This window comes from Trachurus trachurus (genome assembly GCF_905171665.1).
Source record: "Trachurus trachurus genome assembly, chromosome: 19".
NCBI classification, from domain to species: Eukaryota; Metazoa; Chordata; class Actinopteri; order Carangiformes; family Carangidae; genus Trachurus; species Trachurus trachurus.
This window is the reverse complement of record NC_139913.1, coordinates 10729537-11017894: the sequence shown is the minus strand read 5'-3', so window position 1 is coordinate 11017894 and position 288358 is coordinate 10729537. Positions and strand designations below refer to the sequence as shown.

The window sequence follows — 288358 nt, the reverse complement described above, 5'->3', positions numbered from 1 at the left end:
TATAATCACACTGAAAAGACTCAAAGAAGACGGTTTCTGAGATTCTTATTTACAACTTGTATGCAGGAAAACAAGGAGAGAGCAAAGAAAATTCCCCCCTTTTTTAAATTTTTTTTTTTTTTTTTTACAAAACCTCAATCAAAAAACAAAAATCAAACAAAACTGTCACTGAGCTGCAGTTTTACAGTTCTAAATGGCAAAACATTGATTAATATTACGCATATTTCAGGGGCTCGCTTTTGATCATGTTTGTTGCCACTGCAAAATGTACAATATCCAGTTTGTGATATTAAAAATGATTTGACAGCTCCGTCCTTCAGACAACTCTGAGGGACAGAGCTGCTAATTCATGAGTCAGGCATGACAGAGTTTGTGTTTCAGTGTCGCTGGCTGGCTAAAACGTGACTCTCACACTCGGCTCGGATGCTGATTTCCACCGGGATCGTCCACATTTAAACATCCACTCACGGCTCTGTAAGTCACTTTGTTCTCCTGGGTCAGCGCCTCTCGTCAGCTGCTCTCAGATGAACAAATGAGTCCAGATGTAGCACAATAAATAGCCCCATCAAGATGGAGCAAAGTGGAATGTCAGTGTGAGCTGTCTCCCTCCTTCTGTCTGGCTCTCTGTTTATTCCTCTGTAAATGTGTGTGTCAGTGTGTTACCTGTCGCTGTGTGCATGCCTCCGTATGTTTATATTCATGCGTGTGAGTGAGAGGATGAAGCCAGCTTGGCAAACTTGCAGGGAGAGAGAGTGAGTGAGTCTCGGTAAAACAAGAGTGCCCCTTAAGAGAGAGGAGAGGGAGGCGAACGTCGGAGCTTGACTGTACATTTATGGATGAAAATTTCATGACGCTAAATCTAGACAGACTTTTAGTGTCAGTCAGGATTACGGCAGCAGCCCGAACATTCATGAATTATTAAACTGGGAGAGAGATCCCTGGGTGCTTGGACCAGGAGCAGATGAGCGGATGGGGAGGAACAGAGAGGAATCAAGTTGGAAGTAAATAAATAAATAGATCAATACGTTGCAAAAGCAAATGAACAGCTTGGCTTTAACACCGGGCTGCAGCTTTCTGGGTGAGCGCGCAGCTAAAAGGGCACAGTGCTGGGTATAAACTGTGGCTTCTGTGCCCGCCTGCGTGCAGACTATAAACCCACTGTGACAAGATGAGGAACTTGGGAGTGCTTGTGCCTATAAATTGGGGGGAGGGGACTGCATGGCGAAGAGATGTCTAATACACAACCTGTGCTTTGGAGGAGAAAGATCGTAGTACGGTGCCATGGTAACCGTCCAGTTAATCTGAACTCCAGCTCCCACAAGTATGTTGTAAATGAACAGTGTAGAAGTACTGTGAAGGGGTCAAATGTGTGTCTGACAGAATATCAAATAGAGTGCATGCTTAGTGTTTAAACATGTTGTACCTAGAGGATTAGAAAGTAAGGAAGGAGGCGTATGGAGTCAGAGAATCAGGATCAGGAATGAAAAGGTGAATATTTGCTTTGCAAGTCAATTTGTGGTTTGTGCCCCTAAAATTTAAAATTCCTAGTAAAAAAAAAAAAGTTAGTCTGACTGGAGCCCTGCACTGTTTATCCAGGCAACTGACTGCAACTTCTATTAGCCTAGTTGTTGCAGCTGAACTCGCGTGTCTGCCCTCACGCAGTTGTTTTTGCAATTTCTAAAGACACACACCTAATGCTACAAGGGACTGTAGCCTCCTGTCTTGATTGGTGGGTTCCATTTTGAGCCGGTTGCGAATGTGTGCTTTTCAAAAGCTGTGCAAACACCTCGTCAGTGAGCAAGTACAGGTGCAGCATCATGTAGCCGTTCACTGGCTTTCCAGGGGCTTTTACGCTTAGAACAGAAATCACTCAAAGACAAGATACAAATGTTTTGAACAGTTAGAAAAAAAAACAAAAACAGAGGAGCTTAATAAGGAGCTAGCGTTGTGGGCGAATCATATTTCCACAGAAGGGTTGACATGTTTTCCAGTGCTTGTCATGAAGCACAACAACTGGATGCTCGGAGGAAAACTGTCACGGCCCATCTCGCTGAACCGCAGGATCCGTTTAACAACTACTTCCTGGATGAGGACTTGGTACGCGATCCCTTTGGAATTGATATGGAAAGCATCACGTTGCCAAGCAATGAAGAGAGTCAGCTGGTGGAGCTCTTAAAAAAAGAATGAAAATGAAATGAAAAAAAAAAACACTGAACTAAACCTCCTCCCGCTCTGTGCCGACCCAGTATCCAGCCTCTTCCACCCATGGAAACAAAATCACTTCAAATGAAATGATTCTAATCATAAATCTGGTTTGTTTGTGAAAAATGAAAGGTGTTTGACCATTTCTGTCCACAACCATTTGACAAGTTAAAACAAGCACAAACAGAATCAGTTGTTTAAGTCGCTTGTCAAATCAAAAATGCTTGGTGGTCGATCGTTGCCTGCAGCCATTCACAAAACTGCAGCATTTTCTGAGTGTGTTTTTGGAGACGTCGTCAGTGATTGAAAACACCAGGCAAGGAAACTGTTTTCATATTTTCTGACTGGGGCCCAGACATGCAGGGTCTGCAAACAGGAGGATAAATTAAGACATCACTGATACCAGGAACAGCTAAACAAATATTGTGGACGACGGCCGCACCGCTCCCCTACTGTCCCCCGCTACGCCCCACAGCCAAAACCAGGTGAGCCGACACCTCCGTATCTCTCTCACCATTGGAATGTCAAAGGGTGCACTGTTGACCCAGATGGAGCTGCCACTCAGTGTGTGTGAGCCTGTGTATGTGTATGTGTGTGTGTGTGGTATAAGGGGGTTGGGGTTTTGTGGGGGCTTGGCAGCGTTTATCCTTGTGCTCCTCAGGCCCCGTCTGCTATTCCCTTGGTGGCAGAGGGACGCCAGCAGAGAGGGGACAGGTGCAGGGTCTGGCTGATGTTTTTTTTTTTTTTTTTGCTGTATCCCCTGTCTCTACTGTATCAAAAACATTCCTTCCCCCACATTTACCCCATCACTTCTTTTTTGAGTGTCTGTTGTGTATGCGTCCTGAAGGAAAATATACCTTTTACTCCTGACATTTAAAGGTCCAGTGTGTGAAATGAGAGGAAAACAGTGACATCTAGCACTCCGACTATATTATTTATCTATTAAATACTTCTATTGTTTATAAACTCTTGAAACATGCTCTCTGGTTGGCTGGATTTTCCATGGCGGTGCAAGATGGCGACACTCTCTAAGCAAGGGTCTTGCTATACATATAAAAGAAGAATTTATGAGGCTATGAAAACCAAACAGATTTTTATTTTATAGCGATTATACACTTACACAAATATATTCATTGGTAGTATATTCAGAATTTTGCCAATAAACCTTGACAAATATTACACCCTGGACCTTTAATATCAGGTTCTCTGTTGAATTGAAATATGTAAACTGTAGATTTTGAGAAAGCGTAATTTGATATTTGGTGTTTCTTCTCATCGGCTATTAATTTTGTACTATAAATGAATGAATTAAGTCAATAAAATATCAGAGAATAGTTTGAAATATAAATTTATGTCTTCCAATAGCTATAAGGTTATTCAATTTAGTACCGAGCAAAGAAAATGTAGAGCAGATCCTCATCTTTGGAGATGCTGGAACCAGGAAACATTTGGCCCTTTTGTTTGATAGATGACTTTATAGATTACAGTTGAATGTTGTTGATTAATCGTCTAATTCTCAGCTAATTATTTCAGCTGTCGTTAATTCCCTGCCATTTTCTGTGTCCTATTCATAGCTTTGCCAGTTGCCGTACCTTTTTCACCTTTTCTCAGTATGTGGATGGAGGTTACAGGAGGTGTTCAAAGTGGAGGATAGATGATAGGATATGATGGGTAGACGTAGTCAGAGCCTTCTCCTATTGTGCAGGCCTAACAGGGTGTAATCCTGCAGATAAATTCAGGAGCCAACCAACAGAGCGCCGGGGCAGCGGGTGACAATGACACAAGCCCGAGTTGCACAGGGGCACATATGTGTGTCTATCTCCTGCCATCTGCTATGCCGATCATTAGAAAGGATGTCACACTGAGTTGGGACCCTCACGGATGCCTGTGCCCCCTCTTCGCGTGCCTCTCCCACTCACTTATCCTTTTGTTGTCTTGCGATGCTTAATTTTCAGGGCAAATATGAGATTGGATTTGTGGGGGGCGTCGATTGTTTTTCACTCAGCAAAGGAATCCCCAAAAGATGCCGAGGTCGTGTCGCAAGGCCATGTGTCGTGCTCCCGCGTGGCTTGGCATGAAAGGTCAGATGATGCCCGTTCCTGCATATTTATTTGCTTTTAAACTGTTTTTTTGTGGCAGACTTTTGTTCTCTGGGGTCATTTGAATTTCCATAGCACAGTCAAAACCCCCCTGTTGTCTCGTCTTCCCCTTCCTCCCTGCATGTGTTCACAGAGCTACACCCACATTTTCACAGCAGGACTCGCATGTACATCTAAGTCATGACATAGTGCAAGGTAGGAGAACTGGAAACTGCTAAAATATCATCACATATATTGTATCATCGTATGAAACATGGGGTTTATAGACATAATAGTCTGATTTGTTGATCGGTGTTAACCAGTACACGGGATCAACAGGCATGTGTTTGTGTGTGTGGTTGCATGTTAAGAGTGCCTCGATCTGTGACCCAAGGGATAAGGGGCACTGTCTTCTGTGTCGCGGGGCCTCTGTTCTTCAGATTCCAAACAGGACCCCCTCCCCAACAGCTTGGAAGATAAATATCTAATCAATATACAGCGGCATTTGCATAGAAAACACATAATGAGAGAAAGGTATAATAGAACCCCAATAACAAATTAGATTCAGATTTTCCAGGGCTCTTAATCTCTTCTATTTGTTGATAAATTGGCTGCCAAAAGGTCACAGCTTGCTGGAGTTGACCTTACCCTGACTATGATTTGTTCCCATAAGTAAATCTGTAAGTCTGGAGGAGTAAATTGTAGCAACTTCAGGAGAAGAGAAGCTCAAGGTGACAAAGCTGCCCGCCGACAGTCTTAAATAAACAAGCCAACGTTTGGTGTGTGTGTGTGGAAGGAGCTGCCCGAGCCGCACAACCTGCTCAATAAATCACTATCTTCTGCCCCTGTGGAGAGACTTGGCTTTTGACACTCAGACCACAGAGCTTTGATAAGAGACACAGATAGGAGGAGAAGGAGATTGTACACGTCCACTGCAAAATTCAAGGGTAGCTCGTCTTGTTCAACTCACCTTCCCTTATTTTTGGTATTACTTTAAGGGAGAAATCAGGGAGTTTTCCAGTGTTTCTTTTAAATAATCATTAATAGCCAGCCTATTATATACTCTGTGTGGTATCTGTGAGGTCACTGAGCCGGTCTGGCCCTCAGAGAGCTGCCTGAGTGGCGTCGCTCGGACCTTTACCCAATAGAAGGTCAAGCCGGAGCGCGTTGTCCACGCTCCATGTGTCGCCGGTTCAATCTGTCCTGTCAGACCCGAGTTCCTGCTTGATCCTTGATGGATGTGCATGTTATACAGGCTCAACATGAGGGATCTGTAGCCCTGTCCACTGGGAGAACATAAAGAGGGGCAACAAAAACAAATTTAGATTCAGGGTTCCTACGCAAGTATGGAAAAGTATGGAATTGCATTTTATACATTTTCCAGGTCTGGAAAAGTATGGAAAATGGAATCTATTTTTTGGAAATATTTATCTTAATACCTGTGTTTGGTCTTATCTGAAGTTATTTGGGTTAATTATGCACTATTGTACCTATCTAGTACCTACAATCTTCTGGAAATTATTTGGTGACATGATGTCATACAAATTCAGAAGAATGAAAACAAAAGATTAATTGCACAGTTTATTTACATGATACACATCTAATTACTCAAATGTCACAAATGATTTGAATTTCTTTTACCGAGAAGTCTGGAATTAGGGTCTGGAAAAAGTATGGAATTTTGAAATTTCAAATGTGTAGGAACCCGATTGGCAAAGGTGTTGTATTTGAAGTGTTTTAAGTTAATCTCAGTGGCTCTCTGAGAACTGACTGTTTGCTGAGTGACTATATAGAAATATAACAGAATTCAGGTAAAACACAGTTTGATTGTGGCTTGAAGTGGGCGTGACACTCTCACACTTGTAGTGTAGACCATAGACCTGCTCTTTAATCAATAAAGACATAGACATCTACCTTTATACAATATGGAAACTTGTCACATGTTTTGAAATCTGCATTGTCAGGCTTGTTTTCATCTCCTCTTCATCACACCCTTTTATGGCACATCACAACTTGCTGTCAGTACACATTATCACCCTTTGCAGTTGGCAGACATGATTGTACTGATAGAGCATGTGATACAACCAACATGGGGATTAGCACATTAAAGTTTACTCTCCCAAATGGTCTAAAAAGTTTAATAGTCCCATGTAAGCGATGCCTTTTATTGATGTTTTCTAATTCCTTAAAAGTGTGAGCCACATTTCTTTTTCAAACTGTACAGTTTAAGGGCTTATTGGATTGAGCTCACAGTGTTACAGATTTGCAATGGGACACTTTATGCCTGCGGCAAAAGATGTAGCAGCTTCCCAGCAGATTCACTTTATTAAAAAAAAAAGTTTAGTGTATTCTTTTTATAGAACATGTTCTTTTCCCAGTCAAACCTCTGCACAGCTTATGCGGTGTACCCGCGCTGGCTTTAGTGAGACTTTTTTTTTTTCCTGCCTGGCCAAGAAGCAGAATGGGGGCAGGAGGAAGAGCCGGTGTTTATTTTTTGAAGTGTCCCCTGATGTAGGTGCCAGAACGTATGACAGGGTGCGAGAGAGAGATGGAGGGAGAGAGAGGGTGAGGACGAGGAGAGAAATGGGGAAGAAGTAAACTACAAGCTGGTTGACAGTCCCAGGGCTTCTCCATCACTTTACAGCCATGTATGGAGTTAGCTCGGGGAGCCACGCCGCACCCTGCGGAGCTGCCCTGACGACGGCCACTGGGAGAGGTGTTATCACTCCTTTAAACACAGAGAGGAGGCATTAGTGGCTCAGTGGATGAGTGGTGACAGTTCTCTGCAGGACAGGAGACGAGAGCAGATAGGAGGTGATAGGAGCTCTTCCTGTATCACTTCCTCAGGTGGGGTGGAGGGGTTAGGGAATTACAGGGAAATTACATTTTTCCACCAAAAAAAAAAAAAAAGCCCAGGAGAAAGTTCTTTAGGGTAAAAGCATGTCAGACATCACACTCAAAGTGGTATGACAGTGCGGATTAAATATATTCAGAGAGGGGTGGGAATTGCAAAGGGACACTGGGAATTTGTGGTTTTTAAAGATAGAAAGAGGAGGAGTAGGAAAGAGAAGGAAAAGATGTGAAGGAGGTTGGATTAAGAGTGAGAAACTGAGTAAAAGAAGACGGGGAAGATGAAAAAGATGGAGAAGAATGAAAGACATGAAGATGTAACATGAGATAAAGAAGGAAGGATGAAAGACAGGAGAAAGAATGACAGCGAGAATCATAAAGATGAAAGAAGAAAGATTAAAGGAAGAAAGAGGGAAAGAAGAAGAAATAGAGGGATGAAAAACAGCGTAAAAGGAACAGAAGAAAGAAGACTGACAAAGACCAGCTGCAGATGAATGAAAGACAGTAGATGGGCAAGAGAGGCAGAGGAGGAAAAAGGGAGATGGAGGACATAAAAAGAAAGGGACAAGAGATGAGAAGACGGCAGCAGCAAAGGGACAAAGGACATGAGGAAGGAGGAGGAAGACAGACCACAGACAAGAAGGCAGAGAAGGCACGGAGGATGAAAGATGGGAAGTGGAACTCCTGATGGAATCTGTGGTCTGTGGTCTTCATATTTCCTTTGTGGGAGACGAGGACACTTGAAGGGACAAATTCAGGCTAATTGCAGCTGAACGTCCACCACAGTCTTTGGGACAGGCCACCGCGGGGGTCAGGCCGGCATCAATCACAGCGTGGTGGCCACACAGAGCTGCTCCCTCTCTGGAGACCTTTACAATGGGTCCACAATGGGCTGTGGTCAGCCTCCGCCGTCCCATTGGAGGGGGCGGACGGGGTCAGCGTGTCCTGAATGGACAGTGGCCAGCGGTGACCCACTCTTTATTGGTATGCAGAATAATGGCCGGTGGTCAGTGATGTGGGGGGTTGTGGGAACGGATTTGGTAGCAGAGGTGATTATGGTCGTTTATACGGTTTGTTTCACAATGAAAAGAATTTAAAACCTTTAGACTCTAATTTATTTTGTGTGGGCCGAATTAAATTTTTATTTTTATTTATTTATTTTTTTTACATACAGCAGCTTTAACTTCATCTTTGCTCACAACCTACCTGTCACTTCACACTTATTCTTTTTTTTAAATTTTTTTTTACGACTCCTCATCTTACAGAATAAACACAGATGGCGAATGTGTTCCATGTTAAGCACACGCCCCCATATCCAATAATCAATAATGGATCACAGCAGGACTCGGTGTCCGAGCTCAATAATGCACATGACAGTGGCTACAAAGAGGACATTTGGTATTCCTTTCCTCACCTGTGCACCTCTGTACCTGCGTGTAGAACATCTCACTGAAGTACCTCAACCACATTTTTTTGCTTTGAACCAAAGTGCGGCGTAGAAAACCCTGTGCATATTGAATCACTTATGAAACGCCGGCCTCTGTTGAGCCATATTGATTTGTCATCCGAAATCTATTCTGCCTAGGTCAGAATTATAATCATCTTCATTATAGGGTAATCTACTGTTTATTTCCACCAGTTACCACCGCTCAGATGTGGGAACCAAAATACTGTAAACGTCACCGGCCTCCTCTCCCCCCCTCTCTCTCCCACACTGTGCCTGTCACCCCTGATGGGAATACCAAGCGATTTGCAGGTCATGCTTTAATTCTTCGCCGTTTCACCTTTCCAGTCTTCCAGCTCTCATAATGGATAAAACAGCTGATGAACCACCAACCCCCCCTCCCTCTCTCCTTCCCTCCCTCCCTCCCTCCAACCCCATCATCCTCACTCTCTGGGGTCCAGACATTTTGGTCACAGCCTGTACCCCCATTTCGTGTCCTTTTGTATTCGATGAATCATACTTTTCCTCATGGCCTCGTTTTGAACCTCGTCGTGTTTGTTTTAAATGGATTCCAAGCTAAAATCTGAATAGTGTTCAATAGGACATAGTGTAGTGTAAAGATAGATCTATGAAAGGCAGGTAAATGAAGTGAGTGAAGGTCTTTTGTTCCACTTTCAAAGCTTTGGGGGATTTTTACTGTTGCAAAAAAAAAAGGAAAACTTGGAGTCTTTTCAATAGCAAACACCTGATAAGGTGTTTGTAGCTGCTCAGCATTCTTTTGTAGCGGTTATCAGTTGTTTCATCTTCAGTAGCTTTATCTGCTCTATTTTTATCTGTATCCAATTCATTTCTGCTGTCCAGCTCGCCCCCCCCGCCGCCCCACCTCCTCCCCCCAAGGACATCACTGCAGTTTGATGCGAACAACTGAAATCTAATCTCATCTACTGCAGCGAGATGAAGGTAGGAACGGGAAACCTTTTTCTTTCTTTTTTTTTGCCAAACGTGGCCCGTCTTCAGACAATGTCACTTAAAAGTCTCTCTGTCGCAGCGTTTTCAGCAGCTAAAATAAAAATTCATATCCCTCAGACGGCGTGAGGGCGGCTTTTTATGTGGCACTGAAACAGCTGGCTGTGTGAGTGATCACAGACAGTTACACAAAGAGTTATTTCATGGCACCAGGGATTAGCTGCACTGGGACTATTTTCCATATACACACGCTGGAATCATCTGGTCATCTTCGACTGCCTTCCGCTAATTATTCCTGACCAATAAAGGCAAAGAAAAGAAGAAAAATATTAACATGGTTCTGATTTTCCACCTCATTACACAACTTGGAGCTAATGGAGTAAGCAGCTCATCTTTTAAGAGGAGTAGATTTTAAGATTTATTTGTGTGGTGATGGACGGACCTTCATGCTAATCTTTTCCTTACCGAGGATCTCGTTTCTTTCAAGTCGCCTCCAAATCCTGTCATGTTACGAATGTTTGTGACCTTGTTTGAAGAAGTGGAGAGAGGGAGTTTAGTTACGAGGCCGAAACTTGTGACTCTTGACTCGCTCCCCTTTTGGAGCTGATTATATTTACGCTGAAGATGCCAGGGTGTAATGCTACAGTTTTACAACTGCAGTCTTTCCCATCAGCGGACGAGCCAGCTACGATGTTCCCACAACCCACCCAAACACCAGTCGGCCCCGTACACAGCTGCAAAATGCATCTGCACGAGGGGGGGAACTGTTGCACTAAATGTACGTATTGGAAGTTAATGGCTGCTGGAATACATCAAGCATTAAGTTCTTTTAGGCGGTGATTCAGCAATAACTGCATACAACTTATTAAAGTTCAGCACAAGTTCAGTTTGGAATTAAAGTTCGTCGTAAGTGCTGTTTTCAGCTCAGAGCAGTATTCAAAGCAGGCGACTGTTGCAAAACTAATGTGTGTGTGTGTGTGTGTGTGTTGGTGGGGGGGCAGTAAGCAAGTACATTTTCATCTGCAGTTCATCTATATACCATTAACTTTAATGGATCTGAGCTTATCTGCATTCGGACAGCATCAACACAAGCAGTTAGCTTCTCTCTAATTTCCCATGTAAAGTTCTAATCCTCGAGAACTTGCAAAAGGAAGTGCAGGTTACTGAAATATTTATGTAGAGCATGCTGTTACTTCTGCATGAGCGGACCCTTCAAGATGAGATACAGTTAATTTGAGCAGAAAATACATAGTCTATTAATATGTGTATAACTATGAATATTCGAGCGCTTCTCTCAGTTGTGTCTGGCACTGGGGACAGGTGATGTAAGCAGAAGAGGGATGATGGAGGATGAAGAAGCGCCGGGTAGAGGATGCCGTCCGTCCGTCCGTCCGTCTGTGTAACCGATTTCTCGTCTGAGCTGCTCCGACACTTTGGAGGTCGGCGCTGCGAGCTTCCTATAGGCCGCACTGATGGTGTCCCATCATGGCACCGGCAGAAAACATCTGATTTAGCTAATGTGAAACATACCAACAGAGTGAGCCCAGGGCCCTCACAAATGAGATTACAGAACCTCACATATGGCTCCTAATCCTCTTGATTTAAGGGCCAGTTAAAGCATTTCCCATTAACATGTTTCCACTTCCTGTTAGGTAAAGCCTTATTATAAGGTAGTGTTTACTGGAGGCAAGGCTGCTTTCATTAATACGTGTAGTGTTGATTCTTTTAACGTCTTTGGCTCACGTGTCTGCACAGGATCTCCATTTAAAATATGACAATAAACCATAAGTTGACAAACAAATAGACAATAAACATTAATGCATTCAAGATTATCAATAAAACACGTACATTTGAGGGAAAACCCTTTGTAATTCAATTTAGGCTAATTTGATTAAGGGGGCTTGGAACCAGAAGATTCCTGCACTGGCTTATTTTGAGATTAAATCAACTTGAAGTTTAATTACTTAAGCTTTGGTTAGCACAGTGTTGGTCAGCTCTGTTAAGTTCAGCCTAGTTTAGCCTTGTTAAACTTTTTATACTTGAAATACAGTGTATTTTTTGATAAAATACATAGATGTGTGATGAAAACAATGACAGCAAGTACAACTGTGCACAGTTACAGTCACCTTCACTGACTCAGCAATGACATACCCAACAAATCTAACATATGTTACATATTACAGTCAGGAAGGGATCAACCAACACACACACTCGGAGACAAACAAGCACACATAAATCAGAGCAGGTGGCTTCCACTGAACAGGACTTTTAATTGAACCCATCTTAAACACGGCCGACGGCAACATTCAGCTCATCCCATCTGTCCTCTGACACTCTTCTGTACAGTCTGTGGGGTCGTGGAAACTTTTACTGACAAGATCTTTTGCTCTTTGCTGTCACACGTTTTTTTTTTTTTTTTTTTTTTTTTGAGAATCAACAGTAAACAAGCGTACAGTCATCTCAAGTTCTCTCACACATTCGTTAAAGGAAATGGTAGATTTTACAGCTCTCCAGACTTTCCACTGTCTTCTGTAGAATTAATTGTTTTGTTTTTCTGACCCTCAACTCCTAGCAGGAACTCATTGATCCCTTTTGGCAGTTGGGTGAGTCATTAAAGTTAACCATGAGACACAAACACCCAAACAGAGAAAAACAAGAGTTGGTGTGGTAAAGCTCAGCGCATGCAGCCGGCTTTGGTCGGGTGTTTTCCTTCAAGGCAGCTGGCCTGATGAGCGGCTGCTGCCGAGGCTCCGGCTCTGACTCGGATCACATTCTGGCCACAGGCAAACGCTTCCTGTCACAAGCTGAAAGTGCAGAGAGGTGGACAGCGGTCAGGCTCCCAAGAACGCAAGGTGACCTCTGCAAATGACTTGATTTCTTCTTAATAGTCCAAAAATAATTCAATCCTTTCAACCTTAAAAAGACACTAATTATATCTTCAGGTCTTGCTTCATAGTAAGTAAATCAAGCCTTTTTTCTTTAGAACTAAATGTAATCCATGTGTTCTGTGTACATGTATGTTTCCAGTTATAACAGGAGCTGCTAGCAGTTAATTCAGCCTGACTGTCCATGATGCATATTTGCCAAAATGTAAATGAATACATTCAAAACAAGGGATAAAAACTAAATGAAACAAGACTCAGGTTTAGGCCACTGTTAACAAACTTAATGGCAACATTTTCCCTCAATTTTAGATAAACTACAAGATACAGTTTTCAATGTACCTTTTGACCTTAGTGCGGCAGAGTTTCCCATCAACATGATTAAAGGGAAACTTCAACCAAAATCGATAATTCACAAATGTTCTACTCACTGTAATGCCAAAGAAGGGTTGGGAGAACTTTTGGAGTTATCAAAACGCTGGCAACGGATTTTCATATAATGGCGGTGGATAGAGTTCACTTTTGAATCGTCCAAAAAACACACTATGAAACATCCAAATACTGCTCGTCCGTACTGACCCAAGGGTCCTGAAGCCGCCACAACAAAAAGTTGTTTGGAAAAAAATAATTGTATCTCTGTTTTAAGCCTTCTTGTAGTAGTAACTCAGTGGCTCTGTTGATGTTTGTGCGCATGTGCAAGATTTGCTGCGAGATGTTCATTTATCATTGTAAACCACTGGATGTATGATGTAAACACGGAAGAACATCTCGCATTTGGATGTTTCATAGAGTGTGTTTTGGACGATTCAAAAGTGAGCACTATCCGCCACCATTAGGCCTATATGAAAATCCGTTGCCAGCCGGACCCCCCCTGGAACTCCAAAAGCGGTTTGATAACTCCGAAAATTCTCGAAACCCTTCCTTGGCATGATGGTGAGTAGACAATTGGTGAATTATCGATTTTGGGTTAAGTATCCCTTTAAATCCATGGAACACACTGCTATTTTATCTAATATATCAAATCATGTGTGCATTTCTGACAGTAAATGGAATGTGCAGCTAAAAGCAGTAGTGACAAGGCCATAAGGATGTCAATACAATGAGAAGAGAGTTCTTTTCAATTGATTTTAAAATGAGGAAAAGCAGCAAATTCTTCCTTTCAAATAGTCATAACATCAGAATAGTGACATTTCTGCTCAATGAACGACCTCGGGATTCCACCTATAGAATAACCCATTAAATATTCAATGCAAATACTGAAGGAAGGTGTTTTGAATGTGTCAGAGGGTGAACAGGTTGAGACGTGAACCTGCCAACTCAAGTAGGACATGAGGTGCATGTACAGATGGACCAGCCCAGGGACGAATGCTAATCCTTTCCTCCCTCACATGTAGCCCCTGTACCGCAGTATGTGGACTAACAGCATCACAGCTACTGAATAAAACAGCAAACTTGCAGCTTCTTTTTCTGGTAAATACAAATCAATATTCCTCCCACACTTCCTCTTCTGATGTGGGATCAGTGGGTAATGGATATGCTTGAAGTTTTTTTTTTTCCCGAAGACAGTTTCATTTGAGAAAATAAGCAAAAAATTCAATATAATCTGAATTTACTTAGCATTTTGTGTCTTATGTAAGGTAGCAACACGAACCTTTTTGATCTCCCTAATCCTCCCTGACTGTCCTTTATTGAACCCCTCAAAGTCTTTTCTCTTCCCAGTCCCCCTCAACCTTAAATCCCGGCTTTAAGATAAACACAGGAGGAAATTCAGCTTCCTGGCGCAGACCTTTGGGACCAGCTGATTGGCATTACTATCCTCTTTTCCTGTACGGCTCTACCTTTTCTGCAAACTCCCTCATGTTTCTTATCCTACCCAGTCATTCATTTTCTTATCTGTCGAACCAGGTCATCAGTGAAGTTTGTCGTTTTTCCATCTCATCGCATCTCACTCCCCCCTCCCTTCTTTCTCTCTCTCTTCCTTCTCTCCTGTGTGGTTTCAGACTTAATCTGTGGCACAGTCGTCATCTCCTTCTCTCTGTGATTACAGGAGGTCTCAGTCTCCCGTCTGGCGACCCTCCCCTGCTGAACCCCTGTCTCTCCTTCAGCCCCAGACTCTTACCTCAGCTCCCCCCTGCCTGGGCTGATTAGCCCCCTGCTGAAGGGAGAGGAGGCCGTGGCTTTTATGAGGGCAGTTTATGGTGCGCAATCCAGCCTTATCATCACAGACAGAGGCCGTAAGAGAGAGAGCTGAGGGCTGTTTCTGGACCAGTAGCTTCATGGAGATTACTGACCAGTCCCCTGACTGGCAGGCAACAGATTGCACGGGCCTCGGTGGCTCTTAGTTGATGGGGGCAGATGGGTTTTGGTTGAGTTGGTGAATTTCCCAGCAGGATGCACGTGTACTGACTGCATGGTGTCTAGTCCAACTGATGCATGGCTGTAGTATCGTGCTCTTTTTGTCTTTTAATATTCTGCACTGTGCACCACATCAAGCATCATTCATCAAAGATGTTTTTTGTCTGACATTCCTGTCATGGAGAATGGAGAATACACAAGCAACTCCAGGTCGACCTATGCTGTCTTTGGCTGAGATGGAGAAGAAGAAGAAGAAGAAATATACAGAAAAAACAAAAAAACGATACACTTTCAAACAAGTTTTATTCGTGAATCTAATCTGCCTGGCATTTATGAGATGTCAACTCTCTCTGGTGTCGTAACATGTTTGTGCAATAAGGAATCAGGATGTGTCTGATTCACAGAGAGGGGAGACTTGGTATTGATCTGCGGTTCTCGGGGTGACAGTCAAATCGGTCAAGTGAAGTGCAGCAGCAGGGCATTAAGCACATCCACAATATCTCTGTGATCTATCACTGCAGACAGATCTATAAACAGCAGGGTGTCCAGAGCAAGGTGGTCTGATAGAGGAGCCGCACTATTACACTCCAAGAGAGTGTGGATCGACCCAGGGGGTTAAATATTTTGGGATGAGAATATTCCAGAGACGTCGTTGGTCCAAATTCAGTGGTAAAATACTGTGTGAGGCTCATGTTTGTTCGCATTTGTGGGTGTGAAAAGTCATGAAAGTTCAGGCGCACAGCACAACACACAGGAGGATCGTCCCACTTCTGCCCGAGGAAATCGTATTCGGAAGTGAAATGACAGCTGTGGGAATGTGGGGAATCCCAGACTTTGTTTTTCAGCAGGACATCCTGAGGGCTGCTACAGGTGGCACTGTAAAGCACCACACCTGGTGAAACAGCAACAGCAGCACACACAAGGAGGTCGGTATAGATACAACAAAGTGATATGTACGTATGTGAGGTCTGGTTCTGCATATTGTGTGGCTGCATGCGATCACTTGTATAATATGTGTCATATTTGCCCTGCACAAACAGTACATTTCCACCAGTTAATCAGAAAGCTGCGCTGCATGAGCGACTCCCTGCCGACACGTTAAAAGCCTCATACTGTGAGCATTAATCAAATTAGCAGGGCATAGGGTCTGATTTGAAGTAATATATTCATCCTATTCTGGGGAGCAATTACCTTCACATGTTAGATGATGTAATTTCATCAGCTTTTCAAAACACTTTTTTTTTTTTTTTTTTTCTCGAAGCAAGCTGGATTAAAGTTGGCGTGTCTTAAAAGCTCAACACAAGATGAATGATTCTGTTTCAAAACATCTGCTTCATTTTCATCAGCCATTGAATCACATCGATCATGCATCACAAGCATGTTATTGGCTCATCCTGAGGGAAATTCCCACCTTTCAAGGGAAATTGCATAGCGCTTTCAGGTGAATGGGGAAATCATTCATGTGTGCCTTTTATTCAAACCCCCACTCCCTCTCACCTGATGGCCTTATTATTAGTTTTTCAAACTTCTGAAGCGGAGCCAACTGTATGAAAATCGCAGTTAGCATATTGTAAAACTGTCTCTCTGTTTCAAAAATACCTCTATAGCTGTTTTATAGCGATAGGTTAAGAGGGCAAACGCTTAGACATTAATATTTCAAAGGGTCCAGTGTAGATCTATCAAATTTCCCTGGTTTACATCAGTGTTTATGGATTATTTAGTGAGATGCCTGCATCTAATTTAGCCTGCTTCAGAAAGTGATCAATGCCCGATTAAGTAATTCAGCATGTCCATGAAGCTCCCAGCTGAGAGAGAGTGAAACATTTCCCTGGACAGCTGTGCCTGCATTGTAATGGTCAACTCATCCTCAACACGCTGCCTGATCCGTTAATGCTCCGAAGCTGTAGTTTGTTCTTCCCAGTCTCTAACGTCACTTTCCAATGACGGAACATTAAAAGATGGGATTACAGTGTTTTTCTTTTTCTTTTTCCCTTTTTCATAGAAAGTGTTTTTCAGCTGTGGCCTAAAAGTGAGCATGAAGAGCAGACAAAGTATTTTTTTGTTAACACCGGGACCGGGTCTATCCATCACCCCTGTCAGTGGACAAACTGAACCCTCGCATGAGTTACCACAGACACATCTGCAGAAAATACGCCATGAAATTGTGTGGCTCCTGCACCACAGAGGCCATCTGCCCCCCGCCCATCACCAGCCACCCCAACCTTCCTGCCCCTCTACTCCCTCATGGAGTCCACCGGGGCTCCACGTCAGCGGGACGGGTTTACCCAGTAGGCTGTCCTTCGCCTCCATTGGCTAGTTTTAGGCTGCACAACAACAGCGTGGCCAGCCCTATAAACATGGATCTGACTGACTGAGTGAGTGATGATGTTTCACCATTTCACATATTTCATTGATTTTTTGAAATGTTTTGCAAGAAAAAGCAGTATTGTTAACAAAGTTCCTTTGTTGGTTTATTATCTGACTTTTCATACCCATTTTCCAACTTTTCAAAAAGTGCAACTGAAAAATTCAACAACTTTTTGAACAACGCTTAACTCCATTGAAGATAATAAATGGAAAGGAGTATTGGCCCACTAACACAAAGTTGGACTTTCCCTCCACAAGTGAGCTAACCCCGAACAAAAGGTGAATACTTTTATTTCCCAAGATATGGAGCCATTTCTGTAACTGCAAATAATTATCGTATACACTACTCCATTCCCTACAGAAAAAATTTGGATTGCATCCCTTCAACAGTTCTGTACTTGTGAATCTGATATCTCAGTACGTCCTTGAGGCAATTTCTTCAAATTTAGTACAAACCTTCATTCAAGGACTCAAGGATGAGCTGATTTAATATTTGCTGGTCAAAGGTCAAGGTTGTTGTTGCTTCACCAAACACATTTGTGGCTAAATCTCAAGAATTCATACACTAATTATAACATCATTGACCACATCGGGATAAAACAAAGAACGGTCAAAAGTTGACTTCACTGTGTCGTAATAACGCTCCACATAAACACTCCTGGCCATTATTCAACCATGTAACTCAGACACAGAAGGAGAGATTGTGACCATATTTCCTGCAACTTAACTGGTTGGCGCAGTCATACAACCGCAAGGCGGTAATTGTACTTCTTACTGCTAGCACGCATTCTTTTGTCATCTGGTTTTCTGCATTTTTTTTTTTTACTGGAAATCATTCATTCACTTAGTTGTGTTGCTATGATTGTTATGGTGTGACAAGTTGTTGTTTTGGCTGCATTTGTGATTTCCTTGAACAACACAGTGATGCTGATGCTGCAGTCGTTCCACCATCGCTTTTTGCAAAAAAATGCGACTTGAACTTGAAGGATCATGCATTTTTAACCTTCCCTCTGTCTCAGACCCCATTAGCTTTTTTTTTGCATGCCCTAATCTGTCTTTCATCTTTATAGAAGACAGTCTCCCGGTGAGCCAGGTGCTCATCTTTATCCCGCTCCAGTGTAGCACTACTGCAGATAATTGATGTCCTAATAGAGTGGAGTAATTGAATAATGGTCCCAGGTAATGAATTTAGCACATTTGGTCTGAGACACCCTTCTCAGACACAGACAGTTATTATCTGCTTAAAGATCCCGAGGCCAGAGTTGCCAATTACACGCCACACAACTCTCAAAACCAATGGAAGAAAAAAAAAAAAAAAAGAAACAACTGCTAGCCATTTTTACAGCCTGTCTCAAAGGACGGGCCCCATGTCTGTCTGCGTGTGTGTGTGACAGAAATACAGAGCAAGAAAGAGAGATTGAAATGAAACAATCCTCCCCTTATGTCGAATCAGATTGGAACATTCTTGCCATTTCACACCGCCTATATTATTTGAGGGGCTTAGGAAAGGCAATCTAGTCTTGCTGCAGGCACCGTGGGGAGTAAAAACACTGTGATGCGAGCTCAGCTCCGACCAATTCAATGACTGAATTCCCCCACGCCTCTGCATGTGAATGTTATGAGAATACTTGCCCCTATACTTAACAAGGTTAGGCATTTTTATTATTCCTCCCTAAATAGTCTGTGTTTTAGCTGGAACTGGAGAGATCTCTTGGGTGCCCACCTCCCCTGCTCAGGTGTCCCACTCCCCCACATCCACATCCACCACCACTTCACTCCTGGTTCTCTCCGTCGTGCCGCACAGAGAGGCATGTGCGGTTTTGTAACGGGAATCGAGACGCTCGCGCCAACCAAAACAATGGTGGAAAGCCTAATCCAAATTTACTGTCTGAACAGATAATTCAAATTCTCTTTTCTTTCAAGTGTTATTTGGTGTGTCTTTGCCCCCCCCCCCCCCCCCCCCCGATCAGAGTGGACTTCTGTGTCAGACAGTTATGTGGTGGGATGCTCAGATGGCAGGAGCTGGTATTCATTTCTCTCTCAGAGGATCGAGGCTCTGCTGAGGAGTGTGATTTATTAATGAAATTAAATTGATCCTTCCCTTTTGTAGATGGCGGTGAGAAAACAGCAAGAGAACGGTCTTTTATAAAACTTGTTTTAAAGAGTAAAGCACATAGCAGAAAGATTTAGTCTTTTTTTTTTTATAAGATACCTTATATCTGAATCATGCATGGAGCTTTGGTTGGGTAGATTATTTCAAATTTATTTCCAACGCAAAGACTTGAAAGTCGTCTTCAGAGCTTTTATTACAATCCCTAAGATTTCTTATTAAATCAAGGCATTTTTTCATTCTTCATGCTTCTTTCATGCTTTAAAGCAGTAACCATCCAATATGTTTACATTCAGTACCACATTGTACTAGTGGTAGGCAATCAGTGATTATATAACAATGATGATGACAACTACGTCGCTGAATTGCAGCAGCTCGCAGTTTGTGTTCTCACTGTTCTCACTGTCATCTTTCTACACTGAGTTTACTTTTAAAAACGTCCATCAGTGATAATTAGTATCGTTCAGTTCCCAAAAGATAAGACATGTAACCAGAGAGCAGTGATTTTTGTTTAGCCTATACTTCATCAAGAAAGAAAGGGCGCTCGAAAATCGAATGTGTAACTGCTAAATAATAGTCTCATGTTGCTTCCACTGTGTCCTGTTATAACATGCATTTACTAAAATGGTAAGAAAACAAGTCATAATTTAAAATATTTGTTTTCATATTTGTTGGTCCGTCCCAAATTTTTTATATTTTGAAATCTGGATAAGTTGAATACATTTTATAACCAGTCTGGCGCCTGTTACATCAACAAGTGTGGCCTACAACATCAGCCGTCTGATGGTTTGCATGAGGGTGGCCTGGGATGGAGTCAAATTCCTGGCCTGTCCCTGCTCTCCATTGAAGTTTTGCATGGTAGGTGGCACACAGTGGTCACACAGATAGTCAATTAACTCCTAAGAATTTGGCTCCAGCTTTGAGGATTCAATGTTTTTCTTCGTTTTGTATAATTTGCAAGTGAATATCTGTCTGTCTTTTGACTGTTGGTTGGACAGTTACTTGAAGGCATCGTCTCGGTCTCTTGGTGACTTGTGGACGTTGGACTCAAAAAATACTGAAAGTATTGCAACCACACACAAGGCTACAGTGCAAAGCATTGCACCATAAAACAAGAAATGGATGGAGCAGTCCTCGTAAAACTAGGAATCAAACGCATATTTTCTGTCCGTTTTAATTAGCCTCACAGTCTAAACGCAGACGAGCTGCGCCCGAGCTCCATCCGCATGAATAAATTCTCAGAGAAACGTCCCTCCCAGATCACTATCAGTCTGACATGCATTCTTTAATTCAAAACACCTCCGCTCCAAACACAAACCTCCTCATCCCGATTCCCCTTCATGAGTCGGAGCCTTTGAACTCCAAAGGCCCGCGGATTCGTCACAGCTGAGGTTGTTTTCTTCCCCCCCCCACCCCCCTCTCCTCCACGGTGCAGCTGAAGTAACTGCAGTCCACTTGTTGCCACGATCCCTGTCTGCACCCGTCAATCAAACACTCCCCTGGAGCATCAACCCCCGCCCTCATAAAAAAAGAAAAAGAAAAAAAAAGCGACACCCCACTCCCACCACCCTCTACATCATTCTGACGCCCCCTTCCCTCCGCCTCTGCTGTGGACCTTCACACCTCCTCCACTGACTGAGTGAAGAAAAGCTCAGGCAGGTGCAGGGGCGGCTTTCTTAACAAGCCAACGAGGACCAATAAGAACTTCTGAGCTTTCCTTTGGTCAGTTCGCTCGCTCATGGGTAAATAAGAAAATGTCATTTTAAATGGAAGAAAAAGGGTGTTTACCAAAAAACAGCAAAAAAAAGAAGTGTTTGATTGTTAAATAATTTCTGCGCAAACGCCCAGCTGCGCCCTTTGGCGCCGTCCCAGTACAATAACACAGTTGTTTTTCCAATGGCTACAGTGCATTGGTGCTACTCTGCAGGCATGTCGTAAAAATGCCATTGAATGCCAGTGAAAAATCTAAGGTTTCCAACCTACTTTTTTTTTTTTTCGACGTGGCAGAAAAATGAAAACCATAAAAATGTCCTTTAACCTCCGGTTGTTTGCAAGAAGTAAAAAAAAAAAAAAAAAAAAAAAGGTCATTGGTCAGATGCATGCAAAGACCCTGGCAGCGCTCATGATAAACAAACAGCAAACTCTGAGTGGTCACAGAGATGCAAAGAAAAAACAGCCCAAACATTTGTTTGTTTGAGCTTCACTTCCTGTATAAGTGTAACCATGATATTTTAAGTAACTCCTTTAAACTTGGCACTGGGTGCAATGCATTCATAGTTGAAGGTTTACACTGGGAATATGTTTCTTTTTCTCATTACTTTCATGTGTCATTCCCAGCTTAGATATGCATACTTTCCAACATGTATATTTGTTTTACTTGAGGTAAATCAAACCAAATCATATGTACTGTACAGCGAGCACAGTATGGCTGCTGGATACACTTTGCGACCCTAAACTATATGCAAACCAGCAGGCCACTTCATTAGGCTCTGTTATGTCTCCTGAGCGCTCTCCCTCTCAGGTCTGTGTGGTTTCTGTTCCACCACAGGGTGGAAACGTGATCGGCAGCAGAGTAAACACAGGTTGAAGCGGCAGCGCATTGCTTTCTGCCCCGCTTCATTTTACATTCGGTGGCACATGGCGTGTGTACAGCTGTGCAGGCGGAGGGGAGTTATGTGATGCTCTTTTATGCGTGCTTGCATGTGATTGGTGTCCTCCATGTGTCGGATCACAGGAAAGGTGTGTGTGTGTGTGTGTGTGTGTGTGTGTATTCCACTCATGTATGTGATGTATCTGCTTGAATGTAGTTTTAGATGTGGGTTGTGATGTTGGCTTTGGTTGCCAGAACCAGCACTTCATCAAATGATCAATTACAGCCTTTTTGTGCTATTAGCTGATGGATTTTGAACACAGAATGTTCTGGTTTTATTCGTATGTTTTTGATTTGATAGCCTGGATAATAAATCGATCATTTATTAGGGCCACGGGGCAATCACACCATGCATTGGTTTATCTCCCAAAGCCTGTCTACAAACAGTGCTGTATGAATGTGTGTGAAAGGGTGAATGCGACCATTACAGTGTAAAGCGCTTTGAGTGGTCCGAGTGACTAGAAAAGCGCTATATAAGTGCAAGTCCATTTACCATTTTACCATGTGTTATACTGTGTATTTTTTCCTAGTTTTTATTTTTCATCTTCCGGACAAATTTCGATTTGCTACGAGTTGTAGGACAAATTATATATCAAAACGCGCGGTTTGATCGGGATCGCTGTGCTATTACTTTTCTCTTTAGAATATGAATTGTGAATGGGTTTGATTCCGATGTTAACAGAGATGGTATGCCCAGCAGTAGCCCCCCGTGGTCCTATCAATAGGACCAGTTATAATTATAATAGATAATTGAGATGCTGTAGTGTCTCTCATATAGAAAAATGTTACCATCACTTGCTACGAAAATGTCCGTGTCCCATTAAAAGCATAAACTGCCAAAAAAAAAAGGAAAAATCAGGAAAAGGAAATAATTGGCAGGTGAAGTAAGTCATTTAAAAATAATCCTTAGTTGCAATCTGAGCAACGAGAATACTGCAGAACATACAGATAAGTATTATGTACTGTATGTGTGAGACTATAAATATTTCTGCACACGCTGTACTTTTCATTTGCAGGCAGATGATTATATTGCTGTTTCCCCCTTGAGATGATGGCAGGTGATGGCAGATATTTTCACCCAGCAGGTCATACACACAAGTCTTAATTAGCATTAGTGTTGGTATCCAACTTTTCCCTGATAAGGTGGTGAGGAGGGATTGGGGGGGATCAGGTCTTTTGAAGCCAATGGAAGTAGGTTATTGTCTGTGTTTATATTAAATCGTTTCTTTGATACAGGAGCTCTCTGTCTACTCCATAGAACCAAAAACATACAGATCATATTTTATGAATCTGTTCCCCATGGTTACCTCTGGTGAAGCGCTGAGTTGACACCGCTGCAAAAAAACATCTTGTGCCCCCAAGACTAACAATTGGTTACGATCATTAATGAAGCTCTTTCATTCCTAATCACAAATAGTCACTTCAGGGGGCCAATCAGTGTTACCATGTGTAAACATTCTCCGTGCTCTAAAATCTAATATTCAGCACATTAACTGATCAGGGGTAGGCTTCCAGGGAAATCTCCACTGAATTAAAACACCATCGAGGAGGAGAAGCCTGCGAGCGGAAAGTAGAGTGCTGGAGAAGTTTCAGTCTGGAAGTGGGAGGTTTGCTGACTTTGCAGTGCAGTGAAAGTGCTGCACCTTGTTCTGCTGCTGAGGAACAATGAGCCTGTCCACTGGTTATTACTGTATGCTTCACAGTCTTGTGATTTTCACTTCATGTGGCATAAAAAATGATAGGACAATGTAAACCCCCCTTTTGATCACTGATGTTTGGCTCTGAATTTTTGGCAATGGTAAAGGGTTTGATCCCTATTTTCTCTTGGGTGTGGATAATAATCTGCTCCGGCTGCAGTTGTCATTGATGTCAACACAACATTCGGGTAAACCCCTCATTTTTTAAAATCCCTTTTCTGCTGTAACGTCTTTCAGAGCAAAGACACTGTAGTGTAGACACACCTGTCACCTGCCAAGCACAATGTTGCTTAACTAGAAATGTTTTGGCTACACAGAGAATGAAGATGAAAGAGGGAGCTGCAGCCTCAAATAAGTTTTAAAAATACACAATCACCAACTCAGGCAACACTTTTTTTTTTTTTGCACAGTCTCTACAGAAAAACAAACTGTGGAAAAGGGGTTGATTGGCTTTAATTGGTGGGTAAAAAAATCACCCATGTATGCTAATTTTGATTGAAAAAGCTATTAAAAGTGGGTGAAACATACTGTATGTTTGAACTTAGAGGGCACGTTCAACCAAATCACAGATAGATGTGCAGATTTTCATGTAAAAATTTGTCATTTTGAGTCTAAAGCCAGTTGCAGCACCCAAATATATGTTAAAGAGCCTTCAAAAAGTGATATTTCCATAATATGTCCCCTTTAAGAAATACATTGAATGAGAACTGGCAAACGCACATATGAAATTGATTCACATCTATTGTATGACATGACATGATGAATAGGTAGAGGAATAAGTGAGAAGGTTCGTTATTTTCTTTAGTAATTCATTCATTCATGTTGTACTTGTAGCAGGACCAATAGCACTTTGTTCTGTCAGTAGCAGTTTTGACAAAGAAGACTTGGTGAAGGAGAAACACTGTGTGCTGCTGCCTCCCACATATCAGTAATATCCGCTGCATGTTGTGTGCTGACCCTGCTGCCAAGTGTAGATAGTAATGGAAGGGAAGGAGGCAACAGGCCCAGGGCTAGCGACTAGGGTGGTGTACACGTGTGTGTGTTGGTGCAGGGTGGTGGGGTGGGGGTGGGGGTGGGTCTTGGCATGGTGCTGACATGCCTTGCAGGGATGCCCACCTGGCTGGCCTTGGCTTTGGCTGTGCGCTGCCGGGTTAAGGGGAGATAAGCCCTGAGAGGCAGCCTCTATTCCCTCCCAGAGTCCTGAGGGCCTGAGAGCTCCAGAGCTGCCTGGGAAGGAGGCACAGACTTATCAGCCTGATAAGCCCACGCAGGAACCGGTGGCTCCAGGACCCGATTGAGCGGGAGGAAGAGAGAAGGTCAGGCCGGACTGAGGAGACCGGGTGTGATCTGGTTCTCCTCAGCAGAGAAGCATGTTGAAAAGAGCCTTGACGGAAACGGCAGGGCTCGGAAAGTTTTGCTCTCTGGTTTGTGATATATTAAGTTATTATGCGATAAAATTTATGTCAAATGGAGGTACTTCATTTTCGTGTGACGGACGCTCTAAAATACTCCCACATCTGCATACCTGCTGAAACCATAAAGATCATTTCGGTAGAATAATAGTATGGACACCTAATAGATCTACAGTAGCGAACTTCCAAATTCCTCTTGCCGTTTTGGATTTGTTTCCCATTAACCGGTGAATATTCTTAGAGAGAATGAATGGAGATCCCGACATCGGGTGGCGTGTCTGCCAGAGCGAGTATAAATGTGTCTATTAGGATTTTTGGGGTTCCTGTGGCTGGGAACGGCCAAACCCACAGATATTTGAGGATTTTTTTTTTCCTCAAGTGATTGATACTGATTTTGTCCACAGTTGTTGTGGATACGTTCAGACTTCCTCTGTGCACATGCACGCCATTAAAAGCGGGGGCAGTCGATAAGGTGCGAGATCTTTTAGCCGTCATGTGAAGGATGTGGTAAGCAGACCTGACACAGACGCCGAGCCAGGCCACTATAGCACATACCCATATGCCCAGAGATACATTTGGCTGCGATAAATCATCATATTAGAAGTTGTCATGGGGTTAACATCACTGTCATAAAGTATTTATCCAATTTTTAACATTTGGGATAAGAGCCAGACACTTAAGTCTCGGTGCTGGACGGGAGGAAGCGAAGAGAAAGATGATAATGTGAAAGAGAAGAAGAAGTGAAACTCCGGGGTTTAGGAAAGAGAAGTAATGCAAATAAGTGGAACAGGTGAAATGTAGTTAGGGCAAAGACAGAGAACATCACCATGGAAATGAGCAGGAATAACACTCTGTATTTAATCCCACATATGTATCACACGTCCAAAACAGGATGAGGCTGCATCTGGAACTCCGATGTCAGCAGCTGCTGCAGCGGCACGTCGCTGCGGTGATGGAGGCTAAGTGCTTTCTACTGTTCCCACCTGCCACAGGCTGACTTGGTGAGACTTTCCTTATACAGTCACAACAAGCCCCTCTGTGAGTCAGCATCCAAAATTTAGCATCCCATCACTTCAGAGATGTTTGTGGTCGGAGGATGTGGACACAAATATTGTTTTTAAAACTATTTCCCTGTTAAAGAAAAGAGAACGTTATTAAATGAATACATAAAGATTCATTATTACATTTACAACCCTGTTAACCTTCTCTAAAGTTTAATTTTTCATTAAAAATATTAGAATTTTATTTGGGCATTTGTATTGACTTTTTATTTATTTATTTATTTTTTACATATCACACTTAAAGAACCATTATGGACATGTTATTGTAATTTTTAATGTATTTTAATGCATATTTTGGTGTGTTATTAATCTTTTCAGTAACTGATATTTTCATTCATCCCCAAATATTAATGTTTGTGTTTGCCCCAAAAATCCAGCATTAGTTTTACAATTACGAATAGTGTGTCCCCTCCTATAAGGATCATAGAGGACCAACAATACCCATAAAGGCATTTTCTTTTTTCCTGTTCCTGGAGACTCGTCCTCTCCTACAAATTCTTTAATTGCAGAACAGCCCCTGTAGCAAAGTTTCCAGTCCAGGAATTCTGCTGTGGATTTCCCTCTTTTTTCCCCCCCCTCTCAAGCTGGTAATGATTTCCCTCGGCCATTTCAACTCTTGTTTTTCACCTCATACCCAACTCCATGCACACACACCCCCCTCCCAACCACTGAGCTCCTATATATGAATAATCATAGGTAAATATGACTTGAAAGAAAAGAATTTAGCATATAAAAGGAATTCCTCGGGTGATGGTGTGAAGCTGGTGACCTTCTCAGGACTCCTTGAGCTTTTTACTTTATTTTATCCAACACATATACTCATAGTCTTTTATCATCACAGCGCTCCTGTCATGTGAATGGAGCGCCGCTTCCAAAATAATCAATCAATGAAACCTCTTGATAGGAAACGTCAGAACTTACGTTGGCTCGCTTTCCGATGATCCAACGCAGATATTTCTCCGAGAACTGTCATGCGAGGCCGATTGCTGAGAGAATCGGCATAAGGGCGGACGACTTCAAAAAGCAGACCTCTTTCTGTAATCTTTCGATCAGTGTTGAGAGAAATACACTCCTCTCCAGCCTCTTTATTCTCTCCCTCATGTGAAATTTCACCCAAGCTACGGGGGTATCTGTAAATCTTCCTCTTGTTTGGGTTTGTCTGCGGGAGGCTCGCTGGCTCTGTAACTCTGAATCCCCTTCTGAGAAACACATCCTGAGAGCTTTTAGGGTTCTTAATGTGACAGGTAGGGGGATTCAGCTACCTTCTCCTTTTACTGTGTCAAAAAGCAGGAACCAGAGCAGGTATTTCATCAAAGGATTTTCTTACACAGGCCATCATTAAAATGCTTTTACAATCATTTCAGATGACATATTTTTTCAAAATGATTTATCCAAAGACGGGTTTTCATTACTCAGGTTTTCTATTTTCAAGCAAGTGGGGTTTGTGTGTTTCACATCACTGGTAGATATTAAAGGAGCGCTGCTTATTTTCATCTTTATAACATGTATTAATCACAGAGGAGGCATCTTTAATCTGCACCATTCTCCGTGTCATCCGCCTGTATGTTTTCTGCACTTGTGCCATGGACTGATGTCATCTACATCAACGGATGGTGGAAGAACTACAAGGAGAAGCGGTCTGGTTTTCCTCTGCGCTCCTTGGGGAGCACTCTGTAGCTTGGTCGACTGTCAGGCTTGGGACTTTTGGTCCGCCAAAATGACCTCCCAGTTTGTAACCACGCGGGAATATCAATGCTTTTACAATGTACAGTTTGTCATGTTGTAGATGTGACAACAGAAAGCGCAACAAAGCAGAGTAGAGGCCGTGTGGGTCAGCAGCTTCACTGGAGAGAATGACAAAGCCTGAGTCATCAGACGAGAGCGTTGCCGAGGGAGATGACGAAGGCTGAACCACCGAGAGCTGAGCTGATCTGCTTGACCGCTGTGTGTTTGACACTGTGGACTGGATGGCGATACAAACACAGTAGTGGTTTGTGGCTTAATAATGTTAAGAACTGATTACGAGATGAAGGTGGGGTCAAAAAGTCACATGATGGCAAGCTCGAGGACAGATGATGAAGCTTGAAACCACTGTTAAAACAAACAGTTCTTAAAAACTTAAATAGAAACAGGGACTGATTTTGACTAGAGTTGAGGACCAAGCTAAAGAAATTACTGCTATGACTACAACTGGGAGCCAAAAGCCCTCACGCATGTTATGGTTACCCAGCAAAATGATGAAGAACGGGAGTACAGCACAACCCAGCCTAAACCAATGGCAGCCATTAATAAAGGAAACGATTAATGGCTACGATTATAACCAGCAAGGTTGAAGAACTCAAGCCAAAGCAATCTGAACTGGCATAGAGGGTTAGGGTCACAACGCCCACAAAGTTTTAGAAGACGCTACTATAAAACGTCCTGACTTCTCCAATGCCCCAAAACCAAAACCAGGTCGACTGCCCAATTATGTAATTGTCTGGACCAGGACAAAAACTGGGCACAGACACCCACCCAACGTTACCTGAACTATTCAAGAGCTGTTATTTGAAATGCTTTGAATAGTTATGAGATACGAGGAAGAGGTTGATCCCACTCATCTAATATTTAGAGCTCAAACAATTAGTTAATTAGGTGACATAAAATTAAATGGCAACAATTTTGACAATCAATATTGTTTTTAAACATTTTTTTCTCAATGGTAAAGGGTAAATGATGAAACTAAATGAGAAAATCGTCAGCAGATGAGTCTGTACTGACACTAATCATTGGTTGCGATGCAAAGAGAGAAAAAAAACAGCATGGTAGTTCAGCGAAACTCTTTAGAATTACCTCATGACATTTCCTCGACAACCGAGTGACCTCATGTGGCCGTGTGAATGATGAATGTTGTCTCTCAGAAGCGAGGGCAGGCGTAGTATGACGTGGTTTCGGTACCACATCTCCTCTCGAGGCAACAAGTCTTTTTTTTGTTATTTATCTCTCTCTCTCTTTTTTCCCCCCCTCTCGTCTCGGTACGGTTATGAAGAAGACTGACAAAGCCCCAGGATAAGCACATCATTTTCGCAGACGTGTCCTCACCTCGGTTCATGCCATCGAGAGCAAATTGTCCATTCAAGTCTTTTCCAGTGACTTTGTGCCAAATTGCACCACATCTGAGCACCGCTTTGTGTCTTTGTGTGTGCTGAACACACTTTCAGAGGAGAGGGACAGGGTGGAAGGTTAGGAATACAATATGTCAGACTTTTTCAAATACGAATTGTCGAGTTGCAGCGTGTTGAATGAGGACAGTGAATTACTTTTTCTCTTCATTTATCAAATATGTCCAGATACGTCCAGACCACATTGTTCGAGCCTCATGGGTTCACTGCTGAGAATCCTATAGTTAAAGGTATTCAGAAAAGAAAATTGATTTTGAGCCCACTATGGGTCTTAACATTAGTGTAATCATTCATCTATCAGACGATGTAGGCCAAACTTTGTGCACAATTCTATTTTCGAGTAAATCCGGGGTGAAAGTGGGGAAGTTTTTTTCGCATTGGATAATGCAGGTGCACAAATTATGCATCACGTTGCTCATGATTCATCAGCCAATGATATTGGATCCATTAGCCTATCTGTCAATCAAACGTCTGAGAAAAACGTGGAGACTCGTCCACCACCACCGACACAAACTCTCCTCCGTCCCTGCGGTCCATCACTTAGCCTCGCTAGCTAAGTTAGCAAGCTATAACATAGCAAGCCTACGAGCTAACAGTTAGCTACGGTAGCTAAACACGCTCGCACACACAAACATACACACATACACAGACCAAGCTTGGTCCCACCCCAAACATTGAATATCCCGCCCGCTTGATAACGACCAATCAAATTGGTTTTCCTTACTTGGGTAAACTTGTGCGGCAACTCGTGGAAACTCGTGGAAGGAGGCGCGACAAACAGGACAAATGGCCATTTCTGAACACCATTAAGTTGCATAAATGCAGCCCTCATGTGCTTTATTTATTGAACTTAAATGTTTTATTTTAAAATATTTTAAAATTAATTTCAACCTTCGAGTTCAGATCAGTTTGACTCCCTTTAACTCAGAGTCACAAACCTGCTTCGTTCAACCCTTCGGGACATTTTCCATTATCCCTTCTTTGCAACCCACATTTCCCAGGTAATTTATCAAAGGATCGTCACTCCCCTGCTCCGGCTATTGTATCATTAAAACCCGTTAACAGTAATTTTAGATCCATAGATTACACAGGATTATGCCACATTGCCTCTTCACACAATCTCTCCGTAGGTATAGTTTTACACGCATGGATTGGCAGATGCTCACGGGGCCGGGGTATCAGCCTCCTCGGATCTCCTGCCACCGAGAGCCAACTGAGGAGCTACTGTCTGTTCCCGTGTCTGGCTTAGTCATCAGAGGATGAGTATGAAAGCCTGATTGTAACCGAAGAATGCGGCTAAGCGGAGCTGCGTGGTGTGCAGCGGGATGATGAATGGAGTGACATCCTTGGGAGCGGATGAGCAGACAGACGGTGTGTGTCTGAAGCAGGGGCACTTGTCTACCCACTGGACCCCTAAAAATCAACCCCCCCTCCCTCGTCTAAGCCGCGCTGCAGGCCTTACTCTCACCACTGGTGCTGATCATTTCAGCTGCACAAAATGGGGCATGGGACCGCCGCTTCTTAGTCAGGTGTAAAGTATCGTACCGCTGTTGTCTATAAACCAGGTGCACAATATAAGTATCCACACACTCATTACCCTCATGATATGAGCTTTTCTGCTGTGCTCTCGTGTGCATATGCTTCTAACTGTGTGTTCTGCATGAGTGCTTCCTGATGTGTGTGTGTGTGTGTGTGTGTGTTTGGGTTTTCACACAGGAGGAGGCTTGAGGGTTGATGCGTCTCATCTGGTCTCAAAGATCATTAGGCTCCTGTTCAATGGGTCCAGGGGGAAAAAAGAGGCCATTATGGTTCACAGGCATCATCACTCGCCTTAACTACTGATACGAGCAACACATCATCATGTCTCTGTGCTCAGATGTTGGTGTTCAGACACACCGAACCACTTGATTAGAGTTTTACTTTAGTTTTCCTTTGCTTAAATTCCTCAGGCTTTAAGAGAATTAGTTTCCATCTTCAATCTCTGCAGCTAACAATAATATTTGTGATCAAATGAACTGTAGAATATTTTCCCCCAAGTAATCAATTGATCATTTTATCTATCTACTATTAAAACATTATAATATAAATACCTGTAACCTGTGTTGTCACTTACTGAGTCACTGAAGTCTCCCATCTGCCCTGAATAATGAAAATGAAGTTACACAGAGGGTCAAGTATAAGGTCAAATATAAAACTTGTTTTGTTCAACCAAATCCAAGACATAACTTCACAACAAAGTGACAAGATTGGTGTACACTGTCTTTTAAAATGTTTTTTATTCTAATTTCATTTATAAATGGATATAAAATACTGAAAATTTTGAGGGAAACTACTTTCAAAGCTGCAAATATGATGTTGTTGATAACTAAATTAACTATTTCATTACTAAGTTATACTATAACTAAATTCAGATATATGATTTGTGTCACTATAAAACTATTAAGAAATCACAGAAGCAATAGTTAAGTTAAATAAATAAAAACAATCCATTAAACAGTATTTTTCTACAGAAAATGATGAATGAATCTGGTTAAATTCAGTCATAGGATGCACACACACACCCTCACCGTCACACACATACAGTAGACACTGTATACACAGAGCCATGGTGCGTAGGCAACATATGCACAGACTCAGTCCAGTCAGATGACAGTTCAAAGGAGAGGTGAACAGGAGTTAATGGAGATGAATTGCGTGGCGGCCGCTCGTCATCGCTGACGCTTCCCAGATTCCACACCACATCTCCACGTCTTCATCACGCTGAAGCATGGACAGCTCTCTCTGCTGTGGCAGATCTCCATTTACCTATGTGAACCCCTATCCCATCTCATCCTGTCCCATCCCTCCCACCTCCCTCTTCCCTTCCCTTCCCTTCCTGTGGCTGGTTTGCATTATTTCCCCCTCAGAGCAAAATGGGATCTTTCTGTCTGTGCTACAGTCGACTGGCCTGTATCAAAGGCGCTGCATGCACTAAAACCCTATGGCAGTTTGATCATTCTTTTCCTTTCTTCCATTTCCATCGTTAAAGGGGGTATTTCTGCTGGGTGGCCCGGGTGTAATGCTGTTGGATCATCATCCCTTGAGTTACAGCGCAGATTTTAATGTTGCCGGTAATATACGGCCTACAGTTTGAGAGGGAGAAATGTCATGGCCGTGAAGAGTGTCCAAGGAGCCCTTTCTCTTATCACATACACACTAACTATGAAAGCACACATGTAGATACACACGCATACAAGACACTAAAAGTGTAATGCATAAGCTATGTAACGTTGACCATTGGACAAAAGGAGGGAAAAGAGAATTTAATGCACCTTGCACTTTTTATGAGCCGTTCTGTTTTAGAGGTTTCTTTTTGATCTGTCCCATTGGAGACTTTTCACTAATGTGCTATATAGCCGTGAGTCTGAACTGAGGCAAATGGTATTTGCAGACAATTCATGGATTGTGGTTTAACCTGTTTGGAGTTTGGGGTTCGCCACAAATGGCAGAGCCAGGGAGTAGTACCTGTTTTCTACTTTTTCCACTGGAAAATCAATTTCTTTTACTGTTTTGTGATTGAGCATTTGATCTGATATTACGTGAAACGTCCCGATGCAGGAACTATTTCCACATACTTATCTTGACCGATGCTCAAAATGTTAAAAGTAGACAGATTTTTTCTTTCTTTCTTTTTTTTTTGTCAGCCTATACAGATTGAAAGGTGATAGGAGCTCCCCGAGGTCTAACCCACCCCGCTGGGATGTTGTGTGTGTGTGTGTGTGCCGTTTGGTTTAAAGCGTGATAAAGATTTTATTCCTCCTGTTTGAGGGAGGAAAAATGAGTAAAATGGAACATTTGTTTTTTTTTTTGTTTTTTTTTTCTTCGGCTTTGCCTCTCAAATTCCTCTACCCAAAAAAATGCTTCTGGGTTTTATTTCCCCAGTCTGATTTTAATGGCTGGAGAATATAAAGGATGGATATGGGCTTTCGGGTGAATTCCAAAAGAGGGAATGTGAACTCCTCTGTTTCTGTTTCCTGTGGCCTACTGTGCCAATAAGTATGAACAAACTTCTCTCTCTCTCTGTCCCTGTTTCTCTTTTGTTTTTTCTTTTTACAGTTTCTACCCTCCACAGTTGTGAATGTGTTTTCATTTTCGAGAGGTTTAGCAGGCTGAAAATCTTTCCACACAAATACTCGGAGATGTTTTTTTGTTTGGCCCGTCTCGGTCTGAATAGAATCGTTTCAAATGATAAAGTGGTATTTGACAGCTGGCAGCTATTAAAGCTTTGGAAATGGGGCAAAAAAAAAAGAAGACAACTGTAATATTACATTAAGATGCCTTTAATGCCAGAGGATGTCCATCTGTGAGTCAGTATCGTGCATGTTCCTCACTCGCCGACTGTCATGGAGTCCCTGAATGACAAATTAGCGTGGAGGTAAATGAGCTGTGAGGTATCAGCTTTGAAGCAGATTTCTGCTCTGAATTGATGTGGTGTGACTCCTAAACCCGCTGTGGGATTTTTTTTTGGGAATCTCGCCTGCCTTTTTTTTGTTCTCTGGAGTCTTTGAACTGGTTCTGTTCCCCGTCACTGCAGCACGACATTCGCAGACACATACACGCGTAAAAAAAAGAAAAGAAAAAAAAAGGTGACCAAGTAGTATCAGCTCACCTTAGAAGAGGTCATCCAATCAGAGGACATGGAGGTTATTACTGCTGCTGTTAAAGAATACAGCACCAATGATGAACAGACAGCTTAGATGTGCTGTATACCACAAGTCTTTATGTATCTCCCAAACTAGGCCAGATGAATAAAAGATGGAGATGAAGATTTGTGGCTTTCTCTACCGCCGGAGCATAAAAGTTTAATTGACAATTCAACATTAAATAACGCGTCGGATGAGGGTGTAGTGTAACAAAAACTACTTAATTAGGTTTGGCTTGTTTTAAAAAAAAAAAAAAAAAGGTTTGGCCACTGCTGATGTCAGACTGATAAAGCGGATCTGTCTGAAGTTAAAATGACGTGGCGAGCGCCGATACACAGACGTGGGCTCATTTTATATTCTTCCACAAAAAGGCCTTGAACGTATGGAGAAGTCATCGGGAGCTTTCTAAATGAGCTTCAGCATCAGGCTCCGCTTTAGCCGAGCCGTTTCTTCAGTTGGCTGCGGAAAACTCGATGTTGTCTCACTTGCGTCAGGACCGATTATGTCTCATTGAACGGGGTAGATTTCATAGTTTCCCCTGGAGGAGAATCAGATCTGTTAGATGTCTGTCACAGATAGTCAGATCTTTCCTCTTGACATACTGTACGTCTTCTCATTTCATCACTGATAAGGCTTCGCATGGTGAAACATATGCAAAACATAGTGCAACACTCCGCTTACGCGTATCCCTACGCACGCATGTGGTGTTTCTGCACTCCCATTTATCTGTGTCTGCGCGCTTTTGTGTGCTTGTCCACCTCTTTTGTAGCATACGTGGAGTTGTGTTGTTTCGCTATAAACCGCCATTAAGTCGCTCCCTCTCTTTCACTGAGGCTTGTCCAACAGGGGTGCTGTGATTAATGACCACTCAGGGCCTAATGAAAGCATGTTAAAGCAAAGGAAGTATTTCAACATGGCACAGCACAGCCCGAACTGGGTGGCTGCATGTAAGATAAAATAAGGACACAAAAAAAAAAAAAAAAAATGAAGTGCCGCCCTCCCTGGACTCATTTCTCACCAATATTTGGTCTGCAGTTACTCATTAGCCCTTTTGAACTGACTTTTTGTCAGGCTGTTTGTTGTCCTTGGAGTCTATTATGCCACCATCATCATCTCCAAAGGAAGACAAACATGTCTGCCGTTGCCGTGTGCAGCAGAGGTAAACAACTGTCCGGACAGCAACGGAGAGCTGCTATTGGGTTCGTCGGACAAGGTGTATTTGTCATACTCTCCCTTTGTATTATTTTGGTTGTTTGCGCCGTAATAGAATTAAATTATGAGTGAACATGTCACCAGAGTTTCCTAGGTGGTGAGTTTTCTCTTATATTGCTTTGAAATTGGATCAATAAACCCATTTATTACCTCATACAAGGAAGTAAGGAAGTATGTTCTTTTTTTTTTTTTTTGATTTATGTGTGTGTGTGTGTGTGTGTGTGTGTGCTTGTGCTTGTGTGCACTTGAGTGTCTGAATGCAAGAGAAAAGGTGTTTTGTTTTGAAGGTTTCTGATTGTGGAATGTGAGGGTGAATCATTGAAAGCAGGAATATAAGCACTCTTGAAGTCACTTTCTGTCATTTTGTCATTTTAAACAGGGGCGGGGCCAGAGTATTTTCTGTTGGGGTCACAACAGTGAATCTGGGGGGGGCACCCAAAAGTAACAAAATGTTCATCCTCATCTTGCTTTTATTGGCCACATTGTAAGGAAGATGATGATGTTTTCATTTTTCCACTTGTCAATATTAAAATTATAGTCATCAATAATCAATTCTATCTTGTAAATAGTAAGTCTTAGCAGAATAAGCAACACAATATATTCTCACAGTGAATAGCAGTATCTTATACGTTTAGCCAGTAGTTAGAGCTCAACTCTGAACAATAAACATCTCAGTGTTTTGTGTAACAGTCAGTCATGCAGAATAACCAGAACAAGCAAATCAAACTCAAATGGTAAAATTGAGAACAATAACAATCTTACACAATTTTCTTGGTTTACTACACAGAACACTGGGATGTTTGCTGTGCAGAGTTGATTAAGAGCCTTAGTCAACATTGCAGTGATAAAGGGCTTTACACAGTGATTGATTTTAGTCAGTGACCATTGGGGGGGCACATAGGCCAATCAGATTGCAGGGGGGGCGGGTGCCCCCCTCTGCCACCATGGAAGACCCGCCCCTGATTTTAGACGAAATACCTATGGGTTCTGAATCATTGTTTGCACAAAAGAAAGAATTTAAAGATGTCACCTCGGCCTCAAGGAAATTGCAACAAGCTTTTTTTCAATATTTTTTGACATCTTACAGCCAAAGATTGACTCCAAATATATTTGTTGTTCATTCGTGGGGCCAAGTTTGGATGTAAATGTATGTTTTGGTTGTTCGGTATACGCTGTATAAGTATTTTCAGAGACATGTGGCCGCTGCAGCAGTGAGAGTCTGGCTCGTTCTGGTTACATGTGGCAGGCCATTAGTGGGGCACTCTGACTGAATAAGCAGCCATCAGAAGCCCGCTGTGGACTGGGGCCGTCTGCAGTTGCACTCGTCCCCCAGCGCCGGGCCAAGAATGTCCAATATAGCCGACGCTCGGCATGAAAACTGCAGCTACTGTCTGCCCTGCCCCATGGCTTTGGCCTGGCATGGAACAGCACGGCCATGTGTGGCGAAGGGCTCTGATATCACACCCCCGCTGAATGATGGATGGATGTCCGGCCAACGCAGGAAAAACCTACTTTGAAAGGCAAGGACGTGGAAAGAGCTTGTTGTGTGAGCTGAAATTCTCCCGTCTTGTTGATCTGATTTTTTTTTTTTTTTTTCAAAACGCAGTTCTACAAGGTGACTTTGTTGACGTTGATCCTGACATCAGAGCGGCCACAAAGCCTCTGGAAGTGTTTGCCGTAATTTGCAAGAGATGAAGGCAGACAGAGGCGAAGACAGGTGGGGTGTGTGCGGTTTGTAGTTGCAGCTGAGTTATTATAGTGCAGAGACAACCAGACACATGCATATTTTAGATGAGGCCAGTATCAAAGATGAGAGGGAGGTGAAGGCAGCGGGGAGGGGGGGGGCAGTAATCGGGACAGATTGTGTGCTTTGGCTGAGGCACAGGGTGCTGCTGGGTAGAGAAAGGGGGGAGCATATGGGTTGAATTCTGAGGGGTCTTGGCCCACCTTAGCATGGTGGACACGCAAAGTCAGCCCCCCGAAGACACGGAGGCAATGCCAGGAATCCTAAGCCACGCGCCCGTGCCAGCAGCTTCCTATTGAAATCCTCGCTGCTGCCTTGGCCACAAACGCAGCATCTTATCCACTCACATCCACTTTCACCCCCCCAAACCGTCTCTCTCTCTCTCTCTCTCCTACCCCCTTTTTTTATTTCATCTCGGCGCGCTTCTTCAAAGTGGACCCCTCTGGTGATTAATCCATTTCAATAACGTTTCTTTCCAGAGGACAAGATGAGCTAAGTGGCCACAGGGGCACGAGATGTGAGCGGAGAATCAAACCAACTGGCTGAAATCATATATGGCACAGCCCAAAGTAGAAATGCTGGCGTGTCTCATGCAGGGAAGAAAAAAAAACAACAAAAAAAAAACACCCGTACAGTTAAAAGAAAAGACTCAAAGGAGCCATTTTAATATATTTGATTTGATGCAGTGGTTTGTGCTTGTTGACATCAGTGACCAGACACTTTTCTTTTTCCCTCCCAGGACACTTTGAGTCTGTCATGACGGTGTAGACCTCAGCACCCATCACGGGCTGGAGCGCATTAGATTAAACCCAGATTCATAATGTGTGTTTGTAGGTTATTATATATACATGTGTATACCGTAATAAATATATAGGATCATATGCTCACTCAGCAGAACCAGGGCCGAGTTGTCCAGCGAGTGACTCATCTAATATCCATATGCCAAGAGCCGCAGCAAACACGTTTCGTCATGCATGTGGGAAATGATAGAAAACAGCATCTAATATACTGTATAATAATAATAATAATAATAATCTAGAAGGGCACGACATTAATGTTCCTTTTATGTAATGAGGTTTTCAACCTCAAAAGACGAGATGCACACCATCATCACATTTGCCATTCCTGCAGGAATTAAAATTTCATGGAAGTGGCGCAGAGACAGACTGAAAGTTCACGGTATGGGGGGGGGGGGGCTGAGAGCAAACGGTGTCACTGTTACAGATATGTTTTCACTGGATAAAATCATGTCCCTTATTCCCCAATTTTGATGTTAGATGAATTAAAAACATGTTCAATATTATCATCATTATTTTTCATGCAGATATTTTTCAGTGCACCTAAGAAGTATGCAGGCTGGTTGATGCAAGAATGTGAGATGTGTAATGTGAGGCTGACGTTAGAATGATACTAATGACTTTCGAGATCAGAACAAATGAAGCATGGTTACGTGATGAAAATGGATGAGGGGATCCTCACATCAAAGGCGGCGTAAAGAAGTTCTTTTCAAGTGCCCTGTCAGAACAATGGGCCTCGTGTCAGAACCACTCAGCGATGAACTCGTCACAGCGAGTGTGGTCCATGCCCGTCACAGGCGATCGTGTACAGACTTCGTCTCTGAGAAGTGTCTCGGCATCCTCGCCCTCATCAGCGTCAAAATGTTGCTTTTTTTTTTCCTTTTTTGGGTAGAAAATGTTCAGCATGATCTTAATTGAGTAGCTTTTCTGGGCAACATCCTCTGTCATTACACCTGAAAGTGCAGCTATTGTAACTCCACATCGAACCATCTGCTCTTTATTTCGTTCACAGTAGAGCACTGTTAAAAAAAAAAAAAAAGTTGTAAGGGAAAAGTTTTTATGTTGCAAATTTACAAGAAAAAATACCTCAAAATTCCAAGAAAAAAAAAATTGCACACTTTTTTTCTTTTCTTTTTTGAATCAAGGGTGACCCATAATCCATCAGCTTCATTCATTTGATTCCTCTCCTCCCCCCGAGCTAATGAAGGAATTTAACGGGACAGATGTGTTTCCATCTGCAGCTTCTTTCTTGTGTTTGAATGAAGTTCCTTCGGCCAGAGAGTTGCTGCTGAGGATCTTGCCAGAATAATTTACTTAGTTAATTTCATGCAAAACAGCAAAAGCCAGAAGAAAGTTTCCTACACCGAGAAGAAGTTGTCTGTGTATGCATGTGCTTGTGCAAATTTTAGCGTATATTGCTGACTCATATCAGATTGCCGCATGATGGTGCAGAAGCACACGTGTACCGGGGCTGATGGGGATGACACGTGGCTGCTTATACAAATATGATACTGATAAAACAAAGCAGACGCCTGAGAGGTCTGACACCGTATTAGATATTTCCACTGTGCACTTATATAAGTCGTTTCAGAGATTGTTTTAAAAGGAACACCCAAGAATTTTCAGGCAGGCTTCATAGCCCAGAGGAGACGTGGGGTTTTGGCTGGTGTTTTTCTCTACTCAAATCACTTACTGTGCCCAAATAGTGGTGTCTGGGCAGAACCGAGCTGGTTCCCATTTAGAGACAGTGGCTGGCTCCGGCCTGTAATTCGCAGAAGGGGAAACAAATTGCTCTCTGGTCTCTGTCTCTGCTCAAGGCCAGTATATTTCATGCTACTTTGGCTTTGCCATTCTTTTCCTTGCGTGTGTCATCCTTCCAACTATTTCAAACACTTTTTGAGGGCCATTACCGCTCGGCCTCTCAGGAGGGCTGAAGGGTGGGGCCGCCCCGGCTGGTTGCCCGGCTCTCTCCGGTTGGTGGAAACACATGCCCTCAAGACTCAGTACGCACCACACCCTCCGCTCGGAGTCGCTGCGAGCGCCTCTGTAGTGGCAGCTCGGTCGTCACAGCACTCATCAGGAGATTAGTCTTGAACGGTGCTGTAGTTATTACTCTCACGGTGACATCATTTGGACGTTTCTAAAGGAAATGAGGAAACAGAAACGGCTCGGGAGAGGAAATAAGAGCCGTCACTGGTCACCGCCTATATCTGTCTGTCTCTTTTTTTTTTTTTTCCTCCGTCAGCTGCGCTCAGATCTTCTCTGGTCTGATGTCAGGAACCACAACAAGGGCCGAGGCTGCAGCAGTCGCTCCGGTGGCCTCTAGTCCTGCAGCGGATCACTCTGCAAACTTTTTTTTTTTTCTTTTTTAATCACATATCAAAGGGCAGGCTGGATTAGGCTCAAACTTTACATTAGAGTTAAATTGACTGCTCCGTGCTACACCCTTGTACCGCTCAAACAGCTCAGAGGACCTTTTACAGTTAAATTCACTGTTGCTCAGTTGAGTTTTCTAGAGTTTGCTAATCGTATGGAAATAAATACAAAACCTGAGAGAACAGAAGAAAAAAATCTGACTTTTAAAATTCTTAACATGGCCACAAAACGGTTAGCCACAATATTACAGTTAATGGACAAAAACATGAAAGGCTCACGCAGCTTACTGTCTCACACAAGACTTGAAAAGTATTTAGTGAATTTTTCAATTTTTCCATATGCCCTCTGCTTTTGAACACAAAGACTTGATTTCACTTTTTTTTTCTTTTAAAGGGATACTTCACCCAAAATCGATAATTTACCAATTTTCTACTCACCGTCATGCCAAGGAAGGGTTTGAAGAATTTTCGGAGTCATCAAAATGCTTTTGGAGTTCCGGGGGGGGGGGTCCGGCTGGCAACGGATTTTCATATAATGGTGAAGGAGAGTGCTCACTTTTGAATTGTCCAAAACACACACTATGAAACATCCAGATACCTCCATACTGCTCGTCCGTACTGACCCAAGTGTCCTGAAGCCGCAACATGAAAAAGTTGTTTGGAAAAAATGAATGTGATCTCTGTTTTTAGCCTTGTTGTAGTAGTAGCTCCCAGTGGCTCTGTTGATTTGATGATTCAAAAGTGAGCTCTATCCGCCACCATTATATGAAAATCTGTTGCCAGCCGGACCCCCCTGGAACTCCAAAAGCGTTTTGATGACTCTGAAAATTCTCTAAACCCTTCCTTGGCATGACGGTGAGTAGAAAATTGGTAAATTATCGATTTTGGGTGAAGTATCCCTTTAAGCTTCGATACGTTGGTTTCATGGTGTTTACTATTCATCTATGCCAGTCGAACTCACACATCTCTACTTGTACCCTGGTGGAGACCCTGGCTGGGCCATATGCAATTCCTAGTTCATAACCACCATAACAGGATGATTATAAACAAATGTGGCCCTAATCTGAGCCTTAATCTGTCTCTAACCAAGTTTTCACCAGACAAAATGTCCTCATGGTTCAAAAATGTTCCCATTCAGCGTCTACAAGTCAGACTGATAGACACACACACACACACACACGGCCCATATGATCCAACCTGTCAGGCTCATGAGCAGTAAACATATTACTAAAAGCACTTATCCACACACTCCTGTTCCATGTCCGCACACGTGTTCTACATGTTCTGCATCTGGTTTGTGTTTATTTAGATGCCCCTGGCTGTCTGACCAAACCTCCCTCCCGCCATCACCCCCTTTCCATCTCTCCCTCCCTCGCCCCCTTCCCTCCCTCTTTGCTCTTTCTCTCTTCTTTTTCTGAGAGTATAGGGAGTGATATCTCTGGCTTTCTGCATCCTGTTTGCCTGAGGGAGTGCGCAGCCCCTGGCTGATTAGAGGAAACCCCATATCAGATTGCCCCCACCAACCCCCTCCCTCTGTGCTGCTGCCCAGGTTTAATACCTTTTATACTGCAGCCTCCTCATCCCAGACCTGTGCAGTAAATCTGGCCTCTGTGCACCGAGTGAAGCTCTCAGACCACTGATGGAAACAAATATCATCATCACATGGTGTTTTATAAAGAATTGATTCATTAACGTCACAAACGGATACAGACGTTTGTGCAAAAACACACGCATTGTTTCTCAGCCAATAGAAATCTTAACACACACCTTATGCGCCCTGATGCATGCGCTCAAACAATGATACTCACTCCAGCACAAATCCACTTAACTCATTTCCCCCCTATTCACTCAGCCACTCAAGCCCTTGCACGACAGCTTCGGTGTCACGTGTCTGGACTACAGTGCAACACCTCAGGAATCTGTTCCTTATAAGACTCTGAGATACAGTAAACTATAGCTCTGTCCTGCATCGGCTCCTTCAGACCCTTCACTGAGTTTCCTGTCAACAAAAAAGCCCGAGCCGGTGTTCGCTCGTCAGAGATCCAGTAACACTGAGAGAGCTCATTGTGCAGAACAAAGGCATCACACATGCTCGCTCTGCTGATGTACAGTATATTTTCAATGGGAGCCTTTTGTTCAGCCAGAAGGAACGTTGTGATATAAGTTAATGTTCCCTCACATTGGCCTCTGTCTTAATAAAATGCTTTTGAAACACTCTTTCTGAATTTACAGTTTCATCACAGCTCAAAGCTGCAAGCATCAGTCCAGTCAGTCCAGTCCAAGCATCTCCCAAACATTTCAATATGGTAAGAGATGACTTACAGTGGTATCATGCAAAAGTTTGGGCATTGTCAAAAAATGTTATTAAAGTTAAGCAAGTGGAAGATGAAATGATCTCCAAAAGGAATAACGTTAAACATAAAACACTCTTTTGCAATATTTTAAAAGGATAGTTCACTCAAAATTGAAATTTCACTCATTATCTACTCACCCTCATGTTGACTAAGAGCTGGGAGAAGTTTCAGAGTCCTCCGTGCCTTCTCGGAGTTACAGGGGGGCTCGTCGCAGCACTGCACTGCCATATGACTGTAGCGAACGGGGCTCACTTTTCTTCGTCCAAAAAGACACACCAAAAACATCCAAATACCCCCATAGTGCTCGTCTGTAATGTCCCTCTTGTATTGAAGTCCCAACATGAGAAATTGTTCCGAAAAAAAAAAAAAGTCTATATTTTAAGCTTGTTTGTAGCGGAAGCTCCCAATGTCTCAGTTCACTGCAACTTCTCCCAACCCTTAGTCGACATGAGGGTGAGTAGATAATGAGTGAAATTTCAATTTTGAGTGAACTATCCCTTTAAGCAATATTTTTGGCCACCCTTTTTTTTACTAAGGGTGGCCAAACTTTTGCATGACACTGTACCAAGCCACTGGGGAATCAGGTGAAATGAGTCAGAATTTCTGACTCATGTACTATGCTTCATTTTAAAGATGAAAAAGCACCACATTGCAGACAGTCAATGTTGAGGGTGGAGTTTGCATCCCAACTGCCAATTTTAGTTAGTTTTGCTTGTTTCTGTGGGGTAACAGAGGAATAACGAGAACAAGAACAACAGGGCTTCACTGGTGTAACATTTAGTGTTTCTGAGACATTGCAAGACCTTGTAAGACTTCTCTGCTCTTTAGCAGGAACTGACTAATCTGCTGTAGTAACGTGATGTCACTGAGTTCACTGCCTTTTTTTTTTTTTAAACACAGAGATTATGTGTTTAACAGTCTTACTTCAGGGAGGAAAGATGTTAAGTGGCCGTTCCAATTTTCTGTGTCCCTGATTAAATCCACTGATGTGGTTCAGCCTCTGTGTTTCAGAGCTTGGAAACGTGATGCCGAGAGTCCACACATGTAAGGCAGAGCCCACGCTACAGGGTGAAAAGCAACAAAAAGAAAGACGCAACCTTCATGTCGAATCACTTCCTTTCATATTTGAAGAAACACTGCGATGAATAGAGATGAAATCTTTTTTTTTTATTAGAGCACAAACAACCTTCCAGGCTCAACAGACGGAGAGCAGTGTCAAGAGAGGAGACGGGTCTCGTAATCAGCAGGGCTCCTCCTCCCTCATGACACAGAGTTAATGAACAAGCTAAAATCAAGCCTATCTATGTAATTAATCTTTAGAAGCTTATGGGTGCAAAATAAATAGGCCTACAGTACATGTTGCTTTAAATTCTGTTTTAGTCAATCTCCCACCTGCCATTACAACATCTGTCTGTCAGCGGCTGCCAGGTAGCCTCCAGCTTCCTTCCTTCGTGCAATTAAACAATTACCACAATTGAACCTTTTTCCCCGCTCATTTGTCCGTGTTTGGAGAGCACTCGTACCCCGACCGATTTGGTTTTTGTTTCGCCTCAGGCAATCAGCGGAGTTGAGATTTTTTGTTTTACTGCGGGTAAAACAGTTTGGCCAAAGCTACAATTGACCGTTTTGCCTCATTTGCTGTTAAATAAATGGGGGGGGAATGCTGAGCCAAAGTGTGGGTGTCTGAAGTTGGAGATGGTGATGGCGGCGGCGGCGGCTCGTGCAGGCGTGGGGGCATGTGATTGGAATATATGGCTCAGGAGGTTTTACCGGATGCTGGAGGTCTCATCAAGCCTGTGTAAATGTTTACCCTGCACACAGTTTCCATTTCAGCTGGCGGCTCTGCATCACCTTACCACTTAGTGCTTCGTAGGTTTCACTTCTGTCAACGCTACCGTCTCGCAGCTGGCGTGGACTGGACGGCCGCTTTTGTTGCCAGAGCTTCTTATGACATTAGCTTTTGCTGAGCGCGTCTCTCTCCAGCGGCTATTTACCTTGTCTCACTACATTACCTCATTTATGAATTAATGGCTGGGTGTACACGTATCACGGTGTCCCTGAATCATTAACAGCGAAAATTGCATTGCCAAATTACACGCAGTCGGTCTGTTTTCTGCCATTTCCTGGTGAAATTTATTTTGCTAGCGAGCTCCCGAAGAGACGACGCTTACCTCAGCGCTTCACAATCTATGAATCACCTCCGCAGCTCGGCTCTACAGCTACAGCGCAGCAGTAGCTACTATGGATCTCTGGTCTTTCTGGAAATCTCTCAAAAATAATCTCTCTGGTGAATACATAAGGTAACAAAATGTGAACTTAACTCAAGGCTTACCAATGGGAAAAAAAAATGGGAGACAAATGGAAAATTCCTGCACAATGAGCCTTCCCCACTTCCTGCTTAATTAATGTATGAGGCCTGTGCTTGTTTGTGCATCTCCTTCAAAGCCCTGCTGAAAAACACATCTGTGCTGACCATTCCCTGACCACTTAAAAGCTCATTGTCATATTTTACATCTCTCATTAGACACTAAGTCTATTTTGCATCGGAGGAATTACGTATTTTTGTGAGCTGCCTCGTCCAGCTCCACCTTGAGCTGCACATGTGGACTTGGAGAGACAGCCCAGTACATCAGAAAGCACAGCCTGTACTCACAACACATATAAATCAAGATGATTCAGGGGCCCTAAGAGACAAGAGCTGCAATCTGTGATCCTTTAGCCACAGCTAAGGGCTTCGGCTCAAATGATTCATCACATGATGATTAGTTGTGGCTGCGCTGGTATCCCTTTCTCCTCTAACCCTGACCATGTTGCAGGCTATTTTGGAGATGAACAGGCACTCGCCGCTAACCAAGCCTCAGATGTGGAGAAGAGATAAGTGTTATGTCTCTTAACAATCTGACAAACCTGCAAACCATATGAGCTGCTCTGGAGATCCGGTTTCACTGGTGTGTGTGTTTGTGTGTGTGTGTGTGTGTGTGTGTGAGACAGAGAACAAGAAAGAGAGAGAGAGGGAGAGAGAGGTAGTAGTTGTGTCTGTGGATACAATGTGTAAGGGATTATAATTTCAAATTCTGTTTTACATTACGGTTGATAGTCCCAGAAATGCAGCATCACTATGACATTGTGCAGAGTTGGCTCGTTAGCTGTTTTACAGGAAGTGATATGGAGGATGGAGGTGTGAGCTAACCTCCTCTAAAAGATCACGTATACATCTTCAGCTCCATACGTCTTCATTACATTTCACTTTTTCAAAAATCAAGTCTGACTGAAAGGGAACCACGCTGTCGGATTTAATTTGAACACAACCCCTTTTAGCTGTAATACTAACCTACATTGTTAGGTTGACTGTATTAAGTTCATTTGGTGCAATCCAACAGGTGTGTACATGAAAAAACATAATTTCAGTCTTCATGTGCTGCTAATTTGTGAACATTCCTGAAGTGAAGGTCTTGCACAGAGTTGCAAGGAAGTTAATAGCCTTACCTCTTTTCTATTTATGGTCTTGAATCTGAAATACTTTTCATGACCTATTCACGGTTCGCTAGTTCCTTCCATTTTACATTGAAAAAGAAAACAGTTGTTAGGTTCATGAAGACCTGTGAGTTACATATGATCACCAGGACAAAACTAGATGTTGATGAATAAATGGCCGAATACACCTTGAAGGGATAGTTCAACATTTTGGCAAATTGGCCCATTGCCATAATCCCTATAGTTGTTTTCGAGGCAAATGCAGAGACTGCTTGCGCATGAATTTACCTCTAAAACAACTCTGTCTCGTAACGGTCCGTTATTATCTCATAGCGTGGTGAATGTGCAGGTTACAACTTGTCCACCAGAGCGTTTTGGAGTTGTTGGATTGTGTATTTGATGAGTTTGATGAAGCCTCCGTAGCGTAGCTCTGAGCAGCTCGCGGCTCTGCTCCGCCGTTCTAAAAATAGCTTGCACCGACAATTATGGTAACGAACCTACTCCTAAAACTATAGGGATTATGGAAATCAGCCAATTTGCCAAAATGTTGAACTATCCCTTTAACAGTGGGTCTTTGTGTCAATGCTTTTTTTCTTTCTCTTTTCTTTGTTTTCCAAAAAGTATCCGCACACCCATATCTTCTGTTGCAGGTGCGTAGGTCAACAGTGTTACTTCAATCTTTTAAAAAAGAAGAATCCTGCACACTGCTTCTTGCTTAGCACCACAGTTTATTAGATAAATGAAGTTTCAGTCAAAGTCTTTATCTTTTCTTAAAAGCAGAAAAATCCAACATGTGGATGTGGCAAAAATAAGTAACTTTGATTGGTAAAGTCATTTATTTGCTATTTGTATAAATAATGATCAGAGAGAGACACATCTTGTCCAGCACAGCACTGATGATGTGAAGCTGTTGGCTACAGGAAGAGTGTGAGGAGGATGGTGAAAACATGTGGAAAAGAGAAGGAATGAAATTTGAAGCGTGCTCCTTCTTCTCGTGAACACTTGGGGTGATCATTATTCCAGCCTATATTGTGCTTGGCAGGACTTTATAGTGAAGCAGCCTACTTGGTTGTTGGGTTTTTAACACAGTAGCTCCAACAGTGAAGTGGCTGCATCCCAGTCTGGAATGCATGTAAACACTCAGCGATGCCTTCACTGTCCTTGGGGGCAGACACTGAGACAATTTGCAGCTTGTGTGGGCTCCCCTTTGTGTCTTGGGTCTTCCTTGTTGGTGGCACTGTTTTAACAGCCTCCTTCCTTTTAAACTATTACCCCGCAGCAGAGACAGGCTGCTGCTGCTGTAAATTCCCATGTTTAATTGATGGTGTTTTGCAGCTTATTTATACATCATAAATGACTGGGGGGGAATATTAGAAGCATCTTGTTTATTAAATGTCTGGCTTTTTCAATAGCTTGCTGTTTTATGCAGAGGCTTAGCTGCTGTTACGGGAAGAAAAAAAAAGTTGTCTATGATGTTATGGGTGCAAGGCGCGCGGTATGGGTCTGTGATAAAAAGGCTGTGGTTTTCCTTGGACCGGTCTGGAGCAGGGAGGTGGTCGAGCAGGGTTGACGCACACTGACGGGACCACCAGAGGCAGCGGTCTGAGACAGCAGAGAGAGAGGCAGGGAAATCTGTTTCATCCACAGGAAAAGGAGAGACGGAAAAAGCGAAGATGTCAGACGAGTAATAAATCATAACATCACATTGATACCCAGGACCTGTCCCGCTATAACAGGAGGAAAAATGAGGGAAAGAAAAGGCGGAAAAGAATCTGCAGCCGAGGCGAGGAGAAGGAAAGACGGAGGTGGAGGGAGGAAGGTAAAGCGGTGTCGAGGGGGAGACGAGGACCAGGAAGTATGAAAACAGTGGAAGGTAAACAGACTCTGAGGAGCGGTGACTGATGATGATGATGATGATGATGACGACGGTGATGATGATGGGGGTGTGGTGTCTCTGTAATAACGTGCAATCAGACACATGTTGCAGCAGTAACAGGAGCCGCAGCTGTCCTGTGCTTCACTGACTTGTAATGAGAATGAAACCTGTGCTCTCCTCACCCTTTCTTACCCTCTCACTTTTTCCCCCCATCCTCTCATCCTCACCCCCACTTCCTCTTTTTTTATCCCTGTTATCTCCACCTATTTCTTCTCCTACTTTCGTCCCCCCTCACTCATCCTCTCTTTTTTTATTTCATGTATTTTTCAAACACAGAGGGGCCTGTCCCTCCGTCCCGCTCTTGTCCTCTCCCATCCCTCCCATCCCTCCCTCCCTCCCTCCCTCCCTCCCACCCCATCCTCATGTATTGAAGCCAGCAGATCAAACAAAATCCCCACCGTAAATACCAGCCTAGTTCATCTAATCAGCCAAATTGCAGCAGAACACCGTGCCTGAGGGGGGAGGTTTTTCTTTGCTGGGAAACATTACTTAATGGCATCAAATCAGCCATTGAGAGCACGCCGCTGTCTCATTGTTAAAAAATGGACGTGTGGATGGATTTTTTTTTTTTTCCTTTCTTCCAAGCTCACGTCTTACGACACCTGAGCTTGTTCCTTCAAGCAAAGTTTGGGTTGAGAAGAGAAGCTTTGTTAACATGGTTTAGGAGGATGTTTTTAAATCTAACCCATTAAAACTTTTTAATGACCAGCTGCAACCAATCAGAATGTTTGGGAATTAACATGAAAACAGTATATTTTCTGAAAGTAGTTTGCTTGGTTAGGGTTATACGAAACCTTACCTACAGTACACGGTATCTTACCTGTGCTAAAGTGCGTGCATGTGAGGTGAGTTCAAATCACCTGCCGCCACTCGAGAAGCTAATCTGCCCCCCACCCCTCCTCCATAATTCCGGCTCTCACCCACTTTCCATTATTTCTGAGCCAAAATGAAATTTCAGTGAACCATTCAGAACAAAAAAGGAGCAAATATCTCTTCCAAGAAGCAACGGCAGCGTGTGCAGTCCTTTAACTTAATGAGTCTTTGTAAAACAGGATGGTCTTTATGAAAAAAAAAGGCTAAGCTTTTTCTTTGATTGCTTTTCTCGTCCTCCTCATTCTTTGGTTATGAATGCTCTTGCACTGGACACAGTGTTTGAACCATGACAATGTCAGCGTGGGTCGTCAGTGTTATATCTCAGCCCTGGTAGTGGGGCATGCAGGACTTGGCCAAGGACAGGCAACAGCAGAGCTTTATCAGAGAGGCTGATGTCCTCCGGTTCATAACCCTGGCTCACATCCGCTGCTGCTTCCCACTAACTGAATTGGCTCAGGAGCAGGGTTTTACTGTGATGTGATGGAGCAGCAGCAGCAGCAGCAGAAGCATTAGTATCAGTGGAGAAAACATCTAAACAACAAATACTGGAATTATTCTGTGGCATCTGTCTTTTAACTCAGAGCATATTGTTTAGCCTCAGAAAGAATATAATCTGACAGTTCATTCTGCAAAGCTTTTTTTGGTGTTTAATTTCTGTTCTTCAAATTGAAAACAGACAATCAATCAAAAATTGCACGTAAAAGAATCCTATCAAAGGAATGTCTTTGTATATGATTGGTGGCCAGTTGGCGGTAGATTTTTTTTTTTTTTAATCGCAGGTTGTTTAACTTCAGTTTGGCATGTAGATCCTCAACAAAGATCTTAATTCAGTGGAAAATCATATAATTACTTTGGCTTTTCCTGCAAATCTGCCATCAGGAGCGCAGACTTCCTTCAGCAAACCAAGGGTAAAGAGTTTGTGTTATTATTAGCCTGTGTTGGCCATCAATCTGTAGATCTCAGGCTCTTCAGACGAGAAAAGCGCTGGTCAAGGTCTTGGCCATACAGACAATTAGGAAGTAAAGCCATGGGAGAGAGAGCACAAGGCAGCTGTAAATCTTGACCACAGCCAAGTTTATGACAGTGGGGGGATAATGCATGTCTAGAATGGGGGTGAGAGGATTAATTTGGCTGTTTGTTGTAACTCTGGGGGCTTAGACGAGGCAGCTCTTCCCCATCCCGACTCCAACTGCACGGCCTTGGAATTCCCTCCTCCTGATTGTAGCTGGAATGGAAGCTCCATTAATGGGTGACTCATTGTTTGGAGTTAGGCCTCACATGGGAGCTTTCAGCAGGAATGTACCATCATCGGCTCATAAATGTGACGGTCTGAGGAATGGTTCGTTTTGCTAAACTGAAGTATTTGGGACCGGTCCAAGTCCAGGTCTCGTCAAGGGAAGTCTCTAATCAAGGCTGAAATGAACTTGTGTTTCTACACAAAGTCCTTTCAGTGCAGGGGCTTAATAAATAAAAAAAACCAATGTGTAGCATTACAAAGGCCTCAATGTCATGGTCAAAATGTATTGATTTTAATCTCGATTTGGACAACAAACCTTTAGGGGTCGCCTTTCAAGCAAGAGAAGTTAAATCTGACATCAGTTTTATTTGAGTGTAATTTGTGCCTAAGTCTCCAGCTCTGGTCATTTTAAGAGTAATAATGTTTAATCACATCCATGATCAGCATTGATCGGCACCGCAGACAAAAGATCTCTTTTTAAAGTGGTCTTTCCCCCCTTTTACTGTTCCCTTTCATGCTTCACTGCACTCTGTGCTGCCTTCACTTGCACCACAAGGCCATTCTCTTTTACTATTGGCCGAGATGCAAGTGATTACCTCTCCCTCCTGCCCACCCCCCATCCATATAGATGTCGATTCCCTCGATTGGTTTGACTCTCAGAGTTAAATATCGCCTTCACTCTGCTCTTGCCGTGAGGGTTAATAACACATCCTCAGAGTCTTCGTCTTCTAGATCCCAGCCCAGGGACCGGTCCACGTACCATCCTCCAATCCCCATCCGCTCTTGACCACCACCACTATATCTCCATAGCAACAGGCTTTTGTTTTGTGTACACAGGAGTGGCTGAGGGAGTTGAAGGTGTTTTGGTGGGGGGGAGAGGAAATGAATCACCATGGGGAAATACAGGTCATCATCTCCGTAGGGTCAGAGGTGAACCGAGACTGGAGAACCTCCCGATTCTTTGTAAAACGACCCCCATTCTCCACTCTGTCTGAGTCTGTGCCTCTTAGCTACCTCTCCAGCTATGATTAGAAACCATAACCTCATGCTTCACTGTCACACTGTGTCTACATCCATTCAGTGAGTAGAGCCTATAATGACCTGTTTGTCTGATTGAGATTTTGACTACTCCACGTAACCTCTCAGCTCGGGTGAGTGGGGACTTTTTGGGGGGTGTAATAACCTTTGCGGACTGATTATCGTCTGCCCCCCCCCCTCATCTCCTCCCCAACATCCTCCTGTGACATGTTAATCAGAGTGGTGTTGTGGACCTACGTTTGACACACAGCGATTCTGCGGCTTTGATGCTACCTCCACTCCGGGCCTGGTCAGGGTCACCGCTGATGACTTCTTTGATGTTACCTCACAGGTTACTCCAAAGGGTGAATATGTCAGCATCAATAACGGCGCTATGGGACAGTAATTGCTTAACACAGGACCCTGATGATATAAGTGGCGTAACTGTGTAGCATTCTGTTTTTTTTATTTTTTTTATTTCAGGGTTTATTGCCTTGTGATCCGTTGCCTTAGGTTTTTCTTCCGTTATATTACTCTGGGGTCTCGCCAAAAACTTTCCAGACAAATTGTCCTTTATCTCACATTTTGGCATTTCCTTAACTCCTTCATTGATTTTGAGGGCACCGCCGCAATTTTTTGAAAAATGAGAGTCGGATCTGGAGACTTTAGATTAATTCCCTGCCCATTTTGCGGCTAAAGAACTACCAATGAGATGTGGGTTTTCAACGCTGACCTCATAAATAAGGCCATTACAGCAATCAAAGTGAAGTATAAAATAGGTGGATTTTGGTTTGAAGAAACATTGGGGCAGGAAGCCTTTCATTAAGGACACAAATGAATCTTTGGTATGGGAGACTTCTGCGCAGACCAAGTGATCCCCAGATGATGGTAAATCAATCTGAATATCCGCTGGTGTCATCATGCAGCTAATGGTTATGAAAGAGCCCTGTGAGAGCAGGAGCTGAACCTTTTCTTCCCCTTTTCCCTCTCTGAGCAGGAGTTGAACTTCTCTACTTTCTTCAGGCGCCCTTTCAAAGAATGAGGGATTTGATAGAGGACACACATGGCATTGAGATGAGGGGAGAAAAAAAAAAAACCTTCTTAGCTTCTGTCATTTCTACTCTCATCTTGTCAAAGCATTATTTATTATCTTTAACCAGAAGCACCCTTTGCTGCAATCCTCCTCCTGCTGGTGACCTCATCGACCATTACAGGCCTGTCATGCAAATCATTGTTATACGGCAAAAACATGGGTGCAATAACTCATGCTTACAGACTTAAAACAGCACTCTTGTGTCTTCCCTTCCCGCTACACACCTGAACTTCATTCATACTGGGATTGTGACTGTAGGAGATAAATATTACATCACTCTCTGAGATAAACCCTTTTCAAAAGAGCTAATAATTTTGAATGGGGTCACAGTAAGGTGCATTTAAAGTATTGTGAAAAAGAATACTTTTCACCTGGGCTTCACCACATGCTTGCTCTGCATGATATATGTGGGCTCATATTTTCAGCTTAACTATGCCTTTCATATACTGTATTTCTTAAACCTAATCTTGCAATAATGACAGCACAGTATTTTTTTGTGTGGAACACATGGATTCCTGGTTTATAGATTCAGTTTAAGCTTGTTTTTGGACATGTTGTCATGATATGTCCTTCCCCACCTGTATGTTTTATTTAAAAGCCAACCAAAGAAAGGGCACAGTATGCGGATAGCCATCTGTCAACAATCTGGGTGCTTGTGGGTAATAATCTTAATACTACAGCATGTAGCGACATTTTAATGTTTCCAAATTTGTTGAGGGCTATTTTATTGCTTCAGTTTGACATTTGCGCCATTCTGTACAAAATGTACTGTTGTATATCTGTAGTTTGGTCTAAAAAAGAAGTTTGTCTAGCCTGCCCTCAGCTCCACCCAACACTGCTGTGATGTAGCGGAGCCCAAATGTCAGCCAGGCCTTATCACCCAACATCAGTGGCCAACTTCGTTAATGCTCCTGTGCCTGAGTGGAGTACTAAATCCCCCAATCCAGATTCCAAAATCTTGTGGAAAGCTTTCACAGCACGATGGAAACTGATACAGTGAAGGATAACGGCTGATGGTTTTGCGGAGGTGGCTGTTTGCTTCTTATGTATCCTTTCTGTGAACTAAAAACTTCCCTATGCAAAAAAAAAAAAAAAAAGCTGCCTAAAAAAAGATGCAGGGATTCTTCATCATCCTACCTTCTCTCCCACTTTTGTCTGGAGTCCTTCACCTGTGTTTCTTCCCTCCATTTCCTCTTCCTCTCTTTATATCTCTGCAGTCTCTCTCTCTTCTCTTGTACCTGTCATGCATGTCAGGGCTCTCAGAAGGATGAGAGGAGAAGAAAGGGTTCGCAGGCCCCGAGCTTGAAAAGACTCAGGGAAACTGAGGAAGGGAGGGGAGAGGAAGAGCAGTCGACCAATAACTCCCTCTGAACATCTTAAACTCCTGCCTGGGCTTTCAAGTGAGGCTCCTCACATATCCCCACCAATCTCTGCCAATCCCACAGGCCTGCCAGGACTCGATCAACGGTGAAAACATCTTTTCCTCTTCTTTTCTCTCTTCTCTCTTTCTCTCTTGTTTTAAACTTCCTCCAGTCCTTTGTACCTTGTCTTTTTTTTTCTTTTCTTTACACTAGCCAGCTATTGTAAAAGGCAAGATCCAAGTATGTGTATCAGTGAGAGTGTGTAACTGTGTGTGACTGCAATTTTGTGTCTGAATTGTGCTTGTGTCAGTCACTTTTTGCTTTCTCCATTTTCCATTTTCCCCTTTTCCGGCACCAGTGTTCAGGAAACTGGACTTTGGGGAGGATTAACTTCTGGTTGCCAGATATTCATGTCAGAGTATGATAAGTCTGGACGATCTAAACTGTGGATCAGAGGAGGTATTCTTCTTGTCAATCTGCCTGACCCGGTGCTACAGTACAGGAGACATCTCTTGGACTTCCTCCTCTAGCCCTGGATGAGTTTCTCTTAATACAATTCACACTGACATCTGCACTTTAGACCTACATGGACGAAATAGAGTAAATGAAGACCTGTTGTCCCAGTACTGTAGCGTTGACAGGGTTGAGATTTATAAACCATGAGCATTTGGATGCTGTAAGTTTTGTTGTATAACAGTTTGCCAAATTCTGATGTTTTTATGTGTAAAAATTCATACATCTGGCCTATAATATAATACACTATGGCTTTCTGCAGCTGCGATGAAACTGTGCCATCACTATATACAAGTTGCGCTCAAAGCCCAGCAGGAACTTTGTTCATACTGTATCTGTAGTCTGTGGCTGTTAAAGTATGTATTTGTTGCACAGCACTATAAACTTATTTATTATTCCGTATCAAGTATCACAAGCAAGAAAAACCCCAGGAAAGAAAATGTTTGATCCAACTCTTATTTCTAATATCAAATTTACTGCAGCTACTCAGAGATCCACTGACAATTTTCCATTTCTTTATTTGCTTTTTCATGAAGATGATGCAAAATAAAAACCCGAAGCAGCACAGCACACACACTCCCTCGCCTCCACCTGCCTCACACACCATGACTGTAGGCAATAAGAGCTAAATCACATTTCAGAGCAAAACCTCATAGGGCGTCATTATGACTGCATGTCCCCTCTGAGACACAGGGGCGAGACAATTCAGATAGCCGGGGTACCTATAAAACCTCCCTCACTGTTATTGGCTGCTCCGCTGATGGGGCCGGGGTCAGAGTTCAAGTGTTGAGGGACCACTACTGTCCCCACAGGGAATGTTGGGTAATGGAATGGGAGACTTGGGTCAAATGGAATGATTTGGGTGCAACCTTTGGCACTGGGTTAGATTCAAGGCACAGCTAAGGCCTAATGCTCGATCTGGGACCACAAGCAGCAGCAATAATGGCCATTAAAACTCCATCGGGCGACAAAGAGAGCTGTAAATCTAATCCCACACCGGCCCATGCACATATGTTGGCTGTAATTGAGTTACACCTAAATAACTTGATGTCTGGTTGTATTTTCTCAGTGATTATTCACCGTCATCACTCGATTCGTCTGAGAAAACAGATTTTCAAAAGGGCACAAAAGATTGAGCTATAGCTCGTGCTAATGAAGAAGTGGAATTAAGATAAATATTTGTGTTTGACTTTTATGGCATGGGGGAAAAAAACTGAATATAAGCCAAAGCTTGTTCCAGCATCAAAGATATATACACACACTTTCAGTTCTTGCTCAGATCTGACAGCATCAGTGCAGTGGGTGTGTTACAAGCCCAGCAGGATAGACTGCGATCAAAAGATAATATGCTGCTGTGCGTGTGTGTGTTTGTGTAGATGTTATTTGTGAATATGTTTGCATGCTTAACTCTTTTGAGTGGGTGTGCAGATGTTTACAGTGGTACTGATGCATCAGTCGCTGTATGTGGTGGTGTTACTTAACTGCTAAACAGTCATGGGAATAGAGATGGGCGGTGGTGTAGAAGCAGGATGATACAGAGCGCTCACTGTGACTGTGTCTGTCTGTCCACCACTCTCACGCTCTCAAATCTGCAAGAACTGGACACTGCTGCAGCTTCAGCCAGAGCCATCCATCACAGATGACAAACAACGGCATTAAAAACACGAGTCTAACAGGTAAAACATGAGATGTATGTCGGCTGTTACAGAAACTGAGTGTGGTGCAGCTGCTCTGCAGGTGTGCTGCAACTCCAGCCTATAAATAATATTAGGTTTTTTTTCATAAGCGTAGGTGAAGTTGTATTAAGAGGAAACATTCGCTGATCAGTCATATTAAAACTCGACTGGTTTTAATGTGGTGACTGATCTGTCAATTTCTTTTTTGATTGATTCCAGCCACGAAGCCGTGGAAAATGATTGAAACTGGAAATTAAATTTCAAATCAAATTACTAATGATTCAAAGAGAATCACATGGATATCAGCCACAACAATAAAAACTGTTAACAGTTTTAATCTTGAGATGGGGAATATAAAAAAACAAACATATTTCCTGAAATCATTATAAACTATTACATTAAAGGGAAAACGAGGAGTTTGTATTTGGTTATAAAAAAGTCTCATATAATGTGGATGAATCTACGTTACCCACACTTGTTAATGTGTCAATTTTTGATAAATATATCGTTTTGTCTTTATTGTTATTTTGTTATTATTATTAGTGGTGGAAATCCTGGGCGAGCCGCATCCTATTTTCGGTTCCGCGGACGCTGCCTAGCGGGTCATGGGAATAACGCCGCCGGATCATCGCTTATGGTCGGAACTACGACAGTATCTGATCGTCTTCGAACCTCCTACTTTTATTCTCGATCAATGAAAACATTCTTGGCAAACGTTTTTGCTTTTGTCCGTCTTGCGTCGGTCCAAGAATTTCACCGTACGCTCGGAGGCTCATGGGAAATGAAGTGTGAAAACACTTCGCTTTCCAAAACACCTCGTTGCCCCTTTAGAGTACTCACAGGTGAAGTAGCCACAATGATAGCAGATAATTCAGAACATGCTGTGCTATTGGAAGCAGGTGTTTGTCGGTTGATGAGCAACATGAGTTACATTTTCAGCCTTTGGAGGATCATCAGAGCGCTGTGCTGCTCATGTTGTATGCAAAACTATGAGAGTTCTTCCGAATATATACTTGAAATATTCTGCCTTTCACGTTGATATCCCGTCAGTTTAAGAAGTTACGCAACAGGTCTGTTGAAATGGTGCCACTTCAACCCCCAGAGGACCTTGTAATCCCACCCCCAGTGGTGTTAAACAAAGCAGCTGTATGTGTTTGTATGCGAGCGCACACTCACTTTCACAACACACACACTGTGTACGAAGCGCTTGAGTGTCTGTGGCACTCGCTGTCTGGCTGGCTTCACCTGTCACCTGTCAGTCTGTCACCGTGGGTGACGGGCAGCCCCCCTCCCACCCCCCCACACCCTCTCTTTCCCCCTGCACCCCAGCCTCCCTCAGCCTGCCGGCGTGGGGGTGTGACAGGGGACAAAGCCAGAGTGACAGACAGTGACAGGGAGGTGATCCCCGCTGTACGCCGCGAGCAGAGAGCTGCTCCTCCATGTGTCAGCCTGAGTGACAGAGTGGAGTCCTGCACCCGAGGTGGAATTATTCAGCTCCTAGATAGAGGACCGGTCCATGATGCGGGCCGTATCTGTTTCACACATACACACACACATGCATACAAATGACTGAAAGAACAAATGCACACTCGTATAAACGCATTGCACACATAAACACATGTGTGTCTGCACACAGACGGTCACGACTACTTCCCTGCGCTTGTATAAAACACTATTGTTCCACTCGGAATGAAGAACAGCAACAATTCTGTGACAAAAAATAATTTAGCAAAACAGAATATCCTTGTTTCACTGACTCTCCTGAAGTCTGCAGAGAATATTATCAAGTTGTAAATTAGATTTTATGTGGAGGAGAAAAAAACAAGCTTTTATAAATGCTGCTTGATTGGATTTTAGATCAATCAGATTTAGACACACCAAAACAAAAACAAATTCCACGCTCAGCTGTGTAAATTACATTGGCTTTTTCCTTTGCTCTTTATTGCACAGGCAGAACACAACCCCCCCTCCCCTCCCCTCGCGCTGTGGGGCTGTTGCCTTTGCTCTATTCGAAATTGAATGGACTTCATGAATGCTGAAGGAACCTCGGCTTCAATCTTGTTAAAATAAATACATATATGAATCAATGAATAAGACGAGTCGGCCGTCGCCATCAATATATTTCAGTAGCATGACCCTCGGCGACCAGCTACATGAAGGCAGGTCCTGCAAGATCAAGGCAGTGATGTGTTTCCAGTAGCCGTCCTGCTGTATTGATATATCTTTATGATCTGGCCTCAGCGCCCGGCCCCCCCTCAGGCATCACTAAACGCAATCAGGCTTGGAATGAGTAGCGTCATCACTGGATGAGCTATTTCCCCCAGGAGGCCTCCACTGTCTGATCTCTGCGGTGGCGGGCTGGAAGGTGCGGAAGAGGGGAAGCACATTGGACATGAAGGGCTCTTTGGAAGCTCCGTGTTGGAGGAGGGTCAGGAGGAAAACCCCATTACGGCTTCAGCACCGATATTACTGCTAAGGAAGTTCAAAAGGAGGATATTGTTGTCCTTGTCTCCCCCCAACACCACCTCAGGTCTTACCCAAAGTTCAACTTCAAAGCCCTGAAAATCCAATTTTCTTAAATTCATTCTATTCCTTTATCTTCCTCACCGTCTTCGTCTTTATTCAGTGTTGTCTAAACTGCAGATCGCTGTTATGATCAACCAAAGTATCCAAGAACATTCACAAACAAAGACAAAAAGACGATACAACTTGAACAAAATGACTGAAAGCTTGATTTTTCAACTCCAAATACAACTTACTCTTTTAAGCGAAGCAGCCAGGCAATTAAAAGATAAGTTTACAGCACAATTAATGGGTTTTTAAAAAGCCTCTCTAACTTCTTCTTTATCAGGTTTGCATTAATTGTGAGGTGCCCACTGGATTAAAAGGTCAAGAGATACGCATGTGGGTGGGTGGGGGGCCACACTTGGCCTGGACATAGTGATCCATCGGGTTGTCCGGTGGTGGACTGAAGCAGTTAAGTGTTGGGTGTGTGTGTGTCTCCAGGAATCTGATTGGGACTGACAAGCTTGGCCTCGGCCGTATCGCTGAGGAAAACGTATCGGAGCGTTAGAGGGAACAGACAAGAGAATACAGATAAGCATCTCAACCTGATCCAGACAATTAGCCTGTGTTTACTTCAGGAAGCTCGCAGTGATAGATCAAAGAGACCTGGGGGCCGTATCAATGGCTCCGGAGGTTGTCTCCCTGTCTCCCTCGTTCATTCTCATTCTCCCAAACTCAGGCTGTCCCTCCCTTCGCTGTCTGCTAGTCTTTTTTACTTCTTTTTTTTCTCTGAATGACCTGAGGAGAACTCTGACCCACAGCTCCAGGCCATACTCCCCCTCTCTAAGCTGTTTCACACCACCTAGCTACTCTGGCCTTCTACTGGTGTTCTCTGTCTTTGAGGATTTGTACAGTACAGTGAACCAATGTGTTTTTTTTTGTGGGAAAAGTAGTCAGAGGTAGATGAATAGGCTGCATTGGACAGATTCCCCACATAATAAATGGCATGAGAGTGTGTGTGTGTGTGTGTGTGTGCTATAATAAACGGCTCAGACGGGCTATAGAAAAGGTTCTATCCTGTGCGGGGTTATCAGTACAGGAGACCCCGGTGGTTTGACATGAGCAGGCGGGGACAGAATGAGGGGTGTTGATGCTAGGTGGCTTATCTCCAGCCTCCCTGGTCCCAGAGGTCTGCAAAGAACCAAACCATGCACCCCCCCCACCCCCCTCACCCCCCTATACCCCTATTCTGTCCTTGCTACAAGCTTGCACAGACCGTCTCCTCTGTTCTTTGGTCCTGTGTCTGCAATAGCAATATGACATTTAAGCATCTCCACTCACCGACACTGAGCCCGTCTTCACACACATACAAACACACAAAAATAATGATTTCCTTTGGCTTTCAAAGGGTATTGACTCTAAAAATGTGACATTTAAAATTCTAATTACCCTTATGTGCAGTGTAGGGATGCAGCTAAAGATTTTATCAATGAATCTCAGTGAATCCAAAGAACACGAATCCAGTTCTGAATATCATGTCACCAAATTAAACAAGTAAAGTTGAATGGAAGCAGCTGTGATTATCATGTAGTGTTTTATCAGCTTCATGCACGGATGCTGTTTCACACATTCCCCCCTTGCCCACCCCTGCCACTCCCACCCAGACGGTTTACACTGGGTGCTCTCTAGCCTGCAGGCTACAGTAGTCAATAGTGGCTCCGAGGGATGGAGACAGCAGAGCTATAAACCGGAACCCACAGAAGCCATAGCCGGACATTAAAAGGTTTCCTCCTTGTATTCCTCGCTGCCCTCTGTGAGACATCGCAGTGGAGGCAGAGGAAGCTGTGTGTATCGTATAAACTTGTGTTGTCTGCTTTGGTTTTGGAAGCGGGAACTGCAGACTTTGCAAAAAATGTGTTGGAGGTAGCCGAGAGTGGCATGTTTGCTATTTTAGCATAAAACCTACACTTGTTAAAGTTGCTCCGGCATAACTTGGCAGCGTGTTGAACATTCTGATCACTCGTTCCTGCCAGAATCAGACAGAAGAGTGGAAACAAAAAGCAACAACAATGGAGTTTAGACAGCTAGCGTGCTGGTCTCAACTGTGAAAGCAGAGATACTCTTTAATTTTAATGCTTTCAGGCTTCATACTTCTGTGATCATCATGTAAACCCATCTTCCTGTTTAGAGTGGCGAGCTATGTGAGGGTTTGATCAGTTCTGATGGGTTATAAATGAAAAACACAATAGGGCCCAAGTCAAGTGAATAGGAAAGTGGTCTTCGACTTCAAGAGATAGTTTGGCAAATTGGCCCATTGCCATAATCGCTATAGTCATAGCAGTAGGTTTGTTACCTTTAATTGTCGGTGCAGGCTATTTTTAGAATGGCGGAGCAGAGCTGCGAGCTGCTCAGAGCTATGCTAATGAGGAGGCTAATGGATTGGTTTCCCTCATCAAACTCATCAACTACACAATCCAACAACTCCAAAACGCTCTCGTGGACAAGTTGTGACCTGCACATTCACCACGAGATAATAATGGAACGTTACAAGGCAGAGTTGTTTTCAAGGCAAATGCAGAGACTGCTTGCTGAAAAACTGCCCCCGACAGTAACGCGCATCAGCGGTTTTGCATGAATTTACCTCGAAAACAACTCTGTCTCGTAACGTTCCGTTATTATCTCATAGCGTGGTGAATGTACAGGTCACAACTTGTTCACCAGAGCGTTTTGGTGTTGTTGGATTGTGTATTTGATGAGTTTGATGAGGGAAACCAAGAAATCCCATTAGCCTCCGTAGCGTAGCTCTGAGCAACTCGCGTCTCTGCTCCGCCGTTCTAAAAATAGCTTGCACTGACAATTAAAGGTACAGTAACAAACCTACTGCTATGACTATAGCGATTATGGCAATGGGCCAATTTGCCAAAATGTTGAACTATCCCTTTAAATGGTCACACGGACCATTAAATCTATTGGGCACTAAGGATATTGTAATGATATTGTGATGGACAAAGTGATATTTTAGGAGTTGGATGTCCTGTCGTCTCTTGATTGTTAACAGCGCTGCCACATAGGAAGAAGGTCTCGGCCAACAACTCAACTGCAACAGCAAAATACTTTGACGTAATCTGAACAAAATCCAACAAGCAATTATGTTTCCTCCAAAAGCTTGGAGTTAAGTTGTACATAAAGTGTAATTTCTTTAAGGCAGGGTTGGACACACGCCTCAGATCGTTGTCATGCTTTTCCTCATGTGTTCACTCTGTGACTGCCAGATGACCTATCCAATGTATTTCCCCGGCTTCTGCCAACCAAACAAGCGTGACCCTGAATACAGACCAGGCATTACAGAAAACAACTGATGGATGCATTCAGGGCTTTAACCATCGGTGAATATCTCAGCATCCCAGCAGAACTAAGTCCTTGATGAGACATGATCAAAGCTCTAGAGACAAAAGGCCGGATCTGACCAGAGAGAGACAAACTACATTTCCCATGTTCCACGTCCACTCCTGTCTGGACAATAGTTCCCTTTCTATACTCTTCACTTCTCACCTCCTCCTGCCCAGTTGCTCACATCTCATTCCACCATGTTTACGTTCTCTGTTTGACTTGTGAGGGAGTGAGGGAGAAAAAAAAATGGAGAGGGGAGAGGAAAGGTCGACATAAATCTAGGTCAGCTCTCAGCCCAATTTCTGGAAGCTAAGGGAGTTATTTGTGAGTGCCGCTGAATCATTTATTATAATGGGAAGTTAGTGCTCAAAAGGTACGGCTTATTTTCTGACAGAGCTGCGAATAGGAAGGGATTGAGCTGCAGAAAAAATTACAGCGAAAGCCTCGTCTTCTCTCCTGTTACTTGATTTTTTCCCCCCATTTCCTGTATTAAATTGAATCAGTTCTACAGGCCATAATGTGTCCGTATTCAAAAATAGGACACCAACAAATGTTCTGACTTCAGGGTGGGAGTGAAATGATGAGGGAAATGTTATGTGAGAAATATGGCAAGACTTAGTCCACCGTACATGATAGTCAATGCAAATACAAGTCATCTGATATGCTATAGCTGAGCCTGTGCAGCAGTTTGTTTTCATTTAGCACAGGGTCAAACATTACAACTGATCAGAAGCTAGTTGCTGCCAGGGTTAATTCCCCATCCAGCGAGGCCCGACTTCATGATCCAAAAGCCACGGCTGTGAGCGTACGCAGAGGTCGGCAGACTCTGAACGCACCGCAGCACCCTTCAGCCTTCAGCCTTCAGGTCCCCGGCCTGAGGCGGAGCGATCAGCGGGGTCATCTCAGGGTTACAGGCAGCGAGGGGTTTGCTCAGTCCAACCTGAACACCTCTGTCTTTCTGTGAGCCCTCAGTCACTGGCAACCACATGTATCAGGCTTCAAAGCATCTTTAGAGCACAGGGTCAGCCCGGGGGGTCCGTGGAGAAGAGGGGGTGAAACACGATCTTTTCATTTATCTTCATCTGTTACCGCCCTTTAGCTTCAGCGCTCAACGAGCCAGGCAGCGATAGAAAGAGTCGCAACTTATGAACCTGCACAGTCGTCGTCTCTCTGACAAGTGCGCACTGAATACATAAACCAGTCCATTTGATGGCCGGGCTGTCAGGCGTCCGCCTCGGTCAGTGGGGGGGGGGGGGGGCCTGCACACCCCAAATTTTTTTAAGGACTCCCTCCAAATCTCTGACAGTGATGAGAAACGCGGCCCTGTTCGCTGGCTGACCCCAGAACAGCCCCTGCCAGCAGGCGCTGCACCCCCCCACCCCTAACCCACACCACTTCCCACCCGACGGCTGCGCTCTCAATCACGAGCTGCACGTCAGACGGGGCCGAACCCCCCGTTGAGCCGCCATTACCTGATGAGGAGTGGCAGTAATCAGCCTGATAACCGGCCATTCCTGTCCAATTAGCCTCAGCATTACCTGGCTTAGCTTACCCCAGGTCGCACTCGCTCGCCTCAAAAAACCCAAAGCCACTTAGAAAAGTGCGCCACGTGGATCATATGATGGTGTCAACTCTCGTGTTAATCCGCCGCAGGGCAAAGACGGGGCAAAACTTTATCCCCTGCGCAAAAAACAAGAAGACATGCTCACCTGAAATAATCGATATCTGCCCCGGTTTGAACCTGACAGAGCCGACAAAAGCAGCTCTCAAGTTTAGGTATCATCATCTTTTTTCTTTTTTTTCTCACTAAATCTTTGTTTTTCCTTAAGTATAAAGTGTGTTCATCTTGTGGCCTGTGCATGTGTTCACAGTCCCTTTGTGCACCTTCGTCTCCGTTGTCATTAATAATTTCAGGCTGTCTTTATTTCCCCACGTTCGCCTGTCAGTGATTTTAAAGGTTTTTTGGCTAATAAGTCTCATTTCACTTCATTAACTTCTGGCTTGGGGGTCTATTCAAGCTGAGATGATATATTACCCAGCGACACACACACACAGACACACACAAATGGGCGTGTGTGTATATGCTGGAGTTTGCACATGCACATTTTCTCTCCTCACACAGACACACACACACTCTCTCTCTCTCTCCTGGGTAGCCTGAGGTGCAGCGGTGTGCCCGGCCTCGCACGAGTGCAAGGAGACGCACACAGGAAGAGAATGAGAGCCTGGGTAATGTGCAGTAATGGTGGTAATTGATGCTGGTACTCTAGGAGTTCTTTTCAGGCTCTTTCTGTGGTTTGCTGCTTTCCTTCACGCTGTGGGCCCCGCCTACAGCTACAGCTACAGCACAGCATGGCTCGACGCTCCCGGCTAGCAGCACACTTTAACATTTTTATCAAGTTCAATAATTCTTACCTGATCTGACTGAAAATGAAGCAGAGAGAGTCGTTACCGGCGCATAATCTGTTAGGAGTTTTTTGGGAAAGTTGCCTAGAATGAATGAAGTAGTTTATTGCATTAGCCCAGGTCCCTGCAAGGCACAATGAGCTTCCCTTGTATTGTTTGTGTTTTTTAGGCACCGGTTGTTATTGTTTGCCTTTTATCACTTTTCATGACTTGCAGCATTTTTTCCCTTTCAAGGCAAGGGGATGTTGTTCACCGCAGTAATCTGTAATCAGCAAGCTGGATCTCCATTAAACCCACTTGTTTCCTCGATGAATGTGGCAGGGGGAAATGGAGCTGTGGTTAATGCATGGGTTGTTTTGCCTTCCAGAGAGAGAGAGAGAGAGGTGGTGTTTTTTTCTGATCCTGTTGCAAGGAGAGAGGTATCTAAAGAACAGACAAGATGGAAGCTTCAGTGGACACTGGATCCAAATATGAGGGCGAGTGCCAAGATGGCACGACTCATTAGTTTGCTTAATGACAACTTCTGGCCTCTGTGTGTGTGTGTGTGTGTGTGTGTGTCTGTGTGGGGCATTAATCACCAATGTTAGATCCAAACAATGGGTATTAAGTGATGAGACAGCCAATTAAGAGGAGTGATGGGAAATTTCTCACAAACCTTATTTTCACATTAGCAACTTTAATGGGCATTTCCATTATGGAATAAGTTATAAGGAAAAAAATAACAGAAACACATCCTGCAAAAACAACCTGAAACAAAGATAAGAAAAACAAACAGTCTGAATAGCATGGCTTGGCTGGTTTGAGACCAGTTTTAGGATCTGGTGCAAGTTGGTCGACTCATGTGGATTCGGTCTCCAGTCCAGGCGTTTCAGGCTCTGGTTCTGCAGCCGTGTTCACTCTGTCATTACAGCAATTTCAAAGTTTTATGGATTTTGTGTCTGATGCCCTCGCATAAAACAAAGTCAAGGATTTTGGGGATGTATTATACAGTGTGTGTATCCCGCTCCGCCATCGCTCTCTGAGGCTGTTTTGACCCCTTCTGGCCCGCTGGAAATCCCAGGAGACTGAGTGGCAGCTGAGCCCAGTCAGGACATTGTTTCCTGAAGGAAATACGGCCTTGCCAAAATTCCTGAGATGCTCCAGTTGCATTTATATCATCTGCTATTGAATATGAAATACGAGATTGTCATTGAAGACAGCTTTATAATGCCAGCTGTAAACATGATCTGTGGCTTGGTTGGGGCTAAATGAGTACTGCCACTTCCCACAACTGGCAATTAAGTTTTGTGAACATTTCGACCTCCAAAGGTTTTTTTTCTTTCTTTTTCTTTAAGTCTTACTGTATGTTCACCATCAGCCACTACATTAAAACCAGTTACTGGTTTAGCGGAGTCGTTTCTGAAATGTTTCAGGCTTTTAGTTCTTCATGCCCTCTTGTAAAGAAAAGGGAAAAAAAACAGAGTACTGGTCCTGCAGCAGCAACAGTAAACCACAAACCTCGTAGACTTTCTGAAAGCAATCGACTTTACTGTTGGAAATTTTCCTTTTCCAGGTCAATACTTTTGAAAATCAGTCCACAAACCTCTTTGAGATAAAGCAGTAAAGCCTCCAATACAATTTCAAAGGTTATTATTCTGTTAAGTTCGCACTTGAAGATTAGGAAAGGAAACTTTTGCTTTTTAACGAGCCTCTAAAATGACACAGTAAAAACTGTTTTTATTTATTGGATTCTTTGCCTGTAAATTAACTCCCCTCACTCAGGCTTTATGTTTGCTGAAGTGAATTGGCTCTGGCCTTGTGCTACGTGCAGTTTTATTGCGATTTGTAAATATTAAAGTGTTCTTTTACAGGCTAAGTGGGTTCAAATGTGCCAAAAGCTCCCTCAATGGGCTCCTCAATGGCCTCATTCTCCTCTCCTCTTCACTTGCTTTGAAGATCAGAGTGTAGAGTGTTAGTCTGTTATTAGTATGTCTAAAAAAAGTTCCCAACCTTGTGTGTGTGTACGTGTGTGAGTGACTTTGTAATTCTGTGTGTGTGTGCATGTGTGCCATTGCTTCCAGAAATCTGAGAAATCCTTTCAAGTAGAATGGGAAAATGTGATTTTACAAGGGGAGGGGGGAGAAGCCCACCGCCTCCTTCACCTACATTCATATCGTCCCAAGGGGAAAGGATAGAGAAGAAGACTCCCGGGTTCAACTTCTCATGTTTTTGCAACATTTACATACAGAGTATGCATAGTCAATATCAGATATAAGCGGTTCACCCGAGTCCTGCCGGTGCGCATACACAGTCCACCACTGATCAGGTTTGGAGCGGCCGGGTGCTTCGTAGCCTCTTCACCTTAGCAGCTGTGAAAGCAGCCAGCCAGCCGGTCGCTAATGTGCAACTTAAAAGACAAAAGGACAGTGGGATGGCCCCGGTCCTGCATGAGATTAATTTACCAAAGATTTATAGGCCGACACTGAAACCAAAACGAAAGAATGCAGCCTCCACCTACTCCCACTCTCCTCTCTTCTGTAGCTGGCTCTAAAGATCTAAAGACTTGGAGGTTTTGTCGAGAAAGCCAATGGTTCAGAACTAATTCGAGCCCAATCTTGGTGTTCCTGGTTGGTTGCGCGAAGGCTAAAAGTGAGGGGGGAAAAAAGGTTTTGTAAAGAATATCTCGAATGTCTTGGGAATCCTGGGAGAGAGAGAGAGGTGTGGCGTGTTTGAGAGAAATGTGGAAAATTATTGTAAATGCAGAAATTCCAGCGAGGGGCTCCGTGAGACTCCGCCGAGCAGGCCGCTGTTAAAGGGGGACTTGATGATATATTTGCTGCAGCGAGGGCCATTGTGTGAGGCCTGCTGCATCAAGGCTTGTTGGCCCTGTCGAGGGAAAAAATGACTGTCACTTCTGATTCCCCTGATGAAGATATTTCATCTCGTCGTGAGCTCAGGCCTTGTAGCACAACTATTTCCCTTTTTCCCATCAGGTCTTTTTCTCTGACTTGCCCACAAAAATAAGCACATGCTTGAAACTTGCTGATGAAATGGCACACATAAACGCTCCTCTGTGGCGGTATCAGAAGTTCACGCAGTGCGACATATGCTTGCATTTTTGGAAAAATCCGGATTAGACCTCAAGGGCAAACGTTTAATTTCACAGGGTTAAAACAACCGTGTCTTTTTAACCCCGACCTTATGCCGTGCGGGAACACACAGCCGCACATGCTCGGCCAGACCCACGCGACCCCTCTGACTTCATACACTCGCAACTTCCAAGTACCAACTGTGGCACATGCACGCTTGCACCCCTCCACCAACCTGTTCTAGTTTAACCCTTTGACTCTCCACCTGCCTTCCACCCCGCCGCACCCACCGGGCCTTCACGCAAACAACCTGCCGCACATATTCCACACTCCAGGCATACTTGACCCTTGTGCGTCCATTATCACCAGGTCAGTGTGTGGGGGGAACCGCTCACACATATGCACACACACACACAGATGTAGCCGCGCAAATGGCCGAATGTTAAACAGACACTCCTAGGTCAGGGCAAGGCACACACAGTTGCGGACCTGAACTCTGGTGTGGCCTTTGACGATCTGGACTAATCTTTAGCTCTGTTTGTTATAAAGGCTAACCTCAAAGTAACGAGCTAAAAAGCAATAACCTCTGAGGTTAAATATTGTTGAATTTTAGATAAAGTCTATCCGTTATCAGTTTTTAAAAAGAAGAAGGGAAACTTAATCATTACAGCTTTTTTTCCCCTTCAGTCTATTCAGTTAAGCCAAATATGATTTTTTCGCTCCAGCAGCCATTAACATTTTTCCTCCCAGAACCCGTCTTATAGAGGATTTTTTTCCAGGAACTTGTGAAAACAAACTGATAATGAAAATTTGGCAAGAGCTGTTTATTTATTTACCCCGAGAAAGTTCATGTGATGTGTGTCCATGCTGAAAAATGTAGCATCTCGGGGCAAGTTCCTCTGTTTACAGCTGCCCATGTGGCTACTATTGTGTAGAAGACAGCAGCTTGTACTCATGGTGGTGTATTGTTTAGAGTAGCGTGTTCTGCGGTCTGTCTGACCTAACCACATGTTATGTCTCTACAACCTTTCTGAGACCAGTGGAGAAAAAAAAAACATACGTTCAAAGGAAGAATAAAGGACTTTGCTCCTGCTCTCATTTAATACAAACCAGGGTTGATCATGGTTGTTTACTTTTATATACGGGAAAAGAAAATCATCCCATGTTGTGCAACTTTTTCTTTGACATCAAATGAAAGCTAGCTTGTCAAAGCACGCTACTGCTAAGGGTTATGGTTAACCAAAATGATAACAATAATAAAATTAAGTCATGCTCCTTTAAAAAGCTATTTTTTTTGCACAAACATTTATATAAAGTCCTTCTATTCGAGGTTTCAGATGTTGACTTTACTGTATGTCAGAATCAAGAAAATAGACAGGTACATTAAAAAACATAGATTCTGTAGTTATTGTTTACTAATATAGCACTTCGGGACAACCCTATTTGATATTGGCAACACAAATGATGCATTACATATGTACTTATAGTATATCTATACACTGTGGGGAGAAAACACTATAGTCTAATGAAAATCACTGTTGTCTTGCAGTGTTTCATGCTATAGCCCTATAAACCACGTGATCTGTACATTAGTGCTAACTATTAGCCAGTCCACCCAAGGGTAATGCATTGAAAATGTATTTTCAGAGGTGGTCAGCATGCTTAAGCATCGGTCCCCACAACAATCTAGTATAAAAGTTCCCCCTGGACCTTGAGGAACGAGTCATAAGTAGTCTTTTTGATTTTGCAAGCTTTAATAACAGCTTTAACTGTTCTGTGCTGGCTTACTGTAGAACTTCTAGTTACTTCATCCAGGAACTGTGAACTCTACCAGCACTTAGAGGATTAATTTTGGTTTATGACAGCCTGGACCCTACTTTTATAGGTCTGGCCATTGTCTCTGTTGGTTATGATAACACCATACTCAGCAAATGATCTGCTGAGGCCTGGGAATGCATTGACATTCAATAGGGAATTGAAGTGTGCGTAGGGCTCATCCATCACAGCCCACCTACACCAAATTCCTGCTTCAACTGAATTAGTAGTCAGTAGTGTTGGTATTAAAGGGATATGTCAACATTTTGGCAAATTCGCCTATTGCCATAATCCCCATAGTCTTAGGAGTAGGTTCATTACCTTTAATTGTCGGTGCATGCTTATTATTTCATAGCGTGGTGAATGTACAGGTCACAACTGAGCAGCCCCGCCGTTCTAAAAACAGCCTGCACCGACAATTAAAGGTAATTAACCTACCCCTAAGACTATAGGGATTATGGCAATAGGCGAATTTGCCAAAATGTTGAAATATCCCTTTAATAAAGGCAGTTTTCTCCAGTGGCACTGCAACAAAGGACCAAAAAAAGGACGTGCAGAGGTCAGTCATTGTTATGTGATTGGCATTGGAGTCCATACAAATCTGGAGCAAACATTTTTGATATTATATGGGGAATTGTTTTGAATTGTTCTCTCAACCAATGATGAGAATGAGAATAAACAAAAAATACATGACAAAGATCTGGACCGTGGTGTCCTCCTTTCTCCAATATCAGATGATCAAGTAGCAGCTAAGTGTCACCATGTGGATTATAAGGTCTGTAGCAAACCATGAGATGTGGGGGCTCACTCTCCACGCTGCATTCTCAAATATAGAGATTTTCTGTTTCTCAAGGCGGAAAAAATGCCAATAAATAGGAGCCCGGAGAAAAGAATGCTCAGGCTGAAGAACAGAGACGTCTATCACTCACTTATAGCACCCGGCCTATTTTCTCCGCATTTAACGGGGTCTTACAGAGTGTATAGGATGCATTGGAATGCAAAAAGAGAATGAAAGGAAGCCTCTTCCTTGCGGCGGGGGTCCCCAAAAGGATACGCGCATAAACTAAAGTGGAGGTTAAACCCCTTTACTCCATCTCCATCATATGCACAAAGACACGCATGCACAGACACACACTCTCAGACACACACATGCAAGAGAAAAAAAATGCTCCTACTCTTGCTCATTCTGTCTCTCACAAATATACACACATATATTAACCCCTCTTTCTTCCTCTTCTCTCTCTTGCCCCACCCCTATTTCACACACAGGCTCACACACACACACACTGAGACCTCAAATCTTGTACACAAAACACACACACACACACACACAAACATCCCCCCCAGCTGAAACGGTGCCTCTGCACCAAGGCAGGAGGAGAAAATAGGGGGTGGAATTAAAAGTGCTGAGTGAAAGAGAGAGGAGGAATTGGGGGAAGAAATAACAACAACAATACAAACTGGGAGAGGAAGTGGGGCTGAAAAGAGGGAGATGAGAACAAGGTTAGGGGATGGGAAGGGGCATGGAGGACGAGAAAAGGCAGCAAAAATTAGGCTGAAAATAGAAAATGTTTGTGCTCCCCCCTCTTTGATGAGAACAGTTTGATTCTCTTGTGTGCACGCATCAGCGGGGTGAAAGAGTGCGTCAGTGCGTGTAGGTTTCCATTGAACACCTCTTCATGAAAATGTTGCTTGCTTTGTTGGAAGCGAAACACTTTGCAGAAGCAGCTCTGCAAAACCAAGGATATAACTCTTTTAAATCTCCCAAGCGAATTGTCGGTTTTTGCCTTTATTGCATTTTTTCGGACAGAACAATTTTCTGTCGTTTTTATATAAGGACGCAAATTTGCTTACGTCCATTATAAGCGATGCATTACTGAGGAGGCTTGCCCATGGGCCAGGACGCTTTGTGAGGCCTTGTGAAAGGCTCCCTGAAAGGAGCCGCCAGTCCATGCCCGGCGGATTTAGGAGAGTGAGTTTAGGGGGTCAGCACGGTCACCCTGGGGATAAATGCCTCCCATTGTCTGTTCTAAGGAGATGCTCTCAGTAGGGAGTCTATAAAGCCCCAGTGGCAACACTAACACCCAGAGCTCTGGGGCTCCCGAGGGGAACACCCTAGGACCCCCAGCCTGGGACGGGTTCACAGTCTATGGGGGGGAGGAGAGGAGCAGCTGAGGGGTCCCCTGTATGGTTTGGTCGTCTGCCAGGTTCCTCATCATCATCATCAGCCTGGGAGTTTGGCTGATTTTGACGACATCTCGGATCGTTCTGCTCTCTCGCATCATCATCGTAGATTTTCCGTTCCTTGCTGTGGACACGCAACACCAAGTTGCAGGTATAGCTACACATAGGTGCACATCACCGTAAGCTCTCAGAGACTCGGAGAAAATTCCCCCAAACACCCCGAAAAACAGAAAAGACTGAATGAAGTCTTTGTTTGTTGCAAATTGGCACAAGCTCCTCTTTCCATTGGGTGGGAGTGGAAACAAGAGGTTTAGGAATGTATATGGGTGTATGTGCATGTTTGGAAGTATATGTTCATGCCAGCACACACATTTACCTATACACACATTAAGACCCTGTGTATGAGTGTGTATGTGTGGTGTTATGTAGATGTGTTGTGAATGTGCAGGAAGCAGAGGGGGTGGCATCTCATGGGATCCTTTGTGGAATGTTTCTGCTCGCCTCGTCTCAGTGCCACGAGATGGGCAAACATGAAATCAAAGTGGAAAAACCCCACAAAAGGGGTGGAAGGAGGGATGACTAGAGTCTGGATGGGGGGTTGGTTGGGGAGAGGGGAGAGGGAAGGAAGGGGGTGGCTTGTCCCTGCACCCTAGGCCCCCAGAAAGCACCAAGGCCCACAGTCCCATGAAAAGAGCCCTTATGAGGACCTGGCTGTTCCGCCTGTGTTGGATTAAGACCCCAAAGCCACAGGCTGCCAGCACAGTGGATCTAGGTGGGATTTTGTCACTCACTCTCCCAGCGAATGCAACCACCTCATCTTCTTCTCCCTTCGGTTATATATATGCACATGTCACATAATAATGACACATGATCAATATTTTTAGTAAGAGTAATGAAAGATCTAATGCCTGCGAGGTGTCACGTGACTCGCTCATCGTGGCCCTGCCCTCAACGATCAACATCTGTGTCATTTCCAGCAGGTTGCCGCCAGTAACACAACTACAAACGATGGTTAATGTTGTTTTGTGGCTGCTGGATGCGTAAACAGTCAAATACTCGCCAGCGTATTTGTCATGTTAACTTTATGAGCTGATAATATGTCTGTGTTGTGGTCACAGCTGGTTTCCACTGCTGGGATTGACAGAGCATCCATCTAAAAGCCGCTGCTTCTCACATGTATTTCATGTTGAGAACAACTATTGAGCATGATGTCTGTTCTCTCTTAAATCTTCTTTAAAACAGTTGTCTGCTTCTGCCGGTTCGTGTGTCATAATTACACTTGAACCCAGATCTATGGATCAGTATTTTTTATTGTATTTAGAAGAAGTCCAGGAATGCATCCATGTTTGTTTGGTTACGATCAGTAAGCTCAAAGGCTGTCACTTTTTATTCGATATTCAAATATTCGTTCGAACGTGGGGTGAAAAGTTCATATTCAAACAAATTACGGGTCATTTGAAATTCGTTCGAACCTAATTTTTCTAAAAAGTGACAGCCCTAGTAAGCTTATCCATGCATTGCCGTTTTCATTGTTAAACGTGAACTACAGAAACAGTGTGTTTTGAATGACTAAAGAGAGTGACTTTGTTCCAAATGTATCTGATTCATTTTGGAAATTAGATGATTTTTTGGTGAATAACGATTTTTATAAAACTGCCACAAGTCATATAGCCTACGATATATAGCCTATTCAGATTTTCTAGAACAGTTGAACATACACTTCTCTTTTTGTAGTAGCTGTGCTGCCAGTGGAAAGGAGAAGGCATAGAAGTAGAGATGTAGGTCCGCAACTCTCTGGTTGAGCTGGAGATATTGGTGAAGACTCAGAAAGTCGACATTTTTTCAAATCATAACAATACTTGTAAATCCCATCCATGGTAACTGCCGAAGTTCCATGTGAAATTCTCCATGAAGTCGTTGCTAGGGTACAGACTAAACATCCTGAAGCACTTCAGTTATGTTTCCCTGATGGACTCACTGTGGGATGTGGTGGAGAGATGCACACTGAAGATGGTGGAGGCCATTCTGAACAACTATGATCATCCACTTCAGAACAGCTTGATAGACCGAAAAAACAGCAGTGGTGGACGGAGCGATAAGATTCTTTGTAAAAAAAAAAATATTCTGCAAATAGTAGATGAGCTGACAGACAAATTAATTTCTCTTTGAGGATTAATAAAGTCATTCGTATCGTATCTTCTGTAAGACATCCTAGGATGGCCACAGTTCTTTGCTGTGAATATTCTCACACTGAAGGCGATCCCAGTGTAATTGACATGTCTGTTCTGCTAACGAAACGATAACAGATCTGACATGCGGAGACGGAGCTGCTGAAAGGGACCGTGTGCAGAGCATCTTCGCAATTATACTGTAAAATGTGTATCACCTCACTGAAAAGGGGCTTTTGTGGTTTTCCGCCCGCAGGGCATTGTTCTTTAGTCTGCTGCGCTGTTAGACAATTACAAACGTCTAAATGTCATCTTCATTTAGCATGCCCTTGAATAATACACACTACTGTATGCATTTATTTAAGACACTGTCAGCCTCTTAAGGCGCCATCTAAGACCTCAGTTGCACAATACACTGCACCCTCTGTCTCTTTTCATACGTGCACATAAAGTGTATACACCCTCCCAGTCCCTGAACGTCTCACAGTAAAGGGATGTCATGCTCCAAATAGGATCTCCTGTTCTTCCAGAGGTAATGATCTATAGCTTTAGCTTATAACGGGAGCAGCTACGTGCGTGCCTCTATTTTGGGGAGATTGATGCCAGAGGTAATTGGACAGTTATGAGCAAGAAAAGAGAGAAACAGTATGAGCTAAAGCAGGAAGAATAATGAATGGGTCGCGAAAAGAAGAGGAAATTAACTCTGCTTGGAATCTTCTCATATTTTTCCTCAGAAATGTTTCGGATGTTGTGTGTGTGTGCGTCTGGCTTCCCTGTGTGCTCTCTTTGTTTGTGTTATCTGTGTCGAGGCCTGGGAGCAGATGCAGCAAAAACCTCTTCTAGCTTTGTAGGCAGCTCTCAGTGTCACCAGCGCTGGGACCCTCGTGTCAGAGGGGAGTGGGGGGTGGTCTGCAGGGGATTTGGAGGTGCGAGGCGAGGTGCGTGTTTGCTCCCTCAATCTTCCATCCTGTAACTACTATGAAAAAAATCCCCCCCACGGCAGGTTGTTTGTGTCAGGGAGGAGGAGGAGGGGTGTGCAACTGAATCTTCCTTTGTTCAACACAACGCTCACCACAGTAAGCCCTCCGACACTCTCTCTCTTAACATGTGTGTGCGGTGTGTGTGTGTGTGTGTGTGTGTGTCTGTGGCCCTTTTTACACAGTGTCCCCCGTTACCATTAAAGGGATAGTTCAACATTTTGCCAAATTGGCCCATTGCCATGCTCTAAGCAACTCGCGGCTCTGCTCCGCCATTCTAAAAATAGCTTGCACCGACAATTAAAGGTAACAAACCTCCTCCTAAAACTATAGGGATTATAGCAATGGACCAATTTGCCAAAAAGTTGAATTATCCCTTTACGAAGAACCACCATTATTCCACATGTGCTTGTTTACAGTGAACACGACACGCCGGCATATCACCACACATTCATGCTACAGTACGTTCTGTAATCACACACATAATGTAAAAAGAGCATGTGTGTGCTTTATAGGAAGACATTTACACTAATGGAAGCTCCTCAGCAAAGCAGGTATAAATCAGGGGGGTTCAATTAAAACTAATTTCAAGCGCAATAGTGGCTCTAATACTAAGTACATAATCTTTTCTGTGTGTGTCTCGCTCACTAAGTTGAATCACACCAATTGGTTGAGCAGCATCACATGACCTTGTGTCCTAAAGGCTTGAAAAGCTGAGCTGGTTAAAATAGAACCATCTGTCAAAATGTAATGATTCTCCATGATTTATAAGTTATAGGTCTGAGTCCAGAGAGAGGACGGCATCCGGGTACAGATCCAGGCTGCGGTCCAGTCCACCCATTAGTGGCCTCTGGTAAAAGGGATTGTAGCCATTTTAGCTCAGAGTCGGTAACCTTAAAGCAATAATACGACTTTGGGAGGGAGAATACCCTTTGCTTTTTTCTGTTTTTTTTGCCAAGAGTTGAATGAGAAGATCGATGACCTCTCTCATGTCTGTTTATTAGATACACAGCTTCAGTCAGGAAACAATTATCTTAGCTCAGATTAGCCTAGCTTAGTTTACCTTAGCAGAAAGACTGGAAACAAGGGGAAACAGGTGGTTCAAAGCTACAGCGGGCCCCGTGGGCCAGTGGACACATTTTCCCTCTGGACACCCCATTAGGTCATCAACATGAGGTCACCTGTTTACTGTCCGCCTCCAACCAACTCTAGCCAACTCCTTCAGTTCAACTCAAAACCAAGGTGTGTATACTGTATGTGTGTGTGTGTGCATCTCTATGTGTGTAGTGTGTACATTTACAGTACGTGTGCCAATTAGTGTCCCACCCCAGACTGATTTTCTGTTTATCCTGCTCTAGAGAAAAAAAATAGGAGTCGGGGCTGCCCTCAGAGAAATTACCTGAGTGTGTGTGTGTGAGTGTGGGCACGCTCATACACGCATGTGTGCCTGCGTGTGTTTATCCTGCTAGGCCTGTGATGTCAGCGCTGTCTGGCAACAGGCTGATTAATGTCTGAATGTTTTCCAGCTATTTACCCCAGAGCCTGCACGTCACGAGCAGGGAGAGGGAAAGAGAGAAGAATGGATGAGACACAGGGAAAAGTAAGAAATAAAGGTGATGAGTTCAAGATCATAAAACAAACTGAGGTATAAAATGAGGAACAGAAAAAGAGAGAAGAGAAACCGAGGGCCGGGTTTAAAGACAGAGAAGAAGATCGACGGTAGTGTAGGAGGAGGATGTGGGAAAGCATCTGCCGTTATTAAGATGGACATTGCAATCATCCTGACTTCCTCTGACTTGATGACTAATCTAATGTCCAGAGTATCATTGATAGTGGGCCTGTCTGGGGTCGTTAGGCGGAGAACAGGGCGACGCCAGCGGTGCGGTGGCTTGTAATCGGACCCTCTGACTCATGCGTAATGAGGGAAGCCTTGTGATCAGTGTCTCTGGCACCAAAAACTCTTGAACGCTCTTCTCTCACTTGTCATGTTCTCTCATTCACACCCTCGCGATTATCCCCCCCCTCTCTCTTTCTCTCTGTCCCTCACTCTTCTCCTCTCCCCTCGCTCTATACCTCCGTTCCTGCCACTCACAGATTAATTCCCGCACCGGGCTCTGTAGAGAGAGGGGGGGGGGGGGTTCATTATCGAGATCGTTGAAGGATCTTAGGGTTCTCGACAGCCCAGCAGATGAGATGGCCGCGCTAAAGGTCTCGTTACGGCAGCTCCTTGGGAGAGGGGGGGGGCGGGGGTTTTCTTCAGTTAAAGACATCATTATGACTAAGTGAACATGCTGTCAAGGTAGCAGGGAGAGCAGGAGGGACCGGGATGGAGGTGGTGGTGTAGAGACGAAGACGAAGACGAGGAGGAGGAGGAGGGGGCGTTTGTTCTGTGATCAGCCAGGAGCCAGCTCAGCTCAACTCCTCCACTGTAGTCTGGAGTTAATTAGCAGAGCTATTATCAAACCTTGTTCATCCGCGCAGATGAGCAGACAGCAGCTCTAATCTAACCACACTCTGACGTAGTCTGGGGATCTAATATATTAGATTTGTTAGCTAGCACTGTGAAATGGTTCCACCCACCCTTACATCAAATGAGCATATCATAGATTAAAGCGTTTAGGGGAGAACGGTGCCAGAGTGGCGTTGTGTCGAATGCCTGCTAGGAGCTACGCCTTTTATCTCATAGGAACATTTGATCTCTCTCTTTCTCTCTCACCCCACATACATGTACGGGTGAATGGAGCTGAAATGAGGGTGGAATAAACGGAGGCGTCATTAATGAAGGGTGTCTCTCTTCCTCTTGTCTTCCTCCTCTCCTCTCCTTCCTCCTCTCTTTTTGGCTGCTGCATTAGCGACTGTCCCAATTGTGTCTCCTCGGACTCAGACATCACAGCCACACCAAATCTCCTGGAAGCACGAGGCGAGGGGGGAAGAATTCGGCTTAGCCGGGAGACGGCGTTGGATATCGGGCCCCTGCAGAATCCCCTCCTCCTGTCTGTGTCTCTCTCTCTCTCTCTCTCTCTGTCTCTCTCTGTCTCTAACTTTTCATTCTGTGCCGTGGAAGATTTACTGTAATCTGGCAGATCAAAGGCGAGCATCGCAATCCTATTCCCCTAATCCAGTTTGATGGTGACTTTTGCACATGTAATAACACTGGCAAAAAGAGAGATTGCTTTTAAGCCAAGTTTTTTTTCTCCCTCCCCCCCCACCCCTGTTGTCACAGTAATAATCATATTTATGAAAACAGAGTCAAAGCCAGAGCTATTTTAGTTCCTGATTCCATATTACATTAATAATTATGTCAAAATTGCTATTTTTCACAGTAACGTATTTGCTCGTCCGTGCAGCGAGGATGTCGGTGATGATATCGGCTCTGCATTTTCATTCGCAGTCATAAACTAGATCTTTATTACCATCACATAATTTTTTTGGGATAATTTCAGACCGCAAATGTTTTTTCCCCGCAAGATATTTATCTATGAATATCTAACTTTCTCTCCATTGCCAGTCAGCAAATGGATTTGCCATGTATTAACATCAAAACATCTGGTTATTCTTAGACTGAACTAGACCTTTCCAGAGTGGGGTCCATTGAGCCCTCAGGGTCCCGTTTTAAAGGGTTTAATCAAGCCCCTTTCATATTGTATCTGACAGCCCGCTCATATTTTTTTTTTTTTACAACCTTCAAAGATGTAACTCATTTGATTTGTCTAAATAGGAAACAATTAGCACTGACATCCCCTTGCAGGCATTTTCTTGTTCCTCTCCACCCTCTGCTTCGTCGCCTTTGATGGGGGGCAGATGGCCGGAAGAATCAGGAAAGAGTTTTACTCATTTATCCTCCACTGAGGATTTCTGTCACAGAAAGGTGAACAGCAGAGAGGAAAATGTTGCTAAAAAGGAGGATGGATTTTCATCAGTTATCCTTAATTTGACGATGGTTTTACTCCTATAAAGTACTTCACTGTGTCGTCTTTGTAGCTTTCTTGGCTGGATCATTATCCCGTCTTTCCCTCCTCTTTTTTTTGGCATCATACTACCTCTTGCCTTCAGCTTGTTTATTTCTGTATCCAGGCAGACGTTTAGTGCTTTTCTCTTCTTTATTTTAACCCATGTGTTCTTTCACCACTGCTCTAATATAGACAGTATCTCTATCCAGTTTTCTCTCGCTGTGTCCCTGCATTTGCATATGTGTTCCTCTTTCTCTCAACTCAGTGTTTCCCTGTCTATAGCCTCTGTATCTGTAACTCCACATTCATCCTTCAGGCTTTCATTGAGTCCTTCACTGACAGTGTGACAAACACAACTACACATCTTCACATTTTTTCAAATCTCTCTCATCTGTTTCTCATGCGCTCAGACCACGGTTGTTTACATTCACCGCCTCAACTGGGGCGTATCTCAACAGCAAACACCGTGTTGATGCTTCACCGAGCGTCTCTCCCTCCTGAAAGGGTTAAAACACATCCAGCGTGCATTTATTTGTCTCAAATATGCATGCAGTTGCAGAAAACTTCAAGGGTATAATTTGTTCATTGTGCCTTCTCATCATAGTGGATAATTTTTGCCGAGTAATCACTGTCTCTTTGAACAGAAAAAAAAAACACACACACACATTCCTCATTTTCACACAGAAATGAAAAGCAGCCCGATTGCACATGCTGGATTAATGTGGAAAACTGCGGTCGTTCTTGGTCTCTGTCTCTTTGGTTTCTGTTTCGTCTCTTTTCTCTTTGGTTCAGTCGAAACCTTGATGGATCCATTAGTGAAATGCATACTGCTGGAATAATACACTTTCTGTAATATATTCAATCTCTAATCCTTTGTCATGAGAAGTGGCTGCTGACTGAGGCTTGGTGGAGTTTCTGCACTCAAGTGGAGAAACCTGTGGAGTAGATAGCCCCTAGTGGCGGCTTCAGGTAACTGCACTTTGATAAAGTTGATTCTGAATATTGTCTCTGACTGTCTCTTTTTTCACAGAAGTAGTATCTTATAGTATAATATAATACTTAGGTCATATATAAAATAACAGTTTTTCTTTTTACTGCAGGATGTTTTAAAAAAAAAAGAGGAGAAACATGAAGAGGACTCTTCAGTTAGGATGTGTGGACTCAAAGCCACAAAGATATGAAACTCCAGACTTGTTAGGTTAATTTATTAATTAACTAATTACTTAAATTAGTGCATTATACAAAGTGCTTTGACGTAAAAGCAAAAACACAAAAAAAACCAATAGGAACCAGAAGTAACACGAGAACTCAACACAAACCAAGAGGAACCACGGTAAAATGTAAGACAGAGGGACATGAACAACTAAAGGGACGATTAAAGGAGATAGAAATAATTAAAGTTAAACCTAAGTACTAAAGTGTAAAGCGTAGAATGAGACAAAAAATAACAATTTAAAACAAATAAAGGTATAAAGAGTTTAAAGCAATAAGAAACAGATACAAACAGATGAATAAAAACAAAGGTGTCACATTGATGGTGCCACATTAAAGGACAATTGAAATGTTTAAAATAGAAATCACTTTGTGATAGAGTTTGTTTTAAACCCACAACAATGTCTACATAAATAGTTTCTGTTCAGTTCTTCTGCTTTCAAGGTTTAATTTAGTTGAAAGATTTGGGGCTCAGGAGGTAAAGTGGGTCCTCTGCTAATCTGAAGACAAATGGTTCGATTCCCAGGCCCTCCAGTTTGCATTTCAAAGTGTCCCTGTGTAACAAATTGGCCTTGGTGGATCATCAGTATGTGAGTGTGTGCGATAGAAGTGGGTGTTGGGTGTCCACTTATGTATATCATTTAGTACAGAGATGAAAATAACTATAGTGCATGTTGCAAGTTGGATCCATGACAGGGTGGAAGCCTGTATTAGTCATACATCATGTGTTGCTCAGTCTTTTCATGCAGGTTTTATAAGCAGCCTCCTTCTGAGCAACGCCGCTCTGCTGTGTGTTTACTGAGAAATCGGCTTCATTGTTTCACATTTTCTGTTTTGTTTTGACGTCATTTCACAGTTTATGTAGCATTTCACCCTCAGTTTATTTTCTTCGGTGTGATGTGGAGATTGTGTTCTCTCTCTTTCAACTGCTGCCAAGTGGGGAGAGAAAAAAAGAAAAGAAAGCAGATTCGATGGCTCACGAGCAGCTGCCAGCGCTTATCAAAGCGAGGGAGATGGAGAGATAGATGGATGGATAGATAGACGGACGGACGGATGGACATGTAAGATGGATGAGTTGATGGTGTGATGGGATGGACGTGGGGGTGATGGTCGGGCATGTTTGGGTGAAATTAGGGCGTGCTCCCTCTGTGTATATGGCAGCGGGGGCGGAGGCGGAGGCACGGGCCTGTGGGTGCTCATGCATGTGTTCATGTGTTCATGCATGTGCTCTTGTGCGTGTGTGTGGGTGTAAGTGTGCGTGTTGCAGAGGTCCCGTCAGTGAACAGGAATGATTAATGAGCTTCTGCAACTTGAACGAGCCACAGACTTAAACCCACAGCCTCAACTGGGGCGTAGCATATCTCACCTCTTCCTCCTCCTTCCGTCCTCCTTTCCCCTTTCCTTCCTCCTCGTCCCTCCTCCTCGCCGTGGGCTTATTTTCACACCTGCTTGCAGCTCTGAAAGCCAAGGAAGTGTTTTTTCTCTTCTCTTTTTTTTTTTCTTTTGCTGATTCCAAGCTGTGCATCTGCAGCGTGGTAAAACTGGGCGGCACCACGGAGAATCGACCGTTAATGGGAGCGGAAGAAAAAGAAAGCTTGGAGGTGCAACGGAGCAAAGTGTTCGAATGCTTATGTTTTACACCTCAAATAAAAATGTGAGCTAATCGATGATTGATGAGCTCTTGTTTTCCCAGAGCACGGACCGTCACTATTGCTATGTTTTTCGGTGGGGTTTGGAGTCGGGTTCGAGGGCCTTTTTCTGTCCCGACTCTGCGAGCTCAGAGCTCCAGGTGTCCCGCGGCTGGGAGGGCCTTCGGGGGTCAGTGCTTTGGATGACTGCGGATACACCGGTGCCGCTGGGCCATTTGGTCTCTTGGTTACTCCGCCTGGTCAACAGCAGTGTGCGGCAGGTGCCACATATGCCAGAGGAGGGGACGGTGACGACGGGTGGCCTCAGTCGCTTTTGGGCAGACGCACTGGCACAGCACCAGAGGTGAAAGTCTGTGTTTTCTGGATGTCTGCGCGCTCACCGGACACGTGTGATTGATGAATATTCGGTTGACTGTAGACAGGCGTGGCGGAGTGTGACAGATTAACACTGTAAGACCCCTTTCTCTTTGTATTGTGTGTGTGTGTGTGTGTGTGTGTGTGTGTGTGTGTGTGTGTGTGTGTGTGTGTGTGTGTGTGTGGAGAGTCCTGCCAGTGGGAACACCTGTCTGTCCTGTTTCAGCGAGACCGCTCGGATGATGTGTCAACCCGGCTATTAATTTATATACAGGCTAAACAGGAAGCAGTGAGACAGCAGATCGCTTGGGCCGGATGAGGGCCAATCGACTGGTTCATCATATGGACCCCGTGAACCACGATTCATTAGCCAGATGTTAACCAACATGGTGTCACCCTGAGTGCACTTTCGGGATATTGTCCCCTTTGATTCCTTTTGTAGCTCCATATTCTGGCTGTTTTCAGATGTGCATTAAATCCAAACACGTGTCTGCAGTCACGCCACCGACGTATGCGCAGCTCAACGTTCCTCGATGTTAAAGGTGTTTGTAACGTTGCTTCCTATTTAGCTCCAGAGCCGGAGTGTTTTATACCCTGCATAATAAGCATGCTTCTCATCAGTGTGTTCAGGTTTAATTAGCCACCCCACCTTGATCTCTTCCAGTTTCCTCAGATTTTTATTTTCAATTACCCATAATAATGCGTTTTACAGATAATTATCATCATTATTGTTATTTTCACAAGCAGACGAAAATCATTAGATAATCTACGTTCGAAATTACACACCACAAAAAGAGCCAATTTAAGGTCGTAGGGGAGACATTAGCAGTGTTATGCAACCCGGGCATATTTGTGTGAGGAATGCGATGAAGGTTCACGACTTTGAGAAGCTCAGAAGTTTATGTTCACACAAAATTCAGAGTAAGAAACTCAATTTTGTTCCTGTAAGATACAGTTCATACATATTTTATGAATTTTGACATGTTCTGACAGTATTTCCTTATCCTTTATTCACCACCATCTTTCAAGCTTTTGGTATAGTCTTGTAGTTAAACATGGGTTGTACATGGAGCAGGTGGTGGAGATCTTCAACCTCTGAGCAGCGCTACATCTGTACAGCTGCAGTGACTCGCTATTGGAAAATGATGAGTGGCTAGCTGGTTAGCATGCTAACTTGAGTAGAGGAAGTGATAGGGACGAGTGTTACTTTCTATTGACTCTAGAGACATCTCCTACAGAGTAAAGGAATGAAGTTGGATACTGAACCCGCAATGTTTCTTCTCCACAAGTGATAGTGAACAGCTGTTGATGCCGCAACACTCGCTATGCAAAAGTAAAACCTAAAAACCTTCCTTAAAGGGACGAGCTAGAAACTTGGAAAATCTCATTCCCAGAAAACTAAAAAAAAAAAAGAAGAAGAAGAAGAAAGTTAAACCTGCTGCCTCACAGATGTGGACTGGCAGATATTTTCAATAAAATGAATTTGCCACCCATAACCTGAGTTTAACACCCAGGCTGCGTAACTGAATATAAATAACTTTCCTTGAGGATCTTTTCGACTTTTGATCTGAAAGTGTCTGTCTTCATCCACCAGCTGTGCATCCAGCTGTTTGTCAGAATGTGTGCGTGTTTGTTTGTAGCCTCCTCCATACGTGTACCCACCCCTCCACCCTCCACCCACCTCTTCTCCCCCTGTTTCTCCCCACTTCTCTCTAACCGCATGCGTCCTCCCTCCAGTTCAGAGTGGTGAGGCCCGGCTTTGTGAGCGCCGCTGATAAGGACACGCAGAATGTGAAGGACTTCAGCTCCTCTGCACGATGGGCAAAACAGCTCCTCTCCTTCACATCCACTTAGAAGGATTCTGCGTTGAATCAGCTTTATAATAACTTACTGTTGTTGGTCGGCAGTGTGGGAGTTAGTTGCAAACGGCGTCGGACGGGGCAAATGAAAGTCAACGGAGGCAGATCTCCTTCTCCCGCCTCAGCCTATAAATGGCGACGGTTTTAAATTTCAGAGAAGATGCTGAAAAGAAAACTCAAAGAGAACATAAAACAGATGAAAGGAGCCTCAGAAGAGTCATTTAATTTAGCCGTTTATGGTTTTAAACTAGACTTGTTGGGGTTTTTACAAAATTGCTCATTCAAGTTAAGCACACTTAAAAGAGTGTGTGTGAACACGACCGCTTGTACTAACAATTTGCATTTTGATTTTGTACCCGTATTCGATTGCAGCCCTGTGCTAATGATTATGTACATGATGTCACAGGGAGATTTCACACATAATATAACTCGAGCTGGCCACAAAGGTCACAAACACAACACATGCGCTCCTTTTCGGATACGGTGTCCGTCTGGACTCACAGAAAAATGAGCTCATGGGTCGGAGCTCCGCTGGCACACTGCACATGCCATTCCTATCCTCTGATGGAGGGAGCTGTATTTGAGTAAGGGCAGCGCACCTAATCACCATGCTCCCCCTGCCTCGCTCGTTATCCGCTCCCACCGCCACTGACAAGCACAAACCCACCTATGCCCAGCCAATCCCGAGAGGGAGGGAGGTTGGAGGAAAATGCTTTACGGGGCAAAGAGATAAACAGGAAGAGGGTAGAAATAAAGAGCGGCCAGGAACATGTGAGGTAATGCGGAGTGAGAGAGAGAGAAAGGAAAGTTAATGAGAATTTAATTTGGAGATACAAGTGTCATGTGGCTATTCCTGGGTAGTGACAGGGAACAGTGCTGGTTGCCTGCAGGCCAGGCTCCTTCTTTTATCTCCACTGCAGTGTACTCTCCAGTGATAATGGCCTCTCATTACAGAGCCGCAGCCCTGGGGAGACTTTGGATAAGTTACCGGCCACCCGTCGTCTCTCTGTGGGAAAGCGGGTGATGAGAGAGAGAAAGGGAAAGAGAGAGAGAGAGAGAGAGGTCCGTTCCCATCCACAGGCACGTCTTTGTTTGCTTATGTGCAAATAGGCAAAGAAGCAGCTCGGAAGCAGCACCCAAACAGGAACAGACACTCCAACGAGACAAATATTAACACAGACACACAAAAACACTGCGCGCCCACGCACGCAGTTTTTTTTTACTGGACGCCTGAGTGTCTAGTGCCGAGCGGGCCATGGAACAGCTGTGTGTCTCCTGTCCAGCCGCGAGTCCTCTCCAAGAACCGGCAGAGACAGACAGTGCCCCCTGCTTAGCCCCATAATCTGGCGTAATGCCCCTCGCTGTAACCCGAGCTCCCATGTACAGTGATGGACACGCAGCCAATTCCCACCCCGTCCCGTCCCGTCCCGTCCCCTCCGCCCACCCCCAGCTGGCAGGAGCGTCCACCTGACCGATAGTTAACACATCTCGTCCATGCCAAATACCACGATGCTTCCCATAGACGAGGGAATCTGCAGTGTGACCGAACCTTTTGCTGCTCGCTGACGATGACTAAAGGCACCTGTTGTCATAGTTATGAGACTGGCATGGGCAGCAACACACACACACACACACACACACACAAACACACATACACACACACACATATCACATAATCAGTTTCAAGTACGGATGAGCACAGGAGGAGGCAGCGATTTTGAAATAATCTCCATGCACGCACAGGTTTTCGGCTCAGAGGACGATCCGCAGCACAATATGTGGCACTGAAGGGTCAATAAGCACAATCCAGATGTTTTTTTTTTGCACTAAACAGACGCATGTTTATCAATCTGATGTAAGCATGTGCTTCGAGAGCTTGCTGGAAGAGGTTATCTCCTGGTCAGCAGTTATCCCCTTTCCAGCAATGCGAGCCTGATGGAATCGGTGTTTTGCGAGGCAGAAACACACCTGTCCCACGCACTAACATCAACAACCAACATCAGGACATTTCAATATAAGCACGACATGTTCACAAACATGCACACGCAAGCACATCCTAAACTCCTGCTCCTCTAATGTGCATCCATGCATGCAATATCTCAACAAACACGCCGATACCAAAGCATGTTTTTCAGCCTATATGTACACACACACACACACATACACACATATATACATATATACATGTACGGTCAGCTCGCAGACATAAGAGCTGCATCCTCCTTATTTCAAAACAGGTTCTTGTTGTCTTCCTGACAGGCCTCCCTCCCCACCACCAAGCTGTCCCACTGAGATAAGCTGGCTGGCATTTTCATCATTGCGGCCATACTGATTGGACCATTATCATAAGAAAGAGGCTGGGAATCCAGGAGGCCTTCCCCCTGGACGCTGATTCATGTTCAAAGTTGGGATTAGCAATCTCTCCGCTCAAATCCCCTCAAACAAGGCGAGGCTGAGTAGGCAAATGAAGCGGGCATTCAACAGATAACGAAGAAGTGTCTCATGGCTCAGTGGATGTATGGATGGATGGGTGGACAGACATATAGATGGGTGGATGCTTAAAACTCCTCCAAGAAAGCTGGAGTAAAACTTGTCATTCCTTCTTTCCCGAGGAAATGTCTCTGCATTTATCTAAATTGATCTAAATGATCATTTATCATCCATTATTTTTTCACTGTGGACAAGAACTCCAGACATTACTTGAGAGGCTAAATAAGTTACTCACCATTGATGTGTGAGAATTAGGCTAATTTCTGTGCCAAATATAATTTGTGGTTAGCAAGAGAGCATTTACTTTGAAACGCTGATATGATCAAGGGCAGAAACGTTTCCAGGCTCCTTCACATTTTTTCCCAGAAGTCACAAATTCAAGCTTCTTGTGGTTTCAGCAAACAGTTCAGAAACTTTTTTTTTACAAGAATCTGTTGGGACCTACAGTGGTTACTGGCTTCATTTAGACAGCTTGTTCCAGGATGAATAAAAGCATAATGTGGTATTAGTGCTGTGGCTGCTGGCAGGAAGTCACTTTAGATCACCTGCATAATCATAATGATTACCATCATATCTTATTTTTTATTGTTCTAAATGGGGAAATGTGGGTAATAACGCTAATGCAGCAGGACTATGGGCTTGTTTAAGGTCATAATGTTAATAATGTAATGATTGTTATTATATCAAACCCCATTTTTCATATAGTTTATGGTGGGCATTTTTGCAGTGGTAGTCAGTCAATGTATTTGTACAATATTCTTTAATGGCTTTTTTGTAAAGTAGCTTTTATTATTACTGGCAGAGTCAACCTTTTCTGGCAGGATTCAAGCAGCATAAAGAGGGGATTTACAGGAAGAGATGCAGGCAGGTACTGGATGTGATTTAAAAGACAAAAGCCTGTGTGCTTTTTATGTATGTTATGATTCAACATTTAATCAGGAGCTCAGTATGTGAATCCTCTCAGTCTAGGTGGTTTTGCAGTAAAACAGCAGGGCCTGCAGCATAGCTTCTTAACTCTGATACAGCACATAGGAGCCAACCTGACGCATTAAACTGTTTAATGCACAATTTGAAAATGAGAAATGGAAAAAAATGATTTCGAATGAATGCTCACATGTGGTGGGCTTTCATCTGTTTAATTGAAATCCCAAGAAGGAAGAAAATAGCTGTTTTCACAGTACATGGTGGTATGTGTGCTTGACATGATGGTCTTATCTCCTCATTTATACTTTTTTACCAGTGATATTCTTGTTAACAGGTGCATGACTTCCTCTCTTCCGTCACACTCCTGTAGCTCTTCGAGGTTTGCTGCATGTAGTGGTCAATAAATGTGCTATTTTTAATTAACTTTGGGCCTCTAATATTAAAACAAAGTAGGATTATAGGATTACATTGTGTGCATCTCAAAAAAAGCTGCATAAGTACATTTTTTTAATTGGAGATTTGCAAAACATCATTGTTATGTTAGGTGCTGGTAACATGTAGTTCCAGATGTAACCACATACTATAAGGTTCTGACATCATTTGGATAAAAAAAAAAAGAAAAAAGGTGAGCCAGGGAGGAAGAGCGCTGCCTGAGGAGGTGGAGATATGTGGACAATCACAACTTATTCTTTATCTCTCTCTCTTACTTTTCCAAGACTTTCTTCAGTCCTGACTTCTCCCTTTTTCCCCAAAGTCATCGTAAAGCTTCAGAGATGTTCGCCGCTGCCTCCACGCCGTGTGTCATTGCAGTAAAAGCTGCAGCGTTAACAGTTTTACAGCAACACAAACCTTATCATTCTTTGCCAGTGTTTATTATAGACTCCCTGTCTGTGCTGATTACAGAAGTGAGCGACCGCTGGGCTGCAAGTCACAAACCAAGGGCACGTTTGCCCTCTGCCTCCTTCAGTTTTTACATACACAATTATCAAATATATACAAAATAATGAGGAAAATTATAGACTCTATAGCAGAGGCACTTGGAGCATAGTGTTTACAAGAACTATACATAACTGAAAACAGTCTTTGTGAGACATTGAAGTGTGTGTTTAGGTTTTCTACAATAGAGGTGCTGAGAGAGAACCGTATCACAGCTCTTTGAAAAAGAAGGAGCCATGACAACTTTCTGCTTTCAAGTCGTCTCCTTGTTTAGTCTTTGCTTTGTGTCATCTGACATGCGATCACTGTCTCTAAATCTGTGTTCAAAAAAAAAAGAAAGACAGAAAGAAAGATGATGGCTCTAAAAAAAAAAAAAAAAAAAGGCTGCAAAGGCTTGTGGGAGAATATCATGACTTATCTTCAGAAGAAAGAATAGCTCGCCAGACAAACATGTCTCTTTTGATCTGCTCTGTCTATATCTTCTCACATGAGATGAGTGCTCTATATGTGTATGTTTCCATTATTATGGAATAAGTAGTTTGGTCTGAAATGCAAATGAGATAAATCCGAGCAAATGCCAGTATCATTCTCCTCCAAGGAAATAGAGCATCGGGCTTGGAGATAACGAGGCCTCTTACAATCAGTACCGCGCCGCCTCTTCCGTGCTGACATGAAAAGACTCTGTGATATTAAATGGCCCTCTCCAGGTAGCTAAATGATAGATTATTTAAATTCCAGCTCATAACTCAAACGCAAGGGGTTAGAAATAGGAGAAGGTTGTAATTACACTCTCACTGGGGAGCTTTGGCTCATCAGCACCCACAGCTCTGAGGTTCAAAGTGAAACGATGCTGAGACCAGGTTAATAAAAGGACAAACACAGTGGATTTCATATAGCCAAACGACTTTCTGTTCCCCTTGGGTTATGCAAAGTCATTCTAAGAAACTTTAAAGGAACGTTTAACTGCAGTTGTGTAATTTTTTTTTTTTTTATTATTAATTGCTCAGCCTCATATATAGCACATAATGCTGGACCAACATGGATTCCAAACGATGAGGCCTCAGGGATCACAGCTTCTGAGAATTTGTAGCCCGTGGTTGCCACAGTATAGACGCGACTGAAGATTCATTTTAACATTTGTAAAATTGGATCACAATATAAGGAAATAATTCAACTCAGGTTTCTATTTATCCGCTGGAGACATTTTTCCAAACCATGTTCTTCCATAAAAAATACCACAAAAGAAGCCACTTCCTCCTAATTTAGTTTCACAAAAAAATTCAACAAAAATGTGAATATAAAGGTGAATTTGGAAATACATCTTTTTGTAAATTATTTTTATGGACATTTGCTTTACTGGTGTAATATTGTGTTTATTTATTTTTATTCACAGCACGTTAAACATTACATTAGATTTTTAGATTGTTTTCATTCAGAATGAGGAAAATAAACTATTAATTTATGATTATCATTTTCAGTCAAAACTCTACAGGGTATATTTCCAATTTTTCTGTTTCCAGCATCACACAGGGTTTTGTAAGAGTCAGCACTACAGCAGCCATTAACCATGAGTTAAAACATCTCACCACTGAAATGCTTTTTGTTCTGCATCAACACAAAAAACCACAGAGCAGAATCTGGACTCATTTACAATATTGATCCCTGACTTATTAGCACATAATCAACAGCATAATCACTCTTTTAACATCTTTCTGCTGCCGCAGCACTCACCCACCTTTGCTGAGAAAAGCCTGACATTACTCTGAATAAAATGCTAATTAATTACATTAACGAAAGCAGCGGTTTTGCAGCGAGGCGGTAATTAAAGTCGGAGAAGCGATATATGATTAACATTCGGTAGATGAAAATTACTGTGATTATTCCCATCAATGTTGAGTTCATTAAAAGCTGTGTAATCCAGAGGGAATGTCAATATGGAGTGATATTGCAAATGCAAATAAAATAAGGGAACGTGCTCAGCTGTAAGTGAAAACATGAGAAATGATTGTGAGTAAAGCTTTTACTTCAGTGTACAAGCAGTCATTTGCAGAATTAAGATATGTAGATTGCTCCATGATAATGTATGAAGGATAATTAAGTGACTTGATTGAAGATGTTTAATGTAAAGAAATTGTTCCTGTGCGTCCTCAAGGCCACGTTTAAATACAGTGTCAGTGTTTTCTCTGTGTTGTGTGTGTTTCTGTCTCTTTCTTTCTGTCTTACAGTTTGCCTTTACAAGCTCTTTCTTTAAATCAATCCAGATGAGTGTACTTGTGGCCATAGTGTACAGCAGCTGTTCTGTGTTGGTGATTTATCATTTGATTAACTAGAACAAGGCAGCACAACATATGGCAGTGGTGCCTTTAAGTATACTAGCACACTTAAAAACACATTAACCAAAATGGTAAATAAGAAACACTTGAGTTTATTGTTTCATATTGTTCCCCAATCAGTATGGAAGTTAAATCCTCTTGCACCCGCTCTTTTCATGGGATGCAGCTCCCTTGAGTGAGAAAAAAAAGGGATTTCACCTGATCCATATTAATGTGTAACGGTTTACGGGCAGAGCTTATCTTTTAATGTCTGCCTCCCCCTCCTTTTGCAATCACATTAAGCAGCTCTGCGAGCTACATGATGTTTGCATTACAGTCGCACATAAGAAAGTATCAAGTGTGCAAGGATTAGAGTTAAGTGAAGGCTAAAGCCATACCTGGATCACATTAGACATGGTAAAGCAGCTGGAATCACATGGTGTGCAAAGCATAGTCTTAAATACATTATGCCTGTTCAAAGAACAGGTGGAGTATAAAAGTTGAAATAACTCATATTGCATACAGGTGGATTATTAAAAATGAAGCAAATATACCAAATTTGGTGGAATATGTCAACAAGGGATACAGTAATAGTGCATTTGTTCAATTTTTAGAGCCATTTCCAAGTTAAAAATAACATGGAAGTTCAGATTCATCCAATCTCTTGGGGCTGTTTTATTTGTAGTGCAACAAAGAGTGCATTTAGGTGGCAGGTTTCTCATTTTAGTTGGTGATGTCAAACATCTTCTCAAATGATTCTTAGATTCATATTAAGGTCATGTACAGTTGTTAATGATTATCAAGGATTACTTGGATTTCATAGAGGGATTCACAATTGGATAAAATTCTTTAAATGTGTCCTTTCTATTCTCAGTTTTGCTATTGCTACATAACCAGTGTTAGCATTAACGGCTACTCACTTAGCAGTTTAAAAGAAAGCTTGTGTGAGGTCTCCTTTTGTGAAATGCAACTCCAATCTTCATGTCACTCAGTCACATCTTTTCTTTTACTGATGCTAGCATGCTAACTCTGGCCCATCTCATCACTTCATTGTAGCCTCTAATCTGGCCTGAAGACAGTGTGGTTCAGAGAGAGAGCTTACTATAACTTCTCATTTTGTAAAAACAAAAGCTTTTGTCAAGCAACAATCACCACCACCCACTATCCCTATATGTGAATAATGTTGATATTGAAAAGACTGAAAAAAAGTGTTTGATGGCAGAAACCATGATCTTGGAACATAATACCAGTCAGCATTGTTTCGTTGCTCCCTGTACACCCTCAGGGCTTTGAGATCCTACTTACGTCTATTGATCCTCCTCTGTGTTGGCTTGTGCTTAATCAAAGCGCTGTGTGCCCCAGAGCTTCCAATCACTTTTATGATCTCCCAGTTTTAGCCTCCATTGTGTATTCACTCCTGCCCCACTTGGTAAAACCAGAGTCCTCCTCCTTTCTTTCTCAATGGCGCCATCACCACCTGGTCTCCATTCACTTATTGATTGCCGCAGGCTATGGCTATCAGCTGGGTCTGGCTTGGTATTTAGCATTTATAATGCCCCTCCACTTCAAAAGAGACCTCTGTAAAACACTGTCAGCCTACTCTACGCCCCCTGAAATATCTGCATGATCCTCCATCAGCATTCACAGGAGATCAAGTTAACCCACCAGAGAAAAGGCCAAGCTGCACGTAAGGTTTCTCTACTGGGACTTCTTTCTTTATCATTATGATTATATGTCAACACTGTGCCCCTTGCCCTCTCTCCTTTTGGGACCAGCCCATTTAGGTGTACCCTAGTTATTCCTGCCGTCTCTTTTGACAGTTTGTGTGTCCAAAGTTGCCAATCAAGCCTATGAAACTCTCTACGGCCCTCATTTTCTTCCCATCCGCCAGAATCCATCACTCATGGCACAATAGGACAAAAGGGGGCTGTACCGCTGCAGGGTAGTAGGTCTGTTGGGGAGGGTGGTGTATGAGGTGTATGGGGCAGGGTGTTACGGTGGGACTACCCCATTCTCTGGTTTCCAGAGCCAGGCAGAAGGGTTAATGACGGGTTGAATGGTTTTCTGCCCCTTCTTCTGAGGTTGTGTTATAGCTGGAGATGGGGCTTCCATTGTTGCCTTGTGTCAAAGTGCACAGGCACAATGACGACCTCAAAGTTCAGGGCTTACCTCTTAAGGTTCGAAAGGAACCTATCAGTTTTTCATGTGCAATGGGGTGTGCTGGCACTCCAGGTCTGTTCAATGCCCTCTTTGATTCTGCTTTGGGTCGCGGAGACAAAGGAGGAGAAAGTGAGTGTGCATGTGGGAGGAGATGCGGATTAGGGCAGGCATCAATCTTCAACCTGTGCACTGGGGTTGCCAAACACAGCTGAACTCTGTCAGTGGATCACGGCGCTCTGTCCGCCTCCAGAAGGGTTCAACACAGGCTGTTAACAAATTTCAGCATACTTACTCATTATCTTTGTCCCATTGCAGTCTCTGTGTCAAAGATGGTTTTTCTCAAAGACTGGCACAAAGGAACCCCTAAACATAAAGCTGATCGAGGTGGTGATGAATAAGATTTGTCCCAAACTGTTTTTACTAAAACCGTTGCTTCGACCAGTCGTAATTGGAAACTTTCCACATAACCTTGTTCTGAGGCCAGTTTCTAAACATCTCTGTAATGTATTAAAACACAGAGTAGCACTGAGGCTTAGCCGGAGAAATAACAATCAGTCTGCCGCCTTTGCTGTGCTTAATCAAATCCGCATGGTAATAAATTTTACACTGCAAGGCCCATTACTTGTAATTGGGTCCTAATTTGGCAAATATACATCATGAATGACATGGAGCAGTTGGGCTTGTTAGACGTTGTAGGTAAAGGTGGGAAAAAGTAATTTAATCGTCGTCCCATCAGTCAAACAAATTGTAATCTGTTATCTTCTCACCCGGAGCTAAGAAAAAACAACAAGCCACACAAACAGAGGCACAAACAAATGCCCTTTTGTTCTGGCATGTACTGACTTGCAGAGTTTTATTTCCAGTTAATGATCCTCATTTGGTTTTTCCTGCTCCCCGTCAACCCCAGCTCGCTGACATTCCATGACGTCTCTGGCTATGCCCTTTAATTACTGATAAGTGCAAATTGTTTGTGCTGTTTTATGGCTGTGCCAAGTTTTTTTTTCCAGGGTTTTGACAGACTCACTTTCACAAGCCATTGCAAAGATTGATGGGGCTCTAAACGCACTCAACTAGTGCAAGAATCCGAGCAAGGCCTCTGAATGATGTCTGTCTTTGGGTTGAGGTAAAGATGACAAGCATGCACTGCACACCATCCATCACTTATCGCCCAAGCACCTTTCTGTATGTACATTTAAATTTATGGAGGTTTCACTCAAGAAACTAACACTTACCTTCAAGAGTAATTGCGGGCAGAGTGCCAGTAATTTTAAAAACAAAAGTGTATTATGAAGTGCTGAACAAAATGAAGCAGCTAGTGTTTGATTTAGTGCATTTGAAAAAAAGCACTTTACCTCTTTGCTCAAGAGGTATGGATGACATGGAGAAGGGGTGAAAATTCGTTAGTTATTTAGGGAAGTTATAGACTTAGTTACCCTGCTTGATCAATGTGCTATTGTCCTGGACCCGGTGAGAGAGCACACTTAATGCTTCTCTCTTTCCCCCTTCTACCATTATGTCTTTCTTGAAAAGAAACTTCATTTGAGTCATCAGCAGGTCCCATGTCTCATCCTTTAATAGCCAAACAACCCCTTATTGTTTCCCTTCTCACTGAGTTGCATGGCCTAATTGGTGCCCAGCCTTAGGTAGCTGTGCAAGTATAGCAAAGCTGAGTGGGTGGGGGCTGGGGGTGGGTGGGGGGAGTCTGTCATAAGGAGAGTTCTTTACAGTGAAAGTTTCCTGTCAATGGGATTTCTCTCCCCCCTGCTCCTCCTCATCTCCCAGTGGCAAAGACAATGTGTTTTTACAGCAGCTCATTAATGACAGAATGACTGATTTGATGGTAGTTTGAAAGGAAGCTGGGTCTCATTGTTGAGCCACTGTCGCCAGTGGAAAGTTGGTTCATTTTGAGGTGATTGTTGTGGATTAGGGCACTTGCGGCCTTTCAGAGTGGGGTGGGGGGGTAACCTCTTTCATTCTGCTTTCTTGCATTAGCATCCAAATGTCCCCTCGAGTGATTCACTGGATTTCTCTAAAGGAATAAACTGTAATTTGCATTTGACTTGTGGTCACTCTTAACTTCAACACCGCAATGAGTGTGTGCAGCTTTACTTAAGAGCAGAAGATGTTACAAATCCTTATTATGAGGCAAAGGATGTTAAAATATTCAAGTGGGTTGAAGCCACAAAAACGAGAGATGTTGTTGCTTCCCAACTGAAAACCGACTTAGCATCCGGTTAGTATTTACTCAACACTTTCAGGCTTCAGGGAATGATCATGCTGACCTTTATTTTATTACAGGGGACCGTTTATGCATTTTTTCTATTGTATCAAAATTCTAGTCTTCATTGTTGACCTTTTATTTATTTCAAAAACTGTTTCAGCCACCCCATATCTGACAGGCACAGAAATACCCCCAATCCCAATTGCATATACTAAATTTGCTTAATGAAATATAATCATATTTGAGAAAGATTGCAATAGATAGTGCAAAGATAGTAAAATATCAAATTGTGTCAAAGTATCACATGTTAAGGAGAGGTGTTATATGCATTCTAAAATTCTCTGACTTCTTATGAGGCTAATTATGCATGCTTTACAGTTATTACCATGTTGACATACTTCTTGCAGGACATATTTGTAAATGAGACTCCGGTCCTATTAATTATTAATGGATGTTTATGCAATTATTGTTATTGTAATGATTTTTTTAATTAAGTGTAATCCATGTCAGCTACAGAACAGGTAATTTCAGGCCTGTTGTGCTGCTCACTGAGAAATCTAATTCTACATTATGCTGCAAATTTGTCCTTATTTGAGACAGACAATGGAGTTTTTACACTGGAGGGGAAAAGGCAGCAGATCTAAACAAGGTAAAGTGACCTCTTCATGGTGGCTATCTCGGGGTCATGACATGTGGAAGTGGGCCACAGCTGGCGCCCACAGCCAGATGAAGGAGATGAGTTGATGGGACAGGAACCAAACTGCCCCTGCTGTCCACCTGCCGCCTTTAGGACTCACCCCGGTACCAGGGAGCTCCTGCTGGGTGGCACCATGGCAACCACAGAGCTCCCCACTGATTGGCCAAGCTGTTACAAATTAGCACATCGGACAGCTTCATAGAGTCATTAGCATATAAAGAGGTGAGCTGAGGGCACAGAGGCAAGATCATCTGGGGGCGTCCCCTGCAGTGCCCCTGGTCCTCTATAATGACCACTGAGCACCTTGCCTTGGTCCCTGAACAGGGACAACAAGGTGCTGGCTCTGTCAGTCATTTGTCACTACTACCTGCAGGCTATGGCGAGTCACCAGGGAGGACGGGACAGCGTCTAGGAAGCCACAGACAGGGCCTGTGGGATCAGCTGGGAGACAGTGCCCCAGGATAAACAGAGGCCAAAGTGTGTAACAACTGTCTCCAGCACTTTCACCCTCATCATCACCCATTAGTCTTATCTCCTCCTCCTAACTGTCCCCCTCCTCAACTTCTCATTATCATCCTTATGCTCATTTCTTCCCTCCTGAGTTTCCACCTCCACCATCTTCTCCTCCTCCTCCATGTGTGGGCCCACAGCGACATATGCAGGGCGGCTGACCTCACATAAAACTGCTCTGGGAGGCTTACAGTTTAACCACTGTAACTTGGGGCCCAAAGGTCAAACAGTAGGCAGTCAATGGGGCAGCAGAAGGATCAATTCTTATCATCAGTCTTAATTAGACGGGACATCATTAAAAGCTAGTTTCTGTTAATGAGAAGCGCCTCCCAGGGTCCTCTCGCTTTTACCATTAGCTCAACAAAGAATGAACCAAGAGCTCTTATTGATTCCATACAAGTGAAGAACACAAGCACCATCAGCTATTCCCGATCCTGTCAGTAATGATTCTCGGTGATTGCGTAGAGGGCTCATCAATAAAAGTTGCCACAATGGTAGAAAAAACATCGTTACCACACTTTTTCTGTTGTTGTGTTGTATGTGAAACTGGAAGAAACACAAAAAAAGAGCACTACAAAGAAGAAACACATGGTGCCAGAGGGAGGGTTTGAAGTATTACACAGGCAGTACATCACGTATGGTACCGCTTGGATTCTCTGCTTTCTCTCCGAGTAATGATCTCTGAATTGAATCTGGTTCCTTCCCTTCTAGGAAGCAATTTTCTGAGCTACACAGTCTGCAATACAGTGCTATCATGTGCCCTTCCTGCAAGTATGCGCACGCTCATTAAAAAGTCATATCAAGACAATGTCATTGTGATAATATTAAAAGCCTTTTACTTGGTTTATCTGCTTCAATTTTCCATTTCTAAATTCAATTTCCGTCACTGACTTTGAGCAATGACATAATATTTGCTGTCTGATGCCATCTTTTTGAGTATGTCTGCTTCCTAATGATTTCTTTAATTACAAGACGGGGAGATGCAGCAGTCGTGGAACAATAGCCCCCTCGGTGACTGCACCTCCCGCGGTGCAATTAGCCCTCAATTCACCATTCCGGTGTGTCCTGCAGCCTGCACCTGAGACTAACGACTCTGGATCTGTTATCAATTATTACTCCTTCAACTCTCGCATCTGTATCCCTGGCCGCCCCCTCTTTGCTATCCCATCCCATCCTCCCCTATGTCTCCGCCAAAACCTCCTCATCACTTGATTAACAACCTCGGTAAACCTTTCATCCCTCCGTCCATCCTCCGAGTCTTGAACACTTCACTCTGTTTTCACAGGGCCCTGTTTACTTCCTGTGGCAGGATCCTTCATCCTGAGAGCCGAGGCCACCTTGGGGCTCTTTCAAGTGTTTCAAGTGGTCCGGGGCACTCCAGAGCTCCCTCTTCACTCCTCTCCCCCCTCTTTTGTCCGTACAACGTTATCCTCTTTTGTTTTTTCTCCTTTTACATCGGGAACCACACTTGCAAGCGAAGATAATATCAAGTTCTTTCAAGGACACTTGTTCTCTATTTGGTGTGGAATGTTTCTCTTGACTCCTTTACCAGTCACCAGAAGCTGTTTTGGATATTTGGATACAGGAAGTCTCTTTGAAGTGGTCCGTGTCAGCTGAGAGATAGATGAAATGAGAGACATCCAAGAGGAAGAGGAGGATGTTTTTGGAATGGTTATCATTTAGGGAATACTGAATATTAACATCTAATCATTTTTATCTTGCAAAAAATACTTAATAGACCATAACAGTAGAGGCTTTCTCTATAGAGGGCCTCTTACTTTTAGAGTGCTTAGTGATAAGTGGTTTGTGAGAGAGTATTTAATCTTCCATGGTGCTGAATAAGCTGTATGATACTCATCCCCAGTTAAAATCAGTTCATCCAAACTTTAGTTTCTCAGCTAATTGCTTTCTGGCCTCTTCTTAAGTCCAATTTTTCAATCCACCTCCCCAATCTTTCATTCATTCCTTCATCGTAGCAGTCACCCCTCCACAGTGACCCCCTCCCTCAAAGTGAAGGAGGAAGTCTCCAGATGGTTTAGCACTTGTCAGGGTGACACTGGTGACCCCAGATGCTGTCCAGATGCAGGTCAACGGCAGGGTGCACGACGCTGTCCGAGTGACTTACTGCTTGCTGTAAAAAGCCATTACGCTGGAGAGAGGAGAGAGGTAAAAACTCTAAACTCCACCTTGCAGAATGAGCCAGATAGGCATGAAATGTCTTCAAGATTGAATTCCAAGGTTTTTTGAGAAAGTTGACACCTTAGTCTGAGGGTTGTCACCGGAGGTTCTGGTCTGGATCAGTAGAGAGCATTCAGTGGCAAGTTAAGGTTTCCAAATGCGGCTGAATTATTGCTTCCCTGCCAGCAAAAGAAAACATTGCTGCAAATATCTTCATGTTAACACCTCCCATGTGCTTTAGCTTTGGTGGCACTCTACTCTGCTATCTTGGGCACTCCAAATATTGTGGACCATTAACTTTTCGAAGTAGTCACTTCAGCAGTCCCAAAGTCACTTTCATGTATGATTAAGACACTTCAAGCAGAATGTAATCACTTTTTTGTTTGCCCATTTATTTGACACGTCCGCTGAATCCCTCACTGAAGCACATTTAGCGCCAGTGAAGTGATCAAATGGTGCATAAAAGGACTGATGCCCGGGGAGCAAGGGTAGAGGTGCAGAAGAATCGGCAGCAGCACCATTTACTTTGCTTTAAAACACAACGTGCTTATGTTTTTCTTTCCTAATTAACCAGGGTTGTTTCAATGGTCCCAGAGTGCCTTGTGACCGCACTAATAGAAATAAAGGCTCCCTAATGGACTGAGGGCAGACTATATTATTTTGCCCTTCAAACTGGCCCCCAGAACACCCCTCAACCAAGCCGAGGCCCATTCTTTAAACAACAGCCATAAAAGCCAATGAACCGGAGGAATATGTTTGCCATATGGCCTTTGATTGTTAGGGGGAGAAATAGAAAGAGAAAGCAAGAAAGCATAAAGGGGCTGAGTGGTGTGTGTGTGTGTGTGGGGTGGGTGGGGGTGTGGGGTGGGTGGGGGTGGGTGGGCTTTGTTTTTAAAATACTCCTAAGGTCAGAAAACCAGAAAGCCACTATACTTGTGAGGTCCGACAGCTTTGAAAGGACCAATATGCTGCATCTCACAAGTTTAAATGACGGTTTGATGGAGCTTTTTGAGTTGTACTTCATATTAATCTAGAGCTATAAGAGCTTTAATCATCCTCAAGTTTACAATACAAGAGTTTAGAACACATCCTCTTAACCGTCGTATTGTCTCACAGAGAGTGTCGAGAAGGTCCAGCCACACCTGGGTTATTGTAGCAGGTTAACATGCTGCTTTTTTTATTTGATTTATTTGTCAGTAGAAAAGAGAAAACCTGTACAGTCCCCACACACTCCAAAAAACAGGTGGAGAACAAGAACATGTCCCATCTAAAAATAAACTGACAAAGATGTCCGAGACTTATTTCCACTCTGGTCCTCTAAGACAATCCAGGCTAGGTAATAAAAACATTAACATCAGAAATTACTAGACAGTCACAGTTACAATATATGTTAAATCCAACTTTGCAATACACAATAAGGAGGATTATGTGTATTTGCAATATAAGAGAAGTGCACACATGAATCACCTGAATGCACACTGCAGGGTGATGAAGGAAATACTCTACTGTGTTCAAGCAGGGATTTGTACCGGTAACTGTAGTTTTGTAAATGATACAATAAAGTCCTTGTCAGGCTTCACTATGCAGCAAAGATCATTTTAGAAAATTTCTAAAATATACCTGATATAACATTGCACAGAAAAAGGGCTGAAGTTTGATGCTTTTCTCTCAACATTTATTCTGCACTATGAGCTAAACAGCTGTTAATGTTAACACTGAATATGTAGCAATACTGAAACTTATACTGCAGCCTCTTAAAGGTTAGGGAATGCATTAAGTCAAAAATGGAAGAATGTGTGTGTGTAAGGGAAGAGTGCATCCTGAAATTGCTATGGCAAAGTCTGAGAGTGGTGCAGTGTGAACATTATCCAGACATTCAAGAGTGTGTGTGTGTGTGTGTAAGAGAGAGAGAGAGAGAGTGTGTGTGAGAAACAGAGCGAGAGAGACAGAGAGATTTACAGCACTGAACCTCAAGTGCAACAGTGTTTGTAGAGATGGGGGGGGGGGGGGGGGGGGGGGGGGCTTTATGCTGGCTCTGGGGGTCAGACCAACAGGGGGCTACACAAACCTACAGCCCTGTGCAGAACTGTTAAGACTCCACAGACACACACTCTTATACCTGCAGATATAGTATATCTGACTGAGCCCCATCAACATGTCCTCTTGATAAATGATCCACCGTGAGATGGTTTTTGAAAGAAAAATCAAACCGGTGAAACTGATATCTCTCAGCCTGAAGTGTGTGTGTGTGTGTGTGTGTGTGTGTGTGTGTGGGTGAGAAATGGTGTTCACTGCTCCTAAATCTACATCTAAATTACCATGAATATTGTATATACCAAAAAAACATAAATTACCGTATTGACCCGAATATAAGACGATATTTTTTCCGTTGAAAAAAGTCTGAAAAAGACGCGTCGTCTTATATTCAGGTCAGTACGGTATATAAGAAAATAAAGTATAATTATTGTAATAAATATAAATTCACTCAAAAAAAGAAATCGTCAAAATAGTAAATGTATAATTGTTGGTGGCAGCATTCCTATTTTTGGGGGGGATTGTATCAAACGCACCGGAATATGGGTGAAAATCAGACTTGAGTGCTATTCAAACTAAAAACAAATATTATTTATTTATTGTAAGATGCATTTTGTTTATTGAAAGAGGATAAAAGTTTATAGGGTAAAATATGGTGAATTGTATCTTCTAGCATCAACAAACATGAATGGGAATATAGAATATGGTTTTATGTGTTCTCATTATCATTCATAGAATTGCATTGTAACCACCACGGATAGTTGAATGTGTGAAGCTTGTGTACTGTATAGATATACTATATGTCCTCCCTTTGTTCTGCTTCCATCCATGCATAATGCAGTGTATGGCCCTTGTGCTGGATATTCATGCCACTGTGTCTTGCCTTATCTGCCCCCCTCCACCTCCGCCCCCTCCGCCTCCCAACCGCCCCTCTCCTTTGTCCTGGGATTCCACAGCTTCCCCATGCAGCTACATGGGACACTCACTCCCTCAGCTATCAGCCACCAGCCCTGCTATCTCCTGATGGACCATGGCAGACACTCCATTGAGAGAAGATTACAGCATTCATCTCTAGCTCTACTAATCACCCTGTCTCTATTCCATGTTCATGAATGGTGATTGCAGAAAATGCAAAAACTATAAAGGTAGCTCACTAATTGGGTTTACTAATCACTCTTTTATTAGCCTTTAGGTCCGAGTCTCTATTCTTCTCTTTCTAAGGACAGAGAGACTTTTTCTTTCTTCAAGAGCCCCCCCCCCCCCCCTTTTTTTTTTAATTCGCTGAGTTATTCAAACGAAGAGTGATATCATAATTAGGAGTTGTGTATGCGGCTTTCAGAGCTGTAAATAAATCACTTTAAGAGTGTCCTTTAAGAGTTCTAGGACGTGCTTTGTTTGAGCTGCTGATAGTGTTTTATCAAAGAAAAAGCCTGTCACACACACACTGTCCAGACAGTGGCAGCAAAGCTCATACTCATACTTGGCACTGAAACAAAAACAGAACGCATAATGTTATTATGTACTGTACGCTGAATACAGAGGCTTTTCATTCAGTTTATCAGTGGACGTGTCCCTGCAGAGGAGACAGCTGAAACAGATAGATGCTGTAGCTGCGTATCTACAGTACAGTGTCTCCCAAGCTTGCTGGCTTTGAGGGCGCCAAGCATTTTGCTGAACTTTGCAGAGGTTATACACATGCAGCCTATTGTGCTGCTCCATGCGCACTGAAAGGATATTTGATCTCCCAATTCTTTGTCATCCCAGAACTGTCCCAGCAGTTTTTTATCTCTGGCTCCTATAACTGTCTGCTCCTGCTCCACTGGGCTGATTTAGAGCCCGTTGGCCTCAGTGATGTGTAGACAACTTGCAGCGCTGAGATATTAAACTCCAATGAATGTTGTGGTTGCTTAATGTTATTACTTATTGGCCACATCTCTTGAGTTTGCTCAGTGCGAGCGTGCACGTATTCATGTGTACAACAACTTTTAATCAAAGTGTTAGTGTCTTGGACTGGAATGGATGGATCGTTAAAAAAAAAAAAAAAGTAGTATCTACATAACCCCCAATGAATGGGGCGCTCAAACCTGCCTGTTTAAAATGCAGTGCAGCTCCAAATAACTCGGCTGCTGAGTACTCCACTCCCATAGGAGGCCCTGTTATTGCCTGGGGAATTTATTAGGCTTCATCAACACCATTCAGAGAGCTTTTACTGCCATCCATCCGACCAGCACGAAGCTTTACTGGACCTCATGAGAGCCGTCTTTGTGTCTCCGTCTCTGTCTGTCTGCAGAGATTAAAAGCAGCCTTGTTCGCCCTGCTTAGTGTCAGGCCTGAGACTTCTGAGCTGCTCTTCTCCGTCTACTCCAGCGTTGCAGTTGCAACCTTGTCCGTGCGCCTTTGTGCCTGTGTATGGCGTGCGTGTTAAATGCTATAATTACAACAGCGCATTGCCTGGGTTATTTGCTCCATATAGAGCTGAGAGATTCCTATCGCACGCCCCCCCTTTCTTTCAAAACTGCAGGCCCATGCTTTGACCATCTTGTGTGGCATGTGCTTATCATGTTGCTCATGCATGACTGTCAGTCATATATTTTACAACGTATGTGACCCGTGCTGGGCGGATCCGTGCTGCAGATGTTCTGCTGTCAAAAGGCTTTTTAGCTTAAAACTCATTGCTCTTAAAAAAAAAAAAAAAAAATCCCCCTGATTCAAATAAGTGTCTCGCTCCAGTTCACTGTCAATATAAGTGTTACAAGCGCCACTTCAGTTTCATGGGGCAGAAAGTGATCTGTATTGCTGGCTATTGTGTGCGCGCTGATGTTTTCCAGCTGCTGAAAGGTGCATTCACTGATGTTAAAGTCATCACCCAACCATTTGAGGCACGTTTCCACACCGCTGCCACAAAAGCTCCCGTCCGTCTGTTTGTGCCCCGTCCAGCGTGTTGCTTCATCCTCCCTGCTCTTTCATTGCAGATAAACTGATTAGGCCCTCAGTGTGAGTGCATGTTGGCGTAAGTGATTTTGATGTATGGCAGAAGCTGAAGTTGATTTAGTCCGGAACTTCATCAGCTGCCAATCTTTTAGTCCCCGAGCATGATGGACGCCCACAGAGTCGGGGGGTCAGCTTTGTGTGGTGATGACCTTGATCCGGTATTGGCCTTGGGAATGGGTTCGTACGGTGGATATTAGAAGGTGGTGGGGCCTGGAGGTTCAATAAGGTCCTTCTTCTCCAGATGACAAATGAATGGCTGTGTCATTGGGGAAAAAGAAAAAAAAAAACACACTGCGTCCACTTTGACCTCTCTAAACAGCGCTCCAGGGAAAGTTGGTGCCTAAGTCATGGCTCGGCCCCCAGCGGCCAAGGATCATGTTCCTAAATAACCTCCAGACATCCTTAGGGATTTATGGACCCACTGGGCTAGAAGTGCAACTCGGATCAGGGTCAGCTTTGATGAGGCGGGGGGATATAGGCAAGTATTGTGTAGAAGTGGAAACCAGAGTGGGGCTGCCTGAATATATGCCTGCACATGTGATGCATGTGTACCCATGCTTGCGTGTGAACATGCAAGTGTGTTTATGCTTGTGCTAAAATGTAAGAGGTCAGATCTCCATGTGATCTGACCAGCTAATCTAAATCTAATCTTAGCCAGCTGCATGTCCTCGGCCCCCTCAGCCCCATCTCCTTCTCTCTTCTCCAGCTGAGGGAGAAATTATTAAAGCTACAAATTACCAAGACCCAGAGGTTCTTCCACCAGTGGTGATGGCAAGCAGATGGCAGCAAGACTAGGAGAGACGTATCCCTCCACCCAAACCCCAACCCCTGCCTTACATAAAGCACCATTTGCATTTCATGAGCCTTAATTGCGTCTGTTGCCCTCCTCCCCACCGGCTCTGCGATTTTGTGCCTGTCACTGTGCACCCCTGCACCCTTGAAGGAGCAGTGATAGATTAAGGTGGACCTTCTGTTTGCATCCCCCTCATTGTGTTCCAGAAATTAGAAAATATTATCTCCCGGTAGAAAAAAAAAAGGGGAGGTGCAGGAGGTGATGGTGACATTGGGTGGGATAGGACAAGACAGGGGGAGTTTGTAAGGCATCAATGGGAAAAGTGGTTATTTTGAAAGCAGTGTGATGGCAAGACAATGGTGTGTGGAACCCCCAGACACCTATAAAGCACAGAGGTTATAACGCCTATCAATCAATACTTGATAGACACAAGTACAGACAGCGCTTTTTTCTTCTTCTTTTTTTAACTCACTCTTGTTTTTTTACATGTTGCAAGTATGTAAAGATTCTTCTTGAGACAGTTCCAGAAGGCAGAAGGAGTTTATGGTGCACGGTGAACTGCCAAAGTCCAGGTGGTGGTTAAATCGACAGCAGAGCATTGATCTGTCATCATCATCGTAGTTAATGTTACAGGGACCAGACATCGTGTTGGGTCCGAATGACATGACAAATCTGTCTAGTGTCTGTCTGGTTTGTAGCCGAAAGAGCCTAAAATTGATTGTTCTTGAGGCTTGTTCCACGAGATTGCACCTCAATTAAAGAAAACTATGCCTGCGTTGCCTTAATTTGTCAGCCATCTTTATTTTGTTCATTTCCAGCTATGGCTGTGGTGGTATGCCGCCGGTGTGGTGAATCTTTGCTGAGACCAGCAAAGACCCTCTTCGTGGTTCGTCTTGAGGCTTGCCTTGCTCACTTCACGTCACCATGGACAAGGTACAATGCTCCTTTATCCCAAGTGCAATCTGTGCAATGAATTCGCACTGCCCTTAAATCTGTACTTTACTTTCTAAAATATATTTTTCATCGGTTGATTTTTATTTTTATTTATTAGTTTATTTGAAAAGGGACAGTGTACATTAATAATACATTGTAAAAACGTATCTGAGTTAGCTAAAAGGCAAATTTTCATCAGTAGTATAGTTGGTGGATTTTCTGTGGTTTTACGGTTTTTGTGCTTATCTCTCCATATATTGTCGTATTTGTAGTTGTGTTTTTTCTGCTCTGCGAAACAAGTTTCCCTCTGTGGGATAATAAATCTGAACTTAACTGATGTGTTCAGCTTAGTTAGATAGGTTGGAGTCACATGGCTGAACATGAGTTGATATGTTAGGGTTAGGACAGTTTGTAAACGTGTTACCCAACATGGGCAAGATCAGTTTGAGAGGTCCAAAATGTCAGTTTAGCCCTGAACTAAACTGATCTGTGCTGAACCCACTATGATCCACTGGAGCTGCATATTGTTCAGCAGGTAAAGCTACATCTTATCTTCCGTATCTCAGTGTTTTCAGTTGTTGGTTAGCGAAGTTCTGCTGAATCTGTGATGTCAAAGCGCCTCCTTCGGTCCTCCCTCCCGCCACATTGTGTTTTTCGTGGCGCAGTGAACTCCCCACGTTTTGTCTGAATTCATCAAACAATTCATCAACAAGCAGACGACTGATCTGTCTTCTTTCCCTTAACTCTAATGATGTGTTTGTGCCACAAAAGCCTTCATAATGGCTCCGGAGGAGGAGTATTCATTAGACTGACTGAAGGGTAATAGAGAGGAGACAAGTAGGAGAAATCACCTCTCTCTATCTCATGCATGCATACTGATGGCGGAGGGTCTCCACCCTCGCAAACAAGCTAAGCTGCAGAGAAGGCCCTAATGATCATATATGGAGTTAATGAGGTTTAACAGACTTCAGTAAGAAAAATATGATCTGCTAAACCCGAGGGGGTCATTGAGTCTTACCACTCACTCCCTCCTCAATATACAGTACTTAGTAGAGTGAATTGTAGTTCCTGTATTGAACCACACGGAGGCAGTGTTTAATAATCTGGTGTGATGTAGACGTTTTGGCGCTGTTACCATATTTGTCCACGAGATGGCAGTGTTGCACATTATATGATAACTTCCCCATCAAACCTAAACCCAAAAGCATATAAAGGGTTTATAGATGGCACCTCATCCAAAAACACAGTTAATTGGGACATGAGGTGTAAAAAAAAAAAAACATATTTAAATCTAGATGCAGCCTTTCTCAACTATTGCAAACTACAATACAAAACTACAATACTTTGAATCTTCAAAGTGCACAGACCAGAATGCAGTGTCCCCAGTTCACCCAGCTCTAGTATGTGAGAGAGGGGGAGGCAGTGGGAGGCTGTGACCTCTCAGGCCTGCAACAGGAATCCTCCTCCTGAGAGTTCTCTTTCATTGCTGGAGATTTAGATACCTATCATCAGCTGAGCGCCGAGCTGCTGGTTGAGGACTGACTGTTGTCTTTAAAAGGAATAGATATCATCACAAACCATTAGCTATTACCCCGTAAACACTGGCTCTGTGCCAGTTTACCTCAGGTAGGGTTTTGCCTCCTTTAGAATTGGACTGGCTTTGTTGTATATTTGCGTTTGTGTGCGTGTGGTGTGATGGAAAGACACAGGAAACTCCATCGTGGTGGTAAGAAACATCCTTTAATGATTAAACTCAAAGTATCTTTGGTAATATCAAGAGCATTTGGAAGTTTAGGTGTAAACATGGTATAGACAATTGAACTCTGTAGCTTTACACAAAATAGTAAAGAGGGCAGTTGTCATTAGAGGAAAATCTCTTCTAACTGAACCCATTAATAATCATCTAAAAACCCCACAGCAGACTAGCCTAGTGTAAGCTCAGAATTAAAGGCTTTAATCCACCACAACATAGCTCTGTGTTGGAAGGCTACAGGATCTCGCCAGAGATGTCAAGTGGAGGACAGACGCTTGCTTACAGTGTTCAAAACACGGCCAAGTCCTCTTATTTCCCATGCTATGTTGACGCTGAAACACTAGCTGCATGTTTTGAATAACTGGCATCAGGTGCCAAGGGCCATGCCTTTGCCTCTCTTTCTCTCTCTCTCTCTTGCCCCCTCCCACCCTCCCCCAAAGTGTGTGTAACACAAGTCACATACAGCATTTGCAGCCACATGCACAAGGTAGCTCATTTTGATCTATGGAGAGTGCGATCACACAACTGTAAGACAGGCTCGCTCGGCTCGACTGTAAACAAGAATTTCCAATGCTGCGCTGTGTCTTTCAGCCGCTGCAAGCGCACAGCCCTACTGTCAGCTCTTACAGATTCCTCACCGCAAACGGTTGTGAATCTGCCTCCATTGTGAATAAAGAAAAAAAAAATCCTATCACAGACTTTTCCACAAGATGCTTTTTGTGTGTGTGTGTAGCCTCAGAGATGTGTGTTTCATAGTTTTTTTTTAAACAGGCAGACAGCGCAACAGCCCAGAAAACCTCTTGAATTTCCTCATGCACTGAATGTTAGTGTGAATCCAGTCCCTTGTAACAGTGGAATACACAGTGTTCTATAATGCGAGAGTAGTTTTATTGAGTACGTGAGTGTTTGTTTGTTTTTTTAAGGCGAGATTGTCATCAACATCTGTTATGCACGACATATATAAACAGTGTTTTATACAGTAGAGGAGGAGAAACACATATGAACGTCAGTGGGTAGAGACTGCAGCATGTCAAACTTCAAGTATGTGAAACAGACATTTGTATCATCACTGCAAACCTCTGTCCTTTTTCTCACATGTAAAGTAAATACTATTTTTTTTTTTTTTTTTTTTTTTACCGTCATGTCATATTTTCTTATATGGCTTCAACTCAGTGGCATTTGTCTTGAGTGATGTTAGAATTATACTTTTTTTCTCAGGCTGTAATGTCCCACAGTATTATTTTTATTCATTGCAATCAATTAAATGGGCAATCTGACTTTCTGAGGCCTTAAAAGCCACGAGGGGAAAAGTAAGCACTTGAGATCTGTAATTTCTCTAACTCTTCAAAAACTTGCAGAATAATACTGATTTTTTTCTACTACAGTAGCTGATGAGGAAAGAAAAGGTCAGACACTGCAATGTGAAACAGGCTGTGTTCCCTAATAGAAGCAGTCAGGCACTGTACGTACAGGTGCACCTCTCTCTGGTTCTCACTGTAATTAATGGCAAGCGGTTTTGACTCTAAACAATAAACAAAATAACTCTGTTGTAAATTTTTGCTATCAGTAAAAGGAATGATAAATGTAATAGCACCATCTTTTTTTGTTTGAAAATAAGAAAATTTAAAAAAAAAAAAAAAGAAAAAGAAAGAAAAGAAAATACCGAAAATGAAAACACTGAAACTTGCAAATCCACAAAATAGAAAAAGGACCAAATCTTTCATGGCTATGCTACATCCATGGATGTTACCACTCTTTTTTGTATTTTTTTTTGTAAAGCAAGCCTATCAAAACAAAAACAATCCTCCTGACCCTTCTATTTATTTCTATACATGCACTTTGGTTAATATACTTAAAGATTTTTTTTCATTTTCACTGATTTTTTGGTAGTTACCAAAAAACAAAAGAAAAAAAAAGGCAAAAAAAAAAAGAAAACACAACAAAATAGCTTCTAATTATTTCTTCATTACAAACAAACACTGAGGCACTTAATCAGCTAAAACAAAGCTCATACAAGTATCTGTTGACATGGCAACACAAAAACTATGTACATATATGTAAAAAGTGTTATAAATAGGTTTTAAACCATAGATACTATATACATCTTTTAAACGAGACACTATTGGTTGTTGTGTTGGTTTGCAGGTTGATTTTTGGTATTACCCCCTCCCCCCTGTTGGTGTGACCTGGGTGTATTGGCCTGGTGGCTCCTTTGGCCTTTGGTACTTCATCAGAACTTATACTTCAGAGGGGAACTGATGACATTTGCAGTTGGGCATGGGGTTACTGGGAACACTGCGACTGAGTGACAGCTCATTCTCGCTTCCTCAAGATGACATAGATGAGTCCGCTGATCAGCGCCAACGGGAAGGCCACCCACGCCAGGATGTAGGAGTAACCGAACCCGTTTGTGTCCGGCACCCACTCCGGACTCATCACCGTGTAGATGATGGCTCCGCTCATCACGAACAAACCTGCAGGGAGAAGAGAAGAGAGAGCGCTGAGTTAACACTGGTCATTGTGTTCCTTCACCCTGTGCTCCCTGTCTTGTGTCCTGGGCTGAACTCCGTCTGGCAGTGGAGGCGAGCAGGTCAGTGCTTCCCAGAAGGCATCCCTCCACGTTACATCATGGTGCTTCATGCTTATTGAACGCCATTCCAGACTCGGTAAGCCTTCCAGGTCTGCCCACCTCCCTGCTCTGACATGGCATGATCTGTTTGTCAAACCCCCGCACCGCCAGCCTTCCTGACATTTCAACTTGTGCGGCTGGCTGCATGCCCAGCATCATTCCTGTTTGGCTGAGTGGGCACCTGGGTGCCAGGCAATGCACTGGCACGATATACAGAGCAAACCTGGGATGTTGAAAAGGGCTGCCAAGAGAGGACACAATGGACTGGCAGCTGAGCTGCTCTCTGGCCAAAGGGCATGAAGTACAATAGACAAGTGGAGCATAAAACCATTAGTAGCTGGCTCACACTCTCTTAATTTAATTCTCGGCCACAGTACATGCAGTGTGAGCGTCTGCTCCTGGTTTTTCTGTGGAGGTGGATTTGTATGCATGATTATTTTTCTGTCTGCAGTGCTGCTCTACAAATGAAGCAGGTCAGAGTGGAGCTGGAGATATCAGTCACTCAGTTAAGTTGATCAAGTCATGATTGAATATCCAGCCCCTCCAGGCTGAGAATCTGCTGCCTGTTTCTGTGTTTGGGGAAGTTGGTTGTATTTGTTGTCACTGTTTTCTAACATCTAATAGATAAAATGGAAAACCACATAAATGAATCAAGGAAAAACTATTCATTCACTGCAGCCCTAAATTGTGGTCACACTGGATTCAGTGCTTCTTTTATCTTAAGTATTGGTACTGACTAAAACTCTGACAGTGTGTGTTTATTCCCTCCTTTGACCCCTGTTATGTTGCTGGATTAATGACGAAGTGTGAAGGTTTGTTGAACTCACTGGCAAGAATCTGGAAGGTTCCAGTGAGGAAGAAGCGTCCGCCCTTCTGCAAAGTGAAGAGCTGGCAGAAGAAGAGGAAGAGAGAGAGGCAACTGAAGATGATGGATAGGATCATGAGAGCCTGGACCGCCTGAATCCACTCTGTAAGGGGAGAAGGAGAAGAAGAAGAAGAGTGTTTTAAATAAGCATTCATAATTATCCAGTAACTTATATACAACATTGACCTCATGAGTGTATGAGATGGAGAGTGGAAGAGGAAAAACAAATGGAAAAAACAAATACCCTCCGTGGCCTTGCCTCTGCTGAATTGAAGCATCCTCTCAAGGAGAACATAACAAGCTCATCTCAGCCATGTTTACTTCTGGGAATATGTAATGGACCCATAACAATCAAACCTAGGTATCTTGTTCCTAAAAGCCCTGTGCGCCCCTCGCAGCAGGACCCATGACTAAAAGTACTCGAATCGATTGTTAGTGCTCGGCCTCCAAGGCCCGGCTGCTATAGGGGCCATTAACCCATTAGACACCTGTATTGACAGAGAAGAGCAAGCAGCATCTAATGTGTCTGTGCTGTGCGCTGCATCTGAGCGAGCGGTTGTGCGTTTGACTCGTTATGTGTGTGTATGTGCTTCATCGGTGCCGCCGTGCCAGGAATCCCAGGATTTTCAGGCAGGGTCTATTTCTTGTCGGAGCGTTATCCATCCTGACGATCGCCGCCTCTCAGGTTTCCCAAAGCACTCGCTCCCTATCCGTCCAACTCTTCTCTGTTGCTGTCATGTTTTTGTGCCATCGCTGCCATATAATACTGTAAGTCACAGGATGCTTGACCACGATGGACGGTCCTCTTCTGTTTTTGCACCGGCAGCCATTCCCTAAGTCCGACGTCTATAAAAAAGTGGAATTTTATTCCGGATGAACTCTTAACCTTCAAATTTCCAACGTGTTTCCGTCAACAGTGTCTGGCAGCTGTGGTTTATTGATTCCTTTTGCATTACTGTATGTAAATGAAAGGCATGTTGAGGTTTTACTGTGCAGAGGAGGAGGAGGAGGCACTTACAACTGCTCATACTTGCAAACATAAAGGATCATTAAGTAATAAGATGAGTTACATTATGTGAGGCTACGCCTTTGGCTAACCACATTTTTAACACTGGATAGATATAAAAACACTGCATGATGCATTAATTACTACTTTTCATTCTGTGGCCATTCAGAAAAAAAAAACATTTTTCCTGGAGAGACAATGAAAATTTCTCTGGCTATAGATTTGCAAGGAAACAGTATCTTGTCTGACTGCCTGGTACACACTGCCTAACACAGCCTGGTGTCAGGTTTCCTACAATAACAGCGCTACAGTACATCCTGATGACCACTGGATCAGGGATGAGATATGAGAGGAAACATGACACGCTGCAAATCTCTGTCCACAGAATACTGTACAGCCGGCATGATCCCAGCCGGCGGCGGGGGCAACGATAAAAAAGACTCCACTGTGATGATCCTATTTTCAGATCTTACATAATCTGATGTGATAACAATGAAAGAAATGGGCAAAATGTTCTATCCTTGTCCTGCATCCTTCCTTTTGCTGAGCAGGAGTAGGAAACGGTGACACGGGGCATTTCCTTACATCCTAACACAAGGGCTCAGAACGTCAGGACGACTCATGAACATGAATTCTTCACAACGACGTGCAGGACTCGGATGATTCTACTGAAGCCTGCATGCGAGAGTCTAAACAGGAAAATAATTGTTTATCTTCCCCGTCCCCGTCGCTGCCGTCTATTCTGAGGCACCACAGTGGCGCGCTGTGCCGGAGAGGGGAGCACAACAAAAATAAAGCGGCTGTAGTATTTACCCCACTATGTTTGTGTACTTGCAGGCCTGTGTGAGGGCAGAGGACGTTCTTCCTCTCCGGCTAATTTTAGAGCGAGTAAACTCCATGAAGTCATGTCCACTGTGAGGACGTGAGGTTTGACTCAAGCTCAGCGTGTGATAAAACTGTGACATGATGAGGACCTCTCACCGGGGCGTCATCAAAACCCAACTGAAGCCAATGTTTTGGTAACCGCGACAACAAGGAGAAGCAGGAGTCTGAGAAGTTCCTGAAATTTTCCCCCCCAAAAATAACTCCAGCGAATGTGATTATGATTCACTTTGGGAGGAAGTTGATTACTCAGCAAAGCCCTTTTGACACACACACATACACACACATAGAGGAGGATTGGCCCCTACATGAGAACAGACTTCTATCTTCCATCTTCTGAAGCCAAAGCACAACACACACACACACACACACACACACACCTTCTTGAACAAACACTGTGCGTCAGTGAAATAATGAAAGCAAAGTCAAACAAACTGGCTGCGCCATCAAACTACCTGGCAGGGTGTGCAGGCGCTGCTGCCCTGACAAAACACAACTCTGGCTGAGCGCTGCTCATTCTAGACAAATGACATCACCCCCCACCCCCCCACTCCCCCACTCCCCTCCCCTCGCTGCAGCCAGCAGCTCCAGCTCCTCCGTGACGGCACATTTAGCAGCAAAACATCCATCCAGTCAACACAGTGAGCTCACTTGGACTCATTAACTTTGAGTTCATGCCTTGAATAAGCCAATGGAAATTCTTAATCATGAATACACTTGAGTCTTTTCTTGCATGTTTACTGTTTAGCGTCTGTGTCGTTCTACTGATTCAGACACGTGGAGGAGGCCGAGGGTCTAAATAAATCTCTAACACTGCAGCTGCTGCCTTAAATTGTCCTAATGATCCCTGCAAACTAACACTGGACATTATGATCTGACACTGGGCGTGACCCACCGTCAGCATGCTATGTTCTGCATGAGGTACGCCAAGGTCTCCCTGCTTTCAAACACTGACGCACACACACACACACACACACACATACACACATACACACACATAGATCTAAAACTTTAAATACTCTTTTCGGCCCCACCCTGATCGTCCACAGCTCTCAGTAACTCCTGTCACTATGGACTCCCAACACAAGTCCTGAATATGGACATCACACCACGACTATTTATACAGCAGCAGCCTATCAGCTCCCGCTCCGGAGCAGCACTGCCACATTCTCTGCCCTAGATGGCACCAGAGGCCCAGAGGAGCCGTGACACACCCACATCAGCAACATGGGTAAATGTTGGATTTCAGCAAGTCATTTTCCACAGTTCCATCCCCACCTCCCCACCCCTTATTCCCATTAAACCCAATGTGCATGGTTTAACCTCAGTGTTATCAACCACAATGTTTCCCAAAACAAACCTAAAAACTGACTTAATGAAAAGAAAAATCCTATTAATTATTAATTATTTCAGCAAAACAATGACGTTTCATTGTAAGCACATAATAAATGTGTAGTTAAAGTTGTCTGAGAGGCATAGAGTGAAGTGTTAGGCAGGGGTCTGACCTCCAGTTGATGCTGGGTCACAGTGGAATCCTCCATTGGCAGTGGAGCAGTTTATCCAGAGGTCTGAGGTGCTGGTCTCACCTGACGTCCATACCTGGTGTCAACAACAACAACAAGACTTGTCAGCAACGTCTGCTGAAGAGCAGGAACAAGTTTAACTTGCAAATACAGTGAGGACATGTAAATACTTGGGTGACTCAGAAGAATACAACAGATGCTGTGGAAGTGTGAATAATAAAAAATAAATAAATAATGAGGAGGCCACAACACAACAGGTTGACTCACGCTGACAATTGTTGACACAAAGAGCAGAACCAGAGCAGCGACGTGCAGGAGGATGATTCCCAGTAGTAGGAGCAGCATCTTTCCAGATGATCTGAGCAGAGGAGAGAAGAGGAGACGCTCTCTGTCAGTATCGCAGTGTGTGTGTGTGTGTGTGTGTCTGTGTGTGAGAGGGAGAGAGAGAGAATGTGTGTGTGTGTGGTTGTCAGATTGGTGGGTTAATGGGTGTGTCGCTGCAGCAGCAACAAAAGACAGAAACTTCATCAGGACCTGAGTGTGTCAGATGGCGGCTGCATCAACAGACAGAACATCAGTCAGGATGAAGTCGCTGTTAATGTTAAACACGTGGGAAAACGCATTCGCACGCAATTTGGTTTATTTCTAACAGGGTGTTTCTCGACGTAATTACATTTTCAAGCTGATCTAAAACATCTCTGTCTTCATTTACTTTTTCTCTTAAGCTTGACTTGTCTTTTTTTTTATTCAATTATTTGCCTCACGACAAATGCTTCACCATTCCTGTCCTTTTAAACTGGCTGTACATGTTCCTGTAGATCATCTAAAAAAAAATGGAAACAGTTCCAGTCTTTAAAACGATATAAAACAAGTTGAAATAAAGTAGTAACAAGAGATTTTACTTAAATGTTCGCAGTAAAAGTCAAACTCTGAGAGATGAGCTCAGGTTAGTGCCCTGGCTGTTTTGCGATGACAGCTCGCTCCTCCGGTCTGTGCGCGCGAAGGAGCGGCGCGTGTCCCTGCGCTTCCTTCTTTAATCCGCGAGCAAACCGAGAGTGGAAGAAAGTTTAGAGGAGATGAGAGCGGAGTCCACTTACTGAGAGCTTGTATTTCCACACACACAAAGAGAGAGAGGTTCAGGCTCGGAAGAAGCAAAAACAAGTTTCCCCCCCAAAAAAAGAGTCCAGCAGCGGTAGTCCCTCAGTGCTTTACAGTCGCTCTCAGACTAGATTGATGCCAGGGGCTGACGTTCTGTTATAAAGTGTCTCATTATGGAAGAACAACGCCCTGCGTGCGTCGCTGCGTCATGGAGTGACCCTCTGGTCCACGGCCAGGGTTCCCAATATAGACGCGCCGTGCGTAATAGCGCATGGGTTGCCTTAGTTACTAGCTCGCTGTATGTGTAGTGAAGGGACTGATCATTGTTTGGCTGTCGTAGTAACTAAAAGCAGCTATCTGCTTTCGAGGATTTTTTTTCTTCTCCTCTTTTCCCTGACACTTTTCAGTCTCCAGCTGTAGTGTCATTTATTTACACTGTGCTGCACTTTGGATTCCAGACCCGTTGATGATGTTTGCTCTGTCAACATAGAATCTGCATATAGATATTCAGCAAAAGCAGCCTATTGTAAATTAGACTTATCTGTTTGGCAGTAGATCAAACAGCAGTGTATTGAAACACTCTTATTTGGGATTTAATTTAACTAATATATTTTAATTTTTCTATAATTTAAGATCATGTGATGTTTTAGCTAAATAAATGATATTTGGCCATGAACATTTATCTTTGATCTCTACTCTATCCTCCAGTTGAGTAAGAATCAGGTATTTTGGACTTTAACCAAAAAGACCATGTCTCTGTAAACTCAGCTTTTCTGTTGCCATGGTAATTACAAACAAACACTGTGTGTAGAGCATCAGTGTGATGTGGTGTGGTGTGGGGGTCTTCTCCCTCTGGGAGCCATGTAGTCAGCCTGGTGACTCACTGTACTGTATGTGTGAAAGCGTGGATGGGTATGCCCGGTGCACCACCACCACTGACAGATAGCATCAGGGGCTCTCCCCTGTTTGACATGACTCATTTCCAGCGGGAGTCAAGTGGAGTTCCTCCCAGAACAAGGACGACGGCCTCTGTTGTTAAAAAACTATGCACTGAGGTTAGTGCTATAAACATGGGTGTCGCAATGAATGGAAGTGGGAGTGAGGGAGCGGTCCATACTGTAAATGTTTTTAAGGGCAAATCAACTGCTTTATCTCTCCTTCTCCTGCATGGAGTTAAAGGGATAGTTCAACATTTTGGCAAATTGGCCCATTGCCATAATCCCTATAGTTTTAGGAGTAAGTTTGTTACCTTTAATTGTCGGTGCAAGCTGTTATTAGAACGGCGGAGCAGAGCCGTGAGCTGCTCAGAGCTACGCTACGGAGGCTCATGGGATTTCTTGTTTTCCCTTATCAAATTCATCAACAACACAATCCAACAACTCCAAAACACTCTCGTGGACAAGTTGTGATCTGCACATTCTCCACGCTATGAGATAATAATGGAACATTACGAGACAGAGTTGTTTTCGAGGTAAATTCATGCAAAACCGCTGATGCTCATTCCCGTCGGGGGCAGTTTTTCGGCAAGCAACTCTGTCTCGTAAAGTTCTGTTATTATTAGCCTATTATATTGGATTGTGTATTTGATGAGTTTGATGAGGAAAACCAAGAAATCCCATGAGCCTCCGTAGCATAGCTCTGAGCAGCTAGCGGCTCTGCTCCGCCGTTCTAAAAACAGCTTGCACCAACAATTAAAGATAACAAACCTACTCCTAAAACTATAGGGATTATGGCAATAGGCCAATTTGCCAAAATGTTGAACTATCCCTTTAAGAGGTAGAGAATTAACCAGTTTCCACTGTCAGTGATAATTCACCAGAAGCATCTTTTTGATATCTCCTTAGCCGCACAGGCTCAAAGCATCACTTTGATGGGTTCCTGATAACTCTGGAAATTATGCGTTTGTGAGTCGTCATGAACTAGTTCACTTCTGAAAAATGTCAGCGAATGCATTCACACCCCGCATAGAAGAAATACCTTCCTGCTTCTTGGATGGATGACACATTTTCCCTCATCATCAGCAGGCCGGTGGAGGAAGTTCCGGAGCTGTCCAACCTCAGATAACCCCTCCCTGTCAACATCCACTCTCTATTCTTCACCACTTCGCTCACACTTCCTGGATGCTTCGGCGTGTGTTTGTCACACTTGCGTGAAAATTGAAGGCCTTTCTGATGTGCTCATGTCTACACACACTCAGGCATGAAAGGGACAGTTAACAAGACCAGATCCAGGCCTTGAAGAGCTGCTCTGAGTGAGAGCTTTGTGACTGCACAGTGAACAGAGTATGTGACATTCTCGAGTCCGAGCTGCATAGAAGTACCTCTTTGTCTGATATGATTGTGCTTTTGTTTGTAGCTGATATCCTTTGTGTACTTAACCTCGTGTTACTCTGGTGTTTACCGAACCGGGAGGCTTTAACTCTGATCATACGAGCTGTTAAGGTTTACAGTGACATGTGGAGAAGAACTCTTGTTAGAAACTGTAGCCGTGCACTCCCCGTTCCCATCCCTTATATGTCAATGTTTGCAAAAGACTGACAATCAGTGAGGGCCGAGTGGACGCGGGAGTGTTAAGTTTACTGCGTTTGTGAGGGCCGAGGGGGCGTGGGGTGGGGGGTCAAAGCCAAACTTTCTGGGGAGTGCCGCATTACGAACATTCGGAGTGAGATACCAAATAACGTTACATCTGGAGCGGCCGTGTAACGTTTCACCTCCGTCGTTAAGATGGCAGGACTTATCTTCACGTTAGCGCAGACAGTGAGAGTGCATACCGAAGCCATAGATAGGATCTCAGCCAGAGGTTTGGTGGGGGGGCATGAATCTGGAGAGTAGACCTGATTGAGTTACAGTAACTTCATCCACATACCAACACGAAGGAGAGTGTTAAAACAGATGCGGCTACCAGAAGTGATGCTTCTTTTTTTTCTTTTTCCAGCAATATAATTCCTATTAAAGGGGAACTATGCAAGTCTGGTCGCTTTTCCGCTGTTTCACTAACCCTCCTCTTGGCCATGTGCATTTGTTTTCAACGAAGCCGGCGAGAAAGCAATCTATGGAGCGGTGGATAACGTTATATATCATATAGGATGTTACGATCTGTATAGTCTTATCTGTCATAAACAAGAGATTACAGGTGACGGGGCGCGTTTGCATGTGTTGTGTGTTGCAATGCCGCAGAGACGAGAGCTGGGACACCGGGTCGGAGGTTCTGATCTTGCAAGGTTGTTTTTCCGTCAAGAGACATTAGGTGGAAGGCAAAGAGCCAACAAGTTACAAATCATATATTTAACCATCACAATTACTTTGAAGCTGTTTAATTAGGTAAAAATGTAGCATAGTCAAGGTAAAAATCCTGCATAGTTCCTCTTTAAAATCTGTAAAAAAAAAAAAAAAAAAACCCAAAACAAGTGGCAGAAATAATGATGCAGCAAAAAGACGAGACCTTGTTCTTGACTCAATTAGATTCCGTTCTTGTTGATTTTAAAACACAGTGACAGGCCGTTTTCTTTCACTTGATTGCATTTTATGCAATTCCACTTATCACTAACCACAATCCATTAGCTGTAACGAATGAGTGGCTCATACTCACAGCAGGCTCTGAGACATCGTATCCAGCTGATGCTCCTCACAGGTCAGGGGTAAGGCCTTTCTGGGTCACCGTTCAAGCCACCAGGGAATGAGGCCTTCTTCTTCTCCTTCTTCTTCTTTTTCTTCTTGCCTTTGGGATGCAGCAGCTGTTGGTCAAAGGTGGCTCAGTCCTGGAGTCACTGTTGTCCCTGTGTGAGGTGCCGTTGTCTGTGAGCTGCTGTAGTTTAATAGCTCCCCTCCTACTACAGCCGGCCGCAGTCGGACTGCCCCTCTCACCTCACACCGGACTCATCTAGCTGGATTCAAATAAACTTGCACACACATTTACTTGCATGCATGTGTGAGATTTCTTAAGCACAAGACAAAAAGGGTGTGATACCAATTGCTTATATAGTCATAACAATATTAAGTATGCATGTTTCATATAGGTTATAAGAGGCGAGGTGGCGACGGGGATGGTGGAAACACAAGATAAGGTGGTGGGGCAGTCAAACAGGAGAGACAGAAAGGCTGAAGAAGAGATGAAAAGTAAATACAGCCTGTTTGTTTGTGTGTTGATAACGTTGAAACTACTCACAAACCCCTGTCTTGTCATCACACTTTAATCAGACCGGACATGAGGCGATGACAACATCGGGGGGGAAGTAAACTGAGCCCAGTCCTTTAAAATACACAAAATACACGCAACACGTGTCAAGTGATGTGGGACGGCTTTGTTGTGGGTCAAATTCAATAATAAGTAAACCACACAATGTTAATTCCGACCTACAATGTTCATGAATGCATAATTTCTCATTGAAATGAAGCCGTTAACAGTTCTTGCATACGATATGGTTATTATCCACACATTATCCTGTGTCATTTGATTTATAAACAACGGGAAGCATGAAAATGCTGAAGATGTGTTTGGTTCAAATGTGTGGGGAATGTAGTCGGTGTGTTTGTTCCCCTTGGTATCAGATAAATAAATAAATACAAGAGTATAATCTAATACATGTGGTTTTAAGTCAGATTACACTGCACAACTCTCAGCCATCCTCACTCCACTATGATTCAGCAGGAAAGACTGCAGTACAGCATCTTGACCTCTGTGTCGCTCTTATTACCCACCCACTCCTCTCCGGCCGAGCCTCTGTGGAGACTGAGGAGAGCCCGGACCCCTCGGATCAATGTTATGGATTGTTCCAGAATTCCACTTTATCGCACAAACGACCAAATGACTCAAGACATCGTGCTCCCGCGTACCAGTCTTTTGTGGTTGACCTTTGAACTTTGATTAGCAAGTGGGACCTCCCCCGGGCGCTTATCGTGTGGAATTATGTGCAGAATGCCGGGGGAAGATAATGTTGATTGAATAAAAGGTTAGGGATGTAAAGATTTCTCATGTGAGCGGGGATCGGCAGACAGCCACACACAACCGCAGAGCAGCTGTATGCGTGAGGTCGACAGTTAGGATGGAAAACCACAGAGAGAACGATGCATCTTATCACCCTGCCTCCAGTTTCCTCTCGCGAGCTCGTCGGAGCAGTTACTGTTACTGGGCCGATTAGGCAACGGATTCCCGCTTCATTTCTTTTCTTGTTGTATCCCAGCTCACGGTCTTAGATAAACGTCACAACCCAAACGAAAAGAGAAGGAACGGCCAAACAGCCTCTTGAGAAAACTCAGAGTTTTGGCGCCGATCCAAAAGCCACAGGAAGAGCTGGTTCCCATGGATGTTTAGTGTTCGGCTCAAACTGAGTTCTGCAGCAGTTTGAGATGAGCAGCAGAGTTTTAAATGTTACATATCATAGAGCCACAGGGATTTAAAACTAGATATTCCAGTAAGAGCAATGATCCCCTGACGACATGTCCTAAACATGTTATCAAGGGAGGTGGATCCTTTTTCAACATTTATGACTCAGACACATTTCTCTCTTCATGTTTAATGTGTTACAGTACACACGAGCACTATCCCTCTCTAATGCCAATACAACTGTATAGTCATGGCAAATGAATGTTTTCTGGGAGTACAGTAGTAGTACAGTGTGTATAGGTGGATTTTCTCGGTTAGCATGTGGTGCATTTCATATCCTTTATGATATTATTCCATTTTAGTTTTACTTTGAAGATGTAGGTGGACACGTGGCATCCTGGAGAAATAGATGTCCTGCTTTGAAGAGAACTAAGTTTAATAATATTTGGCTGACTGGGTAGGCTAAAAAACTAAATTGAATTGGCATAAAGAATGTATTGGATACACTGCCTGTGCAGAGTATTGGCTTCTAACAGTGGTCATAAACAACAAAGTCTAACATCGTACAGTAAGGGGGGAATAATTAAAAGAAAGAACATGTTTTGTTGTTTCAATTAAGTAAGTTGAATTAATGTCCATTTTATATTAACACTGATTTAAATCAGTATACATATGGATGTAATGAGCCCATTTCTAGTGATTGAAGACCTATAATTATCACCAGCTTTGTAGCATCACAAATCCTTTTATTCTCTTCAAGTTCATTGTTTCGGTTTAATGAACATTAAAGATCACAGGAAAACTGTCCAACTTCAAACTGTGTGTGTTCCGCCCAGTGGCCAAAATGATAATAAACCAGCAATAATGCAATCAAGCACCCAACAGATAATCTCATTTCTGTCCATTTAGAAACACTAAAAGTAAAAGTCAGTCATAATAAATTGTACTTTAAGTCAAAAACAAGTCATTCAGCAATTTAGTGATGCACGCCACACCCAAGTCTGTAATTACAGCACCGAGTAAAACACTCTGAGTGACTGACATCAGTCTCATTTGATCTGCACTCAGCTCTTTAGTATGGTATGATGGTATGTCAGAAACACAAAATAACACGGGGCACAGGGCATCTATAACGAGAGTGGGTGTTAAAAATAAACTGCCAATATGTTTGGAGTGCGGGGAGAAATTCCAGAGTACATTCCCCCATATGCGGGGGCGGGAGAGGAGGTCAAATAGGAGGAGGCCTTTTGTGTCGCATCCAGAAAGGGAACTGAGGCTGAGAAACAGGGGTTCATTCCACTTATGTGAACTTTTCTTGAGTACCTCTGTTGTTTATTTCGGAGCCATGAATGTGGGAGCTGAGAGGGGAAAAGAAGAGGATCAGATGAGGAGGAGAAAACCCTCGACTCTGTGCTGTCTGTCAGTATGTTGAATTACAAGGCGATGAGAGCGAGGAGTCTTTTGATGTAAGCGAGACAACACGGGGTCTTTCTTTGCGATACCAGGGCTCAGGAATGTGCTTGGGCGCAGGACTATGGGGGGGCCTCACACACACACACACACACACACACACACACACACACACACACACACACACACACACACACACACACACACACACACACACACACACACACACACACATGTAAGAAACCATGGCAGAGATCAAGACTTGCTCCTGAGCCTTGTAGTCAAACAAAATCCTGTTTGCACAGCGGGGAAGGCAGAGGAGGCAGTTGTAAAACATCACACCTAAATCAAAGTGCAAGTTACGCACATGTGTACACTGGAGTGGTTTATCTTTATGGTCACTCCCTCCCTCCTGTCAGGAACCTTTACAGTGAAACTCCCCTCTGCTTCTAACAGAGATGTTGATGCATTCACTTCAACAGGAATTAGGTGGAGCCAGTTTTGATGATAGTGATGAGGTGAACTCTTCCAGCTTCCACTCTGGGTTGCATCTCTTATCACATATAAGTGTGCAGACTGATGTCTGTCACCGACTTCCATTCACTTTGTCTGCAGGCACTCACTCAATTGGAGACATACTGTACATTATTTTGGTTTTATAATACCATATATACACTGTTCCCCCTGGCAATATGCAATGGCAAAGATAAACTAACTGCAATGGAGACTGAATGAACACATGCAACAGAAGTCAGGTTGTGTATTTCGGAATATGGCTCTTTTACTATGTGTTGAGATCCGTCCTTCAGTCAGATACTATGGATCAATTTAATGAATGGAGACGTGGTGACTCGTGTAGAGGCAATCACAGTTTACATTCTTCAGTGAGGCAAAGGTTACGCAGGAGGTGCCGTAGTGGAAGGGTTGGCCCAAGGACAGTGTTTACAGTATGTGTGTGTGTGTGCGTCTATGTGTCAATAGTTTGCGCAAGCTCTGAAAGGTGTCGAGTGAACAAATATAATGAAATGAAACTGATACTCCTACGTCTTTAGATGTATGGCATCAATTCAGGGTTAACTCTTCAGGTGCCATCTATCCATTTTTTTGAGCATGAGGGCACAGGGGAACAGACGGATGGGGGTGGGGGGTTAAAAGGGGAAAGAAAGTCCAGTAGGATGGGTGTGGGGTTTTATACATTACTTGGACGTTGTTTGCTCAGCTCCTCCTCAGGGTGAGGTGATGAGTAATGGGCCACACCGGTCATTAAAAGAAGAATTGACACAAGAGTCCTTCACATTCCATATTTCTGTGCGCACCGGACTAGGTGACATCCAGGTCACTTTAACCTGACAGAGCGGATTGCGTCTCCGTGGCAGTGTGTCTTTATCTCAGGCTGCGTTGCACAAGCTAAGCTCTGCTATTTGTTTGGAGATTACTGTCACATGTGCTACCAAGACCACTGTTTGCGCTCCAGTGGGCTGTGGCCTGTCGCTAGAGTTATTGTTAAGGAAAACACAAAACCACCGCTCGGATAGAAAGTCACAACACGCTCTGCTACTGCTGTGTTCAAATCAAGTTTTTATTCAGATTTTTATCGTAGATATCTGTCATTTCTGACCGCCACATTTCTGACAATATTTATGACGTAAATTTTTTTTTATATATATAAGAAAGAATTTAGAAATATAAGATGAAATTCAAGCATTAGGAGACATTCAGACATCACTCCAAAACCATTAAAACAACCACTATTAATTAGAGGCGCTCTTCCCTAAAGCTTGATTTAGGTGTAGCCCACCAGGCGGGGCATGCTGGGAAAACTCTTGCGCATACTCATGCACTTCTCCTGGTCCAGGAAGAGCGAGTTGGCCTTGATGGACAGGTCATGCTCCAGAGCCACTTTGGTCTTAACCAGAGTCTGCAGGGTGCTCTCAGCTTCCATCAGCCTCTCCTGGAGCTTATGGATGGTGTCCTCGATCTCTCTCACCTCACCCACAAGTCTGAACAAAAAAGGGAATAATAAGGAAGATGGGGAAAAAGATTATTGCTAAAGTTGCTATGTAATTAATGAAACTGCCACTAGGTATTGCCAAAGCAAGAAATTTGAAATTATAAGCGGCTTTAATATGGCTAATATTTTTAACATTCGCAAAGTGTTTAAAAATGTTTTTAAACTTCAAAATTAGCTTGGACAAATTGTAGTTTACCAATGAGGAATCCTAAATTACTATCACAATTACATTAATTGCCCATCTGCTTATAGAACGTTTTTAAGTTCCCTCGCGAAAGACATGAATGTTTGTTGAATTCAGTTGAGACTGTGTGGCCAATCTTGCTACTAGCTACTATCAATTTAAATCTAGATTTTAAGTGGTGCTGAGCCCATTAAAATGTGTCTGTGAGAAGTGGCTGATTGATTGTCCTGTGTTAATCCGACTTTCAGCTTCCAAACAAGTTCACATCAAACACTGCACCTCCTAGCGTTCTGAGTTATACTCCTGCAAGAGTGAATGTGCCATGTGTGCAAAAGTTCACATGAACATTTGATAGTGCCAATGAAATCAAGGCCCGCATGTGACCGTGCAATCGCAGTGGAGATCAGTCTGTCTGTCTTCTGCATGCTGTGTGGTCGGGGTGCTTCACTGACTTTATAGTGTATAGGTCTGACTTTTTTCACTTTATCAAGTAACAAGTAAAAATACAAAACAATGTGTGAAGCTCATCCAGAAAACACAGTCAACACTGCACCTCCTATGTGTCTAAGCAGTACACCTAAAAATTTTGAAGTGGACAGATTCCTCTATTTCTAGTGTGCAAGTGTCCACAATCTTAGGAAATGTGTCTAGAGAAACAACATTGTACATTCATGTGAGATCTGTGATACCGACTTAATGAATTCATAAACAACCCACTGACAAAGCAGTAATTGCACAGCTACCTGTGGTGTGGGTTGTCCCTGCAGAGCTCTACGTTTGGCCTGCGGGTCCTCTCCTCCAGCCTGGTTTGAGCCACTTTAAGTGGGCACTCTTTGTCTCTCAGGGCCTTCTTCAGAGACTCAATCAGCATCTCTGTCTGGAAGATCTCCTGCAGAGTCTGCATGAGGAGAGAATACAGGAGAAATGTAACAATTTCCTAGTGGCAGTTGAGTGTCTGTTTCATTAAAAATGGCAGAACATCTAATGTAGATTGTCGCATTTTGGCTACAAGAGAAAGGACTGATAAGAGTCGGGGGAACAAGTGAGAATAGGAGTAAAAAGTGGCACACTGCAGTCTTCAAATCAGCTGAGCACGGTGCCTGCTCAGTCCAGACCCATTTGATTTAATTTAATTCCAGCGAACCACGTCTCCTTACAACTGACAGTGACTGAGCTTTATTAAGGACGGTGTGCCTCATATCACAGCTACTGTCAGTGTTGGAACAGCTGATGCGGACACGATGGTAATCCCTGGTAATTAACCTCGGTACAATGTGATCCAGTGTAGAATATTGCATAAGGTAAGAGGCATCTACTACCAGCCATCTTTTTTGTCAGGAGGGTCTGAAAGTAAACATGCACACAATCCACCACAGAGGACAAATGCCTCTTGTAGGTCATTTAAGCAGAAAATACAATTTTTGACAGATTGGGACATTTTACACTCTGTGCACAGTTTCTGTATGATATGATGCTGAATATAGCACAAGAAAAGAGAATGGTACAAACACATGATTTCTTCCTAATTAGTGGCAAATTAAGTTACCCAATGATGGAAGACAGTGAATGCATTTTGCCTTTTTTCCTTAACATGGAGCCATGTGATTGGTTCTTTGAAGCCAGTTTTGTCGTAATCCAGGCTTTTTCATCATGAAACTTGATCAGATCAGGACATAACTCTGTCAGATCCAGTGTAACAAACCATACGCCAAACTTCCACAGAAAATAAAATGTTAATTTAAAAGAAGTGACCCGGCAATAACCCAAAATGTAATGGGTTCCTTCCTGACGCGTGCCTCATCCCTCAACCAATTTTGGTACGAATTGGTTCAGTATTTTTTTTTTTTTTGGACAATCCAGCTAAGTGAAAACATACAAATCTAAAACTGAAGTCAAAACAAGGGTCTTATTTGCTCTGGCAGTTTTATAAATTTTACATTGTCATTTTATACAGTGTGACCATCTAGAATAAGGGACTAGGGATGCTAATCAGCAGGCTTGGTAACTCTGGCACATTTACATTTGTGTTTATACTGATGTTCATTAATGTGTAATGTGCCTTTCAAATAAATAAATAAATAAATAAAATAGAATAGAATAGGTGTTGACCTTAGCCAGGTGTGTCTGCAAGCTGTTCTTGGCATCAGCAGTCTCCGATACGCGGTTGGTGAAGGCCACGTTGACATTGTTGAACTGGTTCCACATTTCATTGGACGTGGTGTTCAGTAAGATTTCTATCTCATCCCTGAGCTTGTGGGAGGCGGCTCGTTCGCTCTGGGAGAGCAAGATGTTGTCGTCGGTGAACTTGGACCAGGAATCTGGCAGGGAGAGTCTGACAGGCGGAAAAGAATGACTTACATTTCTGGTAGTTCAGACTCCTACTGTCTTTGAACATGCTGGTTATGGGAAAGAGTTGGGATGGATCGTGATTGGTCAGTCAATCCTCCAATTTTCTCCCTAACTGAATAAGCTTTTGGGGGGATTACCATCAATGTGTTCCCTTATGATCCTGTCAGTATAAACAGAGCTATTAGCTTGACTAGACTGATCCTGGTGATTCTCAAATATCTCAAATATCAATAATGTCTTATAAGGTGTCTTTTCAAATTTGACACAAACATTAATTTGGACTCAAGTTTTACATTGGTATAGTTTGGTGATCAAAGTTCAAGGTCATGGTGACCTCTCGGGACATTGTTTTGGGTCTTGCGAATTTGTGAATCTTATCAAATTTGGCACAAATGTCCACATGGACTTAAGGATGAACCGATTGGATTTTTGTCATCAGTAGTCAACTTTTGACTGTGACCTCACCAGGCATGTTTCTGGCTTCTTGAATCTGATATCTGAAGACCACATACAACCACAAGATGATAAATCCAGTTAAACCTAATCTAAGAAGGAAATAGGTCAACCAAAATGAAGGCTGTTTAACTTGTGATTGACAATTAAACTGAGCAGCCCGGTCCTGTAGGCTATAGGCTGGTGTGATATGAGAAATAATTTAAAAAATAAATATTTGATGTCATGAAACTGTACTCACGAAGGGTCAAGTCTGTCAATCCCTCTGTAATATCCAATACCATCTGATGTGTTCCTGAGATGGTGACACCTGTCATCGATCCTCTGGGCTGACACCTTGTCACTCATGTCTCTTTCCAGTTCGTGCTGGGCTGCTCTGTTTGACCTAGAAATACAACATAAAAAATGTCAATTATTTACTTCATACAATAGAATCATTCATGTAGCAATATTTTATCAATTGATTTTTCAGACTCACGCCAGCTGGGTGATGGCTTGATCCAGACGTCGCCTCATCCGTTCTTGACATGACTTGATGACTTCCACTTCCTCATTGCAGCACAGGTAAAGAGATAGACATTTTACTTCTTCTATCAGGTTGATATGACACATAAGACACTTATATACTTAAATTGGTGCTTCGATGTTACCTTTATGAGGTCTTTCTCCACGTCGTCATGTACCAGATCGATGGACATCCGCTTCTCTCTGTGGTACAAACACTCTTGAGACACCTATTGGCAGAATGATCATGACTAAAACAAGGTGAGGAGGTTGTGTAACGAAAAGAATTTAAAGCCACTCAATATACAGCATTATCTTCCTCGTGACATTTAGATAAGTGGGGTAGTAATTTGAGCAGAATGGGGCAGTGCATGTCCTGCATAGTGCGATGCATGAGCGGCATTCTACAGCTTCAGTTACCTGCAGAGGCCTCTAAGAAGGTCCTCTGCCACATGATCTTAGCCTAGAAAGGTGTCTGTGTCATCAGATCTCAAGCCAGGTTAGGTTGACCCTCTCTGGCTGAAACAAATGACCAGACACGCTCTAACAGGACACTGAGGTGATCTAATTAAGAGCCTGACCCAGAAAACACACAAGCACAGCTGCATTTTAATGTGCAGATACTGTTGCTACAACCAGACCATTGTTTCGCCACAGATACTGTCACACAGAAAGGGGGAGGTGTGATATGCATGAATGATATTATGAGCAGAGTGGTAGACAAAAGTGTTAAGATTTTAAGGGAAATGCAATTTATCCTTGTAGAGATGGAAATACTTCCTGCGAAATGTTCCCGTAACAAAGCAAAGCATTAAGGCATTACTTACAAGAAGAGGGGGTAATTGAAGGTAACATGCACACTTATTGAATTATATCTTTTCCACCCTCACCTGAAGTGGGCCCTCGGTCTCTGCCAAAGCTCTCTCCAGCCTCCTCTTGACCTCAGTGAGAGCTGCTATCTCTGTCACCATGTTGTCGATCTCATGGCTCAGCTCAGACCTCCAGAAGACGATGTCATTGAGCCGCTCGCCGATGTTCTTGCTGGTGCTCTCCTGGCTTCGCCTGGTCAGTTGCTCTTTATCCTGCATCAGCCTCATGGTGTCTCTCCTCAGTCTCTCTGCACTTTTCCGGGACGACTCGGACTCCCTGTAGTTGTTTTGGTTGGACTTGTACCAGTCGTCCGGGGTGTAACGGGTGTTCAGCGCCGTCCTGTTGGATGGGTAGAACATGGTCTTGGCTCGAACCAGATCTAAATTCTCTCGCTGAAGAGACAAGGAGCTTGGGACCATGGTGCTGCTCTTGAAATAGCTGTTGGTCCTCCACAGGTTGGCACTGGGATTCATGGCCAAGGCAGGCTGAGTGTTTCGATAGCTGGATGCCATGGTGGAGATGGCAGGGAGGAAGTGGCTGGTTTTTGGCCGAGCATATGTGGCTGTCAGAGTGGATCCGATCAGCTCCATTGTTGACTCCCCTCAAAGTGCCACTGATCTGAATGTACAATGATTCTCAAAGTCTGAATATCTACATATTGACAAACATTATTGTTGAAATTCAATACATTTAGAAATTAAATCAGAGATTAACCAAAGTACTTTGAGAAAAATCAAAAGTAACATTCATTAATAACATAGAACCAATTGTCTTACCGTGCTTTCCCTTCAGTACACAGCGTCCTCCTGCCGGCTTCCTCTCAGTTGTGTGTACCTGGAAATGAGCTCAAGAACGCACTAAAGGTATACTGGCATGCATAATGGATAGACAAGTTTGCAAGTCATTCATTCAGCCAGCCAATGGTGGTGCACAGTGCTGGGCTGCCAGAGCTGGCCTGTCCAAGATTTCTGTTGACACAGAAGCAGTTGCCATAGGTTACTGTAACACTCAGCCTGGGATTTTCAAATTAATGGTGAGCAGGTGCTTTTACTTTGTTCGAGAAAATGTACTGGGTTTGCAAAATGTCACTATGGTCTAAAAAAGCTTTTGTCTTTGTACTTTTTCAATTATTGGATTTCTGTCCTACAGACCTTTGGCACCGTAACCCCCTCATATAAAAACCACCTCTCCACTTTCCATCCCAATAACCTTATTAAATGCCGTCCTTATGGTAACAAACTGATTCGATTTCCTTCCCAGCATTGTAAAATAACATTTTTTTGTAATTAGGTACTCCGCTTTGGAGGTCATCTACCTTCGAATGCCTCGTTAGAAGAAGAGCAATCTGAGCTTTGTCCAGTTGGTCTCCGGGCAGCATCAGATAGCTGTCACCCAGAGAACCTAGCTGTCTGTATGGATTACAGTCACCTCTTCAATGATTCATGCCACAGGAAGAGTCCACACAAACCCCTGTAGCACAGAATAATAATCTGTGTTGTGTTACCTCGCATTGAAAATGAGGATCATTTACACTAATCTGTTCTGAAGGGGTGAGGCTGGACAGACGATAGCCTGGTTTCCACTACAGACACAAGCAAAGCTGTAGCCAATAGTTACTCAGCTGGTTTATCACAATCACCATCACAGAACTTTGACCAGAACAAAGTATACACATATGATGGCTTTGTTTATTTATTTATTTTTTTTACAATTGTGTTACTTTATGACATGAGAGGAGAGCTTTGCATTTGCATTTGCTATTCCTGATAAAGCAATAGCCTTCCTGCAAGTGTTACCAGCAGAACTGTAAGAAGTATTCAGCTCTTTAGCGTGAGTAAAAGTAGCAAAATCACAATCAAGATGTTTCCTGTTAATAGTAAACATGTTACATTTAATTCTGCCATATTACATTTAAAGGACCAGTCTGTACTTTCTGCAGAAAGTTTAAGCTGAAGAACTGGCTCACATGTGTGAAATGGCTCTAGTTTTTGGACAGATAATGGGTCACTGAAAACAAAATATTAATAATGAGCATTGCAACAGAAATGTAAAAAATGCATAAAATCACAAACCACACATGGTGAATTTCTTTTGTACAAGATCAATTTTTATATAATATCCACCTGCTGGTGTATCTGGTGGGACTGTACACCCGAAGTATCTGTTCTATTCACTTTTCACAGCATGGCTCGCTAGTATCGGCCATGTGATTGGCTCGGAGTCAGAGGTTTATGTTTCTCGTGCTGAATTCTCCCCCTGCGTCCACTGTTCACGAGGGCAGGTTCAAAGAAGCCGGCAGCTTTTGGCGCTATCCTGAAGCTCGTGGCGAGGCTGCCATTGTCATAAACATGGAGGTTTAGATTTAGAATGGAATGATATGTCATTGCTCCACCCCTGCGGCCGGCAGCATCACTTAACATGGCCAGGTTTGAGAAGGCCACCCCACATGCCTGTGCCGCCCTGACCTCAGCCACTATAAATACGCCCCAGAAAAGCATGAAAAGCCTGCCCTCGTATGAAATTCCTCCCCCGTGGATAGAGCTGCGAGTGTCCGCTGGAAAAGTGCTTCCTTGTCAACCTCCCTCAGAATGTGAGGGAAATGTTAGAGGGGCCTATATATACTCCTGCCTTGTGGCCCATGAGACCGTGTTGTGAATTACTGCATAGTGGAAATATCTGAGGGAGCAAACACGCTGTCCACTCCACTTAGAGCCCAGTGACACTGAAGTGAGGGGAGCACTGCTCGGACAGCGGGAATGAAAACTCAACAAATAAGAACTTCTTAATTAAACGTTGGCCCGGCATGCACAGTTTTAAAAAATGGTTTCCATATGCGTGTGGTATCGCAGCCACTTCAGCAGTTAAGCTGTAAAAGTTTGGGGGCGAAGAGTGAAACCGAGCAAGGAAGGAAGAGTGTCATAATTTCTACATGTTTATGTCATGTGGTCTGGCAGAGACAGTTTGTGGCCCTTGGACTTCACTCATCACATTTGGACACAGGAGACAAAAAGAAATAATGCAGTGGATCTCTGGTCAGCTGACACACACAGAGGCTTAGATTTCATCGATTAGTAAATGAGGATGGACTCTTCTGTGGGCTGGACATGAAGACATTTATTTGTGTCCTCTCTATTGTAAAAAACATAAGCTTTAATCAGGGCGCAGGTGACATTATCGTATATTATCCATACATCCATATTAAAGGGACATTTCACCTTTTTTAAACCTCTGAACTCCTCAAACTGTATTATGCCACAGCCGCAGGTTAGCTGAGGGAATCAGAAAGAGGTCAACTTGAAATTGTTTTGACCTAAATATAAAGTGCTGAAAATATCAGTGCATCTAAATGGTACTTGGATTATTTCAATGGGCATCTTTGTTGGCCACATTCACAGCAACACATCGCTCAGCTTCTGTGCTGGTGCTCCCAGCTGCTTCTCTAACCTGGCACTGAACTGATCTGAGTCTGCCACATGGTCACACACTGACTATATATGACTTTCTATCTCACACAATCCCAAATCATCAAAAAACTGGAACTATCAGCGTGAGACAACCCAAGTTAAAACACGACAAGAATCTTTGACTCATAACGAAGCTGCCAGACGCCTTCAACCAGAGCCTGATGCTTTTACAGGCTGAACTCCTCCTCTAAATAACGGTCAAATTTGCAACTCACGTTCCAAAACAAACACTTTGCTGCTTTCTCTCATTTACTGTACGGCACCAAGATCTGGTGCGTTCACTGTACCGACGCAGGAATCGCTGCACTTTCTCACTGAGGAGAAACAATGTATAATAACCTCACAGCCTTAACTAACCTGTCAACAGTTCTGTCACGCCATGCGCAAACACATGCTCCCTAAGGCCTTGACACATCCTTCACTTTTCACCATTGACCCTGAGTTTATCAGGTAAGAATAGACAAGCGACCGGGGTCAGGAGTGCTTTCTAAACATTCCCACCCAGTGGAAACAAGTCCTTGTCTATTCCCCCCGTGGGCCTGTGGTGTTTTCACTTCTTCCCCCACCCACCCCTTTCTATGTCAACCTGGCAACCGTCCTGCACTCTGGTCACACTACAGTTTCCTTTTTTTTTAAACCTAATTATCAGTTGCCTGACTCCTGACTGTATGAAATGGACTCACACGCTCTAGTATACAGGGCAATGTAATGTAATGGCATCAGTTTCCTCTCGTGAATTGTGGATGGGGCAGTTCTTTGAGGAGGGTGGCCACACCTGGAGAGGAACACAGGAGAGGAAATGGACCATTAAATCTGATGACAGTATCAGAGATCCCCCACAGAGATAATGGTGCTTCCAGATGGGAAAATCACAGGAGCCTCCCGGGCTCATCTCAGGTCATCAGCAGTCATTTGAGAGGGGTGGGTGTGTTACCTCACTGTTTACTGCTGTAACCATGGTACAGTATGTGTCTATTCTTTACCTATTGTCAGTTAGTCCTTCAGCTTGTCACTGAAGCCCCCCCTCCCCTCCCCTCCCCTCCCCCAATGGTAGCAACAAGTGAGTGTGGTGTTTACTGAACTTGACCATGTGGGCTGATGAAATCTGACTTTTCTAAGCAATTTCCTTGCAGTGGGTGGAGCAAAAATGCACCAGAGATACAACGACTATAGAGACAAAGCAGGACCTCTCTGCTGTTATTGACGTTGAAATTTAATCTCCTACAAAAACAATTGAGGCAGCCAGTGAGGCAGCATTGTCCGGTCCTCTGAAGGGCCTCAGATTGATTTGCTGTATCAGTGTTTGTGGCATTATGACATAATTTGAAGAGCTGCTCAAATTTTAAAATGGACATCAGGGTGGATTGGTTTCCAGTCAATGAGATTGAGATAATTCTATGAGTGTGTTATACTGTAGAGCCAGGAAGAGTTTTTGTTTTTGTGCGTGTCTGATCTCAATACTGTCCGACCCTGTCTGTAGCTCTCAGTCTCAAGCCTGTTGATTCAAAAGTGAAAGTGTCAAACTTTAAAAATGAATCACAAATTAATATTTAAATTTATTGTAAAGTCTGTAGCTATCTATAGACTAGCCATGACTAGACTCATTTGGAGACGGCATCCTAGAGATGTCTACAAATCTAGCAAAAGGTTTCAGGGGTCAGGGGGTCAGGGTAACCCTTAACCCTGACCCCAACACCTTCACAGACAGGGCATGCCATTGGATTTGCTGACTTAGAGAAACACATACAGCATCATCAGACATATCATTTTAGCTTCGAGCTTTTAGCAATAAGAAGTCAGTAATATGCCTGCATGCTAGGTGCATGTTTGTATGTGGTTGCATTTTAACTTCAGTGCAGTTACATCAGTAAGTTTGCTTGAAAAAGCATCAGAGGCACAGAGGATCTGGCTGTATGGACTATATTATATTACCTACACAAAGGGGGCAAATGGATTCTACATTAGAAACTGAGAGAGAGGAAACAGCTTTCAGACAGTCAGTCAGGCAGCCGAGGAGGATATGTGCTGTCTGTTGTATCTGGACTTGTTTAAAGGTCCCATGAAGATAGACTTCCTCTTTTGTTGGTTTTAAAGCAGCTCTACAGTAGGTTCAATATTAATACTGTGCAAGTATGAAAGCCTCAGTCCACAGCCTGTATTTAGAAACCTTAAGATAAGCCGTCAGGACTTCTGAAACTTTGTGATGTCACTGCTCTCAACCATGCCCCAAGATACTCTGTTTACCTGTCTCTGTTTAACAGTTAGCCAATCAGAAAAAGAGACTCAGAGCCTCCTCTCTCCTGATTGGCTCATGGAGCTCCAAAGAAGCTTTAGAGGAGACCTAAAAGTACATTGAGAGGATTTTAGTAGTTAAAACCAAATGTATGCACACTGACAAAGTGTCATATATGGATGGCACCTTTAAAATCTCTCATGCTACCATGAACTTAATGGATGATTTGCTGCATGTAGTTAAGAAATGTCTCTGCTTGACTTCAGCATCTAGACACCTTGATTTAAGACAGCAACAGAAGTGAAATGAGATGAATTGCAGCAGACAGATGCGGCGGCTGGCTGTCATGTGCCGGTGCATGGGTGGGTTAATGCGTGTCTGACAGGACAGGCAGGGGCTGGATGGACTCTGGCCACTCCACCCTCCACCCCCACTACTTTTCTGTGATCAAGGTTCCCAGTCGCAAACTTCCAGAGTGGGACGAGGGGGGCCATGAATGCAGGGCTTTGTCCGGTCCGTGATCATCACATTCCACTGGAGCCACTCTGTGGCACGCTGCAGAGCGGAGGAGAGGGCAGGCGAGGGCACGACAGGGCAGGAGAGGGGAAACACTGACCAGACTCTCCGCCTGCCATATTGTTGTGCGACATGACGATCGTATCAAAGACGCTTGTGCTTCTGAGTGATTTATCTGGAGTCTGAGCTCATGATGAACTGTACACATGCTAAGGTTTTCTGAATACTCCCTCTGTGCCAGCTTCTTCATCCCAAACCATTCACAAAGCTGGAGATCTCCTTCCTTGAAACCTCCTGTATTTTTTTTTTTTTTTTTTTTCATTTTCAGAAGCACAGCACCTCTACCGGTCGTCCACAGGAAGCATGCTGGCGACTTGTAGAGCAATGAGAACATTTCTTTGCAGTTATTGGTGCTTCATGTGTTATTTTCTGACTGCCTTGGAAGGTATGAGTCATCAGAATCAGCAGGACTGGCTACCGATACAGAGAAATCCCTCCGGCTGCAGCCCATGTGCATTGCACACAGCAGCCAAATGATTGCTTTCCATTAACACCTCCATTGTTGGTCCTCTCAGTCCTGGATTTGTCTGTTGATTTCTCACACAACAACCTCCATGTTGTGGTTTTGTTACAAGTTGTTTTACACAGTATATGAGGTTTTTTTTTTAAAAGCCATCCAAGTATCTATAAACCGAGTTAACAATGTGCTTTGAGGTTACGACAGGCTCGGTGCTTGTAATTCAAGCTATTTTTGGCCAAACGTTTATAAAGGGGAGAGAGGTCTAATGTTTCCATGCTGACTCAGGAGTTGAATTATTCACCCTGGGCGTGAGTATTGCTCTCACACACAAACCTTCTCCCCAAATTAGGGAAAATGCAGCTTGTGCTTGTCATGCAGGCAAGACAGGAAGGGAACATGAATGATAGAAACCTCAGCTGGTTGCACGGTGACTCACAATCACACAACTAATGGTCAGAGGAATATCTGAAGCCTTAATCATGCGGAAAAGACCCCATATTTCTCAGGACGGTGCCACTTAGGAGCGAGGGTGTGAACTGAGGTGTGTTCAACATGTGGCCAGCTGATGTGTGACCTGCATCCAGCACTACAGAGAAATCGGGAAAGGAAGGAAACAAGGAAGCAAGATGTCTCCTATGCTTCCTCTTATTTGTTTCCCTCTACTAACACCCCTCCATATCCCCCCCCCCCCCCCCCCCCCCCCCCCCGTCCTCTTCCCTTTAATCACTTATTAAATGTTCCGTTTGCTACAGCTCTCTCACTACCCTTTTTATAGCAGGTCGTAGTCTATGTCCTCTCACACAAAGAGGTGTCTGTCAGCGTTGATGGGAGACTGTGCACAGCTGGACCTTGGCAGCATGGGAACAAGGGTTGGAGCCGGGATCGGAGGAGCTGCTGGATCCAGATGGACTCTGTGACTGTGACCGTTTCTGCTGCACGATTAACAGCCCTCCAAACCCACCGTTGTCTCCCAGGTCTCCAAGGGAGGAGGGAGGGAGGGAGGGGGTTTTACCTCTGAAGACAGAACAGCTCCACTGTTCTTCTCTGGCTGAAAGTTTTGTGCTGATGTCTGTATTTGAAAGGCTGGAGTCCTGCCACTGCTTTTTTCTTCTGGTTTTTATTAGAAGTTGTTTCAACATTGACTCTTGGAGTCACTTCCAGCGAAGTGTGGGAGCTGAGTCAGGTGCCACAACATCAGTTACAGTAGAAAGTTGTCCATTGTCTATGGATTCTGTGACAATCCTCTCTGTGTGTTTTGCCAACTGAGAATATTAAAATGAATGTTTTAATTAAGCACATTCCTACAAGCTTGACGAACACCCACGCTATAGACTGTAATTTAATTTGAATAGATCCGAAAAAGATGCTCTTCAGTCCCAAGTTTAATTTGATCTCGTGATCACATGTACTGTACGGCGAAGTGACACGAGGTATGTGCTACACATACGTTAAACATACACACAGCTGCGGCGACAGCATTCCCAGCTTGCGCATTCCCTTTGTGTGCTGCCAAAGGTCAGAGAGCATCAAGTGAGATATCAGATGGATTCAGTGGCATGTTGCCATGTTAGGCCTGCACGGAGACACACCCTGCTGCAACGCAACCCCGCTGCTGTTTAGAAACATCTCATCAGGCATAGTTAACATTTAAATTATCCCGTCTATGCCTGGAGACTTTACAGCACGCATTGGAAATAACAAGTCATTTCACCCCAACGTGACCTCTGTAACAAGTGTAACACTGGCTTTCAGTTTCATTTTTATGCGTTATACCGCATTGCATTATTCTGTGTAAATGCAACAGTGTGACCATGACACAAATTTCTGAATAAAACATAAGCGAGCGCATTTGCACATGCAGTCCCTGTCTGAATTCCTCTGCAGCAGATCATGCCGGCCAGACAAAAGGCCAAGGAAGATTCAGATTTACCGCTACAAGGCGGAGGGAGGCATTTAAAAAACCATGGCGTTTTTGTTTAGAGGCATTTTCCAACCCCGGCCGGCACCCTCCCTCTCTTTCTGAAATGCCAAAGGCATCTGCTTGACAGCTCCTCACAAGCTTTCAAATTGTTCTCCCTTTCCCAAATTTGGACCGAATTAGAATGGGACTATTGTCAGCGTGTTTCGCGGATGGGAAAAGAAATTCATTTATCTTTCCTGGCAGCCAATCCTCCTCATAAACAGACCCAGTTGGAGCTTGTCAAGTCGCTGGACAAGTTTCTGTCTTTCCCACTGTTTTCTGGGATGTTGGATGTGTTTATCATAACCAAACTGTGGGTTACTGGTATGGCATTCATTCAGCGGAGGTGCCAGGGTATCATAAATGGAGTAGGCTTGTGACAATTATGGCCTCATGGTTCCCAATTTGGGCGCTACACAGAGAGCAGAGCTGTAAAAATGTCTCAGTGGAATCTGAAGTGGTTGCACCTACAGTGACTGCTCTCCGCTGTCAAAGCCCCCAAGCCCCCAAGCAGCATAATGACCCTCATTACCGTCCATTTTCACTCTGATGGTGGCGATGTTAGTATGTGTGTGCGTGTGCTTTTTTCTGCCATGTCAGGTGTGTGCGCCACGTGAGGGGTTTGCCATGAGCTGTGAGCCGGCGCCTCGCGTGGCTCTGGTGGATTTGCGGCATCCATGCAGCCTCGTCTTATGTGCGGACAGGACGGGCCGCAGCAGCTGGGAATGCACTTTGACCTCAATGGGAGGAGCCAAGGTCAGCAAAAAGAAAAAGTGCAGGTCGAAGGAAAGATCAGACCTGGTGCACTGTGCCTAGAAGTCATGTCGAGCTGAAAACCTGAAGCAGGTTTTGATGAAACCGGGAGATGGACACGTATCCTGTTCAGGTTCTATTTCAAAGCTGCACCAAGAACTGGTTTGGTCCCATGCAGTTTCTTAATTTTTCTGAGTTTTGGTGGGTTTAAAAAAACAAAGCACTCAAGCCTTCCTCCAAAGCAAACATTTGTAATATCCAAACATACTCAGGACTTCTAGTAAACACTTGTCTCTGTTTCAATGTCCTCTATCTTTTAATCCTCCTGTTCGAGCGCTGCCAGGTTTCTCCAGCTCTGGGTGTGTGTGTGTGTGTGTGTGTAACACAAGCTGCTGCGGTGAACTCTCTGTTGTTTAACACAGTTTTTTTTCCACGCAGCGTTTGGGGGCGACCACCCAAGTCCTCTGACCACACCGCACGTTGCTCCCAACCAGAGCGGGAAAAGCCAAGGAAGACTTTCACTGTGCTACTACCTCACTCCCCTCTCTCTCTCTCTCTCTCCTCTCGCTCACCCAGCAACGGGCATCACGTGCCCCGCATGGTTGATCCTCCTGGCTGCTGAGGACGGCGGGGCACAGCTGCAGCTCGGGGCTCGGTTTCACAGCCTCCCCTGGACAGCTGCGGACGAGCGGGCGGCCACGGGCACCATCGATGGTGATGTCTGCCAGTGGAGGTGATGCAGGGGGAGGGCTGTCCTCGCCGAGTGAGCTGCCAGCTTCATGGATTCATCTGTTGGTTTAACTGGATGCACGACCACTGACGCACCATCGGTAACAAACATTTCCAGATGTGTTAACCACATGTGCACAGACGTGTATAAATATACGGCATATATACAAACATTTATCACACAGATTTGATCTGTCATATCCTGCTTTACCTCATGGTGAAACAACAGTTTGGCTTTAATTGTTTAGTTTGTATAGTGTAAGTTTTGCCTTTTGCTTATTAGCTCACACACGCCATCCATACATTTGCAAAATCACAGAGTGGTCATCAATGTGAAATGAGCTGCAAATGCCTAAATGATGCACATTCAAAAACAATAATAAAAATACAATAGAAATGTCAGCAAACACAAAGACAGAATATAACAGAAATACACAACCAAATGCAACAGAAAAAGCACAACTCATCCAGACAACACAACAGAAGTGCTCTAGTATATGAGCATGCTAATGCTTGCTATATTATCTGTTGATCCTATATAATATTGTAAAATATTATAATAAAATTGGCCTAATTGGCCTTAACGTGCCTATCGCGTCTTAATCTACCTGTACCTGAAGTGTTAAGCATCAGCGACAGTTTTTTTCGCCAAGATGCGTTTCCAGGGGTTTGGATGCGCGTTATTAATCTTAATCTTAATCGGGTTACTCCTGGTGCTGGGAGGCCAAGCATGGAACTTTGAATTTCCCCTCGGGGATTAAATAAAGTATTTCTAATGAAACTTTTATCATCTTCTTTCTTTCCACATACTCATTTGGTCCAAGGTCAAAGGTCAAACCACAAGTCTGACCTCACAGATGCTTAAAATATCCCACATAGTGTTCCTCCTAAAGGCCTGAAGAACTTCTGTCATGTTGTCTGGATATGTAGCAAAGTTTCTGTTGCATTTGCTTTAGCGATTTTGTCTGCTATTGACTGCATTGCATCATCTCTGTTTTAGCAGTGTGTTTGCTGTGCACTCACTCGTCCATATATATGGAGGTATGTATATGTATATATCTGCAATGACACCTGTTGCTGTTTTCATTGGCAGATTGACTGTTGCAATAACTGTCCCCTCACAAAACATACATAAACATACACAGCGGTGCTCACAGTTATGACAAAGTACAACCACACAGTGCAGCAGAACGGTCTGAGAGCTCAGCAGTCCCAGCGTGTGTACGCGTCTGTGTAGAAAAACCTAATCATAATCACAGCAGCAGCACTGGAAATCAATCAGGCCGTCCTCTCTTGTCCTTAGAAGGTCTACGGATCTGTTTCCCTGTGCAAGGGAGGCGCTGCTGCACTGTTTATGATGTGTAGTTCAGTTTATTGGCCGTGTCTCGCTGCCATCCAGGCTCCTGTTGCGCAGTGGGCACAGAGGAGCCAGCAAAGCAGCCCAGTGCCCCCTGTCTGCTAAGGCAAACAAAGAGCTGCTATGTGTCACGTACACAGTTAAAACTGCCCCCCCCCCCTCTCTAAAACTATGCTCCTGTCTGCCAGGGCTGAGCAGAAAAAAAAAAAACGATGAGCCCACTCTCCACTCTCCCACCTTGCAAATAGACATCATACCATAATCCCACTGTGGCTGTTATTCTGTTGATCTGCAAACTTCCAATCAGTGCTAATGCAAGTCAATGGCTTTTTTTTACTGTACCACAGTGCACAGTGAGTTCAGTGAAGCAGCCATGATGTAATGTAGGTTTATAAACTGACTCGTCCTCGCTGTCTGCAGATGAGATTCCTGTGGGCGTGGCTGCCAGGAGCGTTAGGGGGTGGGGACGGGCTGTGAGAATCCCTTTGGAAGAATCAGGAAGAACTGTCGGATGAGGGCGGGAAGCAGAGGGCTGCTGATGAATGAGAGGGTCAGGAGTGAGGAGTGGAAGTCAGAGGGGAAAAGGCCAAAACTGGATAAGAAGGAGAGAGAATACGAGACAGATAGAAAGGTCAGAATTCGAGGACAGTGTGAGACAGAAGTTGGTAGAAGACAACGTGACAGAAACGCACATTATAGATGAGTGGGATGAAGTCACTGTCTGTCCTGTCAAAGGAGTGTGTCAGGCGCTCCCTGTTGCCCCCTGTAGTTCATTTATGGAGATGAGTGGAACAAAGTTCCCTTTGTCTGCTTCCTGCTTTGTAGCTGTTGGACTCACCGTGGGTGATGTAGGCTTTTTCTGTCTGAAAATCTTGGCAGCCGACACAGTGTGAGGACTTAAAGGAGGGCAATTAGAGAGAGCAGAGGAAGATCGGGGAAGGACGTTCATTAGAAAAAGGAGAGGGAGAGCGCAGAGGAAGAAAGAGAAAAGAGTAAAGATGGCAAAGGATGTAAAAACAAACACAGAGAGGTTGGATTTGGGAGCAAACTGAGCTCAAGCTACCTGGTCTATCATTAGAGCAGTAATGAGAAGCAGACAGGGCAGCAGCTTACCCCTCACAGTGAAGACTACACGCCCACAAAGACTGACATTGACATGACTCTAAGTCCTGGGTCTTCACAACAAGAAACTCTGATGTGTTCAATTAAAATGTCTCCGTTCCCTTCATTTGAATTAGATGATTTATCTGTACTTAGGAAATCCATATGAGCATGAGCTCCCATCCTGCCCCTGACTGTGACTTGGATAAAAGGAGCTGCTTTTGTGGATTATTGCTGCTTTTAAGTTCGCATTACGTTGGTGTTTCCAGACTTTATTAAGATCAGGGTCCTAAAACTGAAGCGGAGCGCTCTCATAGCCTCTTTCAAGAAAGTTTAGGTTACATGAATTAATGTGGGTTCATGACATGAATGACCTCTTTTTATTGGCCTTGATGTTGCAGCTTCATGAGAAAAAAAAGAGGACAAAAAGAACATTTTGGCCCCTGAAATTTCATTTCCTGACTCTACAGTCTGGTCTTGCAGATCCTCAACTGTGTACATGAAACAGAAGAGAGGAAGTCACAGGGCGCCATGACCTTAATATACTCACATACTGTGCAGCATATGGTTTGATACACTTTTTCTTCTCACACATACACAGTCATATATCAATATTTTCTTTCCTGAATTGCTGCAGTTTGGCTTTAGGCGCTCAGCCGAAGCATAATTGGATCACTTCACCGGTTCACTGGTGTATTATTACTTGCCTGCAGGTTGTTGAAAATGTTACTTTCTCGAGGTTGTGGGAAAACAACAATTAAAATTCTAAGTTTCTTGCTTCCACTTCTCATTCTGAGGTTGTTCCTTTCATATCCTCCTCCATTCTTCTTCGCATGATGTTACAGCCTCCCTTTTTGGTGAAGAAACTGAATATTTTTCAAATAGTTTGCTTCTGTGTTTTGGCTTGAGGCGTCTCCCGTCAGCCTTTACAGTGAAATTACTCCCCCGTGGCTTCACAGCACATTAGTAATGTTGCCACAGTGACTGGGGCTGTATATTCAGGGGCTCTTTAGAGGAGCACTCATTTACATGTTTTATTTTCAAAACCAAAGCAATTAAGGTTGAACTGTGGCATGTGCTGACTGTAACTTTGGTCTGGGCAACCTCCCAAACTTTTATCTTCCTTTTTTCAAAATTCTTTAAGTCATAATCATTGTGGAAGATCAATGTTATATTTATGGTAAATATGAAGCTACAGCTAGAGAATAGTTAGCTTAGCTAAGCATACAGACTGAATGTAGGGCAAAAGAATTGGTCTGGATCTATCTTAAATGGTTGGTTTCATAGAGAGCTGAGTGATAATAAGCTCCAGCACATGAATCTCCAGAAAAAAACATCTTATGCTGTGCTAAAATGAACTAATTCTCACTTGGTTCTATAGCACCAAAGTTAAAGGGGAACTATGCTGGCTACTTTGCCGCTGTTTTGCTAACCCTCCTCCCGGCCATGTGCATTTGTTTTCAACAAAGCCGGCGAGAAAGCAATCCATGGAGCAGTGGATAACGTTATCATATACACATTACAAAGTGTGCATTTGTATATTTGTAGTCATATCTATAGTCATATCATATCAGAGATTACGGGTTACGGGGCGCGTTTGTGTCATGGTGCCGCCGAGACGAGATCTGGGACACCGCGTCGAAGGCTCTGATCTTTCAAGGTTGGTTTTCAGCCAAGAGACGCTAGGTAGAAGGCAGAGAGCCTCAATTCTCCCTCATAACAAGTTCCAAGTAATTTATTTATCCACAACCACAACCATCACAATTACTCCGAAGCTGTTTAATTAAGGTGAAAAAAATCTTGCATAGTTCCTCTTTAAGGTTCAAGCCTGAGGGGACTAGATCAAGGATGTGAAAAACGTAATTTACTAAAATGTCAAACTGTTACTGTAGTCCTGCTTTGAATGAGCATTTTACAGCATGTTTATATTTTTACAATAGGCTACTTTTAAAGACGTGGCCTGACCCGATTAAACTTAAACCTCCTATAAAACTGGGACTTCAACCTTCGGCCCTCCTTCCAGACAAACTGCTGCTCACTGACAGCTCCGTAACATCCCCCTTTGAGATCTCCCACTTTTTCTAAGTGGCTTGAAATCGTCAGGCCCCTGAGCTGTTGTCATGCGTTAGAGTGTGTATCAGATGAAGTGTTGCGAGACTAAAAATAAGTACAGTGGATGTTTTTATTTGAAACCGTGGACAGAGGGATGGAAACTTCACAACGGAGAGGGGGGGGACGACAGCCAAATGTGCCTGATGTGTGTGCTTGTGTTTGAAATTAGAGAGAGATACAGAGAGAGAGTGTATGTGTGAGAGAGAATGGGCAGCTTTTTTTCTGGACACATTGTAGAGGAACGTGCTGCTCCTGTGATCTGACACGCTGCAAGATCCCAATCGACAAACCTGCAGATGTGAATACACCGCCACATGTTTTTATGTATGAGACCTGATACAGACTTTGGAAGCTGGAAAATGTTTTCAAAGCCAGCTCTTTTGCATCTAATATCGATAGCTTTAGGAATGCTGTTGGCCTTTATTGGTGCCAGTTCTGGTAACACCCAAAGCATCCAAAGCATGCCAGGCTGGGTGGGCTCCTACATTTATAAATACCCCCCTCTAAACATGTCCGAAATTCACTGTGTGGCCGTGTGGTTCACCGCTCAAATAATACGAAGGGAGGAGAGGCCCACGTGTATCTGCGTTTATCATGTGCTTGTATGTGCATGTGTCAGGGCAACCAGTCAACAAGATATCTGACAGGTCAAGCCTACGGTAAGAGTCGGCATGATTTACGCGCCTTCGGTTGTATATTTAAAGTCAGTGAAAAGCCATCCTGGATTTATGTAAATATGCCTCACATGCAGACACATCATTCAGTTCTAGTGCAGGGCCTGTTTGTACAGTCGTAGGTCACATCGTTGCCTCGGGCTGAAACGACTCAATCAATTTGAAGCACGAGTTTGAATTTTTTAACGTCTATTTTAATGCAGCACTCGCATTTTATATTATATTTATAGAAACCAGCTAGTCTGGTTTGAGCAAACTGGATTAAATGGGAGTTTCCCCCGAAGTCACATACTTGTTAGTAAGAAATTCTCTCCTTATCAGACAAAGAGCAAATATGCAGGAGGAGTCAGGTCTTGCAGGTGCTCTGAGAAAACTCCACTAACGCTGAGAGAGAGTTGGATCTTCACAGGTCTGAAAACTTTTTAAAAGTACCAGCATAAACACTTTTCAAAAAGAGTAGTAGCTCTGCAGTATTTGTGGAAGCAGAGGCAAAAGTTAAGATATTTAGGCCATTTCACTTAACTACGAGGGAAGTCATTACATGTTAATGAAACATTATTCACTAGAATTTAATAAACCTAAGGATGCTGCTCCCAGAGTGTTGTATTATCTGTTAATTACTTATGGTCTTAATCTACTCTCTCTCCAGACGGCCTCTGTGTATCTGACAGGGGTCATCAATTCCACAGCACAGAGAAGGCAAATCTTCTTATTAAAGACTTAATAGAATTTTTAAAATGAAAATACTCTGTAAGAGGTTTGAAGAGCATCTGAATCCATTAATGGCCGTACAATAAATACTACAGAGTTCCAACCCCCCCCCCTGAACAAGTGTCAGTGCACATCTCCAAAATAGCCGCTGTGTTTCCACGCCAAGACATTAGTGGCCTTGTGACCTTCTGCGCGGGCTGCCAGCCGTGTACAGAGGTGTAGATTTAAAGGTTTCTGAGTCCACTTTGCCTGAGCAGCACCACTATCAGGTTATGTTGGCGTACCACAGCAGAAACCGGTCGGGCACACATTACTAATTTGTGACGTGTGTGCAATGTCGTTATAGCCTGAGAGTGGAAACTTTACATAAGGTAGACTGCAGCCAGTGTTATTTAATATTTGTGTACAGTGTGCGTTGCAGATTCAGTGTAGTGAGGTACAGGAGGAGGTGGGCAGCTCTGTGCCACACTTAAAGGGATAGTTCAACATTTTGGCAAATTGGCCCATTGCCATAATCCCTATAGTTTTAGGAGTAGGTTTGTTACCTTTAATTGTCGCTGCAAGCTGTTTTTAGAATGGCAGAGCAGAGCCGTAAGCTGCTCAGAGCTATGCTACGGAGGCTAATGGGATTTCTTGGTTTACCTCATCAAACTCATCAAATACACAATCCAACAACTCCAAAACGCTCTGGTGGACAAGTTGTGACCTGCACATTCACCATGCTATGACATAATAACGCAACGTTATGAGACAGAGTTGTTTTCAAAGAAATCCCACTGTAGCGTAACTCTGAGCAGCTTGCGGCTCTGCTCCGCTGTTCTAAAAATAGCTTGCACTATTAAAGGTAACGAACCTACTCCTAAAACCATAGGGATTATGGCAATCGGCCAATTTGCCAAAATGTTGAATTATCCCTTTAAACACAACTGGACAGAGGGTGAATCCTGCTGTTGGGTTGTCTCCTCTTCTTGAGATAGTCTTTATACTTCATAAGAGAAATTGTTCACAGATGTATTTGGCCCTCATGCCTTTTTCTGAGTTGGAGGATCCATGCAGTGCCCATGTAAATAAACCCTTTACCTAAAGTGGAGGTGTGGGATTTAGACTGTGTGTGGTCCGCATGGAAAATGTCTCAGCTCCTCACACAAAGATCTTACTGGAAACCAGAACGCTTGAGGTCGATCGCCACACTCTTCATTCCCCTGTGGTTTAACAAGCTTCTCTATCTCTCCTCATTCAAACCAACACATTATTGCGGCCAGAGATTCAAGTCACTGAATGCATGATAGGTGTTTCCATAAGTATAATGTCGGACCCTTTTAAAGCAGCACTTTGCTCCTTCAACAGTCGTAGCTCTTTTTAAGCCAACTCTTACTTCTGCAGCACATGCCTGTTATAAGATTTACCACTTACACCAACTTTCCAGAAACTTTTTAACAGCCACTTTGTGCTTTTTCCTTCGCTATGGCAACCGTCCCAAAGAGCGAGCAGTCTTCTGGTGATGTATGACAGAGAGGGCCAGCCAGAGGGTTTGTGAACGGCTGCCTTAATGAGTCTTTAATCTGTCAGTGGCTGTGACCGCTGTCAGTCAACCCAGGCCCTGCCCGGTTTGCTAAGTAAATGTCAGGGATTATAAATTTGACCTCATAAACATCTTTTTTTTTTAAAGATACATATACACATCAATAAAAAAACTGAAAAAAAGGCAACATCAGAAAGAATGCTTCTGTATTCTCTGAGTGCTGTTTCGATATGCCATTAGTATTTCTAGACTAAAGCCTTTTCTTTCTATTATATAGCAAAAGGCGACACACCACTGAGCTGAAGAAGGATAAAAAGAAAGCCCATATAATCGAATTCAGGCCTCGTCATCCACTCACAGCGTGAAGTCAGCCCTCCTGTAGATGGAATGACTTTTGGAACAAGCCCAGTGATTCAGCTCCGCATCCTACAGGAAATCCCTATGAGCAGCAACGAGGAGCCAATTCTTCAGGCAGCGGTCCAGAAGGCAGAGGCAGGTCACAGACGTGTGACTCAGGGATTTCGACATGTGTCTTGTGTCTGCAGCTCAGCGCGGGGTAACCATGGTGAAGCTGAGACGTCGGCCCCTTTTAGGATATTACTGTAGCAAATTTCATTTAGCACTTGACCCTTCACCTGAATCTTTATTCTGGCGACAGTCTGTCTCCCGGATCATTTTCGGGCCCAGACCGGAGACCATTTTACTTTCACATCTCATTTGTGCTTTTGCAGGAGATGCCTCTTTAAAGCTCTTACTGCATCTCAGCAGCCATGAGCCGGCATTTAATAACTAATCTGGATGCAGGATGAGGAGCGGGTGGAGTGATGGCCTCATGGAGGATATCAGGGGTTTCTACACTGTAACCCTTTAAATCCTGAGGCTTTGGCCAAAACCACAGGAATGCACACACACACACACACCCGCACACACATATATGCACATGGTAAAAAATAAACACTAAAGGGAAAAGGGAGGGGCAGATGATGGAGTAGCGAAACATCCGTCCAGCCCATTTCCTCCTCCGTGTTTCGTTGTGAAATCCCTCTCGACCCCACCCCAGCTATTTCATTCAGAGGGAGAGAATGTGCTTTCTGTAAATATCTCGGGTTTTACCCCTCCGTTGCCGCCTCCTCCCAGGCGGGGATGGAGCCAGCCATGCGTCCACCACTCCACAGCTTCCTCATGGGGAAGGAAGTTGGCCCCCTCCACCTAGTCTGAGGTTAAATCCCAGCGGAGCGGAAGAGAAGGGTGTCGGCCCAGACCCTTCGATTGACAGCAGGAAACTCTAAGAGGAAGCTGTGAGGAATTGTGGGTCTGTTTTTCTCTAGTAACAGACAGGATGTGTGATGTCGGAGCGGTGTTGGGAAGCTCTGACATGTCAGGACTTTGCGACCTTAACATTCTGTGAAAACACCCTCCGTCCTATCTCTTGATATCACTATTACTACAAGTGTTTCAATAGCTCTTTCTTATCAGCAGGGTTTTCCTGGCAACTCTTCATTTCAGACACCTGAAATGTGACCCTCCTCAAAAAATCACTCCAAAACAAAACACTTCAGACTTGAGAGCAGTCAATTCAAGAAGCACTGTTTCCTTTCAGAATCACCACGGCAGGTTGGACGTGGTAAACACAAAAGGCTTTACACTCTTAATGTTTACTCACCGGGGCGACAGCCAGCCCCTTTATAACCAGGCATACCAGCGCTCACCGCCATCACCAAGTGCCGTTATAATAATCACAAGCAGCAGTACCCCATGCATTCCTGAGCTTGCCACGATCCAAGGCCACGCTGCGCACCGCGTTACATACACACTCCTGAACCCTGCTCGTCCTTGGATTCGGTCCAAGCAAAGAAAAACTGTCAACAGTTTTCATCCAGCATGTCGTCAGTCACATTACGAGGCGAACACAGGACGTTGCATTCAGCAGTTTTTCCCTGAACGTTGAGCTCGACCTGACAGCAAGACACAAAATGGAGAGGTTAGTGTTTTTAAATCAGGATAAGTTGTGAAAATTCAAAATTGAATAGAATATAATGGATAAATATCTCACTGAATGAAAATCACAGAGACACAAACCAAAATCATTGGCATTATATTTGACTTTACATGTGAGTATGTGCACATTAATATTATCCAATTCTTTCATGACTGTTTATGAGCTTAAAACTGCATTTATGTTCTCATAGTTGGTTGTAATTGTGTGGAGGTGAACAATAATTTGAAGTCAACCATATAATTTTTTAATTATTTGTTCTCTTTCAAGCAGCAAACATGTAAATTTCACTTCAACGGATATTGTTCCTCCCATTTGTGACAGTTAGTGAATATGCAGTTAATTATTGGGTGTTTTATTCAAATAATTCTGTAGTGATCTTGACCTCCCCCACCCTTTTTACTATTTTTCATTTTGTAGGAAGATTCAAAAGAGAGTGTTGAAGATGTCATCGACTGTTTTCCTTTTGGTTTGAGGGCTCCCAGAGCTCGAAGCCCCAAAGCACCACAGCCGGAGAAACAGGTTTCGCCCGAGCACTCAAACGCCACACAAGGGGGCCATTCCTGAACTCCTGTTATTCCAGTGGGCTCCACTGAAAGCCCCTTAATGTTCAGCTGTTATCCTTTCACTTAAATGTGCTTTGCTCAGCTGAAAAGGTCTGAGATGGTCTGAGATAAAAAAACAAAAAACACCTGCCAGGCTCATTAATTATAATTTATGAGTACCAGACCTTGGAGCTCGACTCGATGGATAATTTCAAACAGGCTTTCAAACACAGCGCCTTGATGGAGGGTATAAACACAACAGTTTCAGAATCAAATATTCTGACTGGTGAAACATTTCTAGATGAGACAGATGTATCTGTATTCTGTGTAAAACCTTTCTCCCTCCTGTAGTAAGTCATTGTTTGGATGTCTTTTTCTCTAAGCTCAATCACAGCTCTGTGTGCACAGATTAAGGGGCTGGCTTCATTGCGCGCCCATCTCGGTTTGTTTGACCACGTTCTCATTTGAAAAGATTAATTGCCGGCTCAGACCAGCTCAGCTCAACTAAACTAAATATTTAAATTTTTGAGGTTCATGCGGTCGGCTTCAGACCTCTTGTTGATGGTCTATGCTTGAGCCTAGGCACACCCTCGCCATGGCAACTTCCCATCATGCTCACATACTGTATATAATATTTTTTTAAAAGGGCCTCAGGGAATCACATTCCAGCTTGCTATTCTATAGATTTTCTTTTCCTTTTTCTTGTTTTTGTGCACAGTTCCTCTTTTTGCTCGTGAGCACAATCTCTGTGTCATTACAGGACACAAGGTGGATTACAAGGAGTGAACGCCGGCTTAGACTAAACAGAGGAAAACATGATTGTTGGTGGGTCTGGGAAAGATTTTCAGTGTTTGTTCAAGGGTGCATTTTAGTGATGCTGCATTAAAGGACTCAATATAACGGGTTCACGCCAACACACTGCAATTCTGACCCCAAATTACAACGCACGCAGCACCAGGTCCACACTAAAGTCACCTTCAGCCAAGTGGACAGTGTCAAAATGTGAAGGGAACTGTCTTGTTATTGTAAAATATTTGCTATTCATGGTATTTTGACCGATGTCATACCTGTCACCTCGATGCCGTTGATTGATCAGACATACAAAAGATAGTTTGGACGGCGTTTGGACCAAAGAAATCCTGTGATATGAATAAAGAAAGTAGTACTGAAGTTGAGTCCTGAGTCAGCTTTTTGTTTAAAGGGACAACGAGGAGTTTGTATTTGGTTATAAAAAAGTCTCATATTAATGTGGATGAATCTACGTTACCCACTTGTTAATGGGTCCATTTTCGATAAATATATCGTTTTGTCTTTATCGTTATTTTGTTATTATTATTAGTGGTCGGCTCACCCAGCATTTCCTACTTTCAGGTTCGCGGACTCTGCCCGGCGGGTCATGGGAATGACGCTGCCGGATCGCTGTTTATCGTCGGAACTACGACGTATCTGATCATCTTCGAACCTCCGACTTTCATTCTTGATCAATGAAAACATTCTTGGCAAATGTTTTCACTTTCATCCATCAAGAATTTCATAGTGTGCACGAAGGCTCATGGGAAATGTAGTGCGAAAACACTTTGCTTTCCAAAACTCCTCGTTGTCCCTTTAATTGGGGTGACAAGGCCTTCCGGGTCGTACAGGCCTGCTACTTAGGTTAACAGTTCTCTTCTGGTAAAGGGGTTTGGTGTTTTCTCTCTCTTTCCATCACATAAAGCTTGTCCTTCTCCACTAGGTATCCTACACCCAGAGCTTTGTTGTCCTCCTTCATTTGACTTGGAAGTATAAAGACTCTGTCTTTTCCGGTTTCAGGCTTTCCAGGACCATGGTTCTTTCTCCCACATTGGCCTGACTGCACGGTTTAAGAAAGAAGCCACCATCTTTTTTTTTTTTTTTTTTTTTTTTTTTTTTTTTTTAAACATATGTTTATTGACATTCTAATTTAGTATACAGAATATACAGTAACATATATCACAAACTTGAACAACCCCACCCATCTCTCATCCATCAAGGCCCACAGAAAAAAGAAAAGACAGGAAAGTAAATGACAAATAGCCTAAATCAAAAGTGAATAAGAAGTAAGAATACATAGAGCCATACAATTACACACTCAATGCCGTATCAAGTAATAATAATAATAAAAAAAAGAAGGAAAACAAAACAAAGCACAGGAAACAAGACAGCATAGCGACAGCACCCATAATTACAAAGTCAGTGTCAAGCAGTGAGATTCAAGGGTCTGGAGTGGACTGTAGATCCGCGCTTTCAAGGTAGTGCAAGAAGAGGCCCCACATTTCATAGAATTCACCAAGTCTATGTTTAATACTATAAGTTAGCTTCTCCAAAGCTAGGCATAATGATAATTCTTTAAGCCAATGACTAATAGGGGGACATGATGTATTCTTCCAGTACATGGCAATGAGCCGTTTTGAATGGGAAAGGCAAAGATTAATCAATTTAATTTCATGGGATTTTAAGGAAAGATCTTTCGGATAGAGGCCTAAGATACAGAGTTTAGGGGAGACGGGGATAGGTCTGGAAATTATTTGGGAAATTATATGTAATACTTCCTTCCAAAATGTTTGCATTTTCTCACATTCCCAGATACAATGGAAAAAAGTGCCTTTATGAGTATTACATTTTACACAAGTGTCTGGAATATCTGGATTAAATTTATTTAGTTTTACTGGGGTAATGTAGGTCCTCATAATCCAGTTATATTGTATTAATTTGAGTCTCGAGTTGATGGAGAGGTTCTGGGCCTTAGAGCATATTTGACTCCATTCACTGTCTAGTACACATTCCTTTAAGTCCTCACTCCACAATCTCCTTTTTGAATCAGAAGACTCTTTAGAATAAATTAAGAATATATTGTAAAGTGTAGAGATCTGGCCTTTGCTTTGCTGATGCTGGGTTACAAATCGTTCTAACACTGTTAGAGGGGGACAGTTAGATGAATGATTTAACTTAGAGAGAACAAAACTTCGTAGCTGTAGATATTTAAAAAAGTGTGATTGTGGAATGTTGAATCTATCTTTAATTTCGTTAAAGGACATTAGTGTATCACCATTATAAAGGTCCATAATCCTTCTAATTCCTTTGTGTGACCATTGTTTGAATCCTAAGTCTTTCGCACCAGGTTTGAACTCAGAGTTTCCCCAAATAGGTGCAAGGCGAGACAAAGGTGGATTGTCACCTACAGCATTATGAGTTTCATGCCATATGATCAAGGTGTTTCTAACAAATGGATTTAATGTATTTTTCTTCAAGTTCTTAAGAGAGTCTGAATATAAATATGAATCTAGTGCAAGCCCCCTTAAAGTTGTTGCTTCCATTTTTACCCAAGGCAAGTCTGGATATGAGAACCACAAGCGGGCAGCTCTGAGCTGGGCTGCCCAGTAGTACCAAATTAAATTTGGGACCTTTAGGCCTCCTCTGTCAAATGGGAGATAAAGTAATGTAAGTCGGAGTCTTGGGCGTCTGTTTTTCCAAATAAACGTTGTAAGAGTCTTTTTCATATCTTGGAAGAATTTAGGAGGAGGCGGGAGAGGAATTGACTGGAATAGATAGAGGAATTTGGGAAGGATATTCATCTTAAATGCACTTATGCGTCCAATCATAGATAAGGGAAGTGAGGTCCATCTGTTTAGAGATTCCTTGGCTTTTGAAATAACTGGGTCATAATTAGCAGAGACTAATGAATTTAGATTGGGAGTAATAAAAATACCAAGATATTTAAATCCTTGAGGCGCGTTCCTAAATGGATGTTGAATCGTGGAGTGGAGTCGTTCCTGCTGATTGAGGAAGAGGACAGAGGATTTAGTTTTGTTAACTTTGTATCCTGAGGACTTCCCAAACCTATTAATCTCCTCAGCAAGGGCTGAGAAAGATTGTTCCAAGTTCGTCAGAAAAAGTAATGTATCATCTGCGAACAAGGCGATGCGATGTTCTACATCTGCTATTTGAATTCCTTTAATAATAGAGTGATTTCTAATGGATATGGCAAAGGGTTCTAGCGCTAATATAAAAAGCAGGGGGGACAAGGGACAACCCTGACGAGTCCCACGATGGAGATTGAAAGGTTTAGAAATATAATTGTTGGTCATAATCTCTGCGCATGGTCCTGAGTATAAAAGTTTGATCCATTGTCTAAAGTGAGCACCAAAACCAAAGCGGGAGAGTACTTCAAATAGGTATGGCCACTCAACTCTATCGAACGCTTTCTCGGCGTCCAGTGACAGAATGCATGAGTCTTGTGTGTCTTTTTTTTCATGAATTATATTTAAAGTTCTTCTGATATTATAGTACGCCTGGCGATCTTTTATGAATCCGTTTTGGTCAATATGTATTAGAGATGGGAGACATTTCTCAAGCCTGAGTGCCAAAACTTTAGCAATTATCTTTGTATCCGAGTTCAATAAGGAAATAGGCCTGTAGGATTCACATTTAGAAGGAGGTTTGTCTGGTTTTAATATCAAGGTAATAAGTGCATTTCTCAGAGAGGGGGGCAAGGTACCATTATGAAAAGATTCTACATACATATTCTTCAATGGACTTATCAATTTATTTTTAAATAATTTATAAATATCAATTGGGAGGCCATCTGGGCCTGCTGTTTTCCCTCCTTTCATGTGGTTTATAGCCTCTATAATTTCCTGACTTTCGAGTGTACGGTCCATCCAGGATTTGTCTTGGTCAGATATGGTGGGGACAGGGAGTTGGTTAAGGAAGGGTGTTTGAGCTTCCTCTAATTCTGATTGGTATAGGGTCTTATAATATGTAGCAAAAGTATCATTTATCATAACAGGATCAACAATTATATCACCGTTTGGAGATTCAATACTATTAATAGCTCTTTCTGTATCCAGCTTTTTTAATTGCCAAGCTAATAGCCTCCCACTTTTCTCCCCCTGTTCGTAAAATGTTTGTTTCAGTCTGATTAAGGAATTTTCTGCTTTAGAAGCAGAAAGTGCATTGTATCTGGCCCTGAGGGTAGCCAATTCCTGTGAATGAAGGTTTGACTTGTCTATCTCCCTCTCCAATTGTTTAATTGACTTCTCTAAAGTAAGCATTTCTAAATTTGTTTTATTGGTTATTGAACTGGTGTAGCTAATTATTTGACCACGGATATAAGCCTTAAATGCCTCCCATCTCACCGACGCTGAAGTCTCGTCCTTATTGATGTCAAAAAAGTAGTCTATTTGTGTTCCTACAAATTTCAAAAAGCTGGGATCATTTAGCCATTTAGGATGGAGTCGCCATCGTCGAGGACCATGCACAAGTTTTTGGTCATTATAAATAAGAGATGCTGGGCCATGGTCTGAGATTACAATGGAGTCATAAACACAGTCTATTATTTTTGGAAAAAGATTATTGGACACCAAGAAGTAGTCAATCCGTGAGTGGCCTTTGGATACATTTGCGCAACACGAGTATTCTCTTTTATTAGGAAACAGTCTCCTCCAGGGATCACATAGATTTAACTCTTTCATAAAATACAGCAGCGTTTTCCTGGTCTGAGTATGGGCTGTGTCAGTGCCAGAGGAGCGGTCAAGGTGGGGCGAGATTGTGCAATTAAAGTCACCACCGACAAGTAATTCCCCGGGAATGGAGGCTAATAATAGAAAAAGATTTTCAAAAAATTTAGGGCAGTCATCATTGGGTCCGTATAAGTTCACCAGTGTTATGTTTTCATTGAAGAGTGAGCCCTGCAAGATCAAATATCTCCCAGTGGGGTCTGGTATTGTCTTTATAACTTGAAAAGGGAGAGACTTGTGAATTAATGTAATAACTCCCCTTGCATTACTAGAGTATGAAGCAGAGTAGACTTGACCCGGCCAACGCCTCTTTACTTTTAACAAGTCACATGGCATTAAATGAGATTCTTGTAAAAATATAATTGTTGATTTAAGATGTTTAAGTCTAGTCATAACCTGCTTTAATTTAGATAGTTTCCCTAAGCCTCTTACGTTCCAAGTAGTTATTTTTATACTTGAGTCACTATCCATCAATTATCATCTGAGTACTGCGCTGAATATCGCCTAAACACAGACAGTTAGAAAGCATCATGGCATCAAATTGAATTCCACTGATAGATGAGAATAACCCTCCCCTGCTGTCTTCCAGAACTTGACAGCATTCCCCAATACCCCAACAATATGAAAACACAACATAACGCTGGTCCGATCCTACAAAGAGGAGCAGAGTAACGATACTCAAACACATAATCAACATTGGCTGCTCAGCCAACGGCATAAAGAAAAAAGAGAGCAGGGAAGTCTCAAAAAAAATAAAAAAAATAAAAACCATCCAAAAAATATATATTCTTCCTCTAGTTGTCATGTTGTTTCCACAGGGCGTAAAGAGAGGAGGTAAAAGTAAATAAAGTATTTTCACTCATGACCTCGATCTCAGTCATTATGTCCGTCATGGTGTAATAATAAGAAGAGAAAAAATAGAGGAAAGAAAAAGGAGATACGGATTCTCCGGTCATAGTTCTCACCTTCACCTTCACTCGGGGGACTATCAGTGAAAGTTACGCACCATGTCAGTCATTGGAGAGGCTTCGGACGAACGCCGCAGCATCCTCGGGGGTGTCAAAGATCTGGGACCGGCCTGCGTGTGTCACCCGGAGCCGGGCTGGGTGTAGGATTCCGTATTGGATGTTCCGGGCTTTAAGTTGCTGCTTCACTTCATCAAAGCGCTTCCTCTTGATGTGTGTCTCCCTGGCAACATCTTGGAAGAATTTCACCTCCTGGTCCTTGTACATCACTTTTCCTTTTGCCCTGGCTGCGCGGATCACTCTCTCTTTATCTTTAAAGTTGAGGAAGCGCATTATTAGCGCTCTGGGGATGTTGCGATCTTGGCGACCCTGCAGACGATGAGCTCGCTCGATGAAGAGCGGGTAAGGGAAGGAGCCAGACCCAAGTGTCTCAGGAAGCCATGTCTCCAAGAAGGTAACAGCGTCTCGTCCCTCCGCTCCCTCCGGCAGGTTGATGAGGCGCAGGTTGTTCCGCCGGCTGCGGTTCTCTTGGTCTTCCGTCTTGTCAGTGAGGGATATTACCTGCTTCTGGAGCACGGCAACTTTTTTTTGCAAAGTAGAAACGTCGTCTTCAGTGTCTCCAATACGCTTTTCAGCCTCTTCAAGTCTGGTGGAGAAGTCATTGAAGTTGCTTTTGAGGTCTTTTACAGCTGTTAGGATACCTGTAAAGTTTGCCGTAAACTCATCTCTCATGTTGGTTAAAGCTTTCATGATCACGTGTTCTCCGTCAGTTTCCATGTTAGCTGCGCTGGGTGTTAGCATAACTGGAGAGGCAGAGGAACGACTTGGATCCGCTTCGGTGGGAATAACAAGATGGCTTGACTCCTTTTTTTGTTTTCTCGTTTCCATTACAGGCACGGAAGTTGTAGCGAATCTATTGGGATGTTTTGGGGGGTTTTAATGAGCTTCTAGGATAGAGACTGTAGGATTAGCCGTTAGCTTTGGGGGAGCAACCGTCGACGCGTGTGTTCAGCTCGCCGCCATGTTGAATCTCCCAAGAAGCCACCATCTTAAGGATGTCCTCAGTCTGGGTCACACCTGTTTGATTGCTTATGTAAGTATCTTGAGTTTACATGAATATTTATGCGAAGAGCAGATTAGTTGATGTGTTTTATAACAGTATGATCAACTAAAGTGACCTTCAACCAGCCGTTTATCCTCCAAGATAACAGAGGAATCTTTTCACTCACACTGAAGCAATTATTTAATCTGAATGTTTGAGATTTATCAAGACGCCGCGGGGAACAAAATGACAGCTTTGGATTTAGCTGTCACATCTTTAGCTCCAAGAAAAGCAAAATGATCCGATGAAATAATAACTTCAGGGACGCCAAGAAAATTAAAAAAGTGACATCGAGAATTCATCATTTTGTTTCAAAAAACACCAGTGAACGTGAGTGTTTTCACAAACACTTTCCAGGTCACGAGAAGTTAATGCAACAGTGTGAGAATCACAGCTGAAGCAACAATATCCCTAACACATGATGTCAACAAGTCACAAGCTGAATGCTTTTATCTTTTCTGTGATGGAGTCATTTGAGCAAAGATCAGATGTACATGTTGTACAGTGTTGTGCTTCACATACCATTAGAAACTCTAGGGGGAACAGTCAATCAGGGAATGGAAAAGAATTAAAATTCACTGGCTCCATCTAGTGGTCATAAATACACATGGAAAATGTCCTAATAAGTTACTAAAGGAAAAGGACCATCCTTTTTTTTTTTAGCTAAACCTATGTATTCACATTTAATAAAATGAAAACATTTAAAAGTAACAAATCAGAACCAATACATTATTAGTTCTATCTATCGTTACATGTTGAATTTCACATGAATAACACATTTATTTGAAATGTCAAACATAATTCAAACATAATAAAGTAATGAAGATGAAATAAAATCAAATAAGTTGATTAATTGTGTAAATTGAACGACTTAGGCTGTGAATTTTAAATAACAAAATCTAAATATATTCATATTGATCTCTTTGATACTGTATAATTAATGATTCATCTGTGCACAAACAGAAAGACAGATCTACTGAAACCTACTTTACTGATACCTGATCACCATTTATGTCAGCAACCTCCTAAATATTCAGCTCTAGTAATCGCTGAACCTTGATTTAAAAAGAAAAAGCTTCACACTTCTGTCTTGACTAAATCAAGTTGTATTATCTAACCACACACAGCACAAGAACTGCCAAACAGCATCTTCAAGGAGAATCTGAAAGACTTTTTTTTTTTTTTTTTAAATGCTGGAAAAATAAGCAGTTGCATAATCTTATAGCCCTGTGGTGGGTAAACTCAGATATCCAGCAGATAGATAAGACACCATACTGTACTGTGGATGAGGGAACATCAAACAAGAGGAAAAGGCAGGGTAAATATTTACAGCATAGCACATAGATATTAATTTTTCAGCAGGATATTTCATCTCACTGGCAAGAACACAGACTGCTCCCATGCGGTCGCTCCAGTGAGTCACCACTCTGATCCAGCTATTTGTCCTCCTCCACACTGAAACAAAGGAGACACACCACTGAAAGCGCAATTTAGAAATCCTCTTAGCTGCCCATGAAAACACATTTTGTATGCTTTTCGGCGTATTGTGTAAATGACAAGCCATAGCCCAGCCGGAGGATATTAGTCTAATTGGCCATTAGGGAACCTTTGGTGGCAAAGACGTGGACAAGAAAAATGATTTGCTCTTGATTTTTATTCTTGATTCATAAAAGAAAGGAATGGGGTCGCTATCTCTGACCATGCATATGTTAATTTTTATGTACATACTTGTTTTGCATGGACATGTATCACAGCAGTATACTGTTCTCATACATATATATTGCTGAATTTAAAACAGATTCATAAAGCAAAATATCAATATCTGAATTCCGCTGTGGGGGTTGTGATGTTTTTTGGTTGTTGTTTGTTTGACATTAGGTGCGAGTGAGGATTGTTTGTTCTACAGACCTGACTGAGGAATCAGTTTAAGTGTTCGCCAAATGAACAACAGCAGCCGGATGTAAACGATGCCATTCAAAGAAGAACAAAAAAAAAGGCAGTTTCGGAAAGGAAAAGGTAAAATGAAATTTGTGCCCCGGGGCATGAACGTGGTAAAAGAAGCAGAAAAATCAGATTTCAGCAGAAGAGTAATGACTGAAACATTGCGTTGGTTAGTGAACTAGTCCTGTGACACGAATAACAAAGTCACTTCATTGCTGTCTTCATCATTTTCATGGTTCTTCAACAGCAACAACAACAAACAGCACACGTCTGCCCCACTTCTCCTCTGGAGGTTCAAAGATCACTGATCCAGGAGCTGCAGCTGCATTTCCACACGACTGTCAGAAGAGAGCAGTAGTGGCACATCAACAAGCAAGCTCATTAGCTTTTCATACCTTTTTTTTTTGGTTTTCTATAGTACTGAAATTTAAACTAGCAGCTCTGTGAGTGAGTGTCCTATAGGACCGCTGCAGTGATTTGCCAAACGGAGAGGGAGGAAGTTATCCATTTGAATCAGACTGCACTGACTCTGCTTAACCCTCTGTCAGTCTCCATGCAGCTCTGAGGGGAACTAAGTCCTTTAATCCCAATGGTGGAGTGTAACTAAGTACATCTGCTGACTGTGCGTACTTCAGAACAGTCTGTATCTACTTGCGTATTTTTCATTTGGTGCTACTTTGTACTTCTATTCCACCATCAACCAGAGAGAAATACTAACAGACATGAGGATCTGCACATGCACAATGTTATACAATAATCTTTACACAAACAAAGTGTGTCGAGGCACTGACCTGACCTCTGTATGACTTCTGTTTTTCATATAGTTGTTTTACTCGTTGACTTTTTCCAGATTCCCCCATGACCATAAACCGGCAGGTGCCTGTCTCCGTGGGAACCTCGGTAAATGTGTTGGGAACACAAGACATTGTGTTCGTGACAGCGTCAAGGTCCCCCTCACCTCTGTCACCACTGTCCCATAAAACATGCACACAAATAGAAGACATGCAAGATTTCCTAAAAACTACATTTTATCTTGATTTGACCCACATTAATGGATAAAAAAAACAAATTCAGTAGATTCAGGTCAAATTTGACATTTGTGGCACCAAAAAAGTATGATTATATAGGATATTGTATGTGTATTGTTAATATTTTGGGTCATCAGCTTAAAGAATGACATTCATGGCATTTTACTGCTGTCAAATGTCAAAGCAGTTCAAATTTCAACAAGGTAGTACATTTTGGGCAAGTATCTACTTTTATACTTTGTATAAAATTGTAGTTTGAGCTCTGATGATGTGACATAAGACTGTTTCTCTGTTATATGTAAAATCGTCATGTGCAAATAAGTAACTGCAGCTGCAGTGAAGTAAAAAGTGGAATATTTGCCTCTGAACAGTCAAAATGTATTTCGGTGCAGAGCGTGAGTCAATGTATAAATATAATGTGTTTGACGTGCAGCTATTGAAGTGGATTACTTCAGTCTGTGGAGACTTACTGTAAAACTCTTCAAAGGGAAAAAATCCTGAGTTTTGTTTGGATCATTCTGGATCTGTAGTCAGTTTTTAGAACTGAAATCGTGAGGCTCTCCATAACTGTCCTAAACACATGTGACGTGTGTGTATGTGTGTGTGTGTGTGTGTGTGGTTGTGTGTGCGCCAGTGTTGGCTCAGACCCGGTGACGACACACATGAGGGTAAATAGGGGAATAATGGCTGATGATGCTGCTCTGTTATCACACATCCAGATGGCCACCAACGGCAGACACTGGATTTATGCTTTGGAAAAAAAAAAAAATCTGTGATGCATTTCATCTGTACAGTTAATTAGCTCTCTTTATCATGAATGCATCATTTAACCACCACATCCTCACTGACACTGAATGAACTGGATTATATTGAAAAGTATATATGTTGTTTTATATAGTATCTGTAGGTTCATAGCATGTCACAGAACATGTAATGTGCAAACAAGTAACAACTGAGTGTTTTAAGTGTTTTTATATGTTATCAGCTGAAGCACTGAAGCATATTTAAATTACTGTCAGACTGGAGGGTTTTAATTAGCCAACAAGACTCATCCTGCCTGTGACGTGAAATCTGTTAAACGAGGTTTTCACTTTCATTTCAGGCTTATTTATGAAGAATAATCCAGAGTGGGTGTTCGTTAAACTGTGGATGCGGTTGGAACTCCTACATAAAAAAACGAAACTTGGTTTGACTTCAAGGTCACATTTTAGTGAGCGTTCTGCTTATTTTAGAAGTCGGTTGTGAATTAAACTGCGAGGAGACGTCAGGTTTCGCTGACATACCTAAGAGAGGGAGAAAAACAAAATAAAACACGTGAGCCGAAGTTAAAGATTACCAGCTTTCTCTTTTATTGAAAAATATAGCTGTTATTTCAAGGAAAGGAAAGTGAGAAAGGTAAATATATTAATATACTGTAAAACCAGAATAGGGGAAAAGGAAGAGAAAACAGTACATACTTGGCAGAAACACTACAGCCACTGAATAGAAAAAAAAGAAAACATTCTACAGCTGAACTTTGAGCCAGTTGTGTTTTTTTCTTTCGCAGTCCTTATCTTTTTTTGCCACTCACCAAAACCGCAGCTGTCGGGGCATGGAAAACTTTTAAGCAGACCTGGGGTAGAGAAAGTATTTGCAAATTCCTTTATATGGTTTATTCTGTCCTACTTAGCAGTTTCCCACAGCGAAACACGGCAAATGCCAGAGAGTTAAGACAATTACAAAAGTATACTTTTCTGTAAAACTCCCAACTCCACCAACTTGGCAACCCCGGATACTGAAGGTAAAACTTGCAAAATTCAAATGTCCTGGTTTAGTGTTGAAGCTGCTCAACGTTTCTCCTGTTTCCCACGCTAGTACCACGTAGTCACACACGGCTGATAACGAGGATTGTTTGCTGTAATCATCAATGGCACAAATTATATTTACATTAGTTGATTAAAACAACAGCAGATAAGGAGTGTTTTTTGTTCTTTTCTGTTAAAGTGGCATTGCTCGGCGAAGCGTTACAGCTGCCCAAAACACTCTGCAGACCACGTGTTTTCACAACAGATTGAAAACAAAATTCATAAAAAAAAAAAAAAAGCAAAGACAGCTTCAAATTTGGCCCATTTACATCAAAATCTCAGTCCATCTGACTCAAATCATACGGCATATCTACACAGAAATTAAAAAAAAAGAAACAAAATCTCAAAAGCTCCTGCTAACATAAACCCCATAACATGGTTTTTAAAAAAACATACTTGGCAATTTCCTCCAAAGGATTCTGAATATCTCGCAACTTATTCCTGTCGACACGGATCTGACACATTATAATAACCCCGTTGGCAGAACGGCACAGCATCCTGGTTCCATGTACACACCCCTGTGTAAGTGCCACAACAGGAAAACCACAGCTCCTATTCGTCAAATGTGGCAATTAGCTTTCATACACAAAGTGTAAAAATAAAAAAGGTTAGACATTAATCAAGACACCAGGAAGGAGAGTTCACCCTCTTTCTGCCCCAATTTAGAGCGCAAGAGTAACCTGGAGATAACTGAGTGAGTCTGCATTGTAAAAAACCAACTGAACACACACACACACACACACACACACACAAAATAAAAAAGCAGCCCACCTGCCTGTCTCTGACCTTGCTGCTTTTGGAGCAGTTCCAGCTGGTTGGGGGCCAATACTCCAGCACATTTAATGAGTAGACTGGGATAGGCCAGACGATTGGCTGATTTAATCATCTGTTCCTACTGTGTGATTTGGGTTGTTTGGAGGAGGTGTGTGTGTGGGGCCAGTTCAGAAAATATCTTTCACTCTCGCTCGCCTGGAGACATACCCGATGTCTATTAAGTAGCTGCGCTCTAATAACACTTTGTACATGTTGTTACATCCTGTCTTTGCCCTTAAAGAGACACACACACACACACACACACGCCTGGACACATGTCTGCACATGAGGACCATGTGTTTTCAGGGCAGAGCCGAGACTATTAATTAGAACAGAACCGTTTCCCTGCTGCAGCGACTCCCTGTTCAAACATTGCTTACATCTCTCTGCTGACCTGCTAATCCTACCAGCTTCAGTAATGACGTGGAAACGGCGACGACAGACATACACACGTAATTTGCCACAACCACCACCACATCTGTCCTGTTTCAGCACAGGACACAGAACACGTACACAAAAGGCCTCTTTTCTGACATTTCGCTTTTTTTTTTTTTTGTTTTGTTTGCAAGTTAAAAAAGCAGGGGCTGCTGCACAAAACACCTTAAGTTTTCTACTTAAACATTAATGCAGCAGCGGGGGGGTTGCACTGGAGTTAAGTCATTGATTGCAGTTTGTTTACTTTTCCTTACTTTGGTCACTAGGGTGTTTTGAGCAATGGTTTAAGTGATTTCTTAAGTATAGGACTAAGATAAGAGAAAAAACATTTTAAAGACCCCTTCACTCAGACTTAAAAAAAAATCTTAACTTGAGGTGTTTTTTTTGTGCAGCTGGCCCCAGACACTTACAGCAAGTGATTCTATAAAACATACATCATTATCAGCTAACACAGCATCGCCATGGTGAAGTAGCAGGAGTGATGCAGCTCAGACATTTTCCATGTCTGCTATAGTCCAGTAATTAAGTGCCATGCAGCCAGAGTCTATGCAACCGAGCTGGCTGGGACTGTGGTACCGTTTCTGTAAGAAATGAAACTTACAAGAAGAAAAAAAAATCAACTTTTAAGACCTAGCAGTGCACATTAGGAACAATCCATCCCTCATGAAAACGAATGAATAAATAGCACAGTTGTGAGTGAATTTAGAAGATGTGCCAAAGAGAGAGAGAGAAAGAGAAAGAAAGAGTCGCAAATGATAAACTACCCAACTCAAATACAACTGGCTACTGTAGACCAACTTCCTGATACTATTATGTACATAAAATATAGTAAAAAAAAAAAAATGGCAGAAATCACCCCCATTAAGTCAGATATGAACAAGTAATAACCATGTCATCTGTGTAGTGTCTGTGCCAAAACGTTGTCGTTGGCAAACAAAAGCTTCATGGCTGCTCCCATGTGCGTGTGGGATGACAAAGCTGTCAGTTTCACTTCTTGTCCTTTCCCTCTTCCTTCCTCAGAGTGTGAGCTACAACGTCCACGTTGCCAGCGACCCGGCACGTCCCTCTCCCCTGCTCGCCCGCTGCACCCGAATCCGATATTCATGTTGATTGACAGAAGGGAACGTGCTCCTCCGACCCCCGAGCTCACCTCCTGCTCCTTCAGATGAACCAGCGGCCTCGCCGAGTCCTCCCTCCCAGCCACTGATGAAACTCTGAGGCAGACACAGCAGCCAGAGAATTAAAAACAAAAAGAATTTCCCCAATTATAATAATGATAATGAGTTCACGGTTTGGTGTTGCCAGAAAAAGTGCAACAATCGACAAACCCAGACGTTTCAAGAGAGAGTGCAACTTTGTCTGTGAACCCGTCTGTCTGCATTCACGCACACACACACTCTGGCTCACGTGTCCTCGCTACAGCACAGTGGATAAGGCTTAATTGGGTTTATTTTGTGATGTCGACAAAGTGTGCAGAGATAGATTGATCTACAAGACGCTTAAAGCAGACGTGGCCCTGCCTCCAAATCCTCCCGCTGCCTTTCCCAGCTCGTGTTAGCCTCCCAACACCTGCTCTTCTCCATCAGTGTCCGTTTTTTTTGGGGCGCGCCGCCGGAAAACAGCTTTCGCCTACACCCGAATCTCGTCGTCATCGTCCTCGTCCATGAAGGTGAAATCCCTGTCGTCCTCCCCGCGCGGCGAGCTGTACTTGGCGCTGTCCGTGTCGGCGTCGTTGATGTGGTACGGCGGTTTCTCCTCGACGGCCGAGCCGGCGCTGGACACGGAGCAGCTGTCCATGTTGCTGTGGTTGTTCTTGGTGTGCAGCTCGGGGGTGTAGGGATCCACCACCACGGCCTTCTGCTGGTACATGCTGCGGGGCGGCCTGGCGGGGGCGCGCTCCTCCACGCCGTCGTCGTCCTCTTCGTCGTCTATGTGGGGTATGAGGGAGGGCGACGCGCGGCCCTCGCTGCTCTTGCCCTCCTCGTATCCGAGGTCGTCCTCCTCCCAGCCTTTCTTCTCCATCACGCTCAGGATGTCCCCGAGCATGGAGGGCCCCAGGTCGATGTGGAAGGACATCATGGACTCCGCGTGCTTCATCCCGCCTCCTTTGGGCATCGACGGAGGCAGATCCGTGAGCTCGCCGAAGTTACGCTCGTCGAACTCGGCGTCGAGCGTCGCCATGGCCGCCGCTCCGTTCATGGGCTTGCTCTCCATCTCCGCCAGCTTCTTCATGGGGCTGGAGGAGACGCTCTTCGGCATCTGGTTGCTTCTGTGCGTGTCCTCGTCGTTCAGGTAAGGTAGGGATATGGCGTTTTTCACGTAGTTGGACGAGCCCCCGGAGGGCGCCATCGTGTTGTAGTCGTACTTGTCCCCCCGGTTCACCGACTGGGAGCGCTTGCTGCTTCTGAAGGTGCGGGACAGCAGCCCCGGCTTGGGGCCCGGGGAGCCCTGCTTGGTCTCCGGCTCCCTGGGAGGTTCCCCCGACCGGGTGCTGAGAAACGACGTGTCCCCGAAGGCGTCGCCGCCTCTGCCCACGTGCATGGTGTGGCGGAAGTCCCCCAAGGGAGCGCTGATCATCTCGGCGGTCAGGTCGGCCCGGGACCGCCGCTTGGACTGGTTGGAGTTGTTCACCAGCTGCTTGAGAATCGGCATGGTGACGGTGACGGCGGCGGAGGAGTCTCCTGCTCTAAATCCTTCAGGTGAATCAGACGGGGTTCTGCGGGCGCTGGCGAGACTTTTCCCTCCACAGTTTGGAGTCTTTGGCTTTTAGAGAGGTTGTCAAAGCGAGTACAATTCCAGGTGTTTAAAGTGTGCGGCCATTCTGGTCCTCCAGCTCGGGTCTCATCTTACACTCAGATCAACCTGCGAAGGAGAGGAAGAAGAAAAAAGAGCATTAGCACCAGCGCCACATCACTACTTACATAAACCCAGACCAGCTATGCACCTTGGCAGGGCAACGTGGAAACATGCAATTAATAACACTAGGCACCATTTTACTTGAGGAAAAGTGACAGGCCACTTTAAATCCTCTCTTCTCGGGCGCTACAGTACACATCTATTCATTTCTCATCACTATCACATTACTCCTTCTACACCCCGATCTGCATCTGTATGGAAGCTTTTCTCGCCACTGCATCAGAAATGAAGACGCACTTGAGTGGCTCTAAACTCGCAAAAGCTTTATACAATATGTAGAAGTCTGTAAGGGTGTTTGTTATGTAACAGTGAAGAAAAGCTCACAAGTAGAAAGTTCACAGCAACTTCACCTCACTCTGAACCAGAGATAATACCTCTAGAAAAGTAAAAAAAAAAAAAAACACCTTCACATTCAAATGTATTGGTGAAATTCTTCAGATACATTTTCCAAAAAAAAAAAAAAAAAAAAACTCTATTGGACACTGTCACATTCAATTTTTCAAGTCGCTGCAAACACTGCTGTGCTTTAGTTCCCATTTAGGCCCCTGACTGTTACATAACCGTCAAAGACACAGGATACTGGGAAGCCAGAGCAGTTTGAGCTGGCTCGAATGAAAGAATGAAGAAGAGAAAAAAAAAGAAGAATGAAGTGGAGCAGCATTTCTTCAGCACTGATCGACCTAGGAGCACAGACCACGGAAAGTCCTGATCTGCTACATTCTGTGTTAAAACCTATCATCAACAGATTTCATCGCTACTTTCTGTTATTTTATCTGAGTTCTGGCCTTCGTCTACGTGGCCTTGACGGTGACATTTTGAGCGCCAGCAACGGAATATTTTGTTCCGTCTTCTGCTGCTTCGGTTTATCCAACTATCTCGGTTTCTCAGTGAGCGTAACATCAATTGGCACCACGCGGCGAAGGGCCCTCAGGTTTGGCAGTGGCCAAGTAATACATCAAAGACGAGGTATGTAACACGAGGAAAGCGTGGACGCTCTTGATTGAACGCAGCTTCGCTTTGATCCTCCAGCGAGCCCGTGACTTGACAGGGCGAGAATATATGGGTCTTTTCAGCGTTTAGACCCAACCGTCCATCCGAGGGTCCCCGGCGACTCGGGGCCTTGATACGTGATCTCAAAACAGTGGAGTGGAGTGGAGACGAGGGTTCAAACGCCCACTTACAGTGTCTCCATCCAGCTCCATGTGTTACTGACATTAACAAGGGTTTCAATTGTTTTTGGTTAAAGCCAGACAGCAATCCCATCATTCTCAGTGTTGTTGAACGGGAGCTGCTAAAGCCCACGCTCCGGGCCCGCACCCCTCCCTCCCCTCCCTCCCCCGGTCAGTGAATGAATGGGGGCTTCGCTCAACAATATTCCACAGCAACGTCATCCATGAAAACATTTGCATCTCTGACAAGAACCCATTCAACTGGAAAGGCGACTGTAGCAGCAGAGCGAACAGAGGGGGGGTTTGATAGATGATGAAAAAGTCCTGTAGTCCTGTTTTTCTTTTTTGTCCGTTTCTCTTTTTTTTTTTTCCTTTCAAATAGACAGATCATCCCCGATGAGAACTGAACTCCATCCTCTGTTGTGACTCCCTCTCTCTCTGCTCTGCGCAACTTCATCCAAGGCCTTCTTTCGGTGCTAATGGGCGAGATGTAACTGTCTGCACATCAAAAAGCACAACACAAAAGGCGGCCCCAACAAAGAGCAAATGCATTAACAATAGTACACGAAAAGCTGATTTTCCAACTTCTATTGTGGGGAGTGATTTGAGTTCAAGTTCACGCCCTGATACGACACAACAGGAATGAGCCTGCTGTTATAAAAAGGTATTTTAACAGCAATCGGAGGCCAAATTATAAGATTGTGGCTTAAAGCAAAACAAATAGCACCGAAAATCCCACTGGGCAACTCTCATAGTGCTTAGATTAATGCAGTATGGTCTATCATTAGCTAAACCCTTTTCTTACTCTGTGCCCTGAGGCATTAGCTGGTTAGTGACTGACCACTCGAGAGCGCCAACAGATACGGTTCCTCCCCTGCGGCTCACGGTTTTGTATTTTCTCTATGGCAACATCAGAGCAGCAGAGCGCCGGGGCCACCGAGCGGAGCTTCCTGTCCCCTCTAAGCCGGGCCGGAGACACACACACACACACACAAGAGAGAGAGAGAAAGATTTCATCCCCCTACATGGAGAGATCAGCCTCATTCAGATGGATTAACCCTTCGCCGTGGTCACATGCGGGGGCAATAAGACAATCGCCGCAGTGCTGCGTAGCTGAAGGGGAATGCTTTTGATGTGCCATGCCAGGAGGAGACATTCAACCTCCACATAAAAGATGTCAGTGGGGTGCTCAAATATCAAAAAAGGTGCAAAACCTCACACCTTAAGTCATTCGGGGAAATGGCCCATTTTATGTCTGTTAGGCTCGCTGTTTGATGAGGAAGAGTTTCCCTCCCCCCTAAAGACTCTGCTGTAGAGGGCATGACAAAAGATGAAGTACGACCTGCAGGCAGTCCTGTCATATTCAATTCTAGCCTTTCAGTGCTTTAAAAAAAAAAAAACGCACACAGATAAATCATGAAGAACAGAAGCTTCTTGTTAAAGGGATGCTTCAACATTTTGGCAAATTGACCCATTGCCATAATCACTATAGTCAGAGATAATAACAGAACGTTACGAGACAGAGTTGTTTTAGAGGCAAATGCAGAGACTGCTTGCTGAAAAACTGCCCCCGACGGGAACGCGCATCAGCGGTTTTGCATGAATTTACCAAGAAAACAACTCTCGTCTCCCAACGTTCCGTTATCTCATAGCGTGGTGAATGTGCAGGTCACAACTTGTCCACCAGAGCATTTTGGAGTTGTTGGATTGTGTATTTGATGAGTTTGATGAGGGAAACCAAGAAATCGCATGAGCCTCCGTAGCGTAGCTCTGAGCAGCTTGCGGCTCTGCTCCACCGCTCTAAAAATAGTTTGCACCGACGATTAAAGGTAACAAACCTACTGCTATGACTATAGGGATTATGGCAATGGGCCAATTTTCCAAAATGTAGAACTATCCCTGTAAAAATAACAGATTTATGTATGATACGCGTATAAAATCACAGCTCTGATGCACATATTTTGTTTTGTGGTTTTCACTAATTCAATTCTTGGGACCTTTTTTCTTTCATTTCGTTGTTATATTGTATTTCTTTAAGAGCTTTGTTTGCATATATGACTATATCTCATGTTTTCCTTTTTATTTATCAGCAGAGCTAGAGAAGGTACAGATTATAATGGATATTCAGTTGTTTTTGTTTTGCTGCTGCATTAATGCCTCTGATTTTGTCAAAGTATGGAGGATAACACGCAAGTCACTCATGAATAGATGAAAGTGTTCAGAAGCTTTCACTTCAGCGTCTAGACGGACAGAAAAAACGTGGTAAACACAGCCTGTGTCTCACACACACACACAGACTGCAGCCGTCAACATGATGACCGGGGTTTCCAGTCTGGCCTGCGCGGCCCATACTGTTACACTCGCTCTCGGGTCAGCTGGGGGCAAAATTCCTTCTCGGCGCTCTTTTCACAGGCTCCCACGGCTAAACACACAAACGGGTCATGCTACCATTACACACATACCCGCGGGGGACACAAAAACACGCACATATAGCTGACCGTGTTTGTGTTGGAGCACTAAATGTGCCCAAAGAGGTAATAAGTATCAGTCATCGTGCCAGCTGGTGACGAAGCCTTTATGTAACCGAGCACTCAAAGTGCCACATGACTCCGGCTCAAACTGAGACGAGTGGTGACAGGGGCCATGAATGATTAAAAGCATCTTATGTCGCCGGAAGACTGATGTTCGCAGAATGACATAACAACCGTCATGCTCATCAGCGTTCAGTCTCTCTCTTGTAATCCTGCAGATAGCAGGCGCCATGCAGGCCTCGGATATCCCATGTCTCCCTTTTTGCTGCTCAATGAACGGGGTGTAGTGGGGGCAGCTCTGGATGGTCATCCAATCACAGCTCAGCTACTGTCAAGTTAAACCACGGGCTGCAAGGGTTTCTGGGTTTATCTTTGGCTGCATTTTAATTTTTAAAACAGAGGCAGGGAAAGGGTCTATCATTTATTCACAAGGCGGAAGCCGGCACTCAAACGTTACAAGGACTCAGGCAGAGGGCCATTACACAACACTTACGGGACCCTGGCACTTTCACTTGATATCTAGAAAATGAAATGCCAATGGAATCTTGAAGAGAAAAAAAACAAGCTCCTCCTCTTAACACGGGAGTTTCACTTGGCAACGCCTGGTAATCTGAGATTATAAAAAAATACCAGAATAATCATGTCATATAATGATATGTCAGTATGCTGCACACACCCTGCATGTGACCAGCCTAGAGTGGGCTATAAATAAAGTTGGACTGATTAATCATTGCTCTCATTTTTTCAAATCTTATGTTGTCTTTTTTCCAGATCCAAATACAGAATACAACTACAGCTTTAACTTTAACATAAAACTCTACTAGTCTGTCTTTAATTCCTGGACACAGAGACTCTGCTGAGCAGTTGGAGAAAGTCCTGCTTTGTTTAACCTTGAACTAGCCAGGATCTCCACCATTGTTCAACCCTATTGTCAGCAACATTGAGATGCAAATGTGTATGCGAGTTACCCAACAGCTATCTATGACATTGCTAATCAATTAATCAGTGGGGGCTGCATGAGAATGAAAAGTTCTTAACTGACACACACACACACAACAAAAAAAAGGTCGACAAATTTCATTCCCTTCTACTTATGAGAGGCGCAAACATCTGATTCCCACGGGGGGAGACGGGGGAGGCCGTGTCAAAAGCCCTGAAATAATAACTCTCTGTTTTCTCTGTGGTGTCTCAAATCCTCGCCGCAGTGCACTGAAGTAGCAGGGGAGGGAAAAAACAGTTTCAATGTATGGGTTTTTCTCAAGAGTTGAAGTTTTATGCATAAGGTGAACCTGATTCTGCTCTCTCATGTGGCCGGTCGGTGTGTAAGCTTCCATCTCACCTCACAGTTTTTTTTTTGTGCCTCCTTCCTGTCCCTAACTCACTGCACTGACAGCACACCAAGAAATATGCTGTTTATGTAGCTGCAGGCTCGGCCGGACACGCCTGTCACAGCTTAGAGGGTGAATCAGAGGGAGGCCTGATACTGTAACACAAGACGTTTTAACGTGATTATCCGCCGTGTGTGGCTCTGTTACCAAACAACAGTAACTATGCAGAACCTTATTACCGCCTGTTATTGAGGGAACCAGTTCCTCCTGCTCGGCTTCATATCCAGTCACACGGCTAGGAACTCCTCATGACAAATGACGGAAATATCTTCAAGAGACATAAGAGGAGGATGTGAATGTTCAGACGGTGGCCTCGTCACACGTGTTGAGGAACATACCTTCGGCGTTTCGCACAGGTGTAACCACAGCAAACAAACACAACGCAACCGCAACATCAAACTGTGGGCAAACGAAGGTGAGAAATAACCACACGCACAAAAGAAAGACTCATTAGAAGAACCACCGACCATATTTACGATGACACGGGAGATAAATGTTCACGAGAAGCTGCGGCCGCCCTCATGTGCTGTTCTCCTAATGAGTTCATCAACTGAGCCAATTAAAAAGGTATCTTGTGGAGCTTTTAGAGCTGTAGTGACCGTGTGGCGCGTTCTTGAACTCCTCCTGCAACGGCCGAGTATATTATTAGAATTATCAATATCTGTATAGCTGCATCGAATTCCTCTGAAGAAGATTTGTTGCTGAGAGCAATAAGTGGATCATTTTTTTTGTGTCAGATTCTTGGAAAGGAGCTTGTTAGAGCATTAAAGATGATTACAATGTTTTCTAGTGAGAAACGATGAATGTAAACAAAACCTCATTTGATTCAAATGAAATCTCCTCCGGGGCCCCCCGTTAAAGAAAAGTCTAATTAGTAGAACCGTTCTGTGTCAGTGGGCCCCGTCCTCACCAGCCACACGCCTGCTATTAAATTCATCTCAGCATCCTCAAGCGAGTAGGAATTACAGAAATTTCCAAAACAACAGTTTGCACATCAATAATGTGGAGGAAGAAATGCTTGAAATGAACTAATTAGAGGGGCACACGTGTCACATTGTGTCCTGCAAACATCACAGCCACAGAAGCAGAGATTGCTGTGACACAAATGATATCTGAATAAAGCATAATTGCATTTAAAAGATGGTGAAGGCTGAAACATGCAACAGGTTGGACTTGGATGGAGTCGTTCCGATCGGCCCGGGCTGTTGATATATTCATTTGCAGGAGGTGGCAACATGGTGAACACTCATCATGTTCGTGTAAAATGGCTCTATGAGACGAGTCCAAGCAGCTGAGCCGGGCGAAATATACCTACATCAGCAGGACCGCTGCCCAAGTACTACAGGCCGTCTGTGTATCTGTGTGTTTGGAAAGTGTAGTGTATCAGCCTCCAGGGCCCCAGCGCCGCCCAGGCAGAAACAAAACCACAGGAGGATTAAGGGCAGCGTGTTCAACGTGAGCAAATAAAACCAGCGTGCCCGGGCCGGCCCTCCACTCGGAGCAGCAAATACTACACACATCCACGCACAGGAAAACACACAAAACTAACCTCCCACTGCCACACCAGCCAGCCAGCCAGCCGGCTCTCCTTCCTCCCCTCTGACTCCAAAATCCACCTTCTATTCCTGTCGGTGTGCCGCAACAGCTCCAGTGACACAATCGCCATGTGACGACGTTTTTAATCTTTCCAAATCCCGATATCCAGAAGCAGAGCACGGGCTTCCAAATGATTTCTCTGTGTTTTCCAGTCAAGCTGGCCTTTTATAAAGCTGTTACTCCTGCATGGTTGGACAAAGTGTTTTGCTCTGATACTGGGTGGGCTGCCGTGCCCCGAGGGACGCTTTTGGCTAAAAACCAAACAACACAGATAATGAACGTGTTTTTCTGATTATAAAAGAAAAATCTTAGCCCCGAAAACAAAAACGCTCCTCCTCTCCATGTGCCAGAGTTTAAAAAATGTGGAGGGGAGAGGAGGGGGGCACAACCTTTCCCATGTGGAGCAACATTTCCGTAGGGACCTTGGGCAAAAAAAGGAGAGGCACAGATGGAGGCACTGAAGAGAAACACTCCCTCAAAGGGGCAGCGGAGGGTGTCACCGCTTTGGATCCACTCAGTCATGCCAGCACAGCGACAGACGTTCTTTCACCGCGTCCTGCATGAAACGTACCCAAACCCTCATTACAGTGGGGGGGGATTGTACCGGTCTCTTGTGTTGTGTGAGTGCATGCACATGAGAGTACACGTCTAATTAATCACTGAAATCCGTCCCCATCGGTCGCCGACGAATAGACAGCATTCACGCTCTGGTACCAGGGAGCAGGACGGGAGCCAAGTGGTTGAATTGAGCGTCCAATCGCTGCTGGATGAGGAAACAAAGCTGAATTTCTACGGAGGAAATGCAAAATTCTCTGTTACAGCAGAGATGACAGTGGATGTGTACTGGCTGTTATGTTTCCAAAAAGTCAGAGGTGGAACCGGGTTGTACCATAGCAGAAACAGAACATTTCAGATCAGCAGAAAGGATAAGCCAAGGTCTGTGTGATAAACTTCACGCTGTACACCAACAGGACACACACACGCACACACTTGGTCAAATCAGCAGGAGGCTTCTCAGTGTGACTGGAAGATAAGTGACCGTTTTCTGCTTCTCAACGGTTCATAGTCTTTTTTTTTTCTTCTTCTTTTTAAATCAGCCTCCCTGCTGAAGTCAAATACACAAACCAGCTATAAAGGCCCCGGGCACCAAGCCCTGACTGACGAGACGACTTAATAAACCCCTGTGGCGTTAACTTTAAAATGACAACAAAACACTTGCTGACATTAGAGCTGATAGAGGCTCTTATATTATATAGATGTAACCTGACAGGAGCGGGAAATACATTCATAGTACAGGGTGGAGAAGATGAAACACAAAGCTCCCGAAACCACATTGTTAATGTAATTGTAGCGGTGCTTGTTGTGAGTTTTTGTGTAAGCTCTTCCTGAAGCGACTCTACGGGTCAAACTCAGAACACAGGGATCGATTACATCTGAGCAGCTCAGCTCAGCGAGATGCAGATGATCAGGGTGTCTGCTCTAATACAATGAGGGCGTCTAAGCAGCTAAGTTCTTCCTGGTTTGAGTCAAATAAGCTCTATGATAAACACCCACTAATCTGCAACTTGCAGAGTCTCACTGTCGCTTGAAAATCTTTGGATGTCGGACAGAAGTTTAAAGGGATAGATAAAAAATTTTGGCAAATTCCTAGGAGTAGGTTTGTTACGTTTAATTGTCCGTGCAAGCTATTTTTAGAAAGGCGGAGCAGAGTGGCGAGCTGCTCAGAGCTACACTACAGAGGCTCATGAGATTTTTTGTTTTACTTCATCAAATACACAATCCAACAACTCCAAAACGCTCTGGTGGACAAGTTATGACCTGCACATTCCAAGAAACCAAGAAATCCCATGAGCCTCCTTAGCGTAGCTCTGAGCAGCTCTTGGCTCTGCTCCACGGTTCTAAAAATAGCTTGCACCGACAATTAAAGGTAACGAACCTACTCCTAAAACTATAGGGATTATGGCAATGCGCCAATTTGGTAAAATGTTGAACTTTCCTTTTAATATCAAAACTTTTTTTTTCCGGCATAAAGAAACTGTTTTCCTGCATGACTGACAAACCTTACGTCAGAACAAAGGCAACATTGGAACAAACTGTGTAGATGCATCATTAGGACAATACTGTACTGCAGGACACTGTACTGTATATTGCTATAAAGATGGCAAGAAAACAGCAGCCAACAAAAGGAAGAGAGTCTGCTTGGTCAGGGGTTCATCGCACTGAAAGATAATGACCTGAACCATTAAAGAGCAGAGCCATGTGATGGGAGAGCGGCACAGCGATGAATGGAGCCGGGAGGGGTCAAAGGTAAAGTAACGCTAACTACATGTGCAACAAAGAGGTTCTACTACATTTGACTTGTATAGTAGCCTATTGCTGAAACATGGAGGTCTGTTGACAAGATGGCAGAAGTGCCAACTCCTCAGAGCTGCAGGAAAAGTCTTCTGAAGTGTTGTCAGTATCGTCTTACCACCACCCAGCTGTGTTTGATTTCTCAGTTTTCACTTTGGGCACGCCACTTTGATTTGTAACCACTTTGATTTCCTGGAAATGTACAGGATGTCGGCGAGCAGGACGTTTTCATTAGGGAAGCACATACAGATTGTCTGTTGTGGCTATGTTTACATTTGTTTGTGTGTGTGTGTGAATGTGTGCGTGGGTGTGTGTGTGTGTGTTTGTGTAAGTTGAAAGTCCATCAACGGCCCAGGGTCAAACTGCCACAAATAGGTTGGGGAGTTGTCAGCAAGAGTCGGTCTGTGCACAACAACTATACACAAACATAACACACACACACACACACACACACACACACACACACCCTGTTGATTCCCAACTGACAGACAAAATTACTTGCATGTCACATTGTACAATAGTGGAGTCAGAACAGACGGGAACCAAACCTTGTGGCACACCCAAACCACCACACACACACACAGACACACGCACAACAGATAAATATACACACATACACACACGAAATGGGTCTCAAAGGTGACCCACATGAATTTACAGTGATTCACTTTAATTCAACACAAAGAGACAAAGGCCCGAGATGCTTATCTATCAAGGTATTGTAACCTTTCACCACCGTCCATTCACAGCACCGGATCGCTGACCTGGAAGTGTCCTCCAGAGGCTCACACAGCGAGATGTGCGAGTCTGTATTCATAAAGGAAACCAGTGATTCTCACAGGGTTCCCCAGATAAGAGCCCACAATGGTTAATGCGACTGTTCCCATCTCCTGAACTAGTTTCCTGGCATGGATTTGTCAGCCAGTGAGCACAGAGGTGAGCGGTTACGCCAACAGCCCTCCTTTGTCTTTTCAGTGCGCATGAGTTGGACAGAGGGACCACCTGTCTCTGTGTCCACACAGAGCCGCTAAACAATGAGGACTCGCTGGACTGTAAACACACCAAAGCCTGGACCTCAACGGCCAGCTGCACACCACCAGGCAATATGTGACCCAGGAGTCTAGTCTACATCTATTGCACAACCACAGTCCTACACTGATGTTGTGTCAGTGACTGAGGGTGGAGGAGGAAACTTAATGTTGTTTACAGCTGGAGGGTTATTGCTATACAGTCAACGTTAGCATTTACAGATAACGGTAACAGTCTTGTTGTGAGCTTCAGCTGTTACAACAGGTTATATTTGCCCTCGGAGCAGCTCTTCAGGGCAGATGGACACTTCACTGACTCGGTATCGGAAAATGACAGTGCTAGTTAGCATGCTAACTTCAGTTTAAGAAACAAAGTGATACAAATAGAGGGTGAAAGGTGTAATGTACCTTCTAGACTGGTAAAAAAAAAAAAAAAAACTTTCTAGACTGGTCAGTAATTCTAACATTAGCTATGTAGCAATAACAAAAACTACATTTGAGGTTGGATACAACAGTAGTAGTAATTTAAAGTAGTGGTAATGTCATTCTTGTAATAGGTTCAGTGGTAAGAATGACATTTTACTGTAGGGTGACTAAGATAAGAAAAAAAAAGTGATTATCTCGAATATTTTACCCTGAGTTAAGTCAATGCAGATAAAAAAAGTTCAGTGGAACCCAAAGATCGGCTTCACATCAGCACCGTTGGTATCATCTTACCAGTAGTTGCTCATCAGCAAGTCAAATATCACAGAGCTATGACACATGCCCCAGAATATGTTTGTGCAGAACATACTGTCTTTGGAGTGGCTTCCAGAGAAAGTGGGTTTGACAGGTGCCGCCTGATGATGGATTGCGTTCCCTGGTGTTCTTAGAACATAGAAATTAAAGGTGTTCTCAAACTTCTGCGACGTGGGAACAATCTACCGAGCTAGTGTTCAGCTTCACTGGAACTGCCTTCACCTCTGACAATGACAATTGTGCAAACTTGTTCTGCAGCTTTAAAACAATGCACTTGAGGACATACACAGCCACAGGTGCTGCAAGATCAATGGAGTGCTTTAACAATAAGTCTTGAGTTGTATAATACTTTACTTTAAAAGCATATGTTCAGGAGGTGTTGCGTTGAACTGTCACTGGAGGTGGCAAGAGAGGAGTGGGATGATTTCAGCAAGGAGTGCTTTTACACCTCAGAGGATAATAATTCCTGTCGAACTGGTTATTTTCCTCCACAGCAGCCACGCTACGCTGATGGCAACCAAAACAGACGCTCGGGAGTGTCTGGGTGTCAGGTGCATGTGGGTTATTGGACAAAAGAAAAAGCGAAAGGCACGATATTTTTTGCTGTGTGCCAAATTCAGCTAAGGTTTCTGTTTGAGTAACAACAACAACAACAACTGAACCCTGAATGTTGAGGCTTCATATCGGTGGTTTCCAACCTGGGTCACAAGACAAATCTGAGGCATCATAAGACGATCAACAGGAGAGGAAAACAGTAAAAACCTGTGTGTGCTACAGAAAAATACTTTTTATTTTTGTTTTCCTCAAATCTTTCTAGGTTAGTTTTGCACAAACCCACACAACAGGCCTGGAGCTACAAGCACTGCTGGTCTGGGTTCAGTTTGATACCTCCAGGGCCACGTTTTAGTCCAGAAGGGCAGAAATTGAGACTTTTGGAAATGACGTTTTCTTCCTAACTTCGTCTCCTCATCAGTCACAGTGTATCAAACCCCTCAGATTAGTTTTCAAACTAAAACGGGGACGGCGGCATTTTCAAAAGTCTCCATTTCGGGGTTGTGTAGTGTGATGTCAGGCGTAAAAAGTTTGTGTTGTGTAGATGTCGCCTGATTGATGTAGATCTGATTTACTTGTTTCTCTTGTGCGTAGTTCAAAGTTGTATATTTTGTAAAAGCCTGAAGTTGTTGACATAATGTTGGATTTTTCCACCATAAGAAGTCTGTTCAAAGATCAACTCAAACATCCTCGGTGCTCAGAGTTCAAAGACCGTGCTGCTTTCTTTGCAGGCGGGGTGAATCCTGTGATTGTCTGAGACAAAACAACTCTATTTGGGAGGTTCAACACGTCGAGCCTCCATGTTTCCCAGTAGCAACCGCTGACAAGAAAGAATCACATCCTTCACTTTTGAAGTGATTAATACTTCACAGGAATCGGGAGGCATCCACGGCTCCGGAGCTGTGGATAACATTACTGAAACACTGCCAATAAGTGTAATAGTTGTTTTTCCTACATATTACAGATGCCATTTTTAATTTAACTCAATATATTTATGACAACTGCTCTGGACAGCTCCATTTGCTCTCAAACCGCGCCAACTATAATCCATAAAAAGAAATTCCTCGCTGAGTCTTTTCTTTTCCCCCACTCTCTCAACCTTTCACACAATCCATGTACGTGCAACAGGAGCACGCAGGGCAAGACCAAAATGTCAAGATATTCTCCCATCGTTCACTGTCGGTCTCCTATGGAGCTTGGGATAAAGGTGGGTGGATTACTGGGGCCGCAAACTATTTACACTGGCATTTCCTGAGGCACAGGGAGCAGGAGAACAAGTAATATAGTGTACATTATCACATCTGACTCCAGTTAACCAATCTGTATCCCTCCTATAAACATACAGTAAAACCCCACGTAACACAGCAGCCAGAGACACTAATAAAAAGGAAGGAAATTAGTTGCCCTCCACTTTAACCAACAGCCTGAAGTTGGTGTGTTTTCACAAGTGCAAATGAGACGCCCCAGCCCCCCCCACTCCTCTGCTCCCTCTTTCCAGTATAAAACAGTAATGACCTCAGCGCATTCAGAGTCGGGCAGGTAGCCAGCTTCCTCACTACGCAGCAGCAGTATTCTCCAGAGCAAACTGAAATAGCAAGAAGAAAAAAAAAGCACAGTCAGAGATGACACACACACATACTCACACACGTACTCCCCCCCCCCCCCCCTCCTCTCTCTCTCTTCTGACTAGGCAGCCAACACAATAGATCTTGATGGAGAGATATCTGCCTGGCAGCTCGTGGGAGAAGCCGTACACTGAGGCGGAGGGGGGGGGGGAGAGCTGAAAGGCCCGGAGTGTGTGGAGCGATAATGCACCACTTTTGTCACCGAGAGGACAGACACAAGATGACGCAGGGAAGAAGTGGCCCCAGCTGGTGTGAACAGCGATCAGGCAGCAGGAGGAGTCCGACCTTGGTCTCCGTCTCTCTGGTCGAAACTCAAGGTGCAGAGTGGAGCTTTATTTCCCCCCTCAACGGCCTCATTGCTGCTGCTGCTGCTGCTGCTGCTGGGTAAATGATTCATCAGGAAAAATGACAAATACTGACCGACTTCAAGGCTATTGTTAGGGTGTGGTTGTGTGTATGTGTATGTGTGTGTCTGTGTGTGTAGGAGGAGGTCAGAGGGCAAGAGTCGTACAAAGACAACACCAAAGCCAAGCTCATTTGTCAACACGTCCTCCTCCTTGTGTCCAGACTTGACAGTTTAACCAGAACAAAGCTTTGATTGCTTGATGATGAGCGCGGAATAATGAAAGCAAACGTTATAAAAACGGGTCCTGCACGCTTTTTACGGCCCGTGTAGTTAAAAGTCAGGCTACACACACACACACACTCTAACACGGCCTTCAATTACAGCATGATGGATGAGGCTGGGCAGGTATACGGCCACAGTGGCAATTCTGGAGTAAATTACCCAGTTCATCAGGCGTGATGACCATGAGAGGCAAGTGCCAGGTCCGTAAACACAAACAGGAACCACTCGCTAATGAAGCGGGAAGCTGGGACGAATCAGGGATGCCGTTGAAGGAGGGCCGCGCAGGTTTGTTCGATTCCCACAGATTGCACTGCGTGTTGCTGTGAGGAGTCCATCTGCTCTGATTAGACCATGTCCTCTCCTGCAGCTGAGAGACTCCACAGCCCAGTTCCCACCAGCGAGCATCACTACACTCCCCTGAACAAGTTGAGTTATTAGTGATTTGTAATAGGCTACGCAAGTCCAAGAGGTCTGTGGGCTCTTGTGGGGAGGGGGGAGGGGTTAGGGGGGTCCTATTGGGGATTTAAAATGTGTAACAGTTTACTTTCACTGTTATATTTAACCCAGTTAATGACTCCTTTCATCTACAGCTTTGGCCTCGCCTTGAAAACAGATTATTATGTAATTTTATAATGAATTATACAAAGTAGGATTGGGCCCTCTGTGCCAAAATCTAATCAGGCCAGTGATCTAGCTCTTCCATACTTAGAGATACAAAAAAGGAAAGAAAGAAAAAAGTTTTGAGGAGCTCTGTGTAAGTTCATGGTCAAGATCCAGACTGAGAATCATCATCAGACTTTTTTTTACCAAAGACAGAAAAGTAAAGTTCCTCCATACTTATCAGGCAGAAACTCCCACAGGATTTGGAGAGAGTGAATCATTTTAGACTCATTAACTTTTTAAGACTGGAGTGGACTAGAGTGGAGTGGAGTCGTCCATAATGTTGTGGTGTCCTGCGGGCTGGAGGCTGGAGGACACAGAGAGGACGCCACAGGGCTCATTGTTGTCGCTCCATATGGGGACAGCTCGGTGAGACTGCCTGGCGCTGATTGTCCGCAGGCGGATTTGACATTCAAATGAGATGCAGATTTCACAACTTCAACCTACACGTCCAACCCCCCCGCAACCCACCCGACACCCACTTTACTTTAGAAGAGAGGGGAAAACTCTTATTAAAACACACAACTCGACTAAAGTAAGAGCAAGTAAGATTATTATAGCGAAAGAGTCACATGAAGATAATGTTACCTTTCTGCGCGGGTTCCAGGCGGGGAGAAGGGGAAGTTTCACTCCTCGGGGTTATATTCCACGGAACACGGGACAAAGTGTTGGTGTCACCGGGAGAGAAGTTTAGTTTCCTCCGCGGGAGAAGCCGGAGAGTTGAAGCAGCAACAGCAGTAGCAGCAGCAGCTCAGTCCGCGTCTATGAGCTCCAGCGTCCGTTTAGTTCGCTTCACTGTGGCGCACAAAGCCTCCCTCTCCCTCCCTCCCTCCTCTTCCAACCAGCCAACTCCCCCCACACCACCGCCACCACCAACCTCCTCCCTCCTCATGTGCCGGGGAGAGCACCACCTCCTGCTGCGGTTTAAAGGGCCAGAGTCCTGCTTCCCCACAAACACACAACAATAGGCAGAAGTTCAACTGCTCCCAGGCGCAGTTCACATCCTATACATTATGCAACAGTTCCGAAGAAATTCACACTTGAATAAGTGTAAGGAGGAGGGAAATGGAGTAAAAGTTTCAAAATAAAAGCACTGGCTTGGTCCCTCTGGTTTAGATCTGACTATAGGCTACATGACATCATTTGATGATTACTGTGCTGAAATATGAGAGTCACTGTTGTAGGATCATCTGAACTGGAGCTGGTTTCAGCTGCTTTGTATCCAGTTTTACACACATGGAAACAGGTTTTATGGACTTTAAGTGAGATATTTGAACATTTAGTGAACTGAAACCATGTGAGGAGTTTAACCATCGGAGGCCAAACAGTTGGAAACCATTGTGTAATATTTTGATTTAATGGAGTAGCTATTAAGTATTGGGCAATAGGGATTGTTGAGTAAGATGGGGTAGGCTACAAGTACATCCATCCATCTACTCAGTGGTTATATGACTTATCTTTGGCCCAGGGTTTGAACCCAGAACAGTGAGGCAACAATGCTAACCACCATACCACAGGCTACTGCCCAGCTCAGTATATCACTTCAGTAAATGTACTTAGTTTCTTTACAGCACTATTTCCAAGCCATCACTTCAGAACTACCAGCAATTAAATAAAAAATGTGTGATTGTGTGAGTGTGGCTAGTGGAATAAAGTGCTTTGAGTGCTGTCCATTCACAGTGACCTTAAATACGTCAACCACCAAAATCTAATCAGTTCACCCTTGAGATAGTTGTGTGATGACACTGCTAATGTATCTGAGTCACAAAAGCTGGGACAGGATGTGAGGGCACGGTGACTTTGACCTTTGACAGCCAAAATCTAAATGTAATCAGTTTAAGCGAAGTGCCAAATCTGAAAATAAAATAAAAAATACCACAAGGTGTTCCTGGCATCACCAGCCAAGAATGTTAGTGCATTCTGGTTTGAGGCTGATTTCAAAAATACTTCCTTAATATCATAAATGTGCTGCCTGAACCTGAGCAGAGTCCATAAAATTCAGCAGGATGTTCATCCTCATTAGAGCAAATGTATCCCATTACTGTAATTAAAGGTCCAGACACATTGATGTCACTATTAACCCGTAATATCTGTGAATGTAATTAAGGCGGGGGGGTGTCGTGCCCTTTACTCCAATTATTTTTGACCATTTCCAGATGACATAAAAAAAGCCTTTAATTTCACACAAAAAGCAAATTTACAACTTGCTCTGATGTGTAACACATTCAGGTCATGGAGATGTGAACTCGGGTCTGTCGCAGTCATCTGGTCCTCAGGTGTGAACTATTTCTCTTTTTCCTTCACTGACGCCCACCTGTGTGTTAAAGCCTCCATCGCTCGCCCACCTGTAAATATCAGCAGGTCTCTTATTAATTTTGCATAATGAACCAATTAGTGGTGCAGAGTTTAATGGGCAGCTCTGTTTGGATCCTTCAGAACTTCAGTGAGGCTGTGCAGGAACAGAAAATCTTTGATGGTGCATTACCCTGAAGTGGGCCCCTCATTCAATTATGGCTTCCGCTGTGTGGCTTTGTGTTATGGGTTATATAATGCACACAGCCTGGAAAGGATACAGTACGAAATGAGGACATGAGGGACTCTTTTTTTTTTTTTTTTTAGGTGGAAACTTGCAAAAGTGGACAAACTAACATGGACATAAAAACACCAGTGACCAAATATGACTTCATCCAACGATTTCAGCAATTTATCTCACAATTTTTCGCCTGCCTGGGATCTCTAAGTGGATGTTCCTTCAACCACACGCTGTGGAAACTAGTGTCCATCCACACTGCGGGACAAATTAACTTACCAAAATGGCTATATTCGTTTTTGTGTGCGTGTGTGTGTGTGTGCTCTTTCCCATAATGCACATGAAGTCAGCAACCAATTTAAACACCCCACCAAACAGTACATTAGAAAGGCGTTCATGAACGGCACTCAGGGAGCATCCCTCTTCTCAAATTAGTGTCCTTTCTCCAACTGCCAGCAGATCCTCTTCAAATCCCCAAACCACCCTCAGAGACGCTCACAAATGAGGCAATTAAATTCAGGGTTTCAAACTCCTTTGAACTACACCTTCTGTCTGAAGCCTTTAATATTTCAACTGTGGGTGCTCAAAGCTCAGGGCTATTTAGTACCATGGTCTCCCTTTTTAACAGGAGACCACCAGCTCGGTCTTTTCTGTCGCTCATTTCCTGAGGGAGAGAAAGAGAAAGAAAGACATAGGGAAATGAACATTTCAGCGTGAAAAAAAACCTCCTCTCTGTGATTCGTCTGTCAAAGGGAAATTTCCCATGTGTTTTCAAAAAAGGGATTAGCCGCCACTCTGGACGTGCTCGCTCCAATTCCCTGTTCTGTCCTATCCCATCTAATCTCCTCTCTTCTCATGCCTATGTGTTTAGTAGGTTAGCCGTGGATCGAGTCGACCGTGATCCAATTAGCATCTAACACATCTGAAGCTGTACATGCGCTTCTGTCGTGCAAGTATGTGTCTCTTAGTTCTCTTCTACACATTTCCTCTGCCCCAAATACATACGGATGTCACTTAATGTGCAGTCTGAAGGGTTTTAAAGCACCAACCGATTCAGTTTAGCTGACCGGAGAATGACTGGTGAGGTGATGCATTATGGGTATCTGGGAGTGAGGAGGAAGATGAAGAAGTCAGGAGGGGACATTTCAAACCTGATAACGGGATTTCACAGCTCCTGCTATGATCCAATTTATGGCTGCCCTGAGTAAACACTAATTTTAGGTGGAATTTCATCAACTAATTAGGCATCGACAGATCCTCACTGTGTGTACACAAAACATGCACACATGGAATCTCTGATCTTGTGTTGCCTGGTGTATAAACTGCTTTTCTGGTCAACTGGCTGATGTGAGGCACCCTGGGTGTTCATCAGCTGTTCATGTAAACACCAATTAAAGCCACATTCAGAGTGAAAATGGCTCCATGTAACAGGAACACAGGAGGCCACGCTTGTGTGGACGTGTCGCTGCAGGTACCGACGAGAAGGTGAAATCAGATTTAGCTGGACCGAGTTACAGTGCGTTGCTCACGATCAGGCCAAACCATGGTTTTGATTATGCTCCTCACTGTAATCGTGTTTACATTCTTTCATTTAAGCCTGTAACGTGGACCGACAGCGGCGGGCGGGAGGGCGGGAGGGCGGATGTGTGTGCACTTCAATGACTGTAGTTAGATTCATCACTGAACAGGAGACTCACTGCTGTGCAATCACCGTGTTTATGTTGTTTCATACACCGGGACTGAGGAGAGGTGATTGCAGCGAGCAGGTCTGCAGCGGAAAAGGAGAGCTGCTCAGTGTGAGTCGAATGTGGAAAAGAGAAGACGATGGTGTGTAGTGGAGGCCGTTTAACGCTGGGGGGTCAGGGTCTGCACTGAAATGAATAAGGGAACAGTTTTCAGAGGTTTGAATTGATTATTATCATGGAAATAGTCTTTTTTGCTTTTTCATTTTCACTCAAAAATGATAATAATTATCCATATAGCATGCTACTGTAGCATTGACTAAAGCTACATTCAAACTAGTCTGAATCATAACATTAAAAGTTGTAGTACAGTATGTGCTGTATCCAAATCACATGATCTGCAATTTTTTTGATAAAGGTAAAATGTCCTATATCCAACAACTACAACTTTTAATGTTTTGATTACAACTATATACAGTATACAACTTTTAATATTTTGAATCGGACTAGTTTGAATGTAGCTTTAGTCAATGCTACAGTAGTTAAAGCAGAAGTAAGCGATCCGGTCGTTTTGGCTAACTTCCTGTCAGCGGATGGAGTTAGCAGTCCCCGCCCTCGTCCCTATGTCACCACATTCACGTGCATCCCTTGGCTGCACACACAGAGAGGACCGCCCCTTCATGCCATTCTCTCTCCTCATTGGATAAAGGTTGTAGGATACAAGGAAAGTTTTCTCCTCGGCTTACAGCAGAGCAGAGTGACTGACAGACCCGTGTTTCGGACCAAACACTCTATGTAAGTGATTGCTGTCGGAAGATATAAGACTTATATTAACACAAACTTTCTGCTTACTTCTGCTTTAAATGTTTTGAATATCCCCATCCAATCCACATCCACATAGCCTTTGTAATGAAAACCAAGTGTCAAACCAACTCTCCCCCTGACCCACCCCAGGTGAACCCCCCATCCTTGTATCTTCAGAATCTCCCCCTTGTACAGTTTGCAATTGAGCACCACAGAAGCTAACATTGAAAAATAATTTATTTCAGAAATGTACTGTGATCATATATTCATTCAGATTCTGCATGATAAGCTTTTGTTGCGTACAATGAAATCACCCCACAGAAAGAAAGAAAGAAAAAAAAAATAAGTAGATGATTTTTTTTGTAACTTTTTTTTCGAACTATGGAAACTAGTAACACACCACTGAGTCTTCACTATAGCGTTAGGAGTGCGCCTGCACGGTGCCGACCCTGTGTGGCGTTACTCCAGGCAGGTTTACAGTTTGCTGCAGGACAGTCTCTTTATAACCAGACACACAGTGAATGATCTGTAAAGCTTACGCACAAGAAGTGTAATCACACACACTCGCACGCACGCACGCATACACACACACACGCACGCGCAATAGCATTTGGAACAGCACAGTCACACCTGAATAGTACAGAGCGGTTGATTATGCAAAAGGGAAAAAGAGGTGAGGCAATTCAATGACATCATCTCTTGGTGCAGGCTCAGCGCTGCCCCGTGGTTGTGGTCAGTGATACACAGGAGTTATATCAGCAGGGTGGGGGGGGGGGAGGGGGTGTGGAGGGGGCAGATAAAAATCCTCTTTGTCTCTTATCAGAATCACACCATGAACATCTGAGCGGCACCAGCGGCCGTGACCAGTCCCCACACAACTTCAGAAAAGTTTTTTTTTTTTTTGTATTTTTTTCGACACTCTTTGCTTTTTCAAAGCGTTTTCAGTAGACGTGCAGAACGAGACCGATGAGTGGATCTGTGAGCCGGCCAAAAAGGGGTGGGGGGTGGGGGGAGAAATATGGGTTGTGTTATGCAAATGAATTCACAACCACCCATATCTGTCAGGATTAAGAGATGGCTCTCGTAGCGCGAAGGGGGAGGCCGGCCGCTGCGGTCGTGAAGCACCGTCGGCAGTTCAGTCACAACTGGTGCCAGATATCATAAATAAGTGTTTCTCTATCAAGGCATCTTTGATTCACTGTAACACACTCACAAAAAAAGGACTTTAAACACTTTCACTTGGACAGATATAGACTCATATATCCGCAGGATCCTTCAGGCACAGCACAGTCACTTGACATTTGACCTGCCGCCGTGGACCGAAATGTCGTTTCGACCTCTCTTCGTGTTTGTGTGCTAAAAGGCCGGAGAGTCGTTTCCATGAAAACCATGTGATTGTTTCTCCAAAACGTCCGCTTCAACCTCTCCCGGCCCACACGTTAAAAATGTGTTCGATTTGGCATGAACCCCAACATCCAGGTCTGTCTTTTATCTCTTCCTTTTTTTGTTTTTACATCCAGGCCATCCAAACAAAGACTTTGTCCTTTTCACTTCCACATTATGGCTCCATCATATTGTTATATCAGTTTCCGCCAATGCAACGAGTCAGCACTGACATGATTTTGTCGTCTAGGTACATCTACTATATATATGTATATTTATATGTGTGTGTTTCCAAAGATTCTTGTGACTTTGTACAGAATCAGAGAGATTACCATTCAACTTCTGTTCCAAAAAACAGAAACGAAAAAAAAAAAGGGAGGGGAAATAAATGTAAGAAAAAAGTCATGCAAATAGTTCAAATAGCAAAATAAAATTAAAAAAATGAATAGATGTTGCAGAGCAGAGAGTATTTTATCAACCGGTGAGAGAAATCAAAAGTCTACACTGGCACACTTGCACACATTACACAAAAAAGTGCTCCAAAAAGTCTCATAGTGTTGTTCTGCATGTATCCAGGCCGCATAAAGAGAAATAATGTGAAACAAAGAAAAGTGATGAAAGGAAAGATGTAAATGACTTGATTGGGTCGACTGCGTGTTATGTGATGCTGTGTTCTCCTTCAACGCAGGTTGGGTGGGCAGATATTTTCCAGACATTTCTGTGTCCCTTTCAGCATTTTTTTTTTTTCACACAAAGGATGAGAAGCCAGCGATGGGGGCCCGCGAGCCTGGGGCTAGGCTGCTGGGGGGCCTGTAGAGGGTGCTGTGCTGGCTGGGGGGGTTGGAGCTCTGCTGGGAGGGGGTGGGAGTCCGGCTACCTTTGGGCCTAAACAGGCTGCCCTGGCCCTGGGGCTGGCCCTGGGCCTGCTGGGGCTGGGGGCTTGGCGAACTGAGCTGGGGGGGCAGCGGAGGTAGAGGAGGCAGAGGCGGCGGGGCGCAGTGCTCCGGCTCGCCCGACTCGGACTCGGTGTAGCTGTAGGCCTGCGCCCGGGATATGCCCTTCTGCTGGCGGCGCCAAGAGTTGTAGTAGGTGGGGTCGCTGATGTAGTGGTTGACGAAGGAGTGGGTCTTCTGTCGGTTGGGGTCCACCTCGTACTCGCTGTCGCTGCCCTGCGATGAGAGAGAGCAGAAGAAGAAAACACTGAGTGACGGAGTGGCAACGGGGAAGATGGTGCAGTGTTTCCATGGGGAGCGGTTAGAGATGCTGAGGCTATAAATGTAAATGGACATGAAGTTATTGAATTATTCTGAGCAGAGTCGTCGATTTGCAATCATCTCTGTCTAAACAGCAAACACACATGCACACACACGCACGCCCACGCACACACATTTACTACACAGCACGGGTACACATGGACGTCAAAGATGGAATCAAAGATGGAATCAAAGATGGTCAAAGCGTGATCACTGAAGGATGACTTGTTACTGAAGCGTGCACTGAAAAACGGACAAAGGCAAAAGGTCAATTTATCTAGAGGGTTTCTTTTTTTTTTTTTTTTAGAAGATCTTTGTATCCACACCACACCAGCAAGACGGGGGTTTGGCGTAGTATCTAGCACAGTGGACCACATAAAACCCATAATGGGAATCTCAGGGAGAGGATTGGATGGGGGAGTTGCAATAGGAACCAGTCACCTATCAGGCTAAGAAAAAAACAAAACAAAAAAACAACATAAAAAAACAAAAAAAACATTGAAAAGCAGGCAGCCACAGGAACCTCACCAAATGCAGTGGAAGTGTATGTAGGCCACCTGTCCCATATGAAAACACCAGCGCCTCCTATGGGTGAACAGAACAATGGGTTTTACAGTACATCACCATAACAGAATGATTCAAATGGCCCAGTCATGATGATGGTAATACCATAAATATGTATACATATATATGTATAAATCCTTTCTTGTGTGGATGTGATGTGAAAAAGTTGATAAAGGATGAAAAAAAAATGAAAAAAAATTCAATGAGAAGGAAGAGGAATTTGCTTTATTTTTTTCTCCCGTGTTTCAAGGTTTCCAGTCAGTTTGAATTCCGCTCTGTAAAGAGAAATGATCACGATCCTCGGCGCATTCTTGTCACTGACCCTCCACCTTGCTGCAGGCACCATTGTATTCACGTCAAGCAGCATTCCACATGTGGGGCTAAAAAGCGACGAGATCATCGAGTGCTCGACTGCTCGGGGAAGGGGTGAGGTGGGGGGGGCATTGCTCATGGTCAACTAATTGCAATAAAAGCAAGCTGCCAATTTGGCCGGCTATAGCCCCTGTGATTAATCACCGGGCCTACAAAGAACTAATGCGCGGTCGGCGTTGCCAAAAAATTGTCACAGGTTAATTTCGCAAAGAGGCAACTTTAGTGTTTAAGAGAGAGAAAGAAAAAAAGAAAGGGTTCTTTGCTCTTTCACCCGTCATATCATCATATTCCATCTTCTTCATACGAGAAACATGGCTGCTGGCACGCACTGCAGGAAGAAGAATATACTCCAGAGCACATGCTGGATATTGCACAGCACATATGTGACACATATGGCGGCAGAGTCAGATTTCCCTCTGCCTTGACGTGGCCTATACCAACCCCCCACCTCCCCTTATATAAAGGTCTTTTCTTTTCTTGCATGTCAGCCGAGTTTATAAATGTCCAAACAGAAAATGCTCCAGTTGAATTAGAAGAAAAACGACCCCAATCTTTCATCCTCTTTGATTCTAAACAAAGCCCCCCCCCACCCCCCTTCTCTTTCTTCTCTTCTTTTCCAAAAAAATAATCAAAGGCAGAACATGTGTCCACAGCAAATGTTTCCTGAAATCAATCACAATGATCATATTTTATCCATCTCTACTGTCTTTTACATCGTCGCTCCTCTCAATAAAGAGTGCGCGAGATGCGTCGCTGATTTGGTTTGCGTTTGTTTGTGTCCATTTGTTAACATTGTTGTAAACACTTGAGGCCAACCGGTGTCGAAAAAGCATTCCAATCATGCCAGTGTGTTTAGCAACACAACAACACCATAACAAGATCCATTCACAGCCGACTGAAGAGACATACTGAGCCACTTCAAGTGGTATTACCTCACTCTCGAAGAATTAACACTGCATTGAGAGATGAAACACCATACTGGCTGTGTGTGTGTGTGTGTGTGTGGTGGAGAGAGAGTGAGCGCAGGCCAAGTGTTGACACGGTGAATTTGTGTCCCACTCCTGTCTCTCTTTGCTTGGCCGTCAAAGTGTGCGCAACAGATGTTCTGACTCTTGAAATGTTCTACGTACAAGTTTTTTTTTTGTGGGGTTTTGTTCACCAGCCTGTCTTTTACAGAACTAACTCCAGAAGATCCAGCTTGGGTGGAGATAAGATGCTCGAAGATTGGCCTGTGGAGGCAGCGTCGCAGGTGAAACAGCTTCTAACTTTGGCTTGTTACAAGATAATTACCAAAGCTGGATCCTGTGAAAGAAACAGGCTTTTGGGTATGAAATGCGGCGCTGCACTTCAGCCTCCAGGGAACCGCTGTCATGTTTATGCGTAGAGTAAGACAGTCATATGCCAGCCTGCCAGTGTCAATTATTAAACATTTTCTCATCATTACGGTGTTAAATTAGGCAGAGAAACAGATCTAATTAACTGGTGAAACCTCTTGACAGTAGTTTATTTTATCAGCAGCATAATCAAGTTGCCCCACGTTCTTGTTTACAGTCGCTAACAATGTAGGAAGAAGGAGAGTGAGAAGAAACAAGGAGAAAAACATGGAAATGGAGGTGATACAGACACGGGTCATATATGTACCGTTTTACTGCAGATGAACTGGTCATTATCAGTAAATAAGGCAGCTGCTCAGACACTCTATCTTGAAGCACTCTGACCTTTGACCTCAGCATCTGCCGTCAGCTTGAACGGCGTTTAAACTGTTTCACTTCGCGGCTCAATTTGACACCTCCAAATCAGCGGGTTATTAAAATGCTTTGTAAATAACTTCACTTCCCTGTGGTTGATATATAACCAGCTGCACAAGATTTGAAAAAAACAATCTCGTGGCGAGCAGGGCTCCCACCTCCCCCACCCCCCATTCCCAAACATTGATGCATACCCCAATACCGCAGAGTGGGTCAGTCCTTTGTCCTCTAGTTATGGATTATTTCGAAGAGGAGGAGGGGGGGAGGCTGTCTATGTCACTCTCATTGATGAAGTGAACGCAGCGGGGGTCCCCAGAGGCAAAGACAATAACAGTATATGTGGGGCTAGAGGGGGATTAAAGTCCAGAGACATTCACAGTGCATATTATTTTTTATTTTTGTAGCTATTTCTGTGGAGAGAAACAAAGAGAGTGGAGGAAAAGTGGGAATAGGAAGAGACGTTTTTGCCTCCAGCGTCAAAGCAGGGATAGATTCCTCCTCTGCAGCTCCATTCCCCTCTGTTGATTCATCACAACAATTATAATTAAAGGGATTTGTGAATTTGTTCAGTAATAATTCTGTCCAAGACGGGTGGACTGACTTTAATAAGGGGCAATGAGAAGCATGTGCACCATCTATTCCATCAGCATGTCATATGCATGTAGTTTAAGGGACTTAGTTTTTATTTGTTCCTTTTCTTGCCATTTCCCCATCCCCCCGCCTCCCTCTCCTCTGTACACAAGCCATGAAATAATTAAAGAAGATTTAATTCATCCAGGCTCCTAATTTTCATTTATTCTGGGGGTATGACATCACACATCAAACCAGGGCCAGTCAAAACAAAGCAGTGCGTTGTCACTAGAGACAATCCAAACATTACAGACGGTATTCTCAGTTGAGCACGGGCCAGAAAAGCTCCAGTACAGTAGCTCAGAGAGAAGCAGCAGAGAGAGAGAGAGAGAGAGAGAGAGGGAGGGTGGAGGAAAAGAAGGCATGTGAGAGAAACCAGACATTTTCATTTCTCTCCCACAGAATGCCACTCTGCAGAGAGAAAGAGAAAGAGAGAGAGAGAGAGAGAGAAATAATCTACGATCCATCTCTGACTCAGAAATGAGATCATCTGTCTTCAACTGGTTTCGGCCTAAAATGAAACACAAAGACGCTGCAACGGAGACAAACCTTAGAAAATGAGACAGCAATGTTACGCTGGAGGGGAGGGAAAAAAAAAGAAAAAGTCAATAGGCGTCTACCTGCAGGGCAGCAGAGCTGTAATGGTGGCCTTGTTGCTTTGCCAAGTCAATGTTAGCTTCCTCTAAATCCCCTCTTGAGGAGGAGTACAATAGTCAACTTATACCTGCTGGTGGAGGCCCTGGGGATTAATGAGGACAGACAGCACAATGGCGTACTGATAGCTCAGAGTTATCCTCTCAATAAAACTTCAAAGAGCATTCCTGGATTTTTCCAAAGCGCCATTGGGTGCTGATACGGTGTGGCCTGTCAGTGGGTATGGCAGCGGAGCCGCGGCGTAACAGTCGGGGCCTCTGTGTGTGTTTTATCCCATCAAAGCTAACGTCAGCACCTTGGATGTGCGGCGTGGCAGCAGGCAGACGTCGTCAGGGGGGGGGGGGGTTACTACATTAAGGCCGTGTTTGACAACGCACAAGTGCGAACGCTAGATATGTCAGACAGGTGGTGAAATGGCGAAATGCTTCTTTTGAGGGGATGTTGTCACGGCGCGAAAGGTTCTGTCCGTAGCGATTCATTGCGGGGAGATTTTCATTTGATCTGGAAACAGGACTTAGGTCTGGATAAGGTCAGGTGAGGAGAGACGCCTGGCTGCAGAATTCAAGCTGGAGATGTACTTAGCTGAAAGAGGCTCTAAGATAATTTGGGAACTATTCGAGTGAAGAATTCCTGGATGAAAGGAAAAGTTTGAGAGAATTCAGGAATTCAGGACCCCGGTGCTTTCATCTGACTATAGAGGACTGCAAAGCCGGTTCAGCCCTAAACCACCAGGGAGCTGAAAAGGGCAGGAGGTGAAATAAACAAAAACAGAAACAACATATATGCACAGAGGGGGAGAAACAATGTCGATCAAAGCACAGGAGGGGGAATGAAGGAGAAATCCATTATGGGGGGAAAAAAAAAGACCAAACTATGAAAATCAGAGACATGAGGGCGGACGGCACGCAGACTCAGGATCAATGGAGAGATGGAGAGAGGCAGAGAGAAAAGGCACAGTTTATAAATTACACCGGCTCGATGGGTAAAAGTAGTTTGGCTCAGCGCATTGCAAATGCCACAAGTTCGGCATTCTCGCAAAAAAGCTGTTAGTCATCTATCAGTCCTGACAGTGGCGGCTCAGAGGACCCGAAAACTCACACAAGATTGAAAACTATGATTTTAACGCTAATGAGGCTTAGCTCCAGCACAGAGGAAGAGCCAGGGTGAAAAGCCAGTACAGTATCCCAGATGATTTTTTTTACTGACTCTGACCTTATGTGCTGAAAATTCAGCAGGAAAGTTGGAAGAGGCTGCGTATCAAGGAGCGGCAACCTCCGTTACGTAACTGGCTGAAATAAATTTTGCCGTTCTGTCTTGAGATGAAAAAAAAAAAAAAAAAATATTGCTGTGGCTGAGCGCAGTGGCCTGGATCTCAGGTGGAGGTTTTGCAGACAACACTCTCCACAGGTCAGCGCCCGGCCTAAAAAACTGCTTTGCCACCAGTGAGCAAAGTCATTAATCTCTCCTCTCTCTCCATGTGCGGCCGTGCAGCTCGCCACGGCAACGCCTCAGACGCAGGTCAGACGCATCCAGGTGGATGACAGAGAGAGGGGACGACCATGTGGACGGTATGAACTGACACGACAACACCCAACAGCTGACGGTGCAAAGCGAGGAGATGACTGCGCACATGACTGCAGACAGGTACACAGAACACAGAACAGATACACGCTGTATGCAGACAAGACAAGACAAGACGGACGGACGGACGGACAGAGGACGTTTTACATACGGAGAAAGCATACGAGACAGTGCGGGACAGGAAGGGAGCTGCTACTGCACCTGCGAGTCAGAGATCTCGGAGGGTTTTTCGGTCAGGCTGCTGCTCTCCGCTGGGATCAGGTCGTTGTACTTGGTGCTGACGTCTTCGTCGGAATAGTGAAGGCTGCCTGGGCTGGGTCTGGGAGGAGACCTGGGGAAAAGATACAGAATAAGTTGATAATTTCAGTTTTTATAGTGATGTAGCGAGCTGGAAGAGAGAAGAGAGTTGAAAGTTTCAAGTCACAAATTTACAAGTAAAAAAAAAAAAACTTGAGTATTCTTTGACATCCTTCTTCCCGTCATAGCTTGATGCTGTCATGATGGTTCATATCCCATTCAGACCAACACAATGACGCAGGTTTCACCCACATCGTCTGTGTCAGTCAACCCTTCTTTTATAGAGGACCTATTATGCTCATTTCAGGGGCTTTTAATATGATATTGGACCCCAGTGGGGCATTACTGAAAGTTCCAATCAATAAAAAAACTCCATAAATATCGCATACAAGCTGTCTGTGTACTCCTCCATTCTGGCTCTTTCCTGGCTCTCCCCCTTCCCCCCCACCTCCTACCACGCTGACTCTCGAGGGGCTGCTGCATAGTGACATGCCTCCTCTCACATTACCACTGTTGCCATATACAGTAGGGAACTTCAGCGGAAGTTGTGACGTTACTAAATGAGACTTTAGAAAAACCTCTCCAAACTCCAGCGTTTGCAGCAGTTCAGAGTTTCTGCCTGAGACAACACACGCCTACCTCATGATATGGCACTTCCACGTCCTCTCTAGAACAAGCATCCTACATTTTAAATATTTATAAGTCTGAAAACCTGGAAAAGCATAATAGGTCCCCTTTAAAGTATATATTTTGTGGGGCTTTTTAGGCCTTTAATGGATAGGACAGTAAGGAGACAGAAAGACAGAGGGTCACCGGTGGAATCGACCCAGGGCCGCTGTGGGGAGGATGACAGCCTTTTTGTATAAGGGGCCCCTGCTCTATCCACTGAACTACAGTACACAATGCCCCAGTTGATGCAACTCTTGATGCTTTATGGTAAAATAAATACCAACCTTTAATCACACTGTTGCACACACGGTTTTCGCCCTGTGCAGCTGAAGCTGCCTTTAGGTTTCATGCTTTAGATATTGTGGCTGAACTGTGATCGTACACATTACACAACACAACTGTGGCCTCGTGTCGAAGGACACAGCAGCCTGATGCCAGCTGGGACTCTTTTGTTGTATGTTTCTCTCATCACTAGTTCACCCATATCACCCTCCAATGTTTTCTGTCTGTCTCTACTGTCAACACTGAAAAAGACAAGCTGCCAAGGGGGAAAAAAAACAAACAATGTTTGGAATAAGTGTCTTGTTTACAGCCTGTCTGATCCTCTAACCCCCCCGTCTGTCTCGCTGTATTAATGTCGCCACGCTTCTAAAAATCCATAATTACTTTGTTGAGTACAACGCCATCACGAGCGACAGAGATGATGGCCAAAATTATGCAAATGAGACCGAAGTTGCCATAATCATCCTTAAAAAAAAAAACATCCTTCATTTGAAGGATGACACTGAAGCCGATTCCGACAAACAAGCAAATGAGACTATGTGATGACTGCGCGTCTCCTTCGTTTTCCACTAATGTCTGAGACGCAGCAGCCGGCGCTTCCTTTTCGACTTCACATGTATCGCAGTCTCTGTGTGTGTGTAGGAGTTGGGCTTGATGAAAATCATGGGACACTCATGAGACGGCTGCCTACAGTCAGTCTCTCCTGGAATGAATGATTCCCCCTGATTCGCTCCTCACTGTGGGCTGAGGAATGTCAAACCATCGGGCCCTTGTGACTACATTATAAATTGAACTTGTGCGGCGCTCAAGGGGTCATTACACAAATGGCAGCCTTAAGGCTTTTTTGCTCTGGCAAATGTTATCAGTGCCTATACCTGAATGATGGCGAGGATTAAACTGTCCGCTGCATGCTGCGGTGATTAGATGTGTCACTCAGGTGTGGGTTTAAATAGTTTAAGTACTGGGGATGTGCAGGGCCGGCTGCTGGAATAAACACTCCATGCCGTTGTTTAGGGGGGGCACATGATCAGAAAGGTGCCATCCGGGGTTCAATTCAGTTCATTTAACACATAAACATGACTGTGTGTGTCTCTTCATTCAGTTGGAGTGTTTTGGGGGCCACAAATAAAATCTTTTTTAGGGCCACCAAAATCCTTGGACCGGCCCTGGGGATGTGTAGAGGGAGGATTCCCCCTTGAAGGGGAGAGCGTGGTGGTGGAGAGGTGTTGAGTGAAAGTGAAAGCTGAAAGAAAGAAGGAATGAGGAAAAATGAGGGCTAGATAAACAATTCCTAAAATGGTGTTCTCTTGTCTGGGCTTCTTTAAGTAAATATGAGAAGAAAAAAGAAAGAAAGAAAGAAAAAAAAAGGAAGAAACTTTCTCTGTGCTTATTCTCCTCTGTATTTTCCAGTGTCCCCCAGTCCTGCTAAACAAACACCCATCTGTTTCTGCTGATTGGTGCTGGTTTGGCCCAGACCACTGGGACATACTGACTCCTGTTGACTTTCCAGTCCGCGGTGTCGGCCGCCAGTCGCTGTAGCACAAACAGCCGCTTTTTACGCGTCGAAACCACATTTGCATAAGTATTTTCCAAATAAATATGCTTTTGAGAGCATTTCAAAAATGCTGTGGGTAAATTCCAGCCGTTTTCACAAGGGGTGGTGTTTTTGAGCGCCGTGGCGGACAAAATGGAAAACTCCGCAGGGAAATCACAAAGCAAGCAGTAAAATGCACTTACACTCGATGAGTTATATTAAACTAGATTAAGAGTTAATTCATTTCACTTGCGCAGAGCAGTGGAACATCTAACATAGAGAGCCACTTATGTACAGCGCATACAATGCACTGCAATCCTGCTAATTTGTGTGATGTCTCAGAGTGTGTGTATGTTTGAGGATGTTCAACAGAGCTCAAGAGTATGTGTGTGTGTTTGTGTGTTTGATGAGAGCCGCTGTCACTGCACTGGTTAAATCCTCCGGTCTGCTGGAGAAAGTGAGAGCTCAGTTTTAATGAATTATGAAAAACTCATATATCATGGTGGAACTGGGCAATTACAGCTAACAACACAACATCAATGAATAATTATTCCAATTGCTGAGTAGTGAACAGATGAATTATTTACTCTTTAAAAATGCTGGGAAATACAAAAAAGTAGCCGACTGATAATTGGCTTAAACCTGACCTCACAAAGCAAATAATGTTTTCTTTGAGACTCAAGAAAGATACATGTGACTTCTGGTGGAGTCTGGCTATGATACGGACACAGTGAAGTGATCTGAAGCCATCCATATAATCTGAACCTTATTTACTGTCTCTGTTTTGTCTTTTCTTCAAGTACTCTCCAAACTAAAACTGAAACAGCAGGAAAATTAGTATTATTGTATAAGTTTTTTAAACTGACATGAAAGTTAAAAACTAAAAAAATGTTTCATTAGCATTTCAATAGCTCATGTCAGGTCATACCAAACGATATTTATCTCACAAAAGCACAGAAATGTTTAAGAAAAAGGAAAACATAAAAAGAGCAAAATGTCTTATGGAAAAAAAAAACAGGCTGTGGCTGTGTTTTATTTTGTCCGTTTCATCTGAATATTGCAGCGGGTAGCAGGTGTGGAGACTAATATGTAAACTACACATGAGATAATGGAGGAACTTTACTATTCAAGGCTCAGAATAGCCTCTCTGAAGTAATTATAGGGAACTGAAGGTAAAGAGAAACTCAAGTACAGAAAAATGGAAAAAGCAAATAAATAAAGAAGAAGAAGAGGAAGTGCTAAACAGCTGCCACTCAAGGTAAAATCAAGAAGAAAGTGTGTATCTGATGAATGTGCACAGTTTCAAGCAGATGGGGGAATAGATGCTAATGCAAATGCTCCACATATTTAGATATGCATTATACACTATAATTCATCCTCATTTTCCCTGGCGCATTTATGCATTTTTCTATGCTAATTACAATTACTTCATCTTTATGTATTAAGAAGTGATTGGAGGTAATATTAGAATTCATTATGTAAATAAATCATAGAAAAGGTCCAATAGTTTGTTCATTAATCATCTAACCGTTATAGTGTGTTTACAAGCAGCATCCTTCTATTATCAGTTCCCCGACAACACTTTACACAAGAGCACACGTGACGTCGATGAAGATGCAACTCTGAGACTCAGAACAACTCACAAAACATCACAGCAAACTCTTAATCACATCTCTTTAATTCCAATCTGCGCTCTTCTCCCCAGCGGCCCTCTCCACCGTAACCTTTAGCAACTTGAATTCCTCAGCAGTTCTTTCAGCTGAGTACCCCAACCCACCACCACCACCACCACCACCACCCCAACCTCAAGACACAGTCAGACAAAGAGCATGGAGCCGCTGTGAAGTAACGCTGTTGTGTGTGAGCCCGCTGGGACATTATGATAAACTGCCTGTTTAAAAACATTGGAGGAAGCTCAGCCCACTTTCAGCCCTTCTCCTTGACCCTCATGCGCTGTCGCTGTCGAGCCGAGCGTAAATTATTTATCAGCTCTCTCCCTCGCGCGGAGAAGGGTCCACTTAATCCTCTCGCAGCAAAACTCAGTCAGCAGTATGTCGGGTAAGAAATGAGAACCAAGGGGGTGAAATCAAATCTGCCCCCGGTCTTTACTCATTATCAGGCTCTCCTCTTGCTACAGTCGCCCGTGGGGACTTATTAACATGTCTGAAGTGTTCAAGAGCTTTGTCACTCAAGAGCGTTTAAAACCATGTTAATCTACATTGAATTACTTCACCAAGACCTCCTTAAACCCCAAACTAGTGTGTCAAAGTAGGTTTCAAACTTCTTAAAGAGAACGGTACAAAGCCACACAGGAACGATGCGGCTAATCCCCCGCTCTTTATCATAACAGCGGTTAAAAACACTCGTCTCTTGAATGAATGAACCGCAGCTCTAAAAACACATTTGCACTCTGTGTTATGTGCTTGGGCTGTTAATATCTTACAGTATATAAACCATGCAACAGATGTTATGTGTGTGTTGCTATTCTACAGTGCCAGAGAGGGATATTGGCAGTTTAAGTAGTGACCGATTAAGTTGTCACTTACCAAAAGTGAACTGCATTGATTTCCCTGCGATGCTGATTGAATTCACTGCCACGCGTATCGGCCCTTGTGTTAAGCTCTGGACAAACGATCTCCACGCAGGGGAAAATCTCCTTCCAAATTCAGCCGTAAATGGCGAGAGCCGTCTCGACACAGCTCTGAATCGGAATAACTACAGCGAGATTAAGAATGTGTTTGATTTCTGATCCCGGTATCAAGCGGGAGGACTTCATCCTGTCTTTGGTATTCCGAGAGCAGAGATCAAGATGTGGCATTAATCTCTAATCGGAGGCTCAGGTGTTGGGTTTTTTTTTTTTCAGTTCCTACTCTATAGGCGGGGGAGTTGAAAGAGTGGTGATTTTCAAAGTACATCTTTCACCCCCCTCATCACCCCCCACCCCTCCCTCCCCTCCTGGCCTTCTCTCTTCAAGCCGGAGGATATAATAGGAGGCTGCCTGGAAGCTCCTCAAAGACCTGGGCCTGCTTTGATTTGTCCTCAAGGTCACACTCACTTGTACATAAACAGATAAACACATCCAAACAAATGTATCACATTCTCATATACAAATACAAACCTATATATTTTTCATAATGTGAACCTGGAGACTCACACACAGAGGGGAGCGCACCTGTCTCTTGATGCTTTGATATGAACTATAACCCCAAACTATTACAAGCCTGTCTCCAGCTGTCCCTGAACGCACCTCTTACCTAAACAGGTTCTAATAATCTAACGCAGAGTCCACCGTCTTCATCCAGACGAGCACGTATGACTCAGTTCTCGCAGCTTTTCTGAGTGCAGGTGTCGGTCTGAGTGATTGGCTTTAAACAAGGCCACGGTCTCAGCATGCTGCATGTCCTACAGCTGGAGACTCACTCAAACAAGGAAGCTCATTAAAACCGAATCTGTCACAAATCTGTTTGGTTTGCTGCTTTTAAGAAGCAGGAAGAATGGATTTCAGGAAGAGGCTGAAAGATATTTAGAGATATTTCCACACATGATGCAATTATTAAAATGTTTTACCTTTAAACTAAGCTTCTAATTTACATATTGTTCAAAAGCTGACAGCGTGCGGGTCACTGACCTGGTGTAGACGCCGTTCTTCCGGCAGAAAGAGTTCTTCACGGACAGCCGTCGGTTGTTGAGCTCCAGAGCGGGGAAGCGTCCTTCGTCCAGGCTCACCATGTCCCCGTGCGTCAGGGCGTTGCAGTTGGAGTTGTTACCTGGACACACGTATAGAGACACTGTGTGACCACAGGCCAGACGGACACGCAGGTTAGTGTCTGGGAGGGTGGATGGAAATGAATCATGCCCCTTCCTTTATTCCAACACTTTTAACAGGTCAAACCTTGAGACTTGACTGTTTTTGGTTGTTGTTTTTTAAGTTTCATGGAAGTAAGTCCAGGTAAACTTTCCACTAACTCATTCTTGTGGCCTGAAGCAATAGTTCATCTTTCAGTTTTTGGAAAATATGCTGATTTGCTTGCCTGGAGTTGGATGAAAAGATTAACAACACAAATATGTAGCCGGAGCCAGCAGGTGGTTAGCTTAGCATGGCATAAAAACAGGGGCAACAGGGGGGTGAAGCTAGCCTGGGGTGTTAATTAGTGAGTCTTAAAGGTGCTGGTGGTGAGAGGTGGATTTTTGTTACCTTCAGATAGAGCACGGCTAGCTGCAGCCCCCCTGTCTGCACTGTTTCTTGGCTAAGCTAACTGGCTGCCGGCTGCAGCCTTACTTTGACAGAGACAGCGGTATCTGAGTTCTCATCTAACTCTCGGCAAGAACGCAAATAAACCCATTTCCCCAAATGATGAACCACAGCACATAAGTCTGACTCAAGCCTTACAGCTCTATTTCTCAATAAAAAACACACAATGAGACTTATTATTAAAAAAACAGGAAGAAAAAAATGATATATATGAAATAATACACCATATTATCCTGCAATGGAAAATTTACAGATTAAACATTGAATAGAGACATTTTATAAAAACTAATGATGGAGGACGTTCCCTATAGAGTGGCATCACAAATTCAAGGCTACAAATGACACCAAGTCATAGAAAAGCATGTAAAAAAAAACACCCCAGAATATGATAAATGAGCGTGACTCTCAGTGTAAACACTGTCAGTGGATCACACATAAATGGGCAGTTACACAACTGTTTTGCCTCGACTCCGAGCGTCCCCCCCATGATTCATCAAACAGCTTGCCACGCTGCTCTACGGTAGATTAATGTTTGGGGAGGCTGGCGCTCGCCATGTTACAGGTTAAAAACACTTTCAGTCATCCCTAAGACTTATGGCGGACCAGGACCTCCGCGGTCGCTCCTGGGGCTACTTGAGGTCAATTGGTGGTTACGCAAACACACAGAAACAGAAAGACCGCTGGGTAGGTCCAGCGGCCCGGGCCAGATTCCTAGAGGGGGATATGGAGGCTTTGAGAGTGTCTTTGTGTTGGAGTGAGAAGGAACCTCTTGTTTTTCCCGTCAGTCAGAGAGATGGGCAGTGACCCGCAGGGACCCCCCTCCCTTCTCCCGCCTGGCAGCTAAACAGCCATTGCAGAAGTGCTGAGCTGAGGGAAATACCCGCTGATGTCAGAGCTGCACTGAATGGACAAGTATGCCCCCTTCTCCCTCTCTCTCCCTCCCCTGCCTTTTTTTTTTTTTTTTGTTCCTCTGCTACTCAGTCAATTATCTGTTTCATTCAAAATCAGAACATACCCCACGAGAGAAAAGTTAGCTCAAGTTCACTGCTCTGTGTTGGAAAACTGCAAATCATCAAGTCCTCCTCGCATAAAAGTGTTCGAAAAAGTCAAGTCATCAGATTCTTGGCCCTCCGTGCCACTGGGTAACAAGAAAGGTACGAGGCTTCTATAACTGTTAAATGCTCCATTTAATTGTGAAATTGTGTGCACTCACCTGATTCGGACTTCTTGGCATACTTTTTGCTCTGTCCCCTGATAATGAGGATGAAAACCAGCAGCAGGATGAAGATGAGTCCCACCAGAGCCACAACCACCAGGAACCACCACTCCTCGTAGAAAGGTGCCACTTTTTGAGCTAAATGGAAAAAAGAAAAGAAAAAATGGAAAAAAAAAAAAGTTAAAATTGGAATGTGCTGCTGCTGAAGACATCTGGCCATGTTTCTGTGATGTCTGAACGACCTCGGGGAATTTAATTTAGTCTGAAAATGAATGCGCTTCAATTTCTTTCAACAAACTCATAAAAGCTCACCAGATATAGACGGAGAGGGCAGACTGGGAGAGCCGTAGCCGTAGTCGTTCACTCCAATTACCCGGAAGTCGTAACTAACGCCTTGCTTTAAGATGTCCATGTTGAACGTGTGCAACGTCGCTTCCTTGGGGATGTCCTTGATTAAGATATCCCACAATCCTTCATCTGTAAGAGGTCAGAGGAAACCATGGGAATTGAAAAAGATTAAAAAATAAATGACAATATGTCTTTGTTAACAGGTTGTTTGTTTGTTTGTTTGATATAAGGCTCCGGCCTGGCTGGCAGCTAGCTCCCAGGGTAATTCATAATTCCTACAAATATTACACAATCCATCAATTTCACTGCTCCCGTAAAATTTACAGCAACCAAATCTACATCATAAACAGTGGCGCGGCCATATTTCAAATGAAGCCACGTCGGATGGCTTACTGCTGGCTTTGGAAATTCTGTCAGACGCCATTTATTACACATCGCTTGCTTGTAAACATCAGTGTGAGTTTGACTCTTTTAATGGGGCACACAAACATAAACAAGCACCAGAGTTCATCTGTCATGCCGCTCAACTCTGGCAAAAGTTGGAGAAGCTGGTGTCATTTGATCCGGAGACAAAAACAAGTCATCAAGTTATATGAGGCCGCAGAGAGTTATGGCCCTTGGCGAAGGCATTAGGAGAAGATGAGGGGGAATGGGCGTGTGTTGGGGCTGGTTAAACCATCCTCCGTGTCCCCTGGGCACTGACCCTCAGATATACATTATCCTCCAACTGCCCTCTTTAGTTTCTTTTCACTTAAAAGTTGTGAAACACACCTCCCTCCCCTGTGAGCCTCCGACCATCCATCACCCTCTTAATCCTGCCCGACATGTCAATCACAGCTGAAACCAGATGCCAATTGTCTAAACTGCAGCGCTTGGATCAATAAGCCATTAAAATACCGGGGAACAGACTCCAGGCCAGCAGATGTTGACACTTTACACCACTTCCCTTAATCAAGCTATCTAAGTGGCAATAACGCAAACTCTAGAGTTTCACGACCGAAGTGGCGATCTGCTGCGTACCTGAAGGTCTGGCCTCGATGACGTAGCGACTGATGGGAGACCGTCCTGGGTCCCCGCTGGTCCAGTGGATGGTCAGAGATGAACCATAGCGTGTGATAAATGGTTCTCCAGGGGGTCCCGGGGCTCCTAATTATCAATAATAAAATGAGTAAAAGCATTTAAAACCAATAATTAAAAATATATATATTCAATTTTTATGTTACAAACCTTCTCCTGGGCCAGTGGTGATGTTGGCCTCCACCTCGGGCCCGTAGATGAAAGTCTTGGCCCGGATGCGGAAGTTATATGTGATGCCTTCAGCCAGGTCTCTGAGCTTCAGCCAGAGGGGCCCGCTCCCCTTCACGTCCACCGTCACTGTCTTACTGACGCCTGGGGGGGAGGGGGAGTGAAGACAGTCGGCACAGGCCACTGAGGACTCTAGACAAACACACCACATTTAGAGCAGGTCTTACACAGGCCAAGCAATGTGGGAGCACACTCGCCACAGGCAAACACACACACACATAAACACACACATACATACGCAGTAATGGAATTAGTAGTGGGAAATCATGTTGGCATTTTAGCACTGTAGACACATATTATTCATGATGACAGTAGAAGCTATGCAAAGGTTGCAATGGCAGTATGATCTGTTTAGGTCTCGGTGATGGTTAGCTTCCAGCTCGAGAAAAAAAAAATGCACACCCCAAGATTATGACCACGTTGAGTTCAATTGATAGGTCTCGGGGTGTGCATGAAGCTTTCATAGAAGCCAGCAGCCGTTTTAAGCAGAAGAGAGTTATAATAAGGAGAAAGTGAGGGGCTCACCATCCACCGGGGTGCAGGGTTCGTAGACCAGGCGGTAGCCCTCGATGATGCCGTTGGGGAAGGTGGGCTCACCCCAGGACACGTTGACCGAGGTGGTGGTCAGCTCGCTGAAGTGGATGAAGCCGGGAGCACTGGGAGCTGAGACACATAGACATAGGTCAAAAGGTGAAGGAATCAATGACAGTGAATGCATCAAGAAATTTGGAGGTTTTTCTCAGGTTGGCGACAGATCAATCTAATGACAAAGGGTTAAAGGGATAGTTCAACATTTTGGGAAACTGGCCCACTGCCATAATTACTGTAGTTTTAGGAGTAGGTATGTTACCTTTAATTGTCGGTGCAAGTTATTTTTAGAACGGCGGAGCAGAGCCGCGAGCTGCTCAGAGCTACGCTACAGAGGCTAATGGAATTTCTTGGTTTCTCTCATCAAACTCATCACAACCGAGTGCAGAGACTGCTTGCCGAAAAACTGGCCCCAACGGAAATGCGCATCAGTGGTTTTGCATGAATTTACCTCGAAAACAACTCTGTCTCGTAACGTTCCGTTATTATCTCATAGCGTGGTGAATGTGCAGGTCACAACTTGTCCACCAGAGCGTTTTGGAGTTGTTAGATTGTGTATTTGATGAGTTTGATGAGGGAAACCAAGAAATCCAATTAGCCTCCGTAACGTAGCTCTGAGCAGCTCGCGGCTCTGTTCTGCCGTTCTAAAAATAGCTTGCACCGACAATTAAAGGTAACAAACCTACTGCTATTACTATAGGGATTATGGCAATGGGCCAATTTGCCAAAATGTTGAACTATCCCTTTAAGATCACATTTGTGAGTTAGTCTAGCTGACCCAATGCATACATTGTTAAAGTAAATCACTCAAAATCATCTGTACAACCGAAATCATGTACTGTAGCTGCAGCTTTTTCTCTCATATCTTTTTTTTTTTTTTTTTACGGCTGCTGTTTTCTGTTTTTGTGTTTGGCAAACATGAAGCAGCGATCAGTTTTCTCTCAGCTTCTCTCCAGTCTGTATCTGCAGGTAGAAACTGCTGCTGGCTGCTTTTGTTACTTTTCTCACTGCGGGTCCAGAGCTGCAGCTGTGAGATCGTTGCCGCTCCAGCTTCTCTAACTGAGCGATATCGGCTGCGACTGGCGAGCCGGCGTCCTCGTTCAACAGTTGAACCGCCTTGATTAGGTCAACGCCACATCTTTTTTTTCTCTCTCTCTCTTTAGTGCATATGGGTTAAAAGGCTTAAAGAAATACAATCTGACACAGGCTATTTCTAAAACCCAGCCACAACGGTTGCCCTCGGCCTCCAGGGTCCACTGCAGCTGCCTGAGCTTGTGACACGGCTGCGCTCAAAAACACAGTTCCCCCTGTTGTCTTTAAACTTGTCGAGCAGGAGTCAGTAAAGACAATGTCTCTTTGTCCTCCGTAGAGATGGGATAACTATTTCCACAGGGCTCCTCCCCTCTCTCCCCCTCCTCCCGTTTCCAGCTTGTCATCTGCTTCCTCCTCCCACAACACTGACCCACAAGGAAAACTGAGAATCTGTGAATGCCTTCTGTTTTTTGTTTTTTTTCTTTTTCTACTGGTGCAGCACACAAAGGGCATCAAAATTGTAAGAAAGAAAGATGGATGAGAAGAATAGTGAAGGTTTTGGTTGGAAAGAGGGAGGGAGAAAGGGAGGGGGGGGAGTTGTGTAGACATAGCATGCCTGTAGACACAAAGCTCGCTCCAACAAATTTTCATACCATCTACTTTCCAGACAAAATAGGGAGATTCAGCGAATGAGTTCGGAGTGGGTTTGCTGATTAGGAACTTATGCTCAGTGTGTGGCTCCGCTAACATCGTTTGGCATGCTGACAGCAGCGATTAGCATCATCTTCACATCAAATTCTTTCCTCATGGTTGACTCATCCTCTTTGGGAAAACTCTCAGGGTTCTCCGAACTAACATCAGCACCAGCAGCCTCACCACCACCACCACCACCAGCAGCAGCAGCAGCACCGGCGCATAAATATAACAACTGAGCGAACACGGCTGTGCGCGCTCTAATTTATCCGCTCGACTCGTGTCATCCTGTTACCTCATTTGTCTTCGGCTTGTCTTGCTTCTCCCGGCACCTCTCCATCATAATATGCTCATTCATTACACACGGAAATATTTGTTTTTTTACGACGCTGCTTGATTTCAACACGTCTGACTGTTTCATTTATTCATAGGTGAATGAGGAAAGTGCGAGTTTGCCCGGTGTCTTGACGGTTTTGATTTACCTGCTTGCTGAGTGCGGCCCCTGGTTGGTGGGCTGCGGGGTCCGTCCCCGGCAGCGTTGAAGGGGGCCACGCTGATCATATAGGTGGTGTAACCAGTTAAGTTCTTCAGTTTCACCCCTCCCTCGGGCATGAACAGAGTGCGAAGCCGCTCTGTCTCATTCTTTCGCTGGAACTCCCAAAAGTAAACCTGCACGGAACAAGAGAGGCATAAATACATATTAATGCATGTCTACCGATGCAGCTCAGGGACCACAACTATTTCTGTTTCTATAAAACTCAGTCTCCATTCCAAACTCCCTTTAGGGAGACACACAATTTCGTTTTATTCCCTATAAATGTTTTCTTGAGCAACAAACATTTCATTGAGCAGCCCCTGTGGAAAAGAGTGGAGGCTAAAAGTGCAAAAATGTGCATTTAATGGTGATTAACATGTGGTCTCAGATGAACCAAAAAGAACATTGAAATATTTATATAATGATAAAAACAGAACACAATCTTGTTGCTTTATTAAGAAGCGAGCCTATAAAATGTGTTGCTCCTAGGGCCTTGTGTTGTGTTCAGCAGTGTTTGCCGTTTTTTTTCCGACCTTGTAGCCCTGGATGTCCCCGTTCTGCGCGTCCACGGGTGGGGGGTCCCACGTCACGTCCAGCTGGGTGGCTGTCGCGGACTGAATGGCCACGTTCAGCGGCGGGGCTGTGGGCACTGTCGTCACACACAAATAATCACACATTAAAAGATTACCCTCGCTTGTTGTGTAGACAGCCAGCGTCTCAGTGTTTTTCAAAAGGAGATAATTTGAACACACATGTTGCCTGGAGCGACAGCCATATGGAAATGCATAATCCACCAGCATTGAGGGTGGTGAGATAATTTTGCACTGGAGACTTGTTGCTGATTGAAATTGCAGGAAGCGCACTCCACATACCTGCCTCCCCAACAAACACCTCCTGCGGTGGGCTGGTTGGCCCCTCGCCCACAGCGTTGTACACACTCATGCGGATCTCATAGCGCTTGTGTTTACTCAGCTCTGCAAGTAGAAGTAAATAAAAGAGGTGAAAAAAAGAAAAAAAAAGTTAGGAGTTACATTTGACTCCAAATTATGAACAGTTTATTTTCCAACTTTTGGAGCAGAAACTTCTATATCTGCATTTCTGCTTGTCACTGTTATGTTGTTAAAGGGATAGTTCAACATTTTGGCAAATTGGCCCTTGCCATAATCCCTATAGTTTTAGGAGTAGGTTCATTACCTTTAATTGTCGGTGCAAGCTATTTATAGAACGGCTGAGCAGAGCCGCAAGCTGCTCAGAGCTACGCTACGGAGGCTAATGGGATTTCTTGGTTTCTCTCGTCAAACTCATCAAATACACAATCCAGCAACTCCAAAACGCTCTGGTGGACAAGTTGTGACCTGCACATTCACCACGCTATGAGATAATAACAGAACGTTACGAGACAGAGTTGTTTTGAGGTAAATTCATGCAAAACTGCTGATGCGTGTTCCCATCGGGAGCAGTTTTTCGGTAAGTAGTCTCTGCATTTGCCTCAAAAACAACTCCATCTCAAAACGTTCCATTATTATCTCGCGTGGTGAATGTGCAGGTCACAACTTGTCCACGAGAGTGTTTTGGAGTTGCTGGATTGTGTATTTGATGAGTTTGATGAGGGAAACCAAGAAATCCTATCTTACACCGAAAAATAAAGGTATCAAACCTTCTCCTAATGGGTCGTTCAGACCAAAAGCGTCAAAAGGGTCAAAAGACGCTCTTGACGCTTTTCCGCGACGCTGGTGGTCTGAACACCCTGGCGTTTTGACGCGCGTCAAAGAAGTTGACGTCGGTTGTGGTTGGTCATCCATTTAAAGGGGCCGCGACATCTACACTCTGATTGGTTGCCGCTGCTCCGCATCATCGCTCATTAGCATAAAGTTCAGGAGATTTCAACTTTCTCCTGACGCTCTCGCCGCCAAAACGCGACGCCAACGCCTTTGACGCTCTTCAACGCTCCTCGACGCTGGTTCTCATTGAAAATGAATGACTTCCGGCCACCGCGACGCTCTCGACGCTTTCGGTCTGAACGCACAGTAAGGCTATAGGGATTATGGCAATGGGCCAATTTGATAAAATGTCCCTTTAACCGACATGCAGATCAGTCATCTTCCTCCAAACAGACAGTAAAAGCCCATGATCCATCACTGAATATCTATCTAAATTTGAGGAATATGTACTATTACAAATCATACATTGCTATTCACACTCTCTGCAACTGTGTGGTCGTCGAATGGGTTGGAGATATACATGTATGGCCATCTGCTTTCGTGGTGCTTTTCCAAATAAATGACTGTGTGCTGGACTAGGTGGGCTTGTGTACTTGGTGTCCAAGAATTTCTGTATACAGAGAGCTTCCAGTGGGAGTGTTTGTACCAATGCAATGTGAATATAAGCAGCCAAATGTTGTGTTAATTTGCTTGATACTCTTGCTTTTCCTGTATCAGGTGGAGAAGTTACTATAAAACATATGGTACGGTTCAAGGAGATATTTATTTTACTTAATTAGCTTGGGGATTGAATCACTGAGTCGTTTGCATGCATGTACACCAGAGGGTTTTTTTTTTTTTTTTGTGGGGTTGAGAGATAATGAAACTTACTGTCCAACTCATATTGGTTTAGAGTTGAGTCACTCAGATTCCGGATGCTGTAGGGGGCTGAAAGAAAGGCAGGAAAAAAACAACAACAGTAAATATAAAGAAACAACATGGGAAGGAGAAAGTGGAGACGCATTAGTGTTAGTGTCCAAAGTCTAATATTTTCATCGTTGAGAGGGGCATCTCCACTGTCATAAAAAAACCCATAATCACAGTGATCATGGCTGTGAGTGAGCCCCAGAATGACTCAACGAGGGTAAAATTACGGGCTGAGTTGCACAGAGCAGTAGAAACAGAGCGGCTCCTGAGTGAACCTAATAATAGCCCGCAGCTGATAGCTACTGATCACAAGATGAAATGTTTTGCCGTGAAGTGTCAAGACCAGCGGGGCGATTTCGGGAAACAGAGCTGGCATGTGTGAAAGTTTTCCTCTGATGGAAATAATGGTGCCGCTGACACATAAAGAGTGTGTGAGGGGAAATAATCAACCCTGATGGAGTCTCATAATTGTGAGCTGCTTTGCTGCTGCTGAGGTAAAAAAAAAAATACAACAATATCCACAGAAAAATGGCAGCGTTTTAATAGACGCTTGCTGAATGAGTTGTGATATGCAAATAACGCCTTTAGTTACTTCATATAAACTCATAACCCTGCATTATAAATCACATCTACAGTGAATGCAACAAAGAAAAAGCTGACCTGACTTTAAATGTCATACTGGAAAATACATTAGGAAAACAGCAGTGTTAACCGCAGCTAAGAAAAACATCACTAGATATTGATTGCACCCTGACCCTCCCACAACAGAAGAATGGGCAGACACGATCGATATCTAATGGGAAAAAAATCACCTTCTGATTTATTTACAAATGATAAATCCACTAAGACATGGTCAGAATGGGTCTCCTCCATTAAAAAGACACATTTTAGAAATTGAACAGTTTAACACACACAAAGAATCCACAGATCTGATGGATCGTTGCCCTGTTTGCTGAACATTGAAATCACTATGGTATGTTTTTTTATGTATCTTTTTAGAAGATGTTAGAGCAGTGGTTCCCAACCTTTTTTGGCTCGTAACCCCATTTTGACATCACAAATTTCTGGCGACTCCAAAGTCAAGTGATTGTGGTCGTTAATCAAGATGCGCCAGTTCAGATATTTTTATATGCTGCATTTAATTTGAAAACAATTTATATTTGAGAAAGTGAAAGTATAGAATACAGTTGTTTAAGATTGTGTGTGGTGTTTTTAACCATAATTTTACAAGAATAATAATTAGTTAGAAAAATATTTTAATCAGTAATTAAAAAAAAAAAAAGATTAGACATTTCAGCGTACCCCATTTGAATTCCAGGCGACCCCACGTGGGGTCCCGACCCCAAGGTTGAAAAACACTGTGTTAGAGTATCTCCCTACAGAAGTGCTGAATTTTTCATTTTTCATACATTATTATTCATATATTATTGTTTCATAATGTCTACTGTGCTGCTTAAAAACATTCAAAACTTCAAATACAGGTTGTGGGTGTTGTTCCTCACCAGAGAGCTCAGCCCAGGTGGACACGCTGGTGATGGTGTGAACCGAGTAGCTACGCAGGCGGTCGTACAGCAGCTCGCGGTATCGAACCCGAAAGCCCAGTAAGATTCCATTGATCTTCTCCTCAGAGGGGGGCTATGAAGGAAAACAAGAGAGAGTTGAGGTCTGGTGTAGATCTGCAGATCCCTGCAGAACGGAGCTCTAGAAACAGCCTAAAATACTGTGCATGACCCAGTTTTTCACTCATAAAGAGGTCATATCTGTTGACTGTTTCCCCCTGAATGAGAATTAATTGTGTATGTTTTGTCACTGTAAAATTCCAGCTCATCACCCTGTGTTTTGACTCCGACACACACACTGAGAGAAAAAAAGCTGAGCTCATCCACAGGTGAGAAATCCCCCTTGGTTGAACATGAGTGAGCAGGCCCAGAAGGGAGCAGCAGATAGAGAGAAAACAAGTACCTCTCTATCTTTATAAACTCTACAAGTGTGCTCCATAAAAGTAAAATTGCGGCTTTGAGCCTCCTGTTTTCCTCTTTATGACCCGTTAATTCAGGTGTGAGTGTGGGAGAGTGTGTTTTTTTATGACACTGAGAAGAGGGTATGTGTTTAAGCACTGATCTACCCAGTGGGCTGTCATGGCCTCCCACTTTTTTCCAGACCTTTTATTGTGTTTTTTTTTTTTAAACAATGAAACATCAAAAAGAAAACCTGATTACACCATCCTGTCTTACCTGCCAGCGGATCAGCACCGACGTCGTTGTGTGCGGCGTGACAGAGAGAATTGCGGGCGCTTCGTCGGGCGCTGAGGCAATAAAAAGTGTGATAAAAGGGTTAAATTGACCTGAAAATATGGCACGACTCGAGATGCTAAATCTATCTGTGTGCAGTGGCATTCATGGGGCATAAACACAACAAAAGCTACAACAGAACAGCCATTGATGGACGAGTAAAAAAAACAACTAAACAAAAAAAGAAGGAGAAGAAAAAAAAAACAGCAGCTGGAAAGATCAGCAGAGCAAACAGCTCTGATGTTGGTTAAAGCGAAAACTTTGCCAAGGTTTTAGCGCTGCCCTCTCGTCTCATGGTAACTGCAGATGGTGTGCACATGACATCACCAGCTGCCTTTGCCAGGAGTGTCAGCATCACAACAACAGAGTAATTCATGCACACATTAAGCTCTATTCATCATGATACACAACAAGCCCTACCTTTGACTTTTACATCTTCTTTTTCTTTTTACATTTGTGTTACTTTTGGCCCTTTAAACATCTACATACATGTGCTTACAGATATTACCATATTGGATATAGAGCACAGAATATTTGGCATTTTGGGGAAATCTCCTTATTTGCTGTTACCACTGTTTTTCAGTGAGTTCCTGAAGTGGCGTGTCAGATAATCAGACAGCCACAGGAACCCTCTGCACCCACTAAGAAATAACCCTGCACATAAAACTGGAACATATCATTTTAAAACATTAAGAAAATTATATGTAAGTAAGCTTTAGAGGCGCTGGTGGGTGGATTTTGTTACCTTCACATAGAGCCAAGCTTGCTGTTTCCACCTCTTTTCCAGTCTTTAAGCTAAGCTAACCTAGCCTCGTATTTAACTCTTTGACACTTGAGCAAATAAGGAAATTTCCCATTTCCTTTAAAATCAAGATAATTCATTCATCCAGTATTTACACTGAAACAAGGTTGTTGGCTCTTACCGTCCTGTAGAGTCGTGATGGCTTCACTTTCCTCGCTGTACTCACTGTCCCCTATGTCATTGGTGGCTTTTACTCTGAACTGGTAGGATGTAAAGGGCTTCAGCCTTGAGGGGGGGGGGGGTGGAGGCACAGGAAAGCACATTAATCTTGATGATAAACTACGGCGGTAGATCTTAAACCTCTTAAGCCACAGACATCGAAGGAGAAATTGTAGTGTTGTAGTGAAAGCTACTGTACAAGCTTTTCAAGCAAACTACTGGGCGAGTTTAAACCAACATCTGAGGGCTAAGTGTCTCTGACTAGTTTATACCATCGTTTAATGTTCTAAACCAGACTTAAGTACTCTAGAAATATTATTCCATTTATGGAGAGTGTTGATTTGCCAGCGATACTACAGTCAAGGGACTATTTAAATGACTGTAGCAGTGGGGACTGTGGGAATATTATCATCTTGCTCTTAAGAGAACAAATAGAAATAAATCTGTTGTAATAAAAGGACTGAAAATGAACCCCAGACTGGAACCAGAGGCTGCGAGCTGGTGGCCGCTCTCTACCTGGACACGATGTAGGAGCTGGCCTCGTGGTTGACGGAGGCAGAGTGGACCGTCCAGTTGTTCTCCGGAAGCTCCCGGAGCTGCACCGTGTAGTAACGCACTGGAGAAAGGCCGTCGCTGCCCGGTTCCCACGACAACAGCACCTGACGGGCCTGGACGTCCCTCTGAGGGACCATGGGGCGGCTGGTGGGCTGAGGACGAGCTGGGAGGACGGACACACACACAGAAGCGTGAACATGAAGACATTTAGAGAGAAGCTGAGTAGAAGAAATGGAAAATGGACATTACATAATTGCAGCACCTATAGATGGTTATGAAAGAAATGCACTTTTCCTTATTGCTTTCTCCTCGCTCACATTTACATTTCACCGACAAGGAAAAAAAAAGAAAAGAAGTGCGATACTGATGAATGAAAAGTAGCTGAGAAATGAAAGTTGCAGAGTAAACAATCTGCAACATGCCCCGAGGGAAGCAGATGGACTGATTTCATTCTCACAACTGCACCAGAGTGCTTCCGATAAACACCCCAAGGGCACAAACGCTCCTTTAGAAAACACATCTGCTTACTGGACTGTTAACTGGGAATGAACTCGGCGCAAACGAAGGATTAACACGGCTCCCTGCAAGTTGTGTTACAACCGAGATCGCACACCTGCGTCTGCTCTCAGATTTGCATAAACAACTGTAAATGTGCTTCCTGTTTGGTAAGTAACTACAAATCACACTTCAAAATACCACTTGTCTTTACAAAAACACCATTAGAGATAATGTGTTTCTTTTTTTTTTTGCGTGGTTGTGTAATCATCAGCCTCACATCCAGCTCTCTGATCCCTGTGTGTGTGTGTGTGTGTGTGTGTACCTCTTTTCTCCGTGGTGACCACCAGCGCCTCGGCGGCCTCGCCCCAGCCCTTCCTCGTCTGTGCCGTGATGCGGAACACGTAGATGGACTCTGGCTTGAGGCCGTTCACAGTGTAGTAGCGAGCGCTGGGGCTCAGCACGTCCACCGTGGCCCCGTTGCTGTTGGTGGAGTTGAGGTGGTACGTGATCTGGTAGGCTAAGGGGACAAACAATGTCATGAGGAGCTCGGCGGTAAATTAAAGCTAAAGAAAAAAACAAGCGTTTGCGGCATTTAAAGCAGTTGTTGTTTGTGCTACTTGTCCTAACAGTGGAAAGGAAGAGCAAACTGTGCAGCGAGCAGCTTCGTCTCCTCTGCAGTTATTCCATTAGCATCTGCTCCTGCATGCTGCTGTGTGGGTCTGTCATATTATGCGGTTTAAAACAAATTATCTGACAGATGTATAATGAATCAAACGCTCACAAGGAAATCCCCTATTAGCGAACAAGAGAATCCAACTCCCTTTACAGCAATGCTGGAAAATAACAAGATTTGATTTCCCCCAGCTAATATTGCGTAGCCCATCAAGTTGCAAAAAAAAAAAAAGTATGTTGAGAGTCATCAGGAATGACACCTGTGGGCATAATGTTCTTTTAAATCTAAATAAATTAGCCAATGTGCATAGGATTCGGTAGTTTCCGCTTATTTACTCATGCAACATAACAAGATGTTTTTTTGGGTTTTTTTTTCAAGAAATCGAGATGATTTTATATATTACTCACCCAGTATAATGCCATTGGGCTGAGAGGGGGACTGCCAAATAAGCCGGACTGAGGTGTTGCGTACTTCAGGGAACAGGATACCCACTGGAGGTCCTGGCACTGTAGGGAAGCAGAAGACACAATATACAACACAACTCAGACCTTAAAAAAACATATAACTTATTATCACTAATGCTCTTAGTCTAGAAAAATAAAACAATTTATTAATTTTTTATGTAATTATACAGGATAATTTATTGCTATGCCATGTTTTGCCCTGATGTTATAGCTATTCCACTGCTCTGTGTTACTATACCATCATCCAAAGTCCTCTCCAGGATGGGTGGAGAACTGGGGCGTCCGTCTCCGATCCGTGTAAAAGCCAGAACCTGGATCTCGTAGAGCACATATTTCCCCAGACCGGTCAGCTGGACACTGTGGGTGGCGTTCCCCTCCACGGACCAGAAGTGAACGGCGCTGTCAGAGTCCTTCTCTTTGTACACAACCTAGTCCAGCGAAGAGACGGGAGGAGATGATGAGAAAAGTGGAATTCGTCAAATGAAGTCGAAAGAAACGACCTCGCACACTGTCACCCTGCTGCTCTTGTACGCTGCCTAAAAATACCTGGCATTTCTAAAAAAGACTAATTAGATGTTCCCTTGACTGCTCCGTAAATAAACAGCAAATAGGCCAAAAAAATAAAAAGCAAAAAAAAACAAAACATAAAAAGCACAGACAGACCTTGTAGCCCAGGATGAGACCGTTTCTGTCGGGCTCAGGAACTTCAAACCAGCGCACCAGGATGCTGCTGGAGGTCGTGGCGAAGGAAGACACATTGGTTGGTCCGCAGGAGGGAACTGGAGAAACACAAAGAACAGAGAGGCAAACACATTATACCCTGCATGGCCCATTGTTTTTCATAAATTAATACTAAATTAATCTGCCACACTCCCTCCTCTGTGTGTGTGTATATGTAGGTGTGCAACAAGAGAGTTGATTTCAGCAATCTGCTATGGTTGTGTTTGCACATAGCCTTTGATATCCTGGTATAGCCTCCAGGCCGCGCTACAAAAAGAAAAAAAAAGACTCAAGAATAGGCCTTTTCTCCTCCTTGGCTCTCATCCCTGGACATAATGCGCTGATTCCTAAGAATTTGCTGGAGTGAGTGGAAAAAAAAAAAACAGAGCACAAGGAATTCCACATTTAAGTCCATGTGTTCTCAATTTCCTCTGACTCCTTCCATTCCTCACGACCCAACGTCTGGTGAGGAGGGAAAAAGAACTGACTTAAATAGAAGTGGGCTGCTAAAAAGGACGAGGAAACAGCCTGCACTCGAATGAATTTAACATATGGTGAAGTGTGAACTGGGACTGAACGTTTGGAGTCTGTGATGTGGCTAATAATGTAGATATTCAACAGGGAAAAACAGTTTAAGAAAGTGGCCTCCTTGCTTTCATTTAGACAAAAATCAATAAATATGGCACTCGTAAAGAAATGAGTGGGTTGCTATGGGTTTGTTTAAAGTGTAAAACAAACACCTTGGTGATAATAAATCCTAGTTTTATAGCTTTTATAGCTTGACAAGGACTTGGCAAAAAAAAGCCCAAATTGCTTTTGAGTAATTAGGCTGCCAGTGCCGTGTGTTTAGTGATGCTAATAATGTGCAGTTTGCTTTGGAGACAGAAGACAAAGAGGAGGGAACTGTCTCACCAGACTCCCTGGTCCTGCCTCGGACCGGCTGGCTCCAGGGCCCCGTCCCGATGCCGTTGACCGCCTGGACCCTGACCTCGTACTCGGTCCACTCCTCCAGGTCCTCGATGGTGAACTCTCTCTCCAGGCGATCGGCGATGACGTGGATGAGCGCGCGGCCCTGCGAGCCCGCGCGGGAATACTGGATTTTGTAGCCCACCTGCTCTGCGTTCCCGTTGTACTCCCATTCGGGTAAAGGCTGGGCAGACGAACACAGAGAGAAGAAGTGGTTCATAACAAGCCAGATTCAAGGCAACGGATACACACAGGAGAAGAGAGATTCCTATTTACCATCCATCGTAACCAGAGGCTGGTCTCGCTGGCGGTGCGCAGGGTGACGTTGGCGGGGGCCATGTCCGGTGGAGCCGGTAGGGTCTGGATCCTTCTCGAGGGCTGGCTGGGAGGACTGGTGCCCACTATGTTCACCTGGCGCATACGGAACCTGAGGTTTGGAGTGCAACGCACTTATTATAACTTATCGAAACTTCAGCAAAGAGGAGGTTTTTAATCTAAAGTGAAATCAGAGCTCAGGATCTGAGAAATCGAAACAAACTCCCAGCCTTATCGCAGCGGTTGCAGTGTGCATCCTCTTATTGCATCTGAACTGAGATCACAGCGCTGAATATGAATACAGTGTAAATATGCTGAGTGGGGAGTTTATTTGTGTTACAGCCTGAATATGCAAATAAAAAAAAAAGGATCCAATGTGAGCGTTTAGCTGTAGTGAAATGTAAAGTGGCAGCACGGATGCTGGAGTGATGAAAACTAAAGCTGCTGTGGGTCTTCGGGGATTGGTTCTGTGAAATGTTAATTGGTTAGATTGAATGTGATCATGGAAAAACAAGCAGACTGCAGACGGAGATAAAGATCACGGGCGCACTGTAAAATAATTTTAAAAACACACTAACCATAGCAGGCTTGTATCCAAATCAAAAGGGAAACAGAATAAGATAAGCTCCTGGGATGAGCTGAAATTAGCCGAGATGGTGAAACGCACACACGCCTTATCTGTTGTTTTGTCACAAGCTGTACAAGCTTCATTTCCATGTTATCCGACTATATACTGTAAAAAAAAAAACACGAGCAGGTGGATCCCAGATAAAAAAACTATTCTTTATAGTAGCTGTTGTGTATGAACATCCTGTGAGAGCAGAAACTGCATGTTTGCTGAGTGTTTGGTCTGTTCAGATGCTCAATGGAGATTTCATGCAGTTCCCAGTGGGCTACCTGTAGAAGGTGTATGGGTTGAGGCCTGGCACTTCTAAGGAGCGAGCATCTGGTTCGTTGGACACATGGTGGACCATCACCCAGTCCTCGTTTTCTCCCACCATGCCAATCTGAGCCCGGGACAGACAGATGGAGAGCATTTTAAAAAAAGAAAACAAATCTGATTTCTGCCATGTGATCTCTGTTCAATCTTGGAATCGTATCATCAATCCAAAATAAGAAAGACAACTCCACAAACATGGATCCAAACGGCCGCCTCACCTGTGCCTCCACCTGCCACTTGGAAATAGAAGTCTTGCCATCATAGCCGGGTTTGAACTGCAGGGTGACAGAGCGTGGGCCGATGTTGGAAATTGCCATGTTGGTAGGAGGGCCGGGGAGCTCTGTGAGGAAGCAAGGGAGGAAGATAAAACAGTTGGATCAAGGAGAAATGATGGAGGTGACGAGTCTCTGACAGTACGGTGGGTTTGTTTTATATCACACAGGGCAGGTTGTGATTGTGGATTTTACATGGTGGAAAATCCATCTACCACACCGCCCCCCTGTGGCCGTACAGATAGTGCACGCCGGCACGTTTTCTCGGGGATCTTTATTAATTCCCTCCCTCGTGCGCCCGACTTCAGCTAAGACAGCAAAACCAGATCAGATTTGGGCACAAAAAAAAAAAAAAAAAAGGTGCTTACACAGTACACAGGCAGAGACAATGCCATGAATGTCAATTACACTGCAGTTATCTGGAGATACGATTCAATCTGATATCCCACTGTTTACACTTGAGCTGAGTAAACAATAAGAATGGATTGTTCCCTGGAAGTCCTGGAGGGGAGACAAATCTGAAAATAGTGAATTCAAGGGACAGCAGGAGGGCAATTTTGTGTATATGAATATCATTGCTGGTTTGTGTGTCTGGGTAGGTATGTATGAGGATGTGTCACTGCATTAAATAATTCATCCGTCTTGGGTTTTTTTTTTGTTTTTTTTCTTCCCATAATGCTTCCCTCGAGATAAACATTAAGCCTACAATAACATATCCCCATTCCAAAGCACAATATAGTTTACATAAATCCTGGATGAAGATATTAACGTCAAACCGTGGCATATTGGAGTGTGGACGGAGGCCCTAATATTAAGAAGATATAATCACTCCCATGGGGCACAGTCAGCAATTTTTCCAAGATTGCTTAAATGCGGGTGTGTGTTCGGCCCTAATGAAATGCAGATTACACGCACTTTGGTGAAATTACCACCTTTAAAGTATTTGCATGACTGATTACCGAGGTGGCTTTCAGCTGGATGGTTCCGGTACAGTCTCAGGCACGAGGGGGTGTTTTCTTTACACATAAGCAAAGTGATTAATAATCACTATTCTGAGCACTGTAACTAACAGCTCTCCAGCAATCAGGCCCGTCACTTCACCCGTGTCCCACACGTCCGCGCTCTCTGACGACATAAGCGCCGCTGTTTCTGTTATACAATTTTGCAGATATGAAATCATTAAACGCAGTAAATTGTCCCTCGTGCTCTCCTGGGAGCTGTAATGTTGTGGGGATGTGGGGCGTATGGATATGTGCGCTGGTAAAGGTTCGGTCCCAGCTGAGGTGACCGGGGTCTGATTTCATTGTGCCTGGCGCCAGACAGCACCGAGTGTGTTCACCAAGTTCAGCGTGAAACAGTAAATATCAGGAAGGAGAAGTTTAATAAAGGTTCCCTGCTGTTATATTAAAGGAGTGACCCCGATGATGTAATTGGGGTTATGTTGGCTCGGGCTTGAGGCTTAACAATTTTAACTGAAGGCTTGCATTACAAATACTGATGTAGAGTTTTAAAGAGTGCATTTGTAAAGCAAATGCGGTTATAAAGATGCCATTGAATTGCATTTTGGGAAACATACAGTAGAATCCATTTTTTTCAAAACTCGACCCATTCTGGGAACAGAAACACGGAGTATCTGTGTCTCTTTTGCTTCAGTTTTGATCATTCTCTTTCAAATCAACCTTTACTAGTCCTATGACTTCATGGAAGCGCAATACCAATTCTCTTAAGCAGCGGAAAATAATGAGACACTCCGACTGTGAAGTCTGCGGAGCAACCGAGAGACGCTGTGTCTGGAAATAACTGTGAAAATTCTTGTTTTCCTTTCGTAAAGTTTCAGATCCGCGAGCAACCGCAAAAAATAAGATTTCATTCCTGAGGTGGAGGAGGGCAGATATCTCTCCAGGAGTTGAGGGTCGGGATCACTGACTGACTCTTTGGTTTACTGACCTGGCGGCACTCCTGAGGAGATGGTGGAGGAGGACTGCTGGCCCTGGCCCTTGGAGGTCATGGCGGCCACTTCAATGGTGTAGGTGGTGAGGGCGGTGAGGCCGGTGACCCTGTGCTCCAGGGTGACGCTCGGCAGGTAGTGGGTGACTCTGGTGTTGGTTCGGTTGAACTCCTCCCATGAAATGCGATAACCTGGAAAAACGGCAGAGTCGGTTTCACAGCGACAGACAAGAGGATCCTCTCGAGGAAGAGGAGAGGGGAGGGGAGGGGGGGCGGAATCCGACAGCGGCTTTTACTACAATAGCAAACTCTCGGCTCACTCGCTACGGGGCAAGCTAACAAAAAATTTAAATAAACTCCATCAAAAATTGAATATAGCAAATTAAATCAGCCTGTGATTATACCTCCTTGCACACACATCCTCCGCCCACTCGTATCCACACACACACATCCTCTCAAAGTTAATGCAATTTGCTCCTTGGCCAGCAGCTCTTTTCATGTGATTGCGTAAGGCATTAGGAAGCATTTCTTGCCAAATCAATAATTTCAGATGACATGTCAGTGTTTGTCTCCTGGGAATGTGCAGCACATCAAATGTTTTCGGAGGAACACTTTACAATACGCTGCTAAGTCTCAACCTCGGTAAACACTTGAATTTTAATGTCGCTGCTTGGCATTTCTTTCTCTCCTCCAAGTTTGCACAGACTGATGTAAGAGCATTATGCAAACTGGAATAGAAGGAGCACTGGCTCACTAGGTAGATCATTAACATTCTGCATTTTTACATCCCAGGGTTAGCAAGACTTCATTTTACTAATTTACTTTCCTTTACTTTATTTGCGTTGCTCGGCACCGATTGTTCCCTCTGTGCTGAAAAAGACATGATGTACGATATGAACCCGGGAAGAAAATCTGTCCAAAAGCCAAATACCTTCAGCTACACGACTATTACCAGCAGAAACAGGTTTAATGGTCTCCCTCAGGAGCTTTGTTTGTTATGTGATTTGGATGAGACAATATACAGTATGATGATTTAGGGCTAAAGGCTTTTTTTATTGCGGACTTATTATGCACAGCTCAGGAAAAGAGACACTATTGCCCCACCTCTGCTGGGGTATAATGGGTGTCTTATAAGCTTGTGTGGCCTTGGTATTAGTATCTACATGACCCAAATAAAATGAACAACAAATAATAAAGTAGACATCCTCTGAGTATGCAACATTAGAGCTACGCTGAGATCGCTAAATGAGGTCAAGCAGCTGTTACCGAGCTAAGTGCAACAATTCCTTCCACCTCGGCGCCGCTGCCTCGTGTGATTGGTATTTCTTGCCTTTCCTGCCTCATTCTGGTCTATTTTTGGGAGAGAAGCGAAACGTACCTGTGAGAACGCCGTTCTTCTCGCCGGGCTCGCTCCAGCTGACTTTGAGCGAAGTGTCCAAGATCTCGGTGAAACTCAGGTGACCCACAGCACCGGGGGCTGGATGGAGAGGGGGGGGGGGGGGGGGGCGAAAAAGAATAATGAGCAACGGGGCCGATGGAGCACAAATGATCCGTTTCACGTGGAGTTAGGTCTCATTACCGATCAGCGGATATAGAGGAGTTACATAGTATAATATAACAGCATTTCCATTTTAAATTAGAATAAAAAAAGAGAAAGAAAACAAGGCGAATGCTGAAAAGTGTCTGAGGACAAGTTGAGAAAAATTAAGTCTTAAAAGCTCAACCAATAATCTCCAATTATGATGATCCGTGCTGGATGCAGAGTGTACTCATTCATTAGCACCTCTCTACAGTTTTGTTCTTCATGAATAATGGATCTTGCCCAAAGGACGTGTCACTCGGAGATGCCTGTGCCCCGCCATCCCCCCTCCTGCTCTCCCTCCCTCCCCCTCGCCACCTCAGGAGAGAGAAAACCGAGGTAGGAGAAGCCACTCACTGTCCTCTTGTGTCCTTAGTGCTCTGGGCGGGCTGCGGGGGCCGTCTCCCGGCGTGGTGAAACACAGCACAGAGGTGTAATACTCGGTGAACTTCTTCAGACCCATCACGTGTCCCACGTGGACGCTGTCCTGGAAGTTCGGTCGCGCCGTTACCATAGAAACTTGATCGTCCTTGCCAGGTTCCCAGGCCAGCAGCTACACGAGACAAACAAGAAAAAAAAAGAAGTGTGAAGAAAATTACCCAGACAGTTGGAAACAAAGCAGCTAATCATTTTTTTTTCCCTGTAATGATTTTCACACATTTATTCTCACAAAAACTAACAGTGGTGTGTCTCTGTGGTAGTTGTGAGCCACTCAGTGAAGTTATTTGGCATCACAGCTCCCTAAGATATATTTAGAAAGATGCCCTGAAGAGGTTTTGACTGGGGGGGGGGGGGGGGGGTGAATGGCTTCACTGAGACAAGCTGGGAGCGGAAGAGAATTGAGCCAAAAGAGAGGCATGATCGGATCTTATTATGCATGTTGATTGCAAACCATATAGCATACACAATGGGGACCCGTATTGACCAATTAGACGCTTAGGTAATGAGCCACCAGTTGCGTGGTCTCTTAGGTTTGTTTCCAGTTTGTGGTGCGCATAGCTTCCAGGGAAGTATAGAGTTGGCAGGAGTATGTCAAACAAATGAATGTTTGACTGTCTGCCACGCTGTCGCTTCTTTCTCTCTATCTCCTCTTCCCCCCCTGAAATTCTTCCTTTGCCTCAGCCTCTAACACCTTTCACTCCCTCCATTTCTCTTTTTTTCTGCTGCTCCAGTCTCTCCCTGGAGGAAAAAAGGTGGTGTTTAAAATTCAGATTGGGTTTGTACAGTGGCCCCTTCCACCCCGCTGAGTGAGGCCTGTGGAGCGCCATTGAACAGACAGACAAAAAGAGAAGGGGAGGAAAAAAAAAAAAAAAAAAAAAACCTCAATGACATAATTAAGCCTCAATAGAGTCAATGGAAAAATACAGCCGCCCCTATGGATATGGCTTTATGATTACCTGTGGGCTACATTCATTTCAGTGGAGTATACACAAGAGACAGAGAGATGGACTGCATTCAAGTGCCCATGACAAAATAATGAAGACATTCATCATTACGTGCACACAGCTTCACAATAAAACATATGAAAAATGGTTGCAAAGATAAAGAGAATGACCTCCGACTGACAAATGGGAGGACTCAGTCCATCGTTCACAATGGCACCAAATATCTTTTGCCCCTTGGCTCGTCTCCCTCTCTTGTTAAACAGGATGTGTGGTTCTACAAGTTCAGCTCTGACAGTTGGAAGCGATGGCTGCCGGTGATGGCACCGCCGCCACCGCCGCCGCCACCGCCGCTACTGACCTTGTAGCCCTGGTTGATGCCGTTGATGAACTGGGGGTTAGGGGCTGTCCACGTGAAACGGATCGTTGTCGAGTTGACCGCCTCGGCCTGCACGTTGCCAGGGGCGATGGTGGGCACTGGGATGGACAAGGAGGGGGGGGCGGGGGGGATAAAGGACGGAAGAAAAGGGAGAGAGAGGGATACGAATTGTGAGAGCGCCTTTCAGTTGACTGGTGGTTAAGTCTGCCTGCATCAATTTTGATGTCAGTATTGATCGCTGCCTGCACAGGTCAGGGCGGATGTTGCCATCACTCTCCTCCTGATGACAATGACATCTAACACCAGGGCTCTCTGTGGGTTTGTTTGTGTCTATAGATTTTAGTTGGATGCCACACCTTTGTGTGGTCTTTGCAAAGAAGACTTAAAGCTGGACGCAGCTGGACCACAGTGACACGCAGGCTGAGTCACACTGAGACAAGACTGCTGCTGGTGCAGGATGCTGCATCCTAGTGTAACAGTTGTCTGCGTTGTGTTGTTTATTTGCAAGAAGGACCGACACTCTCTTAGCTTCAGGACCGGACTTTTATTGCCTGGACAATGATACGAAAAATGACTGGTCAGCTCACGGTCAAGCACAGCACTCGTTCGGCACAGCTTCATGGAGGAAAATTAGCAAGTTAGCTTAGCCTTCGAGCTAAGGTCGCTAGTTATAAACATTAAACAAAATAAACCCTCTGTAACACATTTAGTTACAGGTAAAACTGTTGCCAGCTTCCTGAATATCATATCATAACTGCATTATTACATTACATTGTTTACACAGTTTCAGTAGGCTAAGACGCTGTGCTTCGTGTAACAAACCTACCATGGGCTTAATCCTTGCATACTGGCACTGTTTATGTGCTGAGGAGAGCCCTGCTAACCAGTGAGCGTCCGTGATACATGAATAAAGTTATATGTGATTGGCTGTCACTGTGTAAGTGGAATCAACAGCAAAACTCTGTTACACTAGCCGTATTCGATGTGCACATTCATCAGAAAAGCTCATATTCAATAATTAAGACAGAAAGAAATCTGCATATCAGATGATGACAGGTGCCTCACCTCCCTGCAGGGTCCACTCTGTGACCTTATGGCTGAACACGCCCAGACCCGCCCCATTGTAGGCAGCAACCTCAATCTCGTAGTTGGTCCAGATGATGAGGTCCTCCAGCAGCAGGTTGGTCACATCTGGGCTTGAAATGTTCTTGATCTGATAGTCCACAGGCAGCCCGGTGAGACGGTACCTGAGAAACACACAGCAGTAGGAAATTCAAGCGGTGAGAAACCTGCTGTGGATAATGGCTGATGTGTTTGTACCCTGAAAGTGACAGTTTAAATGTTCCACTGCCAGAGAGAGGACAGTGCAGTACTCTGTTTTTTCTTTCTTTCTATTTTTTCTTTTTTTTGCTTGAGCCAACAGCTGCAGTACCCCACACCTCCTGATAGGGGGAGACAAAGCACCAGCAAACAGGCAATTAAAAACCACTGACGGCACCGACTGTTGTCTGGAAAACACCTGCTGTTTCATTTGGATGTAATGAATAAAAAGCCTGAACAGAAAACCAAACTAATTACATGTTTACAAGACTTACAGTCAGTTTGGCATAATGCTGACTCTGTCTATTGAAGTTGCCAAAGTTTTTGAAGTCAAACCAGTCATTAAATTTTAGTTTCCTCTGAAACCAAATCATTTTTAAAAGCAGCGCTATTAAGAGATGCTCTAGGAAAATTGTGAGTGGCATAAGGTGTGATTTAATTCCAGTTGTTTACCAGTGTAAGATAATGGACTTGGATATGCGTGGGTGGAAGGGTTTGATCATATGTGATGTGTTTATGCGCCACATAATAAGGTTAGGATGTTATTTTACACCTTCTCATATTTCCAATAGGAAATCTCCACGGTCATGAATTAAAAAAAAATCAATAAAGATAATAAACAAACAGGAAAAAATATGATCAACAGATGAACACAGCTTCATTTCTGGCTGTAAGAGATCGCACTTCAGATTTCATGCTGAATATTGAACATTTTATTAACATAAAAACTAAGAAATAGATATCAGGGATCAATGGGATTAATGGGCATTGTGCAATACAACCTGGTACCTATGCACTCTTGCACTTTAGCATTTGTCACAGCACTTATGCACTTTATCTCCGAGAACAAAACTCTTATGGTCTCCCTACCTGTGGAATGTGTTTGTCAATATGTTCTTCATTGTCATAGTTGCCTTTTTGTCTTTTTTTTATATTATAATATTATTATACATTACTGTTATTGAACTGTTTTTATGTTTATGGGACTCCGGACGGAAATTAGCATCTTGCTATAATCCGGCACATTTACATGTTTTTGTCTATTAAAGGGATAGTTCACCCAAAATTAAAATGGTCAGAGCCGTGAACTGAGACACTGGGAGGTTCTGCTACAAACAAGCTTAAAAGATAGACTTATTTAATTTTTTTGGGAACAATTTCTCATGTTGGGGCTTCAATACAAGAGGGAAATTACAGACGAGCAATATGGAGGTATTTGGATGTTTTTTGGTGTGTCTTTTTGGACGAAGAAAAGTGAGCCCCGTTCGCTACTGTCATATGGCAATGCAGTGCAGTAAAGTAAAGGGATCTTACCGGACGATGTATCCTCTGAGGATGCCGTTCTGGTGGCTCTCTGGCGGAGGCTGCCACTGGATCATGATGGACTGGTTGGTGCGACCGCTTGCGATGACGTTCTGAGGAGAAGCGCTGGGAGACTCCTCTGGGAGAGACACACTGCAAAAACACACACACACACATAACAGCCCAGATATGAATGGAGAAGGGCAGCGCGAAGTAGGATCAAAGGACATTTTCTCTCTGTGAAAATCATCACAAACACAGTGCTTTAGGTTTAAACGAAACATAAAGCTTTGGAGTAATACAGCAGCTCAAATGAAGCGTATCAATTTAAAGCTGAATTCCTGTGTAATTTCAGTTGAAGCACTTTTCTCCAAACCCTCTTTTTCTATCTCTCTAATGTTTCTAACCATTTCCTCTCCTTTGATAAAAACCCTCACCGCTCCGTGTTCGCTCATGCTCCCCTAAATATGAATAATGCTCGCCCTCAGTACCACATCTGAGAAGAAAGTGTAGAGAAGATTGTGAGGTTGTTCAACCACCTAACTCTCTATACTGTATCTAAACTGACAAAACACCCCCGAGTCCCTGGGGAGAGGATGTGTACGAGAGAGATGGGAGCGAGATCAGTGGCGTTACCAAATGGCATCACAGAGTGTTCTGTGCCGGGCCCCCCTGCGACCCACTAGCAGAGGCCCCCCCGTGGCTCTCCTCTGGCTAGCTGGCAGCATGAGGTAGCGCTAACAGACTGGTGGAGAGGTTGGAGTGGTTGAGGGAGGCAGGGAGGGAGGGAAGGAGGGAGGGTGAGCGTGAGGAATGGGAGGGGGGCGAGTGCTTGAAGTTGTATGAGAGCGTAGAAAGGCCAGAACCTGATCTCACATCAGAACCAAATCCCTCCTGCAGGCGATCGGGGAGTGTGAGAGCGAGCCGATATTTATATGTGTTTGTGTGTGTACGTGTGTTTAAAGGGATAGTTCAACATTTTGGCAAATTGGCCTATTGCCATAATCCCTATAGTTTAGGTTAGAGAGGTTTGTTACCTTTATTTGTCGGTGCAAGCTATTTTTTAGAGCGGCAGAGCAGAGCCGTGAGCTGCTCAGAGCTACGCTATGGAGGCTAACAGGATTTCTTGGTTTCCCTCATCAAACTCATCAAATACACAATCCAAGAACGCCAAAACGCTGTCGTGGACAGGTTGTGACCTGCACATTCACCACGCTATGAGATAATAATGGAACGTTACGAGACAGAGTTTAGTTGTTTTCAAGACAAATACAGAGACTGCTTGCCGAAAAAAATGCCCCCGATGGGCACACGCATCAGCTGTTTTGCATGAATTTACCTCAAAAACAACTCTGTCTCGTAACGTTCCGGTATTATCTCATAGCGTGGTGAATGTGCAGGTCACAACTTGTCCACCGGAGCATTTTGGAGTTGTTGGATTGTGTATTTGATGAGTTTTATGATGGAAACCAAGAAATCCCATTAGCCTCCGTAGCGTAGCTCTGAGCAGCTCACGGCTCTGCTCCGCCGTTCTAAAAATAGCTTGCACCGACAATATTTGACTATAGGGATTATGGCAATGGGCCAATTTGCCAAAATGTTGAACTATCCCTTTAAATGTGACCGTGCATGTCGGCGCTTGTCCCGCTTTGGTTGGCTTACACATACACATCTCTTCACTCAATCTTGAATGAAGGGATCAAACTGGTTGTCTAGGAAACAGATTTCAGGAGCACAATGTACAATTTACTAACAAGTGCAAGTTTCTGTAACACTAACACATGATTTTTTTTTTTTTAACTCGCCGGCGCTTTTGCCAGTTAAACAATGCACTACACAATCTCTCTGCCACACTGAACATTTTGGCGAATCTGAAGCCGACAGAACGGATAAAAAAAAAAAAACCTTTTCTCCATTCAGTTGGTTTGCAGCAGGCAAAGAGAAGCTTGAAGACCCCCGAACAAAAGGCTGCTGTATGTTTTTATATAGTCTACGCAGCGTCGTCGATGTGAGGCTGTAACACATGAATGAATGTGTACGACCTCACTGTGCGGTGTCTGTCTTTAGCTCACCGGTCCGTCTCCTTGCTGAACTGCCCCTTCCCCACGTCATTAACGGCACAGAGGCGGAACTGATAGGAGCGCGCCGGGATCAAACCATTGACCGTCACCGCCATGGACTCCGGCTCAATATTGGCCAGCAGGATGGCCCAGGGAGCATCTGTAGCCAAGGAAAAGTAACATGTTACACACTTGTTCCAATATTGTTCCCTGCCATGCTAACATCCCATAAAATATAACATTTTTGTTTGTATTTTAAACCAAAGAAGGAGTGTTACATTTCTAGTAATGCCGCTAATATTCAGGAGGCATCCTCTATTTCATGCCTGCAATCATTTTGTCACGGCGGGTCACATTTAAAAAAAAAAAAACGTGAATTCATTAAAAACCACTAAGTCGTGCTGAGGGAAAAAAAGAAGCGAGGAGAAAATGAACGGAAAGAGAGAGGAGATTACAAGCCCCACATAGCTCTTACACAACATCTACTTAAGTTCAACATACTAGTTACATGCGGAGCTGTAAAGGGATTTACTCTAGCACAGCTTCCACTTCCAAGTTAAGATTAAAAGGAATGACTGGCACTCTTAATTAGTTTTATTGATCGTGCTTGAAAAATTCTCTTTTAGGTGCTTTGGCGCATTTGCTGCAAGAAAAAATCTCAACAAGCAATGTTTAATGTCTTTTTCAGTCATTGTTGCAGCATCGGTTCCACGAGCTCATTCCAAATAAACTGTGTAGACACGACACAAAGAGTCAGTGAAGGGAGGAAGAGATGGAGGAGGTTAGGATGTTCCTGGACTTACTGTTCTCAGAGACCTCCAGGATGTAGCGTATGAGAGGACTGTTGCCATCAAAAGGCTTGGCCCAGGCCAGGTCGATGGCTCTCTTTTCAGATGTGCTCAGCTCGGCCGTGGGGTTCTCCGGGGCATGGGGCAGCTGCCTGCAGGGAACAGCGGGACAACTTGGATAAATAAAAAAGGATCTCTCCCATCACAAGCAAACAAATCCTCCGCGGCGCCGGAGAGTTACCGGGAGCCGTTTTGCTCCTCTCTTGAAAGCGTCGCTTGTGCGAATCTCAAGCGGAGCTGAATGTTTTATAACAGAGAGATCAGTCGGACAGGTGATGAAATGTGGTGAGACAAGACAGCAAAGATGGCTCCTTGTCAAGATGGACACACGAGCAAATAAAACGAGATGGATATCATCGGAGGGAAGAAATGGATTGAAAGACGCGGGGAAGACAGATAGGGAGAAAACGCACAGACAAAGACATGAATAAATGAGGCCAAAGCCGGGGATCATTAATTCATTTGGCCATAAATTCAGATAAGCACAGGCAGATTGATAGATAAACCTCATAGCAGAGGACGAACACAGACTGCAACTCAGTCAAAAGGCAGGCAGCCAATAAGAAGGGCCGATTGGGGAGGGGGGGGGCAAAGGAAAGACAAAAACAATCAGTCAGTCAGTCAGTGAGGTAAAGAGAAACGTAGATGTCTCATTCGTATTCCGCAGCGGCTCAGCGTGTGCAACAGAAACAGGAAAAGTTTCGGAAGAAGAGAAGATTTGAGGCGACAAAAACAATACAGACGAGTGTGTGTAGTAGTGAAGTGTGCATGCGTGTGTGTCTGGGAGTGTGTGTAGTATCACACGTTGGGAATGGAGGTGGAGATCCCCCGGGGCCGCGAGTGTGTCGGGTGAGAATGAGGACAGGGAAGGTGAGGAAGAACAGGCGTCATTTAAGTGGAAATGAGTCAGAGGTGTCAATAAGAAGAGGCAGGATGGCAGGGAAAGGGTTGGCGGTGATAAGCGCGCGACTCGCTCTCGTGCACGTGCATATGTGTGTGAGTGCGCACACCAATGTGAACATGTTCCTACCTGTGTCTTTGCACAGGAGTATATTGGAGGATGTGAGAAATGAAAAAGAAGGGGGAAAAAAAGGAAAAGGAGACGATGGAAAGTCAGGCAAGCGAAGAAGGCCGGAGGGAGGTTCACCTGACACGGAGGTGAGCGCTGCGGGAGTCGTTGCCGCCGACCGAGGTGACTCTGCACGTGTAGGTGCCGATGTCGCCCGACCAGGTTTGGGAGATGTGGAGGGTGCCGTCTGCGTCCAGGCGGATGCGAGGGGTGGACTGGACGTTGATGAGGACGCCCTCTTTCTCCCAGACATGCCTGGAACACAGAGAGCTCATCGTCAGCAACGGTCAAAGACAGCAGAATAACTGCTTTTATAACCTGCTATCCCTTCTTCTCACAACCACCACCACCGCTGCTGTACTGTAGAGATTTAGAAAATGGGCACTCAGGCAAAAGAACTGTCAGACAAGGAGAGGAGCCTCACACAGTCTTCCCAAAAAAAAAAAAAAAAAAAACTTCAATTTAAAAGAAATAATCTCAAACACTCATATTTGAGTCTGACCCAGGGGGGAAACACAGAAAACCAATTTCCTGAAAAACCTCATCAACATCACTCTTTTTGGAGCCTTTTTTTTTTATTTTTTTGAAATTACTGCTATAGATTTGATGACAAATATGTAATCATGATCAGCTGCAATGGTGAACCAAAATGAGAATAAGACTTAAGATGACTTTTTATTTTTCCCAGAATAAACACACCATGAGAAATGCTCTGACCACATACAAAGCCAATTGAAAAATACAAAGCAATATGAGCAAACACACATCTACTCTATGTAGCATGAAATTAGGATTTCTTCAAATGCTGCAAGGTGGAATTCGCCTCAAATGTACCTTTAACCCTTTCAATACAGAAAGGATAAATCCCTCAATCCCATTTTGGGTCAGTGAATAATACAAATGTTACAAGTAACTGATAATAAAGCCATGGCTCATAGTCATAAACCAGGTTGCTGCTGAGTTTCTAAAGGTCCCACATTATATGAAAGAAAATAATTTATTTCTACGTCTTTTTTTTTTGCTTTATTTTTATTCTATGGCTCAAAAAACAAGTCAGCCAATCAGGAGAGGGGGAGAGGTCAATAAAACACAGGAAAGGTGAAACATATGGGACCTGTAATCACCTTCATTGTAAGAGGTTTAGGGTTACATACATTTTCAGTTCACTTCTGTTCAGTCAAGCCAGATAATTTGTTGTTACCATTTTCTTTTGTGCCGAAAGGTATTTTAATGGGCAACAAAACATATTTTTTATTTATATATATTCTATGTCAACCAAAAAGTGAGATTCTCTGCATTTAAACCCTGAACCACTGTTAATCAGTGCAGTGGAAATGTCAACCCTGCTTTATGTAATATAAAACACACATTCAGTCATTGCAAATCCTGCTTACATCGCTTAGTTACCACCTGCTGGGATGTGAACTATGCAGTGAACCCCCACGTCAGCTTCAGATGGAGGTTTAACTCTTTCTGACAATAAAGCCATACTGTACATAAACTGAAGTTTGCATTGTCTTCTGTTCCACCACAGTCTGAGAGGAATATGTTATTAGTGAGACATTTCATCTTTCTCCCCCTCCATCTCTTCAGACTCGCCATCAGAGCTGCCCTGCATGCATATCATAGCGGATGACGGCTGCATATCAAACGCTGGATTCGCACTCATCAAAACTGCACAGCTCAAACGTAGCTTCAGATGTCGCCTTCTCTTTTGAGTAGAAAGGGACAGAATGGTCTATTGATCGCTACTGATGTCGGCTACAAGCTTGGAATTCAGTTAAAAAAAATACAAAACAAAAAAAAACCTCTGTTGTGATGGTTTGTGTGTAGCTATGGTGCGGACTCCCGTTCGTAAGACGGAGGTGCGTGAGAGAAACACTTTTGTGCTGACACGCGCGCACAACAAATGTGTAGCATGTGTAGGTGTTTGCTTTTGTACAAATGGAATGTCTTGGTCACAAGCAGCAGACAAGACACAAGGTTTCTGGATCTGAGCAGTGTTTTCTTTATGTGTTTACGTGCATTCCATGGAGCCATTAACGTGCCTGTGGGGGAACCAGAGCCCGGCAGCAGCAGCATGGTGGAATAATAAGATACAAACAGGTAAATAATAAATACCGTGTGCGTGGGCCAGCAAATGACTAATTAGCAATCAAAGGTGGAGAAAACAATACAGCGAGAATTAGCTGATGTTGCAGCCTCTTCATTAATGCATGCCTGCTCGACTACCGCGCGTTGTTAGGTATTCACTTTCACATACAAGATGATAAATACATAAAGATATGTCGGGGGGCGAAATGTGTGCAAACAAGAATTCTGCATCCAGTCAACCTCCTTTTGTTAGCTTGGCTCACTCATTTGCATCTTCACAATCACTCCCAACCACATTCACCCAATGGCGGTCAGGCATTCACATGTATTAGTAAATGAGACCTCAGGTGTTCTGTTCAGAGCTTGTTTGTTGGCTTTGAACCAAAGCATACTGTCTTTTTTTTTTTTTTTTTTTTTGGGACTTTTGTTGTGCAGACATTGGAGATACTTTCCCATGATAAGGCCGGACATATTTTCATATAATGAAAAAAAGAAACCCATGGAAAAAGCATACTGTAGCAAACAATGAATGTACCCTAGTAACACCTTTTGTCTGTGTGCGCCATCGAGCATCATTGTTATCCAAAGATGATTAAAAACACATCATGTAGACGCGGCGGGTGGCGAATCAGTCTCATATCCACCGTCCTGCTGCACTAACTAGTCAATAGTCCCCAACAAATGCACTATTTACACTTGATTGACTAACATTTGCTAAAAGAGAAAATACAGCGCCCAGCTGTTTTGGTGGAATTACTTTGTTAAAAATTAAATAACTATTGAGAGACAGACTGGCACACTGTTTGTTTTATCTTTTCATCTGATGACATCAAGAAAAACAGAGAATAACACCATCTTTATCCTCCCTTAGACTTCCCTTTATTTATTTTTCTCACTTTTTTTTATCATGTCTAGACTTCAATTCTACAGCCATTGTCTTCATTCCTGAAATGCTTTTCAGTCTAAATAATATAAATCAAGTGATTTTACCTCATAATTCTATGTTTATGGTCGTACCCTTACCTGACATTTACGCTGGGGTCGTGTGTGACCCCACAGGTCATTATGGCTTTAGTTCCTTTGATGACGCTCTGGTCCTGTGGGGGCGTGGTGATCCGGGTGCGAGCTGTAGAGGCAAAAGGAAGAGAGAGAAAGTGATGAGGGAAATCGAGGGGAAGAGAAAACAGCCCGCAAAGCGTTCTTCTTGAGAGAAACGATAAACGGAAAGAAAACACAGGAGAAAAATTTGAGGAAACTCATTTCAGTGTAAATGACATGCTGCTGTTTTGTATTTGGTTCCTTGATGGCTTCAAGTTGCACAGAGGAGTGCTTTTGTATGTGAAGGAATTGAGAGTTGCTTTAATACTACACTGCACAACCTTGTTTCCCTAACCTCTGCTGAACAGAAATGCCTCAATGAAACTCTTTGTTAAACCACTATCTGTTTTTGGATGAATGTGAGGTCGCTCGTGTGTTTGCAACATGTCACATCAGGTTACGCGCGTGTTTCAAAGGATATTTAAAGGCCTTGTACGTCTAAATCCCCGCACACTCACCCCAAACCATGAGGTCGGCGGATGCCTCGTCGATGCCCCGGGAGTTGCTCGCCATGCAAGTGTAGGTCCCGGCGTCTGAGATGTGGGAGGGGGAGATCAGCAGGCTGCCCGACTCGAGCAGGGTGAACCTGGGCAGCTGAACCGAACCGCTGGCCAACACGCGCTCGCCTGGAGTGTGTGAATAGGCAAGAAGAAAAAGAAACGGATGAGAGAAGAGGCAGATGAATAGAGAAGATGACAGAATGGTGGGAGGAGGGAAAGAACAAAATAAAGAGGTATTCAGGGATAAAAAAAGAAGAGAGGGAAGAAGATCTTGAGGAAAAACAAGGACTGTGTTTCCTTGATCTCCTATTGGGATGCAAACATGGAAAACCCAGTGCAGACTAAATCCTGGCAAAGGAATCCAATCAGGCTTTATTTGTAAAGCCACAGCAAACTATTGTCCCATGTGTATAGATAACAGACATCATAATCCCTAGATGTGTGTGTGTGTGTGTGTGTGTCTGTGCATATGTGTAACAGACACCTTTCTGCCAGGTGATAGCCGGTCTTGGAGCGCCAGAGGTCTCGCAGTGCAGGATGACTGACATGCCGTCAATCACGGTGCTGTCGGAGGGTCCGGCTGTTATGTTCGGGGCGATGCCTGGAGGGGGGGGAGACAATCACACGCACACGTGGAATAAAGAGTGAGCCGAGTACAGTAATGTGAGATGGTAAGAGGGTTTTAGAGATGAGAGAATAACTGTCTGTGGCAAAACCCCACTTCAAACGCATTTCCTGGAAGCGGCAGGCTGCTGCATCTCAGCGTTTAGTCGATGCTTTGTCCCACTAATTCTTCAGGGATCGACATAGCCTTCACCTCGGTGCCATGACTGTCTGTGGCTGGTCTATTTTTTCGCACCCACAGAGATAGTGGAAGTAGGAAGAGAAGGAGAAGGGAAAATGACTGAGGGAGAAGCACGGAGAGAAAGAGAAGGCGCTATGTAGATAACTAAAATCCCTATCTGTGATATGCCATAAATCAAAGCTTTTATAGGATGACAGGAAACTGTATCAGTCCCTAGAGAAACGGAGGAAGGAGAGAGTTTGTCATGGAAGCAGTGTTGATCTCAGGGCAGAAGAGAGTGGGACAGAAGGAGAAGTAGGGGCATTAATGTGCTCAGGGATAAAAAAAAAAAAAAAAAAGGTAGATGTTAAGATGAGATCTTGAAGGAGAGGAGAGGAGATGAGACAGTGTCAGGGGGAGAAAGAGGGAGAGTCGAAAAGGAAGGGGTGAGTTAGAGAGGGAGAATATCATGAATTCTGATAATGTGGTGCAGCGTGGAGTGAAGGCAGCAGGAACTGAGACAAAATGAAGAAAATTAGATGTCAGAAACATGTCAAGCAGATGAGGAAAATTACCAGTGATTTTTCACATCCCTGCAGATCCACTCAGTAAAAAATAACATGAACAGATTCATTCATTTAGGTGGTAAGAGTTTAGGTGCTAATAGCTGCATTAATATTGAGTCTTTTCATCTGGTGATGTATAGGCCTACTCCAGTTGTTTGCTTTAAAACACACTTCTTTAGTACTGACATAATGAAAAACACATTTAATGTGTTCCTGAGAAACTCAATAAAAGACATTTATTCCATCATAATTGACCGTATTAGTATTATATGGAAACAACTACACACAGCTATGTTCAGTATATTAGTCCTGATTGACATCTTTACTGGTGAACTCTGAGCCCCACTCCCACACACCTTCCAGTCATGTCATTAAAAGGTTCTGGATCAGGCAAAACATTAATGTCTATTCACAGTACGGCGGTAGTAATGGTGGTTATCTTGTATGTCAAGGTCTGGTATTTATAAGTGTTGGATATGGGAGGAATGGGAGTTATAAAGACCTGTCCACTATTGAAATCACCCACAATGGGCACGCAAAGTCTTAGATCTGGACCTTGTAGCATGAAAAGAAGGTTCAATGAGTCCAGTTTTCTCCTACTGTATCTCATGGAGGTGTTTGGCTGATGTTAAACTGCAAAGTGATGGTACCAGCTGGTGCGCTGAGCATTGACTTCCTGCCCCCTTTGTTTTCTGCTAATTCATGGTTTTAATTAGCTTGTTGTTTGTGGAGGCATTGGTGTTTCTGCTATTTGAGTGTGTTTTGTTGTTGTTGTTGTGATCTCTGCTGTAACATTAAACCAGGCCCTTGTGCAACATTAAGGAATTATTGTGCCGCCATGTATGAACAGTTTTGTTTCCTTCCTTCCTTATGCCGTGTTACTACTTTTTCCTTTTCTAGTTAGCAAGCTGACTGTTGCTAAGTAGTGCGCTGAGCAGCAGAGCAGTTGAGTGTGTACCTGAGTTTTGTTGGTGTTAATGATCAGGCGAACTTCTGGATAAATTAAACTCTTGATGGTGTTACAGTACATGAAATAGTATTATAGTTCATCATAATAACTGCTAATGGGCTGAACCAACTGACCCAACAACACGACCATGCACAACACGGCTGAAAACGTCCTTAATCTCCTTGGAAAAAGAAATATTTCAGATTTTTATGAAAACTGGTAAAATATAAATGTTAGCCTCAATGAATTAAACAGTAGAAACCAATTTAAATCATTAAACTGCCTTTTCTTTCTTTTACTAGGTTTAATTATTTATTTTTGATTTTTTCATTTTTGTAAAGTAATTACTCTGACAAGGCACTTGGGTGAGCCGTGTACGGATTCAACATCTTTCTTTGAGAGAAAAAAAAAAAAATGTTAATGCTAAAACACGTATTTCAAGAGTAGTAATTATCTGCGGAAATGAGCTACTGGAGCACTCACTGGTTACAGCCAGGTATGTGTTGGTCTGAACTTCTCCTGCCATATTTCTGGCGAAGCACTGGAACATCCCCGTGTCGTCAGGCAGGAGGCCGTTGACCTGCAGGCTGCCCCCGACCAGAACCCGATATCTGGGCATCTTCACCGGGTCGATGGGCAAAGCGTCCTTGTACCACACAATGTCTGGCTGAGGAACTCCTGCAGAGAGTGACGGAGAGTGAGCTTCCACTGACGAGTAAGTAAGTAAAATAAAATCACTTAAATTAAAAAAAAATTGCTTCAGTGTTTGTTGAAAATTCCAAGTATTCCAACAGGGATTATTTAATGTGCTCTGACACCCTTGAGTACTAAAATGCGCACACATTCACACAGCAGCGCTCACCCCGTGCCTGACAGGGAATGTCTACCACCTTCTCCATCTCAGCTGTGATGTGTTTCTCTGGTTCTTTTATAAACTGCGGTGGCTCTGAGGGACAGAGAGAGAAAGAAAGGGAAAGACGAGAGGATGAATTGATCAAAAAGGAAGCAACATTGCAAACATTACAGTGAATAAATCACATGGCACACAAAGTTAAAAGGTGATAATGTGTGATATTAAAACAATAACTGACAGTGCCTGTAAGAAACCACGCTGAATTAAAATGCTATTGAACTTTAAATATATTTTTTTGCTTTGAAATGCAGTGATGCTGAGTCACAACGGAAAAAAAAATTAAAGATATTATACAGTAGTTTGATTAGGGAAATCAGTAATTGGTGTTCTGCAGTGGTTTAGATGTGTTCTTGGTGAGGGGGGAAAAGCCTCAGCTATTTCAAGCGAAAAGTTCACCACACCTTGTGCGTTCAATCACATCACAACCTTGAAAACATCAAAGTGTTTCGGTGGGATGGAATGAAAGTGACTCAAGCAATGCTATTAAACCGTTTCTTCAGGCCAACCATTAGCTTTCTCCCTTTTAAATCAATTATACTTTCTCCTCAGTGCCTTGCGACTCCACAGCCACTGTATACCTCTGCCAGATTCATATGGGGGGGAGACTAATAATATTTATAGTAATTTCATACCGGCTCTTTTGTTTGAACCTGTGAGCCTAAATGCTAAGTTTACTCCCACACACTTGATCTAATGTATGAAGCTAAAAGTAGAAACACTTTTCATTCAGGTTGTCATGCTGATGTGAAAGCACAGGCAGGAATTATGCATTAGTGCTCATCATATTGTTTTCTCTATTCCTGTAGCATAATAATAAAAAAGTAAATCTCAAACCATTTTAAACCTTACGGACAAAATACTGTCTGAGAGTGAAAACAAACACTGAGTCCAAGAAAGAACTTTTCCAATCCAATCTAAGTTTGTTTGTGTTTTCGGTTATATACATGTTCTTGCCCTCAGGGGCAAACAATTTAGAATAGTACTAATTTGACCTCCTCCTCAAGGAGAAGAGGTGTGAATGAGTGTGAAACCAGAGTGTTAATATGGAAGATACCGTTTGCAGCAAGATGCAACAATGCTGTATTGTATGCTACAGTACATTATATATGTATTATGCAATTACTAGGGGTGACTAGAGGTATTATGCACAATGTCACCGTCTTTCTTTCAGGGTGAAAAGTATGAGTTTGAGTGCTGTGAATGAGCGAGTGTGTATGGAGAATGAAAACATTAAGTCCCAGGGTTGTGTGGCCATGATATGTGTATCAGTGCTTGTATAGACGGTTCAGGGGTCAAGTGTCACAGCACCATGGACAGCGCTGTTTTGTTTGTGTGTGTATGTGTGTCGGTGCTGCACGATCGATAGACAGAGAATGCATCCCTTAGTTTAATATTGTAAATAAAACTTTAGGCCCCAATTTAGAGAGAGAGTGCTCAAGCACTCACTGTGATGTTTGTATTAAAATGGCCTTGCCTATCTGCTGTATATTATGAATTGAAATTGTATTTTAAAATAATTTGTAAAATAAAACAAACCTTGAACCTTGAACCTTGAACCCATGTAAAATCAGATGTTCAGCAGCAGGGACCACCCCTCTATATTCAGAATGGTACAATCTTTTTTTCATAACCACATTTTGTGACAATTCAAAGACGAGGTTGATAAACAAAGTCAAATAAGACCTCTCCGAATTGAATCGATGCACAGCTGGCTATTCGAGGTCACCCCTAATAATTACATGTGATAACACAAAGGAAAGAAACATTTCTGAGTGTTATTTCTTACCTTGTACATGCAGGTAAGCCCCGGCACTGACGGAAGGGACGCTGCTGCTTCGGAGAATGGCCTCACACTCGTAGTAGCCGGAGTCACTCACCACAGGACTGAGGATGGTCAGTCTGCGGTTGAAGTCGCTCAAGCCGCTGGTCACCAACACGCCATTCTTACGCCAAGAGATGCTCAGCTTGATAAGAGGTCTACAGAAGGAAAACAACAAAAGCAAAGCAGAGGTGTCAGGTGTTTTCTAATCCCTATATGAATGTGTGCTTTTTTGTGCGTGATGATAGAACGATTCTGGTTCAGCAACACTGATCCAAATTTGATTTCTCTCACTATGTGAAACGTATCCATCAATTTGTTTAATCTGCTGCAGCACCACATATGGAAGAAAAAGAACTGGGCTGAGGTGATGCCAAATATCTTCAGTTCACACCACACTAAACCCACATTTGTACTACTTCATGAATCAAGAAACACTTGCCTAGAGAACAAAAACTAGAGAAATTATACTGGAATCAATTACTACTTATCATTCAACCCTCAAGGAATGTATTCAATTTAGTGCAAAAATGTTCTTGTTAGGATGGGCCTTTGTACAGTCCAGTATATTTTATTTTCTAAAGTAAAGTAAAATGAGCTCTAAAATGTATGTATGGATTACAAACCTCTGGTTTTAAAGGGATAGCTCAACATTTTAGCAAATTGGCCCATTGCCATAATCCCTATAGTTTTAGGTTCGTTACCTTTAATTGTCGGTGCAAGCTGTTTTTAGAACGGCGGAGCAGAGCCGCAAGCTGCTCAGAGCTACGCTACAGAGGCTAATGGGATTTCTTGGTTTCCCTCATCAAATACACAATCCAACAACTCCAAAACGCTCTGGTGGACAAGTTGTGACCTGCACATTCACCAGGCTATGAGATAATGGAACGTCTTATGGAAATGGGCCAATTTGCCAAAATGTTGAACCATCCCTTTAAACCATAAACCCCACATCCTCTCTCTTATTTCTAGTGCTATTCCTTCGCCCAGATTTTGTGATATCTGCCTTCATCCTGACAAACAGTGTTGGACAATCTATTGAAGTCTACTGTGACATCTGCTGATGATCTGAGCCTTTAACAAACCGCTCTTTGACCCTGCAGCTCCTGGATGTTTACCTGGCGTTGGCCACACACTCCATCGTGACCTCCGAGGTGCCTGTGACCACACTGGTGTTTCTGGGAGGGATGATGATGGTGGGGGCAATGGGGTCTGCAGGACCTCCCACATCTAGACAAAGAGACAGATTGCCACACACACACACATGGAGAGGTTAAGCGGAGAGCAACAGTCTTGACAGACAGATATAAGCAGATATATTTAATAGAGACAAAATGTGGAGAGTCCACTGGCAGATTTGTTGGGGAGTTCTCAGGACAGCAGTGTCCTATATGTTTCATTTCCACCCGGTGAACTCTGTGGGCGCTCATCGACATGAAATATTGAAGCTGACCAGTGCACGCACAGTATCTGAGTTCTGACAGAGAGATGGGCTGAATATGACAAGACAGTGCACTGACTGTGTGTAATAAGATGTCCACTGGAGAGCCACAAGCGGGAAGAGAAAAATACTGCCTGACCAAAACAAAGCTGAAGGGGTGTGTGTACTCATGCATGCACACACACACACACACACACACACACACACACACACACACACGTTTTCATGTGCGTATAAAACTCAGAAAACTAGTTTATGTCTGTTTGTGTTTGCTTGGGTTTATGTTGTGGGCATCAGGAAGAGTCAGCCAATGGCAGTGAAAGCACCATGTGTGTGTGTCTGTGTGTGTGTGTGTGTGTGCTGTTTGAGTGTCATGTCTGTGATAAACTCACACTGATCCGTCAATCCCATCATGCCCTGGGAGTGTGCTTGTGGCTCTATATGTCAGATGTAGCTACAGGGGCTGTCATGGCTCAATCTTACCCATCTTGGGTCATTAGATGCTCTGCACGGCTGTTATTTTTACAGCCAAACACACAAATATACACACACACACACACACACACACACACACACACACACAAACACACATGCAAGGCCAAGGTCTGACTGCAAAACACCGGGAAAAAAAACTGCTCATTTGAAATAGTCGTACCTGAATGAATTCTTGTTTACTTTCCAATTCAACATTTTTGAAAAGTGTGACATGCAGCGACAATATCAATGTCAATGTCACGGTTGTGTGTGTGGAGCTGGAGACGAGCACGGCATTGACACAAGACTGGACACAAGGGTTTTTAGACAGACAGGGACTAGTCTGCCTGTCTAGCCTCTACCTAGCCTTGCGTCACCAGGTTCCTCTACCTGGTCTTTTTACTAAACTTAACTTTCTTCATTGCCTAAGCCCAACCAGTGCAAAATCTTTTGGGGAAAAAAATACGCTATTAAAGGAATTTTCAGAAAGGCAGGATGTTTAAAAAAAGAAAAAAATACCGTTATTCCGACCATAGGAGGCAAAAATTGTCAGAATGATAGGACATTGGTAGAAAATGAAGTGTTGCCATTTAAACAATTAGAGGCCTACTACAGTATGTCGGACTGGTGGGATGTTGGAATGGCAGTTACCACCCCCTATACTTAACACACTGCCACAGTATTGATTTAAGTCTTCTCATCTCTCTCAGAAAAAAAAAAAACACAGATATGTATGTGTATTTCCTAAAAAGTGAAACTCTTTTCTTAAAGCAACATTCAATTTTAGAAAAAACGAGGCAGTTACAACAATGTCGGCAACATAACAGCCACATTTTTACTCTTGTTGAAGTTTTTAAACTCCATCTCGGCTATGGAACCAGTAAACATTAACCGCTCCTCGTCTCCTCTGGGTTCTCCTTGGCCCCCTTCGCTCTTGCAAGTTCTGTCGTAGCCAGGAGAGCTCATGGGAAGCGCGGTGTTCAAGGCGTCACTGCAGGAACAGCTGCTCCAGCAGATACTGACAGATACACACGCATATACTATATATATATATAAAAAAAAAAAACTCACTTAAACACACAAAGCCCTCAGCACAGGCTCCCCCAGCAGCCAGCCGGTGTGTGTATGTGTATGTGTGCGTGTTTATGTGTGCATATGTGGAGCATGTGTGGAATGTTCATGTAAATGCATGGCATGAATCCACTACAATCCCGCTGACTTGAGACCTCCCACTAGGCTCTCTATCTAACCTGAACCAGAGTGTCAGTGCATGTGTGAGTATGTGTGTGTGTGTGTGTTCTAGCACTAGCATAATCAACTCTGCCACTCTTCTCCATATGTGCCACAGGCTATTTCTGCTCCCTCGTGTTGTCAACTGTAATATCTTACCCTCACCCTCCTTATTCACTTCCATACTGAACTCCAGTCTACCGTGTCATAAGATGCTGTCTGTCAGGTTTCCTCTTATATTTCACTCTGCTGAGCTGAAGCCATCTGAATTGGTTTGATTTGTGTATCTTGTGTTTTTGTTGTTGTTGTTGTTGTTGCTGTTGGAGCTAAGGATGCTGGTGAATATTAAGAACTACTTGGCAGCAGTACAGTGTGTTTGCGCCCCTCTCCCTGCAGCTTTCCTCCCTCTGTGTGAACGTCTGTAACAATGTGTGAATGAGGCCACAGACATAATTGAGTGCAGTTAAATCAAATCTTGTCATAAAGACTGAGCTTTTTAATAAATGCAACATTGATTTAAGTAAATCCTTTACTTTAATAAATGTTGCATTATAACAATGTAAAAACACTTAAACAAAGTGCTGTATTTAAAATATTACATGAAAATTAAACTAATTTAATTTACATTATGCAATGTTATACTCTTAACTACTCATCATTATATGAAATATTAAACACCCACAGAGTCCTCTTTAAATAGTGAGTACTCTTCATTTTGATATTTCAAAGGAGCTATTTAATGAGTTTTTTAAGCGAGTGTTAGCATGACGACAGTTTACATAACAGTCTGGAAGAAACATTAATAGTTCTTTTACTTACATCTACAGTACTCTTAAATCTACTTGTCAAGAGCTGTAATAAACAACAACAATATTACCGATAAGTATATTGACCCATTGCTTTTCAATAGCAATTATAACCTGTTGCATAATAAAAACAGCAAGGGTTGAAACCTTCGGTGCAAAAAAAGAAGTGATACAGAGGTAGTTAAAGCAGAAGTAAGCGATCCGGTCGTTTTGGCTAACTTCTTGTCAGCCGATGGAGTTAGCAGTCCCCGCCCTCGTCCCTACGTCACCACATTCACGTGCATCCCTTGGCTGCACACACAGAGAGGACCGCCCCTTTATGCCGTTCTCTCTCCTCATTGGATAAAGGTTGTAGGATACAAGGAAAGTTTTCTCCTCGGTTTACAGCAGAGCAGAGTGACTGACAGACCCGTGTTTCAGACCAAACACTCTATATAAGTGATTGCTGTCGGAAGATATAACTATTTAAGACTTATTTTAACATAAAAATTCAGCTTACTTCTGCTTTAACACTGGGTGAAACTTGATGCTAACTAACAGCATTTTTTCCAAACTGGTAGTTAAAGGAATAGTTCACCAAAAAATGAAATTAATTCACGTCATTAGTGACTCACCCTCATGCTGATGAATACTCAGGAATAGTTTTTTATTCCTCAAAGTGCATCTGGAGACTCGGGAGGCCAGTTCGTAGTCCAACAAAACTTTATGAGATTAATAGGGCCTGTTTATATTCAAAACAACGAAATTTAGAATAGAAAATCGAATTTTACATTTTTACAGCCTAAACAGTCCTGTATTGAATTTGCCTGGTGTGCTCTGGACTATAAACTCTGGACTATATCCCTTCAGGACACTTGGATAGCTGCGGACGAGCAGTGTAGAGGAATATTTCAAGGTTTTTGTGTAGTTTTATTTTCTCCAGATGCACTTTGAGGAATAAAAAACTACTCCGGAGTATTCATCAGCATGAGGGTGAGTTACTAATGACTGAATTTCATTTTTGGGTGAACTATTCCTTTAAATGGCTGTTAATAGGAACACTGGCTTTGTGGTGGAACCGTGGAAGCAAAACCTTTATTTCTACTTCACACTTAATACTCAGGCCTGTCACATACTGTACTGCCAATATTATTCCAATCATCATGAAGTATGTAGTTACTCACTCTCCACTGACAAGGTGATGGGCTGGCTGGTCTTGTTCTCCCCGTTCTTGTCATTAACCGCTTGGACGTAGTAGCGCCCGGCGTCCGGTGCCACCGTGGACAGGATGACCAGCGTGTTGTCCAGTGTGATGGCGCTGCAGGGAAGCAGAGGAACCGCATGACAAAGTGAGAAAGAAGAAACAAAAAAAAAAAAGAGACGATAATGAGGAGGAGGAGAAGTCAGGGTGAGGTGAACGGCGCCCGGCGAGATGGAAAACGCTTTCATGTGCGCGTTCAAGATCAACACGTTCAGAGAAAGCTTCTTAGGGAAAAAATAATTCAAATGTTGCCCCGGACTGCCTAATTAGTGCTAAAGTCTGGTGAGCGTCACACTTGATCCGACGGCTGTAAAGGGCATTAAACATTTTAATTACTCCATTCAAGCAGCATTAGGTGTATCGATTTACAATGTGTAAACAATGTGTTGGTGCTGACTGAGCAAGGCAGAGATATTGACAACCTCCCCTGTTCATACTTGGCCTCATGGTCCTCTGAAATATGATAGTCCTGCATTCTAATCCAGAGCTTTTAATTGGCTATTTGTACCCCTCTGCTTCCTGTGGCCTGCATTTTGGCAGCTAACAACCTCTGGCACGAAACAATGGCCTCTCACTCATTGAGCTGCTGAAATTATGCCTGAATAAATAAAAGCCTGGTTCATTTTTCAGCAGGTGTCCTATAGGAGCTAATACCTGGTGTGTTGTTTTCTCTATCCAGTCCTCTCTTGGACTTTCCCTCGACTATGTAGCGCAAGCGGCCACTGGGAGAGAAATCCTCCTCCTCCTCCTCCTCCTCCTCCTCCTCCTCCTCCTCCTCCTCCTTGTCTTCCCCAATCCCCCCCTCCCTGATGTTACAGCCCGTGATGTTTACAATCAATATTTTCTTATTTTCTGTGCCTGTTCAACAATCTGGATGTAGATAGCACGTTCCAACTGGGTGCCTTCCTCCACATATATCTTTTCCTCTGGCCTTATCCCTCCATCAGCCGCTCCATCCCCCTCTCTCATCTACTCCCATTCCACCACAAGCTGAACGTGACCATGTGCGAGTGATGCAACAACTGAACTCAAAAAATAAGAGAAAGACAGAATTTCAGAATAAACTCACACTAGAAATATCCACATTTCTGAGAGAGGAGGCTCGGTCTTTCAGGAAACTGTCGCTGTTGTTCCGTCAAATGGCTGAGGCCCCTACCTGCCCCCCCTTCTCCCTCCTGTGTGGCGTTTCTCTTTGATTTTCCCTTTCGACATTTTCTCTATAAAGTTCCCAGAGCTATTGGCATGCAGCGTTCAATCGGGAATGGCAGTGATTTTAGTAATCAATAACAAACAACTAAGAAAAAAATCTTTGATCCATCCCCTGCATGTAATGGCGTCTTCTACAGATGTACTGTAATTGCACCAGAGTTGAACATTTTCCACCCTCGTCAGGTGCAATTAAGCCCGCGTTCCCGCTTCACCGCTGACGACCTGTTCTCTCTCACCTCCTCCCAATCCGACTCGCTGCACTTCTCAATCTACTCCTTCCCCCGGTCTGACCTTCATCACATCAGCGGGGGATTTAACTACCTGCTGTGCCTTATCGAGGGAGCAAAAGCGCTGGTGAGAAAGTGAGAATATGCTTAGATATGTGGAGGTGTGTGTGTGTGCAGGGGTATACAAGCGCACATACAGTATTTACAGGTACTGTATAGACAGAAAAAAAAAAAAAAACCTTATCATCTCTAATTGTGGCTCCCGAGAGGCTCGGCGGAAATGGATATGACACAGCACCCGGAGAGTGATGTGCTGTGTACGCTGCGTATAGCTACCTGTGCCGTTAGCATTTACAGTATGATGACTTATGAGATCCTTCTCCGGAGTGATTGATTTTCAAATATCTGAAAGCGGGCCCCAGTCGCCGGGCTCATTTGTGATTCCCCGTGCATGCTGAGACTGAAAACAGTCTTCCTAAAGGGGCTGGCAGGCCTCAATGGCTGCAGCTTATGATCTGCGGTAAATATTTAATGCTAGCTCGCTGGAGCGGTGACATCCGGGACGCACGGCTATGAATTATGGATCCCTTCAGGGATGTGGGCATAACGGAAGTGTCCAAAAGCGCTGAATGAATCCCAGGTGACTGCCCAGGACCTTTCTAAAATGGGAACACAATCCAGGGCTTTAACTTCCTTACCTGTCGCTTCATAAACTCTTGAGCATGAATGTACAGTCTGCTAACTTATAGGGGGGCCCCGACTTCACAATGGGCCCGTGTCCCCATTGTAACACAGCCCCTGCTCTTTGAAACAATATCAAGTATTGTAAAAGATGATCGTATAAGTGCTATCTTTTCTTCTCGCCAGCTTTCTACAAGGATCACACCGGGTAAGTCTGTCCAGGTGCCTGTGCAGCTACTCAATATTTCACAATACTCCTCAGGAAATCCTGATTCCATCGATGTTGGTAGGAGCGGGGAGGCTTCTCTTTTTCTTTATTCTTTTTTTTTTACCTCCGTTAGTTGATTTTAATGTGCCTCCCTGCTGAGCAGCCTCGCCCCTCAGCCTGTAATCAGGGCCGCTGCGGTAGGGGTCACCAAGCCTCGGGGATCAAAGACCACATGATGCAGGAAGAAATTAAAAGTAAGCCAATTATCCAGAATGACTTTACATGTACACCAAGGGAGCCGGGACAGGGAGGCAAGAATTTGGCTTTTAAAGAGGTAATGAAATTGTTCTGTTTATTTTTTTATTTAACAAGTCGCCTGAAGTCATTTCTTGTGTTTAGCGTGTCACTTATTTCCTTATCGTTCTCATTCTCTGTCTGGATGTGTCCTGGTCATCCTTATTCAACCTTATTCCCCATGCAGCCTTCTCTGTGGCTGTCGCGAGCAGCTGTCTGAGGCCGGCTCGTAATGGTTGCTTACCACGTATCCGGCACGGCGCGGGGATTTATCAAGCCACAGAGCTGAGAAATTCGGACAAATCAGATATGTGTGAACATGCCTCCTTCTCTGTCTGGTTTTTATGTTTATTCCTGCGTCTTTGAAACGCTCTCTCTCCTTATTCCAACCCAATTTCCTTTTCCATTATCATTCTCCAGGAAGAGCTGTGGGGCCCACAAGAGAGCCTGGCAGTGCTGGACAGCTGCTCTTGGCCAACTGTGCAGCTTTATGTTCAACCCCTTTTTTTTTTTTTTTTTTTGCTTGCAGCAAGACTCAGTATTAGTCTCATATGCAATTACTTTCTTCTGGATCAATTTATTTATGTTTAGCATCAAGGGTGGCTTTTCAATGACTGCCAGCCTTATAATGATTCTGTAGCACTTTAATCAATAATGGTGATGAGGATTTACGTTTGATTGAAACACAGAGATGGATGTTTAAATGTTTCATTTGCTACTGGATGCTTTCCTTCTCCAATTTTCATTAATAGTAACAAATTACATTACAGTAAAATTAGATAAACAATGATTCAGGGTTGCACTCTTTAATTAGGAACACATTGTCCCTGGACTCTGTATTCTGCTGCACAAGCTTATAAGAGCACATGTTGGTGTCTGTTTCAATCTATTTGTCAGTCTGCATGCATATCTTATCATGTTAATCCAGTCCTGACACAGGTTGACAGAGCCGCACGGGCACTCTGGAGCGCTTCGGCATCTGTCGTCGCTGTCCCTCTCTGCTGGGCCGTGAGGGGCCTAACCTCGCTCCACAGCCTCAGACCTCCATTACATGCAGACAAATGGCCCTGGTCGACTGATGGCCTCCCCCAGGAGAGAGGGAGAGGGGTCGGCGGGATCAAGCGGCTCACATGGTTGGCTAAGGTATGACTCAAAGCGGAGTCGGTAGACAGATGACGGCAGAAGAAAGCCAGAGAAGGAGAGGGAAGGAAGGAAGGAGAGAGAGTGGGAGGGGGGAGGAAAGACGAGTGAGAGCGAGCAGGCTGCATGCCCTATTGCTCAGCAGACCTGTGATGAAAAAGCCACAGCTCCTGGGGATGGAGAGATGGAGGAGGAGAGGTGAGGGAGTGTTGCTCATAAAAACAGCCACTTGTTTTCTCACTGGGGGCATGAACTAGAGATTTGTGGCTCACTGGTCGCGTTCTGCTTTCCCCCGTCGCTCTTGGTTGGTTGAGTTGTTCAGAGAACCGGCCTCAGCGAGGGGGAAAAAGGGAGGGATGTCCCAAAAAGATACCAGGTGACATCTAAATGAACTCCATTTACGATCAGCCTCGATTTGCATTTATAACGCTTTGTGTTTACAACATCAAACACAAAAGGCTTCCCTCAGATAACGCCGCCAACTGATAGCTATAGCTATCCACGCTGGAGCTGGAACCATTCGTTGATGATCCGTAACTAATGATTTTGATGATCAATTCATCACTGCAGTCAGTTTTACTTGTTCCAGGTTTTCCAGTATTGAGGGTTTGGGTCATTTATTCTGTTTAATATCATTGTAGAGTGAATATTTCTGGGGTTTCTACTGCTTTTCAGACACATTTTGGAGCTTTTAAGCATCACTTTGGGCCCTCGGAAACCTTCTCTGACATCTTATAAGCCATATAATGATAATAATAAAAAAAGATTCATTATTATATTATATTAATATTCAAGAGTATATTAAACAGATTATTTAAATTAAAAAACTAACTAACTATTAAAGTGACTACGAGGACTTTCGGAAAGCGGAAGTGTTTTCAACTACATTTCCCATGAGCCTCCTCCGCCTGCACGGTGAAATTCTTGGACCAGCGCAAGACGGATGAAAGTGAAAGCATTTGCCAAGAATATTTTCATTAATCAAGAATGAAAGTCGGAGGTTCAAAGGCGATCAGATATCGTCGTAGTTCCGACCATAAACGATACCAACTAGCGATCCGGCGGCGTTATTCCCATGACCCACCGGGCAGCGTCCGGGAAACCAAAACTATATGCTGGGCGAGTCGACCACTAAATAATAATATCAAAAATAACTATAAAGACAAAACAATATATTTATCGAAAATGGGTAATGTAGATTCAGCCACATTAATATGAGACTCTTGTATAACCAAAAGCAAACTCCTCTGGGTCTCTTTAACTTTTTTTCGAGTTTCTCAAGAAATAATGAACAGATCTTGATGTAAAAAAGAAAATCACACACATCATTGCTATTAACATCTATGAGTTTGTAGTTTTTGGTGGTGACAATACATAATAATCAGGATTTGACATGTGCAGGATTATTTGGCCTTGATGGAGATGTGCGGTCTATTGAGTGCCATTCTCAACGATAATGGGTTTTGAACCACTGATCGAACAAAATAAGCCGTTTTATAGACCAAATAAACACAAGGTGCTGCCCCAGATACATGTAATTACTCATTTAAGACTTCACTGAGTTCAGTTGAAGCTTGCTCTTCCTCGACATTCCTTCCCTTTGACCTGTAGATCGTTGGGTTCATGACTAATACCGGCCGGCTGGACGTAGTGAAATGTAGAGGAAGGGCTTTGGCTATTCACTGGCCCCCCGTGACTAATGGGGAATCCATAGCAGACTGACAGGACCTGCGCATCACAGGCAGGGGCCATTAATTGATCAGTAGCTACAGCAGATTACTCAAGGGAATTACAATGGGCGTGTGTCAGGGATGTCCTCCCACTGACTCCTCCGGGTCAGGCTCCTCTGTGTTCTGTCTTCACGGACACCTCTACAAGGTTGTTTTCAGCGTAATGCAGATAAATCCATGACTGAGTGTCAATGTAAAGTTTCTGGGGGGAGAAAACCAGGTAGCGGGAGGAAAGTTGTTGTTGTCAGAGGTGAAATAGTGAGAGGGTAGTCAAACAATTCCTATCAAATGTGTTTACCGAAGGGCTTCTGATTATACACCGCATTAAGTCTCCAAAATAACACAACAAATCACGGCAACCGAATGGAAAAGACCCTGCCAAAGTTTTTTTTCCGTTGCATATGGGAAGAATAATGGCCAATCCGTGCTAAATAAGTTCTCTCTCTCCTTGTATCCCGCTCTATATCAGAACAGCAGAAAGGAACAGATCCACTGTACTGTACAGCAGCTAGACCGATGCCTAGCGATGCATTTTTTAGCTGCGAGTCAAACAAGGACACAATTTCTTGCACCCAGACAAGTGAAGAGGGAGAGCACAGCGAGGACCATCAGAAAGAAACACTACAATGAGTGAATCCCAAGTTTATGGGTGTAGTACTGTCACACACACACACACAGAAGAGAGAGAGAGAGAGAGAGCACAGGAGTCTTTGCCTACGCCAAGAACAACAGCTGCAGAGGCCACATGGCAAAGAGAGAGCAGTCACAGTCCCACAGCGAGATGCTGCCTTGCCAGGGGGAAACTGGCAGCAGGGAAGCAGAAATACTGTATTCAAGCAAGTTTATGTGGGTTTCCTTCACACATCCAGGGTCTGTGAGTGGTACGTCGTGTTCACACTTTACTGTGTTTGAATTTACATATTTTCTAAACCCAGAGGATTCAAGTTCCAGTTCAGGAATGAACACACCGTTTTCCAAATGTGATGAAAATCTAAATCTGGTTATACGAGTGTTAAAGCTATTTATTATTAAATAATTAATCCCTTCTCTCACTTCAGTGTACAAAACAAAGCATCTGGTCATTTAGCTGAATAATGAATGTAATGATCTGTTTGGTAAACTCAGGTTCAAATGAGACAATTTAAAAACAAATACTCAAATGTATTTATAACTTTTGGTTTTGGAATAAAAAGAAAATGGTTGAAAGTCATTTGGTTGCTGTGCTGAATGAACAACAAGTCTATCTGGGTGAACAGGCTTTGAATGAAATGCAAATGTCTGAATCTGCTCACATTGACAGTGTCAGCATGCTGATGTTCAGCACTTAGCATTATACACTTCCCAGCATCAGTAGCCTCAGTTCAGTGTGCTAAGAGGATAACATTTGCCAATTTGCAATCAAACAAAAAAAATACTGTTGCTGATGCCATTGGCTTTGCTGGTATTTGGTCATAAACAAAGCACTGAAGCAATTAAAACCAATTAAAATTTGGAACCAGTGAGCGCAATGGAAAATTGAGGGATCAGCAATGTTGATCAATTCATCATAACAGGGACATGAATGTCTGAACCAGATTTCACGGCAATCCAACAAGTGCTTATGAAGATATTTTTTTATGTCAACCTCATGGTGGCGCTGTGGGAGAAGTCAGTAAATGATCAGAGTCAGTAAAACCACGATTATCTGCTGAAAGATTCATGGAAATCCATTCCAGAGCTGTTGAGATATTTCAGCCACGACCAAATGCGTTGACCAATCAACTTCTATTGAATATTGAATGCATATCGATGTGCTCAATTGTTGATGAAACTCACAGAAATGAGGAATCAAGTCGTGCATGTTTGCAGATCAGCAGAGATACGACAGAGAGAGACACACTTGGTCTCTCCAAAATGATCAAAACCAGGACGATTATGTGCATGTAAATGTGCTAAACATTCATAAAACAAAGAACCTGTCTCCCTTCTCCCTTAAACAAACTCCCTAGGTATTTAAAAGATTTGCATTTGATAAATGGATTTGATATTTGATTTAGATTTAAATAAGTTCTATCAAATGCTAATCCTGGTGTTTTGGTGACGTCTTGAGCTGAAATGACACCTCCTGTGTATTTTGAGGTGTCTGCTTGTGATCAGATTATCCTGGATGTGTTCTGTAAATGCTGATGCGGACTGAATGATGCAATTTGAGAGAAGCAGCTCAAGCAACTTCCATCATTTTCCACACAGAGCACAGGGCAAAGCTGATCACAATATAAATGTAAACACGACGCAGCAAAAGATGTATTTTAAGTGCAACATCCTTCCAAGGATGTGTGAATTTAATTAGCTGTTAGATTGGTTGGAGGTGATTACCACAGTTATTTTGATTCAGGCTGCTCCCCCCCCCCCACCCTCTCTCGTCTATTGCCAAGGTGTGATTAAGCAGCACACTGAGAGGCAGCAAGACGAACCCCTGGAGAGCCGGCAAATTAAAGTTATGACACCTGAGGAGGAATAGCAGGAGCAGGGGACAATGAGAGGAGATGGGGAAAAAAGCACAGAGAGGGAAAGCAAGAAAACTGATTTAAAATGAAGAGAAAATTGCCACCATGGTCGTAGCACGTGGTGCCTTGACCTGTCTTGTGTGCCTTGACATGGTGCCTTAAAGGGATAGTTCAACATTTTGGCAAATTGCCATCGCCATAATTTATTTTTTATTTATAATTTATTTGTCGGTGCAAGCTATTTAGAACGGCGGAGCAGAGCTGCGAGCTGCTCAGAGCTACGCTACAGAGGCTCATGGGATTTCTTGGTTTCCCTCATCAAACTCATCAAATACACAATCCAACAACTCAAAACGCTCTGGTGGACAAGTTGTGACCTGCACATTCACCACGCTATGAGATAATAACAGAACGTTACGAGACGGAGTTGTTTTCGAAGCAAATTCAGAGAACGCTTGCAGGAAAACTGCCCTCGACGGAAACGCGCATCAGCTGTTTTGCATGAATTTACCTCGAAAACAACTCTGTCTCCGTCATTTGCCTCTAAAACAACAGAGCGTTTTGTTGGATTGTGTATTTGATGAGTTTGATGAGGGAAACCAAGAAATCCCATTAGCCTCCGTAGCGTAGCTCTGAGCAGCTTGCGGCTCTGCTCCGCCGTTCTAAACACAGCTTGCACCGACAATTAAAGATAACAAACCTACTCCTAAAACTATAGGGATTATGACAATGGGCCAATTTGCCAAAAATGTTGAACTATCCCTTTAACTTGACCCACAGTGGACAGATCTTCCAGATGTGACTATGAGCATTACTGTATGTATAGTGGCCCATGACAATGTTTAGAGAGACCACACAGCTGGAGCTGACTCTCTCTCTTTGGCTCTTCCTCCATCTCCCCCTCCCACCACCACCACCACTAGTCAGACTTTGATGCCTCAACAGAGTCAACGCTAGTGGCACGAATCAAATTCAATTAAATGATTTTCAATAAAAAAGGCCGCCTGTTATCAACGGCGCTGATTTGCACACAGTGACCTTGGTGATGTGTACAGGAATTAGCATTCTCAGTGCTAGAGGGTAGGAAGCTTGGATGAAGAAAAGCAAAGCGCACACAGTGGGTGGCCCTTTAATGGAGACAAAGGGAGTGAGAGAGAGACGGAGAGAGACGTCGACAGAAGAAATAAATGAGACAAGAAGAGCAAGTGGAAGGATCTGAATGATGGAGATGTGAACATATTAAGGAGTTGAAAGAGAGAGTGTTGACTCTTCAACAGACCCTTTTCACTGTGATTGTCAACAGTGTATCATCATTCAACAAGCCGGAACAAAAAAAAAAAAAAGATGAGATAAAATAAAAGCAAAGCCAGTGGACGACTTGTGGCCGTCCAAGGCCTTCAGCTCCTCAGTCAGTCTGGACGCTTGTCTCATTGTCATTCTAGGTCAGGGTATGATTACTGATGATGAGGAGCTGATAAGAAAGATTCACTCTAACCAAGGGCAAGGTCACCTCCCACTACGAAGAAATGCAGATGTGATGAGATGGGGGATAAGTGCCTTTTTAACACCCTTAAGCGCAGGTACACACATACGCAGTATCATCCTTGCAAAGACAGGAACTAAAAAAAAAATGTGTCGAAAAAAAATTACTGCCAATCATTGAAAGAGAAAAAGAAGCACTTTCACCTTGGCTTGTAGATGGAATGTATAGTCTGTAATAAGCGGGAAGCAGTGACAAAAGACACGGATATTATTATGCTCTTGTCTATCTGCTGCTTGCATGAGCGAACCATGTCTCATTATGGACTATAGGAGCTTATAGCAGTATTGTGGATGATGTAAACACCCAGGTTTAGACAATGAAAGAATGCATAATAATCCGTCAATGTTAAAGCACAAAGCTACGTATGCGAAGGCCTCTTTTAAAGGGCCCGTATCTACACTTTTCTTGTGTTTTAATTTCCTCATAAATACTTACATCTTTACCAATTTGAATATGGATATATGAATATGAATATGTAGAAGATTTCAGGTAAACACTCAGATTACCAAATTCTGCGAGTTTGGTTGCAGGGTGGGGTGAGAGTGGTGAGTGCTTTGTTATGACATCACAAAGTTGCATTTGTCTGGGGACTGCGGCTTTGAAACTTTCACAGTATTCATTTAGAACCTAGAGCTGCTTTATAATCAAACAAAACATGCAAATAAAATATGGGACTTGCCAATGCGTCTGTCAATTACAAAGACACTGCAACTGAAGTAGTAAAACTAGCTCTACTGCACCTTTCTTGGACCACAGAGCAAATGAGAAAAAAAAAACACACCTCTATCCCAATCCACCTCTCCATTTACACCCTTCTATTTTAAGTGAACAGAATAGCAGAGCAATACAACAATCCCATTTGAGGCTGTCAGCAGCTCCAGAGCTCACTGGCCCTATCAGGCACTGATGGTGTTATATGAACACCACCACCACCACGGCAGGCTGGCAAACACTGATAGCTAACCTCAGAAAACACAACCTCCCCAAATGTTGAGACCACGATGAAGGGCGACGAAGAGGAGGGAAATGAGACAGAGACAGAGACGTACAGTAGATAAGCTGAGATAAAAGTGATCTGGGTTTTTACTTTGAAATCAAAAATGAGGAACAAAGACAAAGCGATTCCATTTCACACAGCGCCGGGACTGCTTTGGTTTTCGGCCCCTCGTTCCGAAGGAGAAACTCAAACTCTGCTTTACCACAAAATGTAACGAGATGAATGACAAACGACAGGTAGGAACAGATGCTTTCAAACTAAAACACACAAAGACTCTCCGAGAACAGAAAGAGCAACAAAAAGGTAGTCGCAGAATCAAACATAAACACAGACTAAAGCAGAAAAAAGAAAGGGGGCCTCATGGGGATTAACACAAGTAAAAATAGAGAAGGTGAAGACTTACATGCGACTGCTGGGCGGGATCTTGCGTCCATCTCGGAACCAGGTGACTTGTGGTTGGGGGAAGCTGCGAATGCGCGGCGCCGGGACGACAGCGCCCTCTCCCTGGGAGACTGACTGGGAGCGTTCACCTTCTTCAAAACTGCCCATAACTACAGGAAAACAAACAACACACACACACACACACACATGAGTATAGGGAAAACAGAGCAAGAGGGTTAAAGGAAAATACAAAAAAAAAGGGGGGGGCGTCTGAAGTCACAGGCAAAATTTTCCCGTCTCTCTTATGAATCTGACTTTCGGTGCCCACTGAGCTTTTGCCATCTGCTTTTCTGTTCTGCAATGTTACTCCGAGCTGCTTTGATGGACAGTGCACTGTTGTTGCCATGGTTTCCACAGTATATCAAAGGAGGCTAGAAGGAACCGAGATGTAATGACTCACAGAGGGACACAGAGGGGACGCTAAATTGACTCATATTCATATTCTGTATCCCCCTGTGTGGATGCATTGGAGGGCAATCAATCTTGATCACACTCTAAATGTGTGCATTACTCAACATGGTAGATGACCAGGGCTGCTGCTATTCTATCATCCCCTAATATATTTCATTTGTTACAGTGGTTTTATTTCTCTCCTGTCTCATTATATCTTAAAATTTGCCAAAAATACTGCCTTAATATCCCTTCTCTATACTCTATACTGTCTATGAGTGGGTGCAGACTTTGCTTCGACTTTGGCTGTTGTTTTCAATCTGAGCCGTGCGGTTCTCTGATTCACATCACACTGGCTGATGCTGACTGTAAACCCTTTATTTGGACAGAAGTAACAAGCCGACGTTTTGTCTTTGTCTCCCACCACTGCTGTCGCTAAAAGAAAGAAAGCGCAGAATGGTTTTTGAAGAAGTGACAGTTGAAATCCTTAAAATAGTTTTTTTTTTTTTTTGTTATAGCTCCTTTAAAGGTGAGGAGAGGGCCATATAGTATTTGCCTTTTCATGCATTCAGTGGAAACAATAAAAGAAAACTGCTGAAATCATTTGAACATTACATCAAACACTCAATTATGTTCTAACACAGTTTAGAAATAATAAAATCTTTGAAACGTGTAGGGATCAAGGTATAGGGCTTTGAACCGGGGATGTTGGAGTGGTTGTGCATCGATGGCAATCTTTTTCCTCTCTCTCTCTCTTTCCATCTCTCTCTCTCTCTCTCTCGCTCTCTTTCAAAGAGAATAAAAAAGGTAATCTGGCTTTGCGGTGCAGCTGTGGTGCTTAGCTTAAATGAAAATCTGGGAAGTGTGCAAATCCCCTGACTTTGATCTGCAGTTTCGGCGATGTGATGTCCTCCTCCCCTTCCCTAATCTCTAATGCCTCGGCATGTTTCCCTTTCTCCGAGGTGTGTCTCTGCAATCCTAATTGTGCGGCCTCAATGGAATAGCTTCCAAACGAGATCTCCCCATCTCTACCTCTCCCTCTCCCTCCCCTGTCTTTCTCATCCATTTCTTCTGCAGGTGTCCTTAATTCTCCTCTTTTTCTTTTTTTTTTTGCTGTGCCACAGCATCCGCACCCCGTCATGAGCAACTGATGAGGAGGAAGGAGAGAATTATGGAAATGGGAAGAGGTGGGAATAAAGAGAAGCAGAATAACAGTGGGGTGGAAGCCAAGAAATAAATAGAAAGCAGTGGTGGCCAGACGACAGACAAAGTCAAGAGGGAAGGAGGAGAGCAGCGAGAAAAAGAAACTGCAACGGAAACAAAAAAGAGTCAGACCGCTGGAGGAAAAGATGGGGCTTGGCTTTACGCAGTAGTGTTTGCCCAATGCCAAAGACGTGGACCAGTGGGACTGTTCAGTCCTCTCTCTGTCTCCCTCCCATCCCCTCCTCTCTCACGCCTGGTTAGCCGCATTGTTCAGTCAGGTACAGCGGCGTGTCACATCCACTCAAATGTCGCTGGAACAAGGGGAAGCCAATGAACCTGGCATATCCCCGGCAAGGTGGGATAATGGGCGTGAGGCGGCTGTGTCTATGGGGTGGTGGTAGTAGTGGTGGGTGGGGTGCACGGGGTGGATTTACCGTGACAACACTCTAGACACCTCTGCGGCGTGTCTGTAATAGCTCGTTAACAAGGCGAGGGAGCTGAGCGGCCTCAAAAAAAAAAAAAAAAAGAAAGAAAAAAAAAAAAGCTCCGAAAATGTTCAGCAACACGGCACATCTGAGCCCCGTTTTCGCCAAGAAACGACAGATGTTGTTGACAAAGGAGAGAGAATGAAATAAGCGATGGTCATATTGAAAGTTAAAAACAAACCACGGCAACAATATCAATCTAATGAGAATGCTGAGTGGAACAGCTGTCTGGGCTGATAACACCCTGAATGAGATGCAGGTAGATCTTTCACCCTGCCAGCATCTGTCCCTCCCGTGTCAGTCCTTGATACAAAGGCAACCAAACAGAGTGCGGGCAAACTGTGTACTCCGCAGGCAGTCTCTCTCTCTCTCTCACACAGACACAGACAGACTCTCTCTCTCTATTTATCATCCATCCATTCGCTCCATTCATCTGTGTTTCACCCGCGTCCCTCCTGGATACTTACAGGCCACCTGTACCTCCGTGCGCCTCTGCAAAAGGGCGCCCACCCGGTTCCTGACGATGCAGCGGTAGAAGCCGGCATGGGAGCGGTCCAGCGAGGGGATGAGGTACCTTTAATCGACACAACACACAAAAAGATAGAGGTGAGACATTCCCTCACATCACAATAAACTGGTTAACTAATTAAGACAACGGTGGAAATCAAGAGGGCACTTATCTAAGCGTGCATGCAATTGCTTTGCAAATTATGAAAGCAGGAGCTTGCTGAAAAGGCACAAACACACAGCTCACGCACACATACACATACACAAACTTAAGACCATCTAATAGAGGAACAAGGGCACAGAGGACATCGGAGCTTAGCTGTTGTTTATTCCAGTGATAATGATGCTTGAGAGGCTAACCCAACTACCACAGCGTAGCTCTCCCCCAAGACACACATACACACACACACACACACACACACACACACAAACACATACACACAGTTGCCTAGACAGGCACAGACAACAAACACTTTGAAAATGTCCTCTATGCAAACATCCACACAATCCCCCCCGGGGGACAAAGGTTGACGCTGTACGTCTCCAGCAGTTGACAGTCTCCCTGTGACCTTGACTTCAGTGTCCAGCTGTGGCGGCAGTACCGCCTCCCCGCCATGTGGAGGCAGCGTAACATGTACTTTACACAGCTGCTGTGTTGACTAACCGCTGGCTTGATGTCTGCTGGATACTGAAGCCACATCTGGTGACACACGCTGATGCCAAGAGGATAAGAGGCAAGTGAGAACAGTAAAAAAAAAAAAAAAAAAAAAATGCTTTATGCCACAATTACTAGCAGGTTGTCACAGATACACTGAAAATCCCAGCACACAATTTACACAGGTGTACGCACACATATGACAAGTCATTATATTCTAATTAGAAATACACAGGATTATGTGTCTCCTGCAATCACATCTGGGTCCAAGTCACATCCCTTTTCCCCAAAAACAAGTCAGGTTGTAATGTTCACATACATCATTAGTTCTTCATTCATTATCATTTCTTCTACTAATTTGGCAGAAATGCACCAGTAGAATTTAAATGTTGGGTAATGTATGTGGAATATGGATTAATTAATAGGATTAACTATAGGAATCTATAAACTGTAAAGATAGGCTTACTGAAACAATGTCAAATTTTCAACCAAATTGAAGATATGAATGAATAATGAATGTATAAAGATTCAAAGAGAAGAGGAATAGTGTTTGTGCTTGTGAAAAGAAAGAAAGGAACTTAGCAAAAAAGTATTAAAAAAATAAAAAAATAAATAAAAAGAAGTGTCAAGGTCTGGATCTCCAAAATCTTCCTGAAATTACATCACCATGAGAGCGCTGCTATCCCCATTTGTACGTGTCATTGCCCTGAGGCGCCGAAGACGCGGAGCTCGTCAAGAGAGAGAGCGAAAAGCTGCTAAGAGAGTGTGAATCAGCCAGCAGGAGGCTGCCGATGCCGTTGATGAGGCTGGTGATTGTAAGTAGGGTTTTCAAAATGTCGTGTCCCCGTACGATCGAGTTTGTTTTGAGCACGCTGCTCTTGGTGATGTGTATGTGTGTGTGTGTGTGTGTGTGTGCAGGTTTAACAGCTTACATAGCCCTGTTAGAAATTATCACTTGTCTGAAAGCTACAAAGAAGAGACTCTTATGGAAACCCATTAGAGTGTGATTCCTGTAACAGATCAGGCATACACTTCTTAACATCCTTTCCTATAAGTAAATGGTAGTGCAGTGGGAGATACATGGAGCAACCAACTGTTACAGTGGTTCCCCAGGGAGTCCCAAACGGCTTGGCATCCATCAGCCATGGGATCCAGTTTTACCTGATCCTGTGCAGACTGGGATGGCTCTTTAGAATGCAGATGGGATGATGCTGCATTCAAGACGGAAATATGGGACAAACCCATTGATTCAGAACGGGACTCGCTATTTAATCCTCAAACAGGGGATTTTACCGTATTTCAAGGGATGGCTGACAAACCCAGTAGCACTTTAGGCTCAAAAAGTCTGTCTGAGCCTGACCTGAGCCAGAAAAAAATCTGTCCGAACTTTATATACGTATTTGTAAATTCACATTTTTTTGATTCGTTAATGGGTTGATGGCAACAAACAGCTCAAAAATGTATTAAAAAAACGAATTCTGTCCAGCAGCAAGACTGTCTTGTCAAAATAGAAACGTATGGTGGGAGGTACTGTAAAACAGTTGCCACTGGGAATGTGTTTCCCATCTTTGCTGTCATATTATCTCACGATGTGCTGAAGCGTGCCTAGTGGAGAGCCAGGCAGAATCTCGGAGTGTCACCTCTGGCGGTTTCTACAGTAACCACAATATGTTTGAAAAGTTTTGTCGTCGTAATTTAACCTTGAGGTTGAGAGAGTTTTCTTTTCTTGTTCCTTTTTTTTTGCTTTGCATGAATAAATGTGAAAGTGAATGAAAGGGAACAATTCAAGACGAGTTCAGAAGTGGTTTCAATGAGCTCTTTGCAGAAAGTTTGCATATACCGGCACAAAAGGCTCACATCGAGAATCAGGCTACAAGCATTAATATATGTGTATGATGTGTAAAACAGTCGGGCCACTCCTCTTGACAGCTCTGCAGTTCAACTACAAATGTATAAACACATTTAAAAAGAATTTCACAGGGGCAAAAGAGAAAGGAAACGTAATGAAATGATACTTTCTAACAGGCTGTGGAAGATTAACTCACAAAACACATCTTTTACGAATTGAAACCTAATATGAAATCTAAATATTTTAATGAACCTGTCCACCGAGAGCCAGAATATCTTTTGAAGTCCTTACGAGCTTGATCAAGCTGACAAAAACCCTGCTTTTAAGTAGTACCAGGCATCTACATGCCTTTAGGGTTGTTCAGAGTAATCTTACTTAATATTACACTGATCAAATATACATATACCAATGGGTATCAAACTAAAAAAAAAAAAAAATCAACATCCGACCAGGACCCATTAGAAGAACTTCAATATGCTGCGGTGGAGGTTTTCCAAGTCTCTGAGCTGAACGGATCATCATTCTTCCAAGATATGTTTATCTCATTTGGCGGTATGATGACTCATTAAACTCTTCAGTTACCCTTCACGCTCTGTATGGAAGCATCTGCATTTGTTTTGTTTATCCACTCGTTTTTTTTCCCATTCATCTGTAACCCGTCTGAATGTGTGATGTGTACATGTGTCAGGAAACAGAATTTCTGGCTTTATTTCAAGGTGCAAGATTATTCACACACTCACTCACTCGCTGGGAGCCACTTGTTGGTTTTGCTTTGCAGCTCACGTCAGCGATGCCTCAGTATAGAAATCTAGTCCGGGATTTGTAAAAATCACTTGCTCTCCAAGCTCGACAACCAAACAGGTTGTTTGTCTCTACTTTCAGGAATGACCCAGAGGCAGACGTACCAAGGAAACAATAAACTGGTGGTGAAGGTTGTAGAACATGGTTTGTAAAGGTTTAAAAATAAAACCTAGGTTTAGGTAAGGTTAATGAAAAGACTGTGGTTTGGGTTAATAATTCCTTAAGGTTAAATTATTTTCATCTTCATGGTTACAATAAGAATTGATTATTGGTTTAATTGATTATTGGTTCCTAGAAGACACCGATTGAGTCACTGAGAACATTAGAACCTGCTTGCACACAATAGTTATAGGCTCATTTGTTACAGGAGACTACAGACACTGATCTGGTGCACTCACTGATGTCTTTTTTTCCCAGTTGGATAAACAACTGACCAATCAGAGATTGAATGTGGATGTGGATCACCTGACTCATTATTAGAGGATGGATGGCCACCTATAGTAAAATCCACAGAAAGCAGTGACAGAAAAAAAAAATGCTGCCAAATTAGTGACAAACCGGAACATGATTGACACAGCTTTCTAGATTGATCAAATGCGCTGCTTTATTAACGTCAGCACAAAGCAAAGTTTCACCTGTGATATTCTGTTCGTATGAAAAAACACCTTCAAAGTTTCCCCCGCGCGCTTTGGAAGCGGCTGCTAACAAATGGAAATAGCGCTACAATAACAAATGGTTGGGTGTGTTTGAAGGCTGTTAATATCTATAACAAAAAAAAAATGAAGCGGTATCAAACCTCATTAGCGGTGGCGTCAGTCGGACCCGAAGGACTAAATGAGTTTTAGCCCAAAGTCTGTTAAGGCTTAATCAACTAATCAGGAGGCTCTATTAATGATGTGTGACTCATTTCATATGTTCCATCAACTAAATTAATACAATTACGTATATGTGTTATGCAGCAATGGCGGGGAGATGAGGTGAATAAATGATGGAGTGGTGTGTGAGGGGATCGGGGGAAACATGAAAGCAAAAAAAAAAAAAAAAAAATGCGAGTCACATCAGAGTTGGGGTGGAGAGGAATCTGACATTAAGAGAGAAGTAGCTGACAGGTGGTGTCGCTGCTCCAAGTTTAACCTCACTGAGGCCAACGGAGAATTCACCCCAAAGCCAGAATCTTCAGGGTGACTTTAGACAGTGCTCTCTCTCGCTCTCCCTCTCTCTTTCTGTCTTCCCTCTTTTGCTCTGTCCCTTATATAATGAATACAATTAACCTTTTGCGGAGCTGCGCGTTGGCAGCAGGTTGGGGGAGTCAGCGGGGGCTCGCTGTGTTGGACAGAGATTGATTGATGTTCCTGTGGTCAGCGCACTCCGTCAGATCCCCTTTAATTAGCCCCACTCAGGAGAAATGATTAGATGGAGGAGTGGCAGGGAGATGGATAGAGGGACGTGAGAAAGAGGGGACCGGGTATGAAGAGGGCTGGAAGATGGAGGGATTGCGGAGAGAGCGGACGAGGGGGGAGGATGGAGGAACGAAAAGACGAGAAGAAAGAACTAAAAAAAGGGGGGAGGGAAAGGTTAGGGGATGATTGGCAAAACTATAATCCTTGATTGAAGATGGCTGCAGTGCACTTTATAGTGACCGTTCCCATAATAACATCATACCTGTGCCCAAGGTTAGCTCCAATAACATTTGACTTAAATTACTGGTAATACAGTAAGATTATAAACCCTAATACACACATCACAAGGACATTGTAATTATACCCAACGGCATGAAGATAAATCACGACACCTTATAAAGCGCCATTAATGTGGGATGACCTGGTGCTGACACACATCTCTCATCTCGATCTCCACGCGTTTATTGTGGTTTTCATCTGATTCATTTTCAATTTCAAGCCTGAAACTCAAAAGTGCATCTTTATCAGTGCGTAGTTATTGTTTTAAAGCTCATAATAAAAAGCAGACGCTCATTACAGTGTGTCACAGCTCACTCCTAATGATGTTTTTTTTTTCCTTTCTTTTTAATTCCATGTTATTGTTTGTAGTTTATGAAAAGGTCATTGCACTCGCGTAACAGTTGGGCGTCGCTTTGTGTGTGTTAATGAGTTCGCTCTACCTCTGCGGCGCACTCGTGTGCCTTCAGCAGCTTGCGTTACGTTCAGTAACAAAGGCGATGGTGGAGGGAAATGATCAGTTTCCACAGCCAAGTTCCTTATTTTTTTTAATTTATTTTATGGATTGTGATGGATTGATGTGTGTAATTATTGCAATTGGATGATGATGTGCTCGTGCTGTGCACATCATGACTCCTAAATATTCATAACAAAGAGCAAAGAAGTCAAGTGAAATGCTACTGCGCAACAAATACATTGACACAAAATCAAACGCACACATTTCCAATTCTCTGAAAGTGGAGCAAAAGAAAATCAATAACGCACTATATATTTTTTGACAAGAGGTCCTTTTGAAAGTGTATTGAATCGCGTATTGTGGCGTCTTTTGATTTCTATAGGATTACAGTCTTCATTTTGATCTGGTTCTGTCTTCTTAATACCACCACACACACAACACATGACAGGTAATGGGGACTTCTGGCTTAGGCTACTGGAAATCAATAGCGGGTAATTTGTCTGCAGGCCAAGAGGGACAGGCTCCACATATCTTTTCTGAAGCTAAAACAGATGGACAACTGTCTGATGGAGACAGTCTACACACAAAAATATTACCGGCTGTATTTGTTCTACAGCTTTTTATGTATTGATTTGTCTGTTTTATTATTTTATTGTCTCCACAATTCACCAGCCATGATCTCAAAAGACAATTGGCTCCTAGTTGCAGAGATTCTGCTCCACTACAGACCTCATAGAAGTGAGGAATGTGCAGTGAATCAGCTTTCAATGCCACTGCAAAAGTAAATGCACTTACTTTTGCATTACCAACCAATGGTGTGTCTATAAATCTTTACAAATTCATATTTCTAATTTTATTCATGGCAAAGTCAACAGAATCTTTGATTCTGACTTGTAATACTGATATCATTTGATGCAACTGATATCATGAAAAATTATTAGATATACTTTGGGGAAACATTGGAAATATTTTGTTAAGTACTGAAGAAAATGCCAAAAAAGACAGTTTTTTAAACAGTGTAAAAGGTCTGCAGAAGCTTTATTTTTCTCTGACATGAATATAAAAAGCTTTTGGTTTTCAGCCCTGACAGAGTATCAACCCTGTCACCTACAAACTACATTTATACTCTACTAATTTGTTTATGTAGTAACAGAATATGTTTTGTGGTCACACAAACACCAGCCTGATGCACAACAGCACAGCAGCCTCAGACTTTGAGGAACAGAACACATTAGCTTTCCTGCCAAAGTCTCCTTCTTATCCGGCTCTCGAACACGAACACACGGCTCGTCCTGCACCTGTTGAACGAGCCACCGAACAAACAATCACAGGGAGGAAAAGTGCACCACTAACATCAGTTGGCAGGCTAGATGACTAATTACCTAGTTGCGATGCCGGTGGGCTCCTTACTCTTCAATACCACTGCTAATAACACACAGTCCGCTCATGCCTTGTGAGCTTAAGTGTTTGTTTACTCGGTCTCGATTGGTCCCATGTCGTTTTACATGAGATCCATACCGGAGGCTCAGGCTGCCAGCTGCTGTCAATCACCGGGACAATGACACGCCTCCTTTCACCGACATGAGACAAACATTCACCTTAACTTTCACTTTCAGCTTAAAAAGTTATCAATCATTTAAAGCAGAAGTAAGTGATATATTTGTGTTAATATAAGTCTTAAAAAGTTATATCTTCCGACAGCAATCACTTCTATAGAGTGTTTGGTCTGAAACACGGGTCTGTCAGTCCCTCTGCTCTGCTCTGAGCCGAGGAGAAAACATTTATCGTATCCTACAGTTTTTATCCAATGAGGAGAGAGAACGGCATGCAGGGCTGTGTGTGCAGCCAAGGGACGCCGTGAATGTGGCGACGTAGGGACGAGGACTGTTGTGGTGCGTTCAAGGAAACTCGTATTTTTCCGACCGGTGAACTCGTACCAGGTCGATCTGGTACGAATTCACCGGTCGGAAGTTACGAGTGGCCATTATAGTGACTTTCACCGGTAAAACAGGTCGGAAAAACACGAGTGGGTTGCCTGGAACGCTACAAAGTCGTAAGTTGTGACTTGAAGCTGTAATTTACGATTTCAAAAGCCTGCCTGGAACGCAGCATTAGCGAAAACGACCGGACCACTTACTTCTGCTTTAAGTTGGACTTCAACGAAAGAAACATTCTATGTCCTTAATGTCACTTTAGATGTTTATATCTCAACAGGAACAGAATCTGTCCCTAAAGCTGGTACCGATACCGGTACCAAAATGTTGGTATCGTGACAACACTAGTCTACACCAGTCGGCACTAGTTGGGGGCAGTCAGCATGGCGAATTGGCGCAGAAATTTGTTAGTGTATGATGGGGAACAGACTGAAATCGGCAGGTGTGTGTGAGGAGGACAGACTTCAGTCGCAGAAATTCAAACATGTTTGATTTTTTTTAGCCGATTCTGGACGCAGTCGGGTAGTGCGTACTGGTTACCGACCCAACAGCAAACACGCCGCCCGCAGCCAATGACAAAGAGGAGGTGGTACAAATGAAATAGCGTCTGAACTCAACGTCGACTCCTCCACAACTTGATCCATACCCGTTTTTTTCTTTTTAATGGATTTCTCACAGCTGCACAAACAGCAGCAGCGAGCCATATGTCGTTCATGTTTGTTTACACTTTAAAATGTGTTAACATGGTTGCCTAGCCACCGAGTCACTTCAGCTAATATAGCGAGTCACAAGTTAACTCAACTAACCACATCTGTGGAAATCACTACACACTACACTCTTAAACTGTCACTCCTGCAAGAGTTTTTTACGAGAGTTTGGTGCGTTCAGGTGCCTTCAGTTGGTTTGACAAATCAAAGTCATTAAGTGTGTGATCCCCAGTCGTCATAAAAATCTGCTGAAGCCAGTCAGTTAGCGTGAACTCCAAGTCTTTTATAAATCAGCAACGACTGTGAAAATCACGTAGTGTGTCCCCAGCTGAATGCAGAAAACATACAAAAGAAAAAATATATACGACACATTGAAACCACAGGGAGATGGATAAAGAAACAGTGTAGACAACATGAGCAGCCACAGTCCAAAAGAGCTCTCTATTCAGGAGTAGAGAGAGTCAATATCACCTCCTCTACGAGGGCAGTTTACATCCTCCATGTCACTGTGTTTGAGTGGATATGCAATACTGGGCTTGTTACAACCTGGTTATGAATAGCGCATCTGTGCTCAGTCAACCTTGTTTTAAATGGCCCTGGCTATGTTTTCCAACATCAACAATGCCCCAGTACATTTAATCATATATATTACATTTTTCACATTACAATATGCAGTGTATTGCCTTTAATACTCTTCCTGAGAAATTGAAAGTATGAGTTTTATATGGGGAAATGACACTGTTGACAATTCTCACATGTGTAATTGCCAGGAGGGATCTGACTGAGAGAGGAAGTGTGAGGTGGCGGCACCCCACCTCCTTACACTTCCTCACTCGGGGAGGAATCTTCAATATCAACGGCATTACGTCTTGTGATACGACAGAAATGTAATATATATGCTTACATGTCCTTGTGGGCTTGCTGATATTGGAAAAACAACTAGAGCCCTCAAATCTAGGATTATGGGCTGATGATAACCAAGAAACAAGCCCAGTTGTTGTACTTAAAAAAAAAAGTCTAATATAGTACATCGGCTCTTAAAAATATTGGCATTGAAACTATAACGTTGCCGAGGGGAACAGCAGTTGTTTTACAGGATGTGCACATTTACTACATTTCTGGAGGATGGAGACCGGGCGTTTTAATCGTCAACTCCGCTTTGTGAGTGGGCGCTTAAAGCAGATATCAGTGGAATGTTTTTGTTAATATAAGTCCTAAATAGTCCTATTTTCCATCAGCAATCACTTACATGAAGTATTTCAGCCTAAACACGAGTCTCTCCGTCACTCTGCTCTGCTGTAACCCGAGGAGAAAATTTTCCTTGTGGGATACAAGTGTTATCCAATGAGGAGAGAGAACGGCATGAAGGGCTGTGCGTGCAGCCAAGGGATGCGCGTGAATGTGGTGACGTAGCACGAGGACCAATTGATGCCTGACAAGGGCGGGGGCTGCTAACTCATGGTGCGTTCAAAGAAACTCGTACTTTGTGTTTTTCCTTCCTGTGAAGTCATACCAGTTCGATCTGGTACGAGTTCACGGGTCGGAAGTTACGAGTGGCCGTTATAGGGAACTTTCACAGACAACAGGATGGTAAAAACACGAGCTACGGGTTACCTGGAACGCTACCAAGTCATAGTTGTGACTTGAAGCTGTAACTTACGGTTTCAAAAGCCTGCCTTGAACGCAGCATTAGCCGAAACGGCCGTGAAGCTGATATCTGCTTTAATTAAATCAGGTGATGAGCAGCCGGGCTTGGGTGCAGACTACTTCATTTCTTATCTGCGATGTGTGCAAAGGCTTAAAAGTTTTCATTGCACTGCTTCTCCATCCATATCCATTTCTTTCGTAACACTGTGTGTGCCTGTGTAACTCGGGGAGAAGCCTGCAGACACCAACAGTGACTGCACCCCTCTGCCAGCAGCACCCTTTGAATGTAGGTCAGCGCTAAACGTTTGGGAACCTCACCACAGTGTGTTTCTATCACAAACTGTAGACAAAACATTATCCAGACTCCTGCCATACTGCTTCAACACAGCCATCAGTGCAACAGTGCAGGGAAACCTACAGTACAGTAACTTGCACATGATTTTAAATGTGACACATGTCTCAAGTGCTCATGGTGTTGGAGAAAAGTGTTCTAACGTGTATAGTTAACGTAACCACATGACCTCGTGCTTGTAAAGATATGTTTCATAATGCCGGCTGTGGATGAGGCTTTAGTAAATACTGATACCTACTGACAGCATAGTGACACTGGCCCTCATTTATCACACTTGCGTAGGATCTGGTGTAGGTCTGCACATTGCCTATTTCGGTGTGAAATTGGCAGCTGAAAAACTTTACTGGTTCAACTCTGGTGCCTCCAAAGAACCAGTTTGCGTTTCCACTGGTAAGGAGCTAAGTCAGAGCCACACTCCCCATACAGGAGCTGCTCCTGTCTTTGCCGCCTGCTACAGTTATAAACGGACCTGAAAATTAAAACCCAGTCCGACCCAAAGGTGTGGAAGACCGGACCCGACGTGGTCCGTCTAATTAATGATAATTCTCTGCTAAAACCCAGCTGAAAAAAGAAAAGAAAAAAGGAAGCTGTCTTTGTAATCGCTGTGACCGGCCGGCGGCAACTACGTTTTGATGGTGATATATTTTGATATGAGCATTAGCTGCTGTTAGCCACTGTAGCTCGGCTAGTTAGCTTCAACTGTGTTTACATCGATTAGACAGCAGACAAACAAACATAATACGGTATAACGTCTCTGTATATCTTGCAGCACTGGTCCTGTTGCTCAGGTAACCCCGCCACCAGAGGTACCAGTTCTTAGCTCTAGCCCAGCAAGGTGCTTGCTTGGAACCAGTTTTAAGAACCAAACACTGGTTCTTAGGCGGTGGAAAAGCAAAGAACCGGTGCTAGTCAGGCACTGGCTCTGAACCAGCACTGGAACCAGCTCGGTGGAAAACTTTACTGACATTCAGCAGGGAGAGGGCAGCATCACAAATTACCTATAGAGTGAACATCTTTGCGATTGATGAATGCGTAATCACTGGTGGATGGCGGCTCCAGGCGCATGCTCGGCTGATGGAGGGTATGAAACATCGAGCTCGTCATATGGAACCGGAGCGACCCGTCTTCCTCCTCAGTCAGAGCTCTGGTGTCCGGCAGATAAAGCAGCTGAGCAGCCAATCATCACAATTCTGCAGGAGATCTTCTTACTGGAGGAAATTTCTCTGGCGTCTCATTGCTTTAACTATAACAGATCTGTCACTGACAGTCAAAGTTTCTGTTTAAATAGCTGAAGGATGAGCAATCTGACCTATCACGCTGTAGCCTACATCTGTCAGGCTGTGCATTTCCCTTAGTTTAATCTCAGTTGCTCAAAAATAATGAACATGCAGCCTTAGACTTACGTATTTTTGTTCTCACTCATAAGAACAGCAATAACATGAAGTCTGCATCGTTGCATCGGTATGATCTATTAATAATCATCCGACACAGTCATACTGTGTCCTGCATGTTAAACACCGACTCAGAATTGCGTACACCACCAGGTCGGACCTGGCGTGAGATTTTTGCGTACATTCAGATTGATAAATGCCAATTTGCCGTATAACAATTTTTTTTGGTGAACACATGTTTGATAAATGAAGGCCACTGAAACTCATTCAGGCACGCACACACACACACACACATACACTCATACACAAACAGAATACATGCGCATAATAAAACAAACCCTGTGTGTTTTTTTCCTCTCTCATTCAGTTGCACTTCCTGACTCACTCCACTCCGCTGTAGAAAACAAGGAGTGAGCGATGGCAAAGGGGGGGAGACAGAAGGTTAAAAAAAAAAAAAACTATTGTATCTGGGGGCTGTGGAGGAGAATGCCAGAGAGATAGAAAATGGACATTTTTAGTTACAGATAGGAATCCATTAAGGTCATCCAGAGAGAGATGCTGCCTGGCTGGCTTTGTCCGAGCCCTGCCAGTCTCTCACATTGTGCGATTCAAGTAGAGATGCAGGAGCGAGCGGGCGAGCTTTGTGCCTGTAATTGGATGTAGCTGCTTCTCTTTCTCCTTAACAAGAATATCACTGATCTCATTAGAACTCACAAAATGAACAAGGATAACAAAATCACATTAAATCAAATCCTCCACTCAGTTAAACATGTTCAATTTCTGCTGCTCACAGGTCGGAAATTGTGGCATCCCACGTCCAGTTAAAAATCTATCAATCAGTCTGTTTGTTTAGTTTTTTTTTTTTTTTTTTCAGGAAAATAATGGTCACAAGTTTTACAACACCTCATTTTTTCTTCTCACTGTGGCTGCTGAAATTAAGTTTTATGGTGCAATGTCTCAGTGTTCTCTGAAATCAAAGCAGAGGCCAAATAAACTGTGAGTTTTTCTTTCTCCCTTTAAATAAGTAATCACAGGGTCGGTCAAGACCTGTAGGTAGCAACTGAGAGAATGAGATGTTGGCTACACAGTGGCTGAAATTAGTTTCCTGCACAGAGTGGCTGGGCTAAGCCCTTAGAGATAGGGGCGAGGAGATCCGACATCTGGAGGGGCCTCGGAGTGGAACTGCTGCTCCTTTGCATCTAAAGGAGCGGTGAGGATTCCTCCCCGGTGCCTTCTATTTGAGGCACGTCCAACTGGGTGGGAGGCTTTGGGGTAAGGACCGGAGATTATATACGCCTCAGGATCCCCCAGGTAGAGCTGGAAGACAGTGCTGGGGAGAGGAGCTGGCCCCACCTCAGATAAGATAAGATAAGAATTACTTTATTAATCCCCAAAGGGAAATTCATTTGTCTGGCAGCTCATCTACCATTTGTAGAATAATTAAAGAGCCTGATGGCTGATGGTACAAAGGATCTTCTAAGTGGCTGGATGAAATCTTAAAATTGAAATTCACTCTGCATTTTAGTCTCATTCAACCTAAATCCCCATAAATGTGTTGGACAGAGTTGAAGTCTGGAGATTATGCTGCTCTACAACATGTGAAGCCTCCATCTGGTTCTGTTCTCCTGATGTTTCAGGTCGTTATCTTGTGGAAAGGATGAACGCCTGACCAACCAGACTGTCTTTCTCTGGTATCTTGCTTTTTACAATATGGTAGGCAGTGCTGCAGTACAGTAGTGTCCTAATGATGCATCAATAAAGTTTGTTTTCAACATCACCTTTGTACACATTTGGTTTGGTTACCGTTTTGTATGTCATCAACCATGAGGAACATTAAAGGCTTCATCTACTTCCTTTGCTGTAGGGAAATGGAAAAACTCAATTTACTCCATCCCTGAAAAAGGGACATCATTTTTTATTTTATTTTAGTTTTTGGTGACTGGAATCTTTTTTTCCCCTTTTTTTATTTTTTTATTCTTACCTTGGACAATTTATGACTCACTTTTGTACCATTTCTTACACTCAAGCACCACTTTGTAAATCTCTGTCCAGGTCACTGGACCTGATCTGCTGAGATTTCATTAAAAACTAGAAAAATGGGGGCCTTCTAAAAGTTTTCACTTACAGTACAGTGTCGTCTATCACCAGGTAGATTTTTCTTTTTCAATGACAATGTCATTTCATCCAGGGAAGTGGCTCAGAATGTTTTATTATTTATTTTTCATCTAATACTTTTATTCATGATTTAAGTGCTCTTGACATCCTCAATGTGGGGCCTCGAAGAGAGAGAAATTAGAGCAGATGTGGAGGCAAGGCACACGGATTAATTAGAGAGGGGTGTCACAAAATGAATAATATATGATGTTATTTGAATATAACGTAACTTGGTGACACAGTGGAGTGTGGAAGTGAGCAGAGGCAGTAGCGGTAAGAGCAATGTTTGGATTTGTGAGGTGCATTGGATGGTGAAGAAAACAATACACGGTGAGGATTAAACACGGAAAATGGGAATGAACGTGTAAATTTGAATCTCAGCTTCTTATTTGGTTGCTTTGTTCGCACCTCATCCAATTTCCCTCTCCAAGCATGCACCTTAACCTGATCCACACACATGCACGTGGGCTGTCTAACTGGCTGCGACTTGCTAACAAGCAAACTGTATTGGCTAAGTTATTCATGGAGAAAGCGCAAAAAGGAAGACATTTTAGCAGTGTCCAATTTGTTCTTGGTTTAGGGATTTGAGGATTGTTTATGACAAATTACTGTTTATGGCAGCCAATTTGGCTGAAAGTAAAGATGTGTTTTATTTTGCTTTTCTTTCAAACACAATTTGGTAAAAAATCTTTCTGAGATCATGTGGCAAGATCCAGGAAAGAAAAAACCAACAACAACAATAACATCCCATCCTGCTTTAAGTTAAGTTTGGAAAAAATGTTTATTCATTAAACTAAATGGTTTGAAACTCAATCGTGTATCACATCTTAATAATTGTTAGTGTGATGGATCCACAGGGAGATATCATTTTCACACACACAGACACACACAGAAAACATGTTGTGATTTACGTCTCTGGTTAACAAGCTGAGCTCGTCATCGCTTCCCTCCAGATACTGAATAATACTGTAGTGAACTTGTGTTAATTTGTTCGGAGCTACCATGAAATTATATCTGTTTTTTTTTTAAATACGGATGCTCAGTTGTAGTTCACATATAAGTGGATTAAACTGAGGTGCACACAACGAACAAAGAAGTGGAGAGAGAGATCAAGGATGTGAAGAGTCAGGGAGATGGAGTTTATGTACAGTAGTGGGGATTTTCACTTAATTTATATATCTATGAATCTATAATTCCAGGTTTCCTACACAATGGCTTATTGCTGAAAACAATGTCACATTTGTGTAGAGCAGTCATTACTCGAGAGAGCATTATGACACTTTATTAAGCGAGCTGTCAAAATGTTAATCTCATTTCCTGGTTTTTGTTTTGTTCCGTTTTGTTCTAACGTCTTGATTATGAAAAGCAGAATTGACCAAGAAAAGCACCTCTTTTGTTGTGATTGCATTGTTGAGAGAAGAGAAAAAAAAAATCTAATTTTCACTCCTCAAAAATACTGACAACAACAACAGACAGTAAGTACACGGAGATGATAAGTCAATCAGAGCAAACTTGTGATTCTGGGGCTGTCACTTCTTCTCCATAATGCAATTCCATTTTCTTCTGGGAGTGGCTGCAGCGATTACATCGCCTTTCTTTTTTCTCCATTAAGTCCTTTCAACTTTCTTTTACATTATTATTATTATTTCCATCTGTCCGTCTCATTATAATACGAAAATTGCGGAAAAAGTTTACCATTCCCCACAGGAGGCGTAGGCCACACTCCACCGGCCCAGCCAAGAAGCAGTTGACAAACAAAAATGGCTCTTGAGGTTTGATTAATAATTAACTCGTTTAATTAAGTTTCTAAGTTCACTGGCAGCATAAAGACTGGTGGTGTGCCAGGTAATCACCCCTGAGGTTTTGGTCATGTGATAGGAAGCGGTGGCGCCATTGCCAGCTATTAATAGACCAAATTGATCCACTAAGGCTTTGTGTGTGGGATAATTCGATGACTGATGGGTTCAAACTGCCTTAATTGTATTGGATATAATCTTCATTCTTAATTAAGTTGAATCTTAATTTGGAGATAAATCTTTTAAATGATTATTTGGGGGACAAAGAAAGCAGGACACCAGGCGCTTGGTGTGTGGATACAGTATGTGCGTGTGAGGCTGTTTTGACAGTCAGATGGTACGTATATGTGATGCTGCAGTTATCTGACAGCAGTCGACGCCGAGGCTGTTCCCTCTGAAGAGTGACACTTCCCACAGCAGATCACTAAAGCTGTGCCTGTCTCTTACCCCTTCCCGCACTCTCTGCACCTTCCCTCGCATACACCCTCCCACCCACAGAGCTACATGTTGAATAGTAATGCCCGCGCATGCCTACATACCTTGCAGTATTGATCGGCTGCCAGAGGACACAAGGTCAAGTCGCACGGTGTCAATATTTAAAACAGCACTCAGCACTAGGGACCTCTACTATAACCTCATTAATATGGGGGGTCTGCTCTGCTCAAATTCTCTCCTGGCACAGAGAAAGGCTGACTTGAGGAATGAGGAGGACCCTGCACACACACATACACACACACACACACACACTAGGCACAGTCACTTCTTAACTTTAAGACAATATCCATAACGACTACTTACAACTTTCCTCTCTGCTGGTGGCCTTGTAGAACGGATGTGTTGCATCATAAAATGTTGCAGATTTCCATCCCTACTACGATAAATGTTTCTTCTTCATCCATGGTGTCTTTTTACCTTTCACCTTTTACCTCTACGCCGCAGATGCGGTATGTGGGAAATGGGGGTTAATATTTCATTATTACCCATTTTAATATCATTGTAGATTTTCCTACATTCTTCGAAAACGAGGGATCGTTTTTGAAGAATGTCGGAAAATGCACAGTGTCCTTCAGGTAATGTCAAAAAACCTCCCAAAAAATTGTTTATCTTGTACAAACATGGAGGTGCAACACTGTTTATAAAAACAGAGTATGTCCCACCATGTGCCAACTGAGCTGAGCCAACTTGCCGTCCGACACAATAACCATAACAATACAACTAGACTGAACATATGGGGTAAATCTATAAATTGCCAAAGATCAATGTGTTTTTCAGGTATACTTCACATAACTGCAAAATTACAGTATACAGCTGTCATACACGATAAAAGCAAGTCATCTCTGCATGTCTCTGTTTGTTGTAGAACAGGTAATAGGCTACATCGTGGCTCTCTATCTCTTTATTTGAGCACCTGACTCCACTTACCTGTTTTTTACTAAAATGACAAAATTACCTTCAGTGCAGTTTTGTGCCCGGCTACTTGTTAAATCACCCATTCCATCACTCAATCACCCACCCACCCACCCAATAACACAGTCAAAGAGGCCCCGAGGCTCCAACAGACAGTGTTGTTCTCAAGTACAGTCCATTCTGATCAATTGTTCTAGCATCTGTGTGTCACTTGTGCCCTTGCTACCGCCCTGTTCCCACTCTGGTCTTATCTGTCTCCAGAGACTGTCAGGAGAAAGGCCCAGCTCCATCAACAAGGTTGATATTGCTTGTACGTTCACCCTCTGTTGTTTTCACGCACACACTTTCTCTCTTTCTCACATTATGAACACAACAGTTCAGCTAAGATCAGCAAAGCATGTGTCAACGAACTTTCTTCCAATCCTCTAGAGCTTCATTTACACCGCCGTCTGCACACACACACACACACACACAGGCACACTGACACACAGAAACTGCTGCAAACACACTGCTCTCTGAGATAAGAGCAATGTTTGCCACATGATTAGGATCTTCCAGTTACTATTAAAGACGGTTTATCTCCTGCCCTAACCCTCATTCACGCCTTTCGCTTGTTCGCTCCCTCTCCAGAGAGAGAGTGATGGAGGTCACAGAGCCACGAGGGGAAAGGAGAAAGGCAGGAGCGAAGAAGAGAGAGAAAGCAAAACAGCAAAGGCTGTTTCTTTATTTAGTAGGCTGCTCCATAATGAAACTATGACTGGCTGTGTTGGGAAAAGTGCACAGAGAGAATACTGGCTGTACTGCCCTGCAGACACCAATGACTTCAGAAATAGTCAAAGTGAAAGAGGTGTTTGAACTTTTTTTTTTTTGCTTTAATTACCTTAATTTAATATGCATATAATATCAAAACAATATCAAATATCATTGTTGCCTAAGATACACACATAGTATAAAAATATATGGACAGATATGTGGAATGCAAATGTGCTAATAAACTATATTCTTTCTTCTTGATTGATGATTTAGCAAAATTTTGTGTCACCAAAAGATTAATACATTTCTTAGCTTTTGGTAAAAGTAGCTCTTGTTTTAATATTTAGTTTTATATAGATAAACATATACAATGTTTTTAAGATTTTTTAAAATGTTTGTTTTAACAATGCTGTAGGGGTGGACTGGTCATCTTGCATAGGCCTACTGGGCACTGTCGTGGTGGACTGATGCCTTGGCTAGGTTTTAGCTAGCTAATATTTCTCAGAAATTTTGCATTTGATAAAATAATTCTTCATAAGAAATTAATTTATTGGTTTCATACGTTCTGTAGTACAAAACTAATAATATAAAATGACAAATATATTATTAACTATGGGAAATAGTTAGCAATATTGTAGGGCTTCAGCTAAGGCTACATGCCTAACAAACCAGGTAACTTTCATCAAAGGATAGTTTTGAGCTTTCTTCTTTTAGTCCATTCACACTCATTCACTCACGGCAGTTACTCAGTTTGTACTCACCTGTACTCTAATGAGAAGCGAGTTAATTCAGTGCTGTTGTGGATCCATTTGAACTCCAGTGGCCAGCTCCCTTCAGCCATGCAGGTTAGCACCAGCCTGTTGCGTTCCAGATGGAGCTGACTACGCACCGGCTCCGTCTTGAAATAGGGAGGCACGTCATCTGTAAAGGATAAAACAACAGACTTTGAAACTGAAGTTCTCTATTTTTTATTTATTTATTTATAACGAGACGTCTTTCCATTGAGCTAAGAAACAGAAAATACCTTATAAGCATCTAAGCAACCTCTAATCCCACACGCGCCCATGAACCCGGAGGCACAAATGTTCACATGAAAACTAAAAAAGTGAGAGCTTTAGGGATAAGATAGAAAGACGTAAATTTATTTGTCAAACCACTGAAAAAACATTCAAGCGGGAAGACTCGAACAGGAAGGCAACAGCAGTTAATGCTTACATCTATCAGACAGTAGCAGATTGCACATGGTCAGATGCTCGGATCTTATCTAAGACAGAAGCAAACTCTGGTGTATTTGATTACCACACTGGCATATAAACACCAAGCTGCCACACTCCAGATGGAAAACCCTATCTGAACGTGTCCCATTTGGAGCTACCTAATCTCACGCAAGGCACTGCTGCCTTGTGTGAGATGATCTTGACTTGCTCTGGGAGTGTCAGGGATGTCTGGCTAACAGGGAAGAGGAAAGCAGCTAGGCATCAAGTCATGAAGGATTGGTCTTGCATCTCTCGCTCCCGTGTATTTGTGTGTCAGTAACTCATTGGCACAGCGCACCGCTTTCCTCCCAGCTAGACCGAGCAGACAGGGGAGCAGTAAAGGCGAGGAGGAGGCATGAAATCCTTTCATCATTCGTTCGCCTCCACTCTGTTTCGCTCTGTCTTTTTTGCTCTTTCTGTGTTTCTTGAGTACGCTCCGTTGAGTGTGAAGGAATGGGTTGAGGAAGACCAGCGACAACTCTTTCACAGGGTAGCAGTGCGCAACCTGAACGTGCACGGACACGCATCGATTTTCTCAATCAAGGAGCCTCGCACACAAACTGTCAAGGTCCCTCGTGGTTCTAATATCTCACCCTTGATAAATGATGCAAAAATGGAGAGCTTATTTGATGATCATTGTAAATATAGAACACATTAATTGGATGGTTGGACAATATAATTATCAAATTGACTGATAATCAGGCATTGAAATTAAACTGTCAAAATGATCTATAGTGCTGATATTTAGTTCTTCTATTTCAGCGCGACAAATCCACTGGAGGTAGACAGATAAGAGTGAAGGAATGATGAGGAAAATAGGGGATGAAAGTAAAGAGACCAAATATGATTTACAAGCTGTTCACGTTCACTCAAATTCAAATGTACTCCCACTGAGGCTGGTGGAAGTACAGTATGCGTATTTCGATGCCAAGATATCTCAGTGCTAACTCTAGTGGTATATTTTTGAAATAAACTGTCTCATAACGTTACACAACACAGTAAAACATCCTTAATTTCCCATTTTATGCTCTCATTTGAAAATATTGGTGATCAATGAGGCGATTCTTGTTCATGATGATGCTTTAATATTCAGCCCACACTCCACACTGATATACGGGGGGGGAGAAATCTTCTCCACATAAAAGCCTCACAAACCACAGCATTGCCTATTTACCGCAGTCTTTGACACGTTTCACACATTCATGAAGGCAGGATTTACAACAGGAGTGTTGCATTAAAACAGCAGTCCCAAACATTTTTCCAACTCAAGATCTACTTGAACCTCAAAAATGTTGACCACCCACGACTGAGCGCATAAGAATATGGAGGCCAATTTTGATCATCATCACTACAGGTAATGATTGGGCATTCAAGACTGAACTGAAAGAACTGGAAACATGTACAATAGGAAGCCATTATGTTTGAGCACAACCAGACTAGAATCAGATTTAAAAGTCATATCTTTCTACATCATTACATATTTTCACCAAGATTGTACTGATATGCAACTTTTGCAATACCCTTGCAGCCCACAAGTAGGCCGAGTGAATCAGTGGATTAGACTGTAGTTTGAACTACGGTGGATGATCAATCAGGCACCAGGCACAATCTCCAGAGACAGATGATTGATCATTTTATTCCAGAGAGCTGATTGGCTGATTGGTTATGATGAAGAGGGTTAGGGTTAGAATCATTGCCTTTAAAAAGGATAAATCCAGGATGATGAATCATAATAGACACAATATGAAAAAGAGAAATTATATACTGTATCAACATAAGTTATTTGCAGTTCAAATGTGAGTGAAATATCTCAATAAATCATGAATGAATATTCATAACTGCCAGTACCTACCTATTTGATGCATATTTATAAACCTGCCTGATTTCTGACTTTGTTAACCTGAGAACAGCGCCAGCCTGTAGGCCGGTCAGCATAAATAAATATTTAGAACAAATACGAGAAGACAGAGGAGACTTAGTAAAGCACCACGCAGTATTGATCTAGATTCAACTCAAATTACAACCCAGCGTTTCCGAGTTCAAAATCGTGCCCCTTCGTCATCCCGGCTGTGCTGTGTTCTATTAAAATCTGGTCCTTTAAGCTAGTCAAACACGCAGAAAGCCTCCACGCAGCAGAGGCATAAAAAGCAAAAAAAAACAAAACACAGACACGGTTAATCAGAAAGTCATTCTGTGAAGTCTGTCGGCACTAACAACGAATACACAATGAACCAGAGGAAAAGGGAAAAGTTAGGTCAAGTGAAATGAGAGGAAAACGCGTGAAAATGATACATGAGGAAGCAGCGTGGCAGGCAGAGGGCTTAAGAGATGCAAAACAGAGATAAAATGTAAAATAGACTCTGAGGTGCCTTTAGAGTTAGAGTGCCTGGACATCTCCCAAAGCAGTGTGGGTTAATGCTATGCTGGGCACAGAGGAAGATAGGCTGCAGAAATGAGGGAGATTGAGATGTGCAATGGTGATTTGAGATGGCTGTGACTAATTGTTCCCTGGCGATGTGCGCTTTGCTTTTATCTACGATGGGGAGATAAAAGAGAGTGAGAAGGGGGGGGAGGACAGGAAAGGATAGGGAAGAGACAAGCAGAAATGCATTGAGGAGAGAGGGAGAGAGAGGGTGGGGCATGCAAACAAAACGCAAGTATTGCATATGGTATCACCCACACGCAGATACTCATTCGCCCGCAGGAAGGCGTGAGCTCAAAGAAAACATTGATCAACTGATGAGTATCTCCAGTAGTCGCTCTCATTAGGAAGTCCATGAGAGCTAATCAGTGTTATCTAAGTGAGGAATCAGCACACGCAGAGGGAGGAAAACTCTCTCCCGGGACGTGCACTGATGTAACGGCTCATAGGGCTGCAACCGCTGACAATTTTCACTGATGTTGACGACGATATTTTTCATCCATTTCGTCTATTAATCAGAAATTCTATAAAAGTCACAAAGTAGTGCCGGCTAAAATGCTACCACTTATAAAAACAGCACCGCACTTGACCTGCTCACCTCTAAATTACAATCAGACACAGTTGGAAACTACATGCAGGACAGAGTGGAGCACTTAGCCACTAAATGCCCAGATATTTATTAAATTTTCACTCCTCCGTGTTAGTTGGCATATGAAAAGACCTCTTCCGGTGATGGAATAAACACATTGACGATAAAAATAAAATATAATTGATTGGTTTTAATGGCACTGGATTTGAGAACTTCCTAACCGTCCTAATATTCATATGCAACCATTTGATATAAATAGGCTTTAATCTGCATTCTGTTTCTCCAGAATTGATCACAATTCTGTTCAAATTTAAAATTCAACCAGTGCGCTGTCGTTTCACTTTAGCAAAGCAAGACAATGCTGAGTAGAAACAAATGATGTTTTCAGAGAATGAAATAATTTCATCTCGGGGAATTAAGTCTGTCACTCAGCCAGAAGGAGAATAAATGTGTGACATGTAGTTAGCACTTTTCTCAAGAAGTGCTCGAGGGTATCAGAGGGAGATGACGGCTGCACGCTGACGCTGAATGAACTCCGGATTTAATCACCACCAGGAGACGTAGCAACCACCAGAGAGTGGACCGGCACAAGCCACTGATGAATGAAGCTTATGCTGATGACAAAGTGATTAACTTTTGAAGTCACACAAAGAGGTTTTGTAAACACTGCAGATCTTTTTACTAGAACAGTTTCTTTCCAAGTCATTTCCCACCATGCACCAGGTGGAAAATGAATGGGATTTTTTTGCTCTTTGGAGTTATTAATTTATGAAAATAATTTGAATGTTGAATTTCAAACTGTAACTTTCATGGTCTTCCACTAAAATAACTGTTTGGACACTGTATATATTATTTCCTGGTCTATTTTGAAATGCTTGAAGTACGCTTGCCTCCCTTCAGGGCCGTTGCTAGGAATTCTGGGCCCCCTAAAAGAATACTAAAGTGGGCCCCTGACTTTTCCACTTTTTTTCTTAGACTACGTACAGTATGTATTATCATTTTTCATTTAGCCTACTTTGTTTTGATGCTAATGCAGTATTATATGAGTATTAGTCAGGGTCTAAGCAGAATAATTCAGTCATAAAGATTAGACTACTGTTTTTTTTTATGGGCCCTACTGGGTGCTGGGCCCCTGGAATTATCATCACCTTTCTCCCCAATACTACGGCCCTGCCTCCCTTATGTGTTTAATGTATGAGACAGTGTGTCTTATGTCACAACCATGACATGAAATGCAGAGTCACGCTCACAATGATCAGACTTTCATGTTGGATACAAACAGTCCTGCAAATGCACCCACACACCGACCAGACCCAAACTCAACATGAGCTTCCCTGTGCGGTTGCCAGCTTCCTGTGCAATACAATGCAATTATTGTGTGATAGCAGCCCCTCATTTGCATACAGCATAGCTCACGCCAGAGGATGCTCCCTGGAGACACAGCTCAGGTTGACTCAAAGCTGGGGCATGTGTGTGTGTGTGTGTGTTTCATGTGTACGGGCAGGTTAGTGTGTCAGACGGATGCTCACATCCTCGTCTGCAGCATAGTCAATTAAATCAGCTTTCTCATTAATGAGAACAGTGCAGGTACAAATGCCTGCCCTGAGGTGAGAATTCATAATTGAGAAGAACTTGGGAGAATTCATTTCTAAAATAACAAGAGCTGTAGTGCGGGACATTTCTCCTGTTTGCCTCCAAATACTAAACTCGAATAGGTCAAAGTGACGCTTTAAACTCCCCTCAACACAATCAGTCTCTGTTAATGTCACACAGCACTGATGGAAATATATTGGAAATAATTAAAAACCATGCAACAAGATAGGAACATATTTTAAAGAAAATAACACGAAGAAATATATATATATATATATATATATATATATATATATATATATATATATATATATATATATATATATAAATATATGTATATATAGCTGGTTCAAGTGTTTCTGAAGCACTTGAACCATGAAATCAAACCTCATCTGTATTCCTGTCATTGTTGCTTGTTCAGACAACTGAATTTATACGTGACAATGTATCCATGATCTCACAGAAGGGGGTTTAATGCAGCACTCAGTATTGTCCCTGAACTTTCTGTCTTTTTAAAAAAAAAACCTGAACAAAAAAAACCTGCAGGGCTGAAGGTGATGTGGGCTATGAGCTGAATTCACTTTCCCCCACCGCTCAATCACTTGGGCCTCTTGGCCATTGTCACTGAAACGTCCCTCCATAATATTCATGAAAACATCTTTGTCAGTAATCACAACCGAGTCCTTTCACAATATCTCTTGAGCTCTTGCCTGCTTTAGAGATGACACCTTTTCCTGAGCTTTAGCAGAGTCTAGTGTTGAGCATCCCACTGAGTTCTTTTTTTTTTTTTTTTCCCCACAGAGAAGTCAGGCACTTGATGCACACAGGGCTGCTTTTCAGTCTCCAGGAGGCTTCGGTGCTGCGGTGGCAGCCATGAGTAGCAACCTCCCTCCTACCTCAATCCTCAGGGGCCCAACGCTCCCGGACATGATATACATATTTCAGCTGCAGCCTGGGGGCCCTATGCACATGCACAGACACACATGCACACATACGCAGGTGCACGCTTATACTACTTTTTTTTTTTACACTTGCATAACAAAAAGTGTTCAATGGAGTTGACAGACAGCCAACTACACATTAATTACTAATGTGTAATGACTATCCGTCTGTGCGTGGGTGTGAGTGAGTGTTTAAATGTATGTGTGTGCAGTCCATTTGTTTATTTTTTATATCATTTATGTGTGTGTGCATGTGTCAGTCTCTGATGGCAGGTGTCTGGATGTGTGTGTTTGTGATGCTGATGAGGATGGAAGTTTGCTGGTGGTCTAACCGAGCTGCTAATGGCCCCGCTGGGTGTGAAAATCTGTTCTACTGTCTGTCTTTATTTAGCACACTGGTCTGGCCCTCTTGCTGTGTGTGTGTGTATGTGTTCCAGTGTGTGTGTGTGTGTGTGTATGTATGTAGAGTAGCTCCAAAATGTGCCAGTATATGTATGTCAGCACGGAACTGTACATTGTGTGTGTGTGTGTGTGTGTGTGTGTGCTGACTGATATTATCCTCATCCCTAAGAGACACTCAAACCAAGGCCAGCTGCTGATTTTCACTTGCCTCTGTCCATACACAGACACACACACACACACAATATATGGCAGATGGATTATACAGAACCACTCACCTCCGTTACGTTCACACACACATTTTCATACATACACATACATGTGCACACACAGTTTTTCCCTAGCACGCAGCTTTTGGCACGTCTCCAGTGTATTACTGTTGGCCCTTTTCTTTTTGTTCCATTCATGCCTCAGTGACGTTTCCTCCTCCTCGCCCGTAGCACTGCATTTCCCATGAGACCATGCTGTCGGCCTTTAATCTCCACTCTCGCCGGTTTTGCTCCTCTCTCATGACTTCAGCTTCAGCTGGCAGCCTTCCAGCACTGCAGGTCCAAAGACCCGGGCAACGTCCAGGAGACCGAGCCAAGGTCACCAGTTCGTTAGCGATTTTCATTTATTCATGTGACATTTTTATTTATTTATTCGATGCTATAAATGTTGTTTTGAGGTATTCCTCATTTATTCTAGTCATTTTGAGCATGTTAGTTTCAAACCCAAGGTCTGAGACCCCAGAGGGGTCATGCTGATAAAAAACATGATTTGGTTTCCCATATATTTCTGTGACCTTTGCTTCCTCTTTTTAAATCATGAGAAACATCACAACCGCATGGAAGAATCTAAGAAGCAGGATTTACTCTTTGGCTCCGATGAGGTGTTGAGAGTTGACTTTGTTTGAAAGTGATGATAGGCCGGAAAGTTTGGGAACCACTGGTCTGGAATATCAACTGATATGTCAATAATACAGTATAAGTCAATATGAAACGCAAGAAGCTAAACTTGTTCGGCATCAAGTCGAATCTTCAGAAGTTTGAAAAGTCACATTACTCATATTTCTGTCCTCTCCGCCGCTCTCATCTGCTCCAGTGTCGGGATAAGACAGCAGTGTCTGGGTGCAATCAATCAGAGCAGCTCAAACATTAAAAGTGCCTGCCTCTTTAAACAGCCCGGGTAAAGAGGGACGACAGTCGTAAATCTATGAGCTAACCTTTAGCCACGAAAGGCTAAGCTCTCAGCTTGCATGCTCACTTTTATCACTTAGCCCACAGCAATCCTCCAATAATGACTTGCAAAGCTAGGCTAAGCAGCTAATGCATTGAAACAGAGCGACACAGAAAAAAAGGTTTTAGTACGCAGGTATGTGAAATATTATGTACTTGAAAAAAAATTTAAAAATATATACGTCTATACATGCATCTCCTGGTATTTTAGTTAACTGCGCTGTTTCCTCCAGATGCAAATTGTGTGTGTTTGCTTGCTTGCTCAGGAGCAAGCTGGTTTAATTTCCCTCAAGATCCAGAAAGAAAAATCTCCTTAGTGGTGGAGTGTGGAGCACAGCACACTGAGCATATTATGCTATTATGTTTATGGAGGCAAATCAATTCCTGTATTATGGAACACAATAAAGCAGAGAAGCTGCTCATGTGTCAGGATCATATGGCTAAAAATCCTGCATGAAACGCCCCTGCAGATAACCTCCGCCATGCTCCAGCTCACAGGCCCCTTAACACCAAAGCAGGAAGGATTTAAACCCATATCTTCCTTTTAAAAAATTCAATGTACTGTTAGATTTTATACAAATGTATGTCAGAGGACAATTTTTTACATCAGGTAAAGGGCAATTGGGTAATTTTAAAGGTCCCATATTGTATAAAGTGAGCTCTCCATGTCTTTCTTTTTATTATAAAGCAGGTCTAGGTTTTATATTAACACTGTGAAAGTATCAAAGCGTTCAGTCCACTGAGAGACATATGCAGCCTGTGAGCTTTAAAATGATATGTCAAGACTTCTACTTAACTTTATGATGGAACAACAAAGCAGACACTGATCTCAGCCGTGTCACAAGCCCCACCCACCTCACAGAGTGAGAAATGTGCAATATTATATAATTCAATCTCTCTGAAAACAGTCATGACCTGTTGTTACTAAAGAGAACTACATTGATGTCTCGTTCTTTGCTATGAAAATTGCTAATAAAACACTGATAAAATGTGAAATATGGGATCTTTAAGATGGTAAAAGCATGTGAGGAATGTATGGTGTTATGGAAGAGTTTTGGAGCGTATAGTGCTATAGCGCTGTGAAATGGAAAGAAGTGCAGTCGGGAGAAACAAATGACCAAACACAAAGCCGACACACGTACACAACTACACATGACGGTATGCATCAACGACCTGACTAACCCACGGCTTAGAGATGGGGTGTGTCTGCAGTCCACCCCTGGCCTGCTGAAAAATTAACGCCGCGAAACAATGTTCTTCAGTGCTCAATAATGTATGGGCAGGTTACAGCAGGGGAATCATAGACAGGAAGAGAAAAGAAGAATCCACTCTTCATATTGCTGGCTTCCTCTGCAGGCAGCAACGGGCGAGGGGAAGTAAAAACGGACATGCACGCAAACACACATGCACACAAAGATCAATACACACACACACACACACACATAGGTGTTGTATATGAGGTGTTTTCCCAGCAGTCAGTTGAACTGTGTGCATTATGCTGCTTATCCAAGCCAAGTCTGCAGTTCAGCGTGTGAACCAACAGTGTCCTGCCTGGCCTGCCACACAAAATAACACATTTCACCCTAATCTTTGCCTCAGTCAAATCAGATGGAATTCATTACTATTATTATTATAATCATCCCTGAACAGTATCATAAGTACCCTGCACAAATACAACACTCACTGTGCAAATATCACTGATATTTGGAGAGATGCCAGACACAGATAACAGCAGGAAGACGGGACTGAAGCAGAATCCACAGGTGGATGCAGCAAGAACAAGAGTGGAGGAGAGTGGACACCGCCTCGCTACAATGGGGTATGATTGATTGATGCTGCCGAGACGACTTCAGCTGTCTGCTTGAAATGGCTCGCACGCTTTACACATGAGTTTGAAGGATGGAATTGCTATCAGTAATCCTGACAGGAAGGTATTAAGACAGGTAATGTATATCTAGTAAACAACTGTTGTGAGTTGATGGCAAGTGTTTATCAGGGCTGCAAAGTTACAGTAGAGCTGAAATATTACAAATAATGTTCAAAAACATATGTCTTGGTCAAGTCAGACACCACAGAACCATCATCACGAGCATCAATATTTATGAGCATCAATATTCAATGTGGCAGAGAAGCAAATTTCCCAATTATCTGTTTAAATTGAATTATTAAAGAATGACAGGTCAGTGCATGTGGGAATTAATGCACACATGCAGGAGTGCTTATAGCTCCACCAAGGCTAAACAATCCCAACACGCGCCTGTCAGATCCAGGGAGCTATTTTGATCTACACCAACCTGTGCAGTTTATAGAGGTTATCTTAGACATTTCAGCAATTCTCACCACGAGCAAGCGACAAGAAAAAAAAAAGAGGAAGAAACCTCTAGCGGGACTAGATTCAGGGTAGGCGTTATCTGTTGACAACTAAAGTAATATATCTCAACACCATTAACAAGTCCAAACAAGCCTCCCAAAGGTGAGTATAGGCAAAATAACCTGGGAAATCAATGTTTTAAAATGTGTGTTTTTTTTTTTATTGTTTTTTTTTTGGGGGGGGTTATAATTGTCTAAATTGCCACTTAGCGGAGATGATAAGTGTATGTCAATACATGGAGCAATGGATAGCTGAGGTAGTTTGAAGGAGAAGCCATTATCCAGTAACTCTACCGATTCAACACTCGTTCACTCTGGAGTATGGCAGGAAACAATTCCACTTCATGGCCTTGTTAAAAGGCTTTTAATGTGGTAGAATGGGCTTTTCAGTCAGACTTTGTGATTGCCACATAGCAGCTGTTTATTGGATAAAGAGGGAGCTTAGATCCTTCACTAAATGTCGTTTTAACTCCGTCAGCCTCTTCTTCACCCAAGCAGACGTCTCTCTCCTCTCATGACACTGACCTAAGTTTCACCACGTAGTACACGTTGTGCGTGCAAGATTTGTTTGTGTGTGTTTGCCAATATGTATAAATTATGTGTGACAATGTGCATGCATCCATCAGGCTGCGTATTTGTGTGCATCCACGCGTGTTTGAATGAGGGCAAACACTTCCTGCGCACACACAAACACACACACACACACTGTGCAGCTGAGATCTTGACAAAGTCTCCACACAAGCAGAGCTGCATGCGCACACACGTCGCCAACCTCATCCATCTCATCCTTGTCTCTGCTGGCGGCTCTCTGCTCATCGTCTGACGTCCACACTGAGACAAAGGCATATACATATAAACAAGGCGCCCTCCCTCCCCCCCCTCCATGGCTCCATACATGGACACACACATACATGCATACTATAGTAAGTAAGCTCCCCCTACCTCACACCAACCTCCATGGGATAAATGTGATCATTGCTCTGTCCCTTTGTACCCACCTAATGAAGGGCATGTCTAAATAAAGCCAAGGGAATGGATGGGGCTGGTTTCACTGCTCAGCAAGCCAATTAGCTCCTTCTTACCTTCTGCCATACATTTTTCTAGTGTGACCTCCTGCTGTGTTCTCTCTCACAGTAATCACAGTTGCTTTACCCCTTGCTTTCCCTTTCCCCTCTGATTACCTCCATGGAGTACATATTTATACACATTAGGAAATCGGTTGGAAGGAACACAGCAGTTACTGTGACTAAATGTTCCAGCATATCAAGCCAAGTTTAGCTTTTCTTGACATTTTTCCATTAAACAACATATTTAGCTTTTTTTTATTACTCTTTAGCAGAGGGGTCATAACCTCTCAGTCAAGGGCGTGTATTTAAAATTTTGGCACAAAAGCGCCACTGTTGTCTTTCATACTCCTGCAGGGGTCAATGTTTGTTCCCTTTGTGATGCGGTTTCTTTACACATATGGGCGCTGGAGCAAAGCTCACTGCAGCTATTACAGGGGGACTGTAATCTGTCATTAATGAGCTTTCAATTTAAGTACTGTTTGTGATCACAGTATATTGTGTCGGTTTACGGGAGGTCACAGAACAGAATGAGGGAAAGTGGATAAAGCATGAAAAGAGGAGGATGAAAAGAAGGAAGTAGGTTAAAGGAGCAGGGCGATTATAAGGCTGGGGGTACAAAAACATTCTCTAAACTGTATAATAAAGTCCAAGGATTAGGTTATGGGGCAAAACAAGGGTTTTATTTACATCACTGCACACAAAAACTCTTAAGCCACAAGCCATACTGGATGGGTATTACTGTAGGCCTGGATATTTTGTTGCACCAAGGCTGACAGGGAGGAAGCGGTGAACAGGGTTTCTGCTGTATATACACTGTGCCCGGTGCCAGTTAGCTGTCAAATTATGTTCCATACTCTCCAAGACAATCTGTCATGGCGCATCAAGGTAGCGAAGAAGTAGGAAGTGGCAAACTATTGTTCATCGCATTCATGATTGATTAAGGAGCCGCAGCTGGGAGAGAGAGTGAAGGGAGGAAGCAAACAAGGACAAAAGTTTTAGGGTATTTTTGTGTACGAATGTGTCAAACATCATAAATGTGAATATGCACTGATTTTTTAGCCTCTAAGTACTTTGCAGAAATTGTGATTAGATGTAACTGTCCAAACCAAAGCAGTAATATACTCTTTGTATGTGTACTGTAGGTAGGCTATTAATGTTAACAAGAGGAGGTCAAAACCCAATGTAAGGTAATGTGTTGTAGGCTATTTGCATTTTTCTTGTGTCAGCCGGTTTCAGCCTTTTATCTGTTTGCTCTGGGCGTACAGCGGATGTTGTCATTAATGGCATCCATATAGTTCTGTCTATATGGTTTTTAGAGGCTCCCAGTGCAATAGCATGTGATCTGTCTTCAGCAGGACTAAAATACAAGGGAAGGCAGGAGGGCGGAAACAAACCTGGAGCACTTTCTGTGTACAATGCACAGGTTAAACGAACCACGACACAGACCTGAGGAGCACTTTGAGAGCTATGGCCTCAGTTTGGTTCACTTCAAACGCACTATGCACTGACTACAGAAAAGTGTACGCAAAAATATACTCATGAAAGCACAAAGGCCAATGGGGAAACACCCAACTCAAGTCACGTGGTGGAACTATGGTCACTCAGTCAGTCAGCAAAATGTAATTAAAGGCAGAAGTAGAAGTTTGAACTGAGCGAATATATGTTTTATTTATTAGTCAATTGTTAATTTGCAGCATATGTGTCATTTCTATATCATGCGGTCTGATAGTTTTGCTGTAAAGTGCTCAGAAAAAACAACGTTTTCTTTGACAAGATTATGTGATGCCACATGAACTCCAGAACAGCTCACAAATGGAGTGTTTTTTCAGTGCTCTTTCAAATTTCAAAAACATTCTTAACAACCACAAAATAAAAGAAGTCTGGTCCACTTGTGCTGTAAAAATAGCCGTAAAGATCTGACAATTAGGTCTGATGATGAGGATAAGGAAACATTCTGGACAAGCTGCAGGCAGGAGAGAGGCTTTTTACAGATGCCAGAGAACAGAGATGCCAGAGAACAGAGCACAGAAGAAAGGCTACTTGAGTCCAGATGGGATATTATGACGGCATGTCCACAACAGTTTGCAGGTTGTTGTGAAAAGGAATATTTTAATCTCTTCTGTGTTGAAATAAGTAGTATGGCAAAACTGTTTTGAAGTACTTATCCAGACCAAGACCAAAAAACAACATCAAGATGTCTGCACAGCTCAGTGACAAACTGATGGTCTTTGTTAGGTTTGAGCTATAGGTTTTGGCTGCATTTATCAGCATCAAAGCATGTATCAAAGTATAAAACCGATCGCTGAGCTTTATTATAGGCTGATGTATGATATCCAAAGCTATGGTGATTTAGGAAGCCCAGAGGAAGAGGAGGTGTAGCCTAATGGGTTGTTGACATCTACAACCTGACATCATTCACAAAAGTCTAATTTACATCTACAGCAACTTTACCTCACAGCTTGGTTTAGAGGTTTGGAAGTATGCAAGACATAAAATATTTATTAGTGGGATTCAGTTGTGTTTTGTTTGTTTTAATTCAGTGGTGGTTGAAAATAGATCTTTTTTCTTTCAACACAGTGTTTTTGATTAAAAAAATGTGTTTAAAGGGCAGGTTAAAAGTTTAATCTGGTCTTTCTTCTCATTTTCAGCCGACACACAGAGAAATTAGACTGAAAGTGAGTGTTTAGTTTTGCAAATTACATCAGAATTAAAAACACTACACAGGGTGGCATTTTAGTTGAAACCTGACCAAATGACAGAGAATATAATGTCAACAAACTCCTCATAAAATGTCAACTGCAGACAGGAGGCAATATCTGTCCATTAAAGCTGTACAGAAATGGACGTTTGTCCTGTTTGTCGTGCCAAGTTGTCACGAGTTGCCGCACGAGTTTACCCGAGTAAGGAAAACAAATTTGATTGGTCGTTATCGAGCGGGCGGGATATTCAAAGCTTGGGGCGAGACCGAGCTCTGTGTGTGTGTGTGTTGTCTCAGATGTTTGATTGACGGATGACGGATCCAATATCAATGGATGATGAATCGTGAGCAGGCTGACGTATAATCCGTGCGCCTGCATTATCCAATGCGAAAAAAAAATATCACACTTTCATCCCGGATTTAATCAAAAATAGAATTTTGCACAAAGTTTGGCCTACATCATCTGATAGATCAGTTATTACACACATTTTATGACCCAGAGTGGGCTCAAATTCAATTTTCTTTTCTGTGCAGCTTTAAGAATAAATACTTCTGAATGGAAGAATGAAACAGGGATATTTTTGTTATAGTATATATTTTATTCACCATTAAGACCTGAGAAGGTCGGTGCCACTCTCATGTCTTTGTGGTGAATAGTTGCTTAGCAACCGCAGTGACCAAAACGCTCCTTACCGAGCCAATAAATAGTCTTGCACATAACCTGCTGTGTTATTTATCTTTATTTAATCATTTTATAATTGTTGAGTATGTCATGTGTTGGTAGGTGGAGTCGCCACCACTGTTTCCAGTATTTATGCTAAGCTACGCTAAGCTAAGCTAAACTAAGCTACTAGATATATGACCACTTAAAGATAGAAAACAAACTCATACCTACAGGTTTGGCCACATGCCGGTAACTCATTAACCACCTCTGGTCACTAGTGATTGCAGTCGCAGGGGAAGTGGAAGCTCTTCTCTTCCCAGTTCACCAAATCAATTTCTCTCACTCTGTTCGCTCCAGACTTCCTGCCTGGTCGCTCACTCTTTCTGTTTCTCCTTCTCTCTCCCTCCCTCTCTCGCTCCAACGATGGCAACGGTGCCATTACTGCACCTCTCAGGTGAGTGACAGCTTCTTCAAATGGAAGTGTATTGGCTGCTCCATGATTGACAGGCTTGCCTCCCACCTCCATAACCCCGTCTCCCATTGTGTGATGAGCATCTGTCTAAAAGAGGACACTCAAATCACACACTCAACCACTCCAGCGCTCTTAGCGAGCTACTCTCCTCCACCACTTTATAGAATCAAAAAAAAAAAAAAAAGTTTTTCTATTCGATTTATGTAAGATGCACTCAAGTTTACAACGCCTGGTTTCCATCCCACTGCATAATGTATCCGAAGAAACCACACACATGCCAGACCTGCCAATCTGGGGATATGCTGACCCGAGCCAAAATGTATA

The 288358-nt window shown here is 43.5% G+C and overlaps 4 protein-coding genes and 1 long non-coding RNA gene across 6 annotated transcripts; 1 reads left to right on the top strand and 4 right to left on the bottom strand.

Annotated features, from left to right (window-relative positions):
• Positions 1 to 107130: 107130 nt before the first annotated feature.
• Positions 107131 to 117833, bottom strand: pmp22b (peripheral myelin protein 22b). 2 transcript variants are annotated; one of them, XM_083994720.1, is made up of 5 exons: positions 117640 to 117833; positions 113221 to 113311; positions 112936 to 113029; positions 109505 to 109645; positions 107131 to 108522 (listed from the first exon to the last, which is right to left on the bottom strand). In XM_083994720.1, the coding sequence occupies exons 1-5, from the start codon at positions 117654 to 117656 to the stop codon at positions 108362 to 108364; spliced, it is 504 nt and encodes a 167-aa protein (XP_083850846.1). In that variant the 5' UTR covers positions 117657 to 117833; the 3' UTR covers positions 107131 to 108361. The 2 variants fall into 2 exon arrangements, with proteins under 2 accessions (XP_083850846.1, XP_083850847.1); XM_083994721.1 differs by lacking the exon at positions 117640 to 117833 and adding an exon at positions 114051 to 114229.
• A 4701-nt stretch (positions 117834 to 122534) lies between these two features.
• Positions 122535 to 127744, bottom strand: tekt3 (tektin 3; the record flags this gene model as incomplete). Its single annotated transcript, XM_083993742.1, has 7 exons — positions 122535 to 122783; positions 123722 to 123876; positions 125088 to 125310; positions 126022 to 126165; positions 126259 to 126329; positions 126431 to 126514; positions 127175 to 127744. 7 exons carry the CDS (start codon positions 127742 to 127744, stop codon positions 122567 to 122569), a joined length of 1464 nt encoding a protein of 487 aa, XP_083849868.1. The 3' UTR covers positions 122535 to 122566.
• A 27161-nt stretch (positions 127745 to 154905) lies between these two features.
• Positions 154906 to 157958, top strand: LOC311002366. Its single transcript, XR_014596239.1, has 2 exons — positions 154906 to 154939; positions 156827 to 157958. It is a non-coding gene; the product is annotated as an uncharacterized lncRNA (long non-coding RNA).
• A 1327-nt stretch (positions 157959 to 159285) lies between these two features.
• Positions 159286 to 178995, bottom strand: cdc42ep4b (CDC42 effector protein (Rho GTPase binding) 4b). Its single transcript, XM_083994492.1, has 2 exons — positions 178781 to 178995; positions 159286 to 163871 (listed from the first exon to the last, which is right to left on the bottom strand). Exon 2 carries the CDS (start codon positions 163659 to 163661, stop codon positions 162639 to 162641), a length of 1023 nt encoding a protein of 340 aa, XP_083850618.1. The 5' UTR covers positions 163662 to 163871; positions 178781 to 178995; the 3' UTR covers positions 159286 to 162638.
• A 6342-nt stretch (positions 178996 to 185337) lies between these two features.
• Positions 185338 to 273202, bottom strand: sdk2b (sidekick cell adhesion molecule 2b; the record flags this gene model as incomplete). Its single annotated transcript, XM_083994079.1, has 44 exons — positions 273108 to 273202; positions 254728 to 254834; positions 252145 to 252292; positions 241150 to 241283; positions 237154 to 237265; positions 236003 to 236193; positions 234166 to 234249; positions 233787 to 233981; positions 231489 to 231605; positions 230963 to 231130; positions 230430 to 230532; positions 227391 to 227567; positions 226199 to 226335; positions 225408 to 225555; positions 223348 to 223488; positions 221779 to 221960; positions 220696 to 220811; positions 219310 to 219505; positions 218752 to 218850; positions 217374 to 217565; positions 215373 to 215494; positions 215112 to 215221; positions 214176 to 214326; positions 213846 to 214083; positions 212877 to 212992; positions 212452 to 212641; positions 212157 to 212255; positions 211399 to 211593; positions 210540 to 210741; positions 209986 to 210089; positions 209006 to 209076; positions 208274 to 208406; positions 206736 to 206792; positions 205017 to 205118; positions 204678 to 204793; positions 204092 to 204278; positions 201822 to 201959; positions 201219 to 201380; positions 201012 to 201137; positions 199956 to 200120; positions 199641 to 199781; positions 197804 to 197942; positions 191595 to 191724; positions 185338 to 185760 (listed from the first exon to the last, which is right to left on the bottom strand). Exons 1-44 carry the CDS (start codon positions 273185 to 273187, stop codon positions 185338 to 185340), a joined length of 6444 nt encoding a protein of 2147 aa, XP_083850205.1. The 5' UTR covers positions 273188 to 273202.
• Positions 273203 to 288358: the final 15156 nt, after the last annotated feature.

Coding starts and splice junctions, on each gene's coding strand:
- pmp22b (XM_083994720.1), bottom strand. Junction 113,030..113,220: donor TTGTGTCAACAATTGTCAGC/GTGAGTCAACCT, acceptor TGTTGACACCAG/GTATGGACGTCAGGTGAGAC. Junction 109,646..112,935: donor TGACCCAGCATCAACTGGAG/GTCAGACCCCTG, acceptor CTCCCCTTACAG/AGTGGATTCAGGCGGTCCAG.
- cdc42ep4b (XM_083994492.1), bottom strand. CDS start 163,661: ATGCCGATTCTCAAGCAGCTGGTGAACAACTCCAACCAGTCCAAGCGG.